The sequence below is a fragment of the Tasmannia lanceolata genome, unplaced genomic scaffold, assembly GCF_043159265.1.
Source record: "Tasmannia lanceolata isolate RefF3 unplaced genomic scaffold, GAP_Taslan_0.1 ptg000005l, whole genome shotgun sequence".
NCBI lineage: Eukaryota > Viridiplantae > Streptophyta > Magnoliopsida > Canellales > Winteraceae > Tasmannia > Tasmannia lanceolata.
Window position 1 is genome coordinate 15,089,525 of NW_027518682.1, and position 274,138 is coordinate 15,363,662.

Consider the following 274,138-nt stretch of genomic DNA (forward strand, 5'->3'; position numbering starts at 1 on the left):
GCACCGTTCGCACACGCGCACGCGCGGCGTGGGCAATGGGCTATAGGGCGCATAGTGGCGCTTTATTGGCGCTTTTTTAGGCGCACTTTGCACTTCGCACGTACGCAACGTCGCGAGGAGCGATTGGAGCCTTTAATTTTTCCAGATTTGATCTGCACCGTTGGATCAAGATGAAGGTGGACCGGTCGGATGGGTGGGTCAAATGGTTCGCAGGCCCATCAAGCCGAATGGTTCAGTTGGGTTGGGCTTCGGTTCGGGCCTAACGGTCGGCCCAACGGGCCCATGACTCCAACGGTCAAAGGGTGTGATCAAATGGGTTGTGTCCCTTCCCCCAACGGTCATGTGCCAAGGGGGTGCGATCCACACCATAGATGGTTGATCTAACGATGACTGGGTTGGAGAGAGGTTTTACTCAAGCCAACAGTCACATCTAGGATCGATCAGGACCGTTCAATATCAATGGGTGCGATCTAACGGTCAGATTTCAAACATTCTGGAAAGGTGCCCTGTAGAGGTGTTTTTCACACTGAAAAGACACCAGATGGTCTATAAAAATGTGCAAACTTCAGTCATTTAATATAGAAATCGAATTGGCAATTCTGACTGATTTTACACTCTCTTCTACACTCCTACAAAAATCCCCAAGTATTTCTACATACTGTTTTTTCTTTTGTTTACTGTTCTAGATACTGTTTTTCTGCAGAAACAGAATCTAGAGATTTCTCTAAGGCTTGAAATTTCGGAAGGGCATTTCCGGTTTGATTCCGCTAGTGCTACGCGTCATCAAACATTAGTAGGGCTTCCCTACTAGGCTTCATTGTATCTTGGAGGCAATTTGCGGATCCCCTTTGCACTCTACTAGTGGGGGCGAATCTTGTCTTAAGGAAAGTGATATCACGCCTTGAAGCAACAAGTTTCTGTTTTCTATCATCAACAGTACCCTCAACAAATTTTCCAACAATCTTAAGACAAGATCTTACTACTGTTGTTTCAATGGCACTTTATTCAGTTCGTCAAATGACCCAAGACTTTGTCAAACTCGAACGTTTCGACAAAGGAAATTTCAAGCGCTGGCAGAAGAAGTTGCACTTCATTTTGACATCACTCAAAGTGGTCCATGTTCTCACTACTCTAAAGCCGTCAGCAAATGAAAATGAAACTTTGGCGGAGGCTCGTGCAAGGATGAAGTGGGAACAGGATGACTACATTTGCAAAGGGCACATCCTAAATGCTATGTCAGATACACTATTTGACATATATCAAGGCATGGGATCAGCAAGTGAAATCTGGAATGCACTTGAAGCCAAATACTTGGCGGAAGATGCCAGTAGCAAGAAATTCACTGTGAGTCAATTTTTAAATTTTAAAATGGTAGATGATAAGTCTGTTATTGATCAATTGCATGAAATACAACATGTAATTAATCAAATTCATTTGCAAGGCATCCTTCTTGATGATTCCTTCATTGTCCCGTCAATTATTGACAAACTTCCACCAAATTGGAAAGACTTTAGAAAAAGTCTAAAACACAAGAAAGAGGAAATGTCTATTGAAGACTTGGCTCAATGCCTCAGGATTGAGGAAGAGTCAAGAATCAGAGACAAGAAAGAAAATGAAACTGTATCCTCTAAGATCCATTTGGTGGAAAATGTCAAGAATTCGAACCAACAAAGAAAAGGCAATTGGAAGAGAAACAAACACCCTGAAAAGAATACTAATAAGAATAAGAAAAGAAAGGGTGCTTGTTTCAACTGTGGCAAACCAGGCCATTACAAGAGTGAGTGCCGACTTCTTAAGGATAAGAAGTCGGGTGCACCAACAGACAAAGAAAAGTTTGTCGCCATGATTTCAGAGGCAAATATGCTTGAAGATGGCAATGATTGGTGGATTGACTCTGGTGCGACGATGCATGTCTGTAAAGACAGGAACCTGTTTTCAACTTATGAAACAGTTCAAGATGGAAGCGTGTTATACATGGGAAATTCGTCGACAGCAGAAGTCAAAGGGAAGGGCAAGGTGGAACTTGAGTTCACATCCGGCAAGCGACTCACTCTAACCGGTGTCTACCATGTACCAGAAGTTAGAAAGAACTTAGTGTCTGGAAGCATTCTCAACAAGAATGGCTTCAAACTTGTATTTGAATCTGACAAGTTCATTCTTTCTAAGGGGGGTACTTTTGTTGGGAAGGGATATATGCATGAAGGGATGTTCAAACTTAATATCAATAAAGTGAATGTCTTTGCTTATGTTTTGGATTCTTCTTTATCTTTATGGCATAATCGTTTAGGACATGTAAATACTAGGAAAATGAATGATATGGTTAAGTTAACCTTAATTCCTAAATATGAAAATGACTTAGTAGATAGATGTAAAACATGCATGCAAACCAAGATAATCACTAAGTCATTTCCTAAAGTAGATAGAACTTCTAACTTGTTAGATTTAATTCATAGTGATGTATGTGACATTCATAGTGTTCCCACAAAGGGAGGTAAAAAGTACTTTGTTACATTTATTGATGATTATTCTAAGTACTGTTATGTTTATCTACTTAGTCATAAAGATGAGGTTTTAGAAAAATTTAAGATTTATAAAACTGAAGTAGAAAACCAATGTATAACAAGCATTAAATGTCTCAGATCAGATAGAGGTGGTGAATATCACTTTCCTCATTTCTGTGAATCAGTAGGCATAGTCCATGAAACTTCTGCCCCTTATACACCACAACAAAATGGTGTAGCAGAAAGGAAGAATAGGACACTTACTGAAATGATTAATGCTATGCTTGTTAATTCTGGTTTAAATAAAAGTTTTTGGGGTGAAGCCTTACTTACAGCTTGTCACATTTTGAATAGGGTACCAAGTAAGAAATCTGATATAACCCCTTATGAATTGTGGAAGAAAAGGAAACCAAACTTAAGTTACCTTAAAGTTTGGGGTTGTAGATCTATAGTTAAAGTCCCTAAACCTAAGTTAAGGAAATTAGGTGAAAAGGGTATTGAGTGTATCTTTTTAGGATATGCTAGTCACAGTAAGGCCTATAGGTTCTTAGTTATAGAACCCAATGATTTTATAGATGTCAATACCATAATTGAATCTAGAGATGCCTTTTTCTATGAAAATAGGTTCACTTCAATTCCTAAAGAAATTGAACCTACAACTTCTGTAGATCATCATTTAGAATCACAAACAGAAGTTGGTGAACCTAGTGTACAACCTAGTAAAATAAGAAGAAGCTCAAGAGATAGAAGGGATAGGAGTTTTGGCCCTGACTTTGTAACCTACCTGGTAGAAGGGACAAGGGAAAAACTCCAAGGTTCTATCTTGTTAAACTTAAGCATAGAAAGTGACCCCCAAACCTATGGAGAAGCCATAAAGTCACAAGATGTTGCTTTTTGGAAAGAAGCAATTAATGACGAAATGGATTCTATCATGGGTAATAAAACTTGGATTTTGATTAATCTACCACCTGGGTCTAAACCTATAGGATGTAAATGGATCTTCAAGAAGAAGATCAATGTAGATGGGACCATAGAAAAGTTTAAGGCAAGGTTAGTTGCCAAAGGGTTTACTCAAAAACCCGGTATTGATTACTTTGACACATATGCACCTGTTGCTAGGATTTCTACCATTAGAGTGTTGATTGCCCTTGCTTCCATATACAAACTTCACATTCACCAGATGGATGTTAAAACCGCATTCTTAAATGGTGAACTTGATGAAGAAGTGTATATGGAACAACCTGAGGGATTTATTCTGCCAGGCCAAGAGCATAAAGTATGTAAGCTTATCAAATCTTTGTATGGGCTTAAGCAAGCCCCTAAACAATGGCATGAAAGATTTGATAAAGTCTTAGTGTCAAATGGTTATAAGATACATGAGTCAGATAAATGTATATACAGTAAATTTAAGGGTGGCAAAGGTGTTGTTATTTGTTTATATGTTGATGACATGTTAATTTTTAGTACCGATATTGAAAGCATTCAAAGTACTAAATCATATCTTTCTCAAAACTTTGATATGAAAGATATGGGTGAAGCTGATGTGATTTTGGGTATTAGAATCATAAGACAGGACAATGGTCTTATTCTAACACAATCACATTATATTGAGAAAGTTTTTAAAAAGTTTAACCATTTTGAATGTTCACCCATTTCAACACCTTTTGACCCAAATATAAAGTTATATCTTAATACTGGCAGGACTATCTCTCAACTAGGGTATGCTAGTGTAATTGGTAGTCTTATGTATGCTATGACTTGTACTAGGCCAGACATAGCATATGCTGTAGGTAAACTTAGTAGGTTTACCAGTAATCCTAGTTTTTCTCATTGGAATGCAGTCTATAGAGTTTTAAAATATTTAAAGAAAACTATAGACTATGGTTTATGTTATAGTGGGTATCCAACTGTAATAGAAGGATACTCTGATGCTAGTTGGATAACTGAGCGTATAGACCATTTATCAACCAGTGGGTGGATTTTCACCCTTGGTGGGGGAGCAGTCTCCTGGGCCTCTAAGAAACAGACATGCATAACAACTTCAACTATGGAAGCAGAGTTTATAGCTCTGGCAGCATGCTGTAAAGAGGCGGAATGGCTTCGGAATTTGTTATTGGAAATTCCGTTATGGTCTAAACCAATGCCATCGATTTATGTCCATTGTGATCGTCAGGCCACACTATCAAGGGCATATAATCATGTTTATAATGGTAAGTCCAGACATATAGGGCTTAGACATAGTGCTATAAGAGAGTTACTTACTAATGGAGTAGTAACTATTGATTTTGTGAGATCGAGCCAAAACTTGGCTGATCCATTCACTAAAGCTCTTGCAAGAGATCTGGTGTGTAAAACATCATTAGGGATGGGGTTAAAGCCATTAACCAATAGTCACCAATGATGGAACATCAACTCAACACTTGAATAAACATCAAGTCTTGAGTTCAATGAGTCCAAGTACATCATATGGAGTGATTGCAAGCACTATAATCTGTATTATTTGCCATCCCAAGGTAAAGTGCTTGGTACCTGTAATGTTTAAAAGGAGAAGGCTGAGTATTTAAACTCTTAATAGGCTTATAACATAATGTTGGAGTGTCTTAGTTACAGGGGCACTCTTGATAAGCCTACCTATGTGAGTGTGGAAGTGGTGCCGCTTCCTATGAGACCTGGCTAGTCTCTAGAGCGCTCATGAAACCAAGATATAGACACAAGGCCAGTTCATGTGTCGGTTTTAGAAATTGCCCAAAGAGGTGAAATCTTGTGTGTGAGACGTATCCGGTTAACCAAATAGAATAGCTAGTTCAAAGATACGTCTACTATGCAATTCTGGTTAACTTTGATATGTCCTCACTAAGTGAAGGTTCAAATCGAGAGATACCTTCATCTATGCATAAGATTTCCAAGCCTGATGAGAAAATTTTCTTTGATTTTGAAAATGGTGGGGGATTGTTAGTGATTTTGCATTTTCAAAATCATGTATATTACATGTTTTAGTGTTTTGGAAAATGTTTTATCAAAAGCGTTTGGGAAAAAGAAAATGTTTTCTTGGAAATATTTGCTTTTACAAAAGGATGTAGAAGTGTAGTTGAAAAAGATAGTTCCACATCGGATGAGAGAAAAGAAAGAGAAGGGCTTATAAAGCACTACCTTTTCTAACTCTTGTTGATTGCACATTGGGTTGAACCCATGGTTGGACCCGCGGGACGGTGCAACGCACCGTTCGCACACGCGCACGCGCACGCGCGGCGTGGGCAATGGGCTATAGGGCGCATAGTGGCGCTTTATTGGCGCTTTTTTAGGTGGACCGGTCGGATGGGTGGGTCAAATGGTTCGCAGGCCCATCAAGCCGAATGGTTCAGTTGGGTTGGGCTTCGGTTCGGGCCTAACGGTCGGCCCAACGGGCCCATGACTCCAACGGTCAAAGGGTGTGATCAAATGGGTTGTGTCCCTTCCCCCAACGGTCATGTGCCAAGGGGGTGCGATCCACACCATAGATGGTTGATCTAACGATGACTGGGTTGGAGAGAGGTTTTACTCAAGCCAACAGTCACATCTAGGATCGATCAGGACCGTTCAATATCAATGGGTGCGATCTAACGGTCAGATTTCAAACATTCTGGAAAGGTGCCCTGTAGAGGTGTTTTTCACACTGAAAAGACACCAGATGGTCTATAAAAATGTGCAAACTTCAGTCATTTAATATAGAAATCGAATTGGCAATTCTGACTGATTTTACACTCTCTTCTACACTCCTACAAAAATCCCCAAGTATTTCTACATACTGTTTTTTCTTTTGTTTACTGTTCTAGATACTGTTTTTCTGCAGAAACAGAATCTAGAGATTTCTCTAAGGCTTGAAATTTCGGAAGGGCATTTCGGGTTTGATTCCGCTAGTGCTACGCGTCATCAAACATTAGTAGGGCTTCCCTACTAGGCTTCATTGTATCTTGGAGGCAATTCGCGGATCCCCTTTGCACTCTACTAGTGGGGGCGAATCTTGTCTTAAGGAAAGTGATATCACGCCTTGAAGCAACAAGTTTCTGTTTTCTATCATCAACAGTACCCTCAACAAATTTTCCAACACATATTTGGTTCAAGTTTCGTCTACAGATTTACGGTTTACATACCCTATTATCAACAGTAATTTTATACTCTTCATCATAGCTACTCGAGATATTTTGGTTAGATTGTTGATCCAATCTTCTTTACCAACAATGAAAATTAATTGAAGATTAAACCAATGCCGGATAATTAGATTCCTTTTTAATGAGTTACCCTCTTGTATTTACCTCCCCTAGCACGACCATGTTTTGATAATAGGACGAACTCACCTGCTTAATGTTTTTTAAACTATATAGTCTTGCCGATATCAGTAGCCTTCATTAATTGAAGGCCATTTAAGTCATTAATTACATCTTCTAGCCAGAATGTATTCAAAGAAAACAAATTTCTAACAGTGGCAGTACACATCCATACTAAAAGCAAAGAAAACCATATTTCTAGTGGAGCACAACCGCACAGAGGAGATCTTTTATCAGATATTTTTCTTTTTCCTTTTCTTTTAGATTCCCCTATGGTGCCAAGAAAGCTTAATCTTTTTTGGCAGTTTTCAAAATAGGAGTGAAAAGATATCTCTATATGTTAATACTAGTGGGACAACCCGTGCTATGCACAGGTGAAAGTAATTTTTCATCAAGAAGAAATTAACCGAAAGAAAATTATAGTGGAGTAAAGAAATGAACTGTATGTCATACCACAAAGTGAAAATCATAGGTGGTTATCCGTTGACAATAACAGTTCCTACACCGCATCCACCAATGGAAGAAGATATAAGTCATATAAAGCAACTACAACCAGAATACAAAAAATGGTCAGATGCACAAAAAAGAAAACAATGAAACGAAAAAAATGCAGGAATGGAAGAAAAGCAGAGAAAGTGAGAACCCATTGCTGAAAGAAATTGAAAACTTCCAGTAAAGGGTGGATGAAAGAGAAAATGAAAATTAGAAAATGAGATAAATGTAAGAGGAAGCTCAAGAAATTGGACCTCGCCTTCTTTAGCAACACATTTTAGAGGCCCTAGTATACTGTGAGTCAGCATTGCTAATGGATTAAATTATTTGAGTATGACCCATTTCCTCACCATAGTAACCTTAAAGTCAATAACAACCATGAGACATCTTTTAAACATTAAAAAAAAAAAACAAAAAAACCATCAGACAATATTTTCAGCGACATAGCAGTAAAAGCAGATGCCAGAGTTCAGTGATACTGTCCAATTCTAGCCATAAATAATCACAGCATAAGAAAAATTGAGAAAGATTCATTACACTTGCCTGGAAGCATAATCTGCTTGGCATGTAAAGAATATGATCCTTATGTATAAGCTTCTTCCACCTATAATAGTTTCCAACATCTTCCAGTAAAGGGTGGATGAAAAAGAAAATAAAAATTAGAATAGGAGATGAATGTAAGAGGAAGCTCAAGGAATTGGACCGCGCCTTCATGGACCTCGCCTTCTTTAGCAACACATTTTAGTGGCCCTAGTATATTGTGAGTCAACAATTCTAATGGATTCAATTATTTGAATATGACCCATTTGCTCACCATAGTAGCCTTAAAGTCAATAATAACCATGAGGCATCTTTCAAACAAACAAACAAAAAAAAAAGCCATTAGACAGTATTTTCAGCGACATAGCAGTAAAAGTAGATGCCAGAGTTGAGTGATATTGTCAATTCAAGCCATAAATAATCACAGCATAAGAAAAATTGAGAAAGAGTCATTAAACTTGCCTGGAAGCATAAACTGCTTAGCATGTTAAGAATTAAGATCCTTATGTATAAGCTTCTTCCACCTATAATAGTTTCCAAAATCTTCCAAAAACTGAATTAATTGAGATTTCAGAATACTGCAAATAAAAGCATGCAAATGATGGATCAAAGAGAATGAAAATTAGAAAGGACATAAAGTAAGAGGTAGCTCAAGAAATTGGAGCTCACCTTCATCAACACATTTTTTGTGACCCTAATATGCTGGGATTTACCAATGCTTATGGAATTATCTATTTGAATATTACCCATTTTCTCATTGAGGTATCTTTAAAATCAATAACGACCATAAGACATCTATTAAGAAAAAAAATTCATGAGACTATTTTCAGCAACATAACAGTAAAAGCAGATGCCATAATTAATTGATAATGTAAATTCAAATTTAATCATAAAAAATTGGGTCATATAAGAAAAAGTTGAGAAAGTCATTACACTTGCCTGGAAGCATCAAATGACTGCCATGTAAAGAATAAAATCCTTAAGTATAAGCTTCTTTCGCCGCTACCACGTTCCAAAATCTTCCCAAAAAAAAAGAAGAAAAGAATTATTTGTGAATACTGCAAAAAAGCATGCAAAGCCTATCAAAGCGGGAAACAAAGCATGGCATACTGTTAATGAATTTGTTATTTTTCAAATATCAGAAATATAAGCAAAAATAGCAAAGCAAGTTATTAACAATTCAGACACATCAACCTCCTCATTTTGAAGGGGCCTTGGTAACGATATGGATAGCCTTAGCAACCAATTTAAGATATAATGCTGAGTGCAGCTCATCGTAGAAACAAAGCCTTTCAAATCGACCACCTCATTTTTTTCCAATCAGGTCACTATGAAAGCTGTTCAAGCTGGAAATCTCCTATAGCCAAGCCTGTATGTAGAGAGGTAAAATTCAATCAATTAAGACAGACTTTGTGCACAATTAATCGCTAAATTTATGGGTGTCAATACAAACAGAAAAAGAATACAGAGATAATTAAGACACAAAAAGAAAGAAGCTTTTATGAGGTCCTCATTACTATTTCAAAAACAATGAAGTCCTCACTGTATATGGATCCACGCTGGAATGTAAACTCAATATACACTGTTCATTGGGTGGTTAGGATCATCCCATGGGAGCAAATTTTAGTCTATGGCATTCTCACATATGAACAGTCTGGATAAAGCCAGGCTCATGTGGGTGGGCCTAACAATACAATACCAGATATTAATGAAACCCATTTAATCAATTTCACAGTCCCTCTTTTCGGGCGAGAATTATGGAGGGGCTGCAAAATTGTTCTTACAAAAAGTCATATGTGAGGGGAAAAGCAACCAAAGCATCCTGGCATTCATTCATTTAACCAGCCGTCAGAAAAAAGAGGGAAAACTGAAAAGTCATATCAAATAAGAGAGAGAGAGAGAAGAAAAAATCCGCTAGAAATTGGGGGAAAAAATGGAAGAGGTACAATGGAGCTCCATCGATCTCCTCATGATCTCCTTCAGTTTTTTCTCTCGTGGAAGCTGGAGATGATGGAAATGAGAGAGAGGTGATGGGTAAGGTTGGGAAGACGCGGTGAGGTTGTTGGAGACGGGACGGAAATGGTTTTTTTTGGGAAAAATACACTTAGACCCCTGTGGTTTCTGGTTTCTGACACATTCAACTTAACCCCAAAAGTCTAAAAAGTTACAAGTAGACCCCTGTGGTTTCATTGGGTTTTTTTAGCTTGATGGGGTTGACGGCGTGGGGGAAAATACCAAATGCCCTCGTCTTCTCCAACTGAAAATTAGGATTTTCATAGTTGAAAACTAAAAATTGGGGTTTGATTCAAACCTTTGTTGATTTATCAACATAAACCCTTAATTTAGAAGTTTTATTTGTCTTCATTCACATCATTATAATGATTTGCACAAAAACCCTAATGTTTTAGGGCTTTTTTTTTTTTTTTTTATCAAAGTTTTTTTTTCTTGAAATGTGGGTTTGATGTAGCCATGAGGTGGGGTTTAATTGTCTGTAGTGGAGGTGACGGCGGTTGCCGGAGATGGCGACAACGACGGTGGTCAAAGGTGGCGACTGCGGCGGTGGCCAGAGGAGCGACTGCGGCGGTGGGAAATGGCGTAACCCTAATCCCTCTGCAAATGAGGGTGTTTCTGTCCTCAAAATATTAACCATGGTTAGTTTTAGCCTTTTCGTCAGGTTAAACTGACGGACAGTTGACGGAGGAGGTGTACTTGTCACGTTTTGAAACCACTGGGGGTCTACTTGTAACTTTTTAAACTTTTGGGGTTAAGTTGAATGTGTCAAAAACCACAGGGGGTCTAAATGTATTTTTCCCTTTTTTTTTTCTTGGGGTAGGTCATCTTGTTCTTGTTTGCTCTCGGTACGAACCAGTGTTGCCGAAAATCCCAGAAATTTCTGGAATGATATCTTTCGAGTTTGCACGATAAAATGTTTGAGAGAGAGTGGCTTTTTGATTTTAGGGTTAGTTGTTAAAATCTCAGCAAATTTTAGCTGGAGAGAGATTGAGGAAGAGGGGACACCCAAAATCTCGCCACACAGCTTTGTGTTTGTCGTGTGTGCAATCAATTTTTCCTCAGAATAATCACAAATTAAGTTCTATAAGGCTCGTTTGGATGGCGAAAGGTTTGTTTTTTTGCATGAAATGGCCCACATAATGTGATTATTGAACTTCATAAAAGCAATTCAAGGAGAATGGAAATATAATCCAAAGGAATTCTCAGATCATACATTGCATATTTCAGACTAAGAATATAACGAACAATGCTTTAAGAAATGAAAAAAAAGAAGATTTTCAATCAATCAAAATAGGAATAAAAGTAGCCAAGCATCCATCTATACAATTAGATGGACATTTACTCTGGATGGTTAGCCAAAACCTAAATCCATGAAAGCCAACAAAAAGAGAACACTATATCCAAAGATACCAGAAAAGAGAAAAAAAACCATGCGTTGCGGGCATATCCATGATTGCTCACCATCCTTGAATCTTGAAATGATGTCCCTCAGATAGTGACCTGACATATGATTGTTGAAGAAACTCTTCTTGGGGAATACTGACCTGACATATGATTGTTGAAGAAACTCTTCTTGGGGAATACTGACCTGACATATGATTGTTGAAAAAACTCGTCTTGTAGAGATTTGAAACATGAAAAATCATATAAAAGAAATCCGGAGAAGGATAGAGCTAAAAAAAAATCATAAGAATACCAGCAAGAATATATCAGTAATTGCTCTCAAAAGCTATAAATATTTGTCAATCAAACATAATATTGCATTAAAAAATAATAATTGCATTAATCCTTGAAAGACATCCTCTTAAGAAAGTAATATGGAATACACCCAATAGCCTATATACCCAATAGCTTAAAGGTAAAAGAAAAAATATTAATATATGAACATTGATAAAGAAGCGCTAAAACAACGAAGTTTTGTAATAGCACTACTCACCGTATTTTGATGATCGCACTCCTCACTTTATTAAAATGTATGGTATGGCTTGTACCATAGGATGATCCAAACCGTCAATTAGATGCGCCATTGCCTACATAGGTGGTGCCCAAAAAATAATTTTCACAGGTTGATTTGAACCCTCCGATCTATAGAGGGTTATAGGTTGATCCAAAGTGTCCATGTGATGGAACACAACATCAATCGGTTGTGCCCATAAAATCATTTCCATAGGTTAATCCTAGCCCTCTAATCGATAGAGGTTTCCATAATTGTTGTTCCGCTTAAGGTGCCCGGAATCCGTCAATATTTTGCAAGTGTCCTGCATGCGGAATATCAAGTAGTTCTTTGTCATTGTCATATGTCTTTACCTCTTCTTGGTACTTTTTTCCGTAATTATCATAGACAGGTACCCTGTGTCGGTACTTTTAGTATGTAGATTACGATTTTACCCTAAGAAAGTAGGTAATATCATAACGTCTTATGCAAGAGAATAAGCATAATACACTTGGAATATAGATGGAATTTTTGCCAAAGGGTGAAAGAAAATAACCCAAGATTTTGCCTTTATATATGTAGATGTAGATTACGATTTTACCCAAAAAAAAGTAGGTAATATCATAACATCTTAATGAAGAGAATAGGCATAATACAACTGGGAACTGGGATATAGACGGATTTTTTGGCAAAGGGTGGAACACATTAACCCATCATTTTGCCTTTATATATAGTAGTGTGATTAGATTAGATTAGAATTAGATTAGATTAGATTAGATTAGGAAATATATGTGAGGAGGAAGGGGAGTCCGACACGTAAGGGTGAACAGTACTTTCCCCTTTTCCCTTTTCCTCTTTATAATAGATAGGTATATGCAATCATATGATGTTGCCTTATCTATAGTAACGTGCAACATACCAGTCAAAGGCACTTACACACGCTTTCTAATTTTTGTTAAAGATAAGAACCGAAATAAATATGACCACCACACAATATTTCTGATAGATACAGCACCTCAAGTATAGACGCCGATCATTGAGCTGCACATGCTTGCTTCATTTTGTTCTAAAAAAGGTGTCTTATTCGAAACCTATGTGTGGTCATGTCAAGGAGAATCGAGCATGCCCTTTGCCACTAGGCTATTCACCAAGAATTACTCTTCATATAACAGAACTACAGAAGGAATATACATGCCTGGGATTGAGCCTCTAGCTCAATTAGTCAAGGCTTTGTTCTTCAACCTTGAGGTTGGAGGTTCAATTTCAGCGTAACTACGAAAAAAAAGAAGAAGGAAAATACATACCCTCAGATTGTTGGAATCAGTCGCTTGAATCGGTATCCTATTCCAATTCCACCTGATTTTAGTGTTTGGTTTTAAAAAATGAACAAAATCAGGGGTGGAAGTGATACGGGGCGGAATTAAAGGGGAGAATGACAGAATCTATCTATTTTCTGCCCCAATAGGTATCCTATTCTAATTCCACCCTGATCAAAAAATTTTGAATTAATTTTTTATTTTATTTTTTCATTCCATTTCCAAGAGAACCAGAATAGGAATGGGAATAAAATGCTTATTCTGATTCCTGGTTCAAGCAATATTTCTACTCCCCCCCCCCCCTTGTTGTCAGTTGTCTTCCTAAAGGTGAAGTCATTTTCCAGAACAGACAAACAGAAAGGGGGGAAATGGTGGAGTCACATGGGTTGTGCCTGAAATATCTATTGGGTTACCCGACCAATGGATAACCCTTCTTATTCCTTGACCTTTTCCATCAGATGTTTAGTCTAATCAAAACCAAGCATGCAAAAAGCATGCACAAATAAGTTATGGGATAAAAAGGAAAGGAAGAGAAAAAATTCAGAACTGTTACCAATTTATTTTAATTTATTTTGATTTAGTAAGCTGGGGTTAGGCAGATCCCCACCTGTTCATTCCAAACTGAATTATCAGAAGAACTATTGCAATTTGATGATCTGTTGCACTTAATTTTGACCTTTAGATAAACCACGACGACAATTCGGTGAACACCACGTGGAAAACTACTGCTCAACTCCTCTATCTGGACTTATTTGCAGATAGAAACCAGTTCTAACACTTTAAACTGCATTTTCTAAGCCCATGGTCAAGAAGACTGATAATCACAAAAATACTGCACACCCTTTTTTAATTCTCACACCCTTGCCCCTTTTAAATTGAGGACTTCCCTCGTTGGCTGTTACAAATTTACTAATAAGCTCCTTTGATCAAGCATGCATGCATATGTATGTAGAAGTCGTATTCTCTATAGTCAGAGTTACTATAGCTTTACATGAGAACAGACAGCAAACTCGAATATGCTTTGTCAAGGATAAGGATCAACTTTAAACATTGAATGGAAGGAATAAGACGAATGAGCCCATAATGTTCTTATTTTAATGATACAGTACTAAGTTTGCAGGGGAGGTGATAATCTTTCTACTTTTAGTTAGGTGAGGATGCATTTTCAGACAAATAAATTCAAAGTCAAGCCACTCAAACTGCCATGGAATTTTTCATGTGAACAGACTCTATGTTCTCTTCTCAGGTTTTCCATCTTTTTGTTTCACGTGGAAGGGAATATTAGTATTATTTGGTGTATTTGGCATGTGGGTATTTTGAAAACTTTATAAACAAGTAATCTTTGCTTTTCTTTTGAAGTGAAGAAAGGAGAAGAACCCAAGAAAGTTGCATCACAGCTGACATTGGCCAATGAGATTGAAGCTCTCCTTCCCACACTATTTTTAGAAAGGAAGATTCAAGAGGAGAGGATGCATATGTCCAACCTAAAGGGTTTTGGATAAAGATCACGTTTTGTCGTTTTCCATTTCCATCAAAGCTCTAAAATATATCTGTCTTGTATTGCCGTTCCTCCTTTTGTCTTGCAATAGACACCATCATTCCAACTAACTATTTGACCTTTAATGAAAAATAGCTCAATTTTCATTCACTAGAAACTTAGGCCCCTCCATACATCTAGGAAATTCATATTTCAAAAACCTTATATTTCATGTGCCTTCACGGAGATTAAGAAGTTAAACCAATATTACAACAACTCGCAGAATGGTATAAGCGTTGGAATAATTGGTATTGCACACTATTATTTGATTTGCTTTTACTTTAATTTCTACATATAGGACATATTGACATGGTTGTCATGCATAATTTTAAGGGATAATTACATTTACACCCCCTCTAGTTTCTGACACATCCACTTCCACCCCTATAGTTTAAAACGTGACAAATACACCCCTGTAGTTTCAATTTGTTTAAGGTTTGCCCCCTCAGCTGAAGGTTCGTCCATAGATTAAAGGGTTAGGATGATCTGATGGAGCAGCTGATTTTTTGGGCACACCCTATCTATGTCAGGACCCATCAAATGAACGCTTTGGATCATCCAAATAATGTGGGCCCATACCCGAATCCAAAGACCAAAAAATCAGCTCCATCGGATCATCCTAACCCTTCAATCTATGGACGAACCTTCAGCTGAGGGGGCAAACCTTAAACAAATTGAAACTACAGGGGTGTATTTCACGTTTTAAACTATAGGGGTGGAAGTGGATATGTCAGAAACTAAAGGGTGTGTAAATGCAATTGAACAAAACTTGGCTGCACAACGTTGCGAAGGAGGTTCCTGCGCAACGCCCTAAAATAAAGAGGAAACAGAGGGTGTGGAAATATCAGACAATGGACTTGATATTGCCACACCCCCTGTTTCCTCTTTCTTTTAGGGCGTTGTGCAGGAACCTCCTGCGCAACGTTGCGTTGCCAAGTTTTTTTCATTTTAATTAAGGGTGTCTGTCCCAGCTCTCATATGTATAACATATAAGGTGTATTTGGAAATGATAGCCACACACTCCTCTATTTTGATCATGGCACTCATCACTTTCTTATACTCATTTTTGTTAGCCCGGCTTGTGAATAAGTAAAATATAAACGAAAAAAAGGAGTTTAATTATAAAAGAAAGAAAGGAGAATTAGGTTTGATCCATTGGCTGTTATTATATCAGCGGCATTGACATCGTGATCATGACCGTCATTCGCCACATCAACGCAAGCGTGGACCAACTTATACAATTTATGCAAAAATTCCACGTCAAGATAACACAAACAAGTTCCTTTTAATAGAAAGTGAAGATGGGGATGACACCTTAACCACACCTTAACCACAACCTAATGTCCATAGCTGACTCATTTTTTTTTCTTTTTTACTGATGACGTAGGATGTCCCCACCTCCTTCGGGAGTAGGACTAGTCCCTACCGCTACGGATACACGCAACGACCCACTCACCACGTGCATCAGGTAAGTTGGGGGCGGGATTCAAACACTCGTCAACAACAGAGAGCAAACCCGTGACTTTATGCCGAAGAGCCAACGCCTCGGCATCTTCAGCAAAATTGGACCTTTGCATGAATCCTTTCACACTCTCCTCCTAATTTACAAACTTTAGACTATGATTAATTGATTAGGAGTCTTTGATTTTACATTAATCCACCTTGCACTATCATCTGAGCTTTCCGTGCCTTTTACCATTATTAGAAAATCGTGGGCCCACAGCTTACGATGCCTATCTTGTAGAGTGGATGTCACTTTTTGGGGGGGGCCCACATTACCACCGTGGCGCCATGAAAGCCTGACACGTCATCTGTGGTCCTGCACGTCGAACATCTTATTGGAATGTATTAGTAGCGCAATGCAAGCCACGTGGACACTACAACGTACTAACATGAGGTTTGGAAAGTATCAGTCGTATTCATAGTTGGAAGGATCACGCTAGGGTTAGGGTTAGAGATTTGTAATTAGGGTTATGAGGAATGATAGAATGAAGGGCGCCCTTGCAAAAATCAGCTCCAAGGGAGCCCCTATTGGTGGATTTTTACAAAGTGAAGCCCCAAAAAATGTGGAATGTGCCTAAAAACAGTGGAAAACTTGTTGACTTTACAAAAATCCACGAATGGAGAGCCCTTGGAGCTGATTTTTTGCAAGGGCGCCCTTCATTCTATCATTCCTCGTTAGGGTTAGAGATCAATACTAGTTTGGTAAGACTAATTCAAAAGAAAGCCACCGGCAACGTCCATCTACAACCCGCACGCACTCATGCACGGTATTAATCCACGTGTTGCTTGAACCAAATTTAGGGTTGAAAAACTAAAAGCACTCTTCCAATTTTTTTTTCGTAAAACAAACAGAAACTGAATTTTAATTTTCCTCCGAGAAATAAAATGAAAAACTAAAAGTGGCACACGTGCCTGGTGGCCCATAGCTCCGTGTCGACGAATGGTTTGGCCACGTGGGCTGTGAGTGGGTTTCATTTCACATTACTCACGAAATCCTTATTAATTTATTTTACGTGAGTTGTTATTCGATGTGGTATTTTCTTATTATTGCTCAAAAGAAGAAAAAAAAGAAAAGAAAAGGAGGAGTAAGGTTAAGTGCACGACACTTTTTCAATGATCAAACCCACTATTGCTAGTCCGACTATGAATGGGTCATCCACCAAAATTCTCGCCCCTTTAAAGCCCATTGATTTGTGGAGGTTTTTATCCCTGAATTAAGATACTTGCCTTTTTTATAAAATATTTATGGGTACTTTTGGAATCTTCAAATTAGTAGCCAAGAGACGTCTGATGGGAGAGAATTTTAGTGCATGGTTAGTCCATAAGACATGGTTAAGATCATTGAACAAGTGGGTCTCACTTCTCCTTTTGCGAGGGAGAAAATATGGTAAATATTTTTTGGGAAAAATACACTTAGACCCCTTGTGGTTTCTGACACATTCAACTTAACCCCTAATGTTTAAAAAGTTACAAGTAGACCCCCTGTGGGCTGTGGTTTCAATTTGTGTAAGGTAGACCCCCTCAGTTGACGGTTCGTCCACAGATTGAAGGGTTAGGATGATCCTATGGAATTGATTTTTTAGGCACACCCTATCTACGTCAAGGCCCATCAAATGAACGCTTTGGATTTTTCAAATAATGTGGGCCCACTGTGTTTTTGGTAGTGTTTGGATTCGGTATGGGGTATGGGCACACTACAAAAAACACAGTGGGCCCACATTGTTTGGATGATCCAAAACGTCCATTTGATGGGCCCTGACGTAGATAGGGTGTGCCCAAAAAATCAGCTCCATAGGATCATCCTAACCCTTCAATCTGTGGACGAACCGTCAATTGAGGGAGTCTACCTTACACAAATTGAAACCAGAGGGGTCTACTTGTAACTTTTTAAAACATAAGGGGTTAAGTTGAATGTGTTAAAAACCACAAGGGGGTCTACCTTACACAAATTGAAACCAGAGGGGTCTACTTGTAACTTTTTAAAACATAAGGGGTTAAGTTGAATGTGTTAGAAACCACAAGGGGGTCTTAGTGTATTTTTCCCAATTTTTTTTCTAGAAAAAAGACAAATTCCTTTTGAAGTTTTTTCTTGGGAAAGGTCTCATTCCTGGGAGAATTTAGTAACCTAATTTTTTCTAGAAAAAAGACAAATTCTTTTGAATCATTTTCCTAGAAAAGTGGTGCAGCTGAATGGACCCAGATGTCCCGTCAGGAAAAGAAAAATATTTCTAAAATTTCTTTTTTACTGTTTCTAGTTTCTACACACTAAATTATGTCATTTCCCTCAATTTTCATGAAAAGGAATTTCTGTCACAAATATTTTTCTTGAAATCCAAACAGGGCCTGAGGTGTGTTTGGAATTTGGATCTTGGAAAAAATTCTGGAAAATAATCTTGTGTCTGGTAGGTTTTTAATTTTCTCTGAAAACATGGAAATTTTTTAATTTTAGAATAAAATCGAGTTAAAAAATGGAAATGTTATCAGCATGAACATATTTTGATATTTGCACAAACCCATCTGTCATTTCTTCTTTAATTGGCTGGTGAGAGTGTTTTTGGGAGAGGAATGATAGATGCAAGGGCCCTCTTTATGCAAGGGCTAAAGAAGGGCCCTTGAATAGATCCACGTCATTAAGTGCTAAAGAAATGTAATAAATACTAAAAGACAAGATGGTCTGTGAAGATATCAAAATATGGTTGTGTAGATATCACTTCCCTAAAATAATCCGAATATTTCAAAGGGTAAGAAAACACGACTGTAGTACGAAAAGCGATCGGAGGAGAAGAATTTTCAAAACGAGAAAAAAGGGAATAAAACATATGACGTGGACGGCCACGATGGGACATAAATACGTGTCAAGAGATTAGAAAAGGCTGACGTCGTCCTTCAATTCTCATCCTTCCATCATACAGTCGTATACCACTCGTAGAAATCGACAAAATTCGCAAACCTACAGCTGGAAAAAATACGACCACAGTACCCTTGACAATCCTCTTAATTCCCTTCATCTCCCCAATCCCGCTCCACTACACGACAATTCCCTTCAACCATAAAACCGCCTCCCTACCTTCTCTCCAAAAAATTTCAATCCTCTCTCTTCTTCTTCTTCTTATTCTTAAGCCATAGCTCTTAGAATTCAGATATAGAGTTCTCTCTAGATTAAAATACATATCTCTCTGTCTCTCTCTCTCATATTTCATTTCCCACTAGGGAAATTAATAGAGAAATACCCAAAATTTGTGTAGTTATCAATTGAAACTATGTCAAATCCTGAATCATTACTTCCACCAGGTTTTAGATTCCACCCAACAGATGAAGAACTAATCCTTCACTACCTGAGGAACAAGGCCAAATCTCTCCCATGTCCAGTCTCCATCATAGCTGAAGTAGACATCTATAAATTCGATCCATGGGACCTTCCAGGTAAATCTTCACCCAATCTAACAAATTTTGATTATATTTCACTCATCTTGAATTTCTTAGATTGATTACAATTAGCCCTGATGAGTGTTTAAATAGAACAATTGGATAATAAAGATAAAGATAGAAATCCTAAGTTCTAAATTTAGCTTAGTTGCTAATCTATCCAAACTGCCTGATCTACCACGCACCCAATCCAAGGGTGAAGATCTGACCTACTCTATAACAACCCAATTCCTAGTTTGATACATAAAAATCTTTTCTATGTTAAACTAACATGGTTTCTTATGTTTAATCAGCTAAAGCTTCTTTTGGGGAGAAAGAGTGGTACTTCTTCAGCCCAAGAGATCGAAAGTACCCGAACGGAGCCCGGCCGAATCGGGCGGCGGCCTCCGGCTACTGGAAGGCCACCGGAACCGACAAGCCGGTGACAAGTGGAAACCAGAACATAGGGGTGAAGAAGGCTCTTGTATTCTACCAGGGGAGACCTCCAAAGGGCATAAAAACCAATTGGATCATGCATGAGTATCGCCTAGCAGAAGCTTGTAACAACAATAAGCCCATGAAGCTAAAAGACACATCAATGAGGGTAAGAACGTAAATTCTTTATGTTAAAAAAAAAAAAGATACCATGCAAAAAATGAGCCCTCTTTTTCAAAGGTTAACCCATTATTATATTTTTGACTTTGGGATGAAATGACTAAAATAGCCCCTCTTATGGCTTAAAAAGGTAATAGAGTAAATTTAGTATTGCTAATACAATCCCTCTGTTTTTAAAGTTAACCCACTATTATATTGGCCTTTTGAGATGAAATGACTAAAATAGCACCGGTTATGGCTATTTCTTGTTCACCATTGCTTTAACTTTGACTTTTCAATGATTGACTAAAATGCCCAAAGAGAAGGATTTCCCAACTTCAAATACTCTACTGTAGGGTAATAGCCTTGATATTTGGAAGTTTGGATGTTGTTTAGGACGAAAATGTCCCTAATAATCTACACTGAATGTCCTTACTGTTTTAGCAAAATGAAGGTGTTTTTAACAGCTTTGTTTTATTACTAAGCCTTATTTAATTGGTTGATCAATTTTTCAGTTAGATGAATGGGTCCTCTGCCGGATCTACAAGAAGAACAACGCGCTTCCGACCACCACATCGTCGGCAGATCATCAAGAACAAGAAGACATGTTGATTGAAGATGGGTCCTTTCCAACAAATCCAAATATCACCAATCAAAGCACTCTTGAACTCCAAAAATCTTCTTCTTTCTCCGATTTTCTCGCCACCGCTGACTATTCGTTACTGTCCCGTCTCATGTTCGGCAACCCATCCGACCCAATGGGATCCGAACCCAGCCCTGATTACAGTTATGGCAATCCTAACCAACCCATGATCAGCAATAGTAGCAACAGCAACAGTTACTTAATTCAAAGGCCAGCCAAACAACAAGACTCTTCTATTTTAGCAATGGAAAACCCGCACAAGCGCCCACTACCTATGTCATCAACCACAGATGAAGGTATCTTACACCCATCAAAGAAATTAAGTAATTCATGCAACTTCACCAACATTAGTAACCAGTTAGACACCTCTCAATACCATGTGTTCAATCAGCAAATACTGATGGGTTCACACCTTCAATTCCCATGAGCTTGATTGCCAAACTTATATAAACCAAAGCTCATAGTTGAAGGAAGAAACAAAGGAAACTGTTCTTAGACTTGGGTTTATGATCTGGGTCTTTTTTGTACAAATAGAAGATGTGTGTATGCGTGCTTGTTTAGAGAAAGTTATTGGGTACATTGGAATTGGGAGCTCGAATGGTGTCAAAAGTAGATACCATTTGAAGAAGTTGAGAAAACATAAAGAAGAACAGAAGATAGAGGAAGAATACAAAATTCGTTTAAAGAATGTAAGGGTTGAATTGGAAGATTGGATCTGTAAATTTATTTGGTCCTAGTTTAGTAGTATCTTTGTTTATTTTTTTTTCTTTAAATTTGGTCATGGGATGTATTCAACTTAAAATCTGTTACTAGATTCAATGGTGGAAAAATTATTATCTGGGTCTTCCTAATATGATGCAAATACAAGAACAAGTTATTTTCTGGGTCTTTCTAATATTATTCAGACACAATAAATTAAGGAGACTCAAAAGGCATTTGTGGGAGATGGCTGTGAAACAACCAATTACTCCAAAAGCTTAAGCTGCTAAAATTGGTGTTATTTATTCATTATACTTCAACAATGGCTACCACTTGACATGCTAATCGGGAATAGAACATGGAGACGGGGCTTCTGAAGGGTGGCCTCATTGGATGGACAATTAATAAAATAAGGCTACTGCGCTACCATGTTTTTATAATTGCACTAACTCGCCTTGTATTTTACTATTTAACCAGCTGTCAATGCTTACTACAATTTCCAAAAAATGCTCCCAGAATCAAATTAATAAAGAAAAGACAAGTTGAGTTAGTGAAAATATCAAAATGTGGTAGTGCCAAATATCAGTAGCCTAAAAATAATGGCGCAATAAAATTTGCCGTACTTCCTTGTTTAATTAATGATACTCCATTCCCCACTTTACACTCTCCTAATTAGCATTTAAATCAATATTAAAATTCTCAAAATGCTCTTAAACCAATTTAATATGCTGACACGGGCTAAAATGTGGCAAAAGAAAATCCTAGTCGCCAGCGGTGTTGTTGAGTATTCGGTTAAAGCGGTTCGGTTGACACTGTTGTAATTCGAAAGATTCAATGCAGTTTTGATTGACTTTGTAGGGCAAGATGCGGACCCGAACAAAAACACAGTCAAAGTAAAAAAGAGTCGACTCGGCGATGATGCAGGGGAGTTTTGAGATTATCCTCTTAATAACCAATTAAAAAGTACTTAATAAAGTTTGGAGTGGCATTATTAAAATAAATGAGTGCACATATCATTTTCCTATTGTTATGAAGAGGCATATTTTGGTGTGTGTTTTCTGCACGAGTCATATAATTCAATGGATCTGCACTCCAATACACATAAAACTTGTCTTGTAGACCACCAAACATCATTCGGTGGCATCACTACCTTAGAAGATGAAGCCCCTCTTCTCTTGAGGCGACTACATACGATGCATCAACACCAGATAATATCTCATTTTTATTAGAATACAATGACAACTTTTTTGAATACTTTATAACAAAAGGATCAATATGTTAGGGGGATTCTGGCGGTCATTGGGTCTTATTGGAAGAGCGAAATGCGAGGGTGTTACGAGGCTTAGAAGAAACTCCACATTTCCTCTTCATAAAGACTATTCCATTAACGATAGCTCGGGTTAGGTCCATGCCGAGCTTCTGATTTATGCCAGCATATGACTTATAGAGAGGGTGGTCAGCAATTTCTTTTAGTAGCGAGGCTCCTCTAGTGATCTCTCAAGTGTGGGAGCGTCCCGGGCTTTGGTTTATTAAAGATGAACTTCGATGCATCAAGTTTAGGTAATCCTGGACCGGCTGGAGGTGGGGGAATCTTCGAGATAAGAATGGAAATACGATATGGGATTTTTCGGGTTCAATAAGGATTGCCGGGTCCAATGAGCCAGACGTAGGGGCGGTGTACCATGAAATAAAATTGTTGGAGAAAGATATGTTAGACATGGTGATAGTGAAGGGAGATTCTTTGAATGTGATCAAGTGATTGGAAGAGAAGGCCTCTCCTTCTTAGCGGCTTGCCCAGTGGATAGTGGATAGATGAAATTTCTGATCGGATTGTAGGTTCCTCAATGCGTACCATCATGTAAGGAGATCGGTCAATTCAGAGACCGATAGGCAAGCAAGAGAGGTGTGTTCAAGGGTAGAGTTGGAAATATTCTATTTCCTTCCACCTTAAATCGTCTCCTTTGCTTTCTATTGATTTTGTATAGTGTTTGATCATCTCTATCGCTGGGGCAGCCCTTTGTTCTTTCTCTTGTATTGCTCTTTTTATTTTATTAATGTCACGCCCCTGCCCCGCTGTGTAGATGTTGTCCGGTAGGGGTGTTCATTCGGTTATAACCGAACCGAATAGACCGAAATTTGATAACCGAAATAATTTCGGTTATCAAATTTCGATAACCGAAACCGAGCCGAAATTTCTAAAAACCGAACCGAAACTGAACCGATTAAAAATTCGGTTATTCGAATAGTGGGAGAACAAGAGGGAAAAAAGCAAAATCTCGGTTTGGATCGTAGGGCTACGATCATCCTATCAAAATGATTTTTTGAGCACAATTCGGTTCAGTTCGGTTATTCAGATATAACCGAATAATGAACACCCCTATTGTCGCAATCCTCCCCGGTTTTGTTTTTATGCAGAATACGCGTTTACACAGGGAGAGGGGGAATCCACATATATAGCCCAGGAACTTTTCCTCCCTTTCCAATGTGGGATCTCACAATCCACCCCTCTTAGGACCCAACGTCCTCGCTGGCACACCGTACTGGATGGGAGGTCTCGCTCTGATACCATTATGTCATGCCCCAGCCCTGCTGGGTAGATATTGTCCAGTTCTGGGTCGCAACCCTCTCCGGTTTTGTTTTTCTGCAGAAAACGCATCTACACAGGGAGAGGGGGAATCCACATATATAACCCAGGAACTTCTCCTCATTTCCGATGTGGGATCTCACAATTAAGCTGATTCTTTGCCATTAAAAAAAAAGGTCAATATGTTTTCATATAACTTTACTATATATATTTACCTCTATCAAATATATGTTCTTAATTTCTTATTAAAATAAAACCCGTATTATACTCTTATTGTGTAGGAAAATTAGGATCCACATGAAATAAAGAAGAGATAGGGGAGGACTTTAAAAGTGGATTCCAATATACTTCCATGCTACATATAATAATCTTTGAAACCTCAAATGAAAGTGACAACTTTCGCATCTTCCCGTGGTTTCTTTCACCTCAAAAAAAATCATTTTTCCTATTTCTTTATTGTGAAGAAGATTTCTAAGTTATGATTGGCTCCAAACTTTCATACCCACCATTAATATATGCCTTTTAACTCAAAAAAAACTTTGTTGGCTTAGCTTTATTCCTTTGAAAAGTCTCCCTTTCCTGTGGGCGAATAGGGAAAAGACGTGAAGAGTAAAGAGGATTTCCACCAATACAGGGTCAAGTAGATGACACAATCTAAGTCCCAAGTCTTACAGTTAGTCTTATAGATAATTAATTTAAAAGAGAAGCGGTGACGACACCCATAGATTTAAACATTTTTCATTATGTCAGGTTCTCTTATTTAATTTGTTCTTAATTTTCTTCACATGGAACAAACATAAACAAGAGAAAGAGGATGGTGGAGAAGCTAATCTCCAAAGGATAAAGAAGAACATAAAAGAAGGCACAGACTAATAACTCAAACCAATGTGCAGAATCATATACAAAAACTGTTCCATCAGGGATATGCAGGAAAAATAAATAAATTAAGGGCCTGCCTCTTTGGATGCCACCAACTTTAATTGATCCTTAATTATTTGCAAATAAGATTATTTTAATTGTAGAACTATATATAAATTGTAGTTTGCAAATAATCATATTTAAATTCAAAACCATTTGCATATAAGATTAGATAAAATATATAACTTTTGAAGTTATCTGTTGGTGATATTTTATATTAGGGATTTGCTAGCAACCATCGCCGAAGGCATTTTGCGGATGGGCTGTTGCATGTGAGAGAGCAGCCACCTCATGAATGAAGACAAAATCTGCTGAAAGTGAACCCATGTACATATTCATCTACTGGCATTTCTAGTGCCATTATAAATGCAATACTTTGAATGGCATATCGTGTGCGGGGGGGTGGGGGTGGATTATTAAGAGCCCACCTAGAAACTGCTATGGGCCAACTCGATCCATAGGACCACCTACTCCAGTTGCCTAAGAAGAAGACCATTAAAAATCACACTAAGGACAATGTTCTTTTGCCTAGAAGCTTTAACTGATCTTATTCTTTTTCTAGGATGGCTTTGGGTTTGTCAAGAAATGAAATATCAGGCTCGTTTGTAGAAGTTCTTGCTAAGGCAAGTTCTATTTAGAGAGTGTGATACAACAAGAGGATGGTCTAAACAAAAAGTCACTTTTATGCTCCTTTCTAATGAGCCATGGCTACGTCAACCAATTGCCGTTGAGAGCACCTTGATTCCACATACAAGGCCCCCTAGTGCCCATCTTGGATCCAAAAATTGTCTTTTATCATTGATCGTAAAAGTAACTTTATGTTGATCTTGTAGAACGCCATAAGACAACCCACATGATCTCGGTCCCATCCATACGTAAGATAAGGCCCTATTTGGATTGCAGTAAAAAAAATCTTGGGAAAAAAGTTTCCTAGCATTTTCCCTTCGTTATTTATCTTTTATGAAGTAGCCTAAAAGTGACATGACCTTCTTTTTAGCATTTTCCCTTCGTCTAACTCTTGCTTGGTAAACCTAGTGTTAGACCTTTTCATTTCTAAACCCCCGAACCCATATCCAAAATCTACTCTCTCTCTCTCTCTCTCTCTCTCTCTCTCTCTCTCTCTCTCTCTCGATTTCCCTCGACATGTCACATGCAAGATAGGGCATAAAAAGGACTGCTGGGTCTGCCTCTACAAGCTAAGGGATGGGCTCAGAATAACAGATCCGATGTGATGGCTGATAGAGTGTAAGGCCCCCCAAACTCTGCTTTTCGCGCTCGAGCCTCAAGGCTGGCAATGATTGACTGGTCAACAAACGAACCCCATGACTTCTTCCCCATCCACATGTATACCTCTCTCTTCTCAACAAAATGTGAAAGAGAAAGCCCTCATAATAGAAAGTTAGGCTGTCATATAACCATCTTACAAAACTCAGGAATTATTTGTGAGGCCCCTCACATTGGAAGTTGTACATGTAACATGTAGCCAAGAAGTGGCATTCTCACTTGTTTTCTTTACTATGTCTATTTAAATCTGAGCTAACATTCAATGATTTCATGTAGGTACACAAATATAACAATGTTGTAGCCACAAATTTAGCACTTGTTGGTATAAATCTCCCTTTCAAGTACTTAGCCATGGAAGTGGAACCGCCATATATTTTCTGCATCACCCATGACATATTGGTGGCTTATGAGAGGCGTAGGACCCAAGTCAATGTTATATCCACCCTGGCAAATACTAGTTCATGGGACCCTATTCCCTTTTCCATCACCCTGGATCCCATGTTACTATTCCATCCAGTCTGGCCTGTATACTGACATGTATGCATAGGTTGAGTTCAAGTTTAGTGACTAAAAGACAAGGTTATGCACACTAATTAGGTCTGGAAGGTGGAATTATTGGCCCAAGATAACATGCTTGGAGAGTTCGATCAATCAATGGGCCGATGTGACCCCAAACAAATAATGGTCTCTTTGGAAATTCCTAAAATTTATTATCATATGATCTTTATTTGTATATATTATTATATCTTGATACATATGCAAATAATGGTTATAAGATTCTTATATCTAGCTCAATTGAGGGAAACCAAAGTGGACTTAATGACTGATTTTATATACCTGTATCTAAAGGCACTAAATCTTTGGTGTGACTCCCAACTCTCCAAGCTCTCAATGATTTGTTGCCCCAAGATAACATGCTTGGAAAGTTCAATCAATGAGGTGGTATGACTTCCAACAATCTATGAAGTCTAAATCATGTTATGTGGGTGTCATTCCAACTATCTAGGCTCCAATCATAGCAAGAAATGCCTTTCATATAAAGGCCGCCTTCAAAGTAACCTATAGTGGATCATATTCTAGATGACTTGATTGACTTCTAAGATTACATTCGATGGGAAACCAATGAGATACAAGTTCCAGTCCATCTATGGGATTTTGGGCCCTCCAAATTTCAGTTGACTCTAAGTTATAAGGTGGGGAAGGTACATGAGTGAAGCATCTCTTTTACCAATCTTATCTCTGTACCATATCTCTACACCATAGGATTTAGCTTCTCTTTTGGGTAAGCTTAGAAACATTTAAGTTTTGCATTTCCAAACTATCCTCCCTTGGGTTCCATTCACGGAGCCCTTGGAATCTGATCATTTTGATAATGAGTACACTGACTTCTTCACTTGAACTACCAGCTCATCAATTTAATTTGCAACGTGCGGACTGATCAACGTTAAATGGCTCCTTTTCATGTCGGTGATCGTTACGTCTTGCTCGGTCATGATTTCCTCTGATTTGATATGGAAATATCTCTGTGTTCTATAACCTTCACCATTCGTTGGATGGTGATGTTACACTGGTTGTAATGTGTGACTAATGCCAAAGGTGGAGTACCACACTCTTCATCAGGGACTGGTATGTAAGAGTAGAACAACCAAAATGTATTGCTCTTTATGGTTTGAGAAATAAAGTTGTTTCATTTAGGTAGATATATGAACACAGGAAAAGCTCTTTTTATTTGTATTTCTTATTAGTAGATTTTTATAAACTCATAATTAATCACTAACCCGAAGTGCAATCTTTAGCTAGAAATGAAACTGTTTTAGGATGAGAATCAATGTTGGTGTGTCTAGCCTCTCTCTATTCTAGCAAGGGAAACTTTTTCCTTACCAGGGTATCTCACTTCCTAATTGCACACACCACAATAACACCATAAAAGCTAGTCTTATCAAGCATGTTTATGTCCCCTGCGGCCCTCCTCTCGAATCGCTTGAACAACTCCTCTGATAGATCGGGCCCGAGGTGGGCCTCGAAGATGGACTTCATAGTCGCTCGAACGAGGTTGGCTTTGAATTGACCATAGGATACCGGATCCCTAATCCACTCCTCTTGCTTCTCCTTTGAATGCTCAGCAATTTTATGGTGCTCCAATATCTGGATCTTGAACCCGTTACATTGATCGAAAGCTGCCTTAACCTCATCAATGCTTCTCATATAAGCGGGGATGTTAAACGTGTCTCTTTTCTCCTCATCAATCAATCCCTAAGAAAAAAGCATCAAAACAATGAAAAAATAAATCTCAAATCAGTGAAATATTCATTTGCTTAAAAAAAATTACGACAAATAATATGAGAAATTACTAATGAAATAAAGAGATTTTTTAATAAAGATAAGATAGAACGGCTTAAGGTATAGTACTAGATCTAAAGGCCAATTGGGAATCCAAAACAAAAGGTTAGCAATTGAACATTGATAATGCATGTAAAAAAAGAAACTTGGTACCACCACACACAGTGCCATAAAACAAGTAAAAGGAAAATAAATAAATAAATGCAACAATCAAGGTTCAGCCCCAAGTCAAAAGGTCATTTGGATTTGGTGAGTCAAGGGATTTGACAATCATGAAATTAAAGGGGTTTCACAAACAAAGAGAAGAGAAATTCCCACAGAAGAAACTCCTCCAAAGTATCAAATTAACCAAAAATGTGTGTGTATGTATTTATGAGGGGTGGGATAGACAAGAGAGAAAGGAAAAAGCAAGAGGATGTGGAGTCTCATGCCAGTTTTAAGGTGGTGGGAAGGCTTTGCATTGAATTTGAGCTTCTCAAATAATTAGTAATACACACCTCATTTAATAGGTCTTCCCAAGCCTGATCCATAGAGTTGGTGAAGGGGTGCTTGGCCCTTGACACAGGGTCACCTAACTGGTTCTCCGGCGGCTGCGAGCCGGGTCTTCCGGCCATCAATATAAACAACATTCCACCTTCCACAATCTCCTCTCTTCGGCATTGTAAGAATGCCTTCAAATCCTCCGCTGATTGCTTCGCGTAAGCATCGATCACCTCCTCCTTCGCACTATCGATCCAAGCTCTCCCTTTGTTCCAAGCAGGTAATCTCTTATCCAACACTCCCTCTGGTATCTATCAATTCCAATAAAGCACACACTCCACAATAAAATAAAATAAAATATTAAAGCGAGTAAAATGAATAAGAAAATAATATTAAAAGAAAAATAATATCCCCACCCAAACAAAGAAACTGAAGAAAACCCATTTAGCATGGTGTTTGTTACTAACTTTTTCCCATCAAAAGAATGTGAATAATACAAATCTATTATAGTGTTTGTTACAAACCTTCTAGCATATCCACATTAAAAAAGAAAGAACAGAAAAACCATCTAATATGGCAATTTTTACTGACTGCGTACCCTACCCAATTAAAAAGAAAAAGGTGAGGAAAATCAAATCCCATTTGGTATGCTGATTTTCCCATCCAGCCCAATAGAAACAATAATAATAAAAAAATATCAACTACTAGAAAAAAGTAGAAAAAATGTATAGAAATTAAGATATAAACTCTAAAACACCTTAGAAAGCCAGTGTAAGGCACTTAAGCTAACAGCTATGTGAAGCTTCCCTCTAGCGAAGAGACGATGGTAGAAGGAGCCCGGCACACCGGCCGCATAGTAGCGCTGCTTCTTGTTATCTTCCACCATTGGCAACGAACGAAAAAGCGAATTGAAATCGTTCGAAGGGAGATCGGAGAAGAAGGCTTCGAATTCGGGCTCATGAACCTTCTCATTATGGTATTGGTTCCTCAAGCTCTCGACCACCAGTTCAATTGTGGCCAACGTATTGCTTCCTGTTGCACAACCCAAGTCGGCTATACGCAATGACATGTTGTCGCCTTCGAAAAGCTTCATGGATTTGATCCCTTGCAAAATCAATGGTTTGGATAGAGTTATTGCTGATGCCATGGCCTCGGAATTCTTGGCATAGCTCGTTTCATCATCTCCTCCTTGCATACTTAGTATTGTGTGGAGATCTTTAGTCCATGTCATGCGTTCTTGTGTCATGTGTTTGAGCTCTATTCTCTCTTTCATGGAGGAAGTGGGCATTGGACTTGGAGAATCCATGTGGGTTATTTTAGAAGAGAGAGAGAGAGAGAGAGAGAGAGAGAGAGAGATTACCAACACCTTATACTACCTATATATGGGTTGGGTTGTTTGAGGCCTCTGTTGGATTTGATTTAAAATTAAGAGGCAGTTTAGCTGATTTTTTCTCTAACAGCGTCAACCCTAATCCAAGTCTAAATGAAATCGGATTGACTTTTTCCAACTCTATTCCCAACCCGAATTCAAGCCAATTTGCCAACGGTAAAAAATAAAATAAAAAAACAAAATCATGATATTCAGCGGGAATCGGAAATATTTTGCAAATATGCCCTTTTTTGGCAATTCATTGATACCCTATTTGCTTGCATATCAAGAGGATTCGATCCTTTACCCAAAAATTGCACCTAGAATCCAATTGGATTGAACTCAATATATGGAAACACATGCTCACTCACTTTCCTCGGTTGGCATGTATTAATATATTGTTGTCATTTAATTAGGACCCTTTTTTGGAAATTTTTTGATATCTTATTTGATTGCATATCTAGGGGCTTCAAATTTTTACCAAACAATTGAACCTAGAATCAAATTAGATTGTGGAAACACAAATGCTAACTTTTTTTCTTGGTTGGGGGATGTATTAATATTAGGGTTTGTTCTTTTCTTGTCTACATATATTCCTAAGAGTGCCAATGAGCTAGCAGATGGGTTGGCTAAGTCAGGAGCACTGAGGGACTCATTTTATTCCGGCTCCTCTCTCCCCATTGATGTGAATATGTATTCTCTTTTCTTATTAATATAGGAGTAATGCTAGGGAGATCGAAAGTAAGACAGGGTGATGCAGCGCACATCTCCTGAATTCGGCAACAATATTCTGGAGAAGCAACATATCTTGCTACTTCCTTTCTTTAGTTAGAAAAAGATTATCATCAATAGACTTTAGGCAATAGTTTAGGAATTTTACTTTTATCATCAGTTTAAAAGTAGTAGTTTTCTATTTTTTAGGAGTAGTAGTTTTAGGACTCTTATTTTGGTTATTAAAAGAACCTTATGTTACTTTGTGGGGGGACTTTTTTTATTGAATAAAAAATCACACCTTTTGTGTAGAGAAGATTGAGCTTCTTCTTGGGGTTTGTTCCCTATTGTGTTTGGATTATTGATTTCTTTTTTCTTCCGCTCGCACGGGCAGGAAACCGAACAAATGGGTTATTGCCATTAACATCACAAGTAATTTAAGCCCTCCCTTATGTTTAGAAAAATCAACGAAAAATAGAATTTTCTGTACACATGGCACATTGTCAGTGTTGGGCTCTCCCATCGGCCTTACTCTCAGTCAGGATATCATTTTCCTTAAGATAATAATCTCTTATAAAAAAAATAGGGAATTGCTAGCGTCCATCGCAAAAGCAATTTCGTGGCTGGTCTGTCTATGGTCAGACCAGTCACCTCGTGAATGGACATGCGACAGACGAGCCCTGAAATGCCTTTCGCGATGGACCCTAGCAAATCCCAAAACAATATATTGTAGGGTTTAGATCATTAGTCAAATAGCAGCTTGTAGGTTTGACCTGTTGAGTGGCTGTCAAAGAAAAGCCCATCTTTAGCTAGTCATCATATCTACTTTTTAACCCGATTCCCACTGTATCTACTTTTTAACCCGATTCCCACTCATTTCAACTCTCTCTCTCTCTCTCTCTCCCCCCATGTCTTGGTACCTTCTTCGCAGTGGGCAGAAGGGTAGTAGAAGGGCCCCCCCAAATAATTAGGGTTCTCCATCTATCCCTCTCATAGACTGTTGCAGCTTTTTTGTGATGCGAAACCTAAAAAAATAGCTTCCTTTCCTTTTCCATCTATACAGATACTCTTCACTCCCCTCATCTCAAATATATGCTTATATTTAGCCCTGCCCACCTCACACCAACAATATTTACTCCGTACATGTGTATATTCACCTCTATCGTACTCACTCGTTTTACAAGTAATGGTTGCTGGCACTTGTGATACACGTAGAGAGAGAGAGAGAGAGAGAGAGAGAGAGAGAGAGAGGGAGGAGGGTCCTAAGAGTAGATGACATAGTGATTTTTTAACCATACATTTAGAATCATTGATTAGATTGTTAGGGGCATGCGATGAGTAGTACAGTTTTTTTAAGTCATGTTATGTATAGGGTCATCCAAAGGAAGGCTCAAAGCTGTGACTGGAGTCTCATATGGCTTTTCGTAGACTTCTCTGATTAAGACTTTAATTCGGCTTGAAATAGATTTGTACCACCAATGAGTTTTGGTGCTAGAAAAGAGCTTACTTTGAGAAACTCTATAGAAGCTGCAAACTTCTTTGGTAATCTTGAAGAAGAATGCGACTATTGAAAATACATAGAAAAGATTTGCTTTTGCAAATACGTGTGGGACAAGTAATTTTGCAAAAAACGTGAATGCACTGTCATGTTTTCAATTCATATCAAATTCCTTATATACACAGCAATCTCAACCAAGTAAGTCAGAAATAAACAAAAAACTCTTCTCACTTATTTCTAGATTCCAGTAAAAAACGAACTCTACCTAATAGCTATATATCGTAAAACAAAATAAAATTGGACTCTTAAGACTCGGTGGTGATAATGTTCACAGAAGCTTCATTGAGCTACTCATATGATGTCAACATGATGTGAAAGGGGTCTCACCTAACATATATTCCATACCTGAAAGTTATTGCGATTTAAACAGCCTTGAAATTTGAATCATTGGCCTAAAAAGTGAACGGTCCCTGGGTCGATTGGATGTCGTAGGCATAAATTACATGCCCAGGAAATGATTCCTGAAAATACTGTGAGGCAGGCGTTGACCACTGTTCTCCGTATGAGATAAAAACCAAGTTGAAATCTCCAATCCCACACAATGGATTGGAGTGACCCTGTGACGCTAAGATTAAATCATTCTACCAGATGTTGTACTTGGTGCATGCATAGACTACAAATATGAAGATAATGTCATCTTCACACTTGAGATTATACCGAGTGTGGCTTAGTTAGACCACGAGACCATTGTAATTATCCACTTGTTGGTGCTTAAAAAGATCCATATCGTAGGTGGATTTGATGTAGAACACGTGGTGTGGAACGAATCCCTTATTCTTTAACTTATTTTTCTGTCATCTTATTTGTATCTTATTTTTTAGGCATCAAATATTGTTCATTTGGCTTGATTCTGGTATCATTAGAAATGTTTTTATATCACATATCTAATGACCCCGAGATCACGGGATGTGAACTTGATTTGACAAATTTATGGACAATTTTTTAATGTGATAAATGCTTATTGTAGGATTTCTATTTTAGGGTATATTTTAGTAATGTATCTAACTTTTATTAATTGTGTTGCTTTAGATGGATGATTTAATATTGTTTAAGTTAGCATTTAGGGTTTCTAGTTTTAGGTTTTGGCCATCTATATAATGTAATGGCATGAGGAAGGAAATGATTGATTTGAATAAAGTAAAATTTTTAGAACATTCTTTGTGAAGAGAGGTTGAAGGAGCTTGGCTCCTTTCATGTGTCATATTGGAGTTTTTCTCCAAAACTGTGGTCTGGGCTTTTCAAATCCCAACGAGTATATTTAGTCATTGCTTGTGTGATTTTCAACTCAAATCCCCACGAGTATATTTAGTCATTGCTTGTGTGATTTTCATCTTATGTTGCTGCTCAACGTCCCTACATCAGAGCACAAGGTATATTCAAAACATGCACGTCGAGATGAAGAAGTCGCCTTCATCGAATGTCGCACAATCTAGTTGCGGTGAACGGGCAACCCCTACAACAATTTGAGTCTTTCACATACAGTTAGCGTCACTCGAAGCCCGCATCTATGAGGAAGATACCCATGTATCTATGAGGGCCTTTGAGAGCCCTTCTCATTGCTAAGCATCATGCAAGGGATCACAAAGGGATGACAAAATCAAGGAAGAACAGAAGGTCAATGAAACACTGTTTATATGATGTCTTCTGGGACAAATAATTAGATTTGGAAGATGATGACCTAAACTCTAAGTTGATTTTTCTTCGAAAGGGGCAGATGATGGAGATCGAACATGCGGCGTGGAACACGTCCCTTATTCTTTAACTTTGTTTTTGTCGTCTTGGTTGTAGCCTATTTTTTTAGGAATCAAATCTTGTCTATATGGCTTGATTTTGATATCATTGCAAACAATTTTCGACTACCTATCAAATGAGCCCAAGATCATGCGATTTGGACGTGATTTGACGAAATTACGGACGATTTGCGGATGTGGTATATGCTTATTAAGGGATTTCTATTTTAGATTTATTTTAGTAATGTTGCTAACTTTTATTTGTGTTGCTTTAGATGGAATTGTTTAAATCTTAAGTTAGCATTTATGGTTTCTATTTTTGGGTTTTGGCTATCTCCAATGTAATGACATGCGTAAGGAAAAGATATATTTAAATAAAGTAAATTTTTGGAATATTCTTTGTGAAGAGAGCCTTGGCTCTTTCACTTGGTTGAAGTAGCTTGGCTCATTTCACGTGTCATATTAGAGTTTTCTCCAAAACAGTAGAATGAATTTTTGAACCCCTGGAGTATATTAATTCCTTGCTTGTGTAATTTCCAGCTTGTGTTGTTGCTCATCATTCCTCTTTAGGATTGGTAGTTTTTGTCGGATCGTATGGATGCATTCCCCAAGCACCATGGCCGATGTTGTGTGCATGGGCATGCTAGAATAAGCCGTGGTTCGACAAGTTCGGCAGATTCAAAGGTAATTATTGATTGTCTGGTTATGTGGCACCCTTGTTCCTACTTATACCTTCTAAGCCAAAATCTAACTACTATATATAAAGGCGAAATCGTGGGTTAAGTTCTTCCACCCTTTGCCAAAAATCCCATCTATATCCCTGCTGTATTATGCCTATTCTCTTTAATAATAAGTTATGATATTAACTACTTTCTTTAGGATAAAATCATAATCTACATACGAAAAGTACCTACACAGGGTACCTGTCTATGACAATTACGAAAAAAATTACCAAGAAGAGGTAAAGACATATGACAATGACGAAACAACTACTTTATATTACTCATGCAGGACACTTGTAAAATATTGACAGATTCCGAGCACCTCAAGAGGAACAACAATTATGGAAACCTCTATTGATTGGAGGGCTAGGATCAGCCTATATCGATATCCCGAAATTTCAGTCAAAATTCTATATGAGAAAATTAGTCGTTCATTGATTTAGTCGGATTACAGGCGAAATCCATAAAAATCAATTTAAAAGATACTTTAACTCGGTCAAAATTTCAGTAATTTTGGCCGAAATTTCAGGGTAATATTAAATAAGTGATAAAATCCATATTTTTTGGGATATTCCTTAAATTTCGGAACGGGATTTTTGGGGGGAAATGAAATTTTAATCGAAAATTTTGAAAGTTCTGTTAAATTTCGGAATAAAATTTCGAGGCAAAACGAAATTTCATTCCATTTCGGGTTGACCAGATTTGGATTTCGGTCGAAATTTCAAACCATGCTTGAGAGCAAGATTTTAAATTTCAATTTAAGTTTCGATCGTCTTAGAAATGTGGACGTTTCGGTTTCAGATGAAAATTTCGGTAAAAGGTAAAGTAATATTGTTTTTCCTATTATATGAATAGATCATAGGTAATTGTTCATTTTAATCAACTCCAATATTAGATTGTCACTTCATTTTGCACTATTTGAACTGATATTTGGGTCCCACGTGCAACGCACATGCATTTTTCCTAGTTATCTAAAAAGAAGGAATATTTTGGCAAGTAGAATTATGCTCTCTCTCTCTCTCTCTCTCTCTCTCTCTCTCTCTCTCTCTTTTCCCACTGTCTCTCCTCTTTCAGTATTGGTAATGACACCTCGTCTCATTACTCTACGAGGTTGGCAACCAAACACTAATTATCACTATTCTACCAAGTAAATCCTTGGTAGATCAAACCCTTTGTGTCCTCCTTATTTACTACTTATACCACTAATCTACAAGGTAACGAGTTGGATTTCTTTGGGAGGAGACAAGAGTGACACATGAGCAGACATGCTATATTGGCAACAAAACAAGGGGTTTTGCTGAAGTGGCACCCAAATGCCAAACAAAACCCTAAGCTACAAGGGTTTTTCTGCAACGAAAAGGCTGAAGTGATTCCTTCTTCGTACACCTCAATCTTGCGAATGGAATCTCGGCATGGACCGAACCCAAAGGTTTTGCTCCGTGACAGCTCCCATCAAATCAATGGCCCTACTTGCTAAATACGCGTGCTAAATGTATGATATGAGTCCTGATGACTTTCATGAATCGAAACATTCTTATAGAATCTTGCTAGTTGATCTCCATGGTGGTTGTTAGGCTCTTTTCTAACAGCCACTTTTTGGGCCCCCAGGTTTCTTTGATAGGACTGGTAAGCACAAGTCGGACCCATTGACATTGACCTCACCATGCTTGGATGATCCCGACCTCTTTATCCATCAGGTCATTTTAGGGTTTCGCTCTAAAGAGCTACTAGGTTTATTTTTATAGACCTTAACAATTATGCGTCTAAGTTCGTGGCCTGAAACCAGGGTATTCACTTCTTTAATTTGTGAAGGCTGTGATTAAAAAACATGCTTTCTAGTTGGACTAATCTATGCCTTCCCAAAAAGTCAATGAGCTGTTTTTGGGTGACACACTTTTTGTTTTTTTATGACATAGGATACCCCCAGACCCGCACTCCAATGGCGGGAGCCTCTTGCACTGGGCTGCCCTTTTTTTATAGGATCTCCCCACCCTAATCTTTAGGGTGGGACTATTCCCTACGGTTGCACTCAATCACCCGTAAACCACGCACATCGGGTAAGCCCCAGGGATCCAAACTCATGTCAATGGGGAGCATACCCATGACTTTAAGCCAGAGAACCACACCCGTATGGGTTTGGGTTACACAATTAGTGGCAACAGAGGTGAAACAGTCTCATAATTGAGAGCTACTAGGAAGAACCATGTGGTCCACCCTTACGAGAACTCACTAAGGTTTGTTCCTCATGCATCATCTGACAACACATATGTAACCATTTCTTTATGAAAAAATACATCTATTTTCTTCACAAAATTAGTTTAATACTCAGTTTTAGTACATAACATGATTAGGTAGTAGGTTCGCGACAACCCTAAACCAAGCCTATCTTGGTATCATTATTTTATTTACCGGAGAGTGATCACACATCCTGGATGCATCTTATTAGCATGCTTCCTACTTTCAATCATACATATGGGGGTCTACTATGATTGATCCAAATCATTGATGTGATAGCCCTTGCCTTGGATGTTTCAATGCCTATATATTGTTATCATCGGGTGATCCTTCCGGACATATGCATTCAATGACCCATATTCAATGGCCAAACAATCTATCGAGGACATGGTTAAAATGGTTGATTTGGGGTTCATGGGTAATCCAAGGTAAACCCCAAATCACATATAACTTGGAAATGCGGTGATATAACGCATCGAAGAAGCAGAAGTTACCAATCACCAATTCAATCACTTGTTATAATCAGGCGATTACGAAGATCTACGATTCTTCTACCATTGGTTGCCTGTGGAGAACAATTTTTGAAAATAATTCTAATAATTGCTTTAACAAAGGATAATAAGTAGTCAATAAACCCAAAACATGAAGGAAGCCAACAACAGTGTCAGTCAATTGCATTAATAGGCCTTTTAGGGAAGAACACCTACTTGATATGATGCACATGTCTATCACACGCCTCTTAAACATTGCATGCTCTCAGTCATTAGATTCATTGTCAATTATTCCACCAAACAATTACATGCTAGATCCCCTACTTGATATAATAGAAAAGGACATGTGAAGTAAAATTAGAAAAAGTCTAAGAATAGAGTTTGACAAAAAACAACAAAAAAAAGAATAATAAACACCAGGGCCTTTCTCAATCTCTTAACGCTTTGGAAGCTTCATTCCGTGTACAATATGGGATCGAATAAAAGTAAATTGATCACCATAAACCTATTGTTCTTTCGGTATGTCCAAATACAAAAAGAAATACAATAATGTGCATAAGGGTCGATTCTAGTGGGAGTAAAACATTCTTTTAATCTCCCCCCCCCCCCACCCTGGAAAAGTGGAGGTTGTTCTAGTGGTCATGAGTCATACAACTTATACATCATGAGTGAGGGGGACACGACTTACCCCTCACCCATCATTTACCTGTAAGTGAGGTAAGTCGCATACCCCATAGAGGTAGTAATTTGATACAGAATAAGCTGCTCTCTCTCTCTCTCTCTCTCTCTCTCTCAAGTCCCAACATGCTCTCTCTTTCCAATCGATCTTACGCTTAAGAATGGATCATGCAAGGGGGCTTGCATATTTTGATGATTTAAATCATTTGTTTAGTGGACCTCATCATAGATAGGTTGTAGCCCCAAAATCTTCTTGAGCCCGGATGGCCCAGAAGAGTTATACAATTACGCCGACAACATGTAGTCACTGGTTCGAGGGTAAACTAATGCAGGAAAAGTAGATTCCTCTAAAATGGTTCACCCCAAAATTACTTCCATTCAAGTATAAGCTACCAGCTTACCCATCAAAAAATTTTAAAAGTATAAGCTAAGCAAAAAACTATTGGCATGTCCACCACCGAACAAACCACATGTGGGCTTGCATTGTTTATTCTCGTCCTTCTTAGTTTATAGCACCACAGAAAAGGACAGACCATGATGGCAGGTTAAATTGTAGCAGAGTTCAGAGTTCAGAGACAGAGAGAGAGTACCATGTGAGAGACAGAATCCTCAGAACTCCCATAGTTACAAACGTAATCGGATTCCAAACACATGCAAGTTGGGGTGGTTTTTCACTACTTGGATAGTAACACTTCCCATAGTTACAAACGTAATCGGATTCCAAACACATGCAAGTTGGGGTTTTTCACTACTTGGATAGGTTACTGATGGGGTATAAAAAGTAACCCCCAATCAGCTGTCGACACGTGGCCCAAAAGATGGCCCACTAATAAGCTGACACCCGTCCCAGGGGCAAAAGGGTAATCTAATGGCCAGGGCCCTCACTATAAATAGCCTTCACAAATGCCAAGGTAGGAGACCGAATCCCAAAGAATCATCATCCCTAGCTTTGGTTTCCTCTTTATCATTGCCCATTACCAAGGTTTTAAATTTCGACCGAAGTCCAATATTTCAGGCCAGATAAAATATTACTTTTTTAGATTTTGTCATATTTTTTTAACGGAATTTCGGTTTCGTTGAGGAACGAAATTTAAAACCTTGCCCATTACTGACTTGAGTGTCGAAGGGCTCATCCGAAGTTACAACTTCGGGTCAGTCGCCAGATCAGCTCTTTTCTCTCATCTGTTACCGATTTTGGGCCTAACATATGAAGACATTAACTGTCTCGATCGCACATAGGTACCCCCTGGGGGACCCAGAGATTGTATCGCCCGTGTAGAGTGGACTTGGACTCATCGACTTAATTGGACTATAAAAGGAAAAAAAAAGCAGACTTTCTCGGATTCTCTGTCATTAAACGGCATCTTTTCACTCATTTTGGAAATTGAAAACAACATCACACCATTCATCTAATCACACCTGTTCTACGCTGCCCTAATCCTTCCTCACAAAACACCCACTCTTTCTTTTTTAAGGCCCTAAAATCCCCTTCCCTCCTCCAACTTCATCCAATCTCTCACACCATCATGGAATTCCCATTTGGGCATAACAAACACCACCATCATCACAAACAAGAAGAAGAAGAAGAAGAAGAACAATACCCACCTCCACGTCATCAGCCAGACTATAGAAGAGATGAAATTGAAACCCAATACCCAATAACCCATCAAAATCAAAGGCCTGATTTCTACCCTCCACCTCCTCCTAATTTCAACTACTCTGGTTTTCCCCAACAATCCCCAAATTACCCTCCCCAACCCCCACCTCCTAATTTCAACTCCTCTGGTTTTCCCCAACAATCCCCAAATTACCCTCCTCAACCTGTTTATTCCTCGGTCCGACATGTTTCTCATGGGGTAGAATCCCCAAATTACCCTCCTCAACCTGCTTATTCCTCCGTCCAACATGTTTCTCATGGGGTAGAATCCCCAAGTTACCCTCCTCAACCTGCTTATTCCTCCGTCCAACATGTTTCTCATGGGGTAGAATCCCCAAATTACCCTCCTCAACCTGCTTATTCCTCCGTCCAACATGTTTCTCATGAGACCCAACCAGAAGGTCATCATCGTCATAATCCTTTCTCTTCTGCTTTTCATCATATCAGCCATGAGAATTCTGAGATTTCGAGGAAGCCCACTGTTAGGGTTTTTTGCCGGGCAGAATCGAATTACTCGCTTTCCATCCGAGATGGGAAAGTTGTTCTTGCACGAGCAGATCCAAAGGACGATTTTCAGGCATGAATTCCTGCTCTTTTGCATCTAGGGTTTTGGTTTTTTCATCTGGGTCTTGGATTTTTCATCTGGGTTTTGGATTTTTAGGGTTTTCCATCTAGGTCTTGAATTCTATTATTTTCCTGTCGGATTCTCGTTTTCTTCATCTGGGTTTTGGGTTTTAGGGTTTTCCATCTGGGGTTTTAGGGTTTTTTTTCCCTATTATTCTTGTTGTAAGGCAAATTTGCAATGGAAGGGCAAATATAACCTTCATTGTAGGTTAAATCCCTATGGTAAGATCTTTCTAGATCAAGATCTGATCTAATACATGATGATATAGTATATTCTAGCACCTATGGATAATATTGCACTTACCCAACAGAAAAAATATTTGCCTTTTATTCTTTTTCGGTCTCTTTTCTTTGTATCTAGTGAGTTTCATATGATTAGATTTTTAATTTCTACCCTAAATATGGTTTTGGGTTGCAGCACTGGTTCAAAGATGAGAAATACAGCACGAGAGTGAAGGATGAAGAGAGTTTTCCTAGTTTTGCGTTGGTGAATAAAGCTACTGGTCAGGCCTTAAAGCACTCCGTTGGAGCCACCAAGCCAGTAAGTTTATATTCTACATTCAACAATGTAAATCATGGTGTGTCTTTCAGAAAAGAACCTCAATCTAAAAAGTGGGAGCTTTAGTGGAAATAATGGTTCATTTAGCCTATCTCAGATTACATGATTTACTGAAAATAAATAAATGTTTATAATCATAGGGATAAATATCCCTTTTCCACCTTTTGTTTCTCTAAAATCTAAATGAAAGCTTGATCCAAAATGAAGAGTTAATGGAACAAGCCCCGTTATTTCTTGATAATATTTGGGTGTAAGATCTGTAATTCAGGCCTTTCTCATATGATTTTTTAGAAAGTGATGGATCTGTCTGGGCAGTGGGAAGTTCTCTGGATCTTATGGGTTTTAGATCTAATGGGTTTAATTAACCCCAGTTTTTTTTTTTCATGTGTATCTCTGCCTTTCATTTCTCTTTTCATTCTGTTATTTCCTCAAATACTTTAATCTCACTTTTTTAAAAATTTAGGAGATGTTTATCTGCAATTCATATTTATTTATTTCCGTGGTTAGAGAAGTGTATTGGATCTTAATAGTGTTTCATTTCTTTGTGGTTGATAGAAAGCTGGGATCGAACCTACGTCCTCTAGGTTGAGGCAAAAAGCCTCGACCAAATTGAGTAGAGTCCCAACCATTTATTTATATTAAAAGAGGACATAGTAGGAATTGAATCTACAACCTATTCTAGCAAATGCATACATCAAACTATTAGGGGTGTTCATTATTCGGTTTTAAATTAACCGAACCGAATTGATTTGGTCGGTTTGGTTCGGTTTCAGTTTTCATTTTTGGTTAATTCGGTTATTCGGTTATCTTGGGAAAAAAATTCGGTTAACCAAATAACCGAAATTAACCAAAAATAAACATTATTTTTTCAAAAAAATAGTGTATGGGCACTCCGTAGGATGATCCAAACCATCCATTTGATTGATCACAACTTCAATAGGTTGTGCCTAAAAAACCGTTTCGATAGATTGATCATAGCCCTCCGATCAAACCGTCCAAATAGATTTTTTATTGTCTTTTTCTATCACTATTCGGTTCGGTTTTCGTAAAATTCGGTTCGGTTTCGGTTTCCGAAATTTGATAACCGAAATTATTTCGTTCGGTTTTCGTAAAATTCGGTTCGGTTTCGGTTTCCGAAATTTGATAACCGAAATTATTTCGTTTATCAAATTTCAGTTATTTCAGCTCGGTTATAACTGATTGAACACCCCTACAAACTATTGTGTTGTGGGTTTAGTTGTTCGATAGATGTTTTTAACCTATATTTCTTCTTTGCTTCCTGTTGGTTCTCCGAATTATAGCTTGATATAAGTTTTTGAATTAAAGAAAGTTGGACTGTTTCTTGGAGATGATCCATGCTGAGTACTTTCATTTGTGTTTTATGTATAAAAGCTATTATAACATGTAATTTTTTTTCCTACTTCTTTATTTTCATTTTAATATCTATAGAATATAGTAGGCATTCTTACCTGACTTTTTCGATCTTAATGGCCGACCAAACTCAAATGATCTTGAAGAGAAGGTGGGTATCTGTTTTTTCTTCTTCCTTTTTTTTTGGTCATATTTCTAGGATACCATCCGCATTCAATCTTGGGGAGATGCTATTATGACTTGCTGATGCTAGTTTTGACTTGTAGAATCATGATTCCCTGCAACTTGCCTTCCCCACCATACACAATCAGGACTTTTATTTTGGTAAGCAATCATGTTGATTGCTCAATATGCCATAGACCCAAAGACCGGCAACTTGTGGTCCATTATTCCCCTTTTTTTTCGAAAAGTTGTGGTCCATTATTCCTTACGATGTGATTGTTAGGATTTTGCTTATTGAATGTGGGTGCTGGACATTCTTTGGCCTTGAATTTACATGCCACTGATCAAATGGCTAAGGTAGTATCTTCACTCTATGTCAGGGCCATTGTCCATGCATGTGAATGTGCCATTTGCAAAGTTGACATGGTGTGGATGCTGGTTCATTGGGTGATGTAAAGGATCTCAGTAACTTGCTAAACTGTCACTAGTTTACACAGGTTCTAATATGAATTGCTTCAAAGCAAGAAAGGAATAGAAGAAGATATGCATAAGTGAAGAATGAAAGAGAAATGGCAGAAAAGGTAACACAGTTAAAAATGGGTGGCCTAGTGCACGAGGCTCCCGCCATTGCGGGGTCTGGGGAGGGCTAGATGTACGCAGCCTTACCCCTGCTTTGCAGAGAGGCTGTTTCCGTGACTCGAACCCGTGACCACCAGGTCACAATGGAGCAACCTTACCGTTTGCCAAGGCTCACCCTCTAAAAGGTAACAGAGTTGATGAAGAAAAAAAATGCAATGAGAAATTGCATTAAGGAGAAACCATCAACTGGAAAAAACGCTGTAAAGCAAGAAGGGAGGATGTCTTGCACAACCAAAAGATTCCTCGATTCACCTTGCTTGATTTGTCCCTCAAGAACTCTCCCCAAGTAGAGGTCCAACTCGGGTCTGGTTGAGGCGAACCCGACCCTAGGAACTCTTTTTTCCAACCTGAACCCAACTCGAACTCAACCCGGGCTGGGAAAACTCAACCCGACCTGAGCTGGCTTTTTTGTTTTTTTTCAGGTTGAACCCGACTCGGGTTGCACCCCTATCCTCAAGACTCCGAACACCACAAAGGAATTTTCCCTCTCACTCACTCAAAATTTTGCACTCACCAAAAGTGGTCTGAAATGAAACCTCTCACCTCTATTTATATAGGGAGGGAGGGGTTCTTGGCCTATCATGTGTTTCCAAGTGTCACTCCTTGGTGGCTCCCACGTGTTCCTCCAATGTCAAATGTTGCTCCCAAGACTCTTGGCAGTTGACTAGCTTTGCCACATGTCACCCCTTCATCCTCTAATTACAGCCCTGCCAACATGTCACCCCAACAGCAGTTGACTCTTGGCAATCTTGTGATCCTCCTTTGCCACATGTCACCCCAACAGCCTCTTGACTAGCTTTCTTGTGGTCCCCCTTTGCCACATGTCACCCCAACAACTCATAGATTTGGCCATTTGACAACCATTCTTTATGGTGATTGTGGTTCCCTCGTACTACCCTTGTCACAACACCCCTTCATCCTCTAATTACAGCCCTGCCCTATCAGTAACTCCACAAGCAAGCAGCCCTCTTGGCATGCCTGGCATTTTATCTCTGTTTCCCATGGAGATACCAGAGTGCTTGGTTGTCTGAGTAGATACCAATTCTCGCTGGACTAAATAATGCCCGCCAATGGTATATAGCTTTTACAACGACGAAGAGCTCCTAGTCATATGCAGAATATCTAAGTGCAGCTCCTCCCAGCTTCTCACTATAATACCCAATTGGTCTCCACGCCTGACTTGAGACTGCACCAATTTTGACCTTCAAGGCATCACAGTCTACCTCAAATACTTTTTTTAATCTAGGAACCCGGGCGGGTACCTTAAATTTTATTAATGTGAGTAAAAATTACACCTTACCTCCGTACCCAGAAAAGTACCTACATCGAATACTTGGAATTCCCAAAGCATCCCATCTGACAGTACCCCTAGATTTAGTCGGGAGCTCCTTCCAATATCTATACACTTTATTGTTTAGATAAATACTTTAGTGAAGTAGGGCAGTGCTAAAACTAGGCAACATGTCAAACATGCCTTAATTTCCTTAAAGGCTCGTTGGGCTGCCAGGGTCCATTCAAAATCAACTTTCTTCATAAAATCAGTGATTGGTCCCATAATGATGCTGAACCGTTGGATGAAGCGCTGGTAAAAAGTTACCAATCCGTGAAAAGATCGCACCTCATGAACATTCTGAGGTGTAGGCCAATCAACTATCTCTGCCACCTTTTCATTGTCTAGACAAACACCAGCCACATAAATCTGATACCTCGGGAAGATAAGCTGTGGGGCCATTCATATGCGCTTCTTAAAATTGGTGAATAATTACTCACCCCTTAACATCCCTAGGACGGCTTGGAGATGACCTAGATGATATGTGGCACTCCAGATGTAGATGAGGATTTCATCAAAATAGACGACAACGAAACAGCCAATATAAGGTCGAAACACCTGGTTCATGACCCTCATGAATGCACTTAGCGCATTTAATAGTCTGAACGTCATAAATAACCACTCAAATAGTCCCTCCCGGGTCTTAAATGCCGTTTTCCACTTGTCACCTTGCCTAATCTGTATTTGATGATAATTGCTCTTCAAGTCGATCTTAGAAAAGACCATGGCCCCACTGATCCAACATATCCTCTACCCGAGGAATTGGGAATCAGTATTTGATGATGATGCAGTTGATGGCACGACTATCTACGCACATTCTCCAGTTGTCTGGTATAGCACACGGACTAATGCTCTCTCGAACAAATCCCATCTGAAGAAACTCTTTCACATGTCGGTGGAGCTCCTCATGTTCCTTGGGAGACATGCAGCAATCAGCCTTATTAGGCAATGCGACCTCTCGAAAAAGGTCGATATGGTATCGCACGTCTCTCATCGGATGCAGCTATGGCGGGAGCTCTTATGGAAAAACATTCTCAAACTCTGTAATTACCTGGCTGACCTAAGGACGTAGTGTCTCTAACCCCTCTCCAACGCTATCTGCGGCAAAAGTAGCAGCAACTGCTGCAAATCTGACCTCGGAGTCCTTCATGACCTCCTCAAATTCGGCCCTCGATAGAAAGGTATTCCTTTTCTCAGGCACTGTCTTGATAGCGTCCCCTTTGTGGGGTAGAAGGGTTACTTTCTGCCGATCCTTAATAAAGGTGTAGACATTTTTTCACCTATCATATATAACTCTGCGGTCATTTTGCCATGGCCATCCAAGTAGAACATGGCAAGTGTCTATAGGAACAACATCGAACTAGGACTGGTCACAGAATCTCTCACCAATCAGAAAGGTCACAAAACAACAATGGTTCACCTGGACTTCGTTATCTTTCTTAAGTCAGAGTAGCTTGTATGGCTTTGGATGCGGTTCTAGAGTCAAGTTTAGCTTCTTTGCCGCCTCTTGTGCGATGACTTTCTCATAGCTTCCCGGGTCAATAATGAGAGTGCAAATTCTCCCATTGATGGAGCACTTGGTCGAGAAGATATTGTGCCTAAGCCAGTCCTCCTCCGGCTTCGGTGCAAGGCATAACCTCCTTGAAACCAAACACTCTCGTTGGGTGTCGTCGGCCGTAAGGTCATTCACTTCTTTGATATCCTCATCAGGGACCGGTGGCTCCTCCTCATACCCATTTTCTTCATCTTCATAAGTACACAATTGCTGTCTTGTCATTGGGCACCCTGAAGAGATAGTATCCCATAGCTTGACAATGAAAACACTTAATGTTGACCCAGTTGTTCTGAGGTTGTGCCGAGACTGCTTGACCCACTGTTGAAGTCCTGGTGGCAGGTCTTTGATGATAAAGCCAAGGAGAATGATGATGTTGACCCGGTCTATGATGGAGCTAAGTAAAGAGAAGAAGTGTTGCAAAGGCTTGATCATCCAAAAGCCTTGTGAAGGTCCGAGAGGTTGAAGTTGGGGAACAAGGAATAAGGGATTGCCAGTGCTTGTGGATATACTTGTAGTGGCAATGGGTTATGGGGATACGAGTCCAAGCTGTACTTGAACTGCTAGTCCTATGGAGCAACCATGCCCCACAAATTCATGCCCCACGAATTTTCTCTCTCCTTTTTCAACTAATAAATGTTGATACTGGAGCATCCATCTATGATGGTTAGGGCCCACATGCCCGACACACAATTTAATCCCATATATGATAATTCTATTATGCCCTTTCTTTTCTGTTTGTTAATTGTCCTTAAACCATGGTATAAATACAAGTGAACCATCTTAGGGGGTGGATATAAGTGTCTTCTAAATTCTGTGAGGCCCACATGCCAATTTGCACTTTAGAGAAAGCTTTTGAAAAAATCCTTTTTGCTCACTGTATATACACTATATCATTTAGAAATATTTGTAAAACTCTTTTATCAAACACACTGGGCCAATTTTATAAAGTACAAATTATGGTGGTCCTACCTCCAACTACAATCCTCAGAAGGGGTGGTGGTTCCCATGCTGGGCATCTATGATTCATGAGTTCAATGCATCACCTGAAGCCCCCAGGTATAGCCCATATTAGGAATCACTGATTGAGACCTCAAAGTAATGATGTGGGCCCACAGGGTTACATAGACCGCTCAGGTGTAAGGACCATTAGTACCCTGCCTCTGGAATATCCTCAAGACACATCCACATGATGTTCCATTTAAATATGCTATGTTCAATGTGTATCTACCAGTTCACATGCATAGTCTGCTTTGAAGTCTCACTCCAGTGACTGAAATAGGTCACCCCACCTGAGTGGTGGCATAACAATTGACAACTACCACAGAATGAGAGCCCCTGCCTCATCCCAGTTGTGTACAGTGAACTGAATTCCATATCTCCTGCCTAAGACCTTAGAAGTCTTTGGCATGGAACCCATACTATGCTCCTTATGGAACCCTATTGTACACATCTAATGTGTCACGAAAACAACACCCCTGTTGAGATAATATAATTTGTATACAAAAGAACTTAGCAGAACAATCCATTAATAGAAAAAATTTCAACACTATAGTCTATGATGGATTTGAGGGCATATAACACTAACAACTTCCAACAAGAATGATTGGGTTTCCCACTATGGTGGCCATTGTCATTGTCTGTGTGCCATTCTTCGACACTATCATAATTTCGGTTCTGGTTGATAATTCGGAATTGATTGAATCTCCCCCAAAACTGAAGTTAGCAGCATCTTTTCAAAGGGGGGAACAAATGCAGAATTCTGAGAAGCAATGGGCTTTACAGAGAAGGTGTTTCATTTTTGTCCCTTCATCACTTGGTCTCTTTTGGACTCAAATTGCAGGGGTTGTCCTGGTAATATCTCATGTATGCAAATTTTTATGTTCAATGTTGGGCATTAGATATATTGTTCACTATTGAACAGCCACTCTAATGTGCAGTGAACTGCATATTTATGAAACTCTGGTTCATGTTGTTGATCTCTTCTAATTTTCAATAAATTTTCATTATCTTTGCTCAAAAGAGTCGCTCTCTTGCTAGTCATCCACCAAACCCCAAAAGCCTCATTGAGCATTAATTGCATATGTGGTAATTGTGTGAATTTATACCAGCGAGCCAAGTGGAAAGTGAACAAGCATCACGGCTATTTCATCCAGTGATCGCTTGCATGACCTAGGTCTGGGACACAGTCACGATGTAAGACATTGAGCATAGGGCACTAGACAAGGTGCGACAGCATCGTTTTTTGTTGAAATTTGCCAAAAAGTGAATCAGTGCGACCAGTGATGAGATGGTTGAACATGCAATGGTCGAATTCTTAGCACTATATCACAGAGGTGATGAATGCAGTTCTACCAACGGTGATGAATTCACTATACCAACGAGCTTGTGGGTGTCCATTCGTAAGGGTCAGTAGTTAAGTGTGATGAATGCAGTTCTCCCAACGGTGATGTCCTTTGAGAGTTGGATACATCAAATGAGAGATGGATACATCCCAACGGAGTTCTTCAAATCACCATACAAACATTACTTAAAGATTATAATTAGTTTTTCTTTTCTTCCATGGGGTTCTGTTACATTTTGTCTTGGATTCTATCCCATTTATATTCCTATGGTCCCCTGTGGTTACAATGAGGGCCCGAAGGGCCCCTAAATAATATCTGCCATGGTGTCCTTGATGCACAAAGCAAGTGTATTTTAATCATTTGAAAATCATATAATTTCCGCATTTGGGTGAAACTGTTGTACAATGATTAGGGTTGAAATTCTATATAAGGCCTTGGTCAAAGACCTTTTGGGCATCTTATACTTGGTAATCTTCACATATAGTGGAAGCTATTGGTGTACTCACTTAATGTTATGAAACATGTGTATGATCATAGTTTCTGTCAAATTTCTGTCTGTCTTACCATCATACCCTGCACTGACAGTTTTTGCTACGGTTCAGGTGTTCATAACCTATTTTTTCAATGGGAGATGATATCCACACTCTCTTGTTTTCAAATTGGCACCAGTCTTTTTTATTTTAAACTTTGCTCATTAGCTGTTGATAGCTTTTGGGGAGTGCAGATGTCATCACTCTTTTTATAATTACCGCCTGCTCTATATTTTAGAGTGAAAGAATAATGGGCATCTATCAATTTTTTCTTTATTTATTATATGATGTTTCAGTTGTATGACATTATTTTCAGTCAAAAATAACTGTTTTATTCCCTATAATATATATGGAAATGATATCAGCACAACCATATTTTGATATTATGCGTGAACTCACCTTATTCTTTATGCTTAACCAGCTGTTACAACTTACAATTCCCAAAAAGCTGTTAGCAGCCTTTGACAGCTAGTTAAAGGATATGCAACAAGTTGAGTTCCTGCCTATCATCAAAACATGGTTGTGCCTATATCATTTGTGCGTGCGCGCGCGTGCGACTTGCACTTCTTTTCATCCTCTATTTCCCTAATTTACAGCTTGGTATAGATTTTTTTTTTAATAAAAGAAACGATGGCATCTGTTACTTTCTCATTATTTTTCTTGTATAAGATCTGCAATTCATGCGAATCCTATGTTATTATTTAGGTTTCTCTTTTATGGCTCACAAGAAGCCATGTCTCTTAATTTGTTGATGGTTGATCATGAGGTTTCTTTTCGTTGTGGTCAAACAAATGTCACAGGTTCAGCTTACTCCTTACAATCCAAATGTTTTGGATGCGTCAGTACTGTGGACAGAGAGCAAGGATACAGGCAACGGCTTCAGAGCTGTAAGAATGGTCAACAACATTCGCTTGAATTTGGATGCTTTTCATGGAGACAAGGACCATGGAGGGGTACGTGATGGAACCATTCTTGTGCTGTGGGAATGGGCAAAAGGAGATAACCAAAAATGGAAGATTGTCCCCTACTGTAAGTTTTCACATTGCCGTAGCTCTCAACAGATCATGATTTAAAGTAGAAAGAAATGAAAAGAGTAGAATTCCAAAGTAGAATATCTTCTTTCTTTTAGTTCATTAAATTTTGACCATGTCTTTCCAAATATTTACGCGCTTCTTTCATTTCCCTTGCTGAATGCAGGGTCATTGAAATAAATATTTAAAAATCTGTACACAGTAAAAATGAAAAATTTCTTTCGATAGAAGAAAATTGCGAACATGTGTTTTTATTCTTTAGATATCTTTGAAGTTTCTTTTCATTTGATTTCCTCTCTCGTAGTGGAGACAATAAAAATCAGAACACATAAAGGTTTCTTTCAATTAAAGAAAATTGTGACCAAGTTTTATTCCTTTGATACCTCTGAAGCTTTATTTCATTGAATTTCCTGTCACAGTGGAGATAATAAAAATTAGAATCCAAGTTTCTTTTAGGACATATTTGGCAACCATAAAAATAATTTCGTAGGAATATTTGTTTATCTAGTGCAAGAGGGGGATAGAGTGAGACTTGACGTGATGATGAGTGAGGAGAGCATGGGATGGGGTTGAAAACAGGAGAAAAAAAAACTATTTTAAACTTGGAATTTTAATTCTCTGTTTTCCAACCCCATCACATGCTCTCTTCAGTCACCGCCCTCTCAAGTCTGTCTGTCACCAGCCCCCTACGCGTCGCTCACCTTAGGTAAACAAATATTTCATGATTTTTTTTCATGCATCTCTCATCTTGGGTGAACAAATACTTCATGATATTTTTTTCATGTTTGTCAAACGTGTCCTTAGTTCAAGAAATTTTTAAATAGTCCTTTCCTTTCCTTTACTTTTGCTTTTGTTTTCATTTTATTTTCCTTAGACATCTCTTAGTCTCTTTCATTTCTCTGCCGAATGCAGGATAATTGTGGCCTTCTGGGGAAGCCACTACTGGTGTGTTACGTAGGTATGTGCCTTCTATCTAGTGAGTCTTTTTAACTGTTTTGAGACTGTCATTTGAAGTACTATGTTATTGTGTTTTCTATCATTGTTTGAAGCTGAATCTTTTCATGCTTGAACTTCTACTGTTTTGCACTCGTATTATTCTGGTAATAATGCTTATGGATTTAAAGATAATGATGTCTCCCTTCTTTTCTGTTGCTTCTGTTTATCGACAATTGAGAAGTGCACTAAAACCATGCGAAAAAACCTGTACTCAGAAGAGCATTAGGGTTGCTACAGGGTGATCTGGGCGTTGGAGTTTGGCTTGAGGGAAAAAGTCATAATTTTGACTATGAGCTCGATGAGGGCTTGAGTCCGAGTTGACTCAATAACTCCAGTTGTTAAGGGGGAGGGTGCCCAAGTCCCTATAAGCCCTTCGACATCCATTCAGTTTTCCGATGTGGGATCTTTCGTTTTAGTGTGGAACCTCAAACAATCTCCCCCTCCATGCGGAAGTAACGTGGGAACTACGAGATCTTCCTTGGGATTTTCTCCATCCTCGAGGGTACATCGGGGTTGCAATGCCCCGGCTCTGATACCACTTGTTGGGACCCGGGTAGAACTCACACAATCTTGAAAGCTAGCCTTTATGGGTAAGGGTGCCCGAGTCGTTATAAGCCCTTCCACATCCATTCACTTTTCCGATGTAGGATCTTTTGCTTTCTTGTGGAACACCAACATGTTCCTTTGTGTTTAAAAAGCTAATAGTTTGAATTTTGAGCACACTCTATCAAGCTTGTAATGGAATTAGGACTGCAACTTGGGTCAGGCTCAACCCGATTTGATTTTGGGTTGGGTTGGGTTAGGGTTAGGGTTGTGGGAAAACCCAGCCCGATTTAATTTCGGGTTGGGTTAGGGTTGAGGCCTTGGCAACCCAACCCGAACCCGAACTCTGTCCTCTTATTTTCTCCCATTTCCTTTGGGTTATTGCATTATTCTGTTTGGCTCACCAAGGTGAACCTGAACCAACCGACCTGATTTTGGGTTAGATGGGTCGGGTTAGGGTTGACCATCTCAACCCGAGGCTCGGGTTGGGTTAGGGTTGAGGTAACCCAACGAGGCATTGGCTCTTCGGCATAAAGTCACGGGTTTGACGAGTGTTCGAATCCCGCCCTCGACTTACCTGATACACGTGGTGAGTGGGTAGTTGTGTGTATCCGTAGGGACTGGTCCTACTCCCGAAGCGGGTGGGGACATCCTACGTCATCAAAAAAAAAAAAAAAAAAATGCTATCTCGGGTTGGCCTCAACCCGATCCAACCCGATCCGAATTGCACCCCTAAATGGAATGCGGTCATAGTCGTTTTCGAACGGTCTTGAATTCGTGTTAATATTCAAAATTTCTAATAATAGGCATGCATAAAGAAGTAGATATTGCCACCCATTTTTTGGATCCTTTTATTTATACCCCTTTTTATTTCTCGCTAAAACACGAAGCATATAAACCCACAAATCCATGGGGTCGTCAATGTTCTCGGATAAAACATTACCGGAACAAAGCTATTGAACAATAACCATGGTAATTTCAAGATAAATTTATTTAAGCAGGACAGCCAATATGGAGAACAGTTTTATTCAAGGATTTCTATCCTCATGGTATACACCCTCCACTAGGTTCGGACTTTTTCTTTTTCGTCCATGAGTCCATCGGATCTATTTATGAACAAAAGTGGTCTTACTATTCCTATATTTTCCGTAGTAACATTTAAGATTTGAATCTTTTTATTAATTTATAATTTTTTAATATAAAAGTATCTTAAGTGATATATGAATAAGAACCTCTTGGTCCAATAGTTATTTGAAGGAAAATGCAAAATAGCATGTCTTATATAGTTATATCTGAGAGCCCGGACAGGTGTGGCTCTTCGGCATAAGTCTCGGGTTTGCTCCCTGGAGACGTGTGATCGAATCCCACCCGGGCTTACCCGATGCGCGTGGTTTACGGGCTATTGCGCGCATCCGTAGGGATAGTCCTACTTCCAAAGGGGGTGGGGACACCCTACATCACCAAAAAAAAATGTAGTTATATCTGAATATAAAATTCCTAGAACTATTCTTTCGGATACAGAAGTGGGAAAAAGTCATTACAAATTACAAAACTAGTAGCCGTTTGTACAAAAAAATGAAGAAGAAGTTGTAGTCCCTCCTAGACAATGAAATTGATCCACTATAAAAATGAGACTTGAACTAGAGTTGGTCAGGATATTGCCACTTGCCAAGCGAGACAAAATTTAGCAGAAAATCTTCATTGGGATCACAAAACTCAACTCAACAAAGCTTTTGTCTCAAACTAGTTGGGGTCGGCTAAATGAATCTTTTCGAAAGGTCCAAGAAATTATATAGTTAGAAAATACGAAGTGATGTACAAAAAATATTCCATCAACTAAAAAAATATCCAAAATCTAAAGGAGTGATCATTAGGAATTCTAAACTTCATCCGCTCAATTGGTTTGAAATTTAAAAACATCGACACCCAAGAATAATAGAACTCATCTAGTTGGTAGCATAGCATCATTGACCCTCGCACATACATGAACCATCTGAGGCATCCTGTTAGGGTCTTTAGTGGGGACCTACGTAGGTATGAGACAGGTTTAAAAGGCCTAGCATTGGAGCTTTTGTGTATCGGTCTAAAAGCTCCGAAGCTGATATCAAATGTTAGGTTCCTAACTAATAAGCCAAAAGTTCAATGGAACGGGTTCAGCTAGACTGTTTAAACCTGTCTCGTATAAAGCTGGTCTCACTTAGTCCCATTTACCTAGGCAAGCCCCCACTCGGGACCGTAACATCTTACCATGCTCCTACATCAGCCTTTTTTGGTGGCCCACTCTATGACGGTATACCTTCTAGCCTTTTTTCAAGTAGTCCTTTCAATAGGTTGCCCCTTCCACAGCTACCCAATATGTGGTAACTTCACTCTGCCAGATATATTTTTTTACCAAGTAGCCCTTTCTGGGTAATCTTCTCCACAGGTAGTTGCTGCTTCCATGGCTCGAACACAGGACATGGTGACTGCGTATATCAAGTGTTAGGTACCAAGCCAAAAATCTAAAAGCTTTAGAGCTAATGGAATGTACTAGGCTAGCTAGGCCCTATAAACACGTACCATATCATATCAGTGGGAGGTCTCACCTAGTCCCGTAGATAGGGTGTGCTAAAAAAATCAGCTCCATATGATCATCCCAACCCTTCAATTTGTGGTGGACGTAAAAATGGGCGGGTATAAACCTTCACAAATAGGTCAATCTTGAATCATTATAATGTCTCCAGTTCTAAAGCTTCAATTCAATTATCCACTACATTTACATGTTTCGTATAAAAATTGAATAAAAAAAGGGGTGAATCCAAACGAAACACGTTACTCTAGTTTACATTAACATTGGACTTTTGCATTTTCAATTATAATTTCAGGAAAATTGAATGAGTATAAGACTTACAACTTAGTAGCTACACATGTCATTTTCTTAAAAGTTTATTTCTTCAACATCACATGTTTATGTCTTAATAATACCTTCACACTTTGATCAACTCAAAGCCTACTATGTACTAAAGTCTACAAGGCATGATCACTCTTAATCAGATCCATGTTATTCAATGCAACTATCATCTTAAACAACTAATTAATCATATCTTACCAACTTAAAAAGTCATTTTTGACTTTAGGCATCCAATTAATTAAAAAGTTTAATTTTGTACACACATGTGACTAAGGACGGTGCAAGTTGCTCGTGTCTAGCCACGGTGTTCTGTCGGGTAGCATGAAACAGTCAAGGGTGCCAACAACTTAAACATCAAGAAGGACCCCACAATGACGAATTGAGAGGCATCACAACATTACTCATAAGTCATAATAATTATATCAATAACAGTTGTGGTGGTCCATCTGCAACCATTGGTGAAAATAGTGGGACCTCTGATCATGTTAAGTGGCTCCTTCAGATTCCAACGGGGAGTAAGCAAATGGATTACTGTCTTTTTCTACCGCGTAAAGGCTTTTCGTGGCTGACCTTTTCTGGTTGGTCGGCTGAAGGTTGAAATACAAAGCCTCGACCATTGAGCTCAGGGGCGGATCCAGGAATTTACACTTGGGGGAGGGGGAGACTAATTTACACCGGCTTGCATTGGCCATTGGGGGGGCCATGGCCATTAAACTATCCAAGCATGCATGTGCATGCCATGTACCGTAAAAGAAATTTTACAAGTCATTGGGGGGCCATGGCCGTTAAAGAATTTCGAACGAAATTACGTCGAAATTTCATCCCCAAATCCCAGCGTTTCATGTGCTAGCACAAAATTTCGCCCGAAATTTCGGTTTCGGATAAGTCCGAAATTTTAGCCGAAACCGAAATTTATAACCATGGTTTATTTCAACCGAAATCTGGTATATCCGAAACGTTACAAAATTTTGACCGAAATTTTGACCTTTTCCTGAAATTTCGTCCAAAATTTAAGGAATTTCACCCAACAATCTCGATTTTGTTCACTATTTAACATTTTCCTGAAATTTCGGTAATTTCAGCCTAAATTTTGTTTCATAGTCAGATTTTGGCCGAAATTTCAGTTACGGTGAGGACCGAAATGCAGTCCGAAACCGAAATTTGAAACCATGGGCATAACCATGTTTTGACAACAGGCACCAACTCAACTTAACAGCTGGTTAATTATACAGGACAGGGTGAGTTCACGCCTATTATCAAAACATGATAGTATTGATATCATTTTCCCGTTTTAATAATGCCCCAAATTACCTTGTTTTACACTATTTTAGCCTGTTGTCAAATGCTATTACAAATTTACAATTCCCAAAAGGCTCTCAGCAAAATATGGTTGTGCAGTTATCTGTCCCCTTTATATCTCTATCTATAATGGGATTTGGTAGGGACCATCTTATGGCTGGCTGTTGCATGTAAGGGAGCCACACAGGCTGAATTAAATGAACAAGACAATCTGTTGAAATGTGAGCCTGTGTGGCCGCTCTTACATGCAACAGCCAGCCGCAAAATGCCTTTGTGTGATGGTCCCTAGAAAAATATACTGAGCATATTTCTTTCCATTGTTATTCGTTTTCTTTCTGATAAATTTTTTTTATTAGAAAACCTTTTCCATGGAAAATTATTATTGGAACATTTTCTTTCTGAACAAAACTCGTTACACGTCATGCACAGTATGGGTGGAGCCATCATTTTATAGCACATGTTTTTATACGGTGAGGTTCATCATTTGACACCCTTCCATAGCACGAGTGGGGTCCATCATTTTACATCTCATGTTTTGATACGGTAAGGCTCCTCATTTAATCATTTTACACCTATGTGTGGGCCCCAATCTCCACCTAAATACATACATATGGTATCTGGTGGGGCCCATCATTTTACACCGCGTTTTGATAGGGTGGATCCACCATGCATAGCAATGGTGAAGAATTCATATATGTCGTCCTACTGTGTTTTAATAATGGCACTCCATTCATCGCTTTGTAATCTTCTAATTAGATTTAAAGGATGTTGCTATTTCTAACACGCTTCTAACAACTAATCAGAAAGGTGGTTAATAAAGTTTGAAGTGCGGTTTTCAAAAGAACGGGTGAGGATATCACTTCCATTAATCACCCATAGCTAATGCCCTGTTCATTTGGGATTATGACAACCGATTGCCACCCCCAATACCAATCCGACGGTTGGACCCAAAATTAATTTTGGGTCCAACAATGCCACCCCTCTCTAACCAAACCCAAATGGGATGTAAGTCCGTTCATGACCGGATGAACAAGAGCCCATTTTACGTAATGTTGATAATTGGGTTTGATCTTTCCTGGACCTTAAATGAACTCCGGAGGAACCGGATACATAGGCTCAGAATAATCGAATAGGGTTGAGGCGGGGGCAGCTATCGATCTCAGTAACCTCGATCGGAATCTACACCCGTTGCCGGTGGTATTGGTTTCGTGGGACGACCAAGCAAGACCTAAAATTAAAATTAATGTAATTTTGGGTCCAAGAATTGGATTGGGGTGGCAATTGGTTGTCACAGTCTCAAACGAACACGACGTAAGCTAGGATTGAAGTATTGAACCTCCAACCTAAGAAGGGATTTGCTAGGCAATTTCCCAGAAAGTGTGTGGCTGTTGTCTTTTGCAAAAGTAAGCAGTAAAATTGCCTTGCAGATCCCATTTTAAAATAAAATAAGAAAGTTTGAAATTTTACATATCGGGTCAGGGCCAAGTATCAGCTACCCGATATGTTGAATGGGTTGCTGATGTCAGCCATTGTCATCATAAATAGAAGCTTTCTAGAGTCGGTCCAAAAGTCAACACCGGAGTTAGTTAGGCCACTGGCTCAGAACTTCGGCCTTCAGATACGTGGGGACCACGCGGTTTTTTTCAATCATTTCCGTTTTTTTTCTTATTCGTTTCGTAGAAAATAAAGAGATATATACGAATGACGTGGCGAGCTTCACGTTGACCACGTAGATGAATCTCGATGCATTTCCGGCGCAATCTGACGGTTTAAAATCTCCACACGCGGAAAATATGTAAGGGGCCCACTGAGCTTTTAAAGAAAAGGAGACAAAAACGGTTCTTTACGCTTTTTCCATTGTTTGAGAGGGAAAGAGATATCTTCACGGAAGGAACGCGCCCCTTTCACACGGCATCTGAGACAAGCGTGGCAGGGCTTGACTCAGCCGAGTCATAATTTTCTGACTCGGTCCCTCATTTTAATTAGGTAATATTTGAAGACGAAAGTGTTCCTAAGCTATAGCTCAAAAACACATGTGGCCCTACATTTTTTGGGGATCCAAAGCATTCATTTGGATGGATAGGGTGTGTACCAAAAATCAGCCGTATAGGATCATCTTAACCCAATCAAAGGTGGAGTGGAAAATGGACAAACTCCCTCAACAAATGGCAAGGTTAGAATTACGTAAGAAATTCACCTTTTGTGCTCCATCATAAAAATTAGGTAAGCTATTTCATCAGCATAAAAAATTTAGGAATTTTTTTTTTAAAATGAGGGAAATTAGATAAAGGCTGCTATAATCACATCACCGTGTTTTGATAATGGGACAAACTTAAATTGTCTTGTATAATTTAACCAGCTGTCAAAGGTTATTACAATTCCCAAAAAGATCTCAGCACCAACTAAAAACTAAAGGACGAGAGTGAGTTCGCCCTATTATCAAAACATGGTAGTGCGAGTATCTATAGCTTTGGAAAATTTGGGAAAGCAGTAGTTGTTTGCTGGCCTATAACTATCTCTTTTTGAGGATTTTTATTTTCTTCAAATCATTTGACAGTTTCGCGGTTGAGGTTTTGTAATCCTAGAAGTACAAACCCCATATGATTATGAATTAATAATTTAGGTGGATTTGATGTCATTTTTAAAGAAAATGGGGCATTAGTTTTTTGATTACTTATAGTGACTCGGGGATACTTTTGTTCTGAAATATGGTATTTATCATTTTATATCTTAGTTTGATATATTGGACTATTTATTTCAGCCCCATTCATTTTGGATTTTGAGTCTAAAAATGATTATTGAAAAATGATTATTGAACTCGAACTTAAGGCCCTATTCATTTTGGATTTTGGGTATTGATTTTGAGTCCAAAAAAAATGACTAATTAAAAATAGGGCCTACGATTGTACGGTTTTGAGACGAATAATCAATTTTGGACTGAAAATAAATTCTCAAAATCAACAGTGAACCAGGTGCGCGTTAGGCTTTAAAATCGTTTATACTTAAATAATTTTGTATGAATTAGCCGGTGATCACTTGGTTCGCATCATAATAGTTTGGATGAACTTCATATGAGTCCCCATAGTGTCTAATTAGTGAGCCATTTTGTTCCTTCATTAAAGTGCCACATATTGGCTGACTTCATTGCCAACCCACTCCAATTACATGTAACACTATACTTATATAGCCATTTTTAGAAGCTAAGGGAAAATAATAATAAAGAAAAATATAGCATGGCGTACACAATGACACTTTATGTACCATTTTTTTGCACCTAGAGGGGGCTTAATTTGGAGTCCAAGATCAATTAATTGATAACAAAAGGGCCCCCAAAGAAATATTAATCAAGATTCTAGTTATATGAAGTCATAGAACATTTAGCCCCAAATATTGTGGAAAGCAACTGATGCACTACAAGAAATGATATCTACACTTCTTTGGTTAAACAATGGGATCACTCCTTTTAAAATTCTTTAAAAAAGCTATCGTCTACCAATCAACAAAGTATTTTATAATATTATATGTGTGTATTGAATTCTATCCTATGCATATTCCTATGGCCCCTATGATTATAAATTTATAATACGACCTTTCACATTTGTCTCCTCAGGAAAGGGGATGAGGGGAAGCACCCCGAAATCTTCTGTGTCTCAATTTTTGTGATCATTTGATTTCTTCATTATTTTGAGTTTCTATCAGACCTTGAATGGGCATACGATGGCGAAAGAGCAGGAATAAATATTGACTCTCCCAATTGACTATAGAAAATTTTCCAATTGACTCACTAAAAGTAGTGTTATATGATGCATATATAATAACCATAAATTTTTAGGATAAATATGAGAAGGTAAAAGCACAAGTGGGGGCCATCATAAAAAATCCAACCCCAATTAGCCCTCCAATTTATGGTAATTAAATGCATGGTAAAAAAGGAAAAATTATAATATCTATTCATCCATTAGGAAATTATGGATTCGACAGATGAGAGCAGATTTTGGCGACAAATGGTTTGTGCCATTGAACAAATTGCCCCTACTTATGCTCAGTCATTTTTTTCAAAAAGATTTGTTATATACTGCATGTACATATTTTTCGAAAACTATGTACGCATGCGTTATATAACAAAAAAAATTTGAAGAAATATTGTATTTTGGGACTTGCCCCACAATTTCATGGAAAGTCGTCATTTCGCGGCTCACTTTTTCAAGAGAGAACAGCCACCTTTGATGAATTAAATGACGGAGACAAAATCTGCTAAGAGGTGGCCGTTCTCTCTTGAAAAAGTAAGCCGTGAAATGCCTTTAGGCCACGTTTAGATACCCACAAGATTTAGATTTGGATTTAGTTGATATTTTGAACTGGATCGGATCCTTAAATTTCCAAATCAGCTACAACAGTGCAAAAATTTTCAATTTTCAAATCTGTTCTGCAAGACATTATTTGGAAATCAATATTTGTGGCAACTTCCTTCCCCGACGTTGCTTTGACACCAGCAAGACATCTCTCTCTCTCTCTCTCTCTCTCTCTCTCTCTCTCTCTTAAAAAGTGATCATGAAGATGATTGATGTATTTTGTATCCAAAACTCAAATCCAAATCAAAATACAAATGCATGAGGTATCCAAACAGGCCCTTATAGTTTATATGAAATTGCCTAGCAAATTCCTTATTTTATAACCGGAAATACCATATAAAAGAAATTTTCACCCGTTTGTTTTTCTCTTTTATTCCATTTCTTTCGATGTAAAAATGGATGTAATATTTGTTTTATGTTGTAAAATTAACATAAAAACAAATTTTACGTCCATTTTTACGTTGAAGAAACATAGCCTTTCTGAAATTGAAGATGACATTTTAAGTAAAGACAAAGAAAAGGAGTAGAAATGCATCTACTTTTAGGAAAAGACAAACAACATGGGTGTAAATACTGAAAAGGGGATGTAAGTATAATTTTTTACTTTGTAAGCACCAAGTCCATGGCAACCCATTTTACCGAAGAAACTTCCTTCTTCCTGCTTTCCTTAACTCTATATTGGATAATTTTTTATTTTAAATCGACCTAGTCAAGAAAATTAGGTCTGGGTTCGAATCATAACCGATTCAACTCACCCGAGCTTTCATTTTTTTAACCATTTCTAATATGGACTGCGATGAGCCAAAAGTAACGCAGGTATATTTTGACAATTTCATAGCATGACTCAATAGGCAGGTGTTAAATGAGGGAGAATAATTTCTATACTTTGAACAGAGACTAAGGTGAATTTCTAGGGTTGGGTCCAGCTGGTTGGATCTTTCTGTTCTGCTTTTTATTCTATAAATTTCAAAAACGGTGCTGGAAACATGGGTCCCTGACAAAAAAGGATCTTTCTGTAACAAAATTTAAAAAAGAAACAAGATTGAGAAGAAGAAGACAAAACAATATAAGAAGAATAATAGGAACCCAAGAGGCTTCCTTGAGAAGTGACTTGGAAAGCACGGATGTTAGGCTCACGATTCTATTTAAGTCGATTTCTTTGCTCATTTTCTCTTTCTTAACTGCTCTTTGAAGCCTCTTTCAAGGAAAAACAATACGACTGCTCTCTTTCTCCCTCTTTTTCTTTAGCAAGCTCTGGTTTATTATTTTATTTTTTTGAAGAATTCTCATATATTCTAATTCCATTGTTTTGGGTTCTTTTTGTTGTTTTTTGTGTCTTTGAGTTTGTGATTATTTTCTTGTTGGGATTTGGAATATTGGGTTTCAATTTAGTAGATTTTTTTTTCTGTTTCTTTTGGAAGGTGATTTTGGAGTTTTAGGGGTTGTAAGTGTAACCATGGCAGAGGTTTCTGTGGTTAGAAAAGAAGATGTTAGTATGGATTTGCCTCCTGGTTTTAGATTTCATCCCACCGATGAAGAAATCATAACTCACTATCTTTCAGAGAAGGTTTTGAATCGAAGCTTTAGTGCAAGAGCAATTGGAGAAGTAGATTTGAATAAGTGTGAGCCATGGGATCTTCCAAGTAAATTAAGCTTCTCTTCTCCTCTCTTTCCATGTTTAGGGTTTTAAGTTACTTCTTGTATTTGGACTTTTGGATCTGATTTTTATTGAATTTTCTTTACAGGAAAAGCTAAGATGGGGGAGAAAGAATGGTATTTCTTCTGCCAAAGAGATAGAAAGTATCCAACAGGCATGAGAACAAATAGAGCTACAGAAGCTGGGTATTGGAAAGCCACAGGGAAAGATAAGGAGATCTACAAAGGAAAAGGTTGTCTTGTTGGGATGAAAAAGACCCTAGTTTTCTACAGAGGTAGGGCACCCAAAGGAGAGAAAACCAACTGGGTAATGCATGAATACAGACTAGAAGGGAAATTCTCTTACTACAATCTCTCCAAAACTTCGAAGGTACATGCCTTTTGCACTTTCTCTTTCTATCTAAATCATGGGTTTCTTTCATTTTGTTCCTTTTATGTTGTGTGTGTGAAAAGATCTATCATGGGTCCCTCCTCTTTATTAGTTCTTATGTGTGAAGTATATGGCATGTTTTGTCCTTGCAGGATGAATGGGTTGTGTGTAGGGTATTTGATAAGAGCACAGGTATCAAGAAAAGTCCAATCCCTGATATGCTAAGGATTAGCTCTTTTGGTGATGATCTGTTTGATTCTTCTTCCTTGCCACCTCTATTGGATCCTCCTTACTTCAATGTGAACACTACAACATCAGGTATAAGACCATTAGAAGGGGTTCATATGCCCTACTCGGCTGGCATAGATAATCACCAAGACCACAAAAATTTCCTATCCAACAATTATTCAAATATCAATTCTCAAGAAAACCCACCTCAAAATTCCTCATTTTACCCTCAGATTTCTCTCCAAAATCCTCTCTTTTCACTTCAGGGATCGGCGAATTTGGGCTACTTGCACCAGGTCGGGAACAATTCAATCCCAAACTACCCAAATTTGTGGTCATCTGATCAGGGAATTTTAAGAGGTCTAGCTGCCACCAATGAAACATCTGGTTTGAAAACTCAGTTTAAGATGGAGCAGTTCTCTAGCCACTCCATGGTTTCACAGGATACTGGCATGAGTAACGACATAAACACAGAGATTTCATCTGTGGTTTCAAAGCATGAGATGGGCAGTGATGATAGATCTTATGATGATCTTGATGGTCCTTCTTCGGCCGGCCCCTTAGTAGATTTGGAAGGCCTATGGAGCTTCTAAGAAGAAAAACATGACGTTCATATAAATGCATCATTTCCAATTTGCAGTTGTGGTTTCCATGAGCTTTTCCATAGTCAGTTATAACAAAAAAATGAAGGCCTCCCTTGATTCAGAAATGATGTATAGATTTCAGATGTGCAGATCATACAGTTGAATGTTTTATAGAGAATTAATTAAGAAAAGCCCTATTGAATATACTGATGTATATTTATTCTTTTGTTGAATATAACCAGTCATCTCATTTGTGCAATTTTAGTGCATTATTCATTTTTCTTCTCCGTCTTTTGAAATATTGAATGGGTTGAATCAATTTCTTTATGTTTCTTATTTTTGTCGTGGAGAGTTGAGAGTTCTTATGTTATTACCTGGTAAACCTCAGTTCATAAACAGAATGAAATGCTCTTTCATAGAAATATTCCCATTAATATAGCACCCATTTTGGTTTACTCCTTTTTTTAATACAACCCATCTCGTGTACGTAATTCTGGTGCAATCTTGATTCTTTTCCCCTTTTTTTAAAATATTGAAGAGATCAATTTGATAACATTCTCCTTGTTTTGTTACTTGTTCTTGTCATGTTGATTTACATCTCTTCATCAAAAAAAAAAATCCATAAATCTAATGAGATGTTCTTTTCATCTTATCATAACATTCAAAATAATAACAACAAAATTGAAATTTAGCTTCTATGATCATATTGACAGTACCCCTTCTCCTGCATATAATTTTGGTGCATCTGCTCATTCATTCTCCTCTTTTTAAAATATTAAAGAGATGGGTTTTTTCAATTTTACATGTTCTATGTTGGTAAAAGTCTTTATCTCCTTATCATAAATAAGTTTCATATATTCATGAACATGAAACGTACTTTGAATCTGTTAAGTCATTCCGAAATAGTTATGCATTTATTCTATGGCTGAACAAAACCCATTTCGTATATCCACTGTTAGCATATTTATTCGCTTCTTATCCTCTCTTACCAGCATTAAAGATGTTGACCTTTCCCAATTTCCATGTCAATAGTTGTTATCTGAATGGATTTCTTCTCTCCTCGTGAATCTCGTGAAATATTCTATGTATCTACTAATATCTTCCAAAACAGTAATGGAGGAATTTATTATATTGTTGAAAAAAACCCACGACCTTCATTTCCTTCTATCTTTTGAATCATTGATACACATGGGCTTTCACTATTTCACTATGTCCACGTTAGAACTTAGAACTATTCCTGTCATGTAATTCTCAATCTCTTATCTCTTTCTAACAAATCAAGTCATGAGTATATTTATTCCTTTGTTGAACAAAGAGCAATCTCCTATAGGTAGCTTTGGTGCACTTATCCCTTTCTCATCAAAGAGATGTGTCCTTCCTCAAATTCCACATTGTAACAATGGCTGCCCCTCTCATGCAACAACGAGCCGCGAAATATTTTTCTGCGAAAGTCCCTAGCAAATGTCTTATAACAAATAACCACCTCATCTTTTCATGGAATTTTCAATTTTAATCTCTTTTTCCGCCATTGAGATATCGGTTATTGCAAGAGAAGAAAGGTTCATGTGAGTTGCTTCTGCCATTGTCTTACTTTCCATTCAAAGCAAAGCGTCCCTTTGTCTCAAAAGCTTGAGGAGAATAAAACCGGCCGGTTTTCTTGCAGGAAAACAGGGATGGTGACTGAATATTCCAGGGAATATAAAACCGGAGATGATAGATTCGCACCAAAGTAGGATAATTCGCACCCCTCTACCATGAATTGACGTCAAAAAAACGTTAAAGAAGGAGGGCATGTGGCAGACTTTAACGTTTTTTTGACGTCAATTCAGGCCTAGGGGTGTGAATTATTCTCTAAGGGGTGCGAATATATCAGCGCGCTATAAAACATCCCAATTACCAGTCACGTGAGCATACGTGCTAGTCATGAACCACGACTCCGCTTGGCTCGCAGCCTCTTCTAGAAGTGCGTGAATCTCTTTTGTTTGACTGAAATGCCCTCGTTTAGTGAAAAAGTGAGGTTACTCAAAAGTATTGAGATGGTTTCCTCAAAAGTATGAGTAAATTTAAAATCCCAGTGGCAAACCCAACTCTTGTAAAACAATTTCTTGGGTAAAACGTCTGCATGGCAAAATGCCACTATAAAAGGGATTTTGGAAGTCATTGGGGGGAGTCGTAGTCATGCCCACGCTATATGTTCCTCTGCGCCTGGCTACAAGGGCTGCACCATTGAATCCACGTCATTTGCTTCTACCGTTATCAGTGCACCCGGGATGACATGGCTCCAATGGTGCCACCCTTGTAGCCCTTTTCTACCAGGGCTCATGTGAGTTTAGAATACCTCAACTTTTTCACTGTAAAGTTTTTCTTTTTAGTTGATCCATTGCGGACATGTAAGAACAACTACTAGTTTTACAGCGTAAAACTAGAACTTCTATGAGACACCTACTATTATGGCAATTAAATAGGTGTGTTGAGTACTCTGGGCTCTCCCATCTTTCTATGTTGACTTAACCAGAGCCTTTGACTAACTTTGGATCTGATTATTGGGTTAGTTATTTTCATGAAATGATAAATGCGCCCCTTTTCATCACTTGGGACACCCAACAACAGTGTATCAATGACTGCAGAGGGGCTGATGTACTTCCCGTTAGAAAGATTCAACGGATTTGACTGCCGCGTACACTGCAGTTGGGTGTCCCATGTGATGAAAAGAGGCGCATTTATCATTTCCCTTATTTTCATAGCTAAACAAAGGTTTAGTGTGCATTCATCACTACAAGAAAAAAGCGACGGTTTTTCCCCGTCACTATTATACCGTCGCCATATATAACTTTTAGCAATGGTTACATTTTTTTGTCACCATTCTAAACAAATTAACAACGACATAAAATATATTGTTGCTGATTACACCTTTATATCGACTGTTATACAAAATCCGTCACTATAGGGGTGAAATAAGTCATTTAATCATATTTTATTAAAATATGTAGCGTTGGGATGGTCGGTCATCGTTGGTGCTTCCTCTTTAGTGACCGTCACTGTGGGGATGAAATTAATCACTCAATTGGTATTATTCTTAAAATATATCACGACGGAAATTTTATCCATCGCCATATGTTTTGAGTGCCCTGTCCAATTAATGGTAGTCTCTATTAACTGTTTTCTTGTAATGAATTATGAATACTTGATGCGTGAGATTGGTTTTTATTAAGTCATCTCCACGATGGACCCACCAAATGAAAGGCCTATATTAGATTACACCATGTGGGCATACTCATTTTATAAGTATGCATGTATGTAATGTATGTTTATGTATAGGTATAGGTATAGGTATAGATATAGGTATAGGTGAGTTCATGGGGAATAGTACTCTTCAATATGGACTGTTAGATTACACCATGTGGGCATACTCATTTTATAAGTATGCATGTATGTAATGTATGTATAGGTATAGATATAGGTATAGGTATAGGGAGTATAGGTATAGGTGAGTTCCTGTGGAATAGTACTCTTCAATATGGACTGCAGTGTATGAAATGGAATATTCCAACAAAAACTACAAATATAAAAAAAATCTCCATTTATCAAATTCAAAATAGCACTTGACTTTGACATTAGTAGTAAATGGAGCTCTTAAATACTACCCAGAGGTTACAATGTTTGGTAGAGATAATCAGGATATGATTTGAGGCTCTACTAAACCAGCTACAATATTTGACTTCAGATTGTTTATAAGTATGACTGAAAATTTTCATCCGTTCTTTCTATGGAAACTCCCGAGAAACTTTTATATATATATATATATATATATATATATATATATATGCGAAAAAGGATTGTGAGCTTGAGCGTTGGAACCTTATGGTGAGCTTGAGCTCTCAAACCAATGAGGCTCACATTGTTAGGATGATCCAAAGCATTCACTAGAAAGGGCCTTACATAGATAGGGTGTGTACAAAAACTCAGCTCCATAGGATCATCCTAACCCATCCATTTGTGGAGGTCAAAATGGACAGACCACAAATCTGCCCATTTTTTCCCTCCACTTTTGGAGGGGTTAGGATGATTCAATGGAGCTGATTTTTGGTACACACCCTATCTATGATAGGCCCTTGCAAATGAATGGTTTGGATCCTCACAGAAATTGTGGGACCCATGTGATTGGTACACTCAAGCGCACCATTCCTTATTAGAGCTTGAGCGCACGAACATATTCCTCTATATATATACAACCATGCAAAAAAAACTCGTCTGTCATGGACTACTTGAATCGATACTTATCACCCAAGTTACCTTCAAAGTTCAAACTATAAATTATGAAGATTACTCAAAACATAATTAGGGTTAATTTACGATAAACACTGTGGTACAACACATAGTAGAACTTCCAGCTTTCATCCATTTGGTGTAGGGTTGCAACTTGGGTCGGGCGTTTTCCAGAAGCCAATTTGGGAAATTGTCTTGGGTCATGTCGGGTCGAGTTTTTATGGGAAAACCTGTGATTTATAAACCCATCTAATCAGGTTGGTTCATATAGGGTTTTCAAGGTTTAGCTTAGGATAGTAACTAATTGTGATTTATAAACCCATCTAATCAGGTTGGTTCGTATAGGGTTTTCAAGGTTTAGCTTAGGATAGTAACTAATTAATTTCAAAAGAGTAATGCTAGGGAAACCGAGAATAGGACCTAGAAAGAGTCGCAGCAAATTGATTCACGCCACAATATCACAAGTGATGTGAGCAAACCCTTCATTTTAGGGAAATCTGAAAAAAGTAATTTTTTTTTTCATGGCATATTCTCATTGCAAGTTCCCTGTTAGGTCCTATTCTCGGTCTCCAAATCATTTTCCATTTCAAAAACAACGGAGAACAACAAAGAAAAAAAACCAATATCAGGCGGGTTTTTCAACCTGAAACCTGAACTACCCAAAGACACGTGATTTCTAAACTTGACCCAGGTTATTCTGGGGTCTAGTAAAAGCCAACCCAAGTTGCAACCTTAATCATATAGAGTTTTGCTAGTGTCACTAGTAGGCATAACTAATTATATAGTAAATCAGCTGGTTTTCGTTGATCACTTCAAATTAGACTCAATAATTTTATCATTAGAATCTAATTTGATAAGGACATCTTTGGTGCCACCAAGATGGGTCCTTTTTTGCAAGTGAAATTATTTGCAATTAGGATATCATGGCCTCTTTTGATCCATTAATTATGTGGTCTAAAGCTGTTAAAATCATTAGTACATAATCTTTTTTTTGGTAGGTAAGCTGGGATCGAACCTGCCACGTTGAGACACAAAGACTCAACCATTGAGCTATAGGTCCAACCCTGTACATAATCAAATTTAACTTTATAACCATGTTCTCATATAAGACTGCAAATTAATAGTATTTGGAAGCATTGAAGATTCCTTATAACTGTAAAGGGATTTGCTAAAGACCATTGCAGAAGGCAGTTAACGCTTGGGCTGTTGCATATGAGAGCAGCCTTACAGGTTTAGATTTTGTCTTATTCATCAGTGAGGGTACGTTTCTAATTTCATGAACTCACATACAGTAGGTTCAATCCGGAGGATAAATTTGTCATTTTGAATGTTAAAGGGAGGCTTTCGAGAAACTCGCCTCCAATCTAGAGCTAAGCCTAGCGAGCTGACACTTGGCGAGCCACGATTGGAAGAAAAAAAAAGTTCGAAGAACGAAACGCGTCCTTGTGGGGACCACACTAAAACCTACGAGCCTCTTCCGTTACGCGGATGACGTCATCCGATGACTCAACTCATCTCGTCTTAATCTCCACGTCACATTCGTCACGCTGACGTGGGAGGTGACGTGGCGGGCCCGTTTTAGTTTAGTTTAGATTATTTGTATTATATCTTCTTTTTTATCGTTTGTTTCAGCTAGAAGGATGGGATTCCGTGATTCTTCTATATCTCTCACTCAAGGTTTTCACCAAAATTTCAAAATTTAGGTCGAAATCTGGTACAAAAATCAAAACCAATATTTTATTCACTATTAAATTTTGGTCGAAGTTTCGGTAAAATATTAAATTAATTAAAAAAAACAGATTTTTTGGGTCAAATTTCAGAAATTCCGAAATTTTGGCCGAAATAAATGACCATTGCAGTTTTGGGTGGTTTCGGTGTTGGTCTCCACCGAAATCGAAATTTAAAACCATGATCTCACTATCATTATATAAATAAATAAAGGGGAGTGATAAATCGACTCCCAAATATGATAAATCGACTCCCCATGTGTCTTTCTCTCTCCTCTGAGTTAGAGAGAGATAGACACATGGGGAGTCGATTTATCATTTTGGGGGGTCAATTTATCACTGCCCTAAATAAATGGTCTAATGGAATGGCAATGACGTGTGACGGAATGGGCAAAAAGAAAGGATATATACTGTATTTGCTATTCTATACAAAACCTATGTTTAGACTAATCTATACTATACAAGGGAAAATGATATCTGCACTCCCTTCTTTTGATAGTTGCACGCCTCACTTTGTTAAACATTTCAATGATTGGTTGTGAATAGCTTTTGGGGAATAATAATTATTTTAATAGCTCATTAGAAAATTTCAAAATTAGACTGTCAGTATTAAAACAATGCCTATTTGTTTAGTCTTTTCCCAAAAGTGGATGCATTTCCATCTCGATTTGTTTGTCTTTTCCTGAGATTTGACTTCACTCTTAGGAAAAGACAAACGAAATGGGTGAAAATATCATTTTCAATATTAGAAGAGACCAAAAGAGTGACACAGTATCTGTCTCTAATATTATAATATAGTCCTCAAGATCTTGCATTAGATCACGAAAGAAATTATTCACGGGATAGCTAATCCAATCTAAATTTCAATTTAGAGAGATTGGGTGAAGAAGCCTCTGCAAAACCCCTAAACCTATCAATTAGTAGCTTAATATAACAATCAGTTAAAACGTGGAGTGACTACTAAAGAACCATTTTCTAGTCTCAGTCTTGCGTGTGCCCTATAGTTAATATGCTCTTGAAAGCAATTGATGTGTAAGACATTTGCCAAGGACCTTTGTTTTAGGAAATGCTTAAGGCCTAAGCATTTTCTCTACGAGCCTTATATTGCTTCTGGATGCTGGTTGAGTATTGCTTTGAATCTCTGAGCAAGAAATGTAGTCATTTAGAGCCTCTTGAGAACTTTATTTGTTATTAATCGTAATCATAGAGGTTTGAATTTGATTAGCTAATCTTGGTTTAGATCAATATGGAACACATGAGCACAGCCTAATTTGGTCTACTGTCATGGTTCGAGCATCAGTTTCAGTGTCGTGTCGCTCTGTATGATCGACGAAATCAATTAAAAGACTTCTGGAAGCTCATTAGATGTTAATCTTGATTATATATGTTTAGTGTTGTGTTTGTCTGATTACGCAACATGGGATCATTCTAAGCACGTCTTTGGAACACTGGTTGAGTGTTGGTATAGAGCTTTGGGTCTCAAGAAGACCATTAGTTATCAGTCTCAATCATCAAAATTTGGTGGGCCGGCGAAAACTGTTTTATACGATTACTTAGTTGAACTATCTTTGTGTTAAAATGTGGTTATGATAAGCAATTAGTGAAACTTCCATCGCGAATATAGCCTAGCTTTGCGTGCGGATTGCATCCTACCGGAGGTCGGTGACAATCAATGGCTTGGATGAACTTACTGCAAGAAGTGTAGGAAGGAGAATGAAGAATCGGCACTCAAAGCTATATATCATAATCAATGGTGACATGCCCGATGATTATTGTGAAGATGATCAATATAATCTCATTATAAAAAATTAGATGTAATATACGTGTGTATTGAAAAGATCGATAGCAAGCTTGACATACATGATACATGTGTAAGGTGTTAACATAACCCAGCAAAAAGATAGATGATGTTTCCACCGCCTCTTGTTGTTTTTTCCCTTGAAATGACTTTATTTAGAAAAAAAAATAAAAACAAGACGGGGTGAAATGTAATCATTTTCAAGAAAAGACAAACATAGAGGGTGGGAATATCATTTCTTGAACCAAAAAAATATGTATGTAAGGTCGATTGGGTAGGAAAGACCCCAACATGAAAGCTCAGACCCAGCTGCCCTAGAAGATCGTGGGTCTGTGTGAGGAAATGACTGGTTTTTAATATGGTAGATCTTGAGTCAACGAACTGAAATCTCATCTCAAAGTACCACCCTGACAATGAAGCAGAAAATCTCTAGATAAATGATATCAGCACAACGTTGTTTTAATAATTTGACAAACCCAGCTTGTCTTTTCTTTAATAATTGGCTTATGAAAACTTTTTGGGAACTCTAATAACCTACCTTTGACAGCTCTTTAAATAATAAAAGACAAGATGAATTAGTGCAAATATCAAAACATGGTTGTGCTCATATCACTTCCCTATCTCTAGTCTCTAACCCACATTTCCTCTCAAAATAGTCTAAATTAGTAAGACCTTAATGTAATATTGGCTTAAGGTTGCAATCCGTCTTTAATGAAGTATTCGCTAAAGTAGCAAACATTCACGTGCGATTGGGACTACTGATCTGGTGGACGGTGAGCCATCATGAGGTAACCCGGATGGGATTGAGCCTCTTATCTCAATGGTCAAAGGTTTGTTCTTCAACCTAGAGGTCAAGGTTCAATCCCAATTTACCAACCAAAAAAAATTAGGTGATCCCGAAGGTCTTGGTATTCCCAGTAAATTTTGTAGATCTTCTCTAGCTTTATCCTAAGAAGTTTAGAACTCTAAATTCACAAGTCAAATTCGAGTAGTTTGGAATTTGATATTCCGAAATAATCATGGATATATCAATCATATCTCATTAGTTCTATCTTTTTCGCCGCCCACGACCTTCTTTTCCTTGCCATCCCTTAAATATTTGAAATATTTGTGGAGCTAATGATAGGAACTGTTTATCCCCGATCTGAATAGATATAGGATGGGGAACGGACATCCCATCGGTAAGAAGACCCACAAAAATCAATATTTCTCAGTGTGTTTGGATTGTCAGAATCAGGCATTGGAATTGGAATTTGAATCCAATTCTGCCTTTTTAGTGTTTGCCTGTTTGGTTAAAAAACAACACAATCCGCGCAGGCCGGGGGGGGGGAGGAGGTTTGGGGTGTGGTGAAATGTCAGAATCTATTTCCTCCCCCCCAACAGCTGGTATTCTACTTCTGTTAGGAATGGAATTTTGTTATTATATTTTGAATTAAATTTTTTATTTTTTACTCATTCCAATTGAGGGAGATCCATCACCTAAAATTATTTTAAATTCTAAAAAAAATAGAAATTTTTTTTTCTCACTTCTCGACTAATCACAAGATCCAGCGTCTCCATGCGGGGTTCAAAATTGATCATTAGGGAATACTCCTAACAGTGGGGAAGTGATATTTACGCCCCTTTTGATCACTAGGGACACCCACCGTTAGTGTATCTATGGCAAAAAGGTGCTGGTGTATTTTTTGTTAGGAAAAATTCAGTGGCTTTGATAGCAAAGTACACTGGCAAATGGGTGTCCCTTGTGATAAAAGGGGCGTAAATATCATTTCCCCTAACAGTGATAGTTGTTTTAACATTTTTCGTCAAACTTAAAGGGTGATGGAATGTAGATCTTCTCTGGCTTTATCCTAAGAAGTTTAGAACTCTAAATTCACAAGTCAAATTCGAGTAGTTTGGAATTTGATATTCCGAAATAATCATGGATATATCAATCATATCTCATTAGTTCTATCTTTTTCGCCGCCCACGACCTTCTTTTCCTTGCCATCCCTTAAATATTTGAAATATTTGTGGAGCTAATGATATGAACTGTTTATCCCCGATCTGAATAGATATAGGATGGGGAACGGACATCCCATCGGTAAGAAGACCCACAAAAATCAATATTTCTCAGTGTGTTTGGATTGTCAGAATCAGGCATTGGAATTGGAATTTGAATCCAATTCTGCCTTTTTAGTGTTTGCCTGTTTGGTTAAAAAACAACACAATCCGCGCAGGCCGGGGGTTGGGGGGGCGGGGGGAGGGGGTTTGGGGTGTGGTGAAATGTCAGAATCTATTTCCTCCCCCCCCCCCCCAATAGCTGGTAATCTACTTCTGTTAGGAATGGAATTTTGTTATTATATTTTGAATTAATTTTTTTTTTTTTACTCATTCCAATTGAGGGAGATCCATCACCTAAAATTATTTTAAATTCTAAAAAAAATAGAAAATTTTTTTTCTCACTTCTCGATTAATCACAAGATCCAGCGTCTCCATGCGGGGTTCAAAATTGATCATTAGGGAATACTCCTAACAGTGGGGAAGTGATATTTACGCCCCTTTTGATCACTAGGGACACCCACCGTTAGTGTATCTATGGCAAAAAGGTGCTAGTGTACTTTTTGTTAGGAAAAATTCAGTGGCTTTGATAGCAAAGTACATTGGCAAATGGGTGTCCCTTGTGATAAAAGGGGCGTAAATATCATTTCCCCTAACAGTGATAGTTGTTTTAACATTTTTCGTCAAACTTAAAGGGTGATGGAATGTAGATCTTCTCTGGCTTTATCCTAAGAAGTTTAGAACTCTAAATTCACAAGTCAAATTCGAGTAGTTTGGAATTTGATATTCCGAAATAATCGTGGATATATCAATCATATCTCATTAGTTCTATCTTTTTCGCCGCCCACGACCTTCTTTTCCTTGCCATCCCTTAAATATTTGAAATATTTGTGGAGCTAATGATAGGAACTGTTTATCCCCGATCTGAATAGATATAGGATGGGGAACGGACATCCCATCGGTAAGAAGACCCACAAAAATCAATATTTCTCAGTGTGTTTGGATTGTCAGAATCAGGCATTGGAATTGGAATTTGAATCCAATTCTGCCTTTTTAGTGTTTGCCTGTTTGGTTAAAAAACAACACAATCCGCGCAGGCCGGGGGTTGGGGGTTTGGGGTGTGGTGAAATGTCAGAATCTATTTCCTCCCCCCCCCCAATAGCTGGTATTCTACTTCTCTTAGGAATGGAATTTTGTTATTATATTTTGAATTAATTTTTTTATTTTTTACTCATTCCAATTGAGGGAGATCCATCACCTAAAATTATTTTAAATTCTAAAAAAAATAGAAAATTTTTTTTCTCACTTCTTGACTAATCACAAGATCCAGCGTCTCCATGCGGGGTTCAAAATTGATCATTAGGGAATACTCCTAACAGTGGGGAAGTGATATTTACGCCCCTTTTGATCACTAGGGACACCCACCGTTAGTGTATCTATGGCAAAAAGGTGCTAGTGTACTTTTTGTTAGGAAAAATTCAGTGGCTTTGATAGCAAAGTACACTGGCAAATGGGTGTCCCTTGTGATAAAAGGGGCGTAAATATCATTTCCCCTAACAGTGATAGTTGTTTTAGCATTTTTCGTCAAACTTAAAGGGTGATGGAATGTAGATCTTCTCTTGCTTTATCCTAAGACGTTTAGAACTCTAAATTCACAAGTCAAATTCGAGTAGTTTGGAATTTGATATTCCGAAATAATCATGGATATATCAATCATATCTCATTAGTTCTATCTTTTTCGCCGCCCACGACCTTCTTTTCCTTGCCATCCCTTAAATATTTGAAATATTTGTGGAGCTAATGATAGGAACTGTTTATCCCCGATCTGAATAGATATAGGATGGGGAACGGACATCCCATCGGTAAGAAGACCCACAAAAATCAATATTTCTCAGTGTGTTTGGATTGTCAGAATCAGGCATTGGAATTGGAATTTGAATCCAATTCTGCCTTTTTAGTGTTTGCCTGTTTGGTTAAAAAACAACACAATCCGCGCAGGCCGGGGGAGGGGGTTTGGGGTGTGGTGAAATGTCAGAATCTATTTCCTCCCCCCCAACAGCTGGTATTCTACTTCTGTTAGGAATGGAATTTTGTTATTATATTTTGAATTAAATTTTTTATTTTTTACTCATTCCAATTGAGGGAGATCCATCACCTAAAATTATTTTAAATTCTAAAAAAAATAGAAATTTTTTTTTCTCACTTCTCGACTAATCACAAGATCCAGCGTCTCCATGCGGGGTTCAAAATTGATCATTAGGGAATACTCCTAACAGTGGGGAAGTGATATTTACGCCCCTTTTGATCACTAGGGACACCCACCGTTAGTGTATCTATGGCAAAAAGGTGCTGGTGTACTTTTTGTTAGGAAAAATTCAGTGGCTTTGATAGCAAAGTACACTGGCAAATGGGTGTCCCTTGTGATAAAAGGGGCGTAAATATCATTTCCCCTAACAGTGATAGTTGTTTTAACATTTTTCGTCAAACTTAAAGGGTGATGGAATGTAGATCTTCTCTGGCTTTTATCCTAAGACGTTTAGAACTCTAAATTCACAAGTCAAATTCGAGTAGTTTGGAATTTGATATTCCGAAATAATCATTGATATATCAATCATATCTCATTAGTTCTATCTTTTTCGCCGCCCACGACCTTCTTTTCCTTGCCATCCCTTAAATATTTGAAATATTTGTGGAGCTAATGATAGGAACTGATGGGGAACGGACATCCCATTGGTAAGAAGACCCACAAAAATCAATATTTCTCAGTGTGTTTGGATTGTCAGAATCAGGCATTGGAATTGGAATTTGAATCCAATTCTGCCTTTTTAGTGTTTGCCTGTTTGGTTAAAAAACAACATAATCCGCGCAGGCCGGGGGTGGGGGGGGGGGGGGGGGGGTTTGGGTGTGGTGAAATGTCAGAATCTCCCCCAATAGCTGGTATTCTACTTCTGTAAGGAATGGAATTTTGTTATTATATTTTGAATTAATTTTTTTATTTTTTACTCATTCCAATTGAGGGAGATCCATCACCTAAAATTATTTTAAATTCTAAAAAAAATAGAAAATTTTTTTTCTCACTTCTCGACTAATCACAAGATCCAGCGTCTCCATGCGGGGTTCAAAATTGATCATTAGGGAATACTCCTAACAGTGGGGAAGTGATATTTACGCCCCTTTTGATCACTAGGGACACCCACCGTTAGTGTATCTATGGCAAAAAGGTGCTAGTGTACTTTTTGTGAGGAAAAATTCAGTGGCTTTGATAGCAAAGTACACTGGCAAATGGGTGTCCCTTGTGATAAAAAGGGCGTAAATATCATTTCCCCTAACAGTGATAGTTGTTTTAGCATTTTTCGTCAAACTTAAAGGGTGATGGAATGTGGGCCCTGCTTGCTATAGGGCCCACTTCATAGCACCGTACTCCATCAAATCGTTTTTCTTTAATTAATTTGTTTGCTTTAATTTCCATTGCAGTTTGTCTCAATTGGTTGGAAGATAAAATTTACGAATTTTGTTTCATTCACTCCCTTTATTTTTATTTCACTTAAAATTGCATATTGTTTTTTCCTTGAGAAAAATCCAAGGTTTCAAAAATGTCCAGTTAATTTCTCCTACATTTTAACTCTACCTGATTTCAGCCAACTCTCGCTCCTGAATCCTAATTTTGTCGTTTTTTTTCCAAAGTGTTATATATGTTGTTGAGTAGAGAGCCCATGTGAAATCAAGAATGTGATTGAATTGAAACTCCAATGCAAAAAATCCAAGTAAGAGATGGAGAAACTTCTTATCACTCTCTAATCAAAATCAAGTGGTTATTAGAGATGACCCTTTTCTGCTTCAGAATTTTGCATGTGATGGAGAAACCTTGGACCCACTTCCTTTACTAATTAAGGGAGTTTTTACATGGTGCCCGACCGTCAAGTACCATCAAAATGGTACCCCCTTTATATTTGATCCAACAGCTGCCCACCTTTTTAAGACGTTGCTGTTGGATTAAATACCAAGGGTGGTACTTTTGAAGTACCACCTTCACCTGACTTGACAGTCGGGCATCAGATAATTAAGGACTTGTTATTTTTTAGATTTTAGTCCAAAACTGATTATTGTACTGAAAATTAGAGTCAATCGTGTCGACACTCGTGTCCGTGTTCACAAATCATAGCTTTTTTATCGAGAAAAAGACGAGCCATATAGGGGTTTTGCCTAGTCTACTCATAAGGTACCTAAGCTAAGGAATTATGTGATACCCCGGTAAAAAACATAATTTTCTCTTTGATCATGGTAAGAAATGGAAAAACGTGACGATCATTTTTTTATTTTTTATTTTTGGGGGGGGGGGGGGGGGGGGGGTGGTATGGGATCTGTCATAGGCGAGAAAATCACCCGATTGATCAACCATGCTTACCACTGGATCTCTGCCTATTATTATCAACAAACAGTTTTAATTTGGATTCAAAATCCAAAACGAACCAGGCCTAAGTCGATTAATATGGTGTGAAAAAACAATAGTCTAGTGCAATTCATTGATTGGACCCTATCGATGAACAGTATGCCCATTGTAATATTTTGGTCACCATGTGCCTTCCAAATTCCAATTAGAGCAAAAGGGTGGGCCCCATTACAAGATAATGTGGGCCCCATAGTACCTTGTTTTTAAAATTTCGCGTGCTGTTAAATTCGCCCCAAAGTATTTCCCCAATTTTTAGAGCAAAATCTAAAAAAATGAAAACCCTAACCCTAGGACCTGAGGCTTTTCAAGAGAGCAAGCTCCTACCCTACTTTCGTGAAAGTTGTAATTAGGGCTAATATCAGTCCTCGCACTTGAATAGTATAGATTCTTCAATGGCTGCTCCTTCTTCAGATTCTCAGAAACAGGGTTTTGTGTACCAGGGTTTCGGAGAACAGGCACCGAAACCACTCGAAGAATCGGTGGCAACCCTTTTGATTAGGCATCTTCCTGAAGCGATACCTCACGAAACTCTATCTCGCCTCTTCTCTCACTACGGTGCATCCTCGATCCGACCCTGTGCTGGTGGACGGTATGAAAATTCTAACTCTGAAATTATAAATTTGTAATGCTATTGATTTGGTATTTTTAGACATGGGAATGTTTGTTTTTATTGTTCTTAATGATGCTATATCCAACTCTGAGATTATAAATATGTGAATTTGTAACAATGTTGGTTTGGAATTTTGACATGGGAATGCTGGATTTTGGTCATGTAGGACTAAAAGTAGTTGATTTTGGTGTCTTATGGTTTTTGACAAAATTACAATGCCAAAGGTTGTGATTTTCATATGGGTGTCTTGAGTTGTTGCTCCCAATTCATTTTAAAGAGTTAAATTCCTCATTTCAATGTCTATCATACGAGTAGACTGTGATGAGTGACGACAATAGTAGGGTTTGAAGTTCAATATAGGTACCTAATCAATATGCCAAAAACCCCGACTGATGGAACTCGTTAGGCTAAGCCCTTAAACCACTTAGGATTGTAACATTCCACCACGCTCTGCAGCCCGATGTTCCTGGTGACCCATTCATTGATGGCTTTCACTTTGGTTGTTTCAAGTGGCTCTTTTCACAGGTCGCCCCTTCTATCAACAGCCCAACTCTGTGATGGGTCTCACATTGATTTTTTTTGGTAACCCTTGTTAAAGGTTGTTCCTTCTGTGCAGCGGCCCACTCCGTGATGACTTTCACTCAGTTTGCTCCAGTCATTGGTCGTCCCTTCCATGACTCAATCACGAGATGTTGTGTTGGCTCTTATACTAAATGATAGGTACCTAACTAATACGCCAAAGGCCCCAAGACTGACTGAACACGGTTAGTCTAAGCCCTTAGACCACTTAGGATCATAACAGATTGTTACTCGTAGTGAATTTTTGAGTAGCATTAGTGCCTTCTTTCATGCTTTATTCTTGATGTTTGAACCACTAATATAGTACCAAGCTTGACCCCGAACTTTGCCCTTCTATGAGGGTTACATGTTCCATAAACTGCAGTTAACAGCCATCTGAAACTACCCTTCTCCATGCTGAAAATCACCGAAACAGAAAACTCCCCCTGTTCAGGTCCTTTTTCAGGACAATGTTTTCAATGGTGTCTTTAACTCAAAAACTAAAATGGTGGTGAATTTAGAACTAATCTGCCATTTATTTGGTTTCATACAACTCTCTATAGTTCCGCTGCCTGTCTGAGTCTTCAATCTTTGTTTACTTCTTTTGCTGATGGATAAGCAGGAATCAAACATTTGGTCTGTAAGAAGAAGTAGAGATATAGATAGTCACAAAGTCAAGCTAAACATTGTAATACAATATGGGAAATTGGAGATGTTAAATACCAAAATTTCGGATTTCGGTTTGGACCGAAATTTAAAACTGAAACCGAAATTTAAACCGAAACCAAAATTGCCACCGAAATTTCCCTTTTGTCTGAGACCGAAAACCGAAATCGAAATTTCAATCCTTGTGCACGATTATGCGATTAGGAATTTGCATAGTGTACAATGGAGGAGAGATGAGCTTAATTTAAATATAATCAAAGGGTTATTACACCTGTTAAAGCCGAGAGTTATAGTCTTCGAGTTTCCCTTATATTAATGGAGTGAACTTGTAAACTTTACGGGAAGTTGGTCCACTAGTCACACTTTCTTTATCTATTGGAGAAACAGTAGGTTAAGGTCACTGGCTGTCCAACATGGCCTTTTGACCTCAGCATTGTGGCCCCTCATGTCCTAAATATTATCGCTTGACGCCACCTGTATTAATTGCTTGATTTATTCTGTTTGTATGTCCGACTTCTACTTTTTCTTGTTCCTGAGCAGGTTGAGGAATTGCTGCTTTGTGGATTTCAAGGATGAAGCTTTAGCTTCTCAAGCACAATCACAACTAAACAGGTGCTTATCTTTCTTGATGCCACAGCAGCGATTTTGTTTCGTATTTATTTGAGACGGGTTTTATGAAATTGCAGTTTCTTTGGACACCTTTTTTCCGAAGAGCTTCTAATTGTTAGGAAATGCGCCCTCAGTTCAAAACTAGCAGAATATGAATTATATCTTTAAAAAGCGTGGCATTGTAGTTTTAATATTTTTTCCTGTTAGTTCTGGTTGTTTTAAAAAAAAAATTTCTGTTATTTCAGGTTGAGATTCCTTGGGAAAGTTTTATCAGTAGAGAGAGCTGGCAGGGCAACATCATATAACAAGAATCAACAAGAAGGACAATTCAGGAAGGCCTCAACTTGTCCACTTGAGGCTCCAATTAGTGGAATTCTTATTAAGGGCGGCTCAGTACCAACTGGCGAACCTATCGCTTCAAGACTTGGTGTTGACTACCCGTTTCCTCCTCATCTTGAGTATGTGTCTCTTCTTTGTGATTATCGGTCCCTATAAAATAGTGCATATTCCTGTATACTCATTTTGCTTTGTTCTGGATTGACGATCAATTATGCTTTCTTCAAACTTCATAACTTCATCTATTACATATGGTTTAAATTATAAACTTGCAAGTTCGTGAAAACATGTTATTGAATTAATGGATTGTTTGAGTGTTTTCGAAGCGTTTTTCTGTATAATATGGGCAGCTCTTTTTGGCCCAACCCCAAAATGTGCTGTAACCTTGAGCGTGCGCTCGCACGCGTGCACACACACACACACACACACACACACACACACATATATATATATATAATATACCATACAGTACTGCCTTAAAATCAATATAAACTTTGTGTTCTGAAAAGTCTTCTCCTTGGTTTATTCAGTGCCGAATTTCTGCTTGTTTACAGGTATGCTTATCCACCTCCAGATGGAAATATACTGACCAACATTGTCAATGCTCTCATTGCTGTTCCTCGTTTCTATACTCAAGTTACGTAAGAATTTGCTTCTGCGCCATACAATTATTGTTTAGCATTTATTTTCATGTGCTTCATTTATTCACACAGTTATTTTTTTGATCGGTAAGCTGAGGTTAGGCAGGACCTCCACCAGATATATTAATATATATCTGGTTATTCACACACTTTTGATTAGACAGTTCAGTTTGTAAACTGTCAAAAAATTGAGCTTCCTGTTTTTAAAGTTCAAAAGCCTCACCTTATTCGCAGGTTTTACATTTGATGAACAAAATGAATATTCCGGCTCCATTCCGTATGGCATTGCCCACTCCACCTTTACCATCTTTAGTGCCTGCTCCACCTCCATCGCCGCCGCCGCCACCTCCACCTATAGCAGCAAAGCCTCACCCGGCAGATCTGTCTAGTGACGAGTCGGAATTGGAGTCTTCTGAAGAAGTATTCTGTTTCTTTTTTTTTCTTTTTTTACTTTTATCGAATTATCTTACTGTGCATATTAGGCATTAAAACTTTTCTTCTGGGTCACTGTCCTGTGACTGTAGCCATTATGCAACTGTTATTGGAATCGATATTTCCCAGGATGATGTTGATGGCAAAAAATACGCTGGAAGGGATTCAATAATATCAGTGCAAAGTCGAAAGCGTGCGAAAAGAGAAGCTATTGTAGGTCCTGCAGTTGATAAAGGCGTGGCACATGAAGCTGTTGGATTAAAGCCTGCTCCTTTGGTTCCAAAAGAGATCCCAATGATAAAAAAGAAAAATCCTGTTCTACAGGTTTTGTGTTCATTCTTGAATCTCGATTGTTAGTTGGTTCTGTTGTCTTTTTTTCATACTTTGGTAAGTTCCTTGTCTTGGTTTGTTTTCAGATCAAAATTGCTCCAAAGCCACCACAAAGTGGAGTGACAAATGACGACAGTACAATTAAAGAATCAAATGATCCAGCGAAGGAGAGTTTGGAGCTAAACGTGTATGCAACCCCACAAGAAATAGAGAGTGGGAAGTTGCCTCCGGAGGAAATCTTATCACTTCCGATGTTCAAGGTAATGTAAGGCTTCTGACCTGTAGACTGTAGTTGATAAAGTATAAGTTGATCTAGCAAATGGGATAAATAAAGGGCAAATGTAAGTTAAAACATTCTTGAATATATTTTTTACCTCCCCATTAGGCATTAGTTGTCTGCATATATCAAAGCAAACATAACATCTTTCTTTCTGACTTACTCGTTTATTCAGTGTGTAACACATTGTATTATTTTGTTCAAAACTGGCACAGTGTTATGTCTTGGCCGGTTTTAATTCTGTGAGCATTGGGGTTCTTTCTTTCTGACTTAATCTTTTATTTAGTATGTAGCACATTTTTTTTGAATGGTGTATGTAGCACATTGTATTGTTTTGTTCAAAACTGGCACAATGTTTTGTTTTGGCTAATTTAATTCTGTGAGCATTTAGCTGAGAACTTAGAAGTATTAATTCAATTGTTCATTTTATATCCATTCATCTATAGGGTTGAGGAGGACATGCCAACAAGAGACCAAAACAATAGAATTTTTTAAATAATTCTGGTCGTACGGCCAAATATGGAACTGTATAGATACCATGAATGACTTATATCCCTAATCATAGAGCCACTCTAAACAGTAAATATGTACAAAAATTTATAGTACTTCCCTATCCAAACATATAATCAACATCTCTCGTCAAACTCTACCTTGTATCAATGAGAGATTGTAAACCAACAGTTGATGCTGTGTAGAAGTAATGTCTTCATAAAGAAGCTGGTTATCTGCTGATCTGTGGAAATATGTGGAAGAGAAATGTTGCCATGTTGTTTGAGTTATGAATCATAACAAAGTGACAATTGACTTAAATGTGTTTGCTTTGCTGATAAGGAAGTGGTTGGTGCCAATCTAAATTGGACTCACACTATCTGAAAAAAGTACTGCATCAAGTAACTTCGAGTGCAGCCTCATATCCCTAAGAAGTGCTTGTAGCCATGATTTTAAATTTTCACCAAAACCGACATGAGACGATCGAAATGTTTCTATTTCCATTCTCACCGAAATGCATACTGAAACTGAAACACATAGCGAAATCAAAATCGTAAGTGTATTAGTAATATATTATATAAGTATGTGTTGCATAATTATATTTATATGAATTGCACGTGATCTGTGGTTTATGTATTATGTATAAATAGTTTTATCAATTACTTGTGAAATGTGTTATGTACTGAAGAATCAAACCTGCACGACAACACGTCACTAGGTGTTTAATGTTGTTAAACCATTAGGTATAGCTATCTTGCTTATGTGATGGTTTCTAATTGTGCATTTGTGCATATTCTAGTATTTCCTGAATTTTCATCTTAAAATTCTATAATTTGCATATGTTTCCATACGTTTCCAGGAAATTACAGGATTTCCATTGAAATTTCCAATCAAGATCGAAATGTTTCTGTTTCTGTGGCGACTAAAACCGAAACCGAAACTGAAATTTAAAACCTTGCCTGTAGCTAGGCATTCTCAGTATCTTATTTCTCACTCATTCAAGAGACTAAGAATGTGCCAAAATTCATGCTTAGCCGTAAGTCGATCTTCGAGTGTCAATGCATTTATGCACAGGACCCAATCTATGTCAGCGTTGGTAGTTTGCTGACAAGATACCTCTGATACTGCCGGTGAGAATGCTGCTATTCGTGAAGAATTTGGAGGTTACAGATGGGAGGAGACTAGAAGGAATTGATTTGAAAATGTGAAAAGTGAGGCAAGGCAAGTGGATGTTTTGGAAAGATGGGAAATGGTACTTTTTAAGTTTGGTTGTAGTTTGCTTGGGAATCCAGGATCATTGGGAGCAGGGGGTTCAATTAGAGATCATGAACCGGTGTTAGCTTTTTTCTTCACTTCTTGTCCGGCCCGTTGGGGATTGAAGAATTAATGGACATTGAAGCTCATTTGGGATCAAGGCTTTCCCCAATCATCTCATTGTTCAGGTAACTGAAGGAACCGCAATCCGATGGATGTGCACCTCAAGTTTCCATAGGAATTGGTTGATGATACCTTTTTGAGGAGAAAGTTGATTGATGTAGGAAAGAGGGGGGGAAGGGGAAGGTGTTTTTTCCCCCTCTTTTTCCTTTTGTGTGTGTGTGTTGGGGGAGAGGGGGGCAGTTGATGTCTTTTCAATTCAGGAATGCTGTTTTTGTTTGCACTTTTGCCTTTTCTCGTATTTTTCGTTCCTATGTTGATAAGCACACAAAAAAATTCTTAGATCATTGGTAACAAAATTATAAGACTTTAGCGCTACATTTCACCTCATGACTGGGAGGCTTTCTATGTAATAATGCCTTCTCCCTTTCATTTCCATTATATGAAATGTTGAAGTAGGGTTCATAGCAGCTACTGTTCATCCTGCTAGGTTTTTTCACTAAAAGTGAGCGTAAGTTATCTTAGGAACTGTTTTGGCATTCATTTTAGAGAAATAAATTACCAGAACTTCAAGTCATTTTACCACCCCATGGTACTACTTGATGACCGATATGTACTTTTGTTTATTTGGTTACTGTCCTATGCTAGCAGCCACTGTCTAGGTTGGTAGCGTGGCGGTTGCACCTTCTTCCTCTATGTCTTGGACATCATGGTCACTTGTAGATGGAGGACTTCTTGCAATGAAATCCTTTAATTAAATCTCATTTCAAGTTTTGATCTTTGATCCTGATATGCAATGTCAGTAAACTTGGATGTTATCATTGTTTTGTCTTAAATGAACTTCATCTTAAGAGTTTTACTAAATCAATTGTCACAGATAATGGTAAAGAATATGGATGATGAATGATTAGTATAAAAGCCTCCACTTTCTATTTTTGCAGAATTATACTGCTGGAGATCCGGCTACTGTGCTGTACATCAAGAACTTGGCAAAAGATGTGGTTGTTGATGATTTCTACTTCATATTTGGTAAGTGGTCATTGCAACCCAAATTCCATTTCTTTTTTATGGGTTCCAAATTCCTTTTTTTTTTTTTTTTGAAAGGTGCCAAATTCCTAATTGTCCAGTGAAAAGTTAAGATTTCCAAGCAGAATAATGTAATCCCTTTGATCTAATGAAGCTTTACTTTCAATGACTGCTAATCTTTTGCTTTCATAGCAAGGCTTTTTGAGTCATGTTCTGATGCTAGCGTCCCCATGCAGGATCACTTTTTGGTAGTATTGAGGGAGCTCAATCTGGGCTAAATGTAAAGTTAATGCAGGTGAGATCCGTATAATTCATTGTTGCTCATCTTTCATTTTTTGTTCATTGAATTTCTGCTTTTATATTTTGAAAACCGCTTAAAATTATATCTTGAAAATCCATTACCGTGGTCTGAATGTTATGTTAATGGCTTAATGCACGTGAGACATATGCTGATGGTGATCTATTTGTCAAAGATTTTTTTGTGTGTGCATATATAACCTCTGTATTTATGTATTGAAATTCCCTGAAAACTTTAATTTGAAATTCCATAGCTGTTTATCGTTGGGTTAACCTACCTAGGTGACTTCTCCCCCATAACTTTTTTTTTCTTCTATCACTAACACAGTTGTGTTTTTTTTGTTTTGTTTTGAGTGATAACAGTAGATAATTTTTTCAAAAATGTAAAAATAAGGCATTGACAGTAATATATTCTTGGTTAAATTAAAAGAGGTACATCAACCCATATAGACAAAAGTAGAGATGAGACCAGCTGCCCCTTCTAAACACTAAAATACATAAAGATTAATACCGCACCAACTCATGGGGTTTATTCCCAATAATAAGGCACACACACTCCCTTCTCCCTCTTACGCAAGGTACTCCACTAAGTTATTTGCTGAGCTCGAAGTATTTTTAAAAAGATGGGTCTGATTCTCTGCTCAAATCCAGTACTTCTATGATAAAACCAGCACATCTCCTAGGCCCTGAATAGATGGCCTTCTTTTTTTGTTTTTCCCCCCCAATATTCTGTGCAAGCCCAGAACTTGTGATTGTGTTACACACAATTGAGATATCTGATTTATGTCCCAAAAAATATCTGAAATAAAATTACGGCGATGATATTTTCACTCCGCCTGCATTACTTGCATGCTCCCCTTATAACGTGATTTGACGAGAAAAGTGGGCAACTTTAACGATTTTTGACGTCAAATCACGTTATAAGGGGAGCGTGCGCGTAATGCAGGGGGAGTGAAAATATCATTTCCCTAAAATTATCAACATAGAAACAAAAAAAAAAAACATAATAGAAAATGCTTACACAGTTTCAATATTCACTCTCGTCAATTTATGTGATTTATGTTTCATTATTATGTTACTCAGAAATTTAATTCAGTTTAAAGTTTCAATTTTGTTTATAAATATGTTATTTGATAATAATGCTCTTTTCTTCATTCTTATAAATGTATATGTGAAGGTGGTTTATGCGCTTCTCTAATGTGAATTTAAAGAAGTGTGCAAATGTAAACTTTTCATTTTAGTGGTTTCTGTGCTGTGTCGAGTCAGTGTTGCAAAGTTTTGTCGCACTATAATATGCAGATGCTTCAAATGTGTGTTATACCCATGAATGACACTTCATTTTTTTCTTTAAATGATTTAATTTCAGTACCTATGTAACAGAGGTTGATAATTTCTTTTCTCATAGGGTGTGGGAGAGTGATGTGCCCAGTATGAACAAACATAACTTTCCTGTAGTTCGTTATACCAATCAATCGATTGGGCCAGAATTGACAGAAACCTACATTTGTCAAATAATTGGAATGAAGTCCAAAGGAATTCTCAAAATCGATCGTAACATCCTCATAACTACTAGGGGGGTCTATGAATTTTGACTGTTTTGTGCTAGAACTTCTGTTTTTTGCTTTTTTATTGTTATTTTTGTCATTCGGAAGGATAGAATAATCGAGGACCTAGTATCGTTGTACAGAAATGCATCCTCAGCGTAAGGGAAAATTGCCCATAGGCCCTAACTTTATAGTCTCATCTTAGGCAATCTTCAATATAATGTCCCTGCAGTTGTAGTGAGTTATTAAAATGTATATGGCTACATGCACTTTATTTGACATCTCTAACCATTATGGGAATGCACCGAATGTTCTAAGGTCACCCAGAGTTTGTTGAACCCAGTGCTCCACTCTCTCTTCTTAGCTTGCAATTGTTTTGCCTAATCTTACATCGATAAGTCATATTCTTTTGGTGGTTAGTTGCGGTGGAAAATATTGCTCAACAATTATGCATACACTTAAGAACTATATATGTGCAAAACAATGGTTGCTTTGGTGGAATGCTCTTTCAAGATTATAACAAGGGTGCTTCCTGATGAGCTGATGCAAATACAGTAGGAGTGTTATTTTGCTTTTTTCACGTCAAATTTATGGAACCTTTGGACTTTCAGGAGGGACGAATGAGGGGACAAGCATTTGTGACGTTTCCATCAGTTGATCTTGCTCATCATGCTTTGGTATGTGATCTACAAAATATGATTTGGATTTAATGCTGGATCATTTTATCTGTAGATTGTAAAACTGCACATCTCCCATGGCTCCTCCATCATGTTTTTTTGTATGTTAGTATGAAGGACAAGAATTTAAAACTTGATTTAGGTCTTGAAAACCATGTCAACTTAACTTAATCGTAACTTTAATTGAATTCAAGCGTTTTCTTCTTTGTTTTTTCTAAGAAGAGCTTATTGTAGAAAATCCGAGAAGTACTTCTCAACACGGATCGAACACGATGTGCAACAAAATACCAAAAGAATGATGCAGAGAAACATAATCACACAAGAAACACAAGATTTTACATGGTTCGGCACTGCCTACGTCTACGGGGAGAGATTTTCACTATTTCAGTCTAGGGTTACAAAGTCTCTTCTTCTTGGCCAAGAAAACACAAAAGAATAAAAACCTGATCCCGCAACCCTAACACGTGGCTTATATATCAACGCCACTCAATGGAGAAATTTACCGAAATACCCTTAAGAGAAACCCACTACATGGAGAAATTTACGGAAATACCCATTGACTAGCGTGTGCGTCGCGCACATTATTCCGTCAGGGTCCTGTTTAAATGCCACAATACAAGACATCTGCACAACACTTACATTGAGAAGAAGGGATTATAAATGCTTAATTTCCTCTCTTCCCTGTGAGAAACAGAGAAGGAATGATTTTGAAAAGACTTTCTTGCACTCCATTTACCACTTTTATCACCCTTAGGTAAGTTGATTAGTCGGGGGAGAAAAAGAGGACTTCTTGTTCAGTGAGCTGTTACTTTTGACGATAAGTCCTATCAAGCTGACTTGCAAAAGTTTGCTTCCATGTAAGTACAAAATAATCTTAGGAGGACTAGTAACCGCATTTTCATTCAATGCGACGTGACTCATGGGGTTTGGGTTTGGATCCTTAGATAGTTTGGAATCTTATGGACCTTCTTGCCCTACTTTAAGCTTCTCTTGAAGATTGGTATTGTGTGCACCTTGGCGAGAAAGGGCACATCCTTTGGCATTTTGTACCATTTGCGGTGGCTTGGGTCATTTGGGCATAAAGAAATAGCATGGTTTTAAATTGTCACCAAAGCCAACACGAAATGATCAAAATGTTTTTTGTTTCCATCCCCAATAAAACTCGTATCGAAAACAAAATGCATACTGAAACCAAAACCATAAGTCCACGTTTGGATACCCACAAGATTTAGATTTGGATTTCTCACATTTGCAGTTGAGGTTTGGAACTGGATCAGATCCTTAGATTTCCAAATCAGCTACAACAGTGAAAAAAATCCGATTTTCTATCTGTTCTGCAACACATTATTTGGGAATCAATATTTGTGGCAAACCATAGTTTCAAAACTCTCCCATGTCATCATGGACTGCCTCAAGTCAGCTTCCTTTTACCTTGGCCGCATTCTTGTCCGAGTCGGCATTTTGCCGTTCAAAGTCAATCAAAACTGATTTGACTCTACAGAGTTATGAGCGCGTTAACCGATTAATCTGCCGCGTCAACCAAGTACTCGTCCGTATCGTGCCGAGTGAACTAGGATTTGCTCTCTGTTTTGAAACACTGTGCGCGGCAATGCATGATCCAATGTGCTGCTTCTTAGTTTCATTTGATTTGGCCATCTCATCTCCCTTTTTTTTCCCTTGTTTTTTCCCTATTTTGATAAGACTCTCTCTCTCTCTCTCTCTCTCTCTCTCTCTCTCTCTCTAAATACTAAGTATATTACACATTTATAATACAATATGGAACCTAGTGTCATACTTTGGAGGCCATGAAGTTATCTTAGATGATGCAATGGCTGATTTAACTGTCACTGATAATGAACTCGCCCACATAGTTATTATTTTTTCTAGGATGAACCAATGCATTGTTTCATGTTTCTTTCTTTCTTCTTTCTTTTTTTCTTTTTTTTTGGGGGGGAGAGGGGGGTCATCACTCATCACATCTCCTTTTTCCGTAGCTTTTCCCATTTTGATAGTATTACACATTTATCTTACAATATAGAACCTAGAGGGATACTTTGGAGGCCATGAGGATATCTTGGATGATGCAAAGGCTGATTTTACTGTCATTTAACAAAATTAGTAATTTTTCCGGGATGACCAATGCAGGCCTGATTTCTTAATAATGAGAAAAATATCCCTCGAGTTTTTGAGGTTGCTGAACAATTTGTGGTTTCTAACCATTGATGAACTTATTTCTGTCGTTATCAATCTGTAACTTGCTTTCTCTCCGTTCCTTAATCTCTATTCTGTACCTTTTGTATTTGCATTGACACAATAATGAGCCCTTGACTTGTTTTATAGTTAATTGCAATTATTGGTTGCAGAATCTAGTGAATGGGTATGTTTTCAAAGGTAAACCAATGATCATTCAGTTTGGCCGTAACCCTGCCACGGGTAAAGCAAGCTAAAGTGACTCACTAGAAGAGGAGAATCCTTCATATCTTAAGGCAGCTCAGTTGCTTTTATGGTGCTCCACATAGCGCTTATCATGGAAATTCTCTACATGTTCAAGCCATGTTCAAGTCTGTGTCCTGAAACAAGGTGTTGAGGCAATTCTTTGGGACCATACACGACAGTGGCTTGGCTATATATGCTGTATAGAGGATGCACAGTGGTTTGTAAGCAAGCCATGAGAATGTTGGAGATACAACAAGGTTGTTCTTAATCGCAATGTTTGCCTCGGTGATGACATCATCAATAGTGAAGCTTAACCATGGGCTGGACAAGAAGTGAACCTTTGATCACTTCAACTTAGTGTCAATGATATGAAACAACTCCCTCCTCGTTATTGCAGGTATCTATCGTTCAATGAAAATTGGTAATGCTGGAAAATTGAAAGAAATTGTCTAGCAACTTTTTTGTTATCATCCTTTTAGATCATTGGCAGATTGAAATTCTTGGCTGACTTCTGTTGTAGGGGTTGACCTTTTTGTTTGTAAGTTTTTACTCTTGAGATCCAATTGTTCAAGCCATGTTCAAATCCGTTGTAGGGGTTGAGCTTTTTGTTTGTAATTTTTTACTCTTGAGATCCAATTCTTCTTTTCATGCTAATCCTACATAAATTCTTTACACTCACCACTAACTCTGTCAGAAAGCATACTCATATATACATTGATAAGGGCCTCTCTCTATTGGGCTTTCCCTCTCCCTTTAATAAGAAATGGTATGTTTTAAAAAAGGCATACCTAGAGAACTATCACTAATTAGTAATTTGTCGCCCATTAGAAATGTGAGTTCTTGTTGGCTAAACCAGAAAGAGATATCTACTCTTTAATAAAGATCCATATTGAAGATGCAGGAAATGGCAGGCAAGAAGAAAGATGGTGTGGTGCAGGGTGTGATCTTGAGAGAAGCTTGAGTGGCTCTCAAAGAACGTAAGCTTATTTTTCTTTCTCAGTTTTCTCCTCTATAAGTAGAAATTATGGAGGTATTTGTTTCCTGCAAAGTAATGATCTTTGTGGATACATGTTGCCTGTTGAACCAAAGCTGGAATGGGCAGATTGACATCCATGGTTTTTTGTTGAACATAGTAATGGGTTTTGTTCTGCCCCTTTTGTGCCTTGTGTAAGGCCTTGTTATGTTCCTTTTTGTTAGATTTTGGTAAAGGATGCACGGCCTTGATTCCTTGACCTTTTTCAAATCATGGCCCACCACCCAGAGAGTACACATGTATGGATGGTCATTGGTAATTTTCCGATCATCTCACCCTGATTGGATGATCCTAATACTTGTGATCAGGCCTTTGATCAAAATCGTGGTTTAGCAAATGGGCACATCGCATCCATTCATCATCTGAACAAGAAGTTGCCTGATGGTTGTTCTGATCAGATCCTAGGCTGTCAAATCATCTAATGTGGATGTCTTTTATATGTGATGAGGCCTACCATCTTTTGAATTCAGTGTCACAACACTTACAAATCGAGAAGGTGGGCCCCAGGATTGATGATGATCTTGTTAGCCTTCATAACCCGAAAATTTCCCATAGGATCCTAGCCATCCAATGATAGTAACAATTAGATGTCTATCCATTGTTTTGGGCAGATTAGCATTCCGATCGACTGCTTTCAAGTGGAGATTAAATAAAGAGAGGAATGCTGTTATAAAATCAAGGAAGTGTGGATATCATTTCTCCTTTTATCCTATTTTACGTATATTTTAATTTTTCATAATAATTCATGAATAATGGCTGATTAATATTTCAGATGACCAACAAAAAACCTGAAACACTTGGTTGAATCCTCCCTCACACTATTACTTAATGGCGCATCATTTTTTGGGTAGGTAAGCTACGATTGAACCAACGACCTCTAGGTTGACATACAACGCCTTAACCATTGAGCTATAAGCCCAACCCTAAGGCCCTGTTGGTTTTAGATTATGACAACCGATTGTGGAGTCCCCGATCGATTGGAAATTGCATTAAATTTCAGTCCAATAATAGGTATGGGACTCCACAATCAGTTGCCATAATCTAAAACAAACAGGCCCTAAATATGGCACTTCATTCATGTCAAACTCTCAACTCAACTCAACCCTAAATATGGCACATCTTTAATGCCAACATTCTAAAAGTAAAATAAGGGCCCGTTTGGATGCCGAGAAGAAGGGTCCGTTTGGATGCCGAGAAGATTTTGATTTGGATTTCTCACATTTGTTTTGTGTGGTGATTTGGATCCGGATCAAATCCTGACGGTGAAAAAAATCAGATTTCCAAATATGCTGTGGAAATAAGAAATTGGAAATCCACATATCTGGCAGTTTCCTTCACCCTCTTTGCTAGTCAACCTCTCCCCTCCACTAGTAAGTACCCCCTTCCCTTTCCCTCAACATGAGCTGGCGGATCTATTCATTTTGTATACAAAACTCAATTCCAAATCCAAATACAATATATGAGGTATCCAAACGGCCCCTAAGTATAGGTAAAAAAAAAAACAAAGCCCGACTGGACCCAAGAAAGTATCCGATAGGGTCGAATTTACGAATAACTGAGCGTAAAAACACTCTTTAGTCTTACTCAACTGTAAAAATGAGCGTAAAAACACTCTTTAGTCTTACTCAACTGTCATGGAGCCCGAAGGACAAATAGCCTCTATAAATCCGGATTTCAGAAACGGTCTCATTTTCTTTGACAATGGCAAAGTTTCCTCATGAAATCAAAACCCATTTCTTATCTCCGCAGAATCTCCTCTCCGATCATATAAATGCGACAACCTGCAAAAAATTGACCCTCCATGGAAGCTATCAAGAAGCTCCACGCCCGCCTCATTGTAAAGGGATTACAGAGAGACCCATCTTCCATGGCAGAGGTTCTAATTCCCTACGCTCTCACGGCTAACAATTTAGACCACGCAGGTCTCGTTTTCGATCAGATAAAAAAGCCCACTAAGTTTATTTGGAATTCGATGGTCAGGGGATTTGCACAGAGCGATCGACCCAAAGAAGCCTTCTTTTTCTATAACCGAATGCACGAAAGGGGCTTCGTGCAAAATCATCTGACCTTCATTTTCATACTTAAGGCCTGCGCACGAATTCAGGAGATAAGAGAAGGAAGGAAGGTTCATTTGCACATTTTGAAACTAGGGTTTGGATCCCATGTCTTTGTTTCGAACGCCTTGATTTATATGTATGGGTCGTGTAGTAGTTTGGAGTGCGCACGGAAAGTGTTTGATGAAATGCCTGTGAGAGATTTGGTGTCTTGGAACTCTTTGATTTGTGGGTATAGCCAAAACAATAGGTTAAGGGAGGTTTTGGGTCTTTTTGAGGCAATGCAGGCGGAGAATGTGAAGGCCGACAAGGTGACTATGATGAAGGTGGTTTTGGCTTGTACCCAGTTGGGAGATTGGGGAATGGCAGATTCAATGGTTAGGTATATTGAAGAGAATCGTGTGAAAGTGGATGTGTACTTGGGCAATACTTTGATTGATCTCTATGGACGGCGTGGATTGGTAGAATTAGCAAGGAGGGTGTTTGATGAAATGCGTGATAGAAATATAGTCTCTTGGAATGCCATGATCATGGCGTGTGCAAAAGCGGGAGATTTAGTGCCTGCGAGGAAACTGTTTGATGATATGCCAGAGAGGGATGTGATTTCATGGACCTCTGTAATAGCTGGGTACTCCCAGGCAAGACAATTTTCCGATGCATTGAGTTTTTTCCATGAGATGATGGTTGCGAAAGTAAAACCTGACGAGATAACGGTAGCTAGTGTGCTTTCCGCTTGTGCTCATTTGGGGGCGCTTGATATAGGAAAGAAGGTTCATGATTACATTGATGAGAACAATATTAAAGCAGATATCTATGTTGGAAATTCTCTGATAGACATGTACTGTAAGTGTGGATGTATTAAGAAGGCATTGGAAGTGTTTGGCAAGATGAAGGACAAGGATACTGTATCGTGGACTTCTGTCATATCGGGATTGGCTGTGAATGGTTATGCCAACAAAGCATTAGAGTTCTTCTCTAGAATGTTGAGTGAGGGTGTTCGGCCAAGCAGTGTGACCTTTCTCAGTGTCTTGCTTGCTTGTAGTCATGGCGGATTGGTTAACAGAGGACTAGACTATTTCAAAAGCATGATAGAAGTTCATCAACTAGAGCCACATATGAAGCATTTCGGGTGTTTGGTTGACCTTCTTAGCCGCTCTGGCAATCTGGATATGGCATATGAACTCATCACAAAAATGCCGGTAAACCCAGATCCTGTGATTTGGAGGACATTGCTTAGTGCTTGTAAGGTTCATGGCAATGTGGGTCTGGCCGAGATTGCCACAAACAAGCTTCTTGAGTTAGACCCTAGTAATAGCGGAAATTATGTACTCTTATCAAGTACGTATGCAGGTGCAGATAGATGGGATGATGCAATGAAGGTGAGGGAAATGATGGAGGAAAGTAACGTGCAGAAGGCACCTGGGTATAGCACCATCGAAGTTACTGGCGCAGTAAATGAATTCCGCTGTAAATGGGCTTTGCGTACAAGCAAAGCACCAGACTTCAGTGGGCTGATTCACCAGCCTTCTTCCTCTTTTCCCCCACATACAATTTACTGATAGGAAACCGATCAAAAGATTGATCGCTATTCACTCTTGGAAAGAATCTGCATAACATGAGTAGCACTTCTTGAGCATTTATCTTACTGATGGGTGTCACAAATTCCAGTGTCACCCATCTTTCTTTTCATTCCTTGGAGAGCACCAATCAAATGCTTGCATTCAATAGAGGCTCATGACTCTGCCTTTGCCCGTGATTAACTGATTGAAAGATCTTCATCACCTACTTAGCTAGACCAATTTTCCTATGGATCAGATTGGTAGTAATATGAGGTTTCAACATAATGACATTGCATTGATTGGAATGGTCTAGATAATGTTCCAGGAGCTGGTAAAGAAGAATTTTCTGTAGGAATCCATTCGATTTTCATAGACAGCTTGAGTCATATTCTTATAGTCAAGTTATTGCATCTATAACTAGCCCAGGTTTAGGTGGGTAGCCTGGCAAACAGGGACTAGACTTGAGATGGGCAATTTGCACTGGATTTTCTTGGATTGGGTAGTTGAAGTTGTAAGAAACGGATCATGTGAAATTTTTTGGGTTGCTCCTGGCTGCAGAAAACAATGAGATATCCGAGGTTATCACTTCTCATTATCTAACTTCAGATAAATAAAGTTCACAGGCACAGCTGAGAAATGGACGAAGGAATCTGTGGCAGGAACTGAGAAAGTTCAACCTTTTTGGATGTGGAAAAACAACCACTTATCCCAACTGTTGATGATTGTATGGGCTTGAGTTAGTTTCAGCTTCCATCTCGCCACATCTTAGTCTAGAATTTACTGAATTTGTTGGTCAGGAATTCAACAGTGTAAGGTGAATAGAATTAAAGGCGCAACACAGATTACTTCCCGTATTTTTATGTTAAAATTCTTAATTCAGATCTCTACGTTCCTTTTTTATGTACATCCTGATTGATTGATCATTAGACTTTGTTGTCTATTTGGTTTTTTTTTCTTTCCCATTTTATTTTTATCGAGGCAGCATTATGTATAGATAAATTTAGGGAAGTGATAAATCCGCCCCTTCTGATTACTTGGCACGCCCTGCAGCAGTGTATCAATGACTGGAGAGGGGCTGATTGCTACTTAAGCTGCTGCTGTGAGCAGGGGCGGAGCCACGTATGTAATAAGGGGGCAGCTGCGCCCCATGAGTTGCAAAAGAAAAAACCTAAATAAAGTACATGTTTTAAAAGTTTTGGAAAAGCTTTTCTATGCTTTTCTAGAAAACATCAGTTGAAAAGTAGCAAAATATAAAAAATAAAGTAGGGCAATGTTACTTTTAGTGAATCATGAGATTGGTTCACTGCACGAGGATAAATTCTCCACTTTTGACGTTTTCCTTTACCTTTGAAACTAAAAGGAAAATGTCAAGGACTCAAGGGGGGTGATTTTATCCATTAAGGGGGGAAATTGGGAAAATATCACTACGCTAAAGTAAATCCTAACTTGAAATTCACACTAAAAAATAGAGTTTTTATTTCCTTTATCTGAAACTACTCGCACCTCCCCACTCCCATGGTCCCACCGTCCCAACTCGGCAACTCTCAAGCCGTTCGATTCAACTTCACCCCTCCCACTCTCATCTAAGAAGTAGAGAACAACAAGAAAAAGAAGAATAAGGAGGAGGAGGAGGTAAGGGTTGATTTTTTTTTCTTTTTTCTTTTCTTTTTCGTATTTCTGAAGACTAAAGCATTTGATTGATGAGATTTGCCCTAGATATTTATGATAAAACTCGAGAAATTTACGGAATCGCATGGCATATCAATGGAAGACTGATAATTTGATTACTTACATTGAAAATGATATATTTTGTAGCAATGATAATGAAACAATCATGCATTGCTTTCAGAACATGATCGACTCGTCGAGGACAACTGTAGTGAGTTTTTCATTAACAATGTAATTATTTTTGGATTAAATATATTATCTTATTTTGCCCATCCCCGCTTATGTATAAATCCTGGCTCCGCCACTGGATGTGCGTCCCCAGTATTCAAAAGGGGCGGATATATCACTACCCTAAATTTAGTGTGGGTGGTAGGTGATATACATATATTTGGTATGAGGAAAGTGTTCCTGCGCAGCTGCCAAGGAGCTTCCCTGCGCTTAAGTGGCTTAAAAAGCCTCCCATTGGTTCGTTTTGCGGGTCCACAAAAAGTGACCAATGGGAGGCTCACAGGCTGCGCAGGAACACTTTTCTCATTTGGTATATAGAAAAAATACATACAAATACAAGGAAACACATTAGGGTTATTCATGTACCACTGTGTAGGTTCCACCATATTTACACACGGCTTATTCATGTACCGCTACTTACAGTTTAGAATTCACCATACACACATAAACGTATGTGTCCAATAGGTGTTCGTTGAGAAATGTAGAAATAAAATTTCAGCAGTTATAAATTATAATTTGTAAGTCGTGAGATAGCCTGAATAAAGTAAGCACTAAATAGTCTGACTGATCTATTGAGATTGTTTTAACTTAATAATTCAGTTCATATTCTTCTTCTTTTTTTAAATGAGTAAGCTGGGGTTAGGCAAGGACCCCTACGGGTTCATTGATAAAAATAAAATACAAAGAAAGGGGAAAATTTTACATCTTTGAGCTGTTGTTGAGAACATGTTTTTTCTGCTCAATCATTGGTAGAACTCAGGGGTGGAGCCAGGATTTTGCTCAAGAGGGGGCAGAGAATGGTTGTTATAACTTTTTGGGCCCACCATTTTACACTTGATGTTTTGATAGGTGGGGCCATCATCTCCCCCTAACCCATGACTTCAAAGATTCCGAGGCCCCAAAAAAGGATTGCTTTTTGCTGTGAAAATCCCAATAAATCCTAAGGTTTTATATGTTGCGTGTGCGTAAACTCCAGTACTTTTCAAAAAAAAAAAAATGATGTGGGTCTCACTTCATCAGATGATCCAAACCGTTCATATGTTGGGCCACATCGTAAATCGGTTGCGCCGCGTAATTTATCTACATAAGATGATCCTAACCCTCTGATTGATAGAGTTTCTATTATGGGCAATCCCATTGTAGATCGGAGAGATAAGTTCATCCTATGGAGATGATTTATGGCGTGCAGCCTATTTACGTTGTGGCCCAACAAATGAACAGTTTTGATCATCCTATGAGATGGGCCTGCAATACTTTTAGAAAAATACTGGACTCAAAGGGACTGTCCCTTTGGGTCTCTTATCGAGATTTCTTTTGTTGGTGCCGTTCAACTAATTGAGAGAGAGAGAGAGAGAGAGAGAGAGAGAGAGAGAGAGAGAGAGTATTAATTTAAGTGGCTGGTTGACAAGGACTTACCAAATAAACCCTATATTTTAGGGACTTTACCAAAAAATGCAGACTAAACTGATTATGGGAAAAATATCCCGGATTTTATGGGGCAACCTTGTTAACTAAATACTCTCCTGAAGAAAAAAAATCCTGAATTTTAGGGTGACAGCTTACCAAAAAAATGCTAACTGGAAGAAAAAATCCGGATTTTAAGGGGGCAACTTTATTAAATATTGCACTAAAGTATGGTAAAACCGAGAAAATTCTGAATTTTAGAGGGGCCCCCCTTGCCCCCCTCTGGCTCCGTCAATTTGGTACCCCTACTGTATTGTTGTAAGGCCTTATACCATATAAAAATTCATAGAGAAATTCCGTAAATGAGTTTTGGGGCAGTACCTCTATAGATCAGAGAGTTAGGATCATCGTATGGAAATGATATTTGGGGCACAACCTATTTACACTGTAGCTCGACAAATGGACGGTTTGGATCATCCTATGGAGTGGGCCTTAACGTATTGCACGGCCAACCATCATATAATTTCTCCAGACTTTCCTCCCTCACCATATTCGCTATTTGTACTTCACTTTCAGTCCTTTCACTTTTCATCACTGGGACACCCAGCTAAAGTGTATCTATGATGACTGCAAAACATTTGAAGGGATGAAGTGACCTGATTGCCACGTACAATGCCGCTGGGTGTCCCAAGTAATGACAGGGGGCGCATTTATCATTTCCCTTCAGTAAAATAAAGATTTTACCCGTCCTTTTTCTGCACGTCTAATAAATTAAAAAAACCTTGCTCCCGTTTTACTAGCACTAAAAATCCTCTCACGTGTCAGCACTTTACTGGAGCCACGTTCAAAGCATATCCACCGTCCAAATCTGCATTGCTGGCCTTACCAAGTTACCAAGATCTATGGTTAGCTTGAAAAGATAAAAAAATTAGAACCATGATCCAGCTGAAAAAAAACTAATAAGATAAGAGGATTTATATATAATTTATATACGGAGATTCCGTATATACGTGTCAACCACGTCATATGGCTTTGGCACGTCATATGGCTTTGGCCGACTAAATTAACGCCATGATTTAATCTGCACCGTAGACGTGTACCGCAAACCGGTTTTCTTTGAGAAGGGAGGCCACGTGTTCGGCGTCATGCCCACGCGCCAAAGGTAATATTGACCAGACGATCTTGACCGTTAATCGATAGATTTTGTACCCTAATAGATTCAACGCACCAGACTGCTGGTCTTTGACAACATCAACGGCTTCAATCATTCACTACATGGGCCCACCATTGTCTTTATCCATTTTTATATACGCTCAACATTATCCTTTCATTTAATTGTTTTTTTTTTTGGTACTTCAAAATATCCGAAGCAGGGAGATGGACCCTTGAATTTTAAACTTGTGGTCCCATTTACCCTTCGACCCTCAAAATACACGTTAAGCCATAAAAAAGAGATAAAAAAGTGTTCCCTTCTTTTTCTACCAACCCTTTACCTTTCCCAATTCCCATTAACACCTGGAACAAAAAAACAAAAAAAATGTGAGTTTTATTTTTGTGCTTGTAACCCCTAATATCTTATTTAATGTGTTTGCTAACTGTGTCTTTTTATGATGGTGTATAAGGGTGTATTAATTGTGTATTAAGGGTTTATAAGGGTTGATAAGTGTTATTAATGCTTGATGGCCCTACCATTGAGTTAAACCCTCGCTATGTATTTCATAACTGTCGTGATTAGGGCTGTCTAAGGATTTTTAAGGGTTGATAAGTGTTATTAATATTTAATGGCCCTACCATTGAGTTGAACCCTTGCTAGGTATTTCATAACTGCCGTGATTAGGGTTGTCTAAGGGATATCCAAAAAATAATCCCTTACTTTGATAATCCCATAGAAAACCCCCATTTAGGTACTGGAAACCACATTTTAGTCCATGACCCTATTTTATTCCAATCTATCCAATTAAAAACACCATAGATAAGCTCCATTAAGCCAAAACTTTATAGCCCCTTTTAGAGTCTTGAAGTTTATGTTAGAGAGTTTAGAACCATGTGTAAAATTATAGAAAAATGCCCGAATCAATAGTTTCTCTTCTTTTACACTATGATGGACATTTGAATGATGAGGTTTCTTGGGACTATGTCGGGGGGAGGAAGACATTGTTATCGGCTTCCCGCCGAATTAATTTTGATGAATTTCATAGTGTAATCCAAAGAAGAATTGTTATAACAGAAATGAATGTTTTACTATCGATCAATAATCACTTTAATCGACGTTGATGATGATGATGATGTCTTTCAAACAATGTTGAAGATGTTTGACATAGACATGTTCAATTCTGTGATGATATACATAACGAAAACTATAAGTGAGAACGGTATTAATTCATTGAATTCGTCAATGATTCCCCCAAACAGTGTTTGTATTAGTAGAACCTCTATTAATCCTAACATTCCATCTACTTCGATTCCGCTCCAAGAAAGTGCACGCGAACGGAAAAATGTCAAATTTCGCCCGCATTTTGAAGTGGACTTACAAAAAGACTACTAAAGTGAATTTATAAGTAAAGATATCCTTGATACCAGTATATGAGGTGGTTCAGGAGAACGCATAATCTTTCAAGACTTCCATAGTTCAAATTATGAATTAATCATATGGATTGATGCTGATTATATATTTTCGAACTATACATGTCTCGATTTGACTTAAGTGAAATATTGACAAGTGGTTTGCATACTAACCATGTTACCGGAGGTTTAGATGAGTTACAAAATGTTGGAGATCAACGCAGCATATGGTATTTTTGTTCTTTGGTAATCTTTCAAGACTTCCATAGTTCAAATTATGAATTAATCATATGAATTGAGGCTAATTATATATTTCCAAACTATACAGATCTCGATTTGACTTAAATGAAACATTGGCAAGTGATTTGCATGCTAACCATGTTACCGGAGGTATAGATGAGTTACAAAATATTGGACCTTCTGCACCAATACTCATGAGGTCGAGCGCACCTTGTCAAGCTCCCATCTTTGCGCAAGGGTGTGGGGTTTTTTGAGGAGAAGATGTATATGACTTTTTTTATGTACTCATATATTCTTACAATTTTTTTTGTTATTTTGCAAACAGTGGCTGTATTCAGATACACTTATAAATTTTTTAGAGTAGAAGTCATCCTATTTTTGAAACAGTAACGGATCAATTGCTGAGTTATTACAGTGGATCCCACAGTTTGGCATAACTCGGCCTGATATGGTCTAGTAATAATAGAGGTTCCCCTCCCTCCCTGGTAATTTCTAAATTTTCATATATAATATTCTCATTTCATCTCTTGGTCACCCCATTTTCATATGTGGTACTCCCATTTTCTTTGACCTGGTAACCCCTTCCAGGCCGAACAGACATGAATTGAAAATTTTCTAGGTGTGATAACCCATTTCATCTCTTAGTCACCCCATTTTCATATGTGGTACCCCCATTTTCCTTGACCTGGTCACCCCTTCCAGGCCCAACAGATAAGAACCGAAATTTTTCCAGGTGTGGTAACCCAAGTTTCATATGTGAGAACCCCATTTTCATATGTGATACCCCCATTTTCCTTGACCTGGTAACCCCTTCCAAGCCCAACAGATAAGAACCGAAATTTTCTCAGGTGTGATAACCCCAGTTTCATATGTGAGGACCCCATTTTCATATGATACCCCCATTTTCCTTGACCTGGTAACCCCTTCCAGGCCCAACAGACATGAATCGAAAATTTTCCAGGTATGATAACCCCATTTCATCTCTTAGTCACCCCATTTCATATGTGATACCTCCATTTTCCTTGACCTAGTAACCCCTTTCAGGCCCAATATTGAGGTAAAAAAAATATGTCAGGAAAAATAAAATGGACCCATTTCACAGATTTGAAATGTGGGGGTACCGTTTCACTATTTCCGCTAATTTTTATTTTTTTTTACCCTTTGACCAAATTTTCTTTTTGTTTTCTTCAACTTTCTTGCGGATGAAGCATAAAACCTCTCTCTTCTAAACTTTTCTACAATTTCCCTCAAACCTCGAAAATCTTTATATTTTTGAATTCATCCTCTCTTGAAAGAGAAAACTCATGGCTGAAATCTTGAGCAAAATCAATCTCTTTTCGCCATATCCTCACCTCTGTAATTCCATCTCTCCTAACAAATCCTCATCTGTTGTTGGGTTTCCTTGTCTGAAATTTGAATCTTTGAAATCCTCTTCTGACAGTGATTTTCATGGCTGGAAATTCGTTTTTCAAGAAGGTCAGATAAAACCCAAGAGAGGAAATCTCCAAGCTTCATATGCACAGGTCTGTAAAATCCCCTTTTCAATCTTTATAATATTTTTACGGTTACTTTTTTTATGGGTTTTTTTTTTTGGGTTCTTGATTCTTTTTCATTATAAGAAGGAAAATCAAAACTTTATCTGTTTGTAACTATACTGAATCTAAAAACTCTTAACCTCTGATTGTTTATAAAATTTTAGGGCTTTTTCTGCCATATATCTCGACCTATCCTTTGATGATCTATTATAATCTGAGTTATTTTATAATTTTTTTTTAGGGTTCCTTTTTCTTTCTGGGGGTTTTCTATCTCTAACAATGCAGGATCTTGCTTATTCTGGAATTTTATATTTTTTTTTAAGAAAATGCAAATATTCCAGGATCTTGTTTATTCTGGAATTTTATGGTTTTCAATAAAATGCAATTTTTCCAGGATCTTGTTTATTCTGGATTTTGGGAATTTTTTTTATGTATGATTTATTGCCATTGCAGATGAGTAGTCTTTCTATTGGTAAAGCATTTAGATGGTGGGAGAAAGGGGTTCAGCCCAACATGAAAGAGATTAATTCAGCCCAAGATCTTGTAGATTCTTTGTCAATTGCAGGAAACAAACTTGTTATTGTAGATTTCTTTTCTCCTTCTTGTGGAGGTTGCAAAGCTCTCCATCCAAAGGTATAAAAATGACTAACTTTTTTTTTTGAAATAGCATAAAAATGACCAACTTTGTTTCCTTTTATTTTTATTTTTTTTGTTATGGAGAAGAGAAAATGAGGGTGATAATAAATTGTATCTATTTTCTTCCTTTCATTTTGCAGATTTGCCAGTTTGCAGAACTAAACCCAGATGTCCAATTCCTTCAAGTGAATTATGAAGATGATAAATCCATGTGCTATAGCCTAAACGTTCATGTTCTTCCCTTCTTTAGATTTTACAGAGGAGCCCATGGTCGTCTCTGTAGTTTTAGCTGCACAAACGCTACAGTAAGTGATTGTTCTTTGTTCCTTTTTTTTATTTTTTATTTTTTATTTTTTCTGAATCAATTCTTTCAGTGTTTGGGAATTTCTTTAATTTTGGGTCTCTTTGTTCTGATTTCACAGATAAAGAAATTCAAAGATGCATTAGCCAAGCACACACCAGATCGTTGTAGCCTTGGGCCTGCTAAAGGATTAGAAGAATCAGAGCTTTTGGCCTTGGCTGAAAATAAAGATCTCTCCTTTAACTACACAAGGAAATCTGTGCCTGTCCCTGCACAAGAAGCAACAGAAAAAGTTCCTGCAAACCCAAAACTCCCTCTCTCTTCAATCCAAAAAGCCCCTCAAGGGTCTGAGGAGAAAACCCTAGTAACATCTGGGAGATGAATAAATCTCCACCGTCCATTTTCCTCCCTTTTATGTACAGTTTTTCATCCTTTTGTGCTTGGATATATAGTAGATAATTTAGCAGAGATATAATATATGGTGTATAGTTGCAGGCTTCTGGGTTTTTTTTTGTTTGTTAGCCTGCTCTGTTCTAGAGTAGTTCAAGAGAAATATACTGTTTCTTTCTTTGTGTGAGTTGAATTTTTCTTAATAAAAGAAAACCCTTTATCTTAACTTTTTTTGCCCCTTTTTGTGTGGAATGGATGGACATTGTTGCTTGGCAGTTAAGATTGGGAGAATGTGGGGGGAAAGTGAAGGAGGTTGAGTGCTTTTGGGAGACATTAACGTGGCAAAAGTAGAGAGAAAGACGACGAAATAGTGCGGGATTTCCTGTTTATCCTCTTTGGTTTTTTGTGTGTAGAGGATGTGTGAGAAACTGAGAACTGAAAATGGAGACAGGCAGGTCTTTTGACCATTTCAATGAATTTTGGGGCCAGCATATACGTAGGCACTTCTTTGGGCCCCACAATTGTCGAACAAATCACGCTAATACACGTTACAAGATGTTTTTTTCAGTCGGTAAGATGTGATTGAAACTCCGACCTTTGGGATCAGCACAATGAGACATATCTATATCACATACATAGGACCTGCTTTGGTTGATCTAGACCGTCCATTTCATGGGAATTATCTTGTATCAATGGCCCAATAATACACCACTAGGACAATCCTAACATTTACTTAATGAGTTGTTATTGAACTCAAAATTAAGGCCCGACCCGACCCGAGATTTATCATGCGTAGGGCGGGTTTGGGAATCATGGGTTTTCTGAAAAAAAACTTGACCCGACCCGACCCGAGATATTTCTCGGGTAGGGTTAGGTTCTCCTAGGGTTAGGTTCTCCAAAACCCAACCCGCCGGACTCGAGCTGCAGCCCTAATCAAAATCTAAAAGGAACAGGGCCCAAACGTAATTTTCAATCCAATTATTGTTTTTCTACTCCCAACCGGTTCTCAAAATCCAAAACAAATGTGCTTTTGATTATTGGGTGTACATTTAAACGATGAAACGTACTTCGAAAGTAAGATATTGGAGCTATTACTTATCCAACATGCATCAAATCAGATGGACGGTCTAGATCAATTATAAGCACGGCCCACTATGTAATAATAGGCAGACTCCCTACTAGAGCATTCCTCAGTATTAAGGCAAAGGAAAATTGGGCCTTTACTACAACAAATCAGCCATCAATTGGAAAAATTCTTGGAAATGGGGTTTCTATGTTGTGCCCACAACCAAAGGACCACTCTTATTACTTTGGGTTCATAATTTCTATTTGTTTAAGTATTTAGGCCACTTTATTACTAGCAAATCCCTATGCATAATGTTAAGATTTTGTAAAGAGTATCAGTTGTGACATTTTTGGGTGATGATAAATTCGCACCCCCTTTTGGATGATTCACACCTCTGTAATGTGAATTGACGTTGAAAAGCGTTAGGGGCCATTTGGACACACGGATTTTAGAATCTAGGATTTCTACAAAATTGTACATGAGAGATAAGAGAAGAAGTTGACCAGCTGTCATTTTCTGATTTCTCACCCTTCTTTCCGTCAGCAAAAGTAGCAGATCAGCAGGTTTTAGAAATCTCAGGATGGGAGAGAGATTTCTAAAACCTGAATTTCTTCCTTAAAATCCAAGAAATGCTTTCAGCATAGCATACAGCAGCTTGATCATGAACCCTATTTTACACTATTTTCAAACTAAAACCTAGCTTCTAAAATCCTTGTATCCAAACGGCCCCTAAAGTTGATGCATTTTTACGTCAATTCACATTTAAGGGGTGTGATCATCCTACAGGGGGTGCGAATTTATCATCTCCCATATTTTTTGTAGTAGTTTCAATGTGATGGTCTGATTAAGTTGGGATTACAGTCTTGAGTCTCTCTAACGTAAAGGTATCTTGTGGGGACAACCAAACTTCCATGTAAGACCGTCGATCTTTGAATCCGTCACAAGATCAATTGAGAGTCGATGATCCCACCTTGATCAAGGAAAACGGTTGGATGGCAGAGATTATGCAGATGGACATATAAAAAAATGTCGGCCGAAATTCGAAAATTTCAGACAAAATCCTTTGAAAACTTGAATAGTGCAACTTAGTGTCACATTTATGAACCCAACCTTGGTGTGCCACATTTTTTAAATTAAAGCAATGGTAAGATCACCCTTAGTCTGGATTATGGAACACATGTTAAATAAAATGCATGGTAGGTTCATCATACCTATCGAATGAAATACAAGGTGTGCCCACCCTTCGTGTGACTCCCTTATAAAATAAAATACAGGTTTAGTGCACCTTTGGTGTGACACGCTCTTGACATGAAATACATAGTGGGCCCTTTATTAATGTGCTGAACTTGTGAGACGAAATATATGTAGGCCCACCATTGATGCAGCAGAAATGTGAAATGACCCTCGATTCACCAAAATTATGTAATAAAATGTGTAGTGGAGCTACTCTAAGGTGGGTGTCACTTGTATCAATAGAGAGGAGATATGGATTTATAGTGGGGCTTCTTCTGAGGCCCCACACCGTCTATATAGAGGAGATGTGGATTTATGGTGGGGCTACTCTAAGGTGTGTGACACTTGTTTACATGGTAGGCCATTAATAGCGAGGTGATATGGATTTCCAACAATAGAGGCCCCCCACCATCTTTCTAGCAAGTCTTTTTGTTTTGTTTATACATGTAAGGTAGGATTAAAGGTTGTGCCATCGGATAATCAAGCAACTTCGAATTGGAATTCTCTTGAAGGAAATTTCCAGGAGTAAGATCCCTCTGGAACCATTGGAAAGCTAAATGAAGCCCACGACCCTTTAAACCTCACATTTATTTAATTTTGATCGAAGCCCTATGCTCAATCCGATATCCAAGTGGTGTGCATCAGTGCATGGGGAGCAGGATTCAAATGAAGCAAAGATCAGAGAATTATTAACTGTGCTCTGGAATGTCAAAGAGGATAAATGAGGGGAAATGATATTTCCCCCCTCTGATGGATATTCATTTTCCCCCTCTGATGGACAAACAACACACCCCCCCCCTCCCTCTCTTCAACGTTATTCGTTAAGTTTTAAAGGCAAAGAAAAGCGTTAAAGGGGGCCAATTTATCCTCAAGCAGTGAACCATTCTCACATAAACCGTTAAAGGGGGGACTTGGAGGGGGGGGGGGGGGGGGGGGGGTGTGTCGTATCATTTCTCTAAGGACCCATTTAGATACCTCATATTTTGTATTTGGATTTGGAATTGAGTTTTGAATACAAAATGAATAGATCTGCCAGCTTATGTTGAGAGAGACAGAGAAAAGGGGTACTTCCTACTGGAGGGGGAGAGGTTGAAGAGCAAAGAGGGTGAAGGAAACTGCCAGATCTGCGCATTTCCAATTGCTGATTTCCACAGCATATTTGGAAATCTGATTTTTTTCATTGTCAGTTGCTGATTTGGAAATCAAAGGATTTGATCCAGATCCAAATCACAACACATAAAGGGCTGCAAATGTGAGAAATCCAAATCAAAATCTTCTCAGCATCCAAACGGGCCCTAAATGAAGTGGCAAAGTATCTTTAGTTACATAAGAGATCAATGCCGAAGGACTGTGTATAGAGAGGACCATGTTTTTTTGCTTCCCTCTGATAATGAATTTGGTCTGCACATGCAAAAGGAAGCAAAACTAGTCTCAATTTATGAAATCGTAATGCTAAGAAAAGATGGAGATAGTTGCAAGCAGTCTCACAGCTCTTTTATAACATTAGGAAGAAATAATTACAGGACCAGGTTTGTTCTTCACTATTCCTTTGGTAGTAAGGAATCCAACCAATTCTGATTTCTCAGGGATCAAATAGAGAAATGAGATTTATTGCTATCTGACAGAAGAAAACATAAAGACAAAACCCAACTCACCAAACCCAAACTTTCCATCAAATTCATCTCTGTGAAGTCCCCACCGTCCGGATGTTTGCACCATTCATCCCTTCAATCCTATCTTTGGTGATCTCCACAAAATGACCTACCATTTCGTGAAACTGTTTCAGGCCAGACAAGGGCAGAATGATGGAAGAACGATCCGCGCCAGCCACCTGTAACAGCACTTTCCAACAATCAATGCGAAATTTGCGGTGGAGATGGCCAGTCAGTCATGATCAAATGAAAGTGAAACAAGTTTTAAAAACTTGAAATTACACTCAGATATGTTATGGAACAAAATCAAAGAGGGTCGAGGACTCCAAGCAAAGTTGGAGACTCGGTAAAATCATGAACAAGTTAGGTTTGATTTCTCAAGTAGTTTAACTTGGATTTTCAAGTGCTTAAAACAGGTCTTTCGGATACAAAAAAAATTATGACACCCCTCTAAATTGAGTTGAACTCTTGTTAAGTTTATCCAACTTAGTGAGATAATCAAAAGTACTTCAATCAAGTTTGATTGAAACTAATAAAACGGTGGTAATAAAAGCAAAAAAAAATGAAGAATTAGTGGCTGCTGCATACCTCAGAGATCCTCAAGAAATGGCCCCGGTTGTTGCTCCCCAAATCAAAGAAAAACCTCTTTTGATCAGCTCTGATTACTTTAGAAACCCCCAAGCCTCCAATCTCGTCCTGTGGAGGCAATTCAACCGGCCTGTCAACATTCAAATCAGATGCAGGGGCAGGCTGAGAACTGTGTCCTGGTATAAACCCAGCACCCACATCGTCTGAAAGCCCTGCAAGTGGTTCAGAAGGTTCCGAATTTTGCTGATTCGACACGGAAAGGCAATGAGGCACAAAGTGAGGAGATGAAACTCTGAACTACAAACAACTACAGATACGAGAAGAAAAAATCGCATAGTAAAAACCTGATTGGGTAGGATGAAAAGACGAGATGCTTCATTGATCTCTGCCAAAATATTCCTAAATGCAGCCCACCCTTCATCACGAGCACTTCCTGCAGGAACGATAATTGTACTGCGGTTTCTGCTAACAGATGCCTCTGAAACCTGACAAATATTATAAATTTGTCAGTTTTCATAGTGAAACATGGCAAACACAGCTTAGAGTTCGACACATTAGGGCTTAAGGCATGACGATAGAACAAAAAAAGACATACATGGAAGCTTGTTAGAAATGGATCGAAATTCAAATAAAAATATTAATAAACAAAATGTTGAGTTGGACTCAAACTATGCCAGAGAAGATGTACTGCAGATATTCAGTTTCCCTTCCAATCCCTCCAACCCAAACTAGAATTGCAGTGAAGAATATTTCAGCATTAAAATTAAAAATTAAATAAGTTGTCTTGAGAGGATAAGAGGTATTTGGTTATACACGAAAGTTAGATAGAATGTCCCAAGCATCAATCGAGGTAACCTCCAAAATTTGCTGTGGCAAAGTGGTTTCTTACTACAACCATTGTGCGTATTGAAAACCAACAACTGACGACTACAGCTAAATCGGTTTCTTCTTGAAGGCTCAAGCATGGTCCTCAAAAGGAAAGTTGTCCTGAATGGACGGTGTCTCTCTACACCACCACATGATAAAGAGTCTCCATCTACATCAGCCGATCAAAAGAAATGCTGGAAACCCATCATCTGCCCCTCGATATGGCCAAGAGAATCTCCCCCTCTATGCGCAAGATTCCTATCGTCAAAGCTAGGACTTCCACCCCCTTGAAGTTGTTCACACAAATGGGCCCCGAGAATGACGAATGAACAGAACTGCCGTGGCCTCTAAGAATACCACCAATCTAGCCACCCCCAAGTTACCTAAACTGGAGCCATCAAAGTTAAGCTTGAGGGCCCCAGGAGGCAAAGGAGACAACCGCGTGACAGAGCAATCCAGCGGGGAGTAAGCAAACTTCATTGAATGAGAGAAAACAAAAGGTTAAAGCTGGGGCAGAGATTGCCTTGCCCCACAAACAACAAATGCATAATCCGAGTCCAGGTGCGGAGCCAGGAATTTACAGTTTCGGGTTTGTGTGTGTGTGTGGGGGGTGTGGGGGGGGGGGCGCTAGACTAATTTACACTTTGCCTGCATTGCTCATTGGGGGGTCGTGGCCGTATCACTTGGAATTTCTTGACATATCAGTACTAATAAAAGGGATTTTGCAAGACATTGGAGGGGCCATGCCCGCCCCCCCCCCCCCCCCCCCCCCCCCCACACACACACACAAACACCACTACCGCACACACACACATGCTATATGTGCCTCCGCCCCCTAGTCAGGGGCGGAGCCAGGAATTTACACTGGGGGGGGGGGGGGGGATGGCAATTTACACTTTGCCTGCATCATTGTCTCTTTCAAAATATGAATCCTGTATATTTTCCGTCAAATGCATTCTTAACTTTTTTTTTACAAAAGCACAACCCAACCTCTCATAATAAAAACCCTAGCACCCCCCGCTCACCCTCGAACATTGACCCCTTCCCTTTTCTTCTTTGACTCACTTAATTTAAAAAAAAAAAAAACTAACGTCTCGACCCTCCACCCTCAAATCCTACTTTTGGGGGTTTGCCAAATCCGAGACCTCGAATCCGTGTCGAGATCACGAATCCGAATCCATGCAACATAGGTTAAGAACAATTAAATGAATGAAAACTCGTAAAAAAAAAAAGGAATAAAGGAGAGAAGAAGTGCATGTTTGAGTTGCTGAAATCCATGGATTCCCCATAAAGAAATCTCAAAAAAGCAATATAATCTTAACAGGCGAGTTATTCCAGAGAACTCTTACGAGTTTGACAGGTCAAAGTTCCAGTAAAGTAGGACAACCAGTCCCAAAATTCAGATTTGATGGATCACATCAAATCTCTTTCTGATACAGCTAGTAGGGTATGAAGGAGTTTGAGAAAGAGAGGAAAACAAACTTTTTCCCCATATTTTACAGTAAGTAAGAAAGGCGGGTTATTATAATGATTTCATAGATTTTAAAAAATAAATAACTAATATTTGAGACTCACAAACTTGCATGTCCTAGACATTCGTGAGGATTAAGCCCCAGCGGGAGGATATGGTCTCACCAAAATAACAATTCATTTCACCACCTCAATGACTTTTTATGGAGGCTCACCTCATGATCCAAGTCTTTCGCAACGAGGTGAAACCTTAAAACCCCACAGAAATCTAACATACATATTTGACCATTAAACATCCACTGAAAGTTGGGTTGCAGTTTTTTTTCGCTAGGCATGATAAGAAAATGAAGAGGACGAGCCTTGGCGCAACGGTAAGGTTGCTCCATTGTGACCTGGTGGTCACGGGTTTGAGTCACGGAAACAGCCTCTCTGCAAAGCGGGGGTAAGTCTGCGTACATCTAGCCCTCCCCAGACCCCGCAATGGCGGGAGCCTCGTGCACTGGACCACACTTTTTTTATGCATGATAAGAAAATGAAGCAAACACAAGCAGTCATTAAGAAGCGGACAGACAGAAGATACTATGAAGGTCAGCAATGAAATTATTGGCAATTAGAAAAAGAAAAAAGCAAACCCGTTTCATACTGTGAACAACAAGCATATTACCCTCAAAATGGTGCTGGATAACATAGGTTCCTGGATAACATAGGCGCCAAGGGCAAACAAGTAAGGATCCCCAAAGTGTTAAGTCAGGTTTGAATTTTCAAACCTAGCCTACGGACAGATCTGTCAATGATCACAAATGAGAACTACAAGTTTTTCCTTCTATCCATTTGCTTGCAGTCATTACACTCTACAGGTATTCAAATTCGGATACCAAGCTGCAGTAAAGCAAAGAATTGCAATTACAGCCGTTAACCCCAATTCAACAATTTTAACTATAAATGAGCCAAAACATGGTACTGTTTGATTGAATGAGCATTGCACCAATAATAAAAAGGGAAAATACCAACAACTAAGTTCATTCTCTACTCAATATTCAAAAACAAAATAACCTAAATCATTCACAACTACCAAAGGCTTCTGCTCCAAGAAACAACAGAATAAACAGCAAGAAACAAAACAAAAACAAATGTGGTGAGAATACCTTGAGAAAGCGCCCCCTTTTATTCTCACCAACATCGAAGTAGAACACCTAAGACACAAACAATACTCAATCAGACTCACAGAGTCACAGATCTATGTCCATTTTCATAACACGGGAAAAATACAGAAAAGCAAAGGCTTTCTAACAGGCCCAGTTTGGATTGCAGGAATTTTCAGGAAAAGTTTGGAAAGGAAAAATAATTCTAAAAATTCCTACCTTTTTTTTCCACAAGGTAACATAAACCAATCCCATTTAATTAGAGGAAAAGCAAGCTTCAATTCATGATGATATCCCTCTAAATTAACTAAAATCATATCATTCCCCTCTAAATTATAGAAAGAAAGAAAAAAAATCCAAAGAAAAAAATTCACTCAGAATTCTTTTTTTTTCCCCCTTAAAATCCAAACAGGGCTAAAAGCAAAGGCTTTCTGATAATAAAGATTAGAAAACTCGAATCGCGCACCTTAGTGTCGAGCTGTAATTCTTTGCTGAAAAATTCCTGCTCTTCTGAATTCAAGTAGTAATTGAAGAGATTTAAGAACCAATCAATGCCTCTGATAGGCACAATGATTGTCGATCTCGTGGCTGAGGTCTTCTCAGATATTTTCAGATATCGACCACGAGGATTCTCCTTCAGATCGAAATAGAAAAGCTTGTGTTCTACCTGAAGGGTTTTGCAAATGAGTTCCACGTCATTTCCACCAGAATTCCCCTCCATTCCGCCCAAAAAAATAGACAGAGAAAAAGAAAATAAACCTCTCAAACCCTACCCGTAGAAAAATTCCCCTTTTTAAGAAAGCTAGAGTATTTCAGAATTCGAAGCTAAATGAAGAAAATAAAAAGAAATTATTGGCCCTAATTAGGGTTTGGGGGAAGATGTGGATGTCTAAGTGTGGCCATTGCTGGTCTTCTTCTTCTTCTTCTGCGACTGAGCTTGAGTTTTCTTCTTCTTGGGAGAATTAGGGTTAGGGTTTGAGGCCATGGCGTATGACCGAGGGCCATTGTCACGCTCCTTTTAACGCCTTCCCCCCTAACAAATCGCGTTTTTACGCCGCTCCTCCAGTAAATCTTCACACCCATATAGGAGTGAAGTGCGCCAGGGGTGTTTTATGCTTAACCTGCGCACGTTCCTCGTTGAGACTTGAAAATACCAAAATGTCCCTCCAGGTTATTACAAATTGGGCATGTTATAAGGAAAATTAAACCAACAATTAATGAAGGGAAATGTTATCCGCACTACTGTATTTTAATATAGGAGGGCACTCTAAAATATCATTTCCATGTTTGGTTGCTGGGTTTTTTTTGGTTCCTGGGATTTATGTGGGAGAAAAAAAAATCCCAGGAGATTGGTGGGAAAAAAAAGTCCTAGAAGTATTCTAGTAAACTTTGTTTGGTTGCTTGAACTGTTGGGAAGAATTTTTTTTTTCTCAAGCTTATTTTTGGTTCCTGGGTTTATTTTTGTTCCTGGATTATTTTGGGATGGGATGAAAAGGCAATCATTACAAAAGTGGGATTAAAAAATTCACCACACAAGCAATCATTACAAGAGTGGGATTAAAAAAAATCTAGTGCTAAAAGGCAACCAAACATGGGATGGGACCAAAATTTTACTAAAACTGCCTGGGACAAAATTTTAACTGGCAACCAAACGGAAAGGGGTGCCCCGCTCTGTTTGGTTGCCGGGTTTTTTTTGGTTCCTGGGATTTATGTGGGAGAAAAAAAAATCCCAAGAGATTGGTGGGAAAATAAAAGTCCTAGAACTATCCAGGTAAAATAAAAATCCCATGTTTGGTTGACCGGATTATGATGGGAAAAAATAAAACTTTGTTTGGTTGCTTGAACTGTTGGGTAGAAAAAAATTCTTTTCAAGCTTATTTTTGGTTCCTGAGTTTATTTTTGTTCCTAGGGTTATTTTGGGATGGGATGAAAAGGCAATCATTACAAAAGTGAGATTAAAAAATTCACCACACAAGCAATCATTACAAGAGTGGGATTAAAAAAGATCTAGTGTTAAACGGCAACCAAACATGGGATGGGACCAAAATTTTACTAAATCTTCCTGGGACACAAATTTAACTGGCAACCAACGGAGCCAAGGGAACTTGTTAGGCAAACCCAATAATAAAAGAGAAGATGTGTTAGTGCAATTATCAAAATATGGTAGTATCAACTGTCAACATCAATGGCTTTAATAGAAGTTTGATGATAAAGATGCCTCCAGTCACCCAAAAAAATGAGTAATGTTTGGGACACCGAAAAGGGAAACGCCAAAGGGAACAGAACAAATTGATTATTGCCACTTCCTGAGGTGCGCAATCCTTTAAAGTTAGGAAAATCAACCAAAACGGAATTTTTTCGCACACATTCTCATTGTGTAGGTCCCCTGTCTCCATATCATTTTCCAAAAAGACTAGTAGAGCGCACATAATTGCTAGTTAGGTGTTCTAACGGTTAATGATGTATTTGCCTTTAGTGTGTGGGTGTGTAGGGGTGTGTGAGAGAGAGATGATATGTGGATAAGGGGTTCGCGCGTCTTGCCCTAAAATATCTTCTCCATAGAATGGTCCTAACCCTACGATTTGTGAAAGTTTAAAATAGATGGCAAGGCATAGAAACCTCCACAAATTGGAGGGTTAGGATCATCCAATGGGGTAATGAGGTGATTTTTATGGAATGTTTTTCTATATTAGGCCCCAACAAATTAAGGGTATAGATCACCAATTATGTAGGCCCACTATTTTTTTTTTCTTCACCTGCCTACAATCTCTCCTTTTGGGATTTGCTAGGGACCATGGCATAAGGCATTTCGCAGATGGGTTGTTGCTTGAGAGCCGGCTACCTCATATGAATTAAATGAACTAGACAATATCCGAGCCTATGTGGCTGCTTTCTCATGCAACAGCCGGTCCGTGAAATGCCTTTTGCGTTGGTCCCTAACAAATCCCCTTCACAGACAGGCTGTTGCATGAGAAAGCAGCCACCTCAGATAAATTAAATGAATGAGACAAAATCTGACCTATGTGTCTGCTTTCTCGTGCAATAGTAGCTGGCCTCCTAAATGCCTTCTTTGATGGTCCCTAGCAGATCCCTTCTTAAAAAGTGGAGAATTTATCATCACTTTGTTTAGTTATAAAATCACCACAGGGGTGAAGTTAGTAAATATGGAGGCCGATTTATCATCTGAGGCGTTGAGTGGGTAAAAGTTTAACATAATATATATATATATATATATATATATATATATATATATATATATATATATATATATATATATATATATAGAGTGTCCACAAAAAATCAGATCTAGAGGATCACATAGATAGGGTGTCCACAAAAAATCAGATCTAGAGGATCATCCTAACCATTCGAACTGTGGGGGCAAAAATTGGACTAATTTGTGAAGGTTTAAAGACATCCATTTTACCTCCACAAATCGTAGGGTTGGGATGATCCTATGGATCTGATTTTTTGTAGACACCCTATCTATGTGAGGGCCTTTAAAATGGATGGCTTGGATCACCCAAACAATGTGGGCCCCCACTGTATTTTAACCTAGTGTGTAGAGAACTCTCTACACATATGTGTAGAACCGTTTTCTCATATATATATATATATATAGAGGTATATGATTGTACGCTCGACCGTACCTAAAGTTAGGTACGGTAGAGTGCCAAATCACATGGGTCCCACATTTTTGGTGGGCATCTAAACCATTCATTTGCAAGGCCCCATCATAGATAGGGTGCATACCAAAAATCAGCTCCATAGGATCATCCTAACCCATCCATTTGTGGAGGCCAAAATGGACAGACAGTGTTTGTCCACAAATCTGCCCATTTTGGCCTCCAGTTTTGGAGGGGTTAGGATGATTCAATGGTGCTGATTTTTGGTCTGCACCCTATCTATGATGGGGCCTTGCAAAAGAATGGTTTAGATGCCCACCAAAAATGGGGGACCCATGTGATTTGGCACTCTACCGTACCTAACTTTAGGTACGGTCGAGCGTACAATCCTTTTCCTCATATATATATATATATATATATATATATAGAGAGAGAGAGAGAGAGAGAGAGAGAGAAATATTTCCTACACACTTGTGTAGGTAAGTTACCTACACACTAGCTTAAAATACAGTGGGGGCCCACATTGTTTGGGTGATCCAAACCATTCATTTGAATGGTCCTCACATAGATAGGGTGTCCACAAAAACTCAGATCCATAGGATCATCTCAACCATTCAAACTATGGAGGCAAAAAATAGACTAATTTGTGAAGGTTTATACACGTCCATTTTACCTCCACAAATCGTAAGGTTGGGATGATCCTATGAATTTGATTTTTTGTGGACACCCTATCTCTGTGAGGACCATTCAAATGAATGGTTTGGATCACCCAAACAATGTGGGCCCCCACTGTATTTTAAGCTAGTGTGTAGGTAACTTACCTACACAAGTGTGTAGGAAATGTTTTCTCATATATATATATATATATATATATATATATATATATATATATGAGTTAAGTGAAGCTACACATACGTGTAGCTAACTTAGCTACACCGACGGCTTAAAATACAGTGGGCCCACATTATTTGGGTGATCCAAACCATTCATTTGATAGGACCTCACATTGATAGGGTGTGCCCAAAAAATCAGCTCCATTGGATGATCTCAACCCTTCAAACTGTGGAGGCAAAAATAGACAGATTTGTGAAGGTTTTTACACATCCATTTTTGCCTCCACAAATCGTAGGGTTGGGATGATCCTATGGAGCTGAATTTTTGGGCACACCCTATCTATGTGAGGGCCCATCAAATGAATGGTTTGCATCACCCAAACAATGTGGGGCCCACTGTATTTTAAGTCGTCGTTGTAGCTAAGTTAGCTACACGTATCACTTTTCTCTCTCTCTCTCTCTCTCTCTATATATATATATATATATATATATATATATGTATATATATATATATATATATATATATATATATATGGGAAAAAGGTTTCTGAGGTATCGCTCACCGTGAGCAACCCTCTAGATACCCCATTTCCCATAGTTGGTTGAGTCATCCAACCCATTGGTTATGTAGGTTATAGGTAGGATTAGGGTTATGGTTAGTGGATGTTTTCAAATGGATGGCCGCAAATTAAACTCCTATAAATTGAATGGTTAGGATTATGTTATGGAGGTGGTTTCTTAGGGACACCCTATCTATGTGAGGTCCTATAGAATGAAGGGGTAGGATGAGTCAAACAACATGCAGGTGGTGTTTTATAGAGGGCTGCTCACGGTGAGGTATCGCGCAGAAAATGTTTCCCCTGTATATATGAGAAAACGGTTTCTACACACATGCGTAGATAAGTTATCTACACACTAGCTTAAGCTACAGTGGAGGCCCACATTGTTTGGGTGATCCAAACCATTCATTTGATTGGCCCTCACATAGATAGGGTGTCTACAAAAAATCAAATCCATAGGATCATCCTAACCCTTCGAACCATAGAGGCAAAAAATGGACAAATTTGTAAAGGTTTATACACATCCATTTTACCTCCACAAATCGTAGGGTTGGGATGATCCTATGGAGCTGATTTTTTATGGACACCCTATCTATGGGAGGGCCAATCAAATGAATGGTTTGGATCACCCAAACAATATGCCCTCCACTGTATTTTAAGTTAGTGTGTAGATAACTTATCTACACATGTGTGTAGAAACCGTTTTCTCTCTCTCTCTCTCTCTCTCTCTCTCTCTATATATATATATATATATATATATATATATATATATATATATATATATGAGAAAACGGTTCCTACACATATGTGTAGAGAGTTCTCTACACACTAGCTTAAAATATAGTGGGGGCCCACATTGTTTGGGTGATCCAAGCCATCCATTTTAAAGGCCCTCACATAGATAGGATGTCAACAAAAAATCAGATCCATAGGATCATCCCAACCCTACGATTTGTGGAGGTAAAATGGATGTCTTTAAACCTTCACAAATTAGTCCATTTTTTGCCTCCACAGTTCGAATGGTTAGGATGATCCTATGGATCTGATTTTTTGTGGACACCCTATCTATGTGAGGGCCTTAAAAATGAATGGTTTGGATCACCCAAATAATGTGGCCCCCACTGTATTTTAAGCTAGTGTGTAGATAACTTATCTACACATATGTGTAGGAACCGTTTTCTCTCTATATATATATATATATATATATATATATATATATATATATATATATATATCTACTGTAATAAGCCGGAAGGATTTTTTACTGTTCACCCGCCATGTGTCGTCGTCCCTTACTCCCTCAGCCTCTTTTTTCTGCTTCTTTCCGGTTGAACCCTCGAACAAATTCTAATTTCCCTTCCATATCCTATCTACACGTTGCTGGAAAATTGGCATTTTTCCTCTTTCACCCATCCTTATCCCCACATCCACGAGTCCCAGCCATCCCAATTCCTCCCTCATCCCTACTACACATCTCTCTTTTGCAAGGGCAAAATTGTCTCCCCACACTAATATCTACCGTCAGAGATATTTCTCTTTGGTCTTCTCCTTCAGATATTTTGAAAGAGAAGACGAGCCTTATCTGTTTTCTTTGCTTTTATCTCTTTCAAGGTAGCAAGAGAAGGGTGCCATTTGAACAATTTCAAGGTAAAACCTAACGTCCCTATATTTTTCTTGAGATTTCAGATTATCCTCTTCTTTCTTCCTATTTATTTTTTCACTCCAAATCAAGGTTCTATTTGTTGTCATGTCTTGCTTTGAGAATTAGGCTTCGATGGCTTTTGTAACTGGGAAATCGTTTTGGGGATTTCTTCTGTTGGATTCTTTTTGTTTTTTTTGCATAGTCAAGGTGGGGTTTTATGTTTATGAAGCTATTACCAGGGATTGATCAGTAGCCTTTCTTTCATTTTATGAGCTGATGGAAGGAAACAACATGCATTATTAAGGCTTTGTTTGATTTGGATTTTGAGAATCGATTTTTTAGTCCAATACTGATTATTAGACTCAAAATCAAACGCAACTTTGAGTCACATAATCCATTTTGATTCTCAAAATAAATAACATAAAAGGCCTGAGGAAACCTAATAATTCCTTAATCAGTTCTCATGATTGGACTTCTGAATTTATTTTTGTTTGAGGTTGGGGTTCGTATTAGGGTTTCCGATATGTATGCTTTGGGGCATATGTAAAAGATGGAAATTAGGATTTCTTATTTGTTTCTTTTTCCATGTGCGGTTGGGATGGGATAAAGTCGCGAGATTTTGCCCTTATTTGCCCTCAAAAACTTTGCTAACAGAGTTATTAATTTCTTTTTTTGTGTCTGACTCTGCTATTTTCGTTGTTCCTGGCTTCCTAATTTTACTCTTAGCTTCATGATTTTTTTTAATCCATGCTAAAAAACTTTACTAATTGTGTTATTTTTTTTTGTTTCTGCCTTATGAATATTTTATTTCTTCCCTAAAAAATTTCCTGTGTTGTTTTTTTTGTTTCTGGCTTCCGTTTTTTAGGTAAAAAGTAATGATTTATGTTGGGCCTTCTGGCCATGTTTGGCTGTTTCTCTCTTTTAGTATCTACTATGTTTTTTCGAAGTTGAAGAACTGATTTGGAAAGAAGGAGCATCATTTTCTCAATCAGCAGGTAATGTCAGAGATATTCATTGTACATGTTTTTCCATTATAGTACGTATGTTTTATTTGATTGATTACCATGGATGCTCCTCCATCTTTGTTTCTTCAGAGCCTTGATACTTTATGTATAGGGGTGTCTTCCAGGTTGCAAAGCTTATTCTCTAAACTTTCTTTGGATGACATTGCATACTTGGATGCTTTGCATGAAATAAGGTAAAGAGCTATTTGCCAATTGATTTTCTCTATAACCATTAGAGCATGTAATTTAATGTTCCATCATTGTCTTTTTCATCAATCTTGAAATTATTTTCAATCAATGCAATGGGACTGACTCTGACCAAGCAGAGGATAAAAGAGATAAGCTCTAATCTAACACAACATGAGAAGAGGAATCATATACAACTATGGCTATAGGAGCCACCATAGGAATCAACTGTCTTGACGCAGTTGGTTGAATAGGTAAATTTTATGTATCATACAAGATATGTTATCTGTTATCTATTAGGAAAGTTCGGAATATGATTGATATGTTGGTAATTTGTGTGCCGGAAAGTAGACTCAAATTATTTGTAGCCTTTTAGGTCTTTTCTAGCTATGTTTCCCGCCAATGGCAAACTATTGATTATGTAGTGTGCATGCCTATTTCCATGTGGTAATTTTCTACAATTATACCTATTTTTTTCTCTTTATGTATAATAAAATTATGGTATATATCAAGTTTCTTGGAAAATCTGATGGTGTCCATGTTCTTCCTCTTTAAACCAACAAGTATTCGTGAATATTTTGACAACAGATAATTCTTATTTTTAACTTTGCTGTGCAATTTTTTTTTTTCCACTTTTTTCCCGCCTTTCATAGCCATGTGTGTGTGTGTGTCTGCAATCTCTAATGCATCTTTTTAATGTTGCTTTGTTGTCTTCCAATGCGGAAGATGGAGATTAGCCCCATATGGACATCTGCTTTCTGTTTGACTGTCTCACATAACCCATGAATTTCCATTACTGGCCTCTTTTTTTTCGTATCCTGTGGTTCATCAAACAATAGTACCAAATTTGATTTCTAAATTGTTTTCTTTTGGATCTAATGCTTTTCTTCATTGTGATGTAGATCGGGTTGACATGCAAGAAAGCATGGTTCAAGCTTCATTCAGTCGTCACTCTGTAATCCACTATTTCCTGAGTGGAATTGATGATTCTTTTTGTAATTATATATTCAAAGGTTGAAAATATAATATGGTTATGGCTGCGATTTCTCACTAATTCTTTCACGGTGATTTGATTTTCCTAATCCATTGCTTTTAGTTTATGAAAATCTGTGCTACTGGCATTTGAAAAAATCTAGCCTACCGTTTCCCAAAAAAAAAAATTAAGAAAACAGATCTACCCTGTTTCGTTGTTTCTAAGAAAACATTGGTATTTTGATGATGTCAAAGTGTATTTTTTTATTAACATTCCTACATTTCACAGGAATCCAGGAAATTGCTACGATTAAACATGTCTTCAACCTACGTTTTCATGATGATATCCATAGCAAAGATGGAATGCAAATGAAGCTGATCATGTAATTCATTGTCGAATGCTATTATTTTTCATACTACACGGGAGCCTAATTGTTGTATTTGTTATTTTTGAATGCGACCTCTTGCCAATCTGTAGTTATTTATCCTCCATAATAAATTACCACACACTTATTTATATGTGTGCGGAATTTAACTGGGTAGAACTCGCCCCTAAAAGCTACCTGTTAAAGGGAGGGTGCCCATTCCCTTATAACCCACATACTTATTTAGCTTTCCATGTTTATGTTTCTTTCTGGCTTTAAAAAAGTTTGTTATTGTTGTTCTCCTACCCACTTTCTCAAAATAAATTTGCGAATGGTAATATATTAACAACCAAATTACAGTAGATCAGTAGTGCTTTTGTAAATGGGTCCCATTTTGGAGATTTAGTTTCTGTTTTGAAGCTGGAATTACATAGTGGCAATGATTTGTTGCTTTTGTTTTTGTTTCTTTTCACATCATAGTTACTGTAGTTGGAATCTTAATTCGTTAGTATTCATTAAAGGTTATTACCATTTTAATATTTTGCAATAACTGGATTTCGTCTCAAATAGATTTTAGACTGATATTTTGTTCAAATTTTCACACACCACGCCCCAGGACCAAAAAAACCCATGACGTGGTGCCGTGTCTTTCATTGCATTGGTTCCGAGTGCTATTTTTTTCTTTCTTTCATGAATTCCAATCAGCATACTAAGATTACTTCCATTCTTCTATTCGGTAGTTACATAATTTACATTTATATTTAAATCTATGACATTTTTTACACAATTCTTCTCTTCTCATTAACTATGGTTCTTATCCTACTTTTAGAAATTAAAGCTGATTTTCTTTCTGATTGCAGAAACACGCAAGGGATACTCTGAGATGTAATGTGAGCTAATAGTTTGCTTCTTAAATTAGGTTCATTGCTTTTTCTCTACTATCCCCTGCTTACATTCTAGCCCCTTTTAACTATTAAATTCCCCAATTCCTCCAAGTTACCTCTCTCTCTCTCTCTCTCTCTCTCTCTCTCTCTCTCTCTCTCTCTCTCTCTCTCTCCATTTTAATAAAAATTGGATCTTTATTTTCTGTTAGCTTCAAGCTTTGGTTTTTTTTCCATTTTCTTTATCTCCATGTTTTCTGATGAATTATTTAGTGTTCTTTGTTCTGACGTGAATCGCACGGCGGGTCTTTACTAGTGTATATATATATATATATATATATATATATAGCAGATGAGAAAATAAGAGAATTTTTTTTTGTAGAATTACACATCACTTTTTTTGACTTTTTTTTAACAAAGGCACCCATTCAACACACATATTTTCAATCCTACCCCCTCCTTTATGCTTTTTAACAAAGGCACCAATTAAAGCCTCATAATTTCAATCCTACCCTCCTCCTTTATGCTTTTTTAATAAAAAATCCATAGGGTGATCTTAACCATCCGATTTAAGAGGAACAACATATTATGGAAACCTCTACAGATTGGAGGACTAGGATCAGCCTATGGAAATGATTTTTGGGGCACAACCTATTTATGTTGTCTTCCATCACATGAATGGTTTGGATAAACCTGTGATGTGGTCCGCACAGTTCTTTGTCGGCCCGTGCATCGCACGAGTTTTTTTACTAGTATCTACTACAATAAGCTGGGATGAAAAGAAGAGAGTTTTTTTATTTTTTTGAAATTACATGAGAATTACACATCACATTTTTGACTTTTTTTAACAAATGCACCCATTCAACTCATATAATTTCAATCCTACCCCCTCATTTATGCTTTTAACAAAGGCACCCATTAAATCATATAATTTCAATCCTACCCCCTCCTTTATGCTTTTAACAAAGGCACCCATTAAAGTCATATAATTTCAATCTTACCCCCTCCTTTATGGTTTTTTAATAAAAAATCTATAGGGTGATCTTAACCATCCGATTTAAGAGGAATTATGGAAACATCTATAGATTGGAGGGCTAGGATCAGCCTATGGAAATGATTTTTGGGGCACAACCTATTTATGTTGTCTTCCATCACATGGACGGTTTGGATCAACCTATGACGTGGTCCGTACAGTTCTTTGTCGGCCCGTGGATCGCACTGGTTTTTAACTAGTAAGAGGAATGGGCCATTAGCAAATTGTCTGTCCACGTACAAGGTAATTCAAACGTCATGACTCCAGCCATTACCAAATTGTCAATCTAGAAGATTCTTTTTCCAAATAAAGCAAAGTATAAGATTTCTTGGCAAAAGCTCAATATTATACCTCCACCCAATAAGAAGAAATTGTGAAAATGAAAAAAGGGGTGGACATATCACTACCCTTAGGTTATTATAAAAGGACACCTCCTCTTCTCTTGTTCCACATTAGGGCTGAGAGAGAAGCAAGGAAAGAGAGTAAGAAATGAGGAAGAAAAAGAGATGGAGTCATCTTGGTGAGGATTTTCATTTTCTCTGGTAGATATTCAACTAAGTCTGCCCATTTACCATTTGGAATAGGGTTTTATTCTCTCAAATTTTGTTTTTTTTTCCCGAGTGATAGATCTAGGGTTTTTCATGGCCTAGTATTATATAATAGAAGAGAAAATAAGAGATTTTTTTGAATTTTTTGAAAATTCTATGAGAATTACACATCACTTTTTTTGACTTTTTTTAACAAATGCACCTATTCAACCCACATATTTTCAATCCTACCCCCTCCTTTATGCTTTTTAACAAAGGCACCCATTAAAGCCACATATTTTCAATCTTACCCCCCTCCTTTATGCTTTTTTGATAAAAAAATCTATAGAGTGATCTTAACCATCCGATTGAAGAGGAATTATGGAAATCTTGGAGGGCTAGGATCAGCCTATTGAAATGATTTTTGGGGCACAACCTATTTATGTTGTGTTCCATCACATGGACAGTTTAGATCAACCTATGATGTGGTCTATACAATTCTTTGTCGGCCCTTGCATCGCACGGGGTTTTTTGCTAGTATATATATATATATATATATATATATATATATATATATATATATATATATATATATGTGTGTGTGTGTGTGTGTGTGTGTGTGTGTGGGAATTGCTAGTGTCCATCACAAAGGCATTTCGCAACTAGTGTGTCGCATGTCAGTCCATTCACCTCACCGTAGCAAATCCTTGTTTGCAAATATATTGGAACTTGATTCTTTACTTACGTTGATATATTTAGGAAAATGATATTAGCACTGCAATGTTTTAATAGGATGCATGAAGCATCTTGTCTTTTAGTATTTAAAGAGCTTGTAAGAGCCTTTTTGAGAAATGTAATATCCTTCTTACAGCCTTTCAAATACTCGACCGACGAGATGCTTTCGCTCATCTTATTAATATCATTTCCCTATATTTAATGTTGTTTTAAACTTTTGTTGATATATTCAATCTTTTTTACTATGTCCACACCCTCAAGCGATTAAAAACTTTATAATGTAAATTTTCCTATAACTATTAAATACCCAGTAATTATAAATGTAAATCTCTTGTTAGTTATTAGGAGAAATTTTATGGTGTAAGGGCTTACAAGAATAAGGCCTTTTGTACAGTGGAAGTACCACCCTTGACATTTGATCCAATAACAGCTCCTCAAAAAGCTCAAAAAGTGAGCTGCTGTTGGATCAAATATCAAGGGCGGTACCCCTACAGTATTGTTGTAAGACCTTACACCATATTAAATCTCAGTTATTAGATAGGGAAGTAATATATCCACCCCTTGTTTTTACCAGGGACAGCCAGCTCCGGTGTATCAAGGACAGTAGAGGGGCTGATGTACTTCACGTGGGAAGGAATCAAGGGACCTGATTGTCAAGTACACAGTACACTAGAGGTGGCTGTCCCTAGTAAAGAAAAGGGGCGCATTTATCATTTCCCATTAGATATCGTTTCCTTTCTCTGTATACATAATTGAAAGATTAAAGTTAGATATCAGCTTTAATTTTACCCAATCAAATTTGGGAAATGATTTCAGCACTCCAATATTTTGATAAACATTCGCTCCACATGTCTATCGTGTAGAGATTTAAAGGGCTTTAAGAGCCTTTTGAGAACCATAATAATCCTCTGACAGCACTTTAAATACTACACGACAAAAATTGGAACGCATGTTTATCAAAACATTGGAGAGCAAAAATCATTTCCCTAAAATTTTACACATAAAAGCATATTTTTTATATGAATCATGTCCCTTTCAATAAAAAAAAATCATGTCAGTGGATAACATAGCTGTCCGCAATATAAAAAGGGAAATGATTTCAACACAAACATATTTTGATAATGACGCTCATGTGTTCTTGTCTTTTATATTTAAAGAGGTGTAAAAGGATTTTTAAGGTCCCCAAAAAGCACTTAGGTGACAATTAAATGCTAAAAGACAACACATGAGCACATATATCAAAACATAGTTGCGCTGGAATTATTCCCCTGTAAAAATTCTGCTAACATTAAGGATCGATAAGTAATAAAATATCAGGATGACGGGTTCTAAGATGGGCTGCCAAACGAAGCAACAGCGAATAGCCTCACAAAACTGTTCAAAAGTCCTAGAGGAAAAGTTAAGAAAAACTCAAGCCCATAAAATCATCAAAATAATAACCAAACGTACAAAAATATGTTGCTCGGTCGCTGCGTGCAATCATCGCTTCCCACCACCTCCTCCAAGCTTAGGTCCTTTGGCAGATTTGGGCATGCTAGCCTTGGTCTGGGTCTTTTGGGTTTTGGCCATCACCTCAGCTTTCTTGGCTTTCTTTTCGTCCTTGGTCTTCTTTATCCTCTCCTTTATCTCTCTGCAAATACAACAACCACTTTTAACAGCAAATCTTCAGACTCAAAAGAGCAGAGAAACAATTTTCACTTTCTAAACGAGTATATAGAGAAAACCAAAACAACCTACAGGCTTTTACCTGTTGCAAAATTTAAAATGCATTTTGGCCACTTCAAGAAAGTACAAAATAGCTATTTTTATTTTTTGATAAAGATAAATTGATTAATAATAAACATAGGTTACAAATGCATGTCGGATGCAAAGATTATTTGCCCAAAATACACGGAATCTCTGGAGGCACCCGATTTGGCAAAGAAAGGGATCAGTTAAATCGTCAGCGCTATCCTTAACATATCTCTGATCTCATCAACAAACTTTGCTAACCTCCACAAGAGGGCATTACTACCCTGGCTCACAGCATAATATTAGAAGAATCACATTCCAACCTCTAGAATTCCTCCGTTTAGACAAGAAAGATAGTGATACCCTGGTGGAGGGCAGGGTACCTCAGCCTCCAATGAATCCATGAAACATGATTGTACCCCTAGAATCCCCCTAAATACGCCTTCAATACTCTCAATGCCAGGGTTGCCAAGGAGCAACCATCGACATCTAGCAACCACCTTCACATGTACTTTTTTTAATAACATATTCCAATTTCTAAGAATGCTGTCCAGAGAATAACCGCTAAAAGTCTTGTATTGTATTCCATTGCCCATGCAGCTGCTTTAAACCTGATTTTCCAAAGCATGTGAGAATACTTGTCCTCAGCGGACCATTAAAAAAAAAAAAAAATTTGTCCTCGAGGTGACAAGATTCAACGGTATCATCCCCATGGAACCAAGGCCTCTAATGTGCCAACTAAACATATAACCAATCTATGCAAAACCACTCAAGCACTTGGATCCAAATGCAAAAGGATTCGCTACAATAAATGAAGAGATGATTCGCTACAATAAATGAAGAGATGATCCACAGATGAAGAACTCTTCGTCTGATGGGCAAAAGATGCACTTGTTCGCCAAATGGAAGTTAAGCTTTTTTAGTCGGTTATGCGGGTCGAAGTTGCTTAGCAGAGACGTCCAGCAGAAGGCTTATACTCTGAAAGGAACTGAGGATCTCCAAACCAGCAGAGTCGTACAGCAGAAGGCCTGTACTCTAGAAGGAACTAAGAAGCTCCAAACCAGCAGAGCAGATTAGCAGAAGGCAAGTGTTCTAGAAGGAAACTAAGGATCTCCAAACCAGCAGAGCGGTCTAGTAGAAGGCATGTACTCTAGAAGGAACTAAGAATCTACAAACTATATGCCAAGGAAACAAGGGAAGGAAGGGTGGCCCAAGAAGTTGAAGAAGGATATGACAGAGAAGGAACCTCTTGGACCAGGGGGGCCATACCCTGCCAATCGTTTTGAACATGAGAAATGAAAACATCTTCCAACATGCAAAGAAGTTTAATGTAACAACCAATTTTGGCATTCTTAAGATTCCTATAGAAAGCTTAACTCCCAACAAAATACATGGAAGATGTTAAACATGGTAAGTTTAGTAAAAAAAATGAAATAAGGACAGGCATAGGAGGGTAGAGAACAAAGGAGGGAAGGGAAAAGTAATGGTGAGATACTTTCTGCTTTTCCGGATGGATTAAGGATGTTCGAAAGATGTGGCTGAGGTTTGAAAGGTGTAGCAAACATTTAACAAGAACAACCCCCATTAAAAGAATACGGAAAATAAAGAAAAAAGAGCAGAAATTTGAACTGCATGTTTCTCCTTTTGTATGATTCGCCGAGGTAATAAAAACTAAAAAGAACCAGCATATCAAAATCGTCACGTCATTGGGGATTTGGACCTCGGAAGTTGGTTCCCGTGGCATTTTGTGCTATTTGAATCAGAAAAGCGGTAAAATTTTCGGTCTAGTTTTATCAGCAAAGTTAAGGTCTGAAAAACAATCAGTCAGCAATCAAAACCAAAAGCATACCGTAGGGCGGCTTCTCTAGCAGCATCTCGGACTTCAGATTTCTCTGTCCTCTTCTTCTGAATGACTTCCAAAGTAGCACCAACGATTGACCTCGAATATGGTTTCTTGGTGGCACGACGCCTCTTCTTCGCAGCTTCAGCATGAATGTCCTAATGCCATAAATTAAAAGCCAACGAAAAAAAACCAGAGAAAATCAATTCAAAGAACCAATGGATTATCTTGAGTACTTAGCTTGTCTGAAGATTAAATTCAAAGGACTAAACTACAGCCAGGGGTGGAGGCACATGTAGCATGAGGGGGGCCATGCCCCCCGCCCCACCACCCAAATGACTTGCAAAATCCCTTTTATGCTTCATGGCAGGGACATGCATGCCTGGTTAGTTTAATGGCCATGGCCCCCTCAATGACCAATGGAGGCCAGTGTAAATTAGTCCCGCCCCTCCAAGTATAAATTCCTTTCTCCACCCTTGACTACAGCTAGTTGACAAACTGCTACAGAAAATTTACAAAATATCATTTGGTTTTCAAAATTATCCCTTTGTATATAATCATTACAATGAGCTAAAATTTGGTATAGGGAAGCTGGCAATAATTATGAAATATAGAAGTACAAGCAGATTATGGAGAACACCTAAATTGTGTGGCATGGGATTCTTAAAAAATCTAGCACTTCTACTTATTTTTTTCTATCAAAATTAGTACAGTATGGAATTTGCTGAAATGCCAAAAAAATAATAAACATTATTTATGGAAATTCAGTAAAAGTTTAATGCCCAGACTTGATTCAAGTATTTTTGTCATATAATATCGATGGAAGTTCTGGTTATTTGAAAAGCAAAAAAAAAAAGCATAAGAAATATGATCATTTAAAAAAAAGATTCTCACAATAGGCCACTCCCATGAGTTGAAAAATGTTTGCCTATTTTGAAGCACAAAGAACACTGTAGCCCACATACAAAGCTCCATTATGCAGCTCCAATGGATTGAAAAATATTTGGCCATTTTAAAACACCAAGGGTACTGTTGGCCATCTATACAACCCCACTACTTTTGCCAATGGAAATTACCTTCTTGTGCTGCTTCCGGTACATTGCTGTCCAGGTAAGCTTGGATGGCTTCAAACGATTGTGAAAGTACCGCTTGCATTTTGAGTTGGCAAAGAGGAAAACCTATAAGAAAAAAGACAATTACATAGTATTAAAAAAGAAAAAAAACATAGAACACTTAGGTTCTGAGAGCACTCTTTCAGGACGTCTACCTGGGAGTCAGATCGCACAAATCTGATACCCTTTCCTGGGTATATTTTTGCACCACTAAAACGACAAAGCTCTGTCCTGAAAATCCCATAAGCACAGTGTTAAATAAATGCATGTCTGTGTGTATGGGATCTGCATGCATGTATGTATGTAGGTTATGCAAAGGGTTCTTCTTCTTTTTTATGAAAAAAAGGGTCATCCCATGAGCAAAAGGGACACCACTTTGTATACATGCGAAACCTCAAAACTTACGCAGACTTCTAACAAAAGAAAAAAAAAAAAAAGAATAAAAATAGAAATGACCACCACTTATATAATTGCATAACTAAAGAATTTACTTATGACTTCCGGGGCAAAAGAAGGAGAATAGTAAAAGAAAGAAAAAAAAATCAAAGGTTGGACCAAGTATCATGGTAAATTCAACTTGAATGGGTCTTGCCAGTATCATACAACGTAGGATTTTTCGAGGGTGAGAGAAAATCTTAAGGAAAAAAACATAAAATGGAATGCAGGAAAATATCTTACAGCGAAGAGTTTGGTTCAAATTTATGAAATCAGCACGTCGTGATAACAATTGCCATGTCCCAGTACTAATGTACTGTGTCATGTCCCAATAGAACCAATACTAACATGCATTGTGTAACTGGAATTATACTAAAAATCACTATCACATGTTAAAAATGATTTGGGTCTCCGAATCTGCAAATCTGAATGAGAAGAAAGCACCTATGTTCTGCTAGTTACTAACTAGTAAGAATAGATGCATGTATAAAAAAGGGTTTTCACGTACTTGAGAACCATAGCTAACTTGCTGCCCTTGAAAAATCTCCGCCGCTTTAACCTAAAGACAATAAGCAGAAATCAAAATGCAGATAACTGGCAGACAGCAACAGCTATACACAACATTCTAAGAGGAATTAAAATGATACAACTGTTTTCCTGAATCTAATTAATCTATCAAACAAAAGCTCTACAAAAGCATCACTAGAATGTCATCCAAGTATAGGGCATCCACAGCAACCAAACAATAAAAGTTCTACGTAAGAGTAACCAACATTAGTTAAATATCCAAAAGATCACAAAAGTATTGGTGGAAGAACAATGAGGTCTTGTTTCTGAGTTTCGTGCCACATAGATACATTGTCGTTATTCACGGGCGTAGACGGGCCTTTGAAACAATGGAAGAAATATGGGGGCATTACAGGCAGCAAAAACACAAAAAGTTTTTGTTGCAAAGCGGATCCCCATTTACTTTTGCGCACATTGATGTGAGGCAACTGAGCCACCAAATGACTCGGTGCCTTAGTACTTGCGCAAAGTTGCAAACACATGAACAGAGTTGTTTTTAAAATGCAATCCAAACAGGAGTTTTAAATGCACACATTCTAGGAGATATAAAAATGATACACATGTTTTCCTGAATCTAATCAGTCTGTGGAACAAAAACTCTCCAAAGCACCACTAGAATGCCAACCAAATATAGGGCATCTGCAGCAACCAAACTAGTCAAATATCCGAAAACTCGCAAACATTGGTAGAACAGCAGTGACCTTATCTTTGAAGCAAGGGAAGAAATATGGGGGCATTACAGGCAGCAAAAACATGATAAATTTTTGTTGCAAAGCGGATCCCCGTTTACTTTTGCGCACATTGATGTTAGGCAACCGAGCTCCCAAATGACTCGTAGCCTTAGTACGTACGCGAAGTTACAAACCCATGAACAGAGCTGTTTATTAAATGAAATCTAAAGAGGAATTTTTAATATACAAATTTTAAACAAATTGCAATTTCCTTTACTATTTTCTTTTGACTACGACTAAGGGATTGCAAAGAGAGTAAGCTAATTATTGACACATTTTAAGTGCTTAATAACCATAACCAGGCACAAATTTACAACGTACCATGGTAGGTATAGCATTTTTTTAATGAACTATGGTAGATATATCATTTTGAAACTGAAAAGGAATGGAATGGGACAGTAAAGATGGCCAATCACCAGAATCGCCTGTGAGATCAAAGAGATAATCTGGATGCCAAATGGCCCAAGTAATCATGTTCCAAAAAAAAAAAAAAAAAAAACATTGCAGAATGCAATCTGGCAGTAAATCGGCATAAAACGTCCAAAAATCAAATCATCTACAGCCAGCATATCAGCCTGAATACTCGAAATGGAAACCTTCCCAAATGCGACACAAGCATTCAAAGAAAAGAAAAAGAACTAACATTCTAACCAGCAAAAAAAAGGCACTCTTTGAACAAGTGTTCTACTCTAAGTAATTTCTCACCCATCCTATAAATAAGTCCAAAATAAAATCTTATACAAGATCCAACTGAGATCATTCATCCTACAAAGCATCCTAAATCAAATCATCTCTAAGACCCAAAGGGTGCCTGGAATTCCATGCAATCTGAGAAAACAGGCAACAAAAATCAAAGTAGCTGCTTTACAAGAAACCCATCACCTCAAAACACAGACACAACGCATAGATCTAAAAAAAATTAAAAAAACACCATCCCCCAATTGAACGCTAAATTCATCATTGTTAGACACTACCCAAAAAGTTAATTAACTATCTGATCTAATTCGTGCTTAATATAAATATTGCCCCTCATATCAATAGTTTAGTTCTTCAAAATCTATGGTACGAAGAACGAAGCCCAGAAACTATACCAATGGAATCATAAACCCTAGAATGTAGGAGCATAGAAATGTTGGAGGGTTCAGGTGAAAAAAAATTGATCGAGACCCATGAAAAAATGACGTAAACAGACAGGATAAATAAACAATAGGAAAACGTACCCACAAGCCCAAGCTCAGGAGAAACCCTAGGAGAGAGAGAGAGAAGGAGAAACTCTGCTTTTATGGGAGAGGAATTAGGGTTAATAGGAGTCACGAGCCGCTTCCAATGCCACACGTGTGAAAAAAAATGTGGGAGTGAAAAGCGGATATTTTATATGCTGTGTGCGCGTTAAGTCCGGTATTTTGAGAAAAGTACCGTGGACGGTGAACCCTACTTCATAGTAGGCCCTGTTTTTAACATGGGATGGTAAGTTATAACTTATAACTAACTGTTTTTACACGAGAAGGGGGCTGTCCAAATTAAAAATATATATGTGATTATATCATTTCCCTAATTCAAACTGTTCATTTGTTGGGCCCGACAAATAAAAGGGTTTGGATGATCTTATGAAGTGGGGAAACGGGACCTTTTTGAAAAATACTGGTCATCTTCGACCTACGATGAGTTAGGTAACATTGTGATGCTCTGCGAATAGAAGCTAAGTCAATTTGTTTTGGGCATGGGTCTTGATGTTGAGATAAGCACTTAACCAAGATCCTTGTCTGAATGTTAAGTTGGATAAGAAAGCCACCTAGGACTCAAAATATGACTCTGTAACGTCATGAATTAATCATTGATACCACCTTGGGTTTGGAATCATATTACATTATTGAAAGTTGTTAGACACTAACCCCACCAGATGACGACCAGTCTCTACTAATATGATATATGCATTCCTGCTTGCTTGATTGATGATAAGATTGTTCTGAACATAAAATGGTCACTAGATGGAAATAGACTGATATGAGCACCTTATTCATGTGATGATGATCAAATAACACCTATCTGGACAGAAACATGAAACTCTACTGACGAATCATGAAAATTAAAGTATATCCAAACCATTCAATCCTAGAAAACAATCACAGGAATTGTTCGATGACCAACTACATCAGAAGATGCATCGTTTCATCCAACGACCTGTTCGTTTTAGCAGCTCAAGTTGGTGGAGGATCGACTTTTGCTATCCATTGATCGAAAAACAAGCTACAACAGTAAACATACGTAATTCGTAGTGCTGATCTACCTACATTGCTCTCCATCATATAAGCATGTACATATGTATCATACATTAGCCGACCCCAACTAGTGGGACAAAGGCTTAGTTGAGTTGAGTTGTATATGTATCTCACGTTCCAACCATAGTAAGTCCGGGGCGGTTGTTTGTGGGGATAGAAATCCTTAGGTAAGCTGTTCTCAATGCGAATGCATGATAATAGCACCATGCAAGGATAAAATAACCGTGGCTTGCGTTTTTCCACGGATACATCCCTAATGGCCATGTTCAGCACAGGCAATTGATAATAGAAGGATGGTTGAATTCCCGATCGCCTGCCATGAAAGGAGCGACTTTTGAACGGGTCGAGGGAGCCGTATTGCTTTCAAAGAAGGCATAGTGAGGCTCAATTGCCATGATAGCGTCCTTCGTTTCGTTGTACCCTCCTTCATCCCTGGCACCTTAATGTTTGGCAACAATTGTAGATTTCTGAGTAAATGGCGGGAAGGGAAAGGAATACAACTATTGTCTGAGAGTCAAGTTTAGCAGTAGCCCCCCTACAAACTAGGAGTGCAACCGAGGCTAGGCTTGGTTGGGTTTGGGGCAACCCTAGCCCCACTCGAGGCAGCACTACCTCAACCCTAACCCGGTCCAACTCAAGCTGTGTGCCGCCCTCCATCCTTCGGCCCTTCGCCTATCGGCTTGGATGGCTGTTCTCCACTAACCACAAGGATATAGGGACTCTCTATTTCATCTTTAGTGCCATTGCTGGAGTGATGGGCACATACTTCTCAATACTGATTCTCTCGCGCGATGCCATATCACGTAAAGGTTTTTTTATTAAGCAAGCAACTTCCAATACTAAGGAAACTGTATAATAGGGGTGTGATAGGGGCTATTCGAATTATCCACGAATAGTGTGTGTGTGTATGTATTTACTTAGAATTCGGAAGAACCTGAAATGCTCCCACTCTGCATGCCAGGCAAAGTAGGATAGAGAAGAGGGTTGCCTAGTAGATGTTCTCTATAGGTAATGGACTCCATGGGGATTATAACAACCCATATGGCCATATGCCTTATATATAATCGATATGCTTCAAACAAGGAATGCCAACGGATGAAGGGAGGATGATTTCGTTTACAGACCCATCGAGCGGAGTGAGCATTTAGCGAACACAATGCGGAAGGAGAGGATGCTCAACCCTACCCCAATCTGCTTCTAAATTTCTAAACCCTAACCCACCCAGTCTAGCCTGATGTTCCGAATTGGGTCCGGTTGTCACGGGGTAAAAATAGAAAAATTTCAAAAAAAAACCTATAGTCCTAAGGTTATGGGAATTGCAAAAAAACCACGATAAGATAAGGGGGATGAGGGCCAAGTCTGGGTGCCCAAAAAAACCTTAACCTAATCCGAGCTGAAATCGGGTTGAACTAGTGTGGGTTGGGGTTGAGTCTAGCCCAAATTGCACCCATTCTACAAACATGACCGTTGTGTTATATGGATATTGGGCCCACCAATGTGGGTCCCATAGTATAGCAATTTTCAAATCATCATTACATGGCACGTGAAGGGCCAATATTAGGCTGGGCTACCCACTAGGACATCCAAAGGCGATCTTCCGTGTCCAAATTCATGTCACATGGCACAACACAACAGAACATGGACATGGTGTATTGGTGTTACATAACGAAATCCATTGAATAGAGATAGAAAAGGCAAAAAGTCCAGCATGCTTTTTGGGTGCGTTTTTCGAGGGTTTTGCCCATTCTTTCCGCGTCCATCATCAAAATTAGGGCTTATTTCTTCTGATTCCCCCCTTTTTCACACCAAACCCTAAAACCGCATCGTTGATTTGGTGGTACGTTCTTCCATTTCACGCTTCCTTCCTTTAAATTTACTTTCTTTAACATCTATCTGTTTTTTTTTTGCTAAGCATCTCTTCCCCAATATGTGTAGGTACTGATATCTTTTCTTAAAATCATTTTGCGGGTTTTACTGACTGTTCATTTGAAAAAAAAAAAAAAACCCTTTTCTGATTTGTTAGGAAACCTCTCGTTCTGTTGGATTATAAGATCATGTCCTTGTTTGAGTTATTTTTTCATGCAGTTGCAAAATTTATTGGATTTCTTGGCTTTATTAAGGTAATCCCCATTTTTCTGCTTTCCTTGAAATTGTGTAGGATTGTAACGTGATTGTCCATTAGAACAATACCCATCTTCTGATTTCTTAGAAATCATGTTTTTCTGTCGGATTATATAAGTTCACTGATTTGATTGATCTCTTTATTTTGCAAAGATGCAATATTTATCGGATTTTTTCTTTTCTATTTGCGTGTTTTACTGTTTTTCTTTACTCTTATACTCATTTCCGTTTTTTTTTTTAAATGTATTTTTTTTTAGTTCACGTCATAGATTGAATTTTTGGCCGAGATTGAATTTTATTTCTTTTTTTCTTTTGTGTCTTATTATTGAGTTTTCTTGTTCTTCATTGGTTTTTTGACAAAATTGCGTTTTTTTATTTTTTATTTTTATTGTTCCCTTCTTCTTTTGGCTTCTAATGATTTGTCACTAGAGTAATATCTACTACCGAGTTTTCATTAGAATAGAGTTTTCATCTTTAATTGATTTTTTTCTCTCAAGATTCACTTTTTACTGGATTTGTTTGTATGTTCTACTGATTTTTTTCCGTTGTAGTTCTGTCCATTTTCTGCATTCTTAGAAATCACGTAGTTCTATAGGAGTATAAGTTCATGTTCTTCATTGATTTTTTCACTGAGCTACAGTTTTTTTTATTTTTATTATTATTATTATTCTCTTCCTCTTTGGGCTTCTAATGATTTTCCACTTGAGTAATATCCATATTTTGATTTATTAGGAAAATATATAATTATTGTATTATTAACTTTATGTGTGATTTTTTTTCACGTTCTGGAAGTAAGCGACTACATATATTTGAGTGAACTTTTTTTGCCCAGATGCAATTTTTGTTGGATTTTGCTTGGCACTGTTTTTCCTTGTTATCGGCGATGTTTGTGGTATTTGATTTGCAATTGGGCATATGCAATGTTTTTTTATGTTGATAACCGATGGTATATACGACAAGAAATGACTGAAATATTTCCATTTCCAGCCCCACTGAAACGATACCAAAATCGAAACGCATATCGAAACCAAAATCGTAAATGCATTAGTTATATATTATATGAGTACGTGTTATATACTTGTATGAGTTGCATTTCAAATGTGGCGTATGTACTAAATGTATATATTTATAAGAATTACATCTGAAATGAGTTGCATTTCAAATGTGGCGTATGTACTGTATGTATATATTTATAAGAATTACATCTGAAATGTGGTTTATACCGAGTTATCAGACATGCGCCAAAACACATGTCTCTAGGTGTCGTGCATGCCACTAGGTGTTCAACGTTATTAAACCATTATGGATGGATGATTGTCTTGCTTATGCGATGGTTTCTAAGTGTGTATTTGCGTTTATTCTAGTATTTTCTGAAGTTTCATCTTAAAATTATATCACTTGCATAAGTGTGTATTTGTGTTTATTCTAGTATTTACTCAAGTTTTATCTTAAAATTCTTTCATTTGCGTATGTATCCTTACATATCCGTGATTTTACAGAATTTCCACAGAAATTTCCAACCAAAATCGAGACGTTTTCCGTTTATGCCCAAAAAAGAGGGTCCACAAGTGAGGGAGAGTATTTTTATTTAATGGCAAAAAATTTCATTAAAGGAAAGAAGACCGAGATGGTCAAATACAATCAAAAGAAAAAGCTAAACCAACAAGAGGACATCATAACTAAGAACATAAAGCAGGAGAGACGGAGAAAGTATAAAAGTTTTTTGACCATTCAAAAAAAAAAAGGATTAAATAATGCCATCTCCAACTGCTTAAGCTTTTGGAGTAATTTGTTGTTTCAGAGGATGGTTTGACCTTTCTAGACTAAATAGGTATCGTTGTTAAGCTTGAAACTAACAAGTTGAAAGAGCAAGGGAAATATGGTTGTAGAATAAGAAGATAGTGGATAGGAAAGAGATGCCATTAGAGACTTGTGAGGAGGGAGGGAGGGATTATGGTTTCCAGTGAGGAAGATTTGGGGGGGGGGGGTAATTTCCGTTAGGTTGCCACTCTTGTAAGAAAGGTAGAAATGGTGCTAACACTCCCTAATTCTTTTATTTTTTGAATAGTAAACACGCCCTAATTCTTAAGCTGGTGATAAAATTCTTCTACCTTAAAAGATTGGTAGGTTTGTAAATTGATATCAAGTGTGGTGCTCGTTAGCGGGGGAAAATAAAGGAAAAAATCAGAAAAAAACTAGGGATTTTGTGGAGGTGAAAATAAAGATAAGAGGAATAAAATATATGAAGAAAATGTGTTATTATTATTAATTTTTTGAAAAGGTAATCTTTATAATTAGAAAGAGGGAAGCCCCGAGATGGGACATCCCAAGAGTACAAAACAGAAAAAGGAAAGCAAAAAAGAAAAAAATATAGAGATGAATCAAGGTGGGAGATGATCAAACCATTGTAGAGAATCACTACCCACCCCTCTCCTAGCTAATAAATCCGCCTTCTCGTTAGCTGTCCTCCTAACATGGTTTATAACAATAGATGATCCCGAGATTAATTCTTCAATTTCATCAAAGAATGCCAAGAATCTCCAAGGAGGAGCCACTCCCCCCTTCAACCAACAGATCACATTTAAGGAATCCCCTTCAACAATTACATTATCTAAACATCCTCCACTAAACTTTTTGATACATTAGAAAGCAGCCTTAACTTCCGCCTCCATCGCATCACACACTCCAATCGAACCGGAAAAGGCCCATTGAACTTTGCCACTTTCATTGCGGCATAAGCCACCCACCCCGGACGTTCCCGGATTCCCAAAACAGGCACCATCGAAGTTCAATTTTAACTGAAAATGTGTTATTATTTGATAGAAAAGTGATGGAACTGAATGAAAGTAAGGAGGATAGAAAGAATAAGGTCCAAAATTGCTAGAAGAAAAGGGAGTCTTGGGTTTTGATGAATATTAGGAGTAATAACAGAAGAAATAATTTGAAAGGATTTAAAAAATTGAAAAGATGTATCTCCCTCAAGACCAAATCCTTATACCTTATTGCATAAGATTAATCTCAAAGCGCTTGTACCATGTAAAATCTTTAAATAATGGAAGAGAAGCGCTTCCATGATTTCATTAATTCAAAAATGAGGTTTAATGTCTTATATACTAGATGCTACAAATGACATATATGCCCTTAATGAACGCCAAATGATCCTTTCTATCATTTTTCTGCCTTGTTTTGTTATGCTTGCTTGCCATTGTGATCTTGGTTTTCTTCACTGTGAACTTATAATTTTCTGTCATGAAACTACATTGCCTGTATTTGCCTTTTTTGTTGAGATCATTGACTCTTCCAGCTATTAATGCGAGGCACTCCATGAAAATTCGGTACTTTCTGTGATTTACTTTTTCTCCTTTTTGTTTGAGAAAGACAAAAGACTAGAGAAATACATATATATCACCCTTCTTGACACATTAATTGGCATAGTGATGAGCTACTAGATTAGATTTGTCTGTACTCCACATGGCTAAAAAAAGCGCTCACTACATTTCATGTTGAAGCCCTGGTGATTGACCAAAGCATTTTGTAGTCTTATTCCCATTCATTATGAGTTGGATTGGAAAGTTTGGAGGATCCTTGGTTGGTTCGACATATGTTGGGTCTCCCCGTGTTTGTTTTCGGCTTTATTGGGGGATTGTAGTTGTTGCCACCTAGGGAGGGGAGAAAGGCCTAATATTACGGCATACTATCCTTTATGTGCTCTCTTGGGTTTTTTGGATCAAATGAAGTAGGACAATTGAAGACAGAAATTGATTGCTCTGATTGTTGGGAAGGTTAAAAGTCGCATATACTCTTGGGCTATTGTAAGAGAGGAGATTAGAGGATATTCTATTCAATATCTTTCTAGAAAGTACGAGGAATTATCTTATAGGAATGGGAGAGAGAAGAGGAAAGCTAAGTGGAGCTTCCCACCTCCCAATGCCTGTCCAAAGGACATTGGAGTTATTTTTTCAGGATCACTTAGGGAATGTGATGCTATTCTTCTTTGATATGATTGTGTGAAAGGATTCTAGTGAGGCGGATGTGTTTGCTCTTTTGATCGGGCTTAAGCTTTTCATCATCGACCTTGGCGGCAACCTTTGTTTGGAAAGGGACTCCTCCAAACCCATATCGTGGGCAAAGAGTTGCTCGCTGTCCCTTTGAGGTTAGTAGGGTTTATTGGTGAGATCAAAGAGCTTAGTGTTGGAAAATGACAATTTTCTTTCTTTTTCTTTTTTTGAAAATGACAATTTTCTTTTCTTACATTCCTAGATGTGCCAATGGGACTATAGTGGGCTCCCTAGCTAAGGGATGTTCGTAGAATTTCTTTCTGTTAGACAACCTCCGCAGCTCTGTTCTCGTTTTGCTTCCTTTCCTTTAATATAGTTTTCTTTACCATTTCAAGAAAAAAACGAAAGGGGGACACTAATGACTAGGGATTCAGAATATCCTGAGTGGCAGTAACAACTATCCACAATGGGTGTTGAAGATACAAACTCAACAGTGGTTGTTGTCATTTTGGTCATTGTATGGTTGAGTCTTCCTTTTGTTCATGTTTATGACTTTTGGTGTTTAGGTTTTTGGTTAAGTGGATCTTGTCCTTATTTTTCAGAATTGTTTCGCTGAACCATTTCATATGGAGGAGTATACTCTCTTTCCCTCCCCAAATTCCATGATTGCTCAATGTGCTCAACTTTGTTCTCTCCCCACCCTTAGAGTGACCTGAATTTCTGTTTTAAGCTGTGCAATGAAGACATTGATCTATGCTTTAGGTCTTTCATGCACTCCCAAGGACGAGTGTTTAATAACTCGGTGTTGGTCAAGGTAAATCGGAGTGGACTCTGGTGAGTTATTGATTTCCACGGTCAAATTTTCAACTCGGGCGAGACAGAGTTCTGGTTGATTTGGTAGGGAAAAACTTGAACTCAGACCTGAGCTCGGCCAAGGAAAAAAATGAATCTACTCGGGGAGTTTTTAAACAGTGCCAAGGACAGAACTTGAAATGGGAGTCTGAATTCAACAAACATCTTTGCCTTCTTAGGGCTTTCAAAATCTAAACTGAAAATAGCTACTGTGGGAAACTGCAATTGATACGAAACTGGCATAAGATGTGAATTGTAATGAACTACAAACTCCACAGAGGAAATAATGTTGGACAACCTTACAATGGCTCCAAGGATAAAACCCTCCAAAAATGGTGTTGTGCTACTTTTACAATCGAAACAGCATTATGCTTAGTAATTTTATTTGATCTACCAAGAAATTATCATCGTGTGAATCGACCAATTACTCCAATTGCTTAAGCTGTTGGAGATGGCGTTATTTAATCTTTTATACTTAAAACACTCCTCCTCTCATGTGGCTCCTCTTTTTAGGGTTGGCCTACATGTGGCACATGTGGCCCTTCTTTTGGGTTGGCCATTACATGTGGATTTTTAATATCAAGGAGTTTTGAACCCCGGACCTTTGCTCTGATACCATGTGAAACAGACAATTACTCCAATTGCTTAAGCTGTGAGATGGCATTATTCTATCTTTTATACTTTAACACATAGCAAGTATAGTTTTCAGGTGGCTATGTATGTCTGCAACCTAGAGAGCTGCCTCTGTTACTATTATTATTATTATTTTTGGATACATCATCTAATAATGATATGATAGAATGGAAGAAAATGATGCATGTAGACGAACCCAACTAGTGTCAGGATTAGACTTAGTCAATTTGAGCCGAGTAGATTCTTTCACCTTCTTCATGAAAATTTTCTAAAGGATTCATTAGCCGACCCCAAATAGTTTGGGACAAAGGCTTAGTTGAGTTGAGTTGAGTTGAGTATACATCATCTAATAATGATATGATCTGTCATAAATGCATATACCATTGAATTTCTTTTATCCTTCTCAAACTGCCCAGCTTTCCAGTCTAGGCTCTCACCTTATTAGTTTTCTTGTACATGCCAATGAATGTTTTTTAATATTCTTAGTCTTCTTTTATTGTTAAATCCACATTTCTGGACCCATCTGTTTTGACAGGAAGTTGACAAAACTGTTTAAATAGTTAACCAAGTAGATGATTATCAATTTTGTATTACAAGAACAAAGACTTGCACACCAACCAAGTAGATGATTATCATTTCTATATTACAAGAACAAAGAGACTTGCACACCTGAATTCAGATCATTTTAATATTGGAAAATTTTGGTTTTTTCTTTTTTTTCCTCCCTCCATTGTATTGGTCACTCTTTGAACTGAAGCGTTTCCTTTTACAGAGCAAAGGTGCATGTTTCCACAATTAAAGGGATATAGAGGAGTAGCTGTTCCAGTGTTCAAAGCTGGGAATTGAATGTTCGAAGTAGCAAATATGACACTGACGAGTAACGTATAGTGATAATAAAATATTGTTGTACGGTATCATATTATAGCTAAGACGGGGGCACTTTGTTGTGTGGCCGCTGGGCCACAGGAAGTGAAATCTACCAACAGCAGAGACTGTTCCATGGATCCCAACGAACCTCATTGGCGAACAAACTCAAGCTTTTCTCCGCCACCATCAAGGAGATGGGATTGCAGATTCCAATCAGATGGATTATCTCGCGGATCTCATGGAGCTCCTCTCTATGGGTCATCGCTATCTTCACATAGTAAAGGAAGCAGAAGGCGGGTGAGCAGTGAGCAGTATCCCAACCATCAACACTCTGTGTCTGATGGTATGCTTTCTTATTTTGGAAGCCCATCTGACAACTTACATGCCCCGCAGTGGACACCACCTGTGCATAAGTTCAATTTTACCGAGTTTACTACTCCTGTGGGAGGTAATTGGACCTGATTTGTTCTCCTTTAAATAGAGATGACATAGTTGTCAATCATTATTCAAGATGATTTTGTTATCTTTGTTTATAGTTTACGTTCTTTCGTGTGGGATGTGGTTGTCATTTTCTTGAAGTTCAGGAATATTTTGTTGTTATACTTGTTGCACTGTCATTGCTGTCGTGATGTTAAGATGGTCATCATTTGAAGTCCCTCAACTTGTGGAATCTATGTTTGTATTATATTTATCTTTGATATCTTAGTTTCCTAAGGATGGGATATTAAACTAAGAATCCTGAGGACTTGGTTATTTGCTGCACTGTTCATGGCCTGTCGTTATATTGTCCTAGATGGTGTTATTAAGCATCATTTTAGTTGTTAATACCTGCCCCCAACAATAGAAGGTGGTGCATTAGGAGATCATCAGGATTGTCCTTTGTTTTGTAAGGTAGGGGGAGACTGATTTTTATGGTCTTTGTATTTGTTATGGTGGAGGCTGCTTTGGTTTTTATGGAAAAATTAGGGGTGCAACTCGGGCCAGGCTGTGTTGGGTTAGGTTGATGCCTACGGACCCAAAACCTCAAGCCTAACCCAATCCAACCCGAGCCTTCGGTCAACTATGGTCAACCCCAACCCAACCTGCCTTTAAATCTCTCGACCCTAACCCAGCCCTATTTTCCAAATCAGGTTGCGTTGGAACAAATTGGGTTCGGGTTGGCCCGGGGAAAAACTGAAAAAATACCAAAAAAAAAAAAAAACAACTATAACCCTTAGATTTTGATATTGCGATAAAATCACAATAAAATTAGGGGGATGGGGTTGGGTCGGGTTTCCCAAGGCCTCAAACCTAGCCCAACCCAAAATTAAATACTGTTGGCTTTTCCAATACCTATCGCAACCTGAACTGAGGAAATGCCCACCCAACCCAAGCCGAAATTGGGTTGAACCTGGCCCAAGTTGCATCCCTAGGAAAAAAAAGCAGGGGAGGGGGGGGGGAGTGCAATCAGAAATTTGCTGGTTGTCATATTTAGTGTCATGGTATTCTATTCAGGTGCCCTCCTTGCATCTGGCTTTGCTGTTCCTAGATGCTTGGGGGCCTGAGATAACTTATTTTAAACCTTTTTTCTTGTCTCTTAAAATAACTTATTTCCTTCTTTTCGTCCCTTCTGTACATGGTTCTGCTTTTTGCCTCCTTTTATAGCTATGAATACAACTAAAAGTAAGCCATCCCCGATCTCATGGGCTGTTGATACAATAGAAGACAATATGATTTCTGTACTCTATAAATTTGCATTCATCACACGCTTGGTTACGTATGGTAACCAGTCTGTTTCTTTAAATTGTGTTGGAAGTGGCTGGTGATCTTCTGTTTCCCTTTTCATTTTCGGTCTTCTTGCATGATAACATACTTGGCTCTGAGGCGTTCTTCATATTTTATTTTTTCCCACTCCTAGTTATAGCTGGCCTAAGGTTTTGAATGTCTTCATTTCCATTTAAGTACAACATTGCCATCACCTGGCCATGGAGTGCAAGGTTCATCACTAGTTTTCATTTGCTACCGCAAAACCCTTGTCATGCAACATTGACATTGTTATGAAAAACCTCTTGAATAACTATCTGCAATTTCAGTGGCAAATAAAAAAAAAAGAACCAAACACAAGCAATCACCCAAAGACACTAAGATTTACACGGTTCAGCAAAGCCTACATCCACGGCTGAGGCAACGAGAAAATCCACTATAGAAACAAGAGATTACAAGAGAAGATCAATATCTCTCACCAAAACCCCAAGAAACCCTAGGACACACTTTTTCCCAATTTTGAGCTCTCAACCCTCTTCTTAGACAAGAATACGAAAATAAGCCCTTTATATAAAGCAGGCCATACTTACTCAAATCGGGCAAAATCACTTAAAACGGGCCGGGCCGAGCCGAGCCCGAGCGGCTTTGCCCAATAAATGGGCCGCATCCGGGCCACACAATATTTCGGACCCCAACCAGGTTTACTTCAAGACACCCTACTCAACAGACATAAATTCTATATTCTAATTATATTTAGTGAGATGCGTCTGCTTGTCTACTGCTCTAGGCCTCTCTAGCCGAATCACAAATTTGTCTAGTTCATTTTAGTTTTTCTCATTCATTTTAGTTTTTAGCCCTCTCATGATTCGCCTTTGTCTATACTCCTGCCGTTTTCGTCTTCCGTCAGTGCAGGATTTGCTTGTGATAAGAAAGAGTTCATTTGGTTTTTAATACCAAAGCATATTTGGAGGGTTTCGGTGCAGCAATTTGTCAGATTAGGGAAATACAGGGATTCCTGGCTGTATCATTCATTTATCAGCAATTGTGATTTGATAGTAGTTAATAGTTAACTTTAGCGCCTTTAAGTTTTGTCAGTCTTTTACAGATCAAGCAAGTACAGGGCTAATTCCTGACTATCTTTTTTGAGAATGGTAACTTTATTGAACTCCACAGGTTAAAATACACAGATTACAAAAACAGAGAGGGTGACAAGTTGTCGCCCAACAAGTTTTGCAATCTGATTTTTCAATAACTACATTCCTGATACCCTCACATTAAATTACAGTGTCACCAATGTCTCCATCTGCACTCTATCCGAGCCTCCTCTTTGGCAAGCTTGTCTGCATCATCATTTCCAGTGCGAAGTTTGTGAGCAAATTGGGGGCAGATCGATCTGCAGCAGTTCTGTAATTTTGGAGGCCAATTTCCATGGTCCCGGGGCTGAATTGCTAGCCCATGCTATAACGTTAGAAGAGTTTCCCTCCACTATCAATGGGAGAGAAAGGTGATCCATATACCACCTTAGACCCCACAAAAGGGCCCTAGCCTCGGCTTCGTTGGAATCGCAGATCCCTATCGGACCGGAAAAGGACATCAAAGACTGACAAAATTCCTTACGGCATCTTGGATACAGTTTTATCATTTATCAAAAAAAAAAATCAAGAATAGTTTAGTGTCTCTAAAGTTTTATCAGTTTTGTACTGGTTTTCCAATGCTGGAACTGACATTTTTGTTTCAAAATTTTGGTGTGCTTTCATTTTCCACATTAATCTCGATTTGTAAATTGAAGTCATTTTCACTTTTAGAATATTGTAAAATTCAAATAGGCAACTGGTGTACCCGCTAACATGTTTTGATAATGGGGCAACTCGTCTTTTATTCTTTAATTGGCTGCTGAGAGCTTTTCAGGAATAGTAATAGCCTTTGATTGCTGGTTAAATAATAAAAAGAGAAGGCAAGTTTGTCCCATTGTTAAAACATGGTAGTAGGAATATCGGTAGCCATTCAAATTTTCAATTTCTTCTTTTTGAATTATTGTTTGCTTATCTCTCCTCTTCCCTAAATTAGGCTCGCTTCATTTTACAATTTGTACGATTCAAATCAGATCTTATGGATTTCGGTTTGAATCCCATAGTTAAATCTTATTTTATATGAAATTTGTGATTTTCGATTGTAAAGCATACTATTCATATGGTTCATGTGAAATAGATGATTAGCTATTCATATGATTCATGTGAAATAGATGATTAGCATGTGTCTTTGATGATTAGTACGTGTCTTCTTTTATTAGCTTGTGAAATAGATTATTATCCAATATGCATGGATTGGGATGAGAAATATATGATTAGTACTTGACAAGTTTGTTTGTAAATAATTCATATTATGATATTGAATAACTAATCATCACAATTTTTATTTAAATTAATAGATTTGGAAAAATGAAAATTTGGCTCTTTTATTATTCTTGGATTTGCTTATGCTTTTTTATATTTTGTGATATATAGGGAAATGATATCAGCAAAACCATGTTTTGATAATTGCACTGACTCATCTTTTTTTTATTATTTAAAGAGCTGTCAAGGTTTGTTGCAGTTCCCAAAAATCTCTTACAAACCAATTTAAAAGGGAAAGACATACTGTGTTTGTGCAATTATCAAAGCATGGTTATGCTGATATCATTTCCCTGTATGTGTGTGTGTATTTGAATGAATCTTACGATTTACGATACGATCTGATATGATTCGACCCCTATTATGATTTATGATTCAATTCCGATTTTCAAAATATTGGTTACATCCTTCTACTTGTTTCACCACTAACCTATATTTTTTTTTCATGCAATCAGGATCAAGGTCAGAGACGACTCTATTTGCTCAGTCCACCGAGGTATCTTCATTTTTCAGCTTTGTGGTGCTAACTTTATCCTGATTTTGTGACTGACCATCTTTTTATTTGCTTCCTCTACAGAGGCGCGTTACTGGTGGTGCCTCTGCAGCACCCGACAGTTTCGAGCACCCATCACCACTTTCAGAATCCAGCCCATGGGAATCATCTAGGAAACGACCTCTCTCCTTACCGCCGCGCAACTTTTCAGGCAGGCGTTCTTTCATGTCAAAACCCATTTACCCGCTTGTGTTTCGAAATCCTGTTTCCGATAGTGAAGTTTGTGTATCGGCTGATACGGCTAATGGTAGTAGGTTGACACCCTGTGAGAATAGAACCTCACCTCTCTGGCCCAATAGCAGTTCAAACCTCGAGATTAAGTTCCATAAAACTCTCACCGAGCTTGAGAAAATGGAGGCTTCTCCAGACCCTAGTGCAAGTTCTAGAAGAGAAGGATTCAGGTGGAGCAATGCTAGCAGTTACGACATGGGTCTTGACGGAGAAAGCATCGATATGACAGAACACACAGAGAACATCGGGCCGCTTTATAACTCTACTAATGATCAGAAATGTGGGTTATGTGGAAAATTTTTGTGCCAGAAGTCCCCATGGAGTTCTTACCGGATTGTTAGGAGCAGTGACATGCCCATTGCTGGAGTGCTCCCTTGTAGCCATGTTTTTCACGCTGACTGCCTGGAACAGACAACACCCAAAACCCAAATTCACGAGCCCCCTTGTCCTTTGTGTCTGAAGAGTGCTAGTGGAACAGAACCATCCTCATCAATTTCCGAACCAATGCAGATGGCCTTAAGAACAGGGAACAGCAGTAATCCATCTACAGATCAAATAGAGGGTGGTCTGAAGAGAAACCGATCTATGCCTCCTCCTCCTCGTGGTGGTAATTCCATTATAAAGAACCATTTTAAGAAACATTTTTCTTTCAAGGGGAAAGCAGGAAAGGATCTTTTTGGTGGGAAGATGTTCCGCCGAGCTGGGTCGTCCTCTTCAGAACAGCATGCCGACAAAAACACAGTTGGATGCTCAAGAACACATCAATCTTCTAAAAAGTAGTCGAGCATGGGAGATGGTTGCTGGTTGGAGCAAGTAGCAGGAACCCCCATGTACAAGAATCTAAGATCTAACCTTGATTTTGTTCAAAGACATCCTAAAACATCAGTGCATATCTCATATGTGGGCATCTTATGACTAATATTTCACTGTAATTTCACGTGAAGGAATCTGACATATGGGCCATGTTGGGTCTCTGCCCCTGCATCTGGTTGCCTTTTATTACAAACCCATATAGAGAGTTATGTTATTATCTATATAGCCATCTGTTGCTGCAATCCGTTTTCATCTTAGGATTAGTATATCTGGGCTTCAATTGAACTTTCATCTTTTATCATGTTTCTGCCATCATTAATTGCATTTATGTCCTATGATCAGTATATCCGCCCTTATTTATCTGTATAGATGGACTACAAAAGGCTACTGTTATTGTTTAATGCAAACTTATTTGATTATTAGTCAATTAGTGAAACAAGTGGCAGTGTTTGGTTATCTTCTTCTTTGAAACCATGAAGCCTTTAATGGGAGGTCAAAAAGCTGCAGGTTGTAGAGACTAGAGACCCAAGTGACAAACCTGTGAGTCTTTTCTCTTTTGTGATTGCTCCCGTGAATGTTCTTAAACAGACCCACCTCTCCATTTACTTCACCCACGCTCTATGTTGCCATCAGCCTTTGACTTTTTATCTCTATTCATATCCATCTCTCCTCAGTCTCTTCCCTGCCCACTCATGAAAGACCTGTCCTTCTTTCTCTTCAAGAACTCTCTTGGAGCCAAGATGAAGAAAGGTCTCAGAAACTTCTGCCATGGAGTTGGCTCCACGTCAACGCTCAACCAACAGAAGACCGACCTTGAAGTGTCTTTCATGGTCACCCCATCTCTCAGAAGCTCCTACTCAGAGAACAATGACTTTATAGAGAACCCGCCGACTCTGGAAGAGATGATATTTCAACTAGAATTGGAGGAGGAAGCCGCAAGAAAGGCAAAAGCAAAACTTGATGACTATGGTGAGCTTCGGCGTAGGATGTCCTGTGTGAACAACTCCGATATCTTACGATCTGCTAGGAACGCATTAAACCAGTACCCACGGTTTTCTCTAGATGGAAGAGATGCCATGTATAGATCTTCCTTTCGAAACTTTGGTTCAAAGGCTTGCGGCTTTGAAGGGGGTCGGAAATCTGTGTGTTGTTCAGCTGGACATGGGGGAAGATTTTGCAAGGCTGGTTATGATCTAGACTTGGAGAGAAATCTTGGGTTGCCTCCAACTTTAGCAGGAGAAAGTGTGATTTGGTGCAAGCCAGGGGTTGTGGCCAAGTTGATGGGTTTGGAGGCCATGCCAATGCCTATCAGTGGTAGACATAGTAATGTGAAACGGAGTTCTAAGATTAAGAAAGAAAATCTCAGGAGAATTGGAAGACATGAATTGCAGAAAAGAAGGCTTGTTATGGGTCTGAATGGTTGTAAGGGAACTGGGAGAGAGGCGAGTGGATCGTGTTCGAAAGTGAATCATTGTGTGATGGAACCGATTGCCGTCGAGCCAGCAAAGAACAGAACTGATTGGCAGATTAGACATGCTCGTTAGGAGTTTGAACTCGAATTTCGTGTCTGCCCGGGAAGAATTCCTGTCTTTTAATCTTGTTTTAGTTGTTATAAGAAAACTAACTCATGAATAAACTAAAACTTGTACGTTAGATGAAGTTTTCTTTCCTACTCCAAAGAAAATGGAGTTTTCTTTTCTAGTCACCTTCTCTTGTTAGTTGTTTTGTGCTAATGTAATAATTTTACAAGGGTTAATTATACTATGAAAAAAATACCTTCTTTTTCTAATCCCTATGGTGATGAATCTGGTAAAGCGGCACATGCTTTCGAGATCTAAACCATCCATTTGATGGCTCCTTTTAATTGTTTATCTGTAGTCCTCAAAGTTGTCTAAGGGCACTTTTTTTCCCGATTTTTGCCACTTCTCAGCCGTCTCACCACCACAGACACTAGTTTCTTGTTTCCTGATTTTTAGCGATTTCACCCTCATCTCCATTTGGGGACACAGATTTATCCTAGAAAAAAGACATGGCGTAAATGTGACAACTAGGATTTCCAATTAATGTAACTTTTTCAGCCACCCACAACCCATCCACATTGAATGAATGATGTAAATGTGATACATTTTTGTACTGAATTACAGTTAGTGAGACGGGAGAAAAATAACTACTTGACACGGGATGTTTCTCACTGCGATGAACTCGTACTTAGGAAAGACAATGTCGCTTCAAGATGCTTACAAAAGTACTTGTTTTCTTTTCCTGCTCAATATCAGAGTCAGTATGGGTTTTTCTTGAATTTAAGGCCACATGCATGCTGCCATGAAAGTTTTTTCTATGGAATATTTGTTTATCAAGGGGTGGGAGGGGCAAGGAGGGTGGGAGAGGGAGAGAATTGAGTGGGCAGAGTGAGGAGAGCGAGACAAATAACAATTCGTAGAAGTTTGTGTTAGATTTTGAGAACCGATTTTTAGTCCGATAATCAGTTTTGGACTCGCAGTCGATTCTCAAAATAAAAACAAACCAGGCCTAAGAAATCGGACCTTTGCTATTCATCTACATTTTAAACCGCGAGAAATTATACGATGAAGGGTGGTATAAACATGTACCCATCCCATCCTTGATATTTGATCCAAGAGAAGCTCACTTTTTGAGGAGGTGCTGTTGGATCAAATATCAAAGGTGGTACTTCTATCGTACCACCTTTACGTGTTTATACGGCCCTTCATCATATAAATTCTCTTGAAAACATTGCCAATATCAAAACAAGAGGATAAATATCATCTTGGCTGGTATGAATTTTTTTTCATGATAAACTGTGTCTCCAAGTGGTGAGAGAAGGGTAGGCTTAGTGAAGTGGCTAAAATCAGGGAACGGCTAAAAAATTAGGAAACAAAAATCCCTACTCAAAATAGGATCGACTTTTTCCTTATTTTTATCCAATTCTTACTCTCATCTCAATCCTACCCCTTCAAATCTCTCTCCTTCCCAACCTTCCTTACGCATCTCTCACCTCTTGAAGACACTAATTTTTCATGAAAAAAAATTCATAGCTGCCAGACATGGGCTTATGGAACTTTTACTAGTCAATCGCTTGTCTCATAAAAAAAAAAACCAATCCATACAAAAAATCCACTTTTCGCATTCTTAAGCGAAACAACCAAATGGACCCTAGATCAATCCTAGTGATAAAAAGGGTCTCACACAGGTACTTGTGTGTATAATCAAGACTGTTGATCAGGTGGACCGCCAACACACGTACTTGTGTGTATAATCAGAACCGTTGATCAGGTGGACCACTCATAAGGTGACCAACATGGTCCTGGTTCCATACTCTTGAGAGAACCATCAAAGAGTCCTATTTAGATAAAGTAGCTAGAATCATCCATCGAGGTGGGGTAAGCGGCAATGGGCTGGACTTATGTTCGCGGGTTGGATCAATGGGCCCAATCACATTCTCATGGCACATATGGGGCCCAAAAGGTGGCCGTAAAGAAAGAGAAAGAGCTCAACAGTCAGAGTCTTATTAGAACCTCTAATGTGTTGCTCTTTCCTTGTTTGTTCATTTGTTTATCGTTTATGAAGAACAAATTCTACATGCTAGGCCTCTCACGACCCATTGTTTGGTTCATGCACTTTAACCACTTGGGACGATAATCAGATAGGGAGAACAACCCTAGCAAGCATGGCATGGTGCACAATGCTCGAATGATTGGTCCACATAGTGGCCCCCAACCCAACCATGCCCACATGTATTTTGTGCCACAATTCTCCGAGGCCAATTAGCACACATGATACATGGAACCAGATCTAGTGGTTGTGATCGTTCAATGAGCTACCCATGGTTGAGGCAATTGGGAGTTATCAGCGTCAATTGGGTTCAATATGTGTGCAAGTTGTTCACCAATATGGAGTTCTTTTCAAGTAATTATAGTGAGTGTGTTAGCAACTCACTTTTATTTCTGTAGAGTTCTTGTCCAGGGAGATTTTAAACACTGCTTTTTCTAGAAGTATACAGGAAAGGTAGGGGCTGGATTGAATGTTCTAGAGAGAAGATAATGGTCTTCTCCATGTATGGAAAAACTAAGTTTTGGATAAAATATAAATGTGAGCATAGTAAGGAGGAAATTGAGGCCTATTCACATTAGTGTGGTAGGCTTTCCTTTTCTATCCATTCTTAGCGTTTCAAGTGGCCATGTGATCCCATGTGCTCCTTGTTATTTACCATTAGAACTCTTCCTCTTGGACTTTTATATATTTTGAAGATAAGAGTTGTTTAATTTTTTGGGGGACTGTGGCTTGTCCTTTCTCATGTAGACCCAATAGAAACTTCCATGTGTTTTGTTGCTGTAAATTAAACTATAATATTATAGAACTCTAAGTAATTTCACTAATTGTGTTTTAAGTATTTCAAATTGAAAATGGTAGGAGTATTAACAATGGGTTACATGAGAAATGAGTCATTGATTTGAGTCCTCACGCCATATTATCTGAATCTAGCTATCAATCATCAACAAAATCAGGAGAAAATTATGAAAGCATGCCCATGTGAAATTGTGAATATGAGAGAGTGGGAATAGGATTTGGAGAAGTGTCAAGATGAAAAATGCATCAGTACCTTAGTAAAAAGACCACAAGAATCTATATTTTATTTAATGTCAAAATAACAAAGAAAAAATAAAGAAAGGAACATCCCTTAACAGTGACTCCTTAAATGGGTATGCTTTTCAAGAATTTCTCTCAAACGACTTTCTTATCAATGTTCTATATTATGCAGAAGGTAGAAATTTCTCTAATTTGGCCACACAAAAGATCATGGTTTTGTAAGATCTTATGTGGGCAATCATTGATCTTAGATCAACAGTCAAGATTGAAGAGTAAGATTAAATTTAAAATTATTGGATTTAGTCATTGACCAAGTGATCATTAAGGGGCATAAGGGTAATCAGTGCATCTTATCCTACTAAGACAGTATGTTTAGTGCAGTCTTAAGTTTAACTACATAAAGATTACTAGTTAGTTAAATTGTTAGAGTTTTACTATGGGCAGAACACTAATAGTTGCTTTTCTATATATATGTGAGGTTTGTCTCTGTTGCCATCTAACTGACCATAACTAGATCTTCCCGACCAGAGATCAAGTCATATAGAGAGGCAGTAGAAGATTCAACATAGGTCGATCTGTTAAAATCGAGATAAGTTCCTAATCTATTTTGTCTTCTAGTAACTTGCATTGTCAGATCAATGTAATTGCTTATAGATTTAGAAAATCAGTTTGATTAGATTTGTTTCTGTGATCATGGCAATCTAGAATAACAAGGTTGATGATCTAGATGCCCTAATCCTAGATTTACTGGTTTCTTGTTGGAAACTATGGGCTATTAATTAGAATTTATTCGATGACTATGACTTGTAAGGCATGTGTGATATGGTTGATATTATAATGTGACAGTTGAGTATGTTAATCATCTTTACCTGCATATCCTTGGTATCTGGCCAAATTAATGATGAAAATGAGTGGATGGAAAATGAACTAATACACCTAATTTACTAAGAAAAGAGATTATGATAGTTGATAGGAAATACACATGGCCTCTTAATAACTCACCTAGGGAAAGGAGTGAGATCACCCAAAATATGTTACTGATTTAAAAATAGCCAATGCGTTGACAGATGATGATAGATGCCTAACTCAAACTCTAAATAAAAATTCCAAAATCAACTCAAAATTTAAGATACCCATGTTGGCAAAATGAAAAAGAAAATCAGCTCAAAGTAATTGGAAATGGAGGAATTGGGTCATGGGCCTCCATTTCTGTATTCTATAATGTGATTCATTGTAAGGTTTTGGTTTTCAAAAGCTGTAATAACTAGTTTCTTTTCCATTATTTAATAGAGCTGTGACATGAAAACCATTGAGGAGAATCAGGAGAGTACAGCTAAGAGTTCAGAAAAAGAGAAGGAAAGATGGATTTACAGAAGGGAAAAGTGGTAAAAAGTTGGGGTGTTTGATAGCTGATTGCTACTCTTGCTTTTCAAGCTGGACGGTTTGCCACATGCCAAGCACTTTGATAAAGTTTTTTAGATCCTGAATTTGAGGCAGAGAGCTTCTTTACTAATCATTTTTTTAATAAGGATTCTTATTCTGTTGGTAGTTTGGAAAGTCATCATCGATTCTCAACAGGGATGGCCAAAGCAAAAATTAGCACATAAGTTAAAGCAACAACCCTCCATGTGCCCAGTTGAGAGCATCAATGGATATTAAATTTGAAAATAGTGAAATACCCATAAAAACAATCCAAAAATAAAATAACATTATTAGTGCTACAAGCTGGAACAGTTGAACAAATTATTCTGAAGTACTGGACTTGGAATCTTTCTCTTAATTTAATCTATGATTGGGCTCTGAAGAAAAAGGCCATTACTAAATTTTTATTAGGGATGCTAAAAGTTAATTATTTACCAGTTTCAATTGAGAAAGAAAAAGACTTAAAGTTGGCCTTTTTTGCTCCGTAAAGGGAGTATAACAAAGCAGCAGACCAAAAAGACTACTACTGTGTGTCTGCCTTAGAATCCATCCTAAGTGGATTCCACCTCTTTATATGGGCGATGATATTGTCACCCCCCTAAATTACGCATTCGCTCCCCTTTTGGCTTGATTTGACGTCAAAAAGCATTAATAAGGGGGGCGAATGCGTACGCAGGGGGGGTGACAATATCATCGCCCCTTTATATTTGTTGAGTGTTAGTATTTTAATACTAAAAGTAAAAGGAGCTCTTTTGCGTTTTTTAAAAGATTCCTTTCCTTTTGGAACTTCGCACGTAAAATTTGAAGTTTTCAAATTGATTACTTTTCCCACTAAAAATTTCGAAACCTTTGGAGTGTGCTCTCTTTTCACTTTTGAAATTTAGTCCAAGATAGGAAAGTGTGAGAGATTCTTCCATCCATATAAGATGGAGTGTTGAGACAAAGGCTTGGGCTTTTCAATGGCATTCAATTTGTTTGCCTTGGGACTTTTACAAAGAACAACAAAAACAAATAAAAAAACACACGCGCGAGCTGAGCCGTGCCGGGTCGGGGTGCGGGTGCATGTGGGTTGGGTTGTTAATCTGACCGGTAGAACCCCTTCCTAATAACGTATTAAAAAAACGGCTAGTTTTTAAAGGATGCGTTTATTACTTTAAAAACCTTTTCTAAATGGTGTATTTATGTTTTGAATGGGTGCTCGTGTTTCTTAAAGGGTGTCTTTAACAGACACGTTTCTGCTTATATTCCCATGCTTATCAACGTTTTTTACACACAACTTTTCTACCTTCTCTCTCTGTTGTTAACATAATAGTGTCTTACGCTTTTCTTCTGTCCTTATCTACTTTTCTGTTTCTTGCTGGGCAATTGGAGTGTTAATCGTCTGGTTCAGATCTATCTGATCGTGCACTTCAGATAGATATCGACGGTGCATCATGCTGTTGTATTCTAGGGGTAATTGCATTGAGAAATGTTGCACCGGAGGTTTTTCCGCAGAGGCGCAAAATCACCTTAAAGAGAGCGACCTAGTCCGTGCCTCATCTCGCCGCATCGAAAAGGTTCTACTCATTAATTTTCTTTTCTATTTTTTACAGAAATACATGTAAGCCATATTTATATTTGGAGGAAAATTTTACAACAATGAGTGCTGATGATATTGATGTGTTCATGATTAAGTCATACAGGATAGGATTGTTAGAATTCAACAATAGAGAACAAGAGACCATTCATGTAATTTAACCTTTTATCAACTTGGGGTGGAAATAGGTCAAAGTCTACATACTTGTATAGTGCTAGGGTGAACAAATTTGAGAAAGAAAGAAAGTAACATATGTGGTTTTCTATCGTTGGGTGTTGAACAGTTTAGTTTTTCAGTTAGTAGTTAGGATACTGTCTCTCTACAGTGCATTTTCTCATTTTATTCATTTGTTTATCCTCTACGCCTCTCCACACTGTCCTCCCAAGTCTATATATACACCTTCCTTTGGCTCTCACCTTGCTCACCTCCTCATTTTCTCCTCTTGGGCAACTGGACTTTCAGTTTCAGGCCTCTGTAAGCCCCAAACCCATCCTCCCTTCCTCAAATATCTCCACTGTTTCCTTTAACTTTTCAACCTGTTCTTCATGACTCCAATCTCATAAAAACTGATTTCTCAAATGGGTTTTCCTTTTCAGGTCATGGATTTTCTTGGGTTTTCCCTAGTAGCCATTCTCAGCGTGGTCAGGTCTGTTAATGGGGATGCAAGTGTATGGTCTAGTGCACATGCCACTTTCTATGGTGGTGGTGATGCTTCTGGGACAATGGGTAAACTCAAAAACCTCAAGAAAATCATCAAAATCTCATTATTATTATCTTCTTTTTCTCAAATTTTTCTTGTTTTTTTTTTTTTTTTTTGGGTCTTTTGCAGGAGGAGCTTGTGGTTATGGCAATCTGTATAGTCAGGGGTATGGGACTAACACAGCTGCTTTGAGTACTGCTCTTTTCAACAATGGATTGAGCTGTGGAGCTTGCTATGAGATCAAATGCGCAAACGATGCTGAATGGTGTCTTCCAGGATCCATCATAGTCACTGCAACAAACTTTTGCCCACCAAACAATGCTCTACCAAGTAATGCAGGGGGGTGGTGTAATCCTCCCCTAGAGCACTTTGATCTGGCTCAGCCAGTTTTCCAGAACCTTGCTCAGTACAAGGCAGGAATAGTCCCTGTTCAATATAGAAGGTGAGAAAGGCCATTAACCCATCTTTTTTCTCCACACCCCTCGTTTACTGGTCAAAACTTCGTCACTCCACATGACCAAATCCCTCTACTTATTTTTCTCAATTCATACCACAACCCAGATGTGAAACATTTCTTACTCTTCAAACCCTTTTTCCTCGAATCATCCCAAAATAAAAAACTAAAAGCTTCTTTTCCTCCTCTTTAATCCTTCAAACCCAAGCTTCTAAACACCCTTCTACCCAAGTAGTTTCAAAAATATAAAAACCAACAACCCCAAGCCCCAACTGCTTAAACGCCCAAACCCAAAAAAATTAAGTAATTTTAAACCATAAACCCTGCCCATTTAAGCCCCACAAACCCAAAATCAGTACCTGTTCTCTACCTACGCTTTTTAACTGTGAAACCACCAATTACTCCAAAAGCTTAACTGGTTTGTCTCAGTGTTATTTAATCATTTACACTTTCCGTATGGCCCTCTTTTTTGGGACTGTACACGCCCCCTCTTTTGGGTTGGCCTTACACATGGAATTTTAATATCAAGGGGTTGTTGGGTTTTGAACCTACCACCTGCCATGAGGCATTAGCTATAATACCATGTGAAACAACCAATTGCTCCAAAAGCTTGAGCCGTTAGAGATGGTGTTATTTAATCATTTGTACTTAACATTAACACCCTTTGTTTTTACTCTGTTTCAATGCAGGGTTGCTTGCGTGAAAACGGGCGGCATCAGATTCACCATCAATGGACACTCCTACTTCAATCTAGTCCTCATCACCAATGTTGGTGGAGGTGGTGATGTTGTGGCTGTGTCCATCAAAGGCTCCAGTACTGGGTGGCAACCCATGTCTAGAAATTGGGGTATGAATTGGCAGAACAACAACAACCTCTGTGGCCAATCCCTTTCTTTCAAGGTCACAACAAGTGATGGCCGCTCTATAATCTCCAATGATGTTGCTCCCAGCAATTGGGCTTTTGGTCAGACCTACAGTGGGGGACAGTTCTAACCACATAACCCCACTAACTAACAGGGAAAAAACACCTCCAAATTTAGGCTTTGTTCTAACTTTTAAGAGTGACCTTTTAGTTTGTTAACACCCTCTAAAATTATATAGTAATAGCTTTAATGATGCAGTGATGAGACCCCATTTTTTAAATGGGTCTTTGATGGTTTTTATTTGGTTGTGTAATGCTCCACATCATAAAACGTGGTGTGAAGAGGTCTGCTGTCTTAGAGGCCTTTTATTAGATTTAGTGAAGAGTCGTATGTCTCTCTGTTGTGGTGAGCTGAACTTGGGGAGAGGTGGGCATGGTTTGTCACCCGCTCTTGTTTTGTGGGTTGTGGAAGAGAAAAAGAGATGAGTTTGTATGGTTTTTGTTTTGTTTGAGTGAAGAAGTCATTGTAATCAAGTTATTGCTGAAATGTGTCCCTTAATATAATATAGTAGATGGGCTGTTTGGAGTGTGAGTTCATAAAATACAGACTACTGGTAGTAAATGTAATGAAATTGGTTCAATTTCCTCTCATTTTCTCTGTATGTGACTGTCTACATCTTTTCTTTTCCTTGTTAATGTTGTACTTTTTTCTCATAATTCATCTATTGCTACTCACTCTTTTTTTTTTTTTTTGAACACAAACCCTACTCACTTCCCATTCTCCTAAAAATAGAATGAAGAAATTAAAATAAAAAATTTAATTCACAAAATTCTAATAAAAAGTTCATTTCGACTAAGGTGAAGTCAGAATACCATCGCTTGGGCTGGGAATTTTTTTTTCTCATTTTCCCTCTAATTCTGCCCCAGTTTCATCTTTGCCCCCTTGATTCCGTTCATTTTTTTAACCAAATGCTAGAATTGGGTGGAATCGGAATATGATACCTATTCTAGTATCAGATTTCAATAAAGAGGCCATATATATACAAGGCCCTTGCAGTCATTGTTTTCTAAACGGCAGGATTTTTTTCTCTCAAAGGATCTCCGAATTGATAGTGCTTCTCTTTGACAACATCAACACTACGAAGCCGAACCCTGTGTTTCATCTCCTAAAAGAACTATGTTTGGCTCTCTTATCTCCTAGTCGATGGTTCTTCAATCAAAATTTTGTCTCTAGAGATTATTTTGAAATTGTTTGAGAGAAAAATATGGGATGAAAATTACGAGAAATGAACCAATGAACCAAAAATAGCAGTCGATAGATGACATTTGTAAATTTAAATTTTAATCCACTAATACAATTGCTAAATCTAAGATATGTCGGCCGTTATCTCCTGCTTATAACCCATATATTGGCTTATAAACTATATTAGCTAGACTTTGTAAATTTGATTTTTGCATACAGACTATCTTGTATTCCGTAGGCAAATAATCAAGCAAGGTGGTATTTAACACTTTATAATGTTATTAAGAATTATAGTTGGGGCTTTAAAAATTAATATTGCTCCATAAATTTATAATCTCTTACTTCTCATTGCACAGACCAGAATCAGCATTGTTGGTAATTTACACTCTTATTTTTAGTACTCAATATAATAGTTCAGTGATATGAGATATAAGAAAATACCTTCTTAGGAAATGTTTTTCAAAGTACATACAAGTAAACTAGGAGTGCAACTTGGGTTGATTTTTTCGAATTTGGGTTGAGGTTTTACTTTAAAATCAGGTAGGCTTCGGGTTGATTCCAATTCAATTTATACCAAATGCTCAACCTGACCGGACCCAAGTTGCACCCCCCCTAAAGTAAAAACATTAATGCTATTAAGAGCACATACTATATGAAAGTATGTACGTAGGTACATAGGAAATATTCTTCAATCTCTTCAGTGGAATTCGTTGTGCTAGTCTTAACATCCATGGTCTCTGACATGGTAGTGGCAATGATGCTAATTGCAGAAGCACACAAGATAAAAATACAAGACTCCAGTATGGCACCGACAGTAGGGGTCATGGAGTTTATTCTTGTATACAAATATAAATCCTTGTGTACCAGAAATGTGGGCAGGACAGGGACAGAGTAGATGAGAGAAATGACGAGTGGATAGGGGTAGGGTGTGGTGATGATCTATAAATATATGATAATTAATAACTTTCAATACCTTATATAAAATGCAGCCGCCAATAATATTAGTTATTAAAGCCCTACTTATAACTTTGATACTTAAATCGTGTATTTATTCTCCATTGACAATGCTTGTATAGTTGTATTGGATTTTGAGAATCAATTATGAGTCCAAAACTGATTATCAAGCTCAAAATTCCACTAATCGGTTTTGGAGCCGAATCGATTCTCAAAATCCAAAAACAAGAAGGGCCTTACCATATAATTTTGAATTTGTATTTGCTCGTTAGCCTTTTGTTTAGATAAAAGATGTCTTACCATAGGGCAAATACAGTAAACAAAGAAATAGTCGGTGACAAAAACGAGTGAAGGATGACAGAACTTTTGGTCGCACAAGGCCCTAGAATATATTCTTTGAAAATCAAAGCATCCTTCATTTTCAAACAAAATATGATTCGAAATCTGTTCCTCGGTAGAGGTGCCTTTGAATTTCAGTAGCAGATTTCATAGATACGGTGGGTTTTGGAGACCGTGCATAACCATAAATGCCTTGCCATTTCAGCTACGCAAATTCATTAACTCTAAAGAAAGAACCTCAACCTTGGACTGGTGAAATTTTTTGAAGCCTCTTCAATTTCTCCACAACATTCTTGGAATGCTAAATCTGATGCAACTACCAAAGTTTCTCCTCACATTTTCATTGGGTTACTTTAGAACGTCAAGATGACAAGAATATCCTTCACTTCTCTTGCTATTACAAAACATATATTGGTCATATCATATTCCTCTTCATGGCTCATGCTTAGGAAATAGTTAATGATACCTTTGTTTTGAAAATGACACTCTTCACTTTGTTTTAAACTTTTTGTTGGTTCTTAACTCTTCAAACTTGTGACAGCCTTTTAATTACTAACTTAGTATGTGAATAAAATTGTTGATGTGATGCTAACAAACAGAGATGGTAAGGCCCCGTATGTTTAGGCCTTGTTCGTTCAAGATTACGACAACCGATTGTGAGTCCAAAACTATGATCGAACCTTTGACCTCAAGGTTGAGATGCAAAGCCTCAACAATTGAGCTAAAGGCACAACCCTAAATGCAATCGATTATGCCAGATGTTATGTGGTTCATCATGTTGTGTGACATTGTCCATACATGATGAAGGTTATCCAAAAGTTCACTTTAAGTATGGATTATCAGGTAAAAGATATTCAAAGGACTATGAACAATACCTTATGTAGAATCCCATCTCTAATCTCAGTACAACAATTTTACCCAAATAAGAGAATACATGTGATAGAATTCAAGCCATAAATATAAGAAGATAAGTACAAAAAATAATTGAAGAAAATGCAAGTGATTTTAAGTTATTTCTAACTCAAATAATCCGAATTCTGATAATATTAGGATTGAGTTAGTAAAATTTATGATTGTAAAGTAAATATTGGAAGATTAGAAGTAAGGATATTTTAGTCACTCACGACAAAATCGCACTAGAAAAGACAAAATAAGAGATTTTTCCACATTTTCTGTCTTTCCCTTTCCAAAACAAAGTCACATGGGAGTCTGCCATTTGTCTCTTCAATCTAGGAGTCTTGGGGCATACAACCATGCTTTGACTTTTGACTAAATTTAACCCCCAAAAAAAAAAATCCTTTTTAGTTCAGTAAATTATTCAAGGTAAAAACGAAATGCAGCCACGCATGCCATTTTTTACCTTATTTTTTCATCTTGAACCTGTAAAAATCCAGTTTGCACGGCAGGTGATCCAGGATTTGTGGTTTTTAACTTTGACCCCAGACTTTGAAGCTTCAAGGGCGTTTTTGGAAGAAAATCATGAAGAAAGGGTCCCAGGTAAGAATAAGGTGTGTAATCTAAAGCCCAGTATTTTAATATTGGAGCCCAATTCACAGGATGTTCTAACACCAATTCATTTGTTGGGCCATAACATAAATAGGTTGTACTCCCGTCGATCATCTCCATAGGATGATCCTAACCGTCCAAACTGTAGAGAGACTGCACATTATAGAAAACCTGTTTCGATTGGAGGGTTAGGATCATCCAATAGAGATGATCCATGGGGTACACCTATTTACATTATGTCTCAACAAATGAAATGTTTAGATCATCTCTTTAAGTGAAGCCCACTGTACTTTCAGGAAAATACTGAACTTCACGTATACTACTCAGTTACTCACCATAGAAAATCTATTGTGGACGTGGTTTTTAATATTGCGACATATCGGCCTGATATAAAAGTCCATATGCCTAAATACGTGGGCCAAAATGTACAGAGGGCTATGCTTTTGGGTTTCTACTAGGGCTTTTGGCTGGGTTGGACTCATCTTTACACCTGGCTTTAAAAATGGCCTACTGTCATTGGGCTTGGCTTAGACATGGACATGCATGAATTTGGGCTTGGGCCTGAGCATAATATGCTTGGGTCTTAGGCTTGATTCTCTATGGAAGTGTCATTCAGATCGATTTGTAGAATTTCGGGTTGAGATTTTAGCATATAATCATATTGTTGCTCGGGTTGATTCCAATTCATATTTTAGCAGAAGTTCAATCTGACCCCGTGGCCTGGCCCAAGTTGCAAACCTAGTCGTGTATGTACATCCCATGGGCTTCGAAGTGCGATGGGTTTACTACGTTGGCTTGGGCTGTCATTCAGTCTGTCTGACGCTAAATAATGTACTTACATGTCAAAGAGCATTATTGGAGTATAATGGGCTGTTTGGATACGCGGGTTTTAGATTCCAGGTTTTTAATTTGAAAGCAATGTCAAAGATGGTTCATGATCTGGCTGCTGTATGCTATTCTGGCAGTGTTTCTTGGATTTTAAGTAAGAAAACCACGTTTTAGAAATCTCATGATGGGGAGAGGTTTCTAAAACGTGGTTTTCTTAATTAAAATCCAAGAAATGCTGCTTGGACAACATGCAACAACTTGATCATGAACCATCTTTTGCACTGTTTTCAAACTAAAAACTTGGATTCAAAAATCCGCGTATCCAAACGGCCTATAAAGGGATCCTCAGCTAACTTTTGCAGGAGAGAACTGCCACTTCAGGTGAATTAAATGAATAAGACAAAATCTGCTAGAAAGTGAGCCTGTGTGGCAATTCTCTCCGGCAAAAGTGAGGTGCAAAATCACTTTATGCAAACCTGTCTAGCAAATCCCTAGATATGATCTTAAATTTTTAGCACAAAATGTATTTCTCATTCTATGGTAAAGAGAAAAGTACGGAATGGGGGCATTAATTACAGAAAAAATGCAGATTTCGGGTACTAATTAAAGTAATTATGAAACTCGGGTGATTCTTCAAAAACGTGAGGAAAAAAGACCCAATACCCTTCTAACATGATCACAGTTCAACGTCAATCATTATCTTTAAAGTTAGATTTGAATATTTTATTATTTCTCACGTCTCTTTGTAACAACTTTTTTTATATTTTAGTATTATCTTTGAGAGAAACTAGGGTAGTATTTAATGCATTTGACCTTAGCTGTCATCATTTGGTTCGTTTGAACAATGGTTTGAAATTTCGGTTTCGGCATAAATTTAGGACCTAGCCGAAACCAAAATTTCAGCCGAAACCAAATTTCGGCCAAAATTCAGTAAAGAGGCAAGAAATGTCATTTTTTGGGAACGAAATTTCGGCTGAAATTTGGTATTGGAATAAAAAATTAATATTTTTTCCAAAATTTCAACGAAAATGCCAAAATTTCTTAAATTTCGGCCAAAATTTGGTAGGTTTCGGCCGTTTCGGTTTCGACACATTTCAGTGTCGGTCTCGATCGAAATTCGAAATTTCGGTCTGAAATTTCAAACCATGGTTTGAACCCAAAAAACCCTTGGGCTCGTTTTAATCTTTGCCGTCTGCAATAAATATAGACCGTTGGATCCTTAACAAGTAGAAATATTTTTATGTACTTCAGATATTCCGACAGCATACTCCAGAATCCGATGGCGTACTCGATATGTTTGAAACACCTGTTTGAACTCAGAAAATTCGGCAACGTACTTGATATTCCGACATCATTCTCGATATTCCGTCAGCGTACTTTAGAATTCGGCATCGTATTTGAGATTTTGGCGGCGTACTTGATATGTTTGAAACACATGTTTAAACCCAAAAAATCTAGCAACGTACTTGATATTCCGGCGGCATACTCGATATTCCGGCAGAGTACTTGTTATCTTTGAACGATAAGTGTTTCTGATACGATAGGCCAAGCAACGTTAACAGTATATCTCATAGCGTAGCTGTTCTCAGCCAAAAAAGACGTGAGAAATAATAAAATATTCAATAACGTAGCTATTCTCAGCCAAAAGAGAAGTGAGAAATAATAAAATATTACTTTAAAGATAATGATTGACGTTGGGCTGTGAATGTGTTAGGAATGACAACATACAAGGACTTTGATCATGTCACAAAGGTATTTGGGTCTTTTTTCCACTCATTTTTTAAGAATCACCCGAGTTTCATAATTACTTTAATTGGTACCCGCAATCTCTATTTTTCGGTAAGTAATGCCCACATTCTCTATGATAAATCTTATCAGTGATAGTTGTGTGAGGATAGTGGGAGGAGAGATGTAGTGATGTAGGACAGTTTCCTTGTTTTGGGTCCCACTAGGATGAGAAGATATTTTAGTTAGATTATAGATAACTAAAATATCTTCTGGTAGGACCCAAAACAAGGAAATTATCATACATCATGTAGAGAGGGCATGAGTAAGGCAAGGGTGATAAAAGAATAAAAAAGCAGGGAAAAAACATATTTTGAGTAGAGTTTTTTCCCCCTCTTAGAGAATAATCTCACTGAAACAACCTATATTGAAAAGCCTCAAGATGAAATTAGCTACCACAATGAATAAAGGTGTAGCTCAGGCCGGGTTGAGTCGGCTTGTGGCCAAACCGAACCAAATCTGAGGTAGCATTCCCTCAACCCTAACCCAACCAGACTTGAGCCTCAGGTTGAGGAGGGTAAACTCTATCCTGACCTGTCTAACCTTTTTCCTTCTTTTTTTTTTCAAATTGGGACAGGTTGAGCCCAACTTGATTCAGGTTGGCACAGGACAAAACAGAAAAAAAATACAAAACATAAAAATAAAATCCCTACGATTTTGAAATTCATGACAAAATTAGATGGGTTAGATTCAGGTTGCCCACGGCCTCAGCGCTAACCCAACCAAAAATTAAACAAACTAACTCGAGCCAAACTGGGGTTGAACCTTTTGGGTTTGGGTTGAGGCCGGCCCAAGTTGCCCCCTACCACCGAAGCCTACTTCACCACCACCGAAACAAAAGCTCATCTCCAATCCCATTTCCATTATTCAATGAGAGGTTGGGCGTGCGGGGCGCTGGAGTGGCTCGAAGAGTAGTTGAATAAGAAGTCAAAAGGGAGGAGACAAACATTTGATTTGCCTAGAAGAGTAGTGGAACAATGGTAGTGTTTGGTTGCGCGGTAGTCTTCTCGAAGAGTTGTGGAACAAGTAGGGTTGTCATTACCAATATAGAATGTGAGGAGAGAGATAATGAAGAGAGAAAAGACAAGACCTTTTCTACTATTCTTCTAGCAAAATTTTACCATTTTAGTAGAATTCGGTTGGAAGATAAGTAGGGAGGACATTATGGCCACATGGCCACCACAAGAGGAAAAGGACAATAATGATGTCTGAAACATATTGAGGAGTCAAGTGGAATTTCAATGCAATAGTGGCAATCCAACAAAAAATTGGCTTTCAATTTCAAATGCGGAGTGTTTGTGCAACCAAACAGGAAAAATATTTAGAAACCCTAAAATATGGATGACATCTCATGATAAGCATAGCTTATGCAGGCATAGGACTGTGTTTCTCTGCCCTGCATTGGCATGTATAAAATTCGATCACATTATGATATATGTATACCAATGATAGTACAATCTTTTATTGAGTAAAAAAAGTTTTTTTTTGTAGATACATTTTCACCTCCTTTTGTTTGGCTTTGCCTGAAAATAAAGTCATTTTCAAGAAAAGACAAACAAAATGGATGGAAATGCCAGGGGTAGAAAGAACGTAACTTGGAACAAAACTTGGCTCCAGACAACTTCCTCCTGCCCTCTAATAGCAAGGGGTGTGGAAATATCATGGATTTGATATTTCCACACCCCTTGCTATTAGAGGGGCAGGAGGAAGTGGCTCCCGTAGCCAAGTTTTATTTGGGTGGAAATAGGGAAATTATAAAAAAGAATAGTCTTATATACATTAGAGGGGGTGGGCCAATGACAGAAAGGGGGCAAATATACCCCTTGGATTTGGATTTAGAGGTGAATTTGGATTTTTAAATTTGAGTGAAATCCACAAGATTTACAAATTCCCGATGTTAGTGTAATTTTTCGGATTTATAAATCCTTTCTGCGAGAGGTTATTTATAAATCTCAATCTGACCCGTAAGGGGTTAAAATGACCAAAATATACCAAAAAAATGTTAAATGACTTGAGTACCCACATGACATTAAAAACTGATCAAAATACATTGTATTAGGTAAAATGACAAGAAAATCCTGAGTCAGGCAAACTAACCGAAATACCCCTATACCAGGTAAAAATGACAAAATACTCCTAAGTTGTGCAAAATGACTAAAATACCCTTATGACATAAAAATGATCAAAATAACCTCATACAGGGTAAAATGACTAGAATACCCAATATCATGAAAAATTACAAAAATACCCCTAGATCAAGTAAAAATGAACCATGACTCATAAAATATGACTAAAAATACCATCATGAGATAAAAATACGCCATATTAGGTAAAATGACTAGAAATACCCATATACCAGGTAAAAATGACAAAATACCTCTGAGTCGTGCAAAATGACTAAAATATCCTTATGGCATAAAAATGATAAAAAAAACCTCATATAGGGTAAAATGACTAAAATACCTCAAGATCATGAAAATTTTTGAAATACCCCTATATCAAGTAAAAATGACCTATGGCTCATGAAAAAATGACTAAAATGACAAAAAATACCCTCATGAGATAAAAATGATAAAAATACGTCATATTAGGTAAAATGACTACAATACCCCCGGGTAATACAAAATGACCGGAATACACCTATACCGGGTGAAAATGACCACTGAGTTGGAAAATGACTAAACATAAAAAATGATCAAAATACCCCATATAGGGTAAAATGACTAGAATACCCCTGGATCATGAAAAATGGTAAATGCCCCTATATCAAGTATTTTAGGGCTTTTTGGTTTTGTTAGATTTCAAATTCAAAGAGCATCCAAACAAAAATAATAATAATTTAGATTTGAAATCCAAATCTATACGTGGTCATCCAAACGGCATTATTTATAAATTTGTACTTGATTTCAAATCCATAGATTTTGGAAATCCAAATTCACCTCCAAATCCAAATCCAAGAAGGGGTATCCAGACGGGCCCTAAATGAAATTCAAACTAAAATATACTTGAAATTAAATGAGATTTGAGCAGTAGAAGCACGATAGGGTTTAACGATAGCCTTAACTTAAGGATAAATTATCGCTGCTGCCACCATTGCTATGCAATCGAGTTGCCTATGGCCTATCTCTAGGATACAACACCACTTTGTGTGGCCTGAGAGTGTGCATGTACCGACTCACTCAGACCTAGCAAACGCATTATATGCTCAAGTATTAAACAATTTGCCCTGAGTAAAAAGATCTTGTAAAGGTTTGGAAACCTTGAAACTTGTAATCACAAATATAAAAGAAAAGAGCAAGAGAATAAAGGAGAGTACTTTTTCAAAATCAAGAAGAATAGTTAAATAGTTGTGTACTCTTGAAAAGTGTGTAATGTCCCTTTCCCCTTTTCCTTACCACTATTCTCAGAGGTAAATCCAATGGTTGTGGATCTCCTCCCTGTTGGCTTTTTTACAAAAAAAGAAGCATCGTGCTTAGTAAACAAACTATTCTCTATAAAAAGTGCCAAACAAAGCTATTAGAGAATACCATCATGGCCAGCCAAGAGTTGAAGCTTTTCGGAGCATGGATGAGTCCTTTGAGTGGTATGGTTGAATGGGCATTGAAACTCAAAGGAATTGAATACGAATATGTAGAAGAAGATCTCCAAAACAAGAGCTCCTTGCTTCTACAGTACAACCCTATCCACAAGAAGATCCCTGTTCTCTTGCACCGCGGGCAACCGATCATTGAATCAGCCATCATTCTCGAATACATCGACGAGACATGGAAAGAAAATCCCATATTGCCACAAGATCCTTACGAGAGGGCCGTGGCGCGTTTCTTGGCTGATCTCGCACAAAAGAAGGTGATTTAATCACACCCATAAATTTAAATTTTGAATACTAAATATAGATTTTGATTTCTTTTGAGCATTTGATCAAGTTTTGAACTAGAATTTGGGGTGGCTTAGAGTAATCAGTCATGAGATTTATTGATCTTATTAGAAATTCTTGTTCATGTTATAAGTGAAATGTTTTTGCTTTTGTGCCAGTGCTTGGCTGCTATATGGATGGCTTGCTGCTCAGAAAAAGAAAAGGAGAGGGCCCCTGAATCATCAGCAGAGGCCTTGAAAGCCCTTGATGAGGAGATCAAAGGGAGAAAATTCTTTGGAGGAGAAAGTATTGGATACTTAGACTTGAGGTTAGGTTGGCTTTGTCATTGGCTAGATGTGTTTGAAGAAGTAGCAGGCATCAAGGTGATGGATTCTCAGAAATACCCTTCTCTTAATGCATGGATTAAAAACTTCCGTGAAGTTCCTATCATCAAAGAGAGCCTACCTGCTCGTACTGAGTTGGCACCCTTTTTCCATGAATTGGCTTTCATTAGGCGCTTTTAAGTCTCACTCTCTAGACATTAGTCTTAGAGTAATTGGTATTGCTTTTAAGTGTGGACAAATAACTTTTGATTTCCTCCCTCCGTATGTTTTTTCCGTTTGCTCTTCTCTGTGTACAATCTTCTCAATCGCTCGGGTTTTCCCATATCAATAAATATCATATTTTTATGTCAATGATTATTTGTGTGTGGTTCTTTCTTTCTCTATGAGAACTTACAATGAAGTCCAGTACTTTAGGATAGGGATACAATAGACATGCACGTTCAAATCCAGCTGCTACGCCCAAATTCTGTCCATTGATCCGATCCTTTGCGGACCATCTGACACCCCTTATATTATAGATATAAAGATATCTATAATAGAGAGTAATTTGTAATGCCAATGAAGCATGACTATTGTCTATTGTAGTAAGGATTTGCTAGGCATTTTCTCGGAAAGCCATTCCGCAGCTCACTTTTGCATGTGAGAACACCCACCTCATGAATTAAATGAATTAAGACAAAACATGCCTAAAAGTCAATACATGTGGCTTTCCTTACATGCAGAAGTGAGCCGTGAAATGGCTTTCCGCGAAATTGGCTAGTAAATCTCATTGTGGTATTATATAATGTCATGTATAAGCCGTGATTTGTCTTTGAAACTAAAGAAGAGAACGTTAAGGCTGTGTTTGGTTGCGAAAGTCAAGAGTTTTACTGGGTTTTTTTATTTATTGTGTGTGTCTGGGCTAGGTGGGGGTTCCTTGCTTAAGTTCAGGGACCCTATCAGGTGATGTGGCATCCCTGAACCAAAAAGACCTTGATACGAAAGTTATTTTTGTAAACCCCGGTTATCCTATGTTGTAACCAAACAATAGAACCCAAGTAAGTTCCTGGGTTTTCTGATTCCTGTTCCTCCATTCTACTAATCCCACTACTATACTTGCATCCAAAGAACATCAAGACCCATGATGTTAACACACAAGCAGCTTTTCATTCTCTCTTAGGCCATGTTTAGCAAGCATGAAAAACTATACCATGGAATGTTCTGTCGTTAAAATTGGTGGTGAGAAGTTGTAGAAGATCGCTTCAGGGCATGTTACAATTCGTTCGCTTGCCATAAGATGACATTCGCTCCCACCAATTGAGAGAAGTGCAAAGGGGATCCGTGAGTTCGCCTCCAAGATACAATGAAGCCTTATAGGCAAGACCTATTGATGTGTGTTGACGCTTTGCACGAGCGGAAACAAATCCGAAATTCCTTTTGATTAGAAAAGTTTATGAGAAATTTGGTTTCTGTAGAATAATAGTAACCAGAGAGAAGTGACGAAAATAAAATGTAAAGAAGGCTTAAAGGGAGATGAAGAAGGCTCTGGGTTAATCTCAGTTTCTATTTTTGTTCATACTCTCAAATGTCAAGTTTCTAATCTTTTTATAGACCATTTGGTGGCTTTCCTAATTGAAAAGCAACCCTTTATGACACCTTACCACAATGAGCAACTTTTGTGATCGCTAGATCACACTAGATCACAATTCTACAGCCCAGATCAATCTTTAATGTGACTTTTGGCTTAAGTAAAATCTTTGTCCTCCTTTGTAACTATTACATCGGGACCGATCACCAATCTACGGATCTGATCTCACTCGAACGGTACTTTGACCGTTGGTGCTTGATTCTGACGAACCAAATTGCACCCGATCGAACACCGGCCGTTAGCACAGGATCCTAATCACCAGAGCGCACTTGGTCAAGAACTAGCCATTGGAATGCATCCCAGTGTGATCCTACGGTCGTAGTGTAGCTGTTTGGGATAACCATCAGATCAACTCAATCTTGATCGACGGCTCGGATCAACTCTTGAAAAATTTAGTGCTCCTCGAGATGTATGAAGTGAAAACTGAGCCTAAAAACACCACTAGCATCCTTACAACTCACACTGTTCGTGCGTCACAATTACACCGTCCCCTGCTCCCACCATTTACCAAAACCCACATGTGCTACAAAAGCAAGGGAGAGAAGTAAGAGGGTCATTGTAAAAGAAATTATATGAGGAACGAGCAGACATGCTTGTATTCATCGTATGACACCATTGATATTTGATCCAACAACACCATCTGAAAAATTTTGCTGTTGTCAGATCAAATATCAAGGGTGCGGTGCTGTTGGATAAAATATCAAGGGCGGTGCTTCAATTGTACGATGAGTACGAGCATGCCCGCTCGTTCATCATATAAAATCTCTCTTTATTAATCCTTCTCCAACTTTTTTAATTTCCAATGATGGGCTAAACATTTGCCCTTCCATCAACTCATCTTCACCTTTTTTTTCCACCCTTTATTTTGAAAATATCTAACATGTTCATGGGTCCAACTGTGTGAGAGGGGCTGAGAAGGAATTGTATGGGCGTGAGTAGAGATAGCATAAAATACCTAAGAACTAACTGGTTTTTCGTTTTCTTAGCTTTAAGGAGCTTTTTGGCCATGTTTGGTAACGGTAACCATGAGTTTTTTTTCCATGATAAATTAATTAGCTTCTCAAGTGGTGAGAGAGGGATAGGGAGGGTGGGAGGAGGAGAGATTTGAGGGCACGAAGTAGAGGGTGAGAAGTAGCCAAACATGCCCGTCATGTTCCCCTAAATTAGTCTCACCATCTCCTGCCCTTATCTCACAACTGGCCTCATAAATATTACATGGAATATTTTTTCAGGGCGGCCAAACATGGCCCATATTCCAAAACATTTCCCTGCTTGCGACAAAACTAGCAGATGAAACAGATTTCCTAAAAACAAATACAATAGAAGACGAATGTCTAGAACATCAAGACCAATAAGGTTACTTCATAACCATCCTAATCAAAGCTTAACAAGACCTCAAATGCATAATCTCAAGGCTTCTGTTCTTGATTCATCATCATCAACATCTGGTGAAGACCTTTCGCATACTCAAGCAATTTATCAGCAGGAGGAATAATCTCCTTAACTTCCTTCTGCTCTTCAAAATCTCGAAGCCATGAATGGAACCGAGGGAAGGCTTCTGAGTCCACAAGCTTCACCCCTGCAACCTCTTCAAACACACAAAGCCAATAAGAACCACAGCCTATAACGATATCTAAGACCCCAATTTTTTCCCCACCAAAAAATCTCCTCTCTTTGAAAAGCCCATCTCGGAGCTCATCTTCAAGAAGCTTTAGATTCTCATAAACTTGCCCGACGGCCGCCTTTTGTTCTTCACCGGTTGATCGGAAGACCATGCCTACGGCCGGGCCGAGCTGTATTAGACGTTAGAATCAGATAATGAATCTAACTTTGGGTCCAATTTCAAAATGAGAAGGTAAAATGATGGTGCAGAATTTGTGAATGAAAAATCAATTGAAAGCAAAACATTTCATCATTCATTCATAAAGTAATCCCTGCTAATGATCCTAATTGTGAAACAACCAATTACCCCAAAAGCTTACGCCGTTAGAGTTGGTGTTGTTTAATAATTTATACCCACATGTGGCACCTCCCACCTTTTACATGTGAATTTTAATATCAAGGAATTTTTGGGTTTTGAAACCAGGACCTCCAGTGAGTCAATTGTTCTGATACGTGAAACAAGCTGGTGTTATTTAATCATTAATACAGAATGAGAAGTGATTCATCTACATCTAAATAATTAGTCATTAGTCACCCGTTCCATTGATATGAACACATATGAGATCACGAAATGCTCGGGAGTTCCTCTACACTTTGCACGCGACCCCTCTCATTTGTTTTACATCTTGTTAATTAGCTTTTCACGGCTGTCTCAATACTCAAGATGCTATCAGAAAAGCATAAAACAAAGCTATTGCCCTTATCAAAATATAGTGGTGCGGATATCAGTTCCCTAGTTCTCTATTAGTGCATGGTTGTAGTTTGAGAATGACATCAGTTAATTTTTTTTTCATTTTTCAAGCAATAAGGTTACCTTCTCATCAGCGAAACGACACCAGAACCGTGCGAGAGCCCTCTCGTAAGGGTTTTCTGGCATGATCGGATTATCCTTCCACGTTTCGTCAATATATTCGAGAATGACGAGCGATTCGGCCATTGGTTTGTCCCCGTGAATGAGAACCGGGACCTTCTTGTGAACCGGGTTATTAAGCAAGAGCAAGGGGCTTTTCTTACTAACATCTTCTTCCACGTATTCAAATTCCACGCCCTTCAGCTTGAGAGCGAGTTGGACTCGGTGAGTGTAGGAACTCGCCCAAGTCCCGAGGAGCTTCACTCGGTCCGAATCCATTTGCACTTTGGTCTTACTCACTCTTGCTTCCTAGGCTATTGGGTTCGTGGCTTTATAGCCGGGCAGTGGGTAAGGAGGAGGAGGAGTTGTTAGGTAGGTCCCACTCGTGCACAGTGTAGAAATCTTAAGTAAATCAGTGGGGCAGCTTTTCGGAGGTCAGCTCGCTTTCACTTGACTCATAAATTTCGTCTTGGTTCGCCTCAGACTCGATGTATGTACACGAACGAGACAAAACATTTCTGAAGAAATTTTTTTCTCTACAGAGAGGTTTTTCTTCTATGATTTAGAGAAAACTAATATGATTATGGTTAATTTAAAGGGATATTATCGAAAATCTCGAAGGTTCCTTTACTTAGAGTTGGTTTAAGTTATCTAGATTCAATGTGTAAAAAAGTAGGAACTTTTAGAAATATTTTTCCTTTCCAAACTTTTCCAAAAAATTCTTACAATCCAAATGGGGCCTAAAAGGAAATTGCTGAGACCCATGTGAGGATTATGAATGTGAAATCAAGACCCATTCGAGCAGACCTTCTATACAGAAGATAAAGGGCTATATAACCCAAATGTGGACTTGAATTCAAACTCAATTTTGAGCCCATAACTGATTATTGGACTGTCACACGGTTCTGATGTCGTTTCAAGTCCAAATTTGGGTTTGAATTCAAGCTCAATTTTCAAGTCCAATATTGATTTGAGAGTCCATAACTGATTACTGGACTTGAATTCAAGCCCAATTTTGAGTCCAATAGTCATTTGCTTTTATAGCATCATCTGCTTACAAAAGGCCATCCATTTGATGTCTGGTGGGACCCATATGGACTCACTAATTTTGGAGAGTCCATTGGGCTGATCGCAGGTGAATCATGTGGATAGGATCGTTACATGTTTGAAATGTAGAGAAAACATTTCTGACATAAAATTTTCCCTTTTCACGATTTAGAGGAAAATGATATTTTTATAGCTTATTAGAGGGTTGTCATCATATATTAAGGTGCCTCTATATAAAACTTGGGCTGTGAGCCTGTGATAGTTCAAGTTATTTATTTAAGTGTAGTCAAACAATGGCATGTTCATTTAGCAGTTGGTTGATATAAGTTCTGTCAATATGTTGAACTTTGAAGAACTATAAATTATTGAAATGAATTTGCATTCAAAACTGATCACTAGACCCCTAGTACCTCTAGACTTCTAGTTGAAAGGACTCACTAGAAAAAACAAGTTGGTTCACCAACTCGATAGGTGTGAAAAAACAAGAAAAAAAAGCCATCTGTAGTCTGAAATATAGGCAGCAAGGGCCCACCAAAATGAAATGGTACAAATTATTTCAACAACACATTGTGTCTAATAGAGGCGCATCCCATAGTAACAGTCCCTCCCTCTCTCCCCAAGCTAAGAGCCAAAGTTACACGTGAAAGCGAGGTGAAAGAGATGAGAAGTGAGAACTGAGGAGGGTTGTGGCGTGTGCCGTGAAAAATGGAGCTGTCACACATCAAAGAGATTCACAATGGTCACATCAAATACTTGTGATTACTTTCCCCATCATACCTTATTTGTTTCTGCTTTTCATACCCTTTCTCAATATAAGGTACATACATACACGTACATGGGATAAAGCTACTGTAGAATACTGACTTACAATTTTGTGGCTACCCCCGTCTCTGTGTCTCTTCCACGCAAGGAGACAATAAGAAAACGAAAAATTAAAGTCCTTTGAAGCAAGGATCTGCACCCCTTTTTTGATATTCGCACGTCTATCTTTATTTCAAATTTCTGTAATTGGCTGTAATTAGCTTTTCTAGTTAAGAGGAATTTTTGTTATATATTAGCCCATGGTTGGCCCGGCCGGGTCATTTGGCTAGACATAAATACGAGTTCCAACGATACTCATCTTCACATGGAACACACATACCTCCGTTTTATCATGCATGTTGCCTAAAACATGGTTTTAAATTTCGACCCAAGGAAGGAAACGAAATGTTACCGAAACCGAAATTCCTGAAGCATTTTATTTCAAGAAAAGACAACCGTGGAAATATCCACAGTGTCGATGACCTACAGATGTAGTAGCTATGAGCATGCACTGTAGTAACCAGGAAAGAATCTAATATAATAGAGAAAAGTCCAAAAGAGTAAGAAATGCAAGTAGGTGGTACATGAACAGGGAGCTTGAAAGGCGACTTCAATTTTCAATAGCTGCATGAAAACATGAGAACAAAAAATATGCAACATCTAAAAAAAAAAAAATGGCGACTTTGTGACACTTGGAGCCCGCCTAATCTCCACTCTATGTCAGTCACAAATAATTGTCCCTGCAACTTCTAGGAAAAGTGTATTACGGAATATTTTTTTTCGTTAATTTCGGGTTTAGATCAGGGGTGGCAATGGTTCGGTTTGACCCCAAACCGAACCGAAATCTGAATCAAACAAACCGAAACCGAATTTTCGGTTCGGTGTCGACTCAGTTTTAGTTCAGTTCCGCCAATTTTGCCACCCCTTACTCGTAATCATTGGAAATCTTCGGTTCCGGCTTCGGTTTGACCCCCAAACCGAACCAAAATTTGAATCGGTTTGGTTTCGGCTCGGTTTCGGTTCGGACAATTTTGCCACCTAGTTTAATTAGGGAAAAAACTGCAAATAAAATATACAACGGTATAAAAAATAAAGTTTAAAACCAAAATGGAGACATTATCACCATATTTTTACAGGAAAAAAATAAAAAATAACGATACCTAGATGATTTGAAATGCAAGAGAAAATTTCGGGATCATGTCCTATAAAGTCATAAAATATACCGATATTTTAAAAAATGTCAGAGATACTTGGGAGTTGTGACTATGCTTTACATTGGCCCTGCTTGGTGATTCAATTTACCACTAGCAACATATCCGAGGATAGATCATCTAGATGCAACCATTTGCCTGGAAGATTCAACCACTCATCCTCCCAATTGTTCATCCTTAGTGGTGTGCCTACACCGGCCAGAGTAGCCGGTGAACATGAACCGGCGACTTGTCCATGAGGCTAGAAAAACTTAAAAACAAAGAATTATTATTTTTCATCTTTAACAAGACATGCATAAACAAAAAAAGAAAAGGACGGCCCAGCGCACGAGGCTCCCGTCATTGCGGGGTCTGGGGAGGGTTAGATGTACGCAGCCTTACCCCTGCTTGGCAGAGAGGCTTTTTCCGTGACTGGCATAAACAAAATATCATAAAAATTAGATTCAACTTCGAAGATGGAACTACTAGTAAATATAAAATAACATCTATATGACTCACATGATCAAAGTAATAATTACAAATATGTTGCACTAATAAGCAAAAGGCACTATAGTTAATTTGAAGAGAGTGACAATTTGACCAACACAAATATCCATGAAGTATCCTAGTATCAGAGGACGAGGATCCGTATCGTGTTGTGTTGAATACGGTACATTAGACTGTCACAATTACCGAGCATCATATGTTATAACATATTAGACTAGTAAATAAAAAGCATAGAGATAATCTTACTGTAGTCGCAGAACATACCTTTGTTCAAAAGGTGAATTCAATTTAGGAAGCCATAGCCAATGACACCTCTATCATTGAGAATATTCATTCAAGTTTGCAGAATGGTAGCACGAGTCTTGTCACCATACCAGCAATTGATTGTCATAGGATATACTTTTGGATTTCATATCCTTGAGACTGAAAATCAGCTGAGTTTCAGCACGGGTGATACTAATGAAGAATCAACAGAGATAATCTAGGATTACTGGAAAATCACTTACTTGAAGAAACATTAGCGTGAGAATGACGCCTAGGTTCCAACAGGCATGCATGGTGATTGGAGCGAGAAGATTTCGGGTTTGTGCATATACCAGTCCCAGTACTGTTCCTGTATCGTCACCACAAAGCCATATGCAAGAATGAATATCTACACTTATCACTATATTAACATCAATAATTTATTTTAACCAAAATGATACTGCCCAAACACCCATAATTTGCATGGTATCATTGGAAAATGTGCTACACGAAAGAGAAAAAGAAGAAATAAAGTGGTGTAACAAATGAGGGAATACTGTCATTATCCAGATAAAGAGTACTCTAGATAATGCTACATTCATAAGACCAATCAACGGATTTTAATTGTGGTTAATGTTACAGTTTGAGATGAGTGCACAAAAAATTTGTTACATTTAGAGAAGATGGATACATGTCACACACACACACACACACACAGAGAGAGAGAGAGAGAGAGAGAGAGAGAGAGAGAGAGAGAGAGAGAGAGTCCCTAAGCTTGCCCCAATTGGAATAGAAGAGTAGAAAGAACTGTTATGAAACAAATAATTAAAACAACAAATGAATACCTTTCCATGAAAAATAAGACTGAGAATACAGATACAGAAAAGCTTACCAAAAATGAAAATCTCTAAGGATTTCCCAGGAGATTGGTGAACAAGAGTAAAAACAGCAGAACTTACAGCCACAGATACAGGCACTGGTAACCTGCCGCTCAACCAAGACATAGTAACTGTGAACCGTCATGTAATTCACTTTCGAAGAGATAGTCTGTTATTAGAATGCAGCAAGTGGACGGAACCTACCATTTTGTCAGGGATGTCATCAGAAAACCTCGATAAAGTGTCTCTTCACAAAATGGTGCAAAAATTCCAAGGATGCCAAGAAGACAAACAGTACTGAACAACAAAATTTGGCTGCCGTCAAAACCTTTGATCCCATGACAATACAAACTTTAACATAACACCGACAAGAAAGATGGCATGGATCTGAATAATCTGCCATTAAAATGTTTCAGTTCAAGATAAAAACCTCGTATTTGACGCACCAATAAGTGGCAATAAGCGCATTAAAGAGTCCGCCTGCAACAGGAGAGATGAATAAAATTTTAACGTATATGGAATTTGAGAAGTGTGATAATAAATGAAGAGAAACAAATTGATATTAGGCCTTTTGTATCTTTCTGTTTGTTTTCTTTTCTTCTTTCTCTCTTGTACTGCTGGGAATGACCCCCTTCGTCATCTTTTATTAATGAAACTGTTTCCATTCAAAAAAAAAAAAAGAGAAACAAATTGATGTGTAGCTCATATAACAACAACTGATATCAGTTAATTCATCTTTTAATCACTGTATATATAACATGACCTGTGATGATAATTTGCGATGGAAAATTAAAAGTCACAGATGACAATGATGCAATGAGTCATGACAAAAGTCAATGTCACATTGATATTACTTTACGACTTCTATAGGAGGTCAGCAATTAACTTGAAGTAAAGATATGACCATGCAAGCAAGAAAAAACAAGTAGCAAATGCATGCTTAAAACTTACATTAGTAAAGTTTCATCACAGTCAATGCCACAGAGTTTCTTTCTATATGTTATTGAAATTCTCAAAAAACAGAACGAATGAACTTATTGGAAGGATTGCTCATTGACACAGCAAGGTATGCACACAATCGATGCTTCATGTGAATATTCTAGAGAGGGCAAAATCATCAAGTTCAAATGGAGCATGAAAGGATTCTTGGGATGCTGATGAATTTCCAAATGAGAAAACCAGTTCCATTTTTTCTCCTCAGTGATAATAGGATAAATTTTAATTAATGGAAAAAAAAATACAGCGATCCGGGATTGAGATGTGCCCCAAGTATTACGCTAAGAAAGCATGCACAGACAATAATCAAATGGAATCACACTAACAATCATAACATCACTCGTATCTATGCCTTTCCTTCCTAGTCCATCTGTTATGTCCTTTGTGGATCTTGGAGTGTAAATGAAAGATAGAGCCACTTTCCTACAAATGTCAATAATTTCCAAATATATCTAGGTTATCTCCACGGGGCCTGAGAAAACTTCAAAGCCCATGTGATCACATTACTTGAGTTACTTTCCACCAGTAAAAAGACAGACAGATCTTTCTTAAGCATGTAGCGCCCGGTACGAAGGCTCTCACATTTGCCTCGTTGGTATGCACATTTTCTGAACAGCCCAGAAAAAAACTTCCATGATTTCTCCCGAGTTATAAATAAAGATTCCTACACAAACAGATCCAAGAATCCCACATGAGCTACCACCAAGGCCTAATTTAACAGATTTTACTTATTTATTTAGTTAGTTAGTCATTTTGATTGGGCCTCGACGGGGTCACACATCCTGGCGCTGCCTACACTATCAGAGCTTTACTTGATGCTACCATCCTCCAATTTCTATGTATGTTCACTATCAAAAAGACGCCCAAGCCTTTCTTCGCACTTGCCCATTTAATAATTTTGATTTTGATCTCCCTTGTAGTCTTTCCGATAGACCCATATTTCTCGTTGGAAATTTTCTTCGTTTTATCCACCCAAATGTACCATCGCATAAAGCAATTCAATGTGCTCTCAGAATTTCTCCAAACAGTCTTTTGTTCCAACTCAAAAACATGTGCCCAAACGACTCCAAACCCACCCAATGCTTGCCAAAACAAAGATAAACTCACCCCCAAATCTTAGTAGAGAACAATGTCGGTATAAATGATCCATGGGCTTGGCTTCAATTTTACCTTTAAAACACAAAGTTTTTTATAAGATCCTCACATAGACCTATATTCCTAGTTGGAAATTTTCTTCTTTCTCCAAACAGTCTGTTGTTCCAAGTTCCAACTCAAAAAAATGTGCCCAAGCGACACCAAATCCACCCAATGCTTGCCAAAACAAAGATAAAATCCCCCCAAATCTTTGGAGAGAACAATGTAGGTATAAAATATCCGCAGGCTTGGCTTCAATTTTACATTTAAACACGTTTTCAATAAGATCCTCACATAATTCCTTGCCCTGGATCCTTACATGTAGCCAGAGTTTTGGACATTCCAGCACCTCCCACCGACAGCTCCCAGGGTCTGCACATTTGGATATACTCTGTCTGTCTGGATAAGACCCTCGCAATTGATTATCTTCGGAATCGCCAGATGCTAATAATAGATCATTGTGCCCTCTATGTGGATTCAGGGGAATCAGTGGACCGCATGTTTATACATTGTAAGTTGGCCAGAGAGTGAAGCTTAAGTCATGGGAAGATTTGGTGTGACATGGGTCTCTCAGCTAGGCTCATCAATCTATTAGAGTGCTAGTCCTTTGCTCCTTGGCGTAAGAAAGGTAAAATCTTTTGTAAAGTGGTATTGTTGGCCACTCTTCGGGTTCTATGAAAAGAAAGAAATGCAAGGGTGTTCAATGGCCTTGCAAAAAGTGCGCAATTCTTGTTCACAAAGATAATAGCTCTAACCATCACATGGGTAAAAACCATCCCCTCCTTCAAATTCATATCAGCATGCAATGAGTGAGATTTGTAATAGTAGTGAACAGAAAACCACCCTCTCTCCTGAATAGGAGCCCCCTGAACTGGGCTTATTGAAATTAAACTTTGATGTGTCTAGTATGGGCAATACGGGACCAGCAAGGGATTGGAGGCGTGCTTAGAGATGAGCATGGGTCGACTGAATGGGCCTTCTCAAAGCCAATAGGGTTGCAACGAGGCGAAGGTGCGAGCAATCCACCAAGGAGTTCGAGGCATTGAGAGTAACATCTTCGATCATTTAATAGTAGAAGGTGGCTCTCTCTATGTAATAAGGTGGCTGAAGAGGAGCCACCCCATCCATGGAGGTTTGCTCACTGGATTGATGAGATTCAAAAGAGTTGGGAGATCATCAATTTCTTTTCTTCATGTGTAAAGAGTAACAAATAGTGAGGGGGACCGGTTGGCTAGAGATGGGGTAGCGAGTCTCTCTCTCTCAGGGCTTTTGTAGTTTTCTTTGTGTATTTTTTCTCCTTTTGTTGTTTCTCTTTGTTGTGACCTTCTCAGTCTTACGCTTCTCCCCTTTTTTCTTCCTTATTAATAAAATTCTCCGCCATTAAAAAAAAGCATGTTCTCGATCTAACTTCTATTTCTAGAGCCTTACATATGTGTTAGCTTACCTTCCACCGCTGTCCAACAAAAAGCGAAGCTTAGGAGGCACTGGAGCACACCATATACATGCTAAAAAAGAAGTTAATTCAATGCCACCGACTATGGAGCTAATTCCACGCCACTGATAATGGAAACAAAGAACTTAAGAAAGAGTGTATCATAGCAAGTAAATGATGAAGAGATGAAAGAAATATTTTTTCCCAATTACTAGATTGAATGTAATGGACCAATAGCCTAATGCCTATTTGGCATATAAAAAATTGATTGAATAAGCAAAACTAATTTAAGTTAATCCATTGAATGGTAATATAAAAGCGAGCTGAACATTAACACATTCATGTTAATGCTTGCAAACCATGACATCCAAACCCACTATTGAGTTGTCAAAAGAGAAATAGAATGGACCTCATTTTGCATTTGGCCAGCACTTGAACCAGACGTGAAAGCTTTAAGAAGAAAAACAGCACTTGAAGCAATTATTAGACCTCCACCACTCCATAGAATCCAACCATACTGCAGATTGAATGGATGGATCCACCCTGATAAAACGCGACAAAAGAAAAATATGGTATAGTAAGAACCACATCAACCATCAAACCCATACAATTCAGAGTTGAATTTCAATGTGGCCCTATACTTCATTGTAAGAGATATAAACATCAGAATCTTCCTGCATGGATTCATAAATGTTAAGATATTTCAAGAAAGTGCAATCTTTTTAAATATACTTTGTATTTATGCCATTAACCATAATATTCAGAAAAAATGTACCCATAAATGTGAAACAAACTTTTATTTTACATGGGAAAAATAATCACCCAAAAGTGGCATTGCGAATAAAAAATAATCGCCCAAAAGTGGCAGCGTGAATCCATGAAATCATTGAAATAAACAAATGGAAATGATCTTGGTTGAACATAAAATAAAAGAGGAGAATTTTTTTATTTTTTAAATGAAATCTCAAAACAAAGTTCAAATATTTATGATTTGCAAAGAAAAATTCAAGAGTGGAAAGAGAGAGAGGAGCATTTAGGAACTAGACAAACCATAGTAGCATACGTACGGTAAGAGAAAATATCATTTGGAAATGGTTGATAAGGACTGACAAACACATAAAGAACTGAAAGCTTTGCTGCTGTTTTCAGACTGCAAAGAAACAGGAAAGCTTGAGTAGAAACTGACAGTAAGACATAGGCTGCTTCACCAAAGAAATAAAAAAGGAAACAAAAAGGGGGCGTACAATTGATCCATGAACAATCTTAATGCCACTTCGTCGATGTTGTGTAAATGGTTTTGCATGTCTTCAGAATAAGGCTGCAGTGAACCTGTTAGCCCTGCTGATCCGACAATTCCTGTCAAAACAATGCTGAGAAGATGTCCTTAGCATTTCTACAAAAAGCATTCTATAAGGCATTAGCCAACACTGTCACATAAGAACAGATGGTGTTAAGACTTAAGACTATAAATTTTGCAACAAAACAAGTCAGCTAATGGCTTAAATGTAAAATAATGAGATCAGGTGGCTTATAGTTGGCTATCTAATCCAGTGCATAATGAGCAGCTCAGAAAATAATTATTGAAAAGATTATCCCAAACAGTCTGCACTCAAGATTAAGTTGTTTTTTTTTTTAATGGTGAATATCATTAATATAAAAAGGAAGAGACCGAGAAGGTCATAACAATATATACAGAGCAAAAATAATACAAAGCACACAAAAACTATCACGGCGGTAAAAAATCAAATTGCTCCATGCTTGCCCGGAGAACCCCAACTCGGGCTAGTTTATCCGCTACGCCGTTTGCGGGCCTCTTTACGTGATAGGCTATTATAGCAACTCAAGATTAAGTTGTTTCAAATAATATTTCTTAGAAATTAAAATAACCCACAATTTTTTTTGTGTCACAACACGTAACTCATCATCATTTAAATAGCATAATGCTACTACAGCACATATAGCATACTTAAGGTATCATTTTATATACGGTTTAAAGAGATATGACATCTGATTTTTAACTTCTGCAATAACTTTCAATGTTTTTGGCAGGCGCAACTGTGGCGGTAACATGTGATTTACCCCTAATACTATGAGGAGGTAAAAAGATTTTAATGGGGCTCTCAAAACGCTGGGAATGAACTCAAAAAATTTCATTTGAAATCCATTTAGTAATCCTGTTGATTGTATGGTTCCATATACCTCATTCATTGGAAGCCCTCTTAGAAATAAAAATAGCCCACAATTTTATTTTTTTTGGTCACAAAATGTAACTCATCATAATTTAAATAACATAATGCTACTACTGGACAACTGCAGAGATAGCATAATGCTGCTAGCCATTCAAAAAAAAAACATAATGCTACTATAGCACGACTGCAGAGATATAAATTAGAGAAGATGCTATAGCATACTTAAGGAATCATTTTATATGCCATTAAAGAGATATGGCATCTGATTTTTTTACTTTTGCAGTAAATTTCAATGTTTTTGGGACGTGCAACTGTGGCACTAACACATGATTTACCCCAGATACTATGAGGAAAGTAAAAAGGTTTTAATGCAAACCTTCAGAAGGATCTCAAAAAAAAAATCATTTAAAATCCATTTAGTAATCATGTTGATTGTATGGTTCCATTCAAGAAAATTTTCTAAGGCTCCGTTCAGTCGCATTACTTAAGTGGGAAAGGAAAAAGAAATGACGTGGCAAATGGAAAGGAAATGGAAAAGAAAAGAAAAAGAAAACATATGATATGGGCATTTAGTTGTCACAAAACTCTACAGAAAATAAATGAAAATATTAAATGACGTGTATAGTTGGTTAGAAGTAAACGGAGAGTTTACTAACTTCACCATAGAACAAATTGTTAAAAGAGGGAGGAACAAATCTTCTATTCAACATCTCCTGGCATCACATAAACTTCAACAGTTTCATTTTACAGAGAAAGCCATCAATGTAAATTCTATACGCTTGCAAGCTCCCCCAATGCCCATCAACCACATCATTCTCATGAGCACTCGTGCTCTCTCCACATCCCAAACCTTACAAACTGTAGCCATATTTGTATTTTGTCTAACGACATCAGGCTTGCTACTTCTTCCATATAAACAAGCATTTAAATTGCACCATCAAATCATTCCACTTACAAAAATAGTTAACATAAATTATACTGGTAAAAAATTCAGGAACAAGACCAATAACTGGCATTTCATCAAACAGTTTATCTCCCTTCCGAAAATCACAAGAGCACAATAGTGTAACTAACACACTACTGTAACTGGCATTTCATCGAACAGTTCATCTCCCTTCCAAACAACAGTAACCCATCTAGCAGAATAGACTATCTAACAATATCAGGCTTCAAACCTTCCAATTTCATCCAATTTAAAATACCAAAAGCCTCCATTGCCTTCCCTTCATTACCAGAAAAATAAATCGCAAGCCTATATACCAACCCACTGGGCGCAAACCCACCTTGCCCATTTCCTCCATGAAATTCAAAGCGTCAACAAGTCCCCATATTTACAGAGCAACAAAAGGACCGCCGAATACATCCTCAAATGGAGCGTACACTCGTAAAACTGCATCAGATCGAAGAGCTCAATCGCAGTACCGAACTTCCCAATCCTAGATAGAGCCTTCACCCGCATAGGAAAGCAGGATTTAGGGAGCCAAATGCTCACTTCATCAAGACAACGTGAACAAACAACAATATCTTCCCAGTGAGAGAGCTTTTTTCTGCTGCCATTTGCCTTTAAATGAAGGAGCGCTTATCGAACAAAATGTTTCGTAAGGAGCTGAGCACACGAGGGCAATAGGAGCTTAGCAAAGCACAAGCAGAACCAGGTTGGGAGATGCAACTTTTTTCGTTGGACAAGTTGAGAGAGATGCAGCTTTATTAGCTAGAGAAGAAGAAGACCACGAAGGCAAGAGACATGCTTGCGGGGGAAGGTTTCTTTTTTTACGATTTTGGAGTCTCGATAGACGAGATTCCGAGGGAAAGTTTCTCGTTTCCGCTGCTGAGAGACGGACTTTTGTAGGTGGATTTCGCCCTTACACGTTGGATTCGAGGGAATCCATATCAGTATCCTTAAAACTTGAAGTAACGCAACAAAACGCCAGAATTTTGCCTTTTCTATGGAAAATGTGTTCATTTCCATTTCCTTTCCTGCCAAAGTGATGCAACTGAACAGACCCTAAAGGATTCATTAGCCGACCCCAACTAGTTTGGGACAAAGGCTTCATTGAGTTGAGTTGGGTTGAGTTGATTGCATGGTTCCATATACCTGATTCATTGGAAATCTCATGACTAGAAGTGGTCTGGAGGTGTGGCTTCGATTATCTGTTGTTCAATAAAAGAATAATTGTAGTGCCATATATGAAAAACTAGTGTAGACTTGACAACTCTTAGTTTATCATATTCCTAGGATAGCTGCTGTTTATTTTTCTTGAATGAACTTATTAAGCTTACAATCATGTAACTTGATTATAGCACATCTTGGAATTATGCATCAGATTACAATTATTAGCGATCACTCTCTTGTACTATCATAAATGAAAAATCGATGCAGAGTTGACAATTCTTAGTTTATCATATTCCGAGGATAGCAAGCGTTTTTTAATGAACTTTAAAACTCACTGTCATGTAACTAGATTATAGCACAATGATCATTTTCATTGGTCTAACATTCTTAAAAACAAGGACTTATTTTTCAATTATTTTTTAGTTAGAAACTACTGCAATTATCTTAGTGATTCTCATCATCTTTAAATCAAACCCGTAAAATATGTGAGAAACTAAATTTCCACAAACATGGGTATCTAATGAGGATTTTTTTGTGTGTGTGTGTGTGGAATGGTTGGGTATCTAATGAAGATTAGAGGAATCACCTCATCAAGTATGGCATCATGACGCATAAAGTAACCTGCCAACCCCATGGAACATCCCATGATTGGAGAACTGACAATTGATTCTTCTCCAAGGTCTGAAAAACATAAATAAAGGGCAATGCAAATAAGTCGCCATATCAGGTAAGACACAAGTCAACAAATCTTGCTGTCGGTACTGCTTCACAAATAGTATAGAATAAAAGAGAATGAAGCAATAACCTCACAACATGTCTAGTTCTAAGCTAGCCTATCGGGCGTATAAGGCAGGTATCTAAAGTTTCATCTCTTTAAGATTCAAGACAAGGATACAACATGTTAAAGTATAAAAGATTAAATACTGCCTTCTCCAACAGCTTGAGCTTTTGGAGTAACTCGTAGTTTCACATGATATCAGAGGGGCCACATGTGCCACGTGTAGGCCAACCCTAGAAAGAAGGGCCACACGTGAGGGGGAGTGTTAAAGTATAAAAGATTAAATACTGCCTTCTCCAACAGCTTAAGCTTTTGGAGTAACTGGTAGTTTCACACAACAAATCAACATATTTATGGAAATCATAACAAATAGGTGATGGTTAAATCTGAAGTCATGGATCCAAAGGTATTATAGTGAAATTCATGAGTAAAATAATGTTGGCAAGCTTTTAAACTGAAATGTGGGAACCCCATCTACCAAAATAACATGCAAAATTCACATCATGCACAGAATAACCCAAAGCAATGAGAAATGATTGGTAGATCTTCAAAAATGCAGCACCAGATAGGCACGGATCTAGACAGATCTAATCCATATAGATTAAACAAGAGAAAACAAGAGAAAACAACAAGAAAATGACAAAACCAATATGGTGTTATTGATGTCGTACAACATCTTGGTGGAGAAATCCCTTAGTCTTCAATTATAAAATCTGCAGTTATGTCTGCGTTTACAATATAAAGCCGCTTATATCATAATCCTAGAAACAATCTAAGCCCTTGAACCCCTTCTAAATCAGCCCCACAATCCTTAAGTCACTAATATAAATAAAACTAACCCAAATGAGAGATCCCGACACTTATAACTTAACGTTCACTTATTATAAGATGTGCTTTAAGTGGATGGTCCAAGTCACTTAAAACCCACGACTAAAAGAAAAAACCACAACTGAAGTAAAACCCCACGAATTAAAATAAAACCTATGAACAAAACAAAACCCTAAAACCCTATTGTATCAATGATGGTCCCCCATCAGCTCCTACTTAGACGCTACTTCTTGGTGCAATCTAGATATTGTATGGACTCATTTGAACCTAGCCTACACCGTTGACCTGGACCACATGATTCATAAGCGACAATTCATCATTAGTATGTGCTCCATGTGATGTGCCAACCCTGAATCGGTCGACCACCTTTTGACTCGCTATCAGGTTGCCAATAGGATATGGAGCTTCATGTTAATTTTCAGTTTTGGGATTGGATCCCAGGTAAGTTCTCCTCTTCCTCCTTCAAATGTGCGAGGAGCCACTGCTTCAACTTTCGGAGCGCTTGGATTTGAGAAACGTCGAGCACCTAGCAAGGAGTAGATCAAGCACTGGTTATGTTTTCAGATAATCTGTAGTAAACTAGTAATGTTTTCAAAACTCCAATATTTCAATTCATCACCATTAGGCCCTTTTTGTTTTAGTCGGTAGGAAAGAAAAGTTTTTGTTTTCGGGTTCTAAAGCTTCCGTCATGCGTAGTTCTTCCCACGCCGGCTGGTTGACTCTTAGGCCCTTTTCCCAAGCAAGGCTAGGAATCATGTTTTTGTGGAGGTTATGCTTCCAAATCACCCAATGGGCCTTGTGGAAGGACCATAATAGGATAGTTTCCCAAGGGGACCTCTGAGTCTGTTAAAATGATTTGGGCCACAGCGTTCAGTCACATCCTTCTCTGGGTGACCTCTTCAAAGTTATTTTCTAGGATCCAGAGGTCTGACCTAAGATGTTCTTGGTATGTGTGTGTATGGATTTGCTAGGGACCATTGCATGAGGCATTTCGCGGAACGGATGTTGCATGAGAGTGCAGCTACCTCGCATGAATTAAATGAATAAGACAAAATCTGAGCCTATGTGGCTGCACTCTCATGCAACAGCCATTCCATGGAATGCCTTCGGCGATGGTCCCTAGCAAATCCATATATATATATATATATATATATATATATATATATATATATATATATATATATATATATATATATATATATATATATATATATATATGTCTATTATGGGCATAATATTGTTGGCACTAACACTTCATCGTCCAGCTGGAGTTGTCTTCATCGGGATCTTTCAAGCATAACTTCGATAGTCCTAATCTTGGAAATTCTGGTCTCGGGGTGTTGGGAGCATCATTTAAGGCCATAATGGTACAGCTATAATGGCTTCTTCTAGACGGATGGCTCTTAGGAATTTAATGAGTCAGAGGTCCAGGACCTCAAAAGTGGGATCAAACTTTCAGCAATGTTCCATCTTGAGCCGTTGATTGTAGACGGTGATTCTCATAACACCATTAGTTGGATGCAGTCACATGGGTCTCCTCCGCAGAGGTTTCTTGACACCATTGTGGAGTGATTATTGCTTAAGACAGTATAATGTTTCATTCCAGCAAGTCCAGTACTCCACCAAAAAGATTGCAGATGAGATTTCTGCATGTGGGGGGTCAAAAAGAGTATTGCAGCTGCGGATGAGCTTGCTAAGGAGGGGGTTCAAAGAGAATATAGTGCAGTTTTGGATTCTTATGCCTTCAGTAGGAAGTTAGTTCCATTCTTTCTCTTTTGTTGCTCAAGACCATCTCGGTCTGTGAGCTGAGTTTATGTCGTGCTTTTTGTTAATACGGTCCTCTATCTATTAGTGTAGAATTTCACGCAGTATTCAATACATTTATCGTGAATATGGTGAAGGGAAATGCATTTCCAAGAACAATACCAGCACTGACAAATTGAATTCGCTCAGTGATCTACTCCATGAAGTATAAGCCAGCATCAGATTATCAGGAAGGAATACAACAGTATTTAATTAGACGAAAAACTAATTGATTGAACTAATCCCATCAAAATTCAAACAATTTTCCTAAAATTTGACAATATTCGTTACATAATATTCTGAATTGCATTAGGAAAAATCAATTTCCAAGAAGGCAAGACTAAATTCAAGTTGAATACATTCCAATTACAACAAAACCGACCAAGTATACCAGAACAGAGAACCAACACATTTAATCACTTCATATTATCAGAAACTAGCGAACTAAAATTGCAAGAACTGACCAAAAAAATCTTCAAACGCGACCAGATTTAAGCGAAAAAATTCGAAAAACAGAGAAACAGATCAGAGAAAAAATCGTACAATTTCATCGAGATCAAAAGCATAGATCTAATAAGCATTTGCAAATTTGTCAAATTTCAAACAATGAAACAAAAAATCGCCCTCGGATTTATGAGGAAGACAAAAAAAGAGGATTGAGAAATCCACCTTTTCAGAGCTGTCCTCTTCATTGCTTTGAACAGAATTAGAGCAGAAAACCCTAGAAATTTGTCTCCTCATACCGGGAATCGCAGAATTCTTCGATGCACTGGAAAAGCATCTGGAAATATCATTTCGATTCAGTCGAAGATGTGATCGAATTAGGGTTTCTGGAACCTTCGATGTGACGAGTATAACTGATGATGGTATTACAGACATTTTCTTCTTCGCGCCTTCGCTCCGTAGGTTTGATATTTTGTATCTGCCAGAGATTTCAGATTGCGTAGAAATTATAAACTTTTTTAATTCAACGGATCAAATTAGAATGGCTGTAGTACCCCTATCTTATTTTCAACAACAACCCCCCCCCCCCCCGCGCTCGCTGCTAGGACTGCACACGGTTCGGACCGGTTCGGTTTAGGAAGTTTTTTTTAACCGAACCAATCACATCGGTTTGGAGAAAATCCAAACCATAACCAAACCGATCGGGGGTATAACCGAACCGAACCAAACCAATTTTGACCGGTTCAGTTAGGCTTGGTTTGGTTCACGGTTTATCCGGTACAAATCCAAATCAAGTAGTTAAATACATTTATCTATAAATATATAAATAAAAGGTTTATCTAATCGAATCGAGCATCAACAGTGTGCAACGAGACCAGCAAGCTCTCTCTCTCTCTCTCACGAAACAAAAAATGAAGAGATCCTCCCTCTCTAACCCTAATCGAGGGCATTATAAAGGGGATGATATATCCCCCCCCCCCCCCCCGCCTCCTTTTCTTCTCTTAGACAGCCCCTCTAAGTATTTAAGACTATTCTTTTTACAGTTCTAAGGGGTGGTATATGGGAAAGGGGTGAATGTATTCTTTACTTTTGAATACAAGGAATTGATACAGACACACCTCCCTTGTTTAAATCACCCATCTTCTCTTTGCAAAATGAAATAACTCACCTTAGATTTGATAATGACACAAAATTAGTAAGTCTTTTCCTCCATTTCTCAGTACGGTTCGGTTAATTTTCGGTTTAAAAATTTAAAACCGTGAACCGAACCAATGAGATCGGTTCGGTAAAATTCTAAACCGTGACCGAACCAATGCTGAAAAAAATCGAACCAAACCCAATCGAAAAGCCTGGTCCGGTTCGGTTTGTCGATTTGGCCAGTTTTTTGTGCAGCCCTAGCATCTGTTATGCAGGGGTTGAAAATATCATCGTCCAAAAAAACCAATGATAAATATGCCCCTTCTCTTTATATGGACAGCCATATGCAGTGTCCGTGGCTATTAGGTTTGTAGAATTCTTTCGGCTCTAGAATCGCTCTAGAATCAGAAATAACACAGACAGGCTTTGAACAGATTGGTGTTGAAGAACCTATTCTCGGGTATTTTTAATTCTCAAGAATGAAAAAAAAAAAAGCGCTTCCAAAGAACGTAACATGTATAATTTTAGCATGGGTACGAACATACATCACATGTGAACATAACCTCATAGGTCTACAAATGATCCTAGTAGCTTGATAAAGGCAATCATCAAACAATTTCTTTCGGCGGTGATATCCCCCCCCCCCCCCCTCTAGCATTTTCTCTACACACTTTAATCATACTAGGAAAAATGCCCAAATATCAGTTCAAATAGTGCAAAATGAAGTGGCAATCTAATATTGGAGTTGATTAAAATGAACAACTACCTAGGATCTATTCATATAATAGGGAAAATAGTATTACTTTACCTTTTACCGAAATTTTCATCTGAAACCGAAACGTTGACATTTCTAAGATGATCGAAACTTAAATTGAAATTTAAAATCTTGCTCTTAAGCATGGTTTGAAATTTCGACCGAAATCCAAATCTGGTCAACCCGAAATGGTATGAAATTTCTAACGAAATTTCGTTTTGCCTAGAAATTTTGTTCCGAAATTTAACTGAATTTTCAAAATTTCGATCGAAATTTCATTTCCCCTCGAAATCCTGTTCCGAAATTTAAGGAATATCCCGAAAAATATATGGATTTTATCCCTTATTTAATATTATCCTGAAATTTTGACCAAGTTAAAGTATCTTTTAAATTGATTTTTATGGATTTCGCGAATTTCGCCTGAAATCCGACTAAATCAATGAACGACTATTTTTCTTGTATAGAATTTTGACCGAAATTTTGGGATAATATTAAATAATTATTAATATTATTTAATATTATCATAGCCCTCCAATCGATACAGGCTGATCCTAGCCCTCCAATCAATAGAGGTTTCCATAATTGTCGTTCCTCTTCAGTAATTATTAATATTATCCTAGCCCTCCAATCGATAGAGGTTTACATAATTGTTGTTCCTCTTGAGGTGTCTGGAATCCGTCAATATTTTGCAAGTGTCATGCATGAGTAATATAAAGTAGTTGTTTCATCATTGTCATATGTCTTTACCTCTTCTTGGTATTTTTTTCTCGTAATTGTCATAAATAGGTACCCGTGTCGGTACTTTTCATATGTAGATTACAATTTTACCCTAAAGAAAGTAGTTAATATCATAACTTATTATTAAAGATAATAGGCATAATACAGCTAGGATATAGATGAGATTTTTGGCAAAGGGTGGAAGAACTTAACCCACAATTCCGCCTTTATATGTAGTAGTTAGATTAGATTAGATTGATGTTATGAGTACTGATCTTGCATACTAGACCTTAAATGATGCCGGTAGTACAAGTGTTACGACCATGGTGATGCCGATAATTAAGAGGGATTTTGCAAAGGTTCATCGCAAAAAGGCATTTTGCAGCTGGTCTTGAATGGAGACAACAGCTTTTGTCTCCATTCACAGGTGGCTGGTCTGACATGCGACATTCTCCGATGGATGCTAGCAATTCCCTAATTAAGATGAATAATCACCGCAAGATATTCTGCATTGATAGTGCGGGCCATGAATATGGATTGTCATAGGTCATAGTAGTCCTAATGATAGACGATACATTGTCCTAACGATACATGTATAGAAGACCATCACAATTGGACACATGATCTTGGTCCCACATCTAAAAGAATTCTATCCGTTGGATCAAAGCACACGGAAATCAACGCCTTACCTTTTTCTCCAAGAAACCCTAAACCGGTCCTAATAGATCAAGCGTATAAGATCATCTGATCAAATTGAGACCATTAGCAATCCCCGAAATTGTATTACCTAGTCGGATCAACGTACACGATCACGTCCTCGTGGCACAAGTGGACCCATAAAATAAACTTTACAAAATAGCCTCACGGTTATCGTCTTTTTAGCATCTCTCTATTTTTTAGTATTCCCACACAGGGTTGTCCCCATGTGGCTCCCGCTCCACTCTTCTGCTTGTTCGAGCAGCTGCGAAATCCCTTTGCAATAACCATTTGTAGCTATTTTTAGCTATTTGCATTGGCTTCTGAATTCCCGAATGCTGCTGGGGAAGATCAGCCCCAAAGATTTCGATTTCAGATTCTTCTCCAGGTCAGTCTTTTTTCTTCTACTCATTCTCCCTCCGCATTTCTCATCTCATTGGTTATTGGAATACAAGAAAACCCTACCTTCTTCTATCTTACTCGATTTTATGATTGTGTTGTTGTTTTCCTAGAATTGTTATTCTATTCATCTAAGTACGTATTTGAGTGTATTTTGTTCATTTTCATCTTACCTTTTTTTTTTTTTTCCATTTATTTGCTAGCTTTTCTTTTCTTTCCATTATGTAGTTTTATTATTTTGTATGTCAAATTGTTGCGGTCGATGTGAAGAATATGTTTGGAAATGTTTCCAATTTAGGTATAGAGTAGGGATTTTAGTTTGTGACTGAATTGCAATCTTTAGGGTTTCTAGGGTTCGATGAAGAATGTGACGTATGGAGGGCTTTAGATGGAAAGTTTTATGATGCTCTCCCCTATTGGTCTATGAATCAATATGAAATCTCCAAATACCATATCAATTACCTACTATGAAACAATTTTGGCCATCTGAAATGATCACTGCCGAATGTCTACATTTTATCCCAACTCCAAATCAGAACCATGTTTCCAGTAATTGCAAATATGAGGAGAAAATCATTCCAATCTTTAAAATTTTTAACGTACGATGAACATCATTGCTTCTGGCTCAATCATATGATGTATTTGTAATTAGGCCTCTGTTTTGACCAAACTGCCTTATGATGTAGACTGTGCAGCATTGGTTTTGACATAGCTAGATAAGGTCCAGTTCATCATTGCTTCATGTACTGTTCTTGTGTTGTGTTGCTTGGCTTCAACATCTCGACTCGATCCATTCCAAAGTCTAAGAAATAGATTAGTCCTACTTCGTAGTAGTTCTCGAATATTAAACCCTTTTTTTCTATTGAAAATTTTGTCTGTTCAGCCATTGGTTGCTTTAAAAAAAAAAATTTATTTTCATTATTTTTATTACTATTAGGGGCCGTTTGGATACGCGGATTTTAGAATCAAGGTTTTTAGTTTGAAACAGTGTAAAAGAGGGTTTATGATCAAGCTACTACTGTATGCTGTCCGGACAGCGTTTCTTGGATTTTAAGTGAGAAATTCACATTTTAAAAATCTCTCCTGCATCCTGAGATTTCTAAAACCTGGAAATATGGGAGGATCTGCTACTCTCTTGCTGACGGAAAGAAGGGCGAGAAGTCATAAACGAGTCAAAAACGACGGCTAGTCCGCTTCTTCTCTTGTCTCTTAGCTACAATTTTGAAGAAATCCCGGATTCTAAAATCCGAGTATCCAAACGGCCCCTTAGTGTTTACTACTATTACTATTATCATTATTGTTTATTACTAGTACAACTATCATTATTGTTTTTATTTACTACTACTGTTATTAACTTATTATTATCATTATTGTTACTCTGTTTATGATATCAAGATCTTGCTTTTCAGTGGTGGTAGAACTTAAATCCTACAGTGCTATTTCCCCCTCTTGTCTGTGTTCTTTAGAGGCCATTTTCCTCCAACTAATGAAAAACTTGGATATTCTTTTGCTGACAGTATCAGATTTTCGCATCATACAAGTTTTAACTCACCTTCCATCATTCGATCCTCAAGATATCACAGGGCAATGGACAGTCAGAGCTACAGAGATTTTCTTGATGCAGAGTGCAGCCACAGCAGTAACTGTTCCAAATTGGACACACCAGGACCAAGGAACGAGACTAAACCATACAATCAGACATACCCCCATCCCTCTAGAAAAGATTTTCCCCATTCCCCTAAAGTCTTGGGTTCTGAAAACTATTCATTTTTTCAATCTAGTGCTGTACAGCACTGGTTCAAGAACTGGCAGGAATTACGAAAGCATAAGCTGACAGCAAGCACTTTCGGTGGAGCCATTGGGTTCTGGCCAGGTCGAAGAGTGCAGCTCTGGTTAGAGAAGCTTGGCCTGATTGAGCCATTCACTGGGAATCTTGCAACCTGTTGGAGCAATATTAAAGAAGAGGTCGCATTGGAACGGTATAAACTAATCACTGGAAACAGCGTATGTTTTCCTGAATTTCAGGTCTACAATAGGACTAATTCTGACGATGATTGGCTCGCAGCTTCACCAGATGGGGTGATCGACAGTGTTTCTTATGGACTGCCCTATGGTGGGGTGCTGGAGGTCAAGTGTCCTTTTATCAACGGGGAGGTGAGAAGGGCTTTCCCATGGTCACGAATTCCTCTTCACTGTATGCCACAAGCTCAAGGGTTGATGGAAATATTGGACAAAGACTGGATGGATTTTTATGTGTGGACTCCAAATGGAAGTAGTTTGTTCAGATTAGAAAGAGACCGGCAATATTGGGAGCTGCTGAAGTTTGCCTTATCCGATTTCTGGTGGAGGCATGTTCAGCCAGCAAAGGAGCTGTGCATTATGGATCCAATAACAGACCCATTCACTTTACTCAGGCCACTAAAACCTGAACCCAGGCATGAGCTATATTCCACCATCGTTCATGCGAGCAAATGCCTGGTTGATGACTCCAAGCTATTGGTGCGAGAAATTCATGGAAAATTGCAGAATTGAGGCATTTTGGAGTTCCTTGAATGTGATTGTTTTCTGAAATCGAGAATTGGGTAACTGAAAGGCTAGAGAATGCAGGATTGTCCACCAGCAGGACTTTCAATATCAGAAATGAGAAATGGCTGGTCGAGAAAAAGAGATCCTAAGCTGAAGCGTTGAGCTTCTAAATTTGAAAATAAGAGTTTATCGAGTTGACATTTGAGCAGCTGAGGGGATAGAGCTAACTAAGTTGGAGCCACGATTTTTGTTGGAAAATTCTGTATTTGAGAAAATTATAAAGCATTTTTGTCTTTGTAAGACGAGCTTTCTGATGAGCAGCGCTGAAGATGAGCTGCCAAAGAATAATAAAGTTATCTATGCATATGAGGATAAGGGGCGAAGCCTCTTCATTTGATAAATTGGAATATGCTTGGTGTTTTGTACAATTAAGAAAGGGGCATGATCCTAATGTACCTACTTCGGCACTTGATTATAGAGAATTCACTAAGGAATAATTGAGTTAGCAGTGGTGGAGGTACAGCGATGACCCAAAAGAGATCAGTGTAAGGCTCTCCTGTTGTCCCTCATTTCTCTCAAGTTATTTTTACTGGTTGATATGGTAAGAAAACTATGAATAGGACTCTCTTGACCAGGGAAAAAAAGCATCCCATAATAGGTGATGTGCAGTGGGGACAACCCAAATACAAACAAGCGAGCTGATGCGGACATGCCGTATGGATTGGCTCTGCTGCATGGTACCATCAGGGGCATTGTTTAACTTATCATTTCTCTTTAATAGTATGTAACAAAAAATTTAAAGTAGGTTAGGGGATTCAGGGATCTGGGTTCCATAAACCAATCTTAAGGTTTTTTTTGGAAAGATCTGGGTTTCGTAAACCAATCTCAAGTTTTAACAAAGTTTTTTTTTTCCGACGATCTGGGTTTCCTAAACCAATCTTAAATTTTAAGAAAGAGTTTTTATTTATTTGTCAAACAGAAAATGGAAGGATTTCTGGGAGGAAATCAAACACCGACGGAAGTTAAAATGGTAAACAATGAATTTAATTTATTCTAAAATTAATGACTTAGTTTTATGAAATAAATCTATTACATGTTTCTGGTTTTTACAACGTTTTAAAAAATGGTGAATTTGTTTTTTTAGCTAACGTATTATTTACCATAAATGTTACAAAGATTCTAATGGTTTTTAATCTGCCTTTAGGGGTGTCAATGATCTGGATTCACCGGTCGAAACCAAAATTTATATTGTATGCTGGCCAAGCTAGAAACAACACCATTCATGTTTCCCAAAGCAATTATTGGTTAGGCACATTGAAATGTTACTATTTTCAGTGTTTTTAACTTACATTTGAAATGTCTACTATTTGTGATCAGTATCATTCTCCAGATCTCATTGTGTGGTTATCATTAGGTTTTGCTCTTCGCATCTTTTGAGTTCTAACTTCTAAGGCTCGTCTCTAAATTTTTGAACAATTTGAAAATGCACCTGTGTAAACTGTCTAATATTCCAAATATTTCTTGCTTTGACTGTAATATTCATTTTTTCATTACTTTATGACATCATCACCATCTGGTACTGAATTGTTTGAAATTTATGCTTCTGATGAGGCATTTTCCAAACTAAGGTTTTGATACTACCAACGTTACTTGACAAGTTGACCAGGAACTAGATTGAATAGAGTTTTCGAGTTTAAAAAGCGTATTCCTTTATCTGAATTTTCTGAATATTTCGAGCATTTGATTAAGTTCTATGACTACCTGTTGAGATTTTGAGTACTTCACCCAGTTTATCTCCTATTTGATTAATATCTTTTGGTTTTAAAACCACCGAGTTATTTTCTTCATTCAAGCTAGTCTCGATTGATCCAGATAGACTTGGGGAGTATGTTGAGTAGATGGAGATTTTAAATACTAGTGAAAGCTCTTTCATTTACTTCCAAGCAGGATAAAGCTTGAGCTTTGCTTCTGTTTTCCATTGCAGCTTCAGAAAAGAAATATGGATTGATGCCGCTGTTGACGAATGTAATTCTTTCGGATGCTTTGTTGAAGATTAGCGACCTCATAAGAGGTTTTCTCATTTTATTTGGGTTATCTGATATGAAATTGGAAACAGAAATGTTCTGGGTGACCTTTTTTGGGTTATATTTTTTCAGAGAATCAATTACAAAACATTATAGTTCACTTCTTCCTTTCCCCCTTATTTGGTCCATCTGTTTTGCAGTTAATGAAATCGGTTAAAATAGGACTCTTTGTGTGTGATGTTATTTGGGTTCTTCTTCCTCCAGAAAATAATGTATGCAGCGGTTTCAAACTTGCCTCCTATTATTGGACAATTCAAGTAGTGTAATCTGTTTCTCTCAATTTTGGTTTTTGTTAGGCACCATAGTTCATTTCTTTCTGAAATTTGGTTCGTGCATATTCAAGTTTTCTGCCACCATTGGCATGTGCTGTCGTGGGAGTCCTAGAGATCTTGCCTATCTACTTTCTATAACATCTCTGGTCATATATCCGTGCCGAGAGAGATGTCTCTCCTGTCAAGGATCCTGCTCTCCATCTTCAGCAGATTTTGAGAGGTACCTTCCTTGATGGTGTTTTAGAGGTCTCTTGGATCCACTATGATAGGAACTCTTAAATTTAAATTTGCTATAAATGATTTTCCTACCTGTGGAAAACCCAATTATATGCTTCTAAAATAATCTTGATTTTCAAATTTTGGGATTTCCAGGTCATCATATACTTGCATGAAAATCAAGATTATCGATACTCATTCCAACTTCATTCGTGGCTGTTCTTTCTTTTGTAATTTTAATATTAAAATCATTTTCCATGGTGAAAATGTTATACAGGCAAGGTCCCCAAAAAAGAGTACATTGATCCAACGGCTGCCACAATTGGAGAATAGGAATATACTTTGGGAAATTATATATTCATCCCCTTTTTAACTTGGAACAGACCCTCCAGACTCTAGTAGTCTAGTGTACGCAGGGGGGTTGTCCCTACTAAAAAAAAGGGGACGAATATATCACTTCCTATATACTTTTTTGTGCGCAAAGGGTCTTTATGGCCCTTCTTTAGTCCCACATCGAAAGGGAGAATATAGTGAGGGGGGGAGAGTTCGAGTATAAAAAGGGGCATACCGGTCGCCTATGATACTAGGACCAATGGGTCAAAAATGGGTTTGTGCCGCAGGTGTTGAACGATCCTCTCTTATCTTTTTGGCTAAGGTACTGCCTAATTGTGGCCCATCAAATGAACGGTTTGGATCATCCCAAGAAGTGGGCCTAAACTGTACTCTCTGAAAGATATCGGACTTCACGATCCCACTTCATATACAATCTCATTGAACACAACTCATCTGGCTTTCGTTTCTGTTTTTTTATTAATTGAGTTTGCCTATTTTTCGCAAATTGGATTTGCTTATAACATCAAGTTACAAAGTGATTTTGCACATAAATCACTAGTCTATGAACACATATCATTTCCCTAAAGATTTTAAACACTTATTGGCCCCACTTTAACTTCTTCTATACTTCTTTCGATATGTTGATCGGAAAGACAAATCATGTGTCCAGCCAAATGCTGTTGAGAACACTTTGATCGGATGGGATGTCCGTCTGTGATGAGACCCAGACCATGTAGGCAACCTAGTGATGTTTTACGAGTTCAACGGTCTTGATTTTACATATCTGTCCTGTTAGGCACAAAAATTACCTAAAATTAGCTTTCACCATTCATCACCGAGTGACAATATCAACATGTAGCCATTACCATCATTAAAAATGTACGAATTAGGTGTGTAGAATCAAAGATTTAGCAACAACAAACTTAAAATTTTTAAAAGAATATATATATATATATATATATATATATATTATATATATGAGAGAAGTGTTTCTGCGCAGCTGCGTAGAGAGATATCTGCGCACAATTCCATTAGCTTGTAATTGTCATACTTTGTCACCCTTTTTTAGTAATTTTTCATTTAAAACTTACCATTTCTATCACAAATCTAATAAACCGTCATGATTACTATTTTTTTAATGATTACTATTTTTTTTCTACTTTTCCTAGCAACATTTGCACCCATTTACTTCTTCCAATCTTTGCATCCGGACGGGCCACAAGCCGAGCAAGTGGAATCGGCGAAGGTGGCTAGCAAATTCCTGTAAAAGAAAAAAGGGAAATGTTATAGGTTCTTCCCCTTCGTCAATCGTCTTCTCCAGTCACGAGGATCCAAACCAGGTAAGCTCAGCTATTTATTGTTTTTTCATTTTTTTCCTAAATCTATTTTTCCTTTTAATCTATATTTCTTCTTCACTTGGGTTTCTAATCTATTTGTTTTTGTTTTCCTTCAAATGGATTCCATGTCTCCACTTTTGTTTTAATTGCTAGACTCCTTGACGAAGCTACTTGTCTCTCCTGAGTGCTGACACAGAAAGAGTTTACATTGTGGTCTGTTGACAAATAAGATCCCACATCTCTTGGTACTCCTCCCAGTCCCAGACACGTTGATTAAGTGGTTTTATCTGGAAGGACGTTTTTGGCCACCAAATTTACACTGGCTGAAAATTCATAAGGCTCCATTTTGCGTACTTGCATTCCATTTGACAAGGCTCCATTTGATTAAAAACAAACTAGTGTTGCTGCAATTCGAGCCTAGTTACAAGGTGGACGATTCATTGTACCATATTCCTCAACTCTAGTAACATGTATTTCAGAACCATTCAAGAGAATAAGCAGCAACACAATTAGATCTTCACTTCTCTTTTAAAATCAGGAGTACAAAGAAGATGATTAAAATCAACAAAACAAATACAATGAGATATATGATCCATTGGAAATGTCCGCAATCATCTTTACCATGTAATAAGGGTTCACAGGATTCGTTGCAAAAAAATGTGATTTTTACTTGATTTCAAGGACATTGATTAAGTATACTAGGTGCGAAATCTTGATTCGTAATGCAATAGAAAAAGAAGGTCCCAATTTACTAGCTTTTTTAGGAGAAAAATAAATTCACACCCCTGTATGGCAACCGTGATTGATGGCAAGAAGAAGAGAAATGGACAATCTCACAGTGAAAGGTGGTACCCTCAATATTGTTAGGTGGTTGGATCAACCCTCTAACATTCAGATCCGAGGGTTAGGATCAACTTACGGAAATGATTTTTGGGGCACAACCTATATGGGTTTTGGCCCATCTAATGGACGGTTTGGATCATCCTATGTTGCTGTCCATACCGTACTTTTAATAAAAGGTTGTGCCCCATCTAATGGACGGTTTGGATCATCCTATGTTGCGGTCCATACTGTACTTTTAATAAAGTAAGAGTGCCCTCATCAAAATAAGTAGTGCCGATAAGATTTCCCTTTTTTCTTTTACAGGAATTTGCTAGCCACCTTCGCCGATTCCACTTGCTCGGCTTGTGGCCCGTCCGGATGCAACGATTGGAAGAAGTAAATGGGTGCAAATGTTGCTAGGAAAAGTAGAAAAAAAAATAGTAATCATTACGGTTTATTAGAAAAAAAATAGTAATCATTACGGTTTATTAGATTTGTGATAGAAATGGTAAGTTTTAAATGAAAAATTACTTAAAAAAGGGTGACAAAGTATGACAATTACAAAGAAAATACAACTGACATATGACAATTACAAGCTAATGGCAGTGCGCAGATATCTCTCTACGCAGCTGCGCAGAAACACTTCTCTCTCTCTCTCTCTCTCTCTCTCTATATATATATATATATATATGAGAGAACGGTTCCTACACATATGTGTAGAGAGTTCTCTACACACTAGCTTAAAATGCAGTGGGGGCCCACATTGTTTGGGTGATCCAAGCCATCCATTTTAAAGGCCCTCACATAGATAGGGTGTCTACAAAAAATCAGATCCATAGGATCATCCCAACCCTACGATTTGTGGAGGTAAAATGGATGTCTTTAAACCTTCACAAATTAGTCCATTTTTTGCCTCCACAGTTCGAATGGTTAGGATGATCCTATGGATTTGATTTTTTGTGGACACCCTATCTATGTGAAGGCCTTAAAAATGAATGGTTTGGATCACCCAAATAATGTGGCCCCCAATGTATTTTAAGCTAGTGTGTAGATAACTTATCTACACATATGTGTAGGAACCGTTTTCTCTCTCTCTCTCCCTCTCTCTCTATATATATATATATATATATATATATATATATATATATATATGAGGAAACTGTTAAGCTCACCAAACTTACGGTGAGCTAGCTTGCCCAATCACATGGGGGCCCACTTTGTTAGGATGATCCAAACCATTCATTTGAAAGTCCCTTACATAGATGGGGGGTGTACCAAAAATCAGCTCTATAGGATCATCCTAACCCCTCCATTTGTGGAGGACAAAAATGGGCAGATTTGTGGACAAATAATGTCTGTCCATTTTGACCTCCACAAATGGATGGGTTAGGATGATCCTATGGAGCTGATTTTTGGTACACACCCCATCTATGATAGGGCCTTTCAAATGAATGCTTTGGATCATCCTAACAAAGTAGGCTCCAATGTGATTGGGCGCTTAAGCTCACCAACACTTTCCTCATATATATATATATATAGGAAAATGATTGTGAGCTTGAGCGTTGGAACATATTCGTGAGCTTGAGCTCAAAAACCATTGAGGCCCACATTGTTAGGATGATCCAAAGCATTCACTAGAAAGGGCCTTACATAGATAGGGTGTGTACAAAAAATCAGCTCCATAGGATCATCCTAACCCATCCATTTGTGGAGGTCAAAATGGACAGACCACAAATCTGCCCATTTTTGCCCTCTACTTTTGGAGGGGTTAGGATGATTCAATGGAGCTAATTTTTGGTATACACCCTATCTATGATAGGCCCTTGCAAATGAATGGTTTGGATCCTCACAGAAATTGTGGGACCCATGTGAATGGTGTACTCAAGCGCACCATTCCTTATTAGAGCTTGAGCGCACGAACATATTCCTCATATATATATATATATATATATATATATATATATATATATATATTTTTTATGGGTCAAGAATATTTCTAGTACTTCGCTAAATGCTACGTACTTTAAACATACATTAGATACTGTTAAAGTATAAAAGATAAAGTAACGCCTTTCTCCACCCCTTTTGGAGAAGTTGGTTAGTTAACATGGTATCAGAGCCAAAGGTCTCGAGTTCAAACCTCCCGGATAGTAAAAATCCACATGCGATGGTCAGCCCAAAGTGGGACAACATGTGCCACGTGTTTGCCAAGTGGGCCACACATGTAGGGGAGTGTTAAAGTATAAAAGATAAAATTTACGCCTTTCTCCACCTGCTTAAGCTTTTGGAGAAGTTGGTTAGTTAACAGATACTAAATTATTTTTATTTTGAAAAACAAATTGGGGTGACAAATGATGATGGTTTCACCCAAAATATTGGAATGCAAGTATTAGCTCATCTGTCACATTGATTTAGATGATTTATTTCAATTAGTAAGCGATTTTCTAGGCGATTTCGCAAAAAACCATTTCGCTGCTCACTTTTGTAGCAGAGAACAGCCACTTGTAGTAGATTTTGCCTGTCTTCATTTAATTCATCCAACTGTTCTCTGCTGCAAAAGTGAGTCAAGAAATGGTTTTTAGCAAAATTGCCTAGCAAATCCCTTTTAACAAAATAAAAACTGCTCATATTAAGGTGGAGTGAAGGCATAGAGCTGTTGTTTTTTATATTTTATTTTTTAGAGCCCGGAATTTATCTAGGAATCGAGGCGGGCACCTTAAATTTTATTAATGTGAAAATTTTTTTTTACAAGAGGGCGACATACCACCTTACCTCAGACCGAGAGAAGTACAAAAATTTAACTACATCGAATACTTGAAATTCCCAAAGCATCACATCCGACGGTACTCCTAGATCTAGGTTGGAGCTTGTTCCAATATGTGAAAACTTTTATTGTTTTTATCTTCACAAGTATAATTTGATAAACGAGTCTGCAACTTGATTTGTTTATCTGTAAGCATGAGAGATCTGCGGCTTCAACTCCAAAATAAGCAAAATCAGTTCTTGCCAATAACATAAATAGGCCAAGGAGGGTCTTTATTAGCATTAATAAGTTCAATTAATACTTTGCATCCAAAGCTATAGCTTATGTGAACCTTTGTAACGTGGTATAAGTAGATTATAATCTTCACATGATCCCTATTCACATCCCCTTATCCATCAAAATAGGCTTCTAAAATTCAATGGTTGAACTGCTACCGGACCATCTTCACCCACCAATTTGTAGATATTTTTTGTGACTCTTTTTTTAAATTCTCTGAACCGTTCATCTTACAGCCCAAAATTTGAATGGTCCGATGGAGAAGGATTTGGGGGCATGACCCATCTATAGTGGGACCAACAACTGCATGGTTTGGATGCTGAGAAAGTTATGCCCATGTTTACTTTTCCTGTTGAAGAAACAGCAAGGAAACGTAACCTTTTGTGCGTTCTGCTGATGCTGTTTTTAACAGTTGTTTTGGTTTTCGTTTGGGCGTTTAGTCCCACATCGAATGTACAGATGAAACTGGGGAGGGCAGCTAGTGTATAAAACATGATGCAAGGCTTCTGTTTAAAACATACCTTTCTCGGCCTTTTGGCTAAGATCAAGTGTAGTATCTGTTCTTATCAGTTTAATATCTGATACGTGGTCCATAGGATCACATGATATTAATCTAATTTTTTGTGGGGGGAGAGGGTCCAACACCAGTAGCTTGCTATTGGGGGCCCTTGTGCGTCGTCCATGCCTTGCACTACTGCATGGGCCTGGCGCACCCCAACCAAATCTATATTCAAATTTACAATACAGCTATTGTTCTTTTGGTGTTAACAAAGAAACATCACTTCCCGGTTTGATAAAAGTTCTATCATCATACATAGAGAATGTATAATGCTAGGGAGACAGTAATAATGCAAAATCTTTGATATCATTGACCCCTTGCATGATTGACCTGTGAACACTCGGTTTAAACTGCCGGCCAGAACTTCACAGATTTCACCAAATTAGACCCTGATTGTTTTAGATTTTGAGTCCAAAACCGATACTTCTACCTCCTTCGCTATCCTAATCTTAATTTTTACCCCAAGCATCAGTTATCTCGAGGCACTGCTTTAGCTCAAAATCCCTTAATTTTAGATTCTGCGTTGGAAGACCTAAGGCTCTGTTCGCTTGCATTCCCTGGAAAGCAAATCCCTTGAAAACAACCTCTTTTTTCCATGACAAGACCTTGACAAGACAGAATTATGGTGTTCACTTGCTTTCTAGTGAAAATAGAATTACACATGTGGAATTTCTGCAATAAGTAAAAAAATGACATGGAAAAGCCCATCCCCCCCACCTTTAGGGATTTTATTTCCGACAAAAAACACACGGATTTCATTTCCCTGGGAAACTAGTGCAAAAAGAAGGGCAAGCAGTTTCCTTGGAAACCTTTTCCTGCGCAAGTGAACAGTCCAGAAACAGTCCAGGAAAACCTTTTCCTGCACAGATTCCCTGGATTTCTTTTCCTAATGCCACGTCAGATTCCCGGGAAACATTTTCTTTTCCTTTCCCAGGAAAACAAGTGAACATAGCCTAAATGAAAATAACCAAAATCCATGGATTTCTTCTCCTTATTTTAAATCTGGCTGTGGAAGATTGATATCTTTGCTGTTTACTAAACTTCTCTTTGCAGCGATTGCGGCAAATGAAATATTTAGAAATAGTGTTCCGAGGAAGACATGTCAGCTAGCACGGATTGATCTTACTGTGAATTGTCACATTACAAGATGTCTGGTTGGGACAATTCTCCAGTTATTTATTTGTCGTCTTTTTTTTTTCTTTTTCTTTTTTTTCCAGTTGTTCGAATATGTCTAATGCCGATTTAACTTGTCTGTGATGCGTCTCTCTTATGTCTTATGTAATCTTCTACAGATTTGAATTTGTACTCTAGATTGTCCATTTTCACCTTGGGTTTAGCTTATCTCATGTCATATATCCTCTCCGGTTTGTATTGAACAGCAAAGTACCATTCACAGAACAACTGCCAGTCTCATGTTCAGAGGAACCAAAGGTTCACAAAAACCTCATCAAGCAATGTTGCTTGCTTTCGTGCGTGCTTACAGCAACTAAGGCGCAGCCATCTTTGAATGTAATTTATGCTTCACATACAAGTTTTTGTCTTTGGGATTTTATTTACTGCATGGTTATCAAAGCTAATATTAGAACCAATGCACTACGAATTTAGGGAGTAATTGAGATTTAGGAGAACTTATTTGGAATTGTTCAAAAATGGTTAAGCAAACATTAGCAATTACAGTTCTTTCCACAGGAAAGCTCACAAGAGAACTTGTAATTGAATCCATTAGTCCAATGATATGTGGAGGCCACTGCTTGTAAACATTGTTCTAAGAAGTTCAAATCCGTTTCACAACTACCACAGTTAAACTGTTTCTGCAACAAGATATCTTGCCATCTAACAAAGCAATGACAAAACTCCAGTTTAATGGGTTCTCTTTTTACTTAATGAAATATGAGGTCTGCTATTTCTCATGTGGAACTTATACTATTTGACCCATAATCCCCATCATCAAGTGTATATAGAACCCCAAAACTGAAAATAAAAAAACACTAAAGAAAAAACAAGAAATAAAAAAGTCTATTATTATACCTCTGCCGAGGGATAGTCATGGAGGAGGAATTTGAAAAACCTTTCCCTCAATAGCTTTAGAAACTCAAATCATCATATAGAAATCCCTAATTCTGAGTTTTAAAGAAATAATTTAACAGGAATTTCCCGTAGCCCATCTATCAAATCTAGACATTAGAATTTCTATACGTGCTAGATAAGGTGTGGGAACTGTATGCAACATTTGTTGTCGATGAGAAAGGAACTCATCATAAGCATAATTCTTCAAAAAGAAACAAATATAAACCAGACAAAAACCAAGCCAGCCTTGAGCCCATTCAACAATTTTTTCTTTTCTTTTTTGAATGGGAACAGGCCCTTTCACTGAACAAGAAACACAGTTTACAGCAAGGCCAAAAGGGGAGTAGGTATCACAAATACATCAGTATAAACTATCCTATTACATCAGTATAAACAGTTTACAGCAAGGCCAAAAGGCCAATTATCCTTTTTTTTAAAAGATAACAATTTATTCCAGATAAAGATTACAACTACAAGGGACAAGATGTCCCTGTGAAATACAAGTGATCAAGGGATCCCCGTGTCAAGGTCATTAAAAACAACGATGGTATCTCATCAATCAACTTCGCCAAGGGCCAGCACAACAGTTAGACGCCCAAGCAACAACATTAGCAGAATCCCCTTCCAATCCCCTTCCACCACGACCAGGGGCCCTAGGTTGTGAGAACCATCTAAGCCCAAATAATAATGCTCTAGCCTACGCCTCATTCGCATCAGAAGATCCCACCGGTCTAGAGTACGTCATAATAGTGTTCCCACCCAGTGCGTAAGAGTCTCTGAAATGCTATTGTGAAGAACCCAAGACGTTCTGAAAAATCTAAGAATCCCCATCCAAACAGCCAAGGAATAAGGGCATAGTAAGAGTAAATGGTCAGAGTTTCTATTGCAGCCAACTATCCTATTTCAAACTGGCCATTCAACAATTATTAAACACCTTAACCAAGCAGATAAATAGATAGATAAAACTATAAAAGGAAAACTGGGAGAAGGGTCCTTGTATTGTCTTCGTTGTTACGTTGAAGATGGCAATGCAAGTCTCCCTCATTAACCAGACAGAGCTCTAAGCTCTATATATTAGAGGCTTTGTCTTATCAAAGACCTGCAATTCTCAATGACATATCCATTGAAGGCTCGAAATCAAAAGGCAGAAGTCCCATCTGAACAAGCAATGGTGACAGAAGATTGCACATTGATCCTCTATTTTTCTATCCAAACAACTACTAGATGAACAGCAAAGATTAGCCAAACAACTACAACACTGATGACCAAAAAAAAAAAAAAGAGCCAAAAAATGGGCAGTGCATAAAATTTCTTTACTGTAATCATAGCCACACGGCTGAAATTCGCTACAGATAGATTTAAATTACAGAAAACATCCAACCCAATAGAATCATACCCAACAACAAACCCTAAGAAAAGAGACAACAAGTGAACAAAATTTTCGTTTTTTGTTGTTGTGGGGAAGCCCGCACAGCCATCATCGCCCTCCTAAGATGGAAGGGGCTCTGACCGCGGGCAGTCTTCATCGCAGGTAAGCCAAGCTTCTCAAGGAGCCCGAAACGGAGGGTCTGAGCGAAACGCTACCAAACCCTTGAGGGGGCAACATTTCGAGCAGCGCCGTACCGTTCCGGACTGGATCTTGAGAGAGCGGCCGCTGCTCAGATAAGATCAAGTAGTGTTTGCCCATTTTAGGGCTTCCCTGCCTCTTTTTATAACCGTTGGAATTGTCACATGTTGTAATACGCGTAGTGCGTAAGACGCACCCCGCATGTGGGCCTGACTCCATTTTGTTTAGAAGAATAGCGGAGTCATATATTCGCCCCATTTTTTTTTACATAAATAAGCGGATGGGGTGGCCTGCTGAAGAAAAGAGAGAAAATATATCACTTCCGTATCTCAGTGATCTCCATAGCCCCAAGACTAACCATTATATTCAATCTGGACCATTCATTGTTTTCTCATCCGTCCATTCGAACGGAGTCGGGATTGACCACATGATGCAAACCAAACTCTCTAGGGACGTGTCGACGGAAAAATCTCGTTAGTTGGTACTAGACCTAATTAACGTGCTAAGTAGCTATGCTTCCAAAATAAATGCTAGTCGAGACAATTTCTCAATCCTCGTCTCTTGGTTTCAATGTAGTCCGACGAAGGGAGAGATCTTTGTTTTCCAAACCTCTCTTTCTAGGGCATCGAATTTCCCATTGATGATGCTCTGCTCTTCTTCATCGATTTGGGCAACGATTAGATCGTGGCTTCGGGATTACGATCAAATTCAGACTGTTGTGGTTATCCTCATTTACATTCAGGTGAGTACTGATTTCGATCCCAAATTACGCTTTTAAATAGGGTGGATTTCTCTGATCTGTTCACGAATTTGTCTTCTCTTCTCGTCTACTAGATTTGCATTTTCTTGTATCTTTAGGGTTTTGATTTACTTTTTTTTTTTTCTAGTGAATTCGGGGTTTGGTTTCTCGCGTTGCATTTTGTTGCGAGTTTCTTAACAGAGATTCGAATGGACTTCTAATTTGATCTAGAGTTTTTGTTCTTCTTTTCAGTTTAATTGAGGCGGAGTTCCGTTTTTGTTTTTTGGTGAGTTTGAGATTCGAATGGACTATGCACATATTTGTGTTTCGCTGCGATTTTTAGGGATTCGACTATGCACATATCTTTAGGGTTTTTTTTTTTTTTTTTTCAAATATGCTGTGGAAATAAGTAATTGGAAATCCACAGATATGGCAGTTTCCTTCACCCTCTTTGCTCCTCAACCTCTCCACTCCAGTAGGAAGTACCCCCTTCCCTCTCTGTCTCCCTCAACATGAGCAAGCGGATCTATTCATTTTGCATTCAAAAGTCAATTGCAAATCCAAATACAAAATATGAGGTAACCAGACGGGCCCTAAGCTTGTTTGGTTCTTTAGTTTTTTTTTTTTCCCGGTGAACTTCAGTTTTCGTCATGCATATTTATATCTCTTGAGATTTTCTTCTTATGTGTCCGTGTGAATTTCTCTTTGATTTGAATTAGGGTTTCTTTATGTATTTCTCTTTCATTCTTTTTGAGCTTGATGGGATTTTTTGTTGTTGTTGTAGTACGTTTAACTAGTTCTGCTGCTGATTGAAAATTAAGGTTTCTTTTGTTTTTATTATTATTGAAATTTGCTGGTTATTTTTATTGAAATTTAGTTTTTGTTCATATTTTAGATTGGTTGTGCTTTGGTCGGATCTCTTGGAGCATTATACAACGGTGTGTTGTTGATCAATTTGGTGGTGGCATTGTTTGCGCTCATAGCAATCGAAAGCAGCAGCCAGAGCCTTGGTCGGACTTATGCTGTTCTTTTGGTTTGTGCAATCTTGCTTGATGTCGTGTGGTTCATTCTGTTCTCGCACGAGATATGGTGAGTTAATCAGAATTCGCATGCATTCCTGTACTCTACCTTGTACTTTTATTCAGTTGGTTCTGTTTTCTGTGAGTATTCATGGAAAAAAACGGAGGTCTTTTTAATATACATGATAAAACCTCCTCGGTGTGAGCCTTACACGACATGGAAAACCTTAATTGAACCTTCTGTTTTATCATTAAAAAATGAACTTTTTTGCACGGATTAAGTGATAAAATGACCCTTGCTGAGAAATTCCCAGTTGGTTCTGTTTTCTCGAACAGCCTATGTAATTGAAAATAACCCTTTTACCTGTTTTTTCCCTATGTCACAATATGTTTCACAACTAGCAAAACTGCTAGCTAAAAAGTATACATATTCGAGATACAAAAAAAATTGCGATCAATTCCCGCCATGGCAAGGTCATCCACTGTGGCATTGACTCACTCAAGTCGAGCCAGTTCTGCTCGGGCGAGTTCTTGGTTGAGTGTGAGTTTCTAAACGTAAGTTTTATTGTATTTCTATTTTCTAGATACGCTCTTTTACATTACACATTGCTTTTGGACAGAAATTTATGTAACACTGAAAAATATCATTGTATGTCTGTACATGTTGGGTTTCTCAGGTGTGCATGTCTGACCTCTTGTGTCTGAGTCTTCCATTGACACATTTATCTGTCTTAAATTCATGATATCTTTTACCCTGATGTCTTTTTGTCAAGTGTTTCTCCTGGTTATGATTTTTTCTGTTCCTTTTTCTCTTTTTTATTTTTTATTATTATAGAAAATGGCCCTTACACTGATCACTGTGCTTGTCTGTACAGGAACATTTCTTCTAAGAACTATGGAGCTTTTTTTATCTTTTCAGTGAGACTTGCTTTGGGGATGCAAATTATTGGGTGTTCAGTGAGGTTGGTGTCCTCATTTTTCTGGGTTCAGATGTACAGATTGGGGGCTTCATCTGTGGACTCCACAGCCTACCGGGAAGCAGATTTTGACACACGGAATAGTTTTTTGAATCCTTTAACTCATTCCATAGATAGACAGAACTCCGATTCTGAAGACATCTTAGGAGGCTCTATCTCTGATCCAGCTTATTACTCTTCTCTTTTTCGAGATGCTCAAGATAATAGAAATGCTTATGGGGTATTTATCTTTCTTTTGCATATGAGTATTATACTTAAAATTAGCTCAAATGCCTATAGACATTTTGAATATCTAATCTTATTGCACACCAGTTAGATACTTCATGTTCTTTGTCGTAGTTATGTAGCCCAAAAGTTATTTGATAACAAACTGGGTCCAAAAGTTATGCCAGTCAAATCTTTGACAGTTCACATCTCATAATTTGTCAGCATGTTCCAATTGGTTGAATTGATGATGATGTAAGAAACCTTTGAAACTGAAGATTAATAAGGTAGAATATCTTTCTTATTTAAACTGATATTTTTATCAACTTTCTGAGGAACTCTGCAAAATGCTGTGTACGAGTGACCACTGTAGGACCTGCCCTAAAATATTCAAGTATATACAATATAGCCATATTTCTTTGGCATTTCCAACTACAGGAAGAGATAGATCCAAGCAATCATCAGTAAATGTGAACACAGAAAGAATTGACAATCAGGCAGAGAACCGGGAAACATTGGACTACCCTCTTCTTTGTGACTTTTTCTTAAAAAGCTGGCAGTGTTATCTCCAGAGAAACCTTGAATGCGTTAGTGCCACCAAACTCCATTTGGGTATATACACTCAAACTTGCTGCCACAAACCCTAACAATTGCCTCCAGTTTCTTTCACCCACTCATATGCTCAAAACTTTTCAAAGGTAAGGTTGCTGGTCAATATCCTGTTTGTCATAGTTCAAATGAACAGAACATTTGCAGGGAAACTTAAATTAAAATAGTTAGTTGGAATTTATAATATTTACTCTTTACACAATTCATAAAATATCAGTGATTAGAAGTGGGAGTATGAACGACAATGAGAAGTCGAAATTAAGTTATTTTATGGTCTAAAGTGACTAGGAACCATGAGATTTCACAGGAATATCTGCAACCTAAGTAGGTGGTTGATGTTACCCAGGTGGCCCAACAGGCCCTACAAACTCTGTAGCCTAATACATACTGCAGATATATATGGTTTTGATTGTCTGAAGTTTACGTGGTCAGGTTATTTGAATTCTCAGGAGTTAGGACCTAAGAGTTACTTTTCTGTCATCTTTGGAAGCTTCTAGATGGGGTTCTTGATGGTTGCTAGTTTAGGCAAGTTAGTTTCTTTTTTGGTTGAACAATGTATCTTATTTGGTTTAGAATCTTTATATTAACAAGTGATTTACTGTTTTGAAAAATGTTATAGCCTGGGAAAGTAGTCTAGAATTAAAAGGTGTCTAGGATTATAAGTTCTTTTTGTAGACATTCATATCTTTCATATATGTCATTTTACACATGAAAGAGGGTTTTAAGTTTTTTTTTTTGGGTGGGACCCACCCACCCACCCACGCACGAAAAAAAAACTGATGTTCCAGACCCATATTTCGTCTTATTTTGGTGGGTGGTGGTGACAGTTTCTATCAAAATTTTGTCGTATTTTTGCCGAGAGTTGCTGTCATTCCTCGGTTTGTGCTGCATCAAAGATTCATGCAACTATACACTGGGCATGAGTTCTTTATATCAGTATGTAACAGTTGTGAAACTGCCATTTAAGTCTTAAAAAACTATTGGCAGACCTAGGTGGCTTTCAAGTATTATGTTTGACAATTTGGTTTCCCTTCAATGCTGAGTAAGTAATTACGTGGACCGTTCTACTTACTCTCTTAAACTCAATATTCAAATGTTTGCCTGCAATTTATACGGTGAATGCGCATGTAAGTCGGTACTGGCGGTACCGCCCTTGATATTTCATCCAACAGCAGCACTTTTTTTAAGATGCTGCTGCTGGATCAAATATCAAGGGCGGTACTTGTGTCGTATCACCAATTCTGACTTGCATGGGCATTCGCCATATAATTTCTCTAGCATTAGGTAGTCATAGACTATGATGCCCAAATTTGGGTGCAGTTATGGATACAAACATGGGAATGGATATAGAACTTGACAATTTTCAAAATGTAGGACATAGACACAGACACGGGTATACCATGCTAAGGGATATGCCTGAAGACATGTATCAATGAAAATTTTAAAACTCTACTAGATTTGTAATTTATTATGTAGTGATTATATAGCATCTGTAAGAGTCACATTCAAATCTGTGGCACAAACAAGAAAAAATGATCATAGTTAATGCTAAGGGAGTGATGTGTTTAAAGAAAGATAATTATTTTCACTACAGAAGTATTCATTCAGCATCTGGTATTATGAGTAACCTATCGACTATCTTATTAGACATGCTACATCGGGTCTACTCAAGAACTCAGGTATTGTAGGTTGAAGATTGAGTTCTATTGATATGGTCTAGGAGAGCGTGTGAATATGGCGATGAATCCAATTGAGGAGTCTAGTGGAATTGAGGTATTGTCTAGAGGAGGGTCGATTCGTAAGCTTCCACATTGGCTGGAGCATCCTTTGAAGGAGTAAAGGAGGAAACAATTGTTGTGCACTGGTTCCTTGAGAAGAGAGTCAAGGATTGGTTATGGAAGACAATGAAGCTATCTAGGAGATGGGACTGGAAAATTCACAGGGGATTGAGAGACCATGGAAAATGGTAGATGGGGGACTTAATTCATTGTCCAAATGAGTCTCCAAGCCCTCTATCTGTATGGCCATGTCATTTTCATGCTTTTTAAGAACTGAGTCGTTCACACGAAACTTCCTCATTTGCAGTGATTTGATTGTCTGAACTGGTGAACCGCCTGTTTCAGACAGTCATCATCATGGAATTGAGTCATTTTGGTTTTATGGGACTGTATTTGTAGCTGGTTGCAGTCCAACGCTATCCCACTGGCAATATGGTTTTGTTTTCTAAACATTGCTTGATATTGATCTAGGGAGAGATACGATGTTGTAGTGTTTTTTCTCTGGGAAATTTCTCATTTTTATTTTTTGAAGATTCTGATGGTTGCTATCCACATAATAATTGCCTATGTGAATGATTTCATCCACGGGGGATACAGTTAATGTGCTCATTTACTGTTTGCAGGTGGGCAAGCGAAGTATTAGTGATGATGGTGGGTCTACATCTACTACTTAACCTTCACAACTTAAGTTAGGCATCAGCAAATCTTTGCAGGTTAATGTAAGTACAACACATATATCTTTGTGTTACGTTTGTCTTTCTTCAATTCATGCTATTTAAGAAATGAATATAAAGTTATTCTTTGACACTGTTCAAAAAAGGTGATTCTTTGTGTTAGTTCATTATTTGGCTGATGGGGACCTTCCTTGGACACCTATTTAAATTTTTATGCGTCTTTTAGGTATTTTTAAGTCTTAAGTTATTGGATGGGTACTATGGTCTTTTCCCACCAAAATCACTCAAGTTATTTGAGTCATGAGTGTTTTAAATAGGTCTCCCACATGTATTACGAAAAGTTTAAGTCATTATGTCATTAGAGGGTATTTTATTCCAAAGTATTAGGTTTTTGTTTAGGGTTTTAGTAATGTCTAGTTTTGTTTATGTTCTTATATATACGTGTAGCTTCATGGTATTTTTCTTAAATGCTATAGAATGGAATGAAAAAAAGAAGATTTGAAGTCTCTCTCTCTCTCTCTCTCTCTCTCTCTCTCTCTCTCTCCTGAGGATGTAATGCCTTTTGAAGCGTGATGCTTCATATTAGGTCAGTTTTCTATCCCTAAACTCCTCTCTCTCTCTCTCTCTCTCTCTCTCTCTCTCTCTCTCTGTATCTTCTTCATCACTTTTCTCACCCTTCCCGGTTGGGTTTATAAACTGCTCTCCTTTCTATGTCTATCTTTTTCTTTTTCTTGGTCTTCTTTTTTGAATGGTCAAAATTTCTTTCAACGAACTGAGATACATAATGTACAATAGAAGAAAGAGATACAATAGACAAAGAAAAATAATCAAGGAGGAAGGAAATCATATTGCTCCAAGGCTTCCAAATGAACACCCCTTCTAGCAACATGGTCGGCCACACCCCATTGGCCAATCTCATAATATGGCGAAAAGAAATACCAGAGGACCCAACAATATCTCTTATCTCATTGAGATAATCAGCAAAACACCAAGGAAACGAATGAGGGCTAGAAAGCCAACGAATCACGTTAGTAGGGAGCTAGAAAGCCAACAATATCTCATTTTCACTTTTTCTTGGTCTTGATCACTCTTCTTGATCCTGATCTCCTATGTAAAGTTATGTCTTCTTGCTTCTGACATTCACTTCCAGAAAGGAATTGTGGGAGACTTCAATTCCTGTTGGGTAGCCGCTGATTTGTGTCTCTGTTCTCCTATGTAAAGTTATGTCTTCATGGCATTAACCACCTGTTTTTAATATATAGGATGCCGTGCAATGAATTGATAGAGTTTGGTTCTAACTAGGTAGTGGAGTGCTGTTTGGGGAGTTGTTGCTGTAATCGCTTGGTGGGACTATTTGTCCCCATTGTTGCATTATAGCTGCTGTTTTAATTTTTTTAAATAAAATCTAGTTACTTCTATAATAAAGTTGCTTTTCAAGGGCTTTAGCTTTGGTAGCGGTATGGTGGAAGCTAGAAAGTTGTGGATCCAGCTTCATTTGTGTTTCTGTACTGGAATGTCTTCCCCTTTTTAATTTTTTTCTTCTCTTTAACAAATTTTGTTCATCAAGATACATGCTGCAATCTTGTACGTTTTGTGCAGTCCATTACTGCGTAAAGATACCATGTGATGGGATGTTGTTAGCCTTCTATAGAGAAGAGTATCTTATCCTTAAAAAGAAAAGAAAAAGGGAAGCGTATCTTATTCTGATGCCCACCACTATTTATTCGCTTTGATTTATAACATAAATCTTTAGAAATTGAAATATGATTGAAGTTGAATTATGAATTTTCTATGGGTATAGAAGAGATTAGAATTAGATCCTACTGTCGCTGTCAGTGGTTTTAATGAATAATTTCAGTTAGATCCAGCGTTTGTGTTGCTAAACTAGGATAAATTAATAGAAGAGATTATATCCTGCATCTTTCCCTCCGTGTTCGATTGTTTTTTAATCATGTGAATCTCTAAGTAGCATCACTCCATAGCCATCAGATTTTAACTAGTCTTTCAGTCAGATCCAGTACTTGTAATTTGCAAGTATGATAGTTACAAAGATATTCAGAGTTGCGCCAATTACCGGGGAATTAAGCTAATAAGTCACACCATGAAGCTTTGGGAGAGGGTAATTGAGCATAGACTAAGAAAATAGACTAAGGTGTCAGAGAATCAGTTTGGCTTCATGCCCGGACGATCGACTATGGAAGCTATCTTCTTGATTAGGTGGTTAATGGAGAGTATCTAGAGAAAATAAAAAGGACCTTCATATGGTTTTCATTGATTTGGAGAAAGCGTATGATAGGGTTCCCAGGAGCGTTATATGGTGGGTCCTTGAAAGGAAAAAAAGTGCCTACTAAATATGTTGATGTAATTAAGGATATGTACGATCATGATTTTAAATTTCGGAAGAAATCCGAAATTTGGAATTTCGCAAAATACCAAATTTATGTTAATTTCGGCCGAAATTTTTAAAAAATGTAAATTTAAAAAAAAAAAAAAAAAAAAGATTACAAAATTTTGGCTAAATAAATTAAATATTTTTTTTAACTATTACCAAATTTCAGACCGAGGTCCAAAAGCAGTACCGAAACCAAAATTTAAAACCTTGTGTACGATGGAGCAGTAACTAGTGTCAGAACCAAGGATGGCACGTCTAGTGAGTTTCCAATTACAATAGGATTGCACCAAGGATCAACTCTAAGCCTTTATCTTTTTACGCTAGTTATGGATGAGCTTACAGAGGGTATCCAGGATGAGGTGCCGTGGTGTATGTTATTTGCAGATGACATAGTATTAATCAACGAAACCAAAGCAGGAGTAAATGCTAAATTAGAGTTATGGAGAACTACTTTGGAATCTAAAGGTTTTAGACTGAGTAGGACTAAGACAAAATATATGGAATGCAACTTTAGTAATGTAAGGACGCGGGACGAGGATGTAGTAAATATGACTGGACGGGAGATACCTAAGAGGGATATCTTTTGCTATCTTGGTTCAATTCTACATAAGAAAGGAGAGATTGAAGAGGATGCTAACTATAGAATAAGAGTAGATTGGTTGAAGTGGAAGCTTGCCTTAGGAGTTCTGTGCGACCATAAAATCCCTACCAAGTTGAAGGGAAAGTTTTATAAGAGAACTGTGAGGCCAGCCATGCTGTACGGCTCAGAATGTTGGGCCACCAAGAAGCAGCATGTGCATAAGATGAGTGTCGCAGAGATGCGAATGCTTAAATGGATGTGCGGCCACACAAGGCTAGATAGAATTAAAAATGAAGACATTCGTAAAAAGGTGGGGGTGGCTCCAATTTAGGAGAAGATGAGAGAGCGCCGCTTAAGATGGTTTGGACATATCCAACGTAGGCCTTTGGATGCTCCGGTGAGAAGAGGCGACTCGTGCCAAATTGATGGAGTAAAAAGAGGTAGGGGCAGACTGAAAACAACTTGGGTAGAAACATTGAGGAAAGACTTGATAGCTAGGAACATAACAGAGAACATGACCTTGGATAGGATAGAATATAAGAAAATGATCACGTAGAAGAACCCAACTAGAACCAGGATTAGAGCAGGGTAGATTCCTTTTACCTTCTTCATGAATTTTTTCTAAATGATTCATTTAGCCGACCCCAACTAGTTTGGGACAAAGGCTTTGTTGAGTTGAGATAGTTACAGAGATACACAGTTAAAAACAATCAAACTATAATTTCAAAACTTAGTCTGATTTTAACTAAGTAGCGTCATTCCAGGCAGCTCCATTTTAACTAGCCATTGCATTAGTACATTGATGCCGAGCATGAGCAATATGGGCAAAAGTGCAAAACTATAGTTTGAAAAACTGAGTTCCCATAATTTGTCCACTTGTCTCAGTCAAGACTGGTGGTTAACTTGGTTTCTCTAAAACCTGTCAATACTAATGTGATTACTCTCAAAACTCAACTGAGCACTTGGAAAACTTGAGAGAAACTCAGTCATTTACTTTGATAAAAACAGACGACAACAAAAACTTAAGAAAACTCGAGCAAGTGGAGTTTTTGAGTCAACTCAGGCACTTATTGAGCACGAGTCGAGTTTAAGAACCTTTTTTTTCTGTTTTTTTAAAAAATTTAGGTGTTTGTTTCTAAGGCCTTGTTTGTTCTAGATTTTAGTCCAAAACTGATTACTGGACTCAAAATTCTATTCTTCTTTTTTGCAGTACTAATTGTAATTTATTCCTTAATGCAGGAAGATAGTGCACGAAGCAAGCTCTTCAACATTTGATTGCACTCCTTTGTGTGTGCTAGTCAGCATCCAATCTATCTCGCCCTTCATTTTTCCCCAAATTGGGCCATGCATTTGTACAGAAGAGGACTTTGTATAGTCGCCCCATTTTTTTGAGCCATTTTTTCTCATGATCAAAGGTATCCAAAATAGAAACAATCCAGTTCCTCCTTGCTATCTGTGAGGATATGATGTCTCATCTTGAATTTTCCCAATGAAACGAGACAGGAGATTGTGACGGGAAATGGATTTGAATATTTGTGAGTTGTTTCTGTGGTTTTAAGACACTTTGTTTGTGATGCCCGTAAATTGGAATTTGACATATTCTTCCCAAATTCCAATTTATATAGTTTATGTGACACATCATTTAGATTTTTCTTGACAATGTTGTGTGAATGCTCAAATTGGTTAAACTCGTAAACAAAATCATACACCAACGTTCAAAAAACAACTAGAAATGCTCCTTAGCGATTGAGGGCTGTAGTCCGTGGGGGTCCTCTTCTAAGCATTAGGCATCTTCGATCAATCCCTAGCCATTGATCTTGCATGATCATAATTGCCTTTAAGCACGAGGAAGATCAACGGCTTAAAATAAGGTAAAACTTGTTGTGCCGCTGTAAATTCATACAGTGCCAGCATGATCTCGTCCAAATTTGGGCATCATAGTCTATGACTACCTAATGCTAGAGAAATTATATGGCGAATGCCCATGCAAGTCGGAATTGGTGATACGACACAAGTACCGCCCTTGATATTTGATCCAGCAGCAGCATCATAAAAAAAGTGCTGCTGTTGGATGAAATATCAAGGGCGGTACCGCCAGTACCGACTTACATGCGCATTCACCGTATAAATTGCAGGCAAACATTTGAATATTGAGTTTAAGAGAGTAAGTAGAACGGTCCAGGTAATTACTTACTCAGCATTGAAGGGAAACCAAATTGTCAAACATAATACTTGAAAGCCACCTAGGTCTGCCAATAGTTTTTTAAGACTTAAATGGCAGTTTCACAACTGTTACATACTGATATAAAGAACTCATGCCCAGTGTATAGTTGCATGAATCTTTGATGCAGCACAAACCGAGGAATGACAGCAACTCTCGGCAAAAATACGACAAAATTTTGATAGAAACTGTCACCACCACCCACCAAAAAACTAAACTTAAAACCCTCTTTCATGTGTAAAATGACATATATGAAAGATATGAATGTCTACAAAAAGAACTTATAATCCTAGACACCTTTTAATTCTAGACTACTTTCCCAGGCTATAACATTTTTCAAAACAGTAAATCACTTGTTAATATAAAGATTCTAAACCAAATAAGATACATTGTTCAACCAAAAAAGAAACTAGCAACCATCAAGAACCCCATCTAGAAGCTTCCAAAGATGACAGAAAAGTAACTCTTAGGTCCCAACTCCTGAGAATTCAAATAACCTGACCACGTAAACTTCAGACAATCAAAACCATATATATCTGCAGTATGTATTAGGCTACAGAGTTTGTAGGGCCTGTTGGGCCACCTGGGTAACATCAACCACCTACTTAGGATGCAGATATTCCTGTGAAATCTCATGGTTCCTAGTCACTTTAGACCATATAATAACTTAATTTCGACTTCTCATTGTCATTCATACTCCCACTTCTAATCACTGATATTTTATGAATTGTGTAAAGAGTAAATATTATAAATTCCAACTAACTATTTTAATTTAAGTTTCCCTGCAAATGTTATGTTCATTTGAACTATGACAAACAGGATATTGACCAGCAACCTTACCTTTGAAAAGTTTTGAGCATATGAGTGGGTGAAAGAAACTGGAGGCAATTGTTAGGGTTTGCGGCAGCAAGTTTGAGTGTATATACCCAAATGGAGTTTGGTGGCACTAACGCATTCAAGGTTTCTCTGGAGATAACACTGCCAGCTTTTTAAGAAAAAGCCACAAAGAAGAGGGTAGTCCAATGTTTCCCGGTTCTCTGCCTGATTGTCAATTCTTTGTGTGTTCACATTTACTGATGATTGCTTGGATCTATCTCTTCCTGTAGTTGGAAATGCCAAAGAAATATGGCTATATTGTATATACTTGAATATCTTAGGGCAGGTCCTACAGTGGTCACTCGTACACAGCATTTTGCAGAGTTCCTCAGAAAGTTGATAAAAATATCAGTTTAAATAAGAAAGATATTCTACCTTATTAATCTTCAGTTTCAAAGGTTTCTTACATCATCATCAATTCAACCAATTGGAACATGCTGACAAATTATGAGATGTGAACTGTCAAAGATTTGACTGGCATAACTTTTGGACCCAGTTTGTTTATCAAATAACTTTTGGGCTACATAACTACGACAAAGAACATGAAGTATCAAACTGTTGTGCAATAAGATTAGATATTCAAAATGTCTATAGGCATTTGAGCTGATTTTAAGTATAATACTCATATGCAAAAGAAAGATAAATACCCCATAAGCATTTCTATTATCTTGAGCATCTCGAAAAAGAGAAGAGTAATAAGCTGGATCAGAGATAGAGCCTCCTAAGATGTCTTCAGAATCGGAGTTCTGTCTATCTATGGAATGAGTTAAAGGATTCAAAAAACTATTCCGTGTGTCAAAATCTGCTTCCCGGTAGGCTGTGGAGTCCACAGATGAAGCCCCCAATCTGTACATCTGAACCCAGAAAAATGAGGACACCAACCTCACTGAACACCCAATAATTTGCATCCCCAAAGCAAGTCTCACTGAAAAGATAAAAAAAGCTCCATAGTTCTTAGAAGAAATGTTCCTGTACAGACAAGCACAGTGATCAGTGTAAGGGCCATTTTCTATAATAATAAAAAATAAAGAAGAGAAAAAGGAACAGAAAAAATCATAACCAGGAGAAACACTTGACAAAAAGACATCAGGGTAAAAGATATCATGAATTTAAGACAGATAAATGTGTCAATGGAAGACTCAGACACAAGAGGTCAGACATGCACACCTGAGAAACTCAACATGTACAGACATACAATGATATTTTTCAGTGTTACATAAATTTCTGTCCAAAAGCAATGTGTAATGTAAAAGAGCGATTGAGGGCTGTAGTCCGTGGGGGTCCTCTTCTAAGCATTAGGCATCTTCGATCAATCCCTAGCCATTGATCTTGCATGATCATAATTGCCTTTAAGCACGAGGAAGATCAACGGCTTAAAATAAGGTAAAACTTGTTGTGCCGCTGTAAATTCATACAGTGCCAGCATGATCTCGTCCTATTTTTTAGGTGCAATCCTGACCGTTCATTGTTTCTAATTGTGCCTTAGCATTTTCAAATCATTGTTTGACGTAGGATTAGATCCTCTTTTGGAAATATGATTATCTCCAAATAATGGTATGATTAATGTCACGTTGGCAAATATAACTAAATTAAAGTAATCTTATTTGCAAATAATTACCAAGATTTATTATGTCGTTTTTCCTAGATTTTTAATTGGGTTTTGCACTCGTTTTACAATCATTTTACAATCATTTTACACCTATTTTTGAGATTTCTTTATAAAAACATGTAAAAAATTTCTTTTCTAGCAAAACCCTTTTTTATTAAGACTACACTTAATCCAATCTTATTGCAATTAATCCTATCTTATTCTCTTCTTAAACACGAGCGCTCCTCTCTCATTCTCATCACTGCAAAATCACTGTGCAAAAAAGTAGCAGATTTACAGATTTTGAAATCCTTTCCAATGTCGAGGTTTCGAGCACTCTGGCAAGCTTCTCTCAATGCAACAAAAAAAGGTAATTTGGGGAATGAAAAACAAAGATTTCTCTGCTTTTCATGTTATGTTCGGAAACTTTTTCATGGTAGGCATTTCGTCCTTCTCGCGTTATCTGTTTTGTTTCTGAAGTGGGTATATACTCTGTTGGTTTTATTGGGTCTCTTTTAATAGTAATCTTTTCCCCCCCGTACAAAAGGCATAGCATCTCTTGACTGTTCAAGGAAGTGAAATATTTGATTGATCAGCTTGAAAGTCTCATGTTTAGGTTTGTTTCTTGTTATGAATCTGTAATTGATGGACAAAAAATCGGCTTAAAATCTGGAAAATGGTAAAATTTGAGGGTTTTTTCTAATTTTCACCCCATGTATACAAAATTTATCTATTTAAACTTTTTCTGCCAATTTAACTCATTTTTTTGACTATTTAACAGTATTTTTTGCCAATTGAATACGAATTCTTCTTATGACTTTCATGTGAAGAACTCTTAAGAAATCGAGTTTTGCTTACTTTTGGGTTGCTTGATTATACAAAGGATGAGGAATTCCATGGGTTCATTTTCTTATGGTTTTCATTTTTTTTGTTTGGGTGGAAAATTGACATTTCATTGTGTAATTTGAAAATTGTGTAGATTCTAGGTATCCACACAATGAGAACAGCGTCCAAGTTTGAGTGTTGGTTAGTCTTCGGATTCTGGGTATCCAAACATTTTATGGATTTTACTGTCTGATATGCCCAAAATCTCATAACAAGTATCGAGAACCATTGTCAGCGAATGTCTCTTCTAAATGAATGTCTCTCTGGTTTAGCTGATAGATCATCAGAGATATGGGGTTCGATTTAGGTTCTTGGAAATTGGTCATTCGTCCCTATGGAGAAAACATTTTTCGGTTTCTCTCTTCTTCTTTTTTTCACATAAATGCAATTTCCTTTGTCAGAAGAGAAAAAAGATGAGATCAAGAATTCATCATTCTAAAGTTTGTTTCCATAAGATTTTGTTGCAATTTTTTTTTTGTGATGTGTAACATGATCACTCCTTGTGTACAATACTATATACTGTTTGCTTATGTTTTATTTTTACATGTTAAACAATAGCTCTAACATGGAATGTTGAAGATCTGATGCCACCAAGTGAAAGATATGTGTTCAGCTTCAATTCAAAGGAGGATCTGACAAAGTGGCATTTATATTTTGATTCTGAATATGGAGGTATGTTTTGCCATTTGTCTTGGTCACTATCTTCTTCATTTTCCATTTCTATGGTCTGCCAATTCTATATTGCTTGTTTTTCATTCTTTGCTCAAATCCATCACATTGTTACTGTTGATATTTTTTACTTGCATATAACACCAAGTTGGCAAATTTTAGATTGAGAACTGAAGAGGAAAATGCCACCTGGTTGCGACTTGTATAAATGCATATATTCAATTCCTTGGTTCTATTCCATGCTCTTTTGGTCCTCTCAATCACTATGCACTCTGTTTACAGTTGGAACTCAGAATGGATGCCTATTTGAAGTGATTTCTACTGCTCAGGTCACTGCCTTGTGGATCATCCATGGAGCAGGTTGCAAGTTGCAAGTTGCAAAACAGGATAAAGGAAAAGAAAAAACCCAACAGCCCACGTAGATAGACTGAATCCATCAAATGACTAAGTTAACTCATATTATCTTCTTAAAACTTATTATACAAAACTATGTACATGTTTTGGTGTGACAGAGATTGTTCCTTAGTAGTTAGTATTGAATTAGAGCCTCCAATACCTGTAATATTTTGACTTTTGTATGTGTGAGAAAGAAAAAACCCAACAGCCCATGTAGATAGACTGAATCCATCAAATGACTAAGTTAACTCATATTATCTTCTTAAAACTTATTATACAAAACTATGTACACGTTTTGGTGTGACAGAGATTGTTCCTTAGTAGTTAGTGTTGAATTAGAGCCTCCAATACCTGTAATATTTTGACTTCTGTACGTGTGAGAAAGAAAAAGCCCAACAGCCCACGTAGATAGCCTGAATCCATCAAATGACTAAGTTAACTCATATTATCTTCTTAAAACTTATTATACAAAACTATTTACACGTTTTGGTGTGACAGAGATTAGGGGTGGACATGGTTCCGGTTCAAACCGGGGAACTGAACCGAACCGGCACATTTGGTTCGGTTCCAGCTATATATGGTTCGGTTCCGGTTCAGAAAATTTGGAACCAGTGAAAATTCGGTTCGGTTCTGGGTTTGGGATCCCGGAACCGAGAACCGAACCTACTTACTTAGCATTTGATAAAATCACCCCTCCCCCATTTAATTCACCCCTCTTTAACGTGTTCCTTTGCCTTTAAAATTTTAACGGATATTAGGAATTGCCCAAATTTGTAGTTCATATATAATTTTTGCATTGCCCAAATTTGTGCCTGTTTGTAGTTCATATATAATTTTTGCATTGCCCAAATGTGTGCCTGATTATCCCAAATTTGTGCTTGTTTGTGTTTGTAGCTCATATATAAACATGACTAAACCGAACCGAATAGATTATAAGCACGATTAGGCAAAAAATCTACATTTGGTGAAGGTTGAGTAAACCCAGAACCGAACCGAACCGAACCGCACCGATTATATATGGTTCTGGTTCGGTTCGGTTCCAAACTTATATGGTTCGGTTCTGGTTCCAATTTTAGGGAACCGATTATATATGGTTTGGTTCTGGGTATGCCCCAAAACTGAACCGAACCGAACCGAACCATGTCCACCCCTAACAGAGATTGTTCCTTAGTAGTTAGTATTGAATTAGAGCCTCCAATACCTGTAATATTTCGACTTCAGCATGTGTGAGATTTTGGCTTTATATTGTGCATGCAAGCATTCTGACTGAAACTTAAGGGTGCTTTTGCATTAGAATCTTCATATATGTAGAGAAATATATTTCAAAGTGCCTTTGCTATTGTCTGTGCAAGAACATGACAACTAGCCTCTGCAAATGTAGTTATGTAAGTCATGCAGCCAAGGATGGAAGAAAATACATGAAACAGAAAATTAGCATGATTAAATTAAAATAAGTAGATAGGACAGTAACACTACGCGGAATATATATATATATATATATATATATATATATATATATATATATATATATATATATATATATATATATAGAGAGAGAGAGAGAGAGAGAGAGAGAGAGAGAGAGAGAGAGAGAGAGAGAGAGAGAGAGAGAGAGGTTTCTACACCCAAGTGTAGATAAGTTATCTACTAGCTTAAAATACAGTGGAAGGCATATTGTTTGGGTGATCCAAACCATTCATTTGATTGGCCCTCAGATAGATAGGGTGTCCACAAAAAATCAGCTCCATAGGATCATCCCAACCCTATGATTTGTGGAGGTAAAATGGACGTGTATAAACCTTCACAAATCTGTCCATTTTTTGCCTCCACGGTTCGAAGGATTAGGATGATCCTATGGATCTGATTTTTTGTGGACACCCTATCTATCTGAGGGCCTTTAAAATGAATGGCTTGGATCACCCAAACAATGTGGGCCCCCATTGTATTTTAAGCTAGTGTGTAGATAACTTATCTACACTAGTGTGTAGGAACCGTTTTCTCATATATATATATATATATATATATATATATATATAAGTAGGTGTAGATCTGGTAAAGAGTGTGTGTACACACACACATACTTTACCAGACCTACCTAGTAGAATCATGTTAATTTAATTTTAATAATTAGATTAGCATGATTTTACTAATAATATATTCATTACTTAAATTATCCTTTTGTCCATGCAGTTTATTTTTCAAAATACTTACTAATTCACTGTGGTAAAGATATGTGCTTCTTTTCGAAATCGAGATCGAGTGAGAGACAATGCATACTAAGGAATAATTCTCTTTTATTTATGCATGCCATGACATGTGACACTACATTAGTTGATTTTTCTGATACAATTTCATGAATGCACCTCGCCTTTTTTCTTATTGATTGCTCTTACCATATTATTAGAGCTTATGCTTTAAGTTTCCTATAAAGATTATTTTGTGAAGCAGCCGTAATTTAATCCAATTGTTGCTTCCGTATGTCCTTTCTCAGGTTTATCAACGGCCTCATTGGAGATCAAAGATGCTGGTGCTGGATTCAGTGGTATGTTGTCAGCGCTACGGTGCCTTCCTTGCACACAATATTTGTGTTGCCATTTCATGTTCTTTTATCAGAGAAATAGGTTGTTAACAAAACTACAATAATTCCCCAAATGGTGTGAAATAACTGTCAATTTAGATGTAATTAATATTCTGTATGGAAATTCATGCTCGTACATATCCAGTAAACCTTTTCTACTCTGCTCCTGGCTGGTGAACCTTCGTAGAAATTGTTTTACATGCATGAAGTGTTTGAGAATCAGAAGATCCCCTTACGGCCAGGCTATGCTACCCCAATACTTAGCTAGACCCAATTTATCAATGTCTGAGACTGTATGATCCGTTACTCATACCGGATCCCTCATGGAAACTTCTTTGGTCAAAATCGACCCATGCAAACCTCTCCGAATTAGTTATCACACATTTTTTCTTGTTAGTATCGCATATTTGCAGTTATAATATTGGCTAAGTGTCTTATAGAAATTATTCAAAAAGTGTCTAATATTTGCAGTTACAATATTGACTGTGTCTTATAGGAATTATTCCGAATTGATTATTAATTCCATCTGATAATTTTAATATCTAGTTAAGTTTGTGGTATTTTATTTTTACATTTCTTGTGTGTTGGTATGAGAAACCCTTATCCATGTCCATGTCCTACATTTTGGAAAATGTTGACTTGTATCTCATTTCCTGTCTTATGTACTCTATTTAGATATCATAGCTTACAGGTACATTTAGCATGCTTGTTGTAACTTATAACTTACAATCTTTTTTACTTATAATTTTAGTTTCATTCTCTTCATCCTTTACCAAGTCAGAAAAGTTATCTAGATTCTTAAGGCCCTGTATGTGTTATGACAACCAATTGTGAGCCCCAAAACTATTATTCGGCTCAAAATTACATTTAAATTTGAGTTCAATAATAGGTTTAGGGCTGACAATCGATTGTCATAATCTAAAACGAACAGGGCCTAAGCAATAACCACAGCCGGAAGGTAGGAATGAAATAAATGTTAGTATTTTTTCCCCTTCGAAAGCTATTGGAATGCTACTCTTTTTTCTTTTCTTTTTTCTGTAAATTTTCTCTTTCTATGGTTATTCATTAATAGAGGTCCATAAGATGGGTAAGTTGGGTCCATCTTCTTTTTGTCAATTTTGATGCTTCTGTTCCACAACCATGATTCCATCTTTTCTATTTTAAAGGGATTTTGTCCGGCAACCTTTCTTCGAATCTAACTGAGGGCTCTAGATGGAGAATGAATCGGAGTGGTTTTTGTGGAATGCGGTCCAAGAAGGTGAACAGTAGTTTCAACATTATTCTTGATCTACAGATCAGGATTCATGAGTTGTAACGGAAAGTACTGTCCTTCATATTTGAATTCCTTTTGAAAGTTATTTATTACATCTTTTATGCTTTTCCATGCATTATCTATCATAATTTGCTGTCATGCATGGTAATTCCTCATGTTCCTTTCAATATTATATTAGCCTCTTCCTAGTGCACAATCGTTATATTAGTTTATTGAGTTTATGATGCACTCTAAGCGTTTGAGATTTGTTATGTACAAAAGATGACTCTTAACACCTTAGCAACACAGCTTAACAATTTTTTTCACTGCTTTTGAAGCAATTGCCTTTTGCAATGGTAGGCCATAGGATGGTGCAACGCACCCTCCTCGTAGGTGCGTACATGCACTGGCAGTGGGCTATATAAAAAATTATTTAAAAAACATTTTTTCACCAGACCTTAGCATCTATGAACTCCTATTCCTATTACTCAGTTGCTGCACAATTATCATATAGCTCCTTCCGATGCACAATGGTTATAGTAGTTTATTGAGCAGTATCATGCATATCCAGCATTATTTTGTATGCTGGATGGCCTCTTAACACAATAGAGTAGCAGTTTAATAATTGTTTCACGACTAGGTTTATATATTAATTTGGTTATGGGACAAAGATTGGAATCTTTTTGGTGTGCAGTTGATGTGATTATCATTAACCATGAAATGATCCACGCTGAAATTATGAACATTTTTACTGAAAGTCTGAACTGTAAACTGCTGCACTCTAATTATTTCAAGCCTCTTGAAGGGCCGAACACCACGATGCTTAATGTGGAGATTATTATTACCCTCTATCGAATATTTTGTTGGCCAAAGAGATGTTTAGAATTAGATATCTACCATTTCTCTCAAAGCTGCATGCTGTCTAATATGCTAATTGCCGTTCTGTTCCTTAGGAAGGTTTCTGATGGACATAAGTTATCACTAGATAGCTGCTTTATTTTACTGCTGCCAATTGTATTCGTTCCACTCTAATCCCATTCTCAAGTTAATAATTTATAAGATGCCAATAAGCATCAAATCATGTTTACTGAGTTGGGTTTCTGATAAAATGGGAAGAAAATGCAGGAAATAATGAAGTATTGGAATGAATGATGTAAAAATTAAGTAGTAAATATAAATTCCAGAACCAGAAACAAGAAATTTCATGAATAAAACCAAATGATATAGCTTAGAAAAGGCTGAAATTTCATCAATAAAACCAAATGAGCTTAGAAAGTGCTCGTACTCTTGGCTGCTTACTACATGTGTGCTTGCCTGCACCTCAGATGGCTGAAGATGCATTTGTATAGACTACTGCTGTTAAATTTAGTGAATTTGTCATTGGAAAACTTCTAAAGTGATATTCACTTTTTTTGCATACATGAAGACTGTCTAGGAGACATGCAACATGACCGACACACAGCTTGCAATTGCAAGGCATGCATATAGTGAAAGAAACTCCAGGCAACTAGTGTAACAAAGCAACTAGCGATAACATGTATCTCACAATAGAACATTTTCAACATTGGCTTTCAACATCAAATTTTGCAAAAGTTTCCATCTTGATAGTGTTTTGTATGATTGAGAGTGATTCTCTATCTCGTAGTGTGGTTGATTTCTTCAGCACAAGAGTACATGAGGTCTGGCCTTCTTTGGATGGTAAGCACACCTCTAGTGACTAACTTAAATGCACATTTCCCTCATAGAAATGGTCCTTTAGTAGTGGAAGTACAAAACTACATATTTAAGGTATATCCATTTAATCCATATACTAGTATTTTGTTTTTTTCCCGGTCTTTGTCATGTCTACTGACAGGTGATCGATTGATTTCTTCGACCAAAAGTTTATTTTCTATATGTTTCATTTCATCATCAGTTTATAGAGAGAGATTAGTTCTTGGGTAGAGAGAGATTAGTTCTTCAATGCTGTTTCATCCTTCTACAAAGCAACAGCTACAAAGCAACAGCCCACCCCATGAACGGTATTGCGGTTTTAGTATTAGTGCCACATGTGCACCTTATATTTCCTGATCTATTTTGTCTGCAGTTTGATGGCTTCATTGACTTGGATGCATATGATACACTAGCTTTTAGGCTTAAAGGAGATGGAAGGTGCTACATATCTACTGTAAGTTTCTTCTTATTCCACACATAAAAGAAAATAATGAGAAAAGAAAGCCACACATGTATCTCTTCCATGGTATTTAGTCATGTAATTTTTTCAGTAGGCATTAAACCTAACAATTCATCGACCTTCTAGTAGCAATATTCTTGAATGCAGATATACACGGAGAATTGGGTAAATTCACCCGTTCAACAGGAAGACAATTCATGGCAAGCTTTTGTATTTGTGCCCAAAGATAACTGGTATATTGCGAAGGCAAGTTCCTTGCTCTTACATCAATCACATATCTGGAAACTGTTGGGTGATCACACTGCATGAAATCATATATTTGTTTGGTTCTGTCAAGTGTACTGGCTTTCTAGGGTTGCAATTTGACACGTCGTGTTATGACACTAGCCTACATGTCCACCTCTAAGTTATGTTGGTTATGCGCATGCACATGGCCATGTGAGAGAGTACATACATATTTACTACTCAGTTTCTGAATTTTGGGACTGGCTTTTGACAGCAGCACTAACGTAAATTTCAGATTCCAATCGATCGATATTTACCAACATGGAGAGGAAACGTCATGGATGTTAAGCTGGAAATGAATCCATCACGCATTGTCGGAATGTCTCTGTCTGTTAATGCAGAAGGTGGTATTCCAGGCACTAAATCCGGGGCTGGTGATTTCAGACTGGAAATTGATTGGATCAAGGCCTTAAGAACATAGTAAGTTGCTGTGTGTATAGCTGTTATAATATCAAAAAATTTCTCAGTCTTGTTCCACAAATTTGATTTCCATATCCATGGTGTTGCTTGCTGTGGGTATTCTTTATACATTCATGGAGACCACTACAGAGTGCAGAGGGTCTGTAATCTTTACTCTTCTGTCTGCTGTTGTTTATTATAGTGCAGTTTGAACAACCAAAGAACAGTTTATTCGAAGCCACTGTTGATATCCATAGTTTAAGGTTTGAGCTTTTGGGTTTGTTTTGAGCTTCATATTTTCAAAAGCTAATGGTCAGTATGGATGTGCAACTTAACTTTATTTTAGGCAGGGTTCTTATATAATGGGTGCACATATTTTTCCAAGGGAAAATAAGAGGTGGGCAAAAGTACAAGTGGGGTCTACTTGTTCAACGATCCAAACCATTAATCTCTTAGACCATCCTATTGATGGGCCATGGATCAAAATTCACTCCCATCAGAAAATTCTAACCGTTCAATTTGTGGCCATTAAATGGACAGTGGGAATTCTCATGCCTTAGTGTTATCTTAAGAGATTAGGGCACTAAGCGCGCTGAAACTAGAATAGTTTTGCCTGAACAGGGTATATTGGAAATTGAGTCATTGGTGGTTTGATTGATTAAAACATGGTTTTATATACCATGTTTGATAAAAAAAAAAAATCATTCATTATTTTTGGTATTGCTATACAAGAGACATGGGCTGTTCTTAATCTGATATACTTAATGTTATAATCTATATTAATTATCAAGATTAGAGCATTAGGTGGAGCAACTCATTTGGCATAGGATCTCTTTTATTTTTAACTAGTTTTTAGGGATATTTTATGCTATCTCTGTTAGAGTATATCAGATCATATCTAATAAAGATCTGAACGTTGGATGGTATGGTAGACTAACTGTTTCTACAACCCTACAATCCAATGGTCAGATCTTTTTAGATATGATCTGATATATTCAAACAATCTCTTCCCACTCCACAATCTTTCCCTCTCCCTACACTCCTATGCCACAATTGAGCCTATAATATTCCGGAATAATTTTTCATGTTGCCAAACATGGCCTAAGATTCTACACAATTGAGTGGCAGATTATAGTGATAATGTAAAGAAAAGCCAAATTATCGTGTAGCCTTATAAAGTTAAATTTGATTTCAATGACTTACGATCGGTTCTCAAAATCCCAAAAAAATGGGGTCACTGTGCCATCAGCAGATTTAAAATAGAGGAATGATAAAATGAAGGGCGTCCTTGCAAAAGCCAGCTTCAAGTGCGCCCCCATTGGTCAGTTTCGGCAAAGTCAAAGCCGTTTCCCTTTTTTCGGAACCCTTTGTTGAAACTGACCAATGGGGTCGCCCTTGAAGCTGGTTTTTGCAAGGGTGCCCTTCATTCTATCGTTGCTCGTTAAAGTATACTAAGGCCCTGTTCGTTTTGGATTTTCAGTCCTAAACTGATGGTGCAATTTTGAGTCCAATGATCAATTCTGGACTCAAAATCAATTCTCAAGATGCAAAGAGAAGAGAGCGTTATTTTTTTAATACTTCAATTCTATCCTGAGGATTTCTTTTGAAGATCTTCTATGCTTTCCACAGACAAGCTCCATTAAAGAATGGAATTGGTGCATTATGCATGATATATAATAATAACCATCATGCAAAAAGACAAACTGGGAAAAATTTAGTTGACATGAGTCCATAGTTACAAAATTCTCAGAATAATTGAAAAAATCCCGAATTTCTTTTGCACACACATATTCCCTCAAAGGAGGTTCATGTACAATCTTCACACAAAATCTCTTTAACTTGGGAGGGCATGAGTGGACATAGCATGAAAAATCCATAAAAATAGTATAGGGAGATGATATCCCACCCCCCCTGCCGTACTCATTCGCCCCCTTGTTAACGTGATTTGATGTCAAAAAGCGTTAAAGTTGTCCACTGTTCACGTTATAAGGGGGGAAATATCATCGCCCAAATAGTATAGAAAAATACTCTACTTCGGATTGGTTTATTTAATTTCTTTTTTTTTTTGTTTTTCTGTTTTTTTTTAGGGCGATGATATTGTCACCCCCCCTAAATTACGCATTCGCTCCCCTTTTGGCTTGATTTGACGTCAAAAAGCATTAATAAGGGGGGCGAATGCGTACGCAGGGGGGGTGACAATATCATCGCCCCTTTTTTATGCTCCTTCACACCCACTCTAAAATTTCTCCCTCTAAGCCTAACTCTCATAATTGGCTCCACTTCCATGGAATTTATTTGTTCATGGTTTCCACATATGTCCTATACAATGTTCTTACACCGGGGAATCACATGGCTAAATCCACACAATATCATTTGTACTTACCATATACTTAACGGTCAAATAAATACGTAGGTAGGGGTCACATCAGACACTTGAAATGCTTTTTGAAGCATCTTTGATTTTTGTATTCTTTGTTTGTGGGTTTGGAGACATATGGACCATTTTCTTTCATTGCTTTCCTTACGTTTTCTCATCTAATAATTGCTTTCATCAACCTTCTTTTCACTGTTCTAAGCCACTCGGACTTTGCCGGGAAGTAGATAACCTTGCCATGCCCTGACACTTGACCTTTTGTTGTGTTGCCGCCTGGCATGATTATGAGCCACTTAGTTTCTCAGGCAATAAATCTCCTCCTTCTTGACCATTCATCTGTTGGGTCCCATACATATGCCAGTGACAGGGCCATTCTAGACCTTCCAATTTTTAAAAGTAGCCAAGAGACGCTCTGTTTTATCAAATGGCTTAAAAGCCATGAAGTGAGACCCACCCCATGAAAGCCTTTTGCGATGGACGCTAGCAATTCCCTTCTTATGGTTAGAGTTGGGTATAAATTTGAACAGAGAGGGTTTGAGTATAAAATGCCCCACCACTTTATCTTGGCAAAACAAAGGGCGGATGCTATTATCATTTGCCTAAATATCCTTCTCTTTCTCATTGCTGAGCACTGTGGTCAGGACCGTTCATCACATGAGCCTCAACTAGACCATATCATCACCTGTGTGGCCCCCACAAGATCACTGGATATGCTGTCTCATCACTCTACCCTTGCAGACCAAACTGACTATGATAAAGATTGTCACTTGCAGTGAAATTCACGGCACAAGATGAACGGTCCTGATCAATCTATAGCATATGTCGTGTACACTTGTGGACTGGAGAGAAGGACGAGAAGGATAGATACTTGGGCGAATGATCTTAGCATTCCACAAAACGGAATCATGCTGATAAATTTCAGGAATTTTTCTGTACGTACGAGAGACGCGTGAAGAACGGTATCATACGCGTTTCCACGTGTTCTTCTATGAACTCACCACGTGTCACGAGTGGATTCATTGTCCGATTGTGGCCAGACGAAGAAATGACTCTCTCCGCCACTAGTTTTTTAAGCTGTGCCTGCGATTTCGCCTAAAAAACGTTGAAATTACGATAATGCTCTTGTTTCTTTGTAAATGCCACTGTACCCAAATGTTCTACCAAATTTGCTATGAAAATGATGGAAATGATCCCTAGATTTAAGGTTTAACACTGTAGCCATTATACATTGAGGCGTGATAAATCGATCCTTGTGGCACTAATTGAGTAGAAGACGAGAGAGCACTGCTTAAGATGGTTTGGGTATATCCAATGTAGGTCTTTGGATGCTTCGCTCGTGTCAAGTTGATGGAGTAAAGAAGAGATAGGGGCAGACCGAAAACAACTTGGGTAGACACAATGAGAAAATACTTGATGGCTAGAAACATCAAATAGAACATGACCTTGGAAAGGAGAGAGTGGAAGAAAATCATTCATATAGACAAATCCAACTAGTGTCAGGATTAGACTAAGTCAATTTGAGCTGGGTAGATTCTTTCATCAACCTTTAGTTTGGGACAAAGGCTTAGTTGAGTTGAGTATAAATTGTCCCCTAATATCTTAAATCAACCCTATCTTTCTCTTTCTTCTCTCTATACAAATTCGGTTGGGCCCAAACCGAACTCGATGGATTGAACCCGATTTTAGCATGGGTTGGGTTGGGTTAGGGTTGCCAAAAGCCAACCCGATTTAATTCCAAGTTGGGTTAGGGTTGAGGCCTTGGGCAACCCAACCCAACTCCATCTCCTTGATTTTATCATGATTTTACTGTGATCCAAACTCGAACCCAATAACCCAACCGGATTTAAGCGGACTCAATTTGGCAAATTGAGTTAGAGGGATTGGGTTAGGGTTGAGAGGTTAAATTAGGGTTGACACTTCTCAATCGTCTAATTTTCAGAGTTTTCTTATTTAAACGCATTAGGATGGTTCTAGAATCGTCTAGGGCATTCCGGTAAATGTCCATGTACTGATATTTTTAAAAAAAATGGAGCGTTGGTGGGGCCCGACCTTTTTACGAGAAAGCGAAATCTTACCACCGAACGCGTTACGAAAAGTTAAAACAGAATAAGCAAAGAGAGAAAATTTGTGAAGAAGGAAAGAGAAAAGAAAGACGCGTTTGAGGGTTGTTTCTCTGCAACTTCCACCAACAACACAGAATAAAAAACTGAATCCAATCTACATGATTTATAAAGGTAAATTTTCTTCCACTTCATTTCAAATCCAAGAAAACTCAGATATCTTGCTTTGATTCTTTTGCCATATTTTTGCATGTATAGCCCTTCTTCTATTTTTAAATAAATGAAAATATGGATTTCAATCTTCTAGATTATTCTTCTGGGTAGCAATTTATGTGCTGATTTCATCTCTGTTCTCTTGTTAGATATAGAAAAAATTGATTTTTATTGGTTCTTTCTGTCTCTTGGCTCTGATTTTCTTGGTGGTTCCTATTTTTTAGCTTTGTCTTTGATTTACTGCAAATCAGAAAAGAAACCCTTTTTTTGGGTGATCTCTATTTGAACTTGAAATGCTCTGATCTCCCTTTTCTATGTAATTTGTGTCTGAACCTGTTTTTGATTTTCTTTGTAATTGGCAAGATTTGTTTTCTTTTTTAGGGTTTCGTATTTTCTGAGGTGGGTTTTGTGTTTCTGGGCTGTTGAAGTTTAATAGAGAGAGAGAGATGGGTGAAGCTTTGGTGGCTAGGTACTGGTGTCACATGTGTTCACAAATGGTAAATCCAGTAATAGACGTAGAGATCACATGCCCATTTTGCGAAAGTGGGTTTGTGGAAGAAATGAATAGCAGTAGAAGAGAACAAGAATCCGAATTAGGATCCGATAGAGCTCTCTCTCTTTGGGCTCCAATCTTACTCGGATTGATGGGCGGTCCCCACCGCCGCAGATCTCGTAGAGATGAAGAAGAAGAAGAGAATCCACAACGAGATTCCGATCGAGAACGAGAACGAGACTCCGAATCGATCCTTCGAAGAAGGAGAAGAAATTCGGCCGCAATTTTGCAATTACTTCAAAGTCTTCGCGCGTCTGAATCTGAGAATTCTGATGGGGAGAGGGATAGAGAGCGCGTAATTCTGATCAATCCTTTTAACCAGGCTATAATTCTACAAGGGTCTTTTGATTTGAATGAGAACCCAAATCAGAATCAGAACAATTCTGGGTCTTTGGGGGACTACTTAATTGGGCCTGGTTTGGATCTATTGTTACAACATTTAGCAGATAATGATCCTAATAGATATGGGACTCCACCGGCGAATAAAGAGGCAGTTGAAGCTATGCCTAATGTGATTGTGAAGGAGGATTTGCAGTGTTCAGTGTGTCTTGAGGACTTTGATATTGGATCAGAGGCTAAGGAGATGCCTTGTAAGCATAAATTCCATAGTGGGTGTATTTTACCTTGGTTGGAGCTTCATAGTTCATGCCCAGTTTGTAGGTTTCAATTGCCTGCTGAGGGGTCAAAAGATCAAAATGTGAATAATAATAACAGGGTGGAGAACAGTGTTGGCGGAGAGAGAGTTGTTGAAGAGGAAAGTGGAAATAGTAATGAAAATGGGAATGGGAATGGGAGAAGGTTTTGGGTTCCAGTGACATGGCCATTTAGTGGGTTGTTTTCATTATCAGGATCTCAGAGCAGTGGGAATTCTTCTTCTACATCTTCTTCACCCTCATCTTCATCATCAACACCTGGAAGTACTCATACAGATGAGAATTGAAGCTATTCCTTAGCATCCTTCTTTTTTTCTCCTTGCTTTTCTTTGTTTCTTATGTACATAGTCTTCTGTTCAAAGTAGTACTGCAAAAACTGATCGTATTGCTTTTTCTAAAATTTTCTTGAGCTTTGAAGAATGGAAGAGAGGATGAAATCAGAGGAATCTAACGTCACCTCTACAATGCTGTCCATACTGGGAAATTGTGTTTGGATTATCTGCTTGTTTGAGAGGCCGGTTTGGTTATATAACTTGTCTTCCTGTAGCAGTTTGAATTCTGCATCATTTTTGACATTCTTTTTCTTGTGCATTTCAACCTCTAGAGTCTAGGCAAACAAAGGAGGTGAAAATCATTTCACATAAACATGCCTAAGCTATACTATATGTAATGGGGAAACATGCGCATCCAATCTATTTAAAAATATTTATGTAGTTGGAATTCTCATTTTTGACATTTTTTTCTTCTCAGGCCTGGCATTTCATCCTCTAGACAAACAATATAGGTGAAAATCATCTCACATAAACATGTCTAAGCTATGCTACATGTAATGGGGAAACATGGGCACCCAATCCTTACTTATATTAAAAGGGAGAATCGTAACTTGTCCGCCAGCTGTGTTCAGTAAGCGTCCAAAAATCGCTGATTTCTTACCCTAAAAATACGTCAGAGAAGATTCTCCCTCCCCAAAAAATCTCTGCAAGGCTACTTTATCTTGATAAAATATTAAGGGCGATGATATTGTCACCCCCCCTGCGTACGCATTCGCCCCCCTTATTAATGCTTTTTGACGTCAAATCAAGCCAAAAGGGGAGCGAATGCGTAATTTAGGGGGGGTGACAATATCATCGCCCAATATTAATATTAAGACTACCCTTCCCGAAAAATCTCTACAAGGCTACTTTTTCTTTATAAAATATTAATATTAAGAGTACAATCTCCTTTGCTATGCAATTTTGCAGATAGCCATTTTGCGGCTGGGTTTGACACGAGAGAACAGCCACATTCGTATTGATTTTCCAATGAAGTTTTAGTACATAGAAAAAGTTTCATTACAAAATACCTTAGTTTTGATAGTTATACAATACTTTTTTTTTTTTTTTTTTTTTCAAAACAGGGAGTGTAAGAAATATTTTTTGGTTTGCTAGCTTTGTCACAAATTTCTTGTTGGAATATATATGGTGTAAGCCCATGTAGTGAAGTATTTTTCAATAAGCCGGTAGGGGTCCCCGCAAAACCCCAGCTTGCCTATCAAAAAAGAAAAAAAAATGTACGAATATTTTACCGCCTACACCATAGGATGATCCAAACCGTCCATTTGATCATTCCCATATGAGGAATGACATATTTTGGAAATCTCGTCACTGTGTTTGGATCATCCTATGAAAATGATTTTTGGCATACAACCTATGGTGTAAGTACGTACAGTGAAGTATTTTAATTAATAATGAGAGCTAAGGAGTGTCATTATCAAAATATAAGAATGCAACATATCATTTCCCCTATAAATCAGGAGTTTCATGAATATTGGGATCTATGGTACCAATATATGGTAGAGAGCAGCAGGATTTTAATCTTGTTTTATTTTGGTAGAGAGCAGCAGGATTTTAATTTTATTTTTTTTGGCATAATAGCAGTGACTCCAAAAAATTATAGAAAGCTTGTATTAAAATCACCTTATTGGATAGTGGCACCCCTCTGTCTCGATCACCTTATTTTAATTACTTGACAACTTATTTTAATTAATTGAAAAATGGAAAATTTCTTTAAAATTCAAAATAAGTGTTCTATGCTTATACTAAATTTCATTACAAAATACATTAGTTGCACACATGTGCAATGCACGTGCGTTTTTACTAGTCTATTTGTTTTTACTAGTCTATTTAAGAATATATATGTAGTTGGAATTCTCTCTTTTCTTGCCTACATGAGGGTAGGAAAAAAAAAATTGTGGGGCTCATATTATTGTGTGATCTAAATCATTCAAAAGTTGTGCCCCCTTCAAATAGATAGATCATCTCCCCACTCTCCTTCCAAAAAATATATATATTCATCATAAGATGTTCCTAACCCTTGGATCAATGTAATTAGGAAGGGCACAAAAAGCACTCTAAAATGGATCGGAACGATGAGAGATTTAAACAGATAGTAACAAAGACAGGTGGGACAGATCAGACTTGGATCCCTAGACCCCCTTATAAGCAACCATTCACTTTTCAGTCAATAAGCCCATTGCCCACATGATTAAAGAACCTTTTTAAGTCATTAATGGTACAGCAAGTGAGCAGTGGATGATGAAGGCACCCATGTTAGCTACCTAATTAACCAATATACCAAAAGTCCAAAGACTGATGGCATGTGTAATGTGTTAGGCTAGGCCCTTTAAACATGTCCCATATCAAGCTGGGTCACGCCTAGTCCATACCTAGGCAGGCCCACTTAGCACCCTAACACCCTATCTTATGATGATATAGAACAGGAGAATGAGCTCGCATGACCTGAGTCGTGACCCACTGCACAATAGTACCAGCCATATTTCTGAGTATATATCCATTCTTAGAGGAGACCAAAATTTCCAGCTAGCCATCACTATTTCAGTTTCGCTACTGCGTGCTCTCTGCACACAAAGCTCGAGCATGCTATCTAATTGGAATTTGGGTGCAATTTATACGTAAAGTTTTCTAGTAGCTAAGCAAGGAGTTAAAAGTATGGTTTAGGCTGAGGGACAAAGAGACAGCCACATCAGATCACCTTGCCCAACTGCCCCAATGGAAACAACGCTGCAATTAGATTTCAATTTACACATTTTACATAAAAAAATCCAATTAGATTGCACGTCCAAGCTAGCCTCATGGTTTTGAAACCAAACAACTAGTATCATGTTACTTGCACAGTGCAACCTGTGGTTGTTGGGATAAGGATGGTGATGTGGCTTTGGGATAAACCACTTGGTTTGGGTAGATCTTAGGTTGTTATTATCATTTTGGAATTTCTTAGGAAAACGCTATTTTTAGGAGTTGCCTGTAGGATGTTGTTGCTTGTTTGTTGCTAGTGTTTAGGTGACGTGGTAAGTTGTTTTCTTTTTAAATAATATCAGTCATTTTGAGGAATGAAGAAAATTGTTTCAAAATAGTGTCTTGTGCAAGGAGGACGACCCTTCCCTCGAAGTAGGTCAAGAGGTTGATCTTCTCTCTGAGAAGATCAAATCTGTTGCGATCCGGATCGAATTTGTAACAAAGTGGTATCAGAGCAGTCGATCTTGCATCATGGCTGCGTCTTCGGAGTTTTGGGAATCCATACGTGAAGAGCTGCAGGAAATCAAAGCCCTTGTTTTGGAAATGATAGAAGGACATCGACGGGTTGTGGAAGGCTTGAACAAAACCGGGACAACGATCGAAAGGCGTGTACCATGAAAAGGAAATGGCGAAACAGAAGGAGAGAAGAAGAAGAGAGAAAAAAATCAGCTAGAAGAAAAGGCAAAACAGCGACGAGAGAAGGTTCGTTGCCGAAGAGTCTACCACACTACCCAACGCCATAAAAGAGATCTTTACCCACAGCCATCCGTGCGTCACCGTCCCAAGCATTTCAAAAAGACAAAAGAAAGGAGCTTTGATGAGATCGATTTGAAATGGAGCTGCCACAACCCTTGATGGCGCCATACAAAATGCCTACTAATCGCAAGACAAAGAAAAGAAGAAAAGGAGGGAGTTGGAAAAGGACTTTCGGAAGGTGCGCAATATCTGATTTTTCACCAATTGGTCAGGGCTTCATCTCTAACCTTGAGGACAAGGTTGATTCCATGAGGGGTGGAATGTTACGTGCACAGTGCACTGTGTGGTTGTTGGGATAAGGATGGTGACGTGGCTTTGGGATAAACCACTTGGTTTGGGTAGATCTTAGGTTGTTATTATCATTTTGGAATTTCTTAAGAAAGAGCTATTTTTTAGTAGTTGCACGTAGGATGTTGTTGCTTGTTTGTTGCTAGTGTTTAGGTGACGTGGTAAGTTGTTTTCTTTTTAAATAATATGTAACTAGTCATTTTGAGGAATGAAGAAAATTGTTTCAAAATTGTGTCTTGTGCACAAAGGAGGACGACGCTTCCCTCGAAGTGGGTCAAGAGGCCGATCTTCTCTCCGAGAAGATCAAATCCGTTGTGATCCAGATCGGTTCGTAACATATCAATCATTTCTATAAAGTGATGCATACTCAGGAAAGAACTCCACAAAATGCAGTACATGGCATTCAGGGATGACCAAGATACCAATGATAGACAGAACCGACAACTCCAATTGTGAACAAGGGTGTCAATGGGCCGGACTTAAATCACATGCATAGCCCAAACCCGAGTCCAGAGGAGCTAAAAGGTAAAGCTAGGATCCAATTAGCATGTGTTCCAGCCATTGCTGCCATGATCCAGTATATGATTCCCCTAAGACCCATTGCATAAACTCCAGTTGATCTGCCTAAATTAAAGCTCACTCAGATCATAAGATGATGAAGGTGAGCCCTCTCTTCTTCCAAGTACATACTGCACATGCATGTGAAAGGTTTAAAAACTAAGAACTCAGACCTGATGAAGGACAAAGTATAATCAGACTCAAAACTTGGCGATACTTGATCTGTTTTGAGTTTGAAAAAAAAAGGTAATATTGATGGATGCTTTTTCGAGCTTGAATGCAATACAGCCAACTCTAATAGAATTCAAGTAGATATCAAGTTTAACTGTTAAGAAGAGTTTTCAAATACTTGATGAGGTTCTTAAACAGCAGCAATGCTCAGCAAATCATCAGAACTTTCATTGCTCGTGATTACACGTTGTCAAGCTAAAAATATGTGGTGTAAAGACGGAAAAGGATCGCAAGATAAAATGCTAATTATTAGTGAGAGGTGGGATAACAAAAACATTTAATCTAAGCTCACTTAAGAAAAAATAGACATTAATAAGTAGAATGAGATCACATAGCGATGGGATGGATCAGAATCATGATCAGTTTGTCTTAAGATCAGTTCACCTGATATTGATTTGTGTTAATTTGTCTCGTGCTTTGATCTATCCCTTTTGAGAAAAATGACGACTGTCGTATGAAGCGAGCTCGAAAACTTGGTATTGAGAGATCACTTCATATATTTGGCCACAAATTAAATGGCAGCGTGTCTATGTAACTTCAGAAAGGGATAATAGCTCTCCGTCGAACTAAGCCAATCACTTCAGGCTCTTTCTTGGTAATATAATTTAGCCTACTACCTCTATACCTTGACAGTTATGTGCTGATATGTACAGACACACATTTTAAAATATACAGGACATAGGTATTTAAATATAAGCATTCCCAAACAAATAAATGATGAGAATAATACCTAAAATGGTTAGGAAACATTATAGAAAGAGAAATACATGGATCCACACCAATCCTTAGAAATTTGTACACATTTGACATGGCTAGAAAAACTAAAAGCACTGTCCTTGTTAGATAGCCTCGTGTGTGTGTTCAACATGTATTCCTCAAATAAATAAAAAAATGTATGTTCAACATCTATGCATGTGCATTTGGCCTGGTGTGTGTGCATTGGCTAACATAAATGTGTATGTGATGCCCCATTTACATTAATCTTTTCTATCATTAAAACCATGAACTTTCACAAGTTCCAAGGGGTGTGGTGTCTGTATTTTTCTCGTTTTCCCTAAGTTTCTTTCTCCGCAAATTAAATTAGAAGTTATTCCTCTTTCTTCCCTTTCACTCTGTGCTTAAGGCAGGCCCTTTAATCCAGGCAAAACTCTCTCTCTCTTTCGTATACAAAAAAAACTGATTAGAATTTAGTGACCAACATGCTTTCATATTGAAACAAAATCAAGACATCCTCATTTTCCAATCAAGAAGCTCTTCTCAGCTATAATTCTTATCACCTTTATTAGAAAATCCATCTGTTATCCAGCCATTTTTTCCAGGCGATATTTTGGGATCTCAGATCTCGTTGCTTTTGTGTGGAACTCTCAAGTCTCAACAAAACAAGTTGTAATACTCGAAGTTCTCTGATGTCTCCATGCCTGAACTCAGACCGTCAAAACCTTCCCTAAAATGTTGGTGGTGAGCTGGAACTACTGTAATGGTTAGATTGTCTTGAATTGATATACATAGGGATTTAATTTGGGTCTCTTTAAGTCTTTCATTTTTGGTCGATCTTGATCCTTATGCTCTTCTATGCTTGATTGAGGTATCATATGCTAGGTTTTAGTGAATTATTACGTCTTCTAGAGTAATTTCATCGCTCTGGATTCATCTATATGGTCAGATTGGCTAGATTTTGATTAATTTTACGCGAATGGAGTCCTTGGACTCTTTGCTTTCAATTTAATAGCCGCCAAAGCCTCGATCCTTCAATTTTGAGCCGATACTCGCCCCCGCTAAGTGCTCCCATAGCCCATGTACCCATATCTCATAGACTTCTAAAAAACAGTGAAAATTAATACACTCTTTCAAATTGGTTTTTCTTCTTCTTGTTTTTCAAGGGCTTTTCATGCTCCCCCACTCCCACCCTCTTAAGTCTCTGCCTCTCAGCCCATTTCTCACAACTGGCCCCACTAATATTCCATGGAATATTTTTTCATGGTTGCTAAACATGCCCTACAATTCCCAAAAAGCTCTCAGCAGCAAATTAAAAAGTGTAAAATAAGGTGAGTCTGTCGCGTTATCAAAACATAATGGCAGATATCAATGGCCTTGACTAATTATAAGAGTATGTGAAACTTTTACACACATTCTTATCAAGATTTTACTTTAAAGTCTCAGGAAAAAAGTAGAACAGTTGGGGGAAGGGCCCCCTCTTTCTTCAGCATCTGATCAGGATTCGACGGCGATGGGGATCTCCTATATGGATTTTTCATTATAGGAGGTTTGCACTGGATCATTACCCAGTTAGTACTTAGTACTACCCAAGTATCCATGTCTTATGGATGTTGAACTTAGTTCTTTGAAAAGATTTTATCATTGGAAAGCATCACACTTTTAGATTAAAGGTAACTTGGTATGGGAATCCTTTGAAAAATAATCAACCCATTTAAGTATAACATTGCTTGTCAATTCCTCCTACACTCTTTCAAAGCCACTGAAAGGGAATGCGAGCTTTTTTGCAGTATCCCAAGACTGAGTTAGATTGGAACCAGATGCAAAGGGGCACATGGGCAACACAAGAACATGACTGGTAGAAAGCATTTAGACAAGTTGGACCTATATATCTAAGGAATTTTAATGGGGAATATGAATATGTGCTTCCATAAATGGTTGAGGAGAATATGTATTTGAAATGGAGAACCCCAAAGGAGAATGTGAATCAAAGTACTCATTGTGTGGTACTTGGATGAACAACTGATAAAAGTTTCACGTGGGTGTAGATGCTATGTAAGAAGAAGATTGCTACTACTCTGTACAATGCCTTTTTTCCTTTTTCCTATGTTAAATTGGGAGAAATTATATGATTGGTGAAATTTGATACTTTTGAAGAGGGTAACTTTATAGCTTAGTCAAGATGGTGCTTTTATGCACAGAAGGTTCCTCATATAGGACACCAAATGAGTACATAAGTTTGCAACTCTCTCTCTCTCTCTCTCTCTCTCTCTCTCTCTCTCTCTCTCACACACACACACACACACACACACACACACACACTAAGGGGTATGTTGATTTCGTGAACCATCATGATCTGACCTACACGGTCTTGATCCAAGCATCCCATGAGATCAAGACAGTTGATCTTGTAGAACACTAGAACATTATGAGATAAGCCAGTCCACATGGTCTTGGTCTCACACAGAACAGATCATCCCATGCATAAGATAGAGGACTGCAAAATCAACTGTTTGTCTTTTCTTGGCAGAGCTCTATACCTGGCATGATCAACAGTCCAATGTTCTGCATGTTATAGTATTCTACAAGATCAGCAGTTCTTATCCCTCTCATACATGCCCCTATATGTCACCTAATAGGCTAATAGGACTCAAAAAAATTGTTGGCAATAAAAAAAAATGACTCAAAAATTGCCTTTTACTATTGGTGGTAAAAGTGACTTCCTGCTTGGTCTTCTTTAAATTAAAAATATGGCATCTAACTAGATTAGTTAAAGATTTGGGAACTCCTATTATGCTGTTTTGAGTAAAGAACTCAACTTTTTATTGCCTAGATAGCTAGAGAGGGTCTCAGCTAAGACTATAGATCTACATAAAGAGAGATTATTCAAACTCCCTTGAAATGAACATATTCTCCCACACGTGCCTTCCCATGTATTCCAACCTCTCTTTCACGCAAGGAACGATATTCCCATTGAGCAACCCACCACATCCGGTCAACAAGAGAAGGCCAATCACTGCTCTCCACGTGTAGAGTAGTGATTTAGTTTCTCTTGTTAAACTGATAAGGGCAGGTGAAGGTAAGGACTGAGAGACTGATCCTTGGACATGAGCCTTCCTTCAGATTTGACTTAATGCTTTTAAGCAAGGGAAATGATATCTGCACTCTCCTGTTTTGGAAATGGCAATGTAAACTTCATTAAATACATTCACCGATTGATATAAGAGAAGTGTAAACAAAGAGAATACATTATCAAAGAGTCTGATTAGGGTAGATAGTCACAAAATCAAAATGAATCTTAACCATCAATTTTTGGGTCCCAACAGGGTGAGACACATGTGTATCTGTTGATCTTGTAGAACATCATGGGCCGCCCCACATGGTCCTGGTCCCATGCTGCACAAACATCTCATCCGTGAGATGTAAAAAATCAATCGCTTAGCATTTCTAGGATCATCCAACCAACGCAAGCTTGACACCTTAATAGGCCGGATTTGTGGTCGTTGGTTGGATCAAATGGATCGGTTCACATCCGCATGGGCCCATAACTATTCTATGTAATAGATACAATGTAAATGATACTCATACTCCCTTTTCTATAATTGAATGCAGATTTTTTTTTGGTAATTATAAAAGCCTACAATCGCTAATTAAATTGGGAAAAATACAGATAGGCCCGACCCCATCTACTATCTAAAATTTTCACTTCTAACCCTATAGTTTCGAAGTCACCAGCGACACCCCCTAGACTTTATGACACATTTAAGTAGACCCCCTCCGTTGACGGTCCGTCACTTTAACCTGACAGAATGACTCAAACTAATCTGGGTTAATATTTTGAGGACAAAAATACCCTCGTTGGTTTGGATCCTTTACATTGCATTACCATTAAGTCAATCCTGCAGATTTTGGGGCACAACCTATTTACATTGTGGCCCAGCAAATGGATGGTTTGGATCCTCCTACGGATGAAAATACCGAAGTTACAGTCCATTTTCATCGCTAATATTAGTCATGATATTAGGCTTATTGTACCTTACAAGTATGAAATGCCTTATAATCTTAGACAATTTATATGCATTGGCTGCTCAAAATACTCTCTCTCTCTCTCGTGCATTGTCCTAGAGAAGAACAATGTTTCTCTTTCTACTTCGTATAAATGAAAAAAAGGAAAAGAAAAGAAATATTCCCTAACGAGAGAATTTTCAAGACCGTATTTTGTTCTTACTATCTGTCGACATTGTTCTGCCGTTAAAAAACCAAAATCAGAAAACAGAAGAACGCAAGTTTGTGTTTTTAAACCTTTTTCATGTTTTGCACCCGATGAAATAAAAAGGAAGAAGAAGAAAAGAAGAAACGATTATCATAACAGAACCAGAATTCCAATCTGTCCACATTGTTCTTTCCATTTTAAGGATTTTCTGAAAATTCTATACGATAAAAATCCATAAAGTAGCTATCTAAATCTTTCCAGTGACACAGCAATCTGTGTGATGATGGGCCAGTAATGGAATATCTAAAACATTGTTTTAGTAATTAACTAAGCATAGCGATTAACTAATTCCAGTGGAAAATGTCTGTTTAGTAGCTTTCAGAAACGGACGTCGGATTAAAGGTGAATGGCAGTGATGTTCGGTCTCGATCATCTATCAAGTGAAACAACCTTGTATGGATCATATTGAAAAAAAAAATTGCATTTCCTCGACGATCCTAGACATCCATTCAAATTTTCTTTTTCTTTTTTCTGTGACATTATGTGAGCCATTTGTTGATGACTACAATTGTCACAGTGAGGCCCACTTGATCTTGACGGTCGATGTAGGTTGATCAAGATCAATGGGTCCGATCATGTACATGTGTAGTGTGGAGAAAATAAGTCGCGGCATACTGTAACTAGATCTAGTCATGGCAGCAATTTCCTTTAAAAAGAATCTGGAAAGGCTAATGGTCCCTTCAATCAAGCTCTATTGTCATCCGAGCATGCAAGAATTGGAGCGAAGTACAATATTTTTTCGAGGCCTTGGATCTCACAGGACCACTGGTTGTAGGGCAGGCGGAGAGTGACCGCGCAATCTCCTCTTTTTTTCTACTGTTTACTTGAATAAGTTTCAAACTGACCAAAGGGGACAAAAAGGAATTATATACCTATTCCATTCCTTGCTTTCAAACAGTCCCCAAGGGAGCATCTTTTTAACATTTTCTTTTGAATGTATCTGATTCGTCTTCTGGATGCATCCAATCAATAGAATCTTCTACCTATCCCCCTTTTCATGATCAACTCAAAAACCAATACTCTTCAGCTTCTCATCTCACAATCTCAGACCTTTAATTTGGAATTTATACCCATTCCAATCTAATATATTGTCCAGAAAAAAACCTAACAGGATACTGAAAGCATCATTAATCAACCACTAAAACATGGGCTTATGCCTTCAAATGGCAATGAGAAACAACGTTTCATTCTCAGATTGGGGAAAATAAATGGATAAATCCCAGGCCGAAAGTGCAACGAACTGAGGACCGAGTACGAGCAAGACACCCAGCTGTCAATTTAAGAATCAAAGTGCTTAAAGGAGGTTTCACACCATCAGTTTGCAGAACTCAGGTCAAAAAATTACTGTTATTGGGTATATGGTTCCTACTTTTGCCATATGGGACCAATGTGAGGAAAAAAAAAAAGCTTCCAAGGATCTATTCTTATACCCATTGCAAGGTGTAAGTTGTTCCGGCGTGGAGTCCTTTGTGCAATGAGACTGCAGAAAGAAGTTCTGTAGTATTTAAATGAGTATTGGCTGAGAAAAGAGGTGTGGGAGTTGGTCGACAGACACCCAAAGCAGGAAGGACAAGATCACTTTTCGTTTTGCTGTGAAGATCGGATTGGGCCGCCCTTCTTTTGTCGGCTATGTCCTAGATTCTATGCTGCCTCTAATCTTGCCTTATTAATAAGTGACAGGCTTCGAGAGTCCTTGGCTTTGTCAGAGGCAGTCAAAGATCATAAGGAGGGGTGAGGATGAAGTAGCAGAGCTTTAATTTTCGAAGGATACAACTCAGAAGAAGATAGGATACTAAGTTTTGTCTTTTCAGAAGTAGTGCATATTCAAATCATTGGGAATCAAGCAGGTTTGAAGAGTATAGAGATATAAAAGAGGCGGGGAGAATAAGAGGTAGTAACTCAAACCCCCTTAAACTAAATTTGTTTTGTCAGGCTTCTGGTTCAAACACACTTAATTTGGTTTGTCAGGGTTATGGTTTTTCCTACTGACTTAACACTGCAATTGTTCTAAACATAGGAAATGTATCATCATCAAGGCAAGAACAGTTTCCAGCCTTCGAGGACATCCGTTCCTCCAGAGAGGCATTTGTTTCTGCAAAGTACAAATGTTCAAGGAGATGCAGGATTGGTTCTTTCAACCGATGCTAAGCCTAGACTAAAATGGACACCAGAGCTTCATGAGCGCTTCATAGAAGCAGTCCGTCAGCTTGGAGGAGCAGACAGTGAGTATATAATGAAACCAACACAGAAGATTGAACCCTGGAAACAGATATATACTGTGTGTGTGGCAATGATATCATCACAACCATGTTTTGATAATTGCAGTAACCCATCTTGTCTTATGTTATTTAAAGAGCTGTCAAGGGTTGTTACAGTTCCCTGCTTTTGTGCAATTATCAAAAAATGGTTGTGATGACTGATGATATCATATCACGCCCCCCACCACCACCACCACCACACACAGGCACACACGCACGCGCACACGCCCACTCACACACACACTAGAGTATAGATTTTGGTCTTCTAAAGCACTAGTTTACTATTCGATTACCATTGATCAATTGTAAGAACCTCAAGCCGTTTGCTTTCGGAGTGTCTAATATGGTGGGCCCCACCCTAATGCATAGGTTTGGGTCACTTCATCAATAACATTAGGGGTAACTGATGGGGCTCACACTATATATTTATATATTTGGGGTGATCAAACCATTCATTTGATAGGCCCTGACATAGATAGGGTGTGTCCAAAAAGTCAGCTCCATGGGATCATCCCAACCCTTCGAACTGTGGAGGTGAAAATGGGTAGTTATAAATTTGCCCAAATTTTCCATTTTTCATCTCCACAATTCGAAGGGTTGGGATGATCCTATGCAGCTGATTTTTTGGGCACAACCTATCTATATCAGGGCCTATGAAATGAATGGTTTGGATCACCCCAAAAATGTGGGCCCACCGTGTTTCTAGCCGTCACCTCATATAAGCTTATATGAGGGGCCGCTCACAAACACCTTCCCCATATATATATATATATATATATATATATATATATATATAGAGAGAGAGAGAGAGAGAGAGAGAGAGAGAGAGAGAGAAAAGTGTAGCTACACATACGTGTAGCTAACTTAGCTACACCGACGACTTAAAATCAGATCCATAGGATTATCCTAACCATTCGAACTGTGGAGGCAAAAAATGGACTAATTTGTGAAGGTTTAAAGACATCCATTTTACCTCCACAAATCGTAGGGTTGGGATGATCCTATGGATCTGATTTTTTATAGACACCCTATCTATGTGAGGGCCTTTAAAATGGATGGCTTGGATCACCCAAACAATGTGGGCCCCCACTGTATTTTAAGCTAGTGTGTAGAGAACTCTCTACACATATGTGTAGGAACCGTTTTCTCTCTCTCTCTCTCTCTCTCTCTCTCTCTATATATATATATATATATATATATATATATATATATATATATATAGGTTTCGTAAGAAAATATTTCTAATAAACTGCAGATAATTTAAGATTTTCTTGTCGCAGAGGCTACCCCGAAAACAATCTTGAGGCATATGGGAATTCCGGGACTTACCTTATACCACCTAAAGAGCCATCTTCAGGTAATGATAGGGCTCTCGGCTCTAGTTCAAAGATTTCAATGATTATATGCCACAAACTAAGTTTTGGGTTTTGTGGGAGCAGAAGTACAGGCTCAGCGAAAATCTTCATGCACAAGCTAATTTTGGGAGTAACAAGAACGGTAACAGGACAAAATCAAAGTTATCAATCTTGGACTTTTGGACGTCCTCAACGAAGTATTAACTATACATTTATCTCTTGTCTCCTGTAGGTAGTATGTCAGAAGCAGATAGGATGTCTGAACTAAGTGGAGCACTTACAAGCAATACAAATCATGGGTCCCAGCCAAGCAAGTAAGAGGACAAGAGAAATTTTTTGGGAAATGCTTGCACTGTAAAAATGAATTTTTCACTGAAGGTAGGATTTTGGTTTTCAGAAGCTTGCAGATAAGTGAAACACTACAGATGCAAATTGAGGTGCAGAGAAGGCTACATGAACAGCTTGAGGTAGGTCCAGAAAACATAGGTACTGTGCTATTTAAAGAGAAGTAAAGAAATCTCTATAATGTGTTGAAATAAGTGTCTTGTGGAATTTGAAGAAACTGTAAATTCACAAGATAGTCAATTTATGGAGATCTTTGAAACTGACTGGAACCCCAAGTATTTTCAAAGATGATCAGAACACAGTGCCTTTTAAATATGAGAATGTATCACTGAAAACAATCTCATGGTTACATACCAAAGGAAAATAACAAAATTTCCTAAGGTTATTTACGTGTTGAGTTTCTTTAAATGCTCTTTCAGAAAGCTTCTGAAAGTACTTATCATTCAAAAAAATAAAAAAGAGAGCTTCTGAGAGTACTTCATCTATTGGAGAAACTAAAATTCTTTGTCACCCAAAAAAATAGTAACTGCCTAAGACTATGGGATAATAACCTTTATTTTTCATGAATAAGATACCAAAACCTGAAGGTTCTTATACTGTAAGTTTTACTGTGCTATTTTACGAAATGTTAAGGTATCCATAGCTCAATACACCTTATTTTCCAAAACCACATGAAAATACACTATTGGAAAAAAAACTTTATGATTGCGAACCTTAAAATCTGAGAAAGGAGCTTTGCAATCCTCCCAGTAGTCGTGGAAAAAATTAAAAAAAATTACTGTTTTTGTTTGTCATAGGCTTTCTAGCAGTGATCTATTAATAGTCCCTATCACTGACCGGTTTGGATCTTAGTAGTGTTGATAATTCCAGCAAAAGCTGAGAAACTATGAAACCTTGTCAATCCGTGAAAATGTTGAAAAGTTGTGCTAGATTTTTCAGAATGCTAATTTAGTATAATTCCTTATTCAAGATGCACAATCATCTTGGCTCCTACTCTGCACTGTAAACTCAGGACAGTTCATGATTATAGTAACTGAGAATGGCATTCTGACAAGAATTTGTACTAATTTGAAACAGGTGCAGAGACACTTACAGCTTCGAATAGAGGCACAGGGAAAATATTTACAGTCGGTGCTAGAGAAAGCCCAGGAGACACTCGGGAGACAGAATTTAGGTTCTGCAGCCAAAGTGCAACTCTCAGAAATGGTCTCCAAGGTATCCAATGAATGCCACAATTCTGCCTTTTCTGAGTTGAAAGAAATGCCCAATATGTGCATCCAGCACACACAAACAGCCCAGATTGCAGATTGCTCAATGGATAGTTGCTTGACTACCTGTGAGGGATCCCAAAAGGACCAAGAAATACATAATGTCGGCCTGGGGATGAGAACATTTCATGGTAATGAACCCCTGCTCTCAAAAGAAACTGGAGAGGACTCCCGACATGAGGAAACCACACCTGCATGGTGCAAAGACCTGAATGGGGGCAAGAACTTTTCTTCGGAAAGGATAATTTTCCCAGTACCAGGGGCATCCAGTGATTTATCTAGGAGTATTAGGGTTCAAGGAGAAAAAGGAAGTGGCAGCACATCTTCTGAGGGAAGACGGAAAGGAAGAGAGGAGGACACTTTCCTCGAACAACCAAGCACGAAAAGATCTGCACATCAGATAGAGAACGGGAAGCAATCAAAAGGGCAAATATTGCCTTACCTATCACCACAACTGGATCTAAATGCCCGTGATGAAAATGATGGTACTTCGAGTTGCAAACAGTTCGACTTAAATGGTTTCAGCTGGAGTTGAGAGGGTAAGGAGGGTGTAGCAGTAAGAGATGTGTCCATGAGAAAAAGGACATTTTGTTTTTTTATTTCACTACAAAATCAATTGCTTTAGTTCTAGAACTTGACACAGTTAAGTAGTAGCAATCCAATGCCTGTCAGTACTGCAATCACAAGTGGCACGGAAGAGCAGGAGTTAAGAGGAGAGTTTGCATAAGTGGAAGAGTGAATTCAAAAAAAGGCATCTAGAGAGGAACCAAGATTTGCATTCAGAACTGAATAACAGAGATTGCCCAAAGAGGCACATGTTACTGCTTCAAATTTCAATAAGTGTAAAATGCTTATTTGTGAATAAACACATAGCAATAGCTTTCATATTATGACAGGATACACCTCAATCTATGTAGTGAATAATTCTTGATTTCTGAAGTTGCTCTATAATCTACTTGTATTGCATTGCAGTCGAAAAGAATGAAGACTCATAAAGTGATTTGTGAAAGTTAATTTATGTATCATCTACACCATGTAGTTACATACATAGGCAACAAATACTCTCCAGGCATACTCCCAAAATGCCATGCTTAACATACATCAGATGAAACTTTGCAATTAAGTGGGCCATGCAATGTTTCATTGTCAAAATTTCTGCAGTTCTAATAAATCGTACATCTGCTAACCATTTGCTTCTTACATGCATCACAATTCCAAATCTTGTTGATTGCATTCGAACTGGGCACACCTGGTTTTGCCAGGCCTGTTGAGTGCCAATTCCAATTCCAATTTTATCATAAACCAGTTGAGTCGAACCAGGAACTGTGCTTTGACTTCTGATTTTTTCGAGTTGGATCCTAGACTTTGAAATTTGAATACTGGATACCAACTTCACTTGCCCCTCCCCAACTTATGAAGAAGAACTCCCTCGCTAGAATACACTCGCACGGTAGAACAGAACAACTCTCTTTCCCTCATCTTTTCATGGTTTAATATATGCAAAGACTAATATTGAGTCTGTGCTGGGAAGTTTCTTGCTTTCGAAGGAATCATTGGCTTTTAGAGAATGTTTTACAAAGGGATGTTCTTCCAGTTCCAACTATTGTTCCTTCCATGGACAACAATCGCAGGTTCTGCTATGAGTAGAAAGGACGATCTCCGCCCCTTTTTTCCCCCCATATATAGCTCTATGAGCCCCCTAAATGTGTGCTTACGGTGGTATCACAGCTAGAATGTTGATGGTAGTTGTAAATGAAAGGTCTGTGTTCAGAGACAAACTTTTACTGCAATCAGTTCCATTTTGAAAATTTCAAACTTCAATATACTTGCGCATATCTTTTTTAACAGAGATCCCATGAATATTTCTTGCACACCTTTGTGTTGTATGCTTCCACTAGGCGAATGGCTTGCCTTTGTTTTTCTGCTTGCTGTTTAGTTATTGTGTTGGAGTTATCCCCTATTTCTGTTTCTTGCGTAATTCCTCATTTACGAAGCCTCTACGGTTGTTTCTCAAAACAGAGAACTGTTTTTTTTTTTAAATCAAAAAGAGAAAATTCTTATGGAAGTATGAGAAATAAATCCCTAAGGTCTCAATCACAAGAGCTGCCACATGTTTTTTTTTTTTTTTTGAATGGGAAGGTGCCACATGATTTTCTTTTTGTGTTTTAGATTTAACTAGTATAGAGTTTCTAAGATGTTCACTATTAGATTTTTATAGATGCCTGGTTTGTGGTGTACCTTCTACGCTTGTAATTGTCGCAGATTGAGTGAAACTGAAATTGCATATTGTTGTATATGGTAATTCGACTATCAAAATAAGAGGAGATAAAATTGGAAAATCAAGTTCTGGTAAATCCTGATCCATGTTGCAATTAGAAATTGAATTACACTACACAATCTTTTCCAATGTTAAAAAGAAAGGATAGTTCCCAAATGTTTTGGCAGTCGACTGCTGGTTTCTGTTACTGGCTATATCCATTCTGATCCTAGAACGGTCAAAGAGAAACCGGTTACCGACTCTACTCCAAACTGCAGACAAACGGTATAGATAGTGTTAGAACATTGAGTCTGATGGCTTTTATTTCGGAACTTCTTTATTATATTGGATTGCCCATTCAATTACTTTCACTCGTCTTCCTTTAAAAACACATGTCCTGTTCTGATTGCTTATGATCAATTCATCCACAAAAGAATACGGTTAGAAAAGTATGATTTAAATGGAGACAATTGAAACATGAATCACCTCACTACCATGCGTCCTAAGCAGTCTTCACTAGAAACCTACAAAAGGAAGGAATCACTAAATTTACCTAAAAAACACCAATCTACTACAAGAGAAGTTATCATTCTTCGTATGCACAGTGAAAATGAGTTGAGAAAATGAAGTGCAGACGAACAAATTAATTGCAGCAGAGAAAATGTACCAAAATTATGAGTTCATTCAATTCTCCACCTATATCCAAATTAACTAACTCGCAATATTTATTCATATGTGAGATTAAGTAGTAGTATGGTAACTAAAATTATGGTTGGTGTATGCAATGAACACTGACGGAGATCCAACAGCCCCCATCACATGTGACAATCATAAGAGCACTGGATGTCGCTTATTTTGGAAGGAGTAGAGACTAATGAACCATCTAGATGCTTTATAGTACTTAGTGTTTATTACTATAGCATAACAACAACAAATAGAAAATGACCTAACTACTTCTTAATTCTACGAATTTTCTTAGGCCCCCAAACCTCCATTCTACCTTTAGGGCATCCACAAGGTGCTCGAAAGATAAGAACAGTACGCCCATTGAGTGGTGCCATCCTTTTCAATTCAGCCTCTAGTTCCTTGTGATCCTGCCCTAATTCCAGTGCGTGGGCTCCATATGCAAGTGTTGGCATAGGCGGCATGTACTTAACACACTCTTCTGATTCAAGCTGGATATCGAACTCAACAGCTTTACGAAGACCCTTGCAGTAAGGATTCCCACATTTCCGAGATTGGTATTGGAAGATCTCCCATGCGGCAATCACAGTCACAAACATTACAACCAAGCCAACAGCATAAGCAATAGGAGCGTCATATATAACATCACCGATGAGGACAAAAACTGCAGGAAGAAGCTCAGAAACTTCACGGAAAATGAATTTGAAGTATGGAACAGCCAGACCCCCCAAAGCTCCTAGTACCATAAGCAATATAATGATGTCAATGGCAGCAAAAGGCGAGTGGTCACAGAAGGGATGGGACAAAGGGTTTAAAGAAATGCTGTGTCTCTTATTACGAGAGTGATTATGGTTGTTTCGCTGGCCCGTAGTGGCTAATGAATTCCTATGCTGCTCAAAAGATTTGCAGAACTCAATCAAGCCACGGCAATCAACCGATGGTAAGTTCATTATTTGGAGCCTAATAGGGGAAAAAATCACACTTTGAGATACTTGAACTCAAAAAACCAAAATCTCACCGCGATTACTAACAATCACTGACTCCTAAGCAAGATGAAGTCCAGGTAACATAAAATTTCGATGCTGCTTCGCCAATTCAACACAGTCACAGACAATATCCAAATCTTGATTGACAAATTTGTCAATATATCTTGTATTCAAATCAATCTTTAAGCAAAATTGATCAAAGCTTGCAGAAATCAATCCCGAAATACCAAATTCAACAAAAGATAATCATTCTGTAAGGATCCACACACAACTTAGTTGAGAAATCACAAAATCCACTCATTCAAAGGACGTTTAAGGCATCAGAACCTCGATCCAACAAAATCCACTAACAAATCTTTCAATACGAACTAGAACCGATCGGAAATCAAGATTGCCACAAAAAAAGAGCTACAGAAATGAATTTTGATCAGAACTCAAAAACTGCAGTCGAACCGATCTGACCGAACTTCGGTATGAGAATCAAAATCCAGCAAAAGAAATCCAATCGAAAGGGTTAAAAAAAGCTTTTGAAGAGCACCTGATCGATCGGAACTCAAAATTTCAAATAGAATTCTGATCACACCAATCTGAACCAGTTCCAAACATCCAAAACCGCCGCACTTTTATGAAGTAGAAAAATCCGATCTGAATATTAATTCGGCGATTCTCTCAAACGTTAGTAAACAGATCTCCAGATTCAGAAGTAGAGAAGAGTTTGACGATAAACGAGAGAGAGGGAGTGCACCTGATCGATCGAAAGCCGAAAGTACGAATAATAAGGCTTCTGAAATCGATTAGATAAAGATCTAATGTTCGAACTAGAAAAGAAAAGCAATTTGAATTCAGAGATTTCGTCTCACTGTAGGCGAAGACAAATGCAGCTCAATGACGAGTGGAAAGAGGCGTGGATTTCAGAGATGAAATCCAATTTATACCCCCCTCTCTCTCTCTCTCTCTCTCTCTCTCAAACTGGTCAATCCTCTATTTCACGCCATGACTAAAAGTCGACCCACACGCGTTTCCCTTCAGTACAAATGCACTGCATTTTCAAGACTAATGTGAACCGCCTTCATGAACTTAATAAGTTAATAATAATTAGGGCTGCAACTCGAGCCGGGTTTTACCCGACCCGCATCGACCCGACCCGAAAATAGCCTAGGTTGGGTTCAGGTTTCATGGGTTTCGGGTCGAGCCAGGTTGAGCATTCAAAAGCCCGCATGAATCTCGGGTCGAGCCGGGTTTGAAGGGGCCAGACCCGACCCGACCCGAGTTACATAAGTTATAGTATGTACATCTTTTTCTATTGTTAGTTAAAAGTTAAAAGTGAAAACTCATGCACCCACTGTTATTGGATGTGAGTGTAATTTCTGCTTCTCTGAGTTGAGTTGATTCAAGTGTTTGATTCAGCATTGTTTGATTGTAATTACAACATTGTTTGATTACATCATTGTTTGATTCAAGTGTAATGTGAGTGTAATTTCTGCTTCTATGAGTTGAGTTGCCTTGTCAAACAAGAATTTTTCTAAAAAAATTACGTCAACGTGAAAAAACCCGACCCGACCCGAGATTTATCATGGGTAGGGCCGGGTTTGGGAATCGTGGGTTTTCCGAAAAAAAAACCCGTCCCGACCCGACCCGAGGGTAGGGTTGGGTTCTCCAAAACCTGACCCGAGTTGCAGCCCTAATAATAATAACCCACACCGTACCGTGACATTAAAACCTAGGTTTTGTTTTGGATTTTGAGTAGCTATTTCAGTCCAAAACTGATTATTTTACTTAAAACGTAAATTTGGGTCAAATAATCAGTTTTGGACTCATAATCGGTTCTCAAAATCATGATTTTAAATTTCGACCGAAATCCAAAATTGATTACGTTCAACACCAAATCCAAAACAACTGAAATCCGAAATTACTTAAAAGTACCAAATTTCAGTCGAAATTTAGGAAATTTCAAAAAAATATATTAATTTTTTATTCCTTTACAAAATTTCGGCCCCAAAAAATATATATTTCGCGCGTCTTTACCGAATTTCGGCTTCAGCTAAGTCCGAAATATATGCCGAAACCGAAATTTCAAACCATGCTAAAAATTAGTACTTATACGGTCATACACCAAACTGATTACCTCTTTTTAAGATTATGACAACCGATTATGATGCTAAACCTATTGGACTCAAATTGAAACGTAATTTTGAGCCCAATAATTGGTTTGGCAGTCACAATCAGTTGCCATAATCTCAAGGCAGTTTTCGTTTGGCAGTGACAGGGCCTTATTTTTTTCTAGGAATTGTCACTTTTATAAGGCCGTGTTCATTTTAGATCCTGACAACCGATTGTGGGCCCCAAACTGATTAGTTTGGGGCCCACAATCGGTTCCAACAAACAAGGCCTCAATTTGACTTTAATTATATGATGAGCGTTGTATAGTGCATAGAATGGTAAAGTTTTAACAAAAATCATAAATTAAGTGAGGAATGATAGATTGAAGGGAGCCCTTGCATAAAGAGCCAAAAAAGGGCTCTTCATTGAATCATGTCATCAAATGTAACTTGGGCCGGGTTTGGGTTTGGGTTTGGGTTTGGGTTTGGGTTGAGCTTTTACTAAAAAAAAGAATTGGAATCAACCCGAATTTTTACATTATTGCATTTTTCTCTTGTTTGAGAGAAAAATTGTAATGGCCCAATTTCCCCTGAAACAAAACACATGAAAATCGTTCATTTCACAGAAATATGTCCATTTTCCTTCCTCTTTTTTTTTATTTTTAATTTTTAATTTTTATGTATAATGAGATTCTCATGAGAATGACTATCAATGCTGTAAAATAGATAAAGAAAAAAAAAAGAAATTTGTTTCAAGTCATCTCATTGCCTTCATTTGTCTTAAAGCTTTTGACCCATGTAGAAAGCTAAAGGTCTTAATATCACTCAAAATGGGGGGCCCCATTACCGATTGGCCATAGTTCTAAATTTGTACCCATTATCTTTACCTTTTATCTGCATGCAGAGTATCGTGCGGTTAGGATTGTTTGATCAGTGTAATTTTTGGTCAACGAAACTATGAGGTTAAAAAATTGTTTAACTTTGAAAGCTTATCATTTGCTTAGTAAAAGAAATGATAAATGCACCACTTGTTTTACTTTGAAAGGTTCTCTTCTAAAGTGCTATAAGAACCTGAGGATTACTCCCCGAAGCATTTCGTCGCTTGCTACGTCCTTCCTCGTCTCTGGGTGCCTAGGTATCCACCGTAAGCCTTTCCTCGTTTGAACCTCGCCATTCATGTTAATGCTATGCCATCCTAAGGTGCTGCGAAATGGAAGGATCTTATCAACGTCCATGAATGATAAATCATAGGCCGAACTGCAGAATCGGAAAAATTGGGCTTTAATCATAGAACCGGTCAACAGTGGGAATTGTTATATCCACCGACTTGCCACCATTTCACCCTTTGTTTCCAATAACGTCTTCTTCAAAAAGGACAAACAAATGGATGTGAGAAAGACTCTTGGTTTTTTTTTTTTTGTGGAGTTTTTATGACAAAGGAAAGTGGCCTTCACTTTCAGTGGCAAAAGACGATTGTTTGGTCAACATGGGCATGTATGTGAGATCTCATGCATAAGATAAGGGCATGTATGTGGATGCATGGATTTTATTTTTCTCGGAAAAAAAAAAAAAAAAAACTTTTCCCTACCTCATTAAATGACCAAAACACCCATTTTTAAAATAAAATTATAAAAATACCCCTATCTACTCATATAAATAAAATTAACAAAATAAAAATTATCTAAAAATCTACTACCTCATGGAGAAATATCCAGTATACTATCTCATAGAAAATGACCAAAATAACCTTTTCTTTTATTTACCTCTACCTCACAAATAATAGGTATTTTTGTTATTATCTTCAAGGGAGAGATATTTTGGTCAATTTTCTATGGAATATGATATTTTGTCATTTTTATGAGATAATAGCATTTTGATCATTTTCTATGAGATATGGGCATTTTGGTCATTTTTTGCGGGGTAGAGTTGGCACAATTGCAGTAATTTACATCTATCTAATGTGGGAACCTTGCCGTTGGGTTCTTGTAAGTGCACCTCAAAATATTAGAATTTATATTCCAGAAAATTGAAGGATGTGAACCAAATTGTTGAAAAAAAATTCCATGAAAAGAAACTCCGTGACAGAACTTTTCAAGAAATTTTTTTCCTAGAAATAAACTTAATGCACATCCGAAAACGAATGAATTAAAACAAAAATTATAGGTTTAACTTTTCTTGGTGGAGCCGTAAACAAGGCTTAATGGAATAATGGCTTAGGATCACTCAATCAAAGTGTTCTCAATGGCATTTGGGTGGACTTATGGTTGTTATTTGTTCTAGGAAAACCGGAATCCGTTTTGGAAAAAAAAGGACATCAATCAATGGAGCCACGTCCACGTCCACTAAAAGACAAAGGAAGGGAGTTCAAATCCCATAAAAGCATTGAATACACTTCTAAAAAGGTCAAATCAACGGTTATGTCCATCCTGTTTTTATTTTCAACACGGAATCCCGTTTTCAAAGTTTTTTCATTGATCCAGAAGATCTGATCAGCTACACGAGGCAGAAAGGATGCATGGCAAAATTGTTGTTATAAAGTGTCTTTAATAATTTGGCATTCCGCGGATGTTCCGTTGCATGTGAGAGCAGCAACACAGGCTCACTTTTAATCAGATTTTGTCTTCATTCACGAGGTGGCTGCTCTGACATGCAACAGCCCATCCACGAAATGCCTTCGTAGAAGGACGGAGCAAATCCCAACAAATAAATATCTTTAAAAAATGAGAGTGAAAGTAACACTTTTTGCATTTTAAGTAACTAGTTGCAGACCCGTGAAACACCCGGGAACGAAAAACAAACAAGAAGAATGGAATTCATATGCTTATCTTTCTCTTTCTAGCAATTGTTAAATCTACCCAAGGCCTTGTTTGTTTTGGAAGAAAAACTTTTCTGGTGGAAAATTTTTTTTGAGACAAATTTTCTCTCCATGATTTAGTGGGAAATTATGACCGGTTAACTTGGATGGATATTATCCTAAATTGAAGGTCTCCCATATTATTCACAACCACAAATTAGAGGGTTAGAATCAATTTAAATTTCACTAAAAATAGACCTACTTATTATAAAAAATTATTTCATTGAAAGTTTAGAGTCAATTGTCGGCTTTGTTTAATGATTCCTAAGATTGATAGTTATAGGCTGATATACATTTCATTAAGGGCGTGTTTGGATCGCCGGATTTGGGAATAAGAATGGGAGTCACATTCTTTTTTGGCGGATTCATGCGTTTGGAACGAAATTAGGGAAGGGAATGAGGACGCAAAGTAGAAATAACGTGGGAATCTAGGGTGGATATCGTTACCCACCCCAATAGGTGGTATTCTGATTCCCTTCTCTCTCTCTCTCTCTCTCTCTCTCCAAAACAACTGTCAAATAGAAGCGACGCCTCCTCTCTCTCTGATAATCTTCTTTCTCTGATAATCTTCTTCCTTTTTCTACCCATAAATTTTTTTGTTGAATCTATCTCTCATCATCTTCTTCCTTCTACCCATGACAAATTATGTTGAATATCAACAAAATACCATGTTTTTTCTATCTCTCATCATCCACATTTAAGAATATTTAACTAGCGTTTTCTTTTCCTTAGTCTGCTCTTGGTGGTGTTTATAGGGTTTGGTTGGAGATACCCTAACCCTACCTCTCTGTAATTGATTGTTATAATAAATTAACAAGTGCACGGATCGAGTGTAGATACGGGTCAAACTCAGGGAAGAGATAGATTAAAGCTTAAACTCTTTTCTTAGGCAAAGTGCACAACTATTCAAGAGATCTTTATTAATTATCTAATCTAACTAAAAATTTCAGATTTAATTATTTATAAATTCGACTACTTCACTTAATTGGAAAGCCAAAAACTAAAACCGAAATTTAACACCACTTTGAATTAGAAAATCCGATTGTAATTAAACTACACTAGATTGATTTGAAAATTCGATTGATTTCTTAACTAAAACAAATAGAATTCAATTGTAAAATATTACTTAGGATTAGAATCCACCATGGGTTTAGATTAAATTAATGATTAAAACAACTTTTGTATTGAATTGTATATTTAATAAATTCGGTCAGTGGAAGATAAGATCAAAGGATGTCATTTCCCATGAGTAATTTATCAAAGACACACTCCAATTTTAAAGATTATAAAAGAATCAATAAAGGTTCATCAACAATTACTCATACAAAAGGATAAATTCCAATGGTATGAATGATTGGGATGTCACAAATATAAACGCCTATATATTGTTTTATTTTTCACACCATTTATTTTAATTATTAATCTTTCTCTTTCTCCATGGCTTCATCTAAATCCTAAGTAATTAAGATTTAGCTACTCATGGGGAATTTGAAAGAAACAAAAACAAAGAACTTTAAATGTCATCTAAGAACTTGAGAAGGGAAAGAAATAAAAGTAACTTCTTCTTTAATTGAAATTGTAACAAGAATACATTGAATTGGAATTGAAATTGTAAAATTAAGAACAAAGTAAGAAAAACTTAGTTTCCTCCTCTTTCAATGGCTGAATCCTCCTCCTTCCTTGCCTTGATAGTTGGATTGGATGGTCGACGGTTTGGAGAGAGAGAGAGAGAGAGAGAGAGAGAGAGAGAGAGAGAGATAAAAGAGTGAGAGTTTAGAGAGTGGTAGCCTCAGAGAGTCTCCTTTGGCCGACCACCCCTATCCCATATATAATATTTGTTTACTTTCCTACCAACCAAAACCGATCACCTCTCTCTCCCTCTCTCTCTCTTTGGATGGTTCCAAAATAACACACAACTTCCCTACAATATTAAATCTAAGAGATGAAAGATATCTTCCACAAAGGAAAATTGCCCAATCCTCCTCCTCCCTTTCTTATTTACATTACAAAAGAAAGAAACAAGGTAAATAAGGAAAGCCAAAAATGTCCAACTAGGGAAGTATCCAAAAAAACCCCTAACATCAAAAGGGGAAAGGGGTGAATTATCAAAAGGGAGAGGCGCCCAACAAGGGGGTGAATTAGCCAAAAGAAAATTCGGCCAATAAGGGGTGGCATTATCAATTTTGGCCAACCAGCAAGAAAGCATATTGAATTCGGCCAATCTAGTGTTGCACAAAGTAGGTTCGGTCACTAGGTTGCATCTTGGATTCGGCCAACATTGAAAATTCGGATTTTTTTTTCTTTAATCTTTGATCTTCTTTAGCTCCAAGTCAACACTTTTCCAAGTATACCCCTGAAACACAAAAACACACAAGAAATACCTTAGTAGTACCGCTCTAAACATAAAATATGCATGCTTTATACACCTACAATTCACACATAAATGTGCTCATCAATAATCTTCAGTTTCATGGAGAGACAATTTTAGAAGGAAGAGCAGAAAAAGCTGAGTTGTTGTAAAGAAGAAAATAGAGTCTTTGGAGAAAGATCTCCAACAGTTCTCCACAAATATATGTGCACTCAATCATTGAAAAGTTTTAAAAGAGGATTGTGGGTCCCTCTGATTTTCTCAAGGAGAAGATGATACATGCCTAAATGGGTCACATTTAGAATGGAATAAACTACTTTGTTATTTTATAGACTAAGATCATATCTTACTAGATCTGATATATTTAGTAGCTTGATAGATTAGAATGCTACTTTAGATTAGTATAATCTTTATTTAGTTATTTTTATATTTATCATAAGATCTCTCTAGATCTTTCTATGTTGATCTTGGAGTGCTTTATATAATAAGCACATGCTACTGTAATGGAAATCAATGAAGGAAGAAACTAGTTTGAGAAATTGTGTTTCTTACACAAGGGAGGATTGATCCTTTCCTCGAAGTGGATCAAGTGGTTGATCTTCCCTCTAAGATGATCAATCGCGTTACGAACCGATTCGGGTTTGCAACAATTGGTATTAGAGCGGTCGATCTTGCGCCATGGCTACGTCTTCGGAGTTTTGGGAATCCATGCGTGGAGATCTTCAGAAGATCAAAGCACTCGTTTGGGAAATGATGGAAGGACATCGACGGTTTGTGGAAGGCTTGGACAAAATTGTGACAAAGATTGAAAAGGCATGCACGATAAAAAAAGAAACGGCGAAACAGAAAAAGTGGAGAAAAGAAGAATGGAGAAGGAAAGCACATAGAAGCAAAACTGAAGAAGCCACAAAAGAAAATCACCGTTTGTTTTCCAATGTCGTTGACTACGACGAGTTCGCCACCGGAAAATCTGTCAATCATCTCGGTCCGTCCAACGCCAACTTAAAGATTTTCATCCACAACCATCCGTGCATCACCATCCAAACCATTCAAAAAAAAAAAAAAAACGCAACGAAAGAGCTTTGACAAAAGGTCCGATGATATCAGTTTTAAAATGGAGCCGCTTAAACTCTTGATGACGACATGGATAATGATGACTAATTACAAGACGAAGGGAAGAAAAAAGGGACACAATATCTCATTTTTCACTAACCAATTCTTAATCTCCAACCTTGAGGACAAGGTTGATTTCAAGAGGGGTGGAATGATACGTGCCTAAATGGGTCCCATTTAGAATGGAATAAACTACTTTGTTATTTTATAGAATACGATCATATCTTACTAGATCTGATATCTTTAGTAGCTTGATAGATTAGAATACTAATTTAGATTAGTATAATCTTTATATAGTTATTTTTATATTTATCATAAGATCTCTCTAGATCTTTTTATGTTTAACTTGGAGTGCTTTATATAAACACATGCTACTATAATGAAAATCAATGAATGAAGAAACTAGTTTGAGAAATTGTGTCTTGTGCACAAAGGAGGACTGATCCTTCCCTCGAAGTGGATCGAGAGGCTGATCTTCCCTCTAAGAAGATCAATCGCGTTACGAACCGATTCGGGTTCGTAACAGAAGGTGGTGAAATCTGATTTGGGCAATAGAGAAGAATTGAATTCTGATTTGGGCAATGAAGAATAGGATTGTTATCTCTTCCTTAGGGTTTGGATTTGGATATTTCTATTGATCATGGTCTTTGATTGACCAGAATGATTGCCAGCAGAAGAACTAAAGTGGGTTTGGGTGAAGCTTGAGAAATCATTTTGGTGAGAGAAGAGGGTTAATTTGGGAGAGGAGATGGGAATATCAATACGATTCCCTTATTCTAAAAAATATCCAAACATCAGAAAAGGAATTGTCATTCTCTTTACGGAGGGAATTGGTATGAGAATTTGATGCCCATACCGTTCCCCCCCCCCCCCCCCCAACGGTTTCTGTGAGAATGGTTCACTGCTTGAGAATAAATTCATCCCCTTTAATATTTTTCTTTGCCTTTAAAACTTAACAGATAACGTTAAAGGGGGGGATTTTATCCGTCAGAGGGGGGAAATATAAAAAATGCTTACAATACCTATTTCTTATGTTAAACAAAGAGGTTATACAGTTCTTGATGACATACAATACCCATTTCAATCCTACTCGTGAAGAGAATCTCTTGCCCACAGACTATAGCATCTATAGGACCTATGACAAAACAAGGGATTGAATTTCTTTTATTTATATGAAAGCTTTCTAAGTACACATTTGTGACCGATTAAAACTAGCATAGAAAACTTGTTCTTTTGTTAGAAGAAATTTCTCTGAGAAAAACCTTTTGATTTTGAGTTGTTATTGTTTTCCTTAACCAAAACAATAATGTATGGATGGACCCACTCATGTGTACGGTGATCAGGCCTGTAGATATCGTCGGTCATCACAAGTCTGGCCTAAAGCCCTTGGTCCCACCATCATCAGATGATACTAGACCGTTGATTAATCATGATGAAAAAGACATTATACTACAAGCAATATACTGATTGGATTTATATTTTAATAAATAAAAAAGAAAGTTAATGATTCATTAGCGACAGAAAGGACTGTTAATCAAACATGATGAAAAAGATGTTTATGTGTTTAAGCTATTGATTTTTGCGCAACTCAATCTTGCAATTGAGATCTCAATTCAGTATTAGATCTGAATCCACTAGGTCATCCTTTGATGGTATTGTTAAAGTATAAAAGATTAAATAACACCTTCTCCAATAGCTTAAGCTTTTGGAGTAATTGGTAAGTTTAACATGGTATCAGAGCAAATGCCTGGGTTCAATGCCTGGGTTCAAACCTCCCTGATAGTAGAATCCACATACAATGGCCAAACCCAAAAGAGGGGCCACATGTGCCACGTGTAGGCCAAACCCAAAAGAGGGGGCCACACGTGAGGGGGAGTATTAAAGTATACAAAATTGAATAATGTCTTCTCCAATAGCTTAAACTTCTGGAGTAACTGGTAGTTTAACAGGTATAACATATCAACAGTCCCTATCACTAAGCACAAAAAGCGGCAGACAATCATAAAACTTAGGGGCTGTTAGGATGGAGAAGAAAATTTTCTTGTGGGAAATTTATCCAGGATTTGGGTCACTCATTTTCCATAAACTATTTTACCCCAAATCAAAAATTTCTTTGTTTCCGAGAAAAATTTCAACCTTTCTTGGTCTAAAAAAATTATCTTTTTCCATAAATTTGTTATTTCCCTAGATCCAAAATGGCCCCATAGTTTTCCTTTTTTTTTTTGGGGGGGGGGGAATGATTGGCCCCTTAGTTTTCTTAACCATTCTTACCTTCAATAGAGATAAATGCGATCATAACATGGTCCGATGATTAATCTATGCTAATATACATTGATTATCATAGTTAATTGTGAGATTTATATACTACATAGTGTCTTGCTACAATTAGTCATAACACTCGTGCCAATTCGTCAGATATGTAAAAGCAAATGCAAATAAGATAAACAGACACGAGAAAATGCCTAAATTTATTGGTGCCTAGACCAAATCTAGTGACTATGCCTGCCTGAGATCTCCTGTTGAGACGAAGATAATGAAAAATGGTGGATTCAGCTTCTTCCGGCTGGAGGCCTTGGATCATGGCGGTTGTTTGCTCCAGATCCTGGATAGTCATTCCTTTCGATTTCCATCCGTCCATGTATGAATTCTTCCTCAACCATTAACGTTTCTCCAATTGTTGTGTCTTGATTCACTAACATGAGGCTCCCTGCAAGTAAACCCACATAAGAAATCAAGTCTTTGATGTAAAGAGAAAGACCCATATTCATATTCATCAGTATAATTGAAATCTAACACAAATATTGTCTTTAAATCTATGAAAGAAGACCTAATATCTTACTTGATAGAGGAACAGCGCTCAAAGACAGAAGATATGAAAAACCCAACAATAGTATCAGTAGTTGAAGCAAAAGCTTGCGTTCCATATTGATGAAAGGCCTTTTGAACAACAGAAATCTGGATAAACCCTTGCTAGATTTGTTATGCTAAGAGATGGGTGGTGGCGGTGGCCTTTATACACTGCAAAAATAAATATTTTACATAGTCAACCTCTTTAGTGAGTGCTCACTTGCCTAACTTTTCTTTCCGCTTTGTTCTATCTTTATGTGACAAAGTGGTGGTGTCATGGACCCGCACAGTGACTGAATTCAGAATAATAAATACACATACACACATACCAACATCCTATCTCGTTAGATATGTATATCTGCATTTTATAATGGCACTCCTCTCTTTACTTCATACTTTTTATTTGCTGTTAAAGAGTGTTACAATTCCAAAAGTGCTATGAACAATCAATCATAAAGTGTTTAAAGAGTGAAGAGCCCATTATCAAGGCAAGGAGTGTTGAGGCAATGGCACACAAATCCATTTTTCAACCCTTCTTTTTCCGGAGAAAAGTATCCGATATTTCAATTCTCATTCTACATTAATTAAACCAGTGGTCCAAATGTTCAAACCATGCATCAAATATAACCCAAGCTATACGTGGGCATCTGAAGAGCTTTAATACAAAGGCCACTTGGTGGTGGGGTTCGCTTCACAACTCCATGACAAAATTTTGAAAGAGATACATGATAGTCCTATAGCCGACCCCAACTAGTTTGGGATAGAGGCTGAGTTGAGTTGAGTTGAGTAGACATGATAGTCCTATAGGTGGACAAAAAAAAATTAAAAAAAAAAAATCCTTCACTTAATTAAACAAAATTTTTATTGCAAGGGTTTTGATTGGATGTTATGGAAACCGTCACTATATACATTTAAAAAAAAAAAATGAAAATGATTTTCTTACTTTAATAATTAGAACCGATATCTTAATATGTTTTTTATAAGAAATAACTATCATTAACTGAGTAGTGGTATAACACCACATTCCATTTGGCTACCAGGACTGTCCAATGAAGTGAAGCGGGACCTTCAAGTATGGGACCTTGTTTACCTTGGATTACAAACCTATAAACGTATCAATGGCAATCCATGGCAATATGAAGCTAGCACCAAGAGACTTAGATCACTTCGAGTCCTTCCGAAAAATTGAACCAGTGGCGTATAAATTAATTCTCACAACCATCATGTATTTCACACAAATCCATTTTTCAACCCTTCTTTTTCGGGAGAAAAGTATCCGATATTTTCAACCCTTCTCTCTCTCTCTCTCTCTCTCTCTCTCTCTCTCTCTCTCTCTCTCTCTCTCTCTATATATATATATATATATATATATATATATATATATATATATATATATATATATATACAGATGATATTGTAGGTATTTCAATTAGGCAAATGGTCATCCAGAATAGACAAGTATTAATATAAAGTAACATATGTGCTTGGGGTTGTTAGTGTTAGCATAAACCATCATCGCAGTTCTATATTGTGCTTACTTCACACCATAGAAAATGTCTGCATCTTTTGTGAGCATTTAATATTTTAGGTAGGGAGTTTGGCATCTAGGGAGACAATATTTATTTGATAAACCTGTGGATGGGTCAAATTTATGACATCCACCCATACAGACATTAGCAAGACTGCGAGATATGAAGGGGTACTGATGATGGAAGGTTGAGCCCACACAAGAAAATGGGCCGTATTATGTCATGATGCAAGAATACTTTGTGAAACAACCAATTACTCCAAAAGCTTAAGAGGTTAGAATTGGTGTTATTTAATCATTTATACTTCAACACCCTCCTCACGTGTGCCCCCCCCCCCCCCTTTTTTTTTTTGGGTTGGCCGTACACAAGAATTTTTTATATCAAGAAGCTGTTGGGATTTGAACTCAGGACCTACCGTGGGGGGCAACATCTCTGGTACAATGTGAAACAACCAATTACCCCTAAAGCTTAAGCCTTAGAGTTGATAATATTTGATCATTTATGCTTCCAACACATGCACTTGGATGAAAACAACCACCAGAGAGCAAGTATATTTTTTAATAGTCAAGCAGGAGAAGTATATAAATGAAATTCCCTAGTATGGTTGTGTATGGTATTATAAAAATTTGTTATTGTGTTGCATTCTTGGATTTCTAAATGTGAAATGGCTCGATATATATGGAGTGGGCTACATCATCAACCATGGGTTTTGGTTGTTGGAGGCCAGGCTATGGATGATGATGGATTTGGTATGATACTCAAATAAATAAACAATTCTAGTTGATGCTGCAACCAGGACAGAACCCAAAAGATGATTTGGATGAGATCTTAAGCTTTTAACTTTGAAAGATGGAAATATTTTACTATGGTTGTGATTATCTCACCAATTTAAAATGCTTTTGCAGAGAAACCATGGATAGTCTATGGCCTATCCTTAAGAGCAATTAAAAAAACAGTCTGTCTTTTTGTAGGGTCTTCTTCTTTATCTTTTTTTTTTCAAGTGGGTGTCAAGAAATTGAGGTATGTTGGGTTTCTTTCACAGCTTTCACTGGTGCATTATCTTGTCTGCCTTTTTCGTCTCTGATACAGTGAATATATGCAGTAGATTAATGGGAATACTGCTTGCAGTTGAGAGTGGTTATTTTAATGGAAGGGGTCTCTTTTGGGTGATGAATTGTTTTGCTGATGCTATGTTCGAGTTTTATGGAGGACTTCATGTATTTTGTGCCATGTGTCCTGCGACTTTCCATTTTTCTTTGGCTTTTTTCATATTTAAATGATGTTTTCTCTCTCAAAGTGGTTCACGCAGACTGCAACTATGTTTCTTTGTGGATGCTTACTCAGCTGTACACCCTTTTTAGATTTTTTTAAAAACTTTTACGGAGTTCCATTGAAGTTTCTTTGTACTTAAGTCATGAAAAGCCCGATGTTCTATCATTCATTTTCATTTACCCTACCATGAACCATTCTCATTCTTATTAGATTTTTTAAAAAAAATGGTTCAAATTTATTAATAAGGAAAAAACCTTGACCGAGACACCCCTTCACGAGTTGAACGATCCGCCTCTCGACGTTAGAAAAACCATTAATAATTTTATAAGATAGAAACCCATGTTTGGATATTTTGCCTGATTTTTTTTATTACTTTTAGCACCGCAAAATAATGTTCTATGAAATATTAGTTAAGCCACTTGTGAGAGATGGGCAGAGAGTCAACTCAGAGATGGGCATAACAAATATTAGTGAAGCCACTTGTGAGAGATGGGCATAAGAAAAAACTCGTTTCCCCTAAAATGTGTTTCCCACGTTTCAGAAACGTTTCCGAAACATGATAAAAAAAATTGGACAAATGTTTCCGAAATGCAAGGGAAACATATGAGAAACTTATGTAAACCATGTGAGAAATGCGTGATAAACAAATGCAACAACGTAGAAAATGCATGTGAAACATGTGTGGAACTTACGAAAATCTTTTTGGAGAAAACATATAAAAAATTGTGGAATAGTTATTAAAAAAGAAAAAAAATAGCATATATTATAATATAAATAAAAATAAGATGATTTTATATCGTTTAGTTATTTCTCGTTTCTGCTATAAATGTTTGTTCATGCATTTCCCGTTTCCGTTTCACGTTTCGTTTCCAGAAGTTATTTCCCACCATTGGTAACTATGGTTTCGACATACTGACATCTGTACTGTCGAATTTGTATCACCTGCCTACGTATCTCTAGAGGATGTGGTTTCAGTGACCTAAACCCTTCATCTATTAGGTCTTACAGTAGATCGGTCATGAATTGAAATTCTTATGCATTGAACATTATTAACCCTCTGTTTTGGTGCATGGTTGAGTCTAAAGTAGGACAAACAAATGAATGGTTTGGATCCTTGAAAAGGTGGTCCCTACTTTATGCTGGTGTTCGTCCCCATTTTGTCCCAAGAAAAGTAGATCGAGGTGGGCAACTGTGCCACTTTTTGAATAGGAAATATCTTTTGGGACGTTTTTATGAAGGAAAGCTCTCAAGTGATCGTCCAAAGAGAAGTTCGAAGAGAGATTTAGCATTTAGAACAGGGGTACAAAACATCCTAGTGGGATAAAAACCTGTTTGAAACGCTTCTAACAAAAAACTTTTGGGATGATGTGCTTGATCCAAAAGAGCAAATCCAATTTTAATGATATGATATTGTTTTTTCTTGTCAATTCCATTTTGCTCTGGAGTGTGATGATAATTGCTCTGGAGTGTGATGATAAGGGATAAGGAGTCGAATGCCAATGAATGATAAAATTGTTGAAGATGGTCTTATCGCCTCCGGCATCAGTTTGGAAGGATTTATTTTTCTCTTCACAACGTATTCTCAATCAAATTTTTGGAGATTTGAAAACATGGAACTACATCCTGTGAACGTAAGGTGTCACCACGGACTCTTCATAGAGTCCTAATTTTTTTTTTGTTTGTTTTATTTTTAGAGTTTGGTTTATCAGTAGCTTTATTAAATAAGTATTAGGAAGAGTTTGTTTTAAGTGGGTTTCTTTTGTGGTTACCGATTCATATCACAACTATTATGTATATAAAGAAAGTTGAACGGTGAATAATAAAAAAAAGTCAGAGTGTTGCTTTCACGTTTCTGAAACAGTGAGAGCTTATATGTTTTACGTTTTCAGTTCCATTAGCGAATTTGCAATTTAGTGTGTATTGTGTATATCTCACATAATTGCATAGGAATTTCTCTCTCACTGTCCAATATTTTTCTTCTTAAAGTACCAAAGAAAAGTTTACAAGTGATATCAAAGCAAGGTGTTCGATCGGAATGCCGGTTTGTTCTTGGATTTGCTTTGAGGGGATATCAAAGTGGGAATACCGGTTTGTTCTTTGGTTACTTCGAGGTGATATCGAGGTTGGAAGAAGAGATGGCGGAAAGTGTTAGTATGTTGGCGGGAATCGAAAAGCTCAACAATACCAATTACATCTATTGGAAGTTGTGCTTGGAGTCGTATCTTCAAGGCCAGGATCTATGGGAGATACTGAATGGCAACGACACCGAGGCACCAAAAGAGGGAGCGAATACGCTATGGAAGTGGAAGATCCGTGCCGGAAAAGCTTTATACGTTTTGAAGGCGTCAATACAAAAGTAGTTGATTAAGCATATTAGAAATGCAAAAACTCTGAAAGAAGCGTGGGAGGCACTCTCATCTCTCTTTTCATAGGTGAACGATGCACGGTTACAGTTCTTGGAGAACGAGATCGGTTCATTAACACAATGTAATTTATTAGTTTCTGATTATTTTATGAAAGCTAAAAACTTGTGTAATGAAATATCTCAATTAGACGAGAATGATTAGTGAAAGCCGGATGCGGAGAATGATTATCGCGGGTTGAGGCCTGAGTTTAGCGGTTTTATCATTGCTATTCGTGGTTGGCCAACACAACCGTCTCTCTTGGAGTTGGAGAATCTCTTGATTAATCACGAGATGTTGGCAAGGCAGATGGTCGGACTGTCTGTGAAAGAAAGTGAGGAAGCGCTTGCTATGAGTAGCAGGCGGAAGTGGCAGAAGAATAAGAAGCGAAAGGATGGTGATAAGATAGGTGATCGGGCTAATAACAATGAAAAATCACAAGAAAAACGTGATTTTTATTGTTATTGATATGGTAAGCCTGGTCATATTAGAAGAAATTGTCGAGCTAAGATTGAGACCGATAATGAGAATGTTGTCATCGAATCCAAAGACAAGGAGGATGATGACGATGGTGAATGGGACATGCAAGCTTCTTTTGCATGTGAAGTGGCAGTGGAAGAGACTGCTACGGAATATGACTTTGAGGGGGAGGTTTCTTTTGCACTAAATGTTGCAGAATCTCCTGTTGTGAAGAGTCATGATTGTGAAACAAATTTAGTTGGTGATCAAGAGACACTTACAGAAGAGTGTAATGTCTCAGAAGATCATGAGGTGGAGGAGCCACTTACGGTTGATTGTAATGTCTTAAAAAATCGTAAGGTGGAGGAGCTGACTTCTTTTGAAGAGGCAAAAGACATCAAGGAGTGGCAAATCACTATGGACGAGGAGATCACTGCCTTGAGGAAGAATGAAACGTGGGATCTTGTCCCACCTCCACCAAACGTAAAGCCTATTTCTTGTAGATGGGTATTTAAGGTGAAGCAAAAGGCGGATGGTTCGATTGATAGATACAAGGCGAGGCTAGTGGCACGAGGTTTTTCCCAACAATATGGGATTGACTTTGATGAGACGTTTAGTCCGGTAGCGAGGATCACAACGGTTCGTATGTTGATTGCATTGGCAGCAAGTTAAGGATGGCGGTTATAGCAGATGGACGTCAAATATGCATTCATCCATGGGAAACTTGATAAGGAGATCTACATGGTCCAACCACAAGAATTTGAATGTCGGAAAAATCCTAGCTACGTGTGTAAGCTAAGGAAGGCGTTGTTTGGCTTAAAGCAAGCACCACATGCTTGGTATGGGAAAATTGCAGAGTTCTTGGTATTCAATGGGTATACTGTAGCAGCAATGGATTCCAGCTTATTTGTGAAGAAGATAGGAGGACATGTGGCTATTGTTCTTGTTTATGTTGATGATCTTGTCATCACGGGAGATGAAATAGAAGAAGTAAATGCCATCCGTAAATATCTTACCGTAAGAGCTCGGGGAGCTCAACGACTTCCTTGGTTTGGAGGTAATCTATAGATCTAATGGTCTATTTTTGTGTCAGAAGAAATACACATTTGTCATCTTAGATAAATTTGGTATGACCAACTGCAAGTCGATCTCAACTCCGATTGCGGTGAATGAACGACTACGGAAAGAAGATGGGGAGATTTTGAAGGATACTACAATGTATAGACGGCTAGTTGGGAGTCTTATATATTTATCACTTACACTGCCTGGCATAACTCATGCAGTCAATGTTGTAAGCCGATTAATGGGGAAACCAAGAAAGCCACATCTGGATGCAGTTCGTCGAATATTGCGATATCTTGTAGGCACGATTGATTATGGTATCCTTTATGAAAAAGGGGTTCCATTTGAGATTTATGGTTGTTGTGATGCTAGTTATGCAGATGACCATTCTACACGCAGATCAACAAATGGATATATATTCAGTGGCGGATCTGGATCAGTATCTTGGTGTAGCAAGCGACAATCAACGGTTGCGTTGTCAACAACTGAAGCAGAATATCGAGCAGCAACGATGGTAGCTCAATAATGTACGTGGTTACTTCAGCTGTTGCGGGATGTTGGGCTAGATACTGATTATGCAGTTGGATTGTATTGTGATAATGAAAGTGCAATTCGACTTGCGGAGAATCCGGTGTTCCACGCAAGAATCAAACACATCAAAGTTCATCATCATTACATTCAGAAAAAGGTTTTGTGTGGCGAAATTTCTCTAACACTGATTGAAAGCAATGAGCAAATCGTGGATATTTTTACTAAGGGGCTATCGATCGACAAGTTCAAAAAGTTCCGTGAAGAGCTCGGTTTGATGAGCATGAGTCAATTGTCTTTGAAGGAACTTAGCGTAGCTTGTGAAGAGTTAACGCTGAAGGAGAGTGCTAGAGTCATCGCTGATTCGTGCACGGCGTCGAAGGGGCCGGGCCGACGGGGTTTATTCATAGCAGGAGTTTGAATCAGAGTTAGTTTGGCGAGTCGGTGTTGAAGGGGAGAATTGTGAACGTAAGGTGTCACCACCGACCCTTCATAGAGTCCTATTTTTTTTATTTGTTTCATTTTTAGAGTTTGGTTTATCAGTAGCTTTATTAGATAAGTATTAGGAAGAGTTTGTTTTAAGTGGGTTTCTTTTGTGGTTACCTATTCATATCACAACTATTATGTATATAAAGAAAGTTGAACGGAGAATAATAGAAAAAAGTCAGTGTTGCTTTCACGTTTCTGAAACAGTGAGAGCTTCTACGTTTTACGTTTTCAGTTCCATTAGCGGATTTGCAATTTAGTGTGTATTGTGTATATCTCACATAATTGCATAGGAATTTCTCTCTCACTATCCAATAGTTTTCTTCTTAAAGTACCAAAGAAAAGTTTACACATCCCTCTTCAAATGTAATGGGAAAATGCAACAGAATCTAAAAAATCAGCCATAAGAAGCAGGTAAAATGTGTGTCCATAGTTACTTTTGATTGGGGCAGGTCCCCACAAATCAAAATGTAAAATCTCTAGTGGAGCCATAGTTCTCTTAGAAGATAAGTTTAAACAGAAGCTTGCAATCCTTTCCGGCAAAAGACAGCTTGAAAAAAAAATTATTAAATCAAATGAACAAACATCAATTCCTTTTTTTAGTTTGGAAACTAAGAAGAACCTCTTTTGAGGAACGTTCTAAGTTCTAACCACCTAAGCCAAAAATCGAAGATGAAGATACAATTATTGTCATGTGTTAATTGAGCTATATACATAGATTCTTCTTGATCTCAATTACACATAACATATAGTGTAGAAAAATGCGAGGGAGAGAAAAGAGTGCGGGATAAAATATAGTGTTACTTATCAATATTGGTTGAAGACTTCTCCATTTTATCGCTAGGAAATTACAAAAATACAAAGGAGTAGCATCTTCCAAACTATTAGAAAGATTACTAGAATTAAGTTACAACTATCTCTTATCAATCTTCGTTGCAGAGTTCTCTATTTCCAGCGTGTTGTGGCTACTGACATAAACACACATCTTTTGGGTGGGCCTAATCTCTGCATCTCATGGGAGCTCTTAGAGAAGTGCACCTCAAATATCATTCCCGAATGATGTAAGGGCCCGATTTGGAATTGAGTTTTCAGTACAAAATGAATAGATCTGCTAGCTCATGTTGAGGGAGAGAGGGAGAGAGGGAGAGAGGGAATGGGGTAATTCCTACTGCAGGGGAGAGGTTGAGGAGCCAAGAGGGTGAAGGAAACTGCTAGATCTGTGGATTTCTAATTTCTTATTTCCACAGCTTATTTGGGAATCTGATTTTTTTCACTGTCAGTTGCTGAATTGGAAATTCAACGATTTGATCGGGATCCAAATGTCAACGCAAAAGGGCTGCAAATGTAAGAATTCCAAATCAAAATCTTCTCAGCATCCAAACGGGCCCTAAGAGAAATCTAAAATTTCAAGCTATGCCCATCAAGAAAGTTTTTTGCTGGGTATCAGAAAAAGGAAATAGACTCAAAGTGAGGTAAGTGAATAGGTGGAGTTTAATCTTTCCCATTTGGTTTCATTGAAAGCTGCATCAATATTCTTTGTTGATGTCTTAATGATGAGATTAAGAAAATAAGGTAAAACAGATTAAATTGTCAATAAGCAATTTTACTGAGTCAATGTCACTTTTTTTGAGAAAGAT

The 274,138-nt window shown here is 37.9% G+C and overlaps 19 protein-coding genes, 2 long non-coding RNA genes, 1 other non-coding gene and 1 pseudogene across 49 annotated transcripts; 16 read left to right on the plus strand and 7 right to left on the minus strand.

Moving 5' to 3' along the window:
• Positions 1-6,617: 6,617 nt before the first annotated feature.
• On the minus strand, positions 6,618-9,507 carry LOC143876689 (uncharacterized). Its single transcript, XR_013250460.1, has 3 exons — positions 9,355-9,507; positions 9,032-9,206; positions 6,618-8,856 (listed from the first exon to the last, which is right to left on the minus strand). It is a non-coding gene; the product is annotated as an uncharacterized LOC143876689 (long non-coding RNA).
• A 9,707-nt stretch (positions 9,508-19,214) lies between these two features.
• LOC143877652 (NAC domain-containing protein 2-like) lies at positions 19,215-21,554 on the plus strand. Its single transcript, XM_077379826.1, has 3 exons — positions 19,215-19,562; positions 19,859-20,148; positions 20,654-21,554. Exons 1-3 carry the CDS (start codon positions 19,400-19,402, stop codon positions 21,206-21,208), a joined length of 1,008 nt encoding a protein of 335 aa, XP_077235941.1. The 5' UTR covers positions 19,215-19,399; the 3' UTR covers positions 21,209-21,554.
• A 6,416-nt stretch (positions 21,555-27,970) lies between these two features.
• Positions 27,971-30,767, minus strand: LOC143876690 (gibberellic acid methyltransferase 2-like). Its single transcript, XM_077378377.1, has 3 exons — positions 29,844-30,767; positions 29,104-29,397; positions 27,971-28,519 (listed from the first exon to the last, which is right to left on the minus strand). The coding sequence occupies exons 1-3, from the start codon at positions 30,390-30,392 to the stop codon at positions 28,157-28,159; spliced, it is 1,206 nt and encodes a 401-aa protein (XP_077234492.1). The 5' UTR covers positions 30,393-30,767; the 3' UTR covers positions 27,971-28,156.
• A 9,165-nt stretch (positions 30,768-39,932) lies between these two features.
• On the plus strand, positions 39,933-51,508 carry LOC143877653 (uncharacterized). Its single transcript, XM_077379827.1, has 4 exons — positions 39,933-40,814; positions 41,280-41,402; positions 50,150-50,378; positions 51,293-51,508. Coding segments are annotated over exons 1-4 (1,062 nt in total). The 5' UTR covers positions 39,933-40,106; the 3' UTR covers positions 51,295-51,508.
• Positions 51,509-61,510: 10,002 nt separating this feature from the next.
• LOC143876691 (NAC domain-containing protein 100-like) lies at positions 61,511-63,557 on the plus strand. Its single transcript, XM_077378378.1, has 3 exons — positions 61,511-62,103; positions 62,206-62,486; positions 62,639-63,557. The coding sequence occupies exons 1-3, from the start codon at positions 61,917-61,919 to the stop codon at positions 63,305-63,307; spliced, it is 1,137 nt and encodes a 378-aa protein (XP_077234493.1). The 5' UTR covers positions 61,511-61,916; the 3' UTR covers positions 63,308-63,557.
• Positions 63,558-77,831: 14,274 nt separating this feature from the next.
• Positions 77,832-90,517, plus strand: LOC143877654 (RNA-binding (RRM/RBD/RNP motifs) family protein). Of its 4 annotated transcripts, none has more exons than XR_013250693.1 (11): positions 77,833-78,168; positions 79,954-80,025; positions 80,268-80,480; positions 80,913-80,994; positions 81,234-81,419; positions 81,561-81,755; positions 81,848-82,026; positions 84,843-84,930; positions 85,164-85,222; positions 87,380-87,445; positions 89,809-89,880. XR_013250693.1 is itself a non-coding variant. In XM_077379829.1 (11 exons), the coding sequence occupies exons 1-11, from the start codon at positions 77,972-77,974 to the stop codon at positions 89,890-89,892; spliced, it is 1,416 nt and encodes a 471-aa protein (XP_077235944.1). In that variant the 5' UTR covers positions 77,837-77,971; the 3' UTR covers positions 89,893-90,517. The 4 variants fall into 4 exon arrangements, 3 of the variants coding, with proteins under 3 accessions (XP_077235946.1, XP_077235945.1, XP_077235944.1); XM_077379829.1 differs by having other exon boundaries at positions 77,837-78,168; positions 81,848-82,021; positions 89,809-90,517; XM_077379831.1 differs by lacking the exon at positions 87,380-87,445 and having other exon boundaries at positions 77,832-78,168; positions 89,809-90,517.
• A 2,010-nt stretch (positions 90,518-92,527) lies between these two features.
• Positions 92,528-95,475, plus strand: LOC143877655 (pentatricopeptide repeat-containing protein At2g22410, mitochondrial pseudogene; annotated as a pseudogene).
• Positions 95,476-101,836: 6,361 nt separating this feature from the next.
• On the plus strand, positions 101,837-103,717 carry LOC143877656 (thioredoxin-like 1-2, chloroplastic). 2 transcript variants are annotated; one of them, XM_077379833.1, is made up of 5 exons: positions 101,837-101,985; positions 102,071-102,152; positions 102,618-102,797; positions 102,941-103,105; positions 103,223-103,717. In XM_077379833.1, exons 3-5 carry the CDS (start codon positions 102,618-102,620, stop codon positions 103,481-103,483), a joined length of 606 nt encoding a protein of 201 aa, XP_077235948.1. In that variant the 5' UTR covers positions 101,837-101,985; positions 102,071-102,152; the 3' UTR covers positions 103,484-103,717. The 2 variants fall into 2 exon arrangements, with proteins under 2 accessions (XP_077235948.1, XP_077235947.1); XM_077379832.1 differs by having other exon boundaries at positions 101,846-102,152.
• A 3,150-nt stretch (positions 103,718-106,867) lies between these two features.
• On the minus strand, positions 106,868-112,569 carry LOC143877657 (transcription factor Pur-alpha 1-like). 2 transcript variants are annotated; one of them, XM_077379835.1, is made up of 6 exons: positions 111,976-112,569; positions 111,513-111,560; positions 108,375-108,515; positions 108,031-108,273; positions 107,446-107,621; positions 106,868-107,191 (listed from the first exon to the last, which is right to left on the minus strand). In XM_077379835.1, exons 1-5 carry the CDS (start codon positions 112,228-112,230, stop codon positions 107,469-107,471), a joined length of 840 nt encoding a protein of 279 aa, XP_077235950.1. In that variant the 5' UTR covers positions 112,231-112,569; the 3' UTR covers positions 106,868-107,191; positions 107,446-107,468. The 2 variants fall into 2 exon arrangements, with proteins under 2 accessions (XP_077235950.1, XP_077235949.1); XM_077379834.1 differs by lacking the exon at positions 106,868-107,191 and having other exon boundaries at positions 107,260-107,621.
• A 5,410-nt stretch (positions 112,570-117,979) lies between these two features.
• On the plus strand, positions 117,980-124,879 carry LOC143877660 (uncharacterized). Of its 13 annotated transcripts, none has more exons than XR_013250701.1 (7): positions 117,981-118,175; positions 119,096-119,165; positions 119,287-119,368; positions 119,501-119,614; positions 120,263-120,424; positions 120,622-120,715; positions 121,558-121,796. It is a non-coding gene; the product is annotated as an uncharacterized LOC143877660 (long non-coding RNA). The 13 variants fall into 13 exon arrangements; XR_013250696.1 differs by adding an exon at positions 124,448-124,879 and having other exon boundaries at positions 117,982-118,175; positions 119,287-119,614; positions 121,558-121,616; XR_013250703.1 differs by adding an exon at positions 124,448-124,879 and having other exon boundaries at positions 117,983-118,175; positions 119,287-119,614; positions 121,558-121,587.
• A 289-nt stretch (positions 124,880-125,168) lies between these two features.
• LOC143877659 (large ribosomal subunit protein eL24) lies at positions 125,169-131,606 on the minus strand. The gene is made up of 6 exons (XM_077379836.1): positions 131,510-131,606; positions 129,500-129,550; positions 128,712-128,787; positions 128,521-128,622; positions 127,454-127,602; positions 125,169-125,503 (listed from the first exon to the last, which is right to left on the minus strand). Exons 2-6 carry the CDS (start codon positions 129,508-129,510, stop codon positions 125,353-125,355), a joined length of 489 nt encoding a protein of 162 aa, XP_077235951.1. The 5' UTR covers positions 129,511-129,550; positions 131,510-131,606; the 3' UTR covers positions 125,169-125,352.
• Positions 131,607-134,159: 2,553 nt separating this feature from the next.
• LOC143877661 (uncharacterized) lies at positions 134,160-147,011 on the plus strand. Its single transcript, XM_077379837.1, has 4 exons — positions 134,160-134,405; positions 140,945-141,487; positions 145,628-145,668; positions 145,750-147,011. Exons 2-4 carry the CDS (start codon positions 141,172-141,174, stop codon positions 146,734-146,736), a joined length of 1,344 nt encoding a protein of 447 aa, XP_077235952.1. The 5' UTR covers positions 134,160-134,405; positions 140,945-141,171; the 3' UTR covers positions 146,737-147,011.
• Positions 147,012-154,710: 7,699 nt separating this feature from the next.
• LOC143877662 (expansin-A15-like) lies at positions 154,711-157,039 on the plus strand. 2 transcript variants are annotated; one of them, XM_077379839.1, is made up of 4 exons: positions 154,711-154,846; positions 154,969-155,098; positions 155,202-155,514; positions 156,216-157,039. In XM_077379839.1, exons 2-4 carry the CDS (start codon positions 154,972-154,974, stop codon positions 156,517-156,519), a joined length of 744 nt encoding a protein of 247 aa, XP_077235954.1. In that variant the 5' UTR covers positions 154,711-154,846; positions 154,969-154,971; the 3' UTR covers positions 156,520-157,039. The 2 variants fall into 2 exon arrangements, with proteins under 2 accessions (XP_077235954.1, XP_077235953.1); XM_077379838.1 differs by having other exon boundaries at positions 154,781-155,098.
• A 9,400-nt stretch (positions 157,040-166,439) lies between these two features.
• LOC143876692 (glutathione transferase GST 23-like) lies at positions 166,440-167,617 on the plus strand. The gene is made up of 2 exons (XM_077378379.1): positions 166,440-166,889; positions 167,076-167,617. The coding sequence occupies exons 1-2, from the start codon at positions 166,575-166,577 to the stop codon at positions 167,418-167,420; spliced, it is 660 nt and encodes a 219-aa protein (XP_077234494.1). The 5' UTR covers positions 166,440-166,574; the 3' UTR covers positions 167,421-167,617.
• Positions 167,618-168,856: 1,239 nt separating this feature from the next.
• On the minus strand, positions 168,857-171,670 carry LOC143876693 (putative glutathione S-transferase). Its single transcript, XM_077378380.1, has 2 exons — positions 171,344-171,670; positions 168,857-170,660 (listed from the first exon to the last, which is right to left on the minus strand). The coding sequence occupies exons 1-2, from the start codon at positions 171,656-171,658 to the stop codon at positions 170,277-170,279; spliced, it is 699 nt and encodes a 232-aa protein (XP_077234495.1). The 5' UTR covers positions 171,659-171,670; the 3' UTR covers positions 168,857-170,276.
• Positions 171,671-174,880: 3,210 nt separating this feature from the next.
• Positions 174,881-188,312, minus strand: LOC143877663 (uncharacterized). Of its 4 annotated transcripts, XM_077379841.1 has the most exons (11): positions 187,988-188,307; positions 184,496-184,590; positions 180,852-180,977; positions 180,675-180,757; positions 180,017-180,150; positions 176,476-176,525; positions 176,250-176,342; positions 176,060-176,151; positions 175,431-175,537; positions 175,189-175,347; positions 174,881-175,097 (listed from the first exon to the last, which is right to left on the minus strand). In XM_077379841.1, the coding sequence occupies exons 1-10, from the start codon at positions 188,195-188,197 to the stop codon at positions 175,312-175,314; spliced, it is 1,026 nt and encodes a 341-aa protein (XP_077235956.1). In that variant the 5' UTR covers positions 188,198-188,307; the 3' UTR covers positions 174,881-175,097; positions 175,189-175,311. The 4 variants fall into 4 exon arrangements, with proteins under 4 accessions (XP_077235956.1, XP_077235957.1, XP_077235955.1 ...); XM_077379842.1 differs by lacking the exon at positions 174,881-175,097 and having other exon boundaries at positions 175,195-175,347; positions 176,127-176,151; positions 187,988-188,311; XM_077379840.1 differs by lacking the exon at positions 174,881-175,097 and having other exon boundaries at positions 175,195-175,347; positions 176,060-176,176; positions 187,988-188,310.
• A 2,929-nt stretch (positions 188,313-191,241) lies between these two features.
• LOC143877665 (uncharacterized) lies at positions 191,242-196,236 on the plus strand. Of its 4 annotated transcripts, XM_077379847.1 has the most exons (4): positions 191,243-191,454; positions 192,983-194,536; positions 194,627-194,728; positions 195,976-196,236. In XM_077379847.1, the coding sequence occupies exons 1-2, from the start codon at positions 191,402-191,404 to the stop codon at positions 193,995-193,997; spliced, it is 1,068 nt and encodes a 355-aa protein (XP_077235962.1). In that variant the 5' UTR covers positions 191,243-191,401; the 3' UTR covers positions 193,998-194,536; positions 194,627-194,728; positions 195,976-196,236. The 4 variants fall into 4 exon arrangements, with proteins under 4 accessions (XP_077235963.1, XP_077235962.1, XP_077235959.1 ...); XM_077379844.1 differs by having other exon boundaries at positions 192,983-194,728; XM_077379845.1 differs by lacking the exon at positions 194,627-194,728.
• Positions 196,237-202,612: 6,376 nt separating this feature from the next.
• On the plus strand, positions 202,613-202,813 carry LOC143878020 (U2 spliceosomal RNA). Its single transcript, XR_013250851.1, has one exon. It is a non-coding gene; the product is annotated as a U2 spliceosomal RNA (small nuclear RNA).
• A 3,949-nt stretch (positions 202,814-206,762) lies between these two features.
• On the plus strand, positions 206,763-218,552 carry LOC143877666 (uncharacterized). 3 transcript variants are annotated; one of them, XM_077379850.1, is made up of 5 exons: positions 206,763-207,030; positions 207,923-208,116; positions 208,922-209,243; positions 212,238-212,333; positions 218,301-218,552. In XM_077379850.1, the coding sequence occupies exons 1-4, from the start codon at positions 206,929-206,931 to the stop codon at positions 212,286-212,288; spliced, it is 669 nt and encodes a 222-aa protein (XP_077235965.1). In that variant the 5' UTR covers positions 206,763-206,928; the 3' UTR covers positions 212,289-212,333; positions 218,301-218,552. The 3 variants fall into 3 exon arrangements, with proteins under 3 accessions (XP_077235965.1, XP_077235964.1, XP_077235966.1); XM_077379849.1 differs by lacking the exon at positions 218,301-218,552 and adding an exon at positions 216,500-216,920 and having other exon boundaries at positions 206,766-207,030; XM_077379851.1 differs by lacking the exons at positions 206,763-207,030; positions 218,301-218,552 and adding exons at positions 207,465-207,605; positions 216,500-216,920.
• Positions 218,553-220,088: 1,536 nt separating this feature from the next.
• Positions 220,089-228,862, plus strand: LOC143876694 (putative complex I intermediate-associated protein 30). Its single transcript, XM_077378381.1, has 7 exons — positions 220,089-220,315; positions 221,389-221,502; positions 224,387-224,437; positions 225,640-225,731; positions 227,812-227,892; positions 228,046-228,144; positions 228,419-228,862. Exons 1-7 carry the CDS (start codon positions 220,264-220,266, stop codon positions 228,602-228,604), a joined length of 675 nt encoding a protein of 224 aa, XP_077234496.1. The 5' UTR covers positions 220,089-220,263; the 3' UTR covers positions 228,605-228,862.
• Positions 228,863-233,033: 4,171 nt separating this feature from the next.
• LOC143877667 (E3 ubiquitin-protein ligase SIRP1-like) lies at positions 233,034-234,981 on the plus strand. 2 transcript variants are annotated; one of them, XM_077379852.1, is made up of 2 exons: positions 233,034-233,190; positions 233,611-234,981. In XM_077379852.1, the coding sequence occupies exon 2, from the start codon at positions 233,676-233,678 to the stop codon at positions 234,720-234,722; it is 1,047 nt and encodes a 348-aa protein (XP_077235967.1). In that variant the 5' UTR covers positions 233,034-233,190; positions 233,611-233,675; the 3' UTR covers positions 234,723-234,981. The 2 variants fall into 2 exon arrangements, with proteins under 2 accessions (XP_077235967.1, XP_077235968.1); XM_077379853.1 differs by having other exon boundaries at positions 233,067-233,190; positions 233,593-234,981.
• Positions 234,982-245,782: 10,801 nt separating this feature from the next.
• Positions 245,783-250,445, plus strand: MYR2 (Homeodomain-like superfamily protein). Its single transcript, XM_077379854.1, has 7 exons — positions 245,783-246,220; positions 246,347-246,551; positions 247,868-247,944; positions 248,027-248,084; positions 248,175-248,256; positions 248,340-248,409; positions 249,365-250,445. Exons 2-7 carry the CDS (start codon positions 246,350-246,352, stop codon positions 250,088-250,090), a joined length of 1,215 nt encoding a protein of 404 aa, XP_077235969.1. The 5' UTR covers positions 245,783-246,220; positions 246,347-246,349; the 3' UTR covers positions 250,091-250,445.
• Positions 250,446-252,553: 2,108 nt separating this feature from the next.
• LOC143877669 (uncharacterized protein At5g19025-like) lies at positions 252,554-254,099 on the minus strand. The gene has a single exon (XM_077379855.1). It carries the CDS (start codon positions 253,444-253,446, stop codon positions 252,763-252,765), a length of 684 nt encoding a protein of 227 aa, XP_077235970.1. The 5' UTR covers positions 253,447-254,099; the 3' UTR covers positions 252,554-252,762.
• Between the last annotated feature and the right edge of the window lie 20,039 nt (positions 254,100-274,138).

Bases quoted from the DNA above. Each gene is read 5' to 3' on its own strand.
- LOC143877652 (XM_077379826.1), top strand. From the start codon at position 19,400: ATGTCAAATCCTGAATCATTACTTCCACCAGGTTTTAGATTCCACCCA. The intron at 19,563-19,858 runs GTAAATCTTCAC...ATGTTTAATCAG, and splicing joins CGATCCATGGGACCTTCCAG to CTAAAGCTTCTTTTGGGGAG. The intron at 20,149-20,653 runs GTAAGAACGTAA...TCAATTTTTCAG, and splicing joins TAAAAGACACATCAATGAGG to TTAGATGAATGGGTCCTCTG.
- LOC143876690 (XM_077378377.1), bottom strand. From the start codon at position 30,392: ATGGATTCTCCAAGTCCAATGCCCACTTCCTCCATGAAAGAGAGAATA. The intron at 29,398-29,843 runs GTGTTTTAGAGT...TGGAATTGATAG, and splicing joins CCTTACACTGGCTTTCTAAG to ATACCAGAGGGAGTGTTGGA. The intron at 28,520-29,103 runs GTGTGTATTACT...CTTTTTTCTTAG, and splicing joins GGGAAGACCTATTAAATGAG to GGATTGATTGATGAGGAGAA.
- LOC143877653 (XM_077379827.1), top strand. From the start codon at position 40,107: ATGGAATTCCCATTTGGGCATAACAAACACCACCATCATCACAAACAA. The intron at 40,815-41,279 runs GCATGAATTCCT...TTTGGGTTGCAG, and splicing joins ATCCAAAGGACGATTTTCAG to CACTGGTTCAAAGATGAGAA. The intron at 41,403-50,149 runs GTAAGTTTATAT...CAAATGTCACAG, and splicing joins CCGTTGGAGCCACCAAGCCA to GTTCAGCTTACTCCTTACAA.
- LOC143876691 (XM_077378378.1), top strand. From the start codon at position 61,917: ATGGCAGAGGTTTCTGTGGTTAGAAAAGAAGATGTTAGTATGGATTTG. The intron at 62,104-62,205 runs GTAAATTAAGCT...TTTTCTTTACAG, and splicing joins TGAGCCATGGGATCTTCCAA to GAAAAGCTAAGATGGGGGAG. The intron at 62,487-62,638 runs GTACATGCCTTT...TTGTCCTTGCAG, and splicing joins ATCTCTCCAAAACTTCGAAG to GATGAATGGGTTGTGTGTAG.
- LOC143877654 (XM_077379829.1), top strand. From the start codon at position 77,972: ATGGCTGCTCCTTCTTCAGATTCTCAGAAACAGGGTTTTGTGTACCAG. The intron at 80,026-80,267 runs GTGCTTATCTTT...CTGTTATTTCAG, and splicing joins GCACAATCACAACTAAACAG to GTTGAGATTCCTTGGGAAAG. The intron at 80,481-80,912 runs GTATGTGTCTCT...GCTTGTTTACAG, and splicing joins CCGTTTCCTCCTCATCTTGA to GTATGCTTATCCACCTCCAG.
- LOC143877656 (XM_077379832.1), top strand. From the start codon at position 101,934: ATGGCTGAAATCTTGAGCAAAATCAATCTCTTTTCGCCATATCCTCAC. The intron at 102,153-102,617 runs GTCTGTAAAATC...TTGCCATTGCAG, and splicing joins TCCAAGCTTCATATGCACAG to ATGAGTAGTCTTTCTATTGG. The intron at 102,798-102,940 runs GTATAAAAATGA...TTCATTTTGCAG, and splicing joins GCAAAGCTCTCCATCCAAAG to ATTTGCCAGTTTGCAGAACT.
- LOC143877657 (XM_077379835.1), bottom strand. From the start codon at position 112,230: ATGGAGGGGAATTCTGGTGGAAATGACGTGGAACTCATTTGCAAAACC. The intron at 108,516-111,512 runs GTATTCTCACCA...AATATTTGTCAG, and splicing joins AAAGGGGGCGCTTTCTCAAG to GTTTCAGAGGCATCTGTTAG. The intron at 108,274-108,374 runs GTTTTTACTATG...GTGTCGAATCAG, and splicing joins TTTTCATCCTACCCAATCAG to CAAAATTCGGAACCTTCTGA.
- LOC143877659 (XM_077379836.1), bottom strand. The intron at 128,623-128,711 runs GTAGACGTCCTG...TTTTTCTTATAG, and splicing joins TTGTGCGATCTGACTCCCAG to GTTTTCCTCTTTGCCAACTC. The intron at 125,504-127,453 runs GTATGCTTTTGG...TTGTATTTGCAG, and splicing joins GCTAGAGAAGCCGCCCTACG to AGAGATAAAGGAGAGGATAA.
- LOC143877661 (XM_077379837.1), top strand. From the start codon at position 141,172: ATGGATCCCAACGAACCTCATTGGCGAACAAACTCAAGCTTTTCTCCG. The intron at 141,488-145,627 runs GTAATTGGACCT...TCATGCAATCAG, and splicing joins GTTTACTACTCCTGTGGGAG to GATCAAGGTCAGAGACGACT. The intron at 145,669-145,749 runs GTATCTTCATTT...CTTCCTCTACAG, and splicing joins TATTTGCTCAGTCCACCGAG to AGGCGCGTTACTGGTGGTGC.
- LOC143877662 (XM_077379838.1), top strand. From the start codon at position 154,951: ATGGGTTTTCCTTTTCAGGTCATGGATTTTCTTGGGTTTTCCCTAGTA. The intron at 155,099-155,201 runs GTAAACTCAAAA...GGTCTTTTGCAG, and splicing joins TGATGCTTCTGGGACAATGG to GAGGAGCTTGTGGTTATGGC. The intron at 155,515-156,215 runs GTGAGAAAGGCC...GTTTCAATGCAG, and splicing joins GTCCCTGTTCAATATAGAAG to GGTTGCTTGCGTGAAAACGG.
- LOC143876692 (XM_077378379.1), top strand. From the start codon at position 166,575: ATGGCCAGCCAAGAGTTGAAGCTTTTCGGAGCATGGATGAGTCCTTTG. The intron at 166,890-167,075 runs GTGATTTAATCA...CTTTTGTGCCAG, and splicing joins CTGATCTCGCACAAAAGAAG to TGCTTGGCTGCTATATGGAT.
- LOC143876693 (XM_077378380.1), bottom strand. From the start codon at position 171,658: ATGGATTCGGACCGAGTGAAGCTCCTCGGGACTTGGGCGAGTTCCTAC. The intron at 170,661-171,343 runs GTAACCTTATTG...CGTCTAATACAG, and splicing joins GTCGTTTCGCTGATGAGAAG to CTCGGCCCGGCCGTAGGCAT.
- LOC143877663 (XM_077379840.1), bottom strand. From the start codon at position 188,197: ATGTCTGTAATACCATCATCAGTTATACTCGTCACATCGAAGGTTCCA. The intron at 180,758-180,851 runs GTACGCCCCCTT...GTTTCTTTGCAG, and splicing joins AGATTGTTCATGGATCAATT to TCTGAAAACAGCAGCAAAGC. The intron at 180,151-180,674 runs GTACGTATGCTA...GCGTTTTATCAG, and splicing joins AAATGATATTTTCTCTTACC to GGTGGATCCATCCATTCAAT.
- LOC143877665 (XM_077379844.1), top strand. From the start codon at position 191,402: ATGCTGCTGGGGAAGATCAGCCCCAAAGATTTCGATTTCAGATTCTTC. The intron at 191,455-192,982 runs GTCAGTCTTTTT...TTTTGCTGACAG, and splicing joins GATTTCAGATTCTTCTCCAG to TATCAGATTTTCGCATCATA.
- LOC143877666 (XM_077379850.1), top strand. From the start codon at position 206,929: ATGATGCTCTGCTCTTCTTCATCGATTTGGGCAACGATTAGATCGTGG. The intron at 207,031-207,922 runs GTGAGTACTGAT...TTCATATTTTAG, and splicing joins TTATCCTCATTTACATTCAG to ATTGGTTGTGCTTTGGTCGG. The intron at 208,117-208,921 runs GTGAGTTAATCA...TTGTCTGTACAG, and splicing joins CTGTTCTCGCACGAGATATG to GAACATTTCTTCTAAGAACT.
- LOC143876694 (XM_077378381.1), top strand. From the start codon at position 220,264: ATGTCGAGGTTTCGAGCACTCTGGCAAGCTTCTCTCAATGCAACAAAA. The intron at 227,893-228,045 runs GTAAGTTTCTTC...TCTTGAATGCAG, and splicing joins GAAGGTGCTACATATCTACT to ATATACACGGAGAATTGGGT. The intron at 228,145-228,418 runs GCAAGTTCCTTG...CGTAAATTTCAG, and splicing joins ATAACTGGTATATTGCGAAG to ATTCCAATCGATCGATATTT.
- LOC143877667 (XM_077379852.1), top strand. From the start codon at position 233,676: ATGGGTGAAGCTTTGGTGGCTAGGTACTGGTGTCACATGTGTTCACAA.
- MYR2 (XM_077379854.1), top strand. From the start codon at position 246,350: ATGTATCATCATCAAGGCAAGAACAGTTTCCAGCCTTCGAGGACATCC. The intron at 246,552-247,867 runs GTGAGTATATAA...TTCTTGTCGCAG, and splicing joins TCAGCTTGGAGGAGCAGACA to AGGCTACCCCGAAAACAATC. The intron at 248,257-248,339 runs GTAAGAGGACAA...TTTGGTTTTCAG, and splicing joins CATGGGTCCCAGCCAAGCAA to AAGCTTGCAGATAAGTGAAA.
- LOC143877669 (XM_077379855.1), bottom strand. From the start codon at position 253,446: ATGAACTTACCATCGGTTGATTGCCGTGGCTTGATTGAGTTCTGCAAA.